Source organism: Maniola jurtina, chromosome 9, assembly GCF_905333055.1.
Source record: "Maniola jurtina chromosome 9, ilManJurt1.1, whole genome shotgun sequence".
NCBI classification, from domain to species: domain Eukaryota; kingdom Metazoa; phylum Arthropoda; class Insecta; order Lepidoptera; family Nymphalidae; genus Maniola; species Maniola jurtina.
Window position 1 is genome coordinate 5,898,614 of NC_060037.1, and position 256,349 is coordinate 6,154,962.

At 37.2% G+C, this 256,349-nt stretch overlaps 7 protein-coding genes and 1 long non-coding RNA gene across 15 annotated transcripts; 2 read left to right on the top strand and 6 right to left on the bottom strand.

Annotated features, from left to right (window-relative positions):
• Positions 1-66,966: 66,966 nt before the first annotated feature.
• Positions 66,967-71,174, bottom strand: LOC123868421. Its single transcript, XM_045910955.1, has 4 exons — positions 70,649-71,174; positions 70,125-70,473; positions 68,961-69,210; positions 66,967-68,396 (listed from the first exon to the last, which is right to left on the bottom strand). Exons 1-4 carry the CDS (start codon positions 71,172-71,174, stop codon positions 68,088-68,090), a joined length of 1,434 nt encoding a protein of 477 aa, XP_045766911.1. The 3' UTR covers positions 66,967-68,087.
• A 10-nt stretch (positions 71,175-71,184) lies between these two features.
• On the bottom strand, positions 71,185-71,846 carry LOC123868437 (protein cornichon homolog 4). The gene has a single exon (XM_045910974.1). It carries the CDS (start codon positions 71,659-71,661, stop codon positions 71,185-71,187), a length of 477 nt encoding a protein of 158 aa, XP_045766930.1. The 5' UTR covers positions 71,662-71,846.
• A 5,066-nt stretch (positions 71,847-76,912) lies between these two features.
• Positions 76,913-146,124, bottom strand: LOC123868412 (actin cytoskeleton-regulatory complex protein PAN1). 3 transcript variants are annotated; one of them, XM_045910931.1, is made up of 6 exons: positions 145,932-146,124; positions 85,780-86,008; positions 85,235-85,377; positions 82,965-83,030; positions 82,502-82,635; positions 76,913-82,377 (listed from the first exon to the last, which is right to left on the bottom strand). In XM_045910931.1, exons 3-6 carry the CDS (start codon positions 85,359-85,361, stop codon positions 80,269-80,271), a joined length of 2,436 nt encoding a protein of 811 aa, XP_045766887.1. In that variant the 5' UTR covers positions 85,362-85,377; positions 85,780-86,008; positions 145,932-146,124; the 3' UTR covers positions 76,913-80,268. The 3 variants fall into 3 exon arrangements, with proteins under 3 accessions (XP_045766887.1, XP_045766885.1, XP_045766888.1); XM_045910929.1 differs by lacking the exon at positions 145,932-146,124 and adding an exon at positions 138,230-138,415; XM_045910932.1 differs by lacking the exons at positions 85,235-85,377; positions 85,780-86,008; positions 145,932-146,124 and adding an exon at positions 83,182-83,569.
• Positions 146,125-147,413: 1,289 nt separating this feature from the next.
• On the top strand, positions 147,414-148,680 carry LOC123868440. Its single transcript, XR_006796642.1, has 2 exons — positions 147,414-148,084; positions 148,358-148,680. It is a non-coding gene; the product is annotated as an uncharacterized LOC123868440 (long non-coding RNA).
• Positions 148,681-150,885: 2,205 nt separating this feature from the next.
• On the bottom strand, positions 150,886-159,454 carry LOC123868424 (ethanolamine-phosphate cytidylyltransferase). 2 transcript variants are annotated; one of them, XR_006796641.1, is made up of 9 exons: positions 159,083-159,454; positions 158,296-158,546; positions 156,929-156,995; positions 156,150-156,227; positions 154,766-154,925; positions 154,096-154,284; positions 153,575-153,733; positions 152,053-152,334; positions 150,886-151,415 (listed from the first exon to the last, which is right to left on the bottom strand). XR_006796641.1 is itself a non-coding variant. In XM_045910959.1 (8 exons), the coding sequence occupies exons 1-8, from the start codon at positions 159,133-159,135 to the stop codon at positions 152,149-152,151; spliced, it is 1,143 nt and encodes a 380-aa protein (XP_045766915.1). In that variant the 5' UTR covers positions 159,136-159,454; the 3' UTR covers positions 150,886-152,148. The 2 variants fall into 2 exon arrangements, 1 of the variants encoding a protein (XP_045766915.1); XM_045910959.1 differs by having other exon boundaries at positions 150,886-152,334.
• A 3,191-nt stretch (positions 159,455-162,645) lies between these two features.
• Positions 162,646-171,878, bottom strand: LOC123868428 (meiotic recombination protein DMC1/LIM15 homolog). Of its 2 annotated transcripts, XM_045910963.1 has the most exons (5): positions 171,467-171,875; positions 168,787-168,954; positions 167,597-167,699; positions 165,654-165,821; positions 162,646-162,955 (listed from the first exon to the last, which is right to left on the bottom strand). In XM_045910963.1, the coding sequence occupies exons 1-5, from the start codon at positions 171,787-171,789 to the stop codon at positions 162,698-162,700; spliced, it is 1,020 nt and encodes a 339-aa protein (XP_045766919.1). In that variant the 5' UTR covers positions 171,790-171,875; the 3' UTR covers positions 162,646-162,697. The 2 variants fall into 2 exon arrangements, with proteins under 2 accessions (XP_045766919.1, XP_045766920.1); XM_045910964.1 differs by lacking the exon at positions 165,654-165,821 and having other exon boundaries at positions 171,467-171,878.
• Positions 171,879-172,278: 400 nt separating this feature from the next.
• LOC123868410 (zinc finger CCCH domain-containing protein 18) lies at positions 172,279-186,245 on the top strand. 4 transcript variants are annotated; one of them, XM_045910926.1, is made up of 17 exons: positions 172,279-172,389; positions 173,013-173,795; positions 174,435-174,586; positions 174,898-175,020; positions 177,565-177,703; positions 178,100-178,250; positions 178,656-178,803; positions 179,040-179,221; positions 179,353-179,527; positions 179,740-179,975; positions 181,649-181,729; positions 182,354-182,510; positions 183,004-183,091; positions 183,376-183,493; positions 183,964-184,043; positions 184,193-185,393; positions 185,760-186,245. In XM_045910926.1, exons 2-16 carry the CDS (start codon positions 173,015-173,017, stop codon positions 184,333-184,335), a joined length of 2,754 nt encoding a protein of 917 aa, XP_045766882.1. In that variant the 5' UTR covers positions 172,279-172,389; positions 173,013-173,014; the 3' UTR covers positions 184,336-185,393; positions 185,760-186,245. The 4 variants fall into 4 exon arrangements, with proteins under 4 accessions (XP_045766882.1, XP_045766881.1, XP_045766883.1 ...); XM_045910925.1 differs by having other exon boundaries at positions 172,285-172,659; XM_045910927.1 differs by having other exon boundaries at positions 172,285-172,659; positions 181,664-181,729.
• Positions 186,246-188,892: 2,647 nt separating this feature from the next.
• LOC123868415 (ribonucleases P/MRP protein subunit POP1) lies at positions 188,893-192,777 on the bottom strand. The gene is made up of 4 exons (XM_045910938.1): positions 191,199-192,777; positions 190,056-190,417; positions 189,324-189,605; positions 188,893-189,201 (listed from the first exon to the last, which is right to left on the bottom strand). The coding sequence occupies exons 1-4, from the start codon at positions 192,604-192,606 to the stop codon at positions 188,905-188,907; spliced, it is 2,349 nt and encodes a 782-aa protein (XP_045766894.1). The 5' UTR covers positions 192,607-192,777; the 3' UTR covers positions 188,893-188,904.
• Between the last annotated feature and the right edge of the window lie 63,572 nt (positions 192,778-256,349).

Sequence of the window (256,349 nt, forward strand, 5' to 3'; positions counted from 1 at the left end):
TTCTATAGAGAGTAGAGACTTCCACACGCCGCGGTCATACGCATTTTACACATGTAGAAATCAAATTTATTAAATTATTCTGGTTTTTCACTAGTTTTTATATTTAAGGGGCAATAACATAACTGATTAACCCGCGACCCAACAAGAGGGGTGTTATAACGACGTGTGTATCTGTGTATCTATCTGTCTGTGGCATCGTAGCTCCTAAACTAATGAACCGATTTAAATTTAGTTTTTTTGTTTGAAAGGTGGCTGGATCGAGAGTGTTCTTAGCTATACCTAATCTAAGAAAATTGGTTCAGCCGGTCTAAAGTTATCAGCTCTTTTCTAGTTATTATAACCTTCACTTGTCAGGGGTGTTATAAACTTTTAATTTACACTTATTTTTGTATGAAATAAAGGTAAGAAGGATATATTGTCGCACTTTTAGGTTTTTTTTAATTATATCCAATCGTTTTTATTTTATGATGCATTTAAAATTAGGACCGAAATAGCAACTATTGCAGTATTTAAGTATGGTTTTCAAGTAATGGCCTTTCACAAGTATTAATATTATGCGCCCTTTCACAAGTACTTAATTAAAATTATCTACTTACCTATAACTGAGAATTGCTACGCATCAACAAGTATTCTCGTAATGTCGGCTCTTTAAAACAGGGATGTATAATTTGTGATCGATCAGATTTGCATCGGTTGTTAGTATTTGCATGTAATCGTCCTGAAGAGCAAGCTTTGCTCTAATAGGCCATCTCCCGTGGGAAGCTTTATCGATTCCATCCTCTTATGGTTTAAGTCCTGTCAAAGTAATTATGTCTTTAGGCATTATTGTAATCATGCTTCATTGCTTATTTGCGGCCTTAGTATCTTTAATTAATAACATTTAGGTAAGTATTGTGGTATTGACCTTCATATTTTTTTTTATTCAATATACTTAGGTAAGCGCTTGACCACAATCACACCTGATGGAAAGTGATGATATGGTCTAAGATGGGACGCGTTTACCTAGAAGGTGCCTATTCACTCTTGTTTTAAAGATACCCGGATTGTAATTGGTAGGAAACACAGATCGCGGAAGAGTATTCCAAACCTTAGCCATGCGTATGAGGAATGAAGACGCAAAACGTTTTGTGCGTGTAGATGGAATGTCGAATGTCATAGAGAAAATTTGAAAACCTTGAGCTCTTTTTGTACGATAGGATAACAGAATTCAGGTAGGTAATAGGTACAGAATGATTAAAGAGCGCCACGCCACGACAATGAAAACTTTTGTGAGGATTTCTAGTTCCATGGTAAAAACGGGCAGAGCCTAAACACAAATTCTGAACCTACAGATTTAATTTAACCTTGTAAAGAACTTAATAATTCGTAAATAATAACGAGGTATTGTTCACTAAACGTTCAGTTACGTTTTATGTACCGAAAACAATACAAAAACTTTAGTATAATGATACTTTAATGACTATATCACTAGGTATTAATTTAATGAATAGGTATAATTATTATAGCTGTATGGCTGTAGTTTTAATAAAGTTATAAATTGTTCAAAAAAAACAAAGTGAAACTATAAAAAATATTGCAAAAATAAAAGAGATGATATTATGTCTAAAATATAATAAAATCAAATAAAGCCAGTCTCCACAATGCAGTTCTGAAAAATGTTAATGGAAATCTTTAAAAACTAAATTTAAAAAAAAAATTAAACCGACTTCGATAACCACAAATACTAAAAATTAAAAAATAATTTAATTTATCACTGATTTTATTATGTATGTACGTACAAGAGTTAATGTAGTTCTATTCCAACATTTTTTGGAGAGTTCCCACAGAATTTTAAAAAAAATCGTGGATAGATCCACGTGGATGAAGTCGCGGATCATAATCTAGTAAGTAATAATTAATTTAAAAAATGCGGATAAGTCAAAATCTGCACGTTTATATTTTTGTTTCTATAGCAATCTGTACAGGTAACTCCACATAACCAAAACTTGATTCTTATTTGAACATAAACCAACCAAAATGAATGAAATCTGCGGACACACGCTATGATAATATTATATCTGTCAGAATTTCCTAAAAAAATTTTTAGGTACCTAACATACAAATCTTTGAACCCATGTAGGTATTTTATCTCCACTTAACCACGTATACACTCCTCTTAAATTTATAAAGGGGCTATCAGATTTCATTCTAGTTTAGTTATTATAGGTACGGACTTTATCATGTCTTTGAGCTAAACCTTAAGCCAATTAAGTTCCCACATTTTATAGGACCATGAACCATTTATTACGTATGAAGTATCCTATTCAGCATTCAAATTACTTCTGATAATAATTAGTTGACTGGCAGTTTTATAGCACCGTTTTGCATGCAGAAAGACGCTTATAACGAGTATATACAGTCGTGTTTGATGGTGGTTAAAAATAGCTCTAATACATAAGTATACCTACACTAGGTCGTTCGACTTAATTTTGACGTCCACTATTATGCGTGCTCTATAAAAAAGCTCAGAGTCACTCAACGGACGATAGATAGAGGGACCTATGCTTGGAATTTCTCTACGTGATAATCGGAAATGAGGAAATCCGTAAAAGAACCAGCGTAACCGACAAAGTTAAACGGGTTGCGAAGATTAAGTTGCAATAAGAGACACTATGTTCAGCGTCTAACTGAGCAGTAAGTACCCGATTCGATTTCTGGTTGGAACTTGGATTTATCCATGCACTGTCAGAGATGTGGCTTGTTCGTGATCTGTGAACAAGTGTAAATTAAAAATTTATAACACCCCCGACAAGTGAAGGTTACAGTAACTAGTAAAAGCTGATAACTTTCAAACGGCTTAACCGATTTTCTTGGATTATAGCTAAAAACACTCTCGATCAAGCCACCTTTCAAACAAAAAAAAACTAAATTAAAATCGGTTCATTCGTTTTGGCGCTACGATGCCACAGACAGATACACAGATACACAGACACACAGATACGCACGTCAAACTTATAACACCCCTCTTTTTGGGTCGGGGGTTAAAAACAATAATTAGATACTTACTTACTATACTACAGGCAGCGTTGCACATGACAATTAATTTATTCTGCTGCTCAAGTAGTATGGGTTCTGATTAGTTAGAGAGCGTCAAACTAGTATAATAACAAAGCATATTGTGTAGTTAGTCTATACGGCACCGTACCCTACTTATGTGGTTCTTTCTGATAAAATAATCTAATCAATCTACTACATTCCAATCCATCCATTCGACATCCATACATACCTAATATCATTGTTCAGCTATTGATGCCCTGATCACAGAATATATTACTCAAACCTACGATTGTACTACGTACTGCATATTCTAGGAATACTTAAACAAAGCACAACTTGAATTTGCTATTTTTGTACCCAAGTTGTTCCTAAAGACGGAATGAAACGGTTTAAGTTAAACAAGCGCCGTGTCACGTTTTAGCAGTTTAAACTGAATTATTACTGAGACGAGAAGAAATAAGGATTCTAAGAACCCGCTCGGGGCAAAGGGCATTACGAGAGAGCAAAGAAGTTTTATGAAGAAATTCTGTGACATTGACCGTGACTGTTTTACACGAGGACGTAACTTAATCATTACTTAGTCGTAGCTGCATAGCAGTTGCGAAATATAGTAATGTAGTCGCGCTGTGCAAACTTGAACTTACTATTACTGCGTGTAAAGTAAGACTAACGGTCAGTTGTTTTTCAGACGGTTAAGTTACGCTACGGTTACCTACCGTATAACTTTGAAGGCCAATAAAAGCAAAATGGAATGCACAAGCCTTGGTGTATTTGAACCATTATTGACTTGTTTTTAACCCACATTACTTTTTTTGGTAGTCAAAGTTCAACAGTACCGTAACGTAACTTTAGTCGCCTGAAAAACAACTTTGGTTTTAAGTTTAGTGTTTACACGGTGTAATAACCTTACTAGATTTCGAGTAAGTAGGTAAATATTCACTTCGTCCGCGTACGGAACCAGAGCTTCGTAACCAGATTCTGCAGTTTCATACAAAGAATTATGATTTGAACCTAATAAACCTTTAAATTCATGTGCTGCTTATAACTAAGTATTTGAATCCTATTTTTGTGCCGGTAGTCACATAACGTATGGAGCAGAAACGTGGACACTGACAGTTGGCCTCGTCCACAAACTAAAGGTCGCTCAGCGCGCTATGGAGCGAGCTATGTTGGGTATCACTCTCAAGGATAAAATCCGGAACGAGGAAATTCGCAGAAGAACAAAAGCGACCGACATAGCTCAAAGGATTAGCAAGCTGAAGTGGCAATGGGCAGGTCATGTCTGTCGCAGAACCGACGTCCGATGGGGCAGACGTGTTCTGGAGTGGAGACCGCGTACCGGTAAGTGCAGTGTGGGACGACCTCCAGCCCGCTGGACCGATGACCTGAAGAAGGTGGCGGGGAGCGGGTGGATGAGGAAGGCAGAGGACCGTGTTTGGTGGCGCGCTCTTGGAAAGGCCTATGTCCAGCAGTGGATGCATACAGGCTGATGGATGGATGGATGGATGAGTCACGTAACTCTAGATACATAATTACTACCTTATTCCAATGACATTCATAGATATATTACGTTCATATTATGTATAGTGATCGGTCACTGATGAGTAAAGACAGAAGATATAAAACGGGCGAGAGTAGAAGAGATCAAAAATCGCTCTACAAAATGGGACCCAAGTCTCGTAGTTTTGTTGTCTTCACATAATATCATTTTCTTATTCACGTAAAACAATAATAATAATATCTTAATATTTAGTTAAATGAGTATTTCAAATTCACCTTATTGTGTGACAGTTTTATTTGGGTTATCGCGTTGGCCCGTTACTTTTATCATACTTTATAAAAGGATCCGTTCCTTTTAGATTTTCGTCATGTTATTCGACAAAAAAGAAAAGATATAGGTATTATTTCATATGGAAACTTGAGATAAAGCGAGCTTTTAATGTAAATTATGTATTATTTTGCAATAAATTTTCTTTTACACCAATAATAATAACGGTCCTTTTTTCTAAACTTAATACTATAAAGTTACGTTGTTTAATAAAGAAAGTTAAATTTACATATTGTTAATGTAAATTAAATAACAACGACTTCTTAATGTTAATTTTATTGATCAGATCGATGATTCTATTTAAATAATAATGTATTAAATTATAAAACCATAACTTAATTACCCCTGAGAACTTAAGGCGAATACCTACTTATCTTTAATTTGGAACTCCGATAAACTTGAATTCCAAATTTTGATTCCTGTAAATAACGCCTGCTTCTATACTACAAGACAACAGCGCTCAGCGCTATGCCAGGGAAGTCGTTGTCTTCGTATATGGAACAAACAAGCTGTAACAAGTTAACTGTACTCAAATGTGATAGGAAACAGTATTTATTTAGAGACAGAAAGGGCCAGCGGTATCGCGCTATAAGGAGGCAATAAATCGACATAACAATGGGGCTCGTTGTAGAGGGCGATGGAGGCGCGACAGCCTTCCGGGACCTGCAGGCCGAGGCGCTCTACGAGCCAACGTAGACACATCGAATTTGGACGTACGATAAGCAGATAGGTTATACTGACTTATTTTTTAGAGTTTCCAAGTAAAACAACGAACCCTTATTAGTTTCGATCAGTCCGTCTGTACGCCTGTCCGTCTTTGTGACACAGTAATTTTAAAATAAACTATAAAAGGCTGTAACGTTGCAATTTAGCAACTTTTTACAGTAATTATTACACACATTATATTAAAAAAAAAATGAATATAAAATTAAAGCCAAAACTTCGGATAAAAATGTTTCTTAGACATTAAAAAAAACTACTGTTAGTATGAGAAATAAAAAACCTAGTTTTTTTAACTAACATGGCACGCATAGTGCGTATTCTGATTTGTGAGATGCACTTACCAAGTTTTTTTATTATTCGTTGTTAGCGCCATAGCAAAACGCTTGATTGCGAGAGTAGGTAAGTAAGCGACATTGGTTTCGCAGCATCTTACTGGATTGCTTTATATTAATTAGCGTTTATTGCTGAACTGAGGCAACTAGTCACGGCCAAAGCCTTCAATCTGATGATTTGGATCCAGCTATGAAAGTTAACAGTTACCTATAGAACTAAATCGTGTTTTGTGAAGCTGTCAAAATTAGTATGACACTGGACACCAATTAAAAGAGTAATAAGCAAACAAAACTGAGGTGCAGCCCGCAATTGTTTCAAAATATCCGTCTTGTGCATAGTGTTACCTAATCTTATATTACAGATTACTTATTATATCATATTGATTATACTTATAATACTTATATAGTCGTTAGATCCAGGCGAGAAGCAAACCCAGGATATTACAATTTACAATCACGTCCAACGTACATAATAATTAGACGTCCAAATTCGATGTGTGTGCGTGAGCGCTGGCCGTCAGATGCGGGCCGACGACCGACCTTTGAATGGACAATGGTATTGCTAAAGATATCCTTTCTAAGACTATTTGCAAGTACTAAGCTACAATAAACGTAGTGGAATATTCTAAGCTGGAGTAGGATTGTGTCAATCAAGATGATTGTTTACATAATACAGAAGACATTAATGAAAACTGGATTTTTGTACCGTTAGGTACCATATTTTCATAATCTCGGTGGGATTCAAATTCCTAAATAATTTTAGACCTAAAAATCTGCTTTTATGCAGATTCTACTGGATGGAAGTTATTGTCATTTTTTACTCATTAATTATACAATATTAATTAGTATTATCAAAATTTTATATAAACGAAGTATTCCCCAGCATGCGTTGAAATGTCTCTTATTGTATGTTGATGGTACCATGTTAGAAACTTTCCCACAAGTTCCACCGACTTACACTGTACTTTCAATTCTTCTCTTAGTTCCAAAAAAGACCAACTTCTTAGTTTCTGGCCGTCTCTTCTCAGTAGAATTTGTTTTCCGAACCGGGAGTCAAGTCTTGACATATCATAAGTGGCACAAGCTGTCCTACATTAACAGGGCTCTCTTCGTCACTCGTTTCATACAATCTTAGTTCCAATTTCATTTGAATATTTAGCAATCAAAGTCCATGAAATTTTGCAGACATATTTTAGAAACTAATATCTGTGTCTGTGGTGTTTAAGATTTTTCAAAAAATATGTAGTTTTAAAATTACAGGGGCTCAAAGATTTGTATGAAAATTTTTAAGACCGCGTAACTTTGAAACCGAATAATTTAACAGAAATGTGGAAAACCACAGACATAGATATTAGTTTCTAGAATATGTCTGCAAAATTTCATGGACTTTGATAGCTTAATATTCAAATGAAATTGGAACTACGATTGTATGAAACGAGTGACGGAGAGAGCCCTCTTAAGTAAATAAATTCATTTCAATTCAATGAATGAATGGTAATGAATGCAGCATGCGGGACACACTGGACAAACATACATTATGTACAAGAGACTTACTAAGATACTTAATTTTTTATTTTTAAACTAACTTATTCCCGCGACTTGGTTCGCGTGGACTACATATATTTCGAACCCCTATAACCCTAACCCCCTTAGATGCTGAATTTTCAAAAATCCTTTCTTAGCGGATGTCAAGATCATAAAGGTGCCCACGCACTTGAACTGAACTGCAACTGAACTGCGCGTCGCGGCAGCGCCCCGCACGATATTCTCTCCAGCCGCGACGCGCGTACCGCGTAGCGCGTCACTGCCGCGCGTCGCGGCTGGAGAGCGTAATAGCTATCTGCATGCCTTTCAGCCTGATTTGTCCAGTAGTTTGAGCTGTGCGTTGAAAGATCAGTCAGTCTTTCTTTTTATCGTATATAGACAAACACAGGTACGTAAACCTAACCTTTCTAGATCTCTTGGTCCCAGAGTTTTTTTAAGATATCTTAATAGGTACCAATGCAAAGAAACAATAGATGTAATTTTAAAAATTTCACTTTCACCGTTTATCTTAGACAAGAAAGATTTATATCTTATTGTTGTAAAGGTCGTGAAGAGCAGATAACAAACTGCACTAATCTATATTTTACGAGCCTTTATTCGAACAGAATAACAATCGCAATGTCCTACAAAGGCAAAAGATACTTTAAAGTTGTTTCCATTCACTTGGAAAGTAATAATTGCATTATTCCTTTACTTTCTTTTTCAATTTTAACTCAGGTGATTTCTTCTCTCAATCCACTTTATACTTAATAGCCATCATAATCGACGCTTTGCCGGTCCACTACTGAGTACAGGCACGGACGAGTCTCCTCTCAGAATCAATAGGTTTAGACCATAGTCTGCCACGCTGTCCCAATGCGGATTGGCAGACTTCACACACCTTTGAGAACACTTCCATAGTGTTCTCAAAGGTGTGTGAAGTCTGCCAATCCTGACTGTCTGACATGCAGGTTTCCTCACAATAGACCTAATTTCTGAAAACCTGCAAGTCTCAGCACATTTAGTCTTAATCCAATTCGTATTTCCTTTGTCTAGTATAAAAGTAATTGTATCTTTCAGATATTACGTGGCTTTCATTATTCATAATTGCTATTATAAGTCTAATAAAACAATGCCAATTCCAAGCTATACCCCTACACTAATTGCGTTTTTATGATTCCGTGCCCGAAGAGTGCCGACGGGACCCTATTACCTAGTAAGCCTCCTCTGCTGTTCTGTCCGTCTGTCTGTCTGTCAGCGGGCTGCATCTCATCAACTGTACCAGGTAGAGTTGAAATTTTCACAGAATGTTTCACTTAAGTATATTACCGCTATAATGCAAAATGGCTGCAATAAAAGATAAAAAAAGAATAATTAAAAAGTGTTAATTCTTGTACGATGTTACGCAAGCGGAACCCTTCGTGTGCGAGTCCAACTCGCACTTTACAGATTTTTGTAAGACGATTAAAAAAATAAGTAGGTAGGCAGATATTAGGTTAATTATTATGTAAAGTTTATGGTAATGCCCACAAAAGGTTCCGCCTATATTAATGATAAGTAATACCCCTGGGTTATGTTAATACCAGTGACTCTGGTAAATAAAGTAATAACTTAATAAGCATAAACCGAAATAATCTATGCACAATTTTATTTTAAAGCTCATGTTTCTTTTTCTTTACGAGCACAAGCCCGTGTGGATTTAGTTTTTTTTAAATACGGTGGGACCTCTTTGTTTTTCGGGACAAAAATAAGCCTTTGTACGTTTCTGGGATGCGGGCTATTATGTAGATACATTATTTTGCTAAAATCGGTTAAGCAGATGGGACGTTAGAAGATAACAGACAAACACACCGCACAAGTAAACAGTATGGAAGTACGTATTGATGAAATATCTACTTAGATCAACTAATTAGAATACGGGCTCGCTAGTCAACCAACTATACTTACTACAGGCATCATGTTTCTAGTGTCTACGGTAGATGCAAGACTGTCAAAAATTCGAGAATTTGGAAAATGAGCAGTGAGAAGGTACCTATGACATCTTTAATTAAGAATCTTCAATTGTACATCAATAAACAGTAAAAAAATAATTAGTAACACATCAAAAATTAGACTATACTCATCAAAGTCAGAATTGTGTAAGCATTTACAAAGGAGCGGCGCTTGCGGCTATACGCGAACTGACGGACGTGAAATTACTTCTTCACACTTTAGCTAGACTTGTATATGTTATAATAGAAAATCCGTATAGTATTTGCCGCTTCGTTCTATTTGATTTTACTAACATAGATTCGAATATTTGACCTTCAAACTTTAATTTTATAATCTAATATATTATTTTTAGGGATCCGAACCCAAAGGGTGCTAACGTAAGCCATCGGCTGTCCGTCTGTCTGTCCGTCCGCGCCTGTCAGCGGGCTGGATCTCATTAAATTGTCAAATTTTCAGAGTGTGTCGGTATTTCTAATGCCGCTATAACGATAAATGACATAAATTTTTTTTTATATTGGCCACAAATATTTATTTTAAAAGTCCTCGAAAAGACATAATATTAGGTATATCCAACTAAGAATTATCTACTTACTACCCACTCGAAGAAAATGGGTAGGTAGAGTTCGCTTTCAGATGTATAGGATAATTGACATTTTTTACCTACATCCTACATCGATGCATCCTACAGATTTGCAGGTTTATAACTTTTCTTACCCTTAAAAAAAAATATATCCTATTATATTTTACAATAAGATTTATACGATAACTTACGAAAGGAAAGCGAACAATGCTCGAAGATAGAGAAATATTAGTTTTCATTACATGCATACCTGAGTGAAACTAAGATGGAATAAATAAATCTTGGCACGAGCGGCTTAGGTCAAATTCACGCCCAAGGGTCTCAGGTATAAGATAATAAGATATTCAATAATATCATGGCTGAAGGCATACACTTATTATATTACAGCAAAGAGACTATTATTATTTATGACTATTTCGCTAGCCCTTGTTCATATCTCATTTCTCTTTGTTGGATCCGCCGCGAAATATCTTCGTGTCTACATTCAATATCGTGCTTATCTAAATCTGGGGGCTATTCCGTTATTCTCCGTGACAGCTGCTACTCGGTTGGTTGCGACCTATCATTTTAATGAAAAATTCATGATACGAAAGGTCAGGACTACGCGACCGTGTACCTACTACCTATCAAAAAAAGCCAGCCAAGTACGAGCCAGACTCGCGCAGCGAGGGTTCCGTAATCAGGAATTTTTTCCGACATTTTGCACAATAAATCAAAAACTTATTATGCATAAAAATAAATAAAAAATCTGTTTTAGAATACACAGGTGAAGCTCTTTCATATGATACCCCACTTGGTATAGTTATTACTGATTTTTTTCTGTGATGTAACAGACGGGCACGCAGACAGTCAGACAGACAGACAGGCAACAAAGTGATCTTATAAGGCTTCCGTTTTTCCTTTTGAGGTACGGAACCCAAAAACAAAATTCCAATAGTCAAGTAGTTGAAAGATTATAAAAGTAGATAGGTATTTGTATGCTTAATAAACGTTAGCACGCATGTTTATAAAACTTTCCTCCTACGTTTAGCGATTATCTTCGACTAAAACTGATAATAACCACAAACGAGGGCTCCAGAGTCTACGTGCTCTTCGAGACAAATGGAAGATAAATGCCTACATTCATTATCGTCACTCAGACCAACTATACTAACAGACCACTTATTGGCTTGAGGCTAGGTGGTTTAACTAAGGTATGCATTTAATTTGAATTGTTTCAAACCGAGTGATTCTATTCTAACTAGTACTAGTAAAATTCTTTTAAGATTTTATTATTCATCAATTTTAGGGTCCGCACCCGAACTCTGAAGGGTGCCAACAACGGGACCCTATTACTAAGCCTCCGCTGTCCGTCCGTCCATCCGTCCGTCCGCCCGCCCGTCCGTCCGTCCGTCCGACTGTGCTATATCTCGTTTTTTGTACGATGGGACGGAACCCTTCGTCCGACTCGCACTTGCCAGTTTTTAAATACGACTTACGTACATACATTTCTTCTTTATTCCACCGATATAATTCCCGAGATAAACCTCTACCAAAGGTTTCAAAGGCATACCTACATAATAGCTAGATTGAACAAAATACCAAAGTAAGCCTACTCGAAAAAAATTTAAACTCAGCCAATCAATCTCATAATAGCTTAGCTTTGATAGACATCGATATAAACATTTATACTTATGCACAGCTATTTATTACGTTTCATTACCAGAAATGTAATTTAATTTAGTGAATAATATGAAACGTAACGGTACTGAGTACTGGCATGGTACTGACTGATGGGCATAATAGGGCCTCAAGTTCACGGATATAATTAATAACGTTGATAAACAATCGGAACGATCGTATGCAACGACATGTTCACGACATTATTAGGTCAAGTTGTATTTTAGGATTGGATTCTATTGGGACGATTTCCAGAATGATTAATTAGAGAAAATTAGAAACCGCCAACTGTTTTTAAATGAAAGTAAATCTATAATTTTAATATTTTTGTTATATTAGGTAAATGTAAAGGTAATGTTGTACCACATAGCTACCGAATAAAAACCCTTAAACATACGTGATATTGAAAACCACTATATTACTCACTACCAACACTACCATTATAAATGCGAAAGTATGTTTGTTTGTTGGCTTGTCCCTCAATGACGCCGCAACGAAGATATAGATTTACGTGATTTTTGCATAGATATATTATTTATTCAAAGACCTGAAGAGAGACTGACATAAGCTATTTTTTATCCCGAAAAATCAAAAAGTTTCCATGGCAATTTAGAAAATCTAAATGCGCGTTGACGTAATTGCGGTCATCAATTAGTAGTATACAAAAATTCACATACCATACTCTTCATATACGTAAATAATAATTAGAAAAACCAGTTTATATAGTACTTATTTTACAACAGTTTATATACCTAGTACTTATACCTACACAGTAAACAGCGTTTTAATTTAGCGATGAACTGGTGCTTGGGTTAGCTGCAAGTATAGTGAATCACCGTTGGTAACCACGATATCGTGTAAACTGGTCATAGCAAAAGTTTTTAAGTAGGTACCTACAGTGAAACATTGCGGATCAATAATTGACCGTCAATCAAATTGGGAGAAATAATTTTTTACCATTTTTTTCTCATTTTTTCTGCAATTAGTATTGTATGTCAATTACCGGAACCAGTGTTATGCCAAGCCACTGACATGGAAGAGCTTGATTCCCATTTTGTCCACTATCATATAATATTTTGAGTATAAAATAATGTTAATTTATTATTAGCACCAGCATGAATGGATCGAAAGAAGCTTATAGTTAGAATTTTAGCAATCTGTAAGAGCTTTTTGACTTTTAAACAATAAATCACCTATGCCCACCTTTTTTTTATAGAAATACCGAACAAACGTCTGAGTGACCGACTTCCGCCAACGCACCAACGTTAGTTTGAAAAATTACACTAGGGCTTGGCCTTTCCGGTAGGTATTCCATCATTAGGCAGCCTTATTCGAGATACCGTTCACCGACTTTCATCGACTTTTTCTGCAAGCTGGGAAAATGCGGTTAAACCTAATCTATTTCGTAATGCTCTTTTACGGTATGCTTACAAAACGTTTCTTCAGTACGAGACTAGAAACACAGTTTTATTAAGAGAAAATTTGCGGTCAGTTTTTATTACATCGTTCAATGGACGAGTATATGTGCCTTTTTTTTCTTTTTTTTTCCAGATCCTAACCACCAAAATCGATCGAATCGACTATTTTTAAATATCTACTTAATACGTGTGTCTTATTAACTGCCCCGTAATGTACAGCCTCCTTTATGTTTTACTAGCGACCCGCCCCGGCTTCGCACGGGTGTTCCGGGATAAAATATAGCCTATACGGATTCGGAAGAATCCCTCTAAGTAATGGTAAAAGAAATTTTGAAATCGGTCCAGTAGTTTTTGAGCCTATTCAATACAAACATACAAAAATACAAAGGTTTCCTCTTTATAATATTAGTATAGATAGCAGTAGGTATGTTAGTAGTAACTGCAGTGAAATCTAGTGGTCTGCCTCTTACTTGGGACTTGAGAGGTCCGGGGTTCGCAGGACTCGCACCTCTAACTTTTCAAAGTTACGTGGGTTTTAAGTTTAAGTGATTAATTTCACTTGCGTTAAGGAAAGTATCGTGAAGGAAGTATAGTGGTGTGAAAAAAACATCGTGATGATGTCTGCATACCTAAGAGTTCTCCATAAAAGTTCTCGATAATCCGTCTCTTAAAGGTTTATAAAGTTTGTCAATCAGCACTTGGCCAGCATAGTGGACTATGACCCTTATCATTCTGAAAGGAGACCTGCTTAGTAATGGGCCAACGATGAGTCCTGCTGCTATAGGTACATACAAGTGTATATTAAAAAATTATAACACCTCCGACAAGTGAGGGTTATAGTAACTAGAAAAGAGCTGATAACTTTCAAACGGCTGAACCGATTTTCTTGGATTATAACAAAGAACACTCTCGATCAAGCCACCTTTAAAACAAAAAAAAACTAAATTAAAATCGGTTCATTAGTTTAGGAGCTACAATGCCACAGACACAGATACGCACGTCAAACTTATAACACACCTCTTTTTGGGTCGGGGGTTAAAAAAGGAAAGCAGCGTTACATACAGGTATATAAACGTATTCGAATCAAATGCAAAGCGCACTGCCCATTACAAGGAGTCGCCATAATATGCCCTTATGTGGTTAGTCTAAGTAATGAAAGTTTCCAGAGCAATAAGGGTATACGCTCATTAACCCGCTACCACAAGACGTTGCACGCGCTGCACGTTCTAACTTCTAACCTGCAACTTCCTTATTAGTTGATCTGCATCGCGCCAGAGCGGCATACATAACGCATAACACTTTGATGCTATGTGTAAATGTAATCACCCCATCAGTTTACTTAGAGATGAGAAATTTCGAGCTCTGTCAATCCGTTAGACAAGCTATTGATCTGCTATTGATATTATAAGTTTAGAATATAACGGCATACTCACGAGACGTATTTAGTCGATGTAAGTCCGACTAGTTTCGAACGCATTCGGCGTCCTTTTTCATAGGGACTCAGCTCGCTGCGCGTCGCGGTTTAGACGATTGAAATTAACTATTTCATGGTTCATAGTAACGATTATTTTCACAACTAAACATGAAAGGTAATCTTACGGTTGTCTATCGCACTAAAATAAAGTACGTAACCATACCAGTAAAAGGAGAGATTAATATTTTATCATGCGCACTTATAATGAGTTTTATATGCAAATCATCAGTGATATTAAAATATAAATTCAGATTTTAATTCTCTACTAATTTGCATGCGGTGATCAATGATAGGTAGGTAGGTAAGGTTCATAGAAATCTTTCATTAATTGGATTGATGATTTCAATGTATGTATTTAATAAAATGAACAAGTTTTAAGGGTTCCGTGCCCGAATGATGCCAACGGGACCCTATTACTAAGCCTCCGCTGTCCGTTCGTCCGTCTGTCTGTCAGCGGTCTGTATCTCGTGAACCGTAATAGGTAGAGAGTTGAAATTTCTACAGAATGTGTATTTCTATTGCCGCTGTAACAAAAAACTGCCACTAAATAAAAAAAAAATTAAAAAGTGTTATTTCTTGTACGATGGTGTGATTCGCACTTGACTTATTTTTTTTTTTGTTAACGGGATGGAAATTTGCTCAAGAATCCCGACGCCCTAGTAAAGACATCGGGTTATGTAAGATTTTTACCTACCAAAATACCCTCGGTGCCCATCCTCAGCACACAGTGGGAGGCTCCGAAATCTAAAAACATTTTTTCTGTAATATCATACTCATCGATATAGAATGATCATACCATATAGGTCTATATCATAATATGTCACTAAAGTGAGATCATCGAAACCAACGCAAATTAATTATACCCAATAATAAAGAAGCTGTCACTACGGACGCGGCTTGGTTTAACATCTTATCTAACGCCTAGATAAGAAAGATAAAGTTGTTGGCATATTTCTTGATATGTCAAAGGCCTTTGATACAGTCGCAGTCCCAATCCTAATTCATAGATTGGAAGAAATTGGAGTGAGAGGAGTAGTTCTTGATATCCTTAAGGACTATTTGAGAAATCGCTTGCAGTGCGTGAAAATCGGAAACGTCCTAAGTCAAGATGAAACGCTGACTTACGGAGTTCCCCAAGGAAGTGTCCTCGGGCCGACGCTCTTTCTCATTTACATCAACCAATTGTGTAAACTCCATCTTCCTAATGTTAATATATTTGCATACGCTGACGACATGGCTGTAATAGTACGAGGTAAAAATTGGACAGAAACTAAGTCAAACACGGAGCGGGCATTGGAAAAGATTATGATGTGGCTTTCTACTAATCTTTTGTCATTAAACATAGAAAAAAGTAAATATATAACATTTTCAATAAAAAGGAACTCCCAACCTGAACAATCATTTTTAATAAAAGCACACAAATGTGGTTTCAATTTGGCTATTTGTAGGTGTGACAATCTTGACCGTGTTAATTCCATAAAATATCTAGGAGTAATTTTGGACAGCACATTATCATGGGCTCCTCATATCAATAAGCTTGTTGGACAAACTAGAAAAATGATCTACGTATTTAGGAACCTAAAATGTATACTGGACATAAACACATTAAAAACCGTGTATTTTGCTCTCGTACAGTCAATATTATGTTACTGCATAACTATCTGGGGTAGTTGCGGGAAAACGTTACTTCTACGCTTGGAACGAGCTCAAAGAGCTGTTCTAAAAGTTATGTTGGGAAAACCAATAATATTTCCAACGCGTGAACTGTATTCACTGTGCGATGTCATGACAGTTCGACAACTTTACATTTTGCATGTAATCATACGCAAGCACAAAGAGCAGTGTTTTAACCCTGACCTTTGTTTACATAAAAGAAGGTTTGATAAAGTGTGTCAAATAAAACCATGTAGAACAGAACTTGCAGCAAGGCATTACAGTAAAGCTAGCTCGATAATATATAACAAAATAAATTACTACCTAAATATATATCCTGTTAATCTCAGAAGTTGCAAAATTCTTACGACTAAATGGCTAAAAACACTTTCGTATAGTGACACAGAAAATTTTGTGACTTTGAAATAATGTACCTATCAAAACAGATATACAGGCGCATTGTAGACACTACCGACATCACACTCACACACACACACACACACACACACACACACACACACACACACACGCACACACACACGCACACGCACACACACGCACACGCACACACACACAAACACACATATTAATTTAACATAGCATGCACTGATTTCTAATATTGTTATAAATTGTTCTTTTTCCTTTCGAGTATCTAATTTTTGTAAATCTGGAGGTGGGCGTTAACAACTGCAACACAGTTTTGAAACTAATGCAGTTGTTATCGTACTTTACTGTTAAGGAATTGTAAAGAGCTCTGAATAAAGATTTTTCATTTTTTTCATTTTCAACGTTGCGTAATAAATGAAATATTATCAGAATCGTGACAAGTGTCAAGACTAGCTGATCGCTTTCATTTGACAGGCCATTTTGCTTATGCCTAAAGGCAAAATTTTATCACTTACACAACACTGATGCATCTTTTTGATGAGAATCAGTTTCAGTTCTAACGTCTATTTCGAAATTTTGACTAATGATCAAACATTATACCGATGTTTATAAGCCGGATCAAAAATTAAAACCCACTTGTATAGGTATGCTTGTGGTAGCTACGTAACGTGCTCGTAGCATTACGAGTAAATTCTCAGCTGGGAATTAGAGGTAATAGCTACAGATTAACTAAATATTTAGAAGATTTCTAAGTCCCGTCAGTTCCGCAATTCTTCATAATATTAAGTATTATGTATGTCGTATTTAAAATTCTAATCCTATTAAAATTGTAGTTTTGTAGAGCTTGTATAATATTTCCACGCCGTTATTTACATTCCTCTGTAGCAATGTTTAAGCCAGCCATGACTAAGTATTGACCAGGACTTCTTCTGTGTTGGCGTTTGCTGGCGCGTATGCTCTGCCTTTTTGGAGTGTTTTTTTTTTGTTAAAAGTGGCCGGGTTTTGTGTTTTACTGGTGTTTTTGGTGGTGGAACTGACTGGGAAGCGCTCTAAAGGGGTGCCGCGCGTGTGTCGGCGAGCGCCGATGTCCATTTGGATCGGGAGGACTCTGCACGAGCCTGTATAAAAGTTGAATTCTACAATATTATAGTACTCATCGATTAATGCTGAGACAATATGTGCGGGGTCTGGACCGTTTCGAAAATTGTAAAGCGAATTAATTAAGCTCCGCGTCTTCTATAAAACTGTTATTTGCTTTAAAATAATTAAAGAATGCCGGAGGCAAACTCTTGATTGATGTTTTGTTGTAACAAAAACTATACCGACCCTCTAATTAGAAACACTTTAGCACATTAAGGTGTATTAGTTACATAAAATAGAGATAGCTTAGTTACCGCCCACGTCGAGGAATATAAATAAACATTGTAATTATGATTATGATTGCTATGTTTTATATTACAGAAAATACATACTCCTTCATAAGAAAAAAAATAAGAAAAATATTTATTAATTGTTGCAACTCCTACACTGAGGATTTTAACAAAAATTTTCGAGGAATATTTCGAGGAATAAACTAGGTTTTAGGTTTAGGTTACCTGTTTAGGGTAACTGTTTTTCTTTAAAAAAATCTTAACAAGCTACAGGATCTTGAAATGAGGATACCTATCTTAAATCTTTATCAGCATGTAGGTAACATTACTTTAAGGAAGCTATGCTAATTTAGTTACTTAACGACTCTTGTTCATTAAGAACAGATTGAAAAAGATGTCGTTGACTCATCTATTTCCGTGCAAAAACTTTAATAGTCAGAGTGAAACCATAAAAAGTTCTTTTAAAATAAACAGAAGTCAGTTACTTGTCCAAGTGTGAACTTTTTTTACTTAATTGCATATTTTTTATTTAGCTACTTTCCCCAAACTCAGGACACCCAGGTCAGTTCAAAAAGCTCATAGCTAAAAAGCTCACCCCCAATTTACCGTTTATCCCCCAATAGGTGGACAGATGACAGCAAGCAATTCGCAGCCACTACGACATACAAGATCGCGGCGAGTGGCAGTCCCTACAAGAGTTGATTAAGAGGGTGACCACAACAACTTTCACTGATTTTTTCCAATTACTTTCATATATTTAATTATATAACCCTCACAAGTGAATATTCACTTACTGTCAGTGAGATGATTAAAGGCTGTGACGTCATCGTTGAGACGCTGCATCTGCCGCAACTTTGTGCTGAGGTCTCGTGTGTGCAGGAACAGGAACAGAGTGCAGGAGACAGCCACTAACGCCACCAGCTCACTCGTTCTGAAACAAAGGTCAAAGGTCACTTTAACTATTACTAGCGGCTTGTCCCGGCTTCGCACGGGTAGCTTAAAAGAAGCTGTTCCACATACATTGTTTTCGTATAACTTTAACTCTTTATTTTTACGCAACGGGATCTCTTACGTAGTTGGCCTTTGAACCGATGCATAGGCTTGGTATAAAGATGTTTCTATATAACAGGTGTTTACTTGTTGCCTCAAAATAAACATGAAACTTGCAATGCGTAAAGAGGACTTTCTATGTGTTACGCGATGCAATTTGATGGTCATGCGTTTAAATATTATGCGAAGAAATTATAGATTCCTGTGAAAGGCTTTTTACAGCTGGTATGTCCATAATTATCATTTCGTTATGGTCATGTTATGCGTTATTGATTTTAGTATTGTTATGTAATAGCGTAAAGGGTAGTTAAGGTTAAAGACGCGAGACGAGTTAGATAAAATGCGTAGAAGATCTACAGAGAATGGGTTAATATACAGAAGACGGGAAAAAGCTAACGAAGGAAAACGATAAATTGAAGAAGACTGTAGAGGCCAGAACCCACAAGGGGTTTTAGTACCGCAGGATAATGAAGAAGTTTAAAGGCACCTAGACTTTTGCGCTTTTTGTATAGCCGGAAACACTAGTATTAAAAATCATGCCATAAAATTATTGTATGGCTATATTATGATCATTTCTCACGGTAATGATTCCCACATATTATAATAATGTTTTGGTGACCAGATAGTACGCTCCTAGTAACTTAATTTGGTATAGTCTAATAAAACAGACCAATCTGTGGGTTATAAAATGCACCTTCGCCCTCCCACTACTGAATAAGTAGACAAAGCAAGCAAAATATCACCAACACACCACACCATACAGATCTTATACAGGACACACTCCACTATCGGAGTGAAATGTATCTAACGTTTCACTCCGACATACACTGGAGATATAAACCCCACAATGCACAATTGCATAGGTATATTACTTGGAAAGTGATTTTTGCATCTGCATCTCCTACAACGCCAAACTGATTTTGTACATCGAAGAGTTCATCATCATTTACCATTGCGAGATTGCTATTATGATTGCAATTGAATTTAATCTTTCATCGAATAAAATATACTAAACGGTTCGAACTGGCAATGCATCAAATCGGTTGCATCTTGCAGTCACGCATCCATCCCACGCCATTCTTCGTCCCAGTTTCTCCTTTCCATTTCACCGAGCATGTCAAACGCACCGGCCGGAGATAATCCTTTCTCCATGGCCTTATTGACACTGTGCATATCATGTAAATTATATTACACTGACCGCAAAACGGACATCACGCCTAAAATCTGTTATATATTACCTACTATATCTTACTGAGCGGGTCCAAAAATTTAAAGTCGCTCAACGGCATATGGAGAAGGTTATGTTAGACGTTTCCCTGAAGAAGAACGAACGAATGAGTATGCAGGAGAACCAAGGTGACTGGCATAGCGCAAAACATTAGCGAGCTGAAGTAGTAAGAGGTATCGTCATTTCTAATGTTTCTAATGTTTGTTTTTTTTAAATAAATAAAAAATTAACTGCTAGTTCATAAACAGTTTCCCTTCCAGATCTTGTCAGGATCAATTAAAAAATAGTGAGAACGACGTAAAGTATCAATGTTTTCATTAAGGTTACGCATGTCATAAAAAATGCATGACAAAGCAAGTGTTGAATTTTATACAAGTCAAGCAGAAGGTGGTATGGTGGTAAATAATATTATGTAGTAGATAGGCCATCGCCCACGGCGACTTTTTATAGTAGTCTAGACGCTAGCCCATGTCACTTGTGCCCTAAATTAATATGTCCCCTAAGGTTAGGGTTTGGAGCTTTAATCAGCACTTATAGGAGTACTATAAGAAATTGTGGTCCAAATCATGGTCATTTGGTCACAATTTTTAAAAATGACCGCCAAGTTCGTAGATTTTTGAATAGGTACCTTTATCTCCGTACCTACTACCTACCTGTAGTGCAAGTTTAATTGATCGTCAGATAGAAACGACGTAAGTTCAAAGGATATGTGGAACTAATCGTCACTTAAAAAGTGGCCTACTTACTCCGTAAGTAGGTCCAAAACATAATTAATATGCTAAACGGAGTGAAGTAAAAGTTTACGAATGTGTTTGACTGCACACAGAATAGCATTATTACTGTAAATTTAAATGTTTTTGAAAGCGATTTGCCATAATGTGACTGATGCCCCTCGTTTATCATATTATTGCTATTTGGTCTGCATTGTTTTATCTACATTATCATAAATTGTATGTAAATTAGGTACCCACTTAAGTATTGATTTAGAGTAAGATTAAAATTTCAGTCAGTCAGTCAGTCAGTCATCAGTTTAAAATTGCTTTCATTGATATTTGGGATAAGTGGAAAACGATTTTTTAATTTGCCAATTATAGTAGGTTAAATCTTCAAACCAAAAGGGAAAAATGTGGGAAACAATCGAATACATGGACTTTCTTTTCTAATTAATGAAAACTCTCACATAGAAAGGGCACGATCCGACGGACATTAAAGTGAATTGTTGACATTAAAATTCGTCGTAAGTCGTGCTCACGTGCGTGGGTTTAGACGATGAATGGGCAATTTACTCGTAAACCTCTAGGTATATAAAATGATCCGTTTTATGGTGTGTAGTGAGTACAGACTGGCCCAAAGAAAGATATTTGCCGGCAAAATCGAAGGGAATCGAAGGATTCAAACAATACGAATTATTAAAATCGGTTCCGTACTTTCAGACTTTATCGATTACAAACAAACAAATCTTTCCTCTTTATCATAACACTAGCGATCCGCTCCGGCTTCGCATGAGAAGCTTATTACAATGTTCGTAGGGAATTAGGGATCCCTAATTTTTTTGAAAATAAAATATAGCCTGTGTCACTCAGGAATAATGTAGCTTTCCACTGGTGAAAGAATTTTGAAACTTGGTTCAGTACTAAGTACAAAAACCTTACGAACTTTAACTGTTTATAATACATATTCGTAAGATCATCATGATTCACTATATTTTAGCATCCACTCAACCCCAAACTAGACTTTTACAGCTTATTTCCGCTGTACCTAAATGTCAAAAAGTTACACAATAGCTGTACGGAAACAGACGCTGAAAATCTTCATAGGAGGCGGACAAAACATAAAGGCCAAGTCATTGCTATTCTGCTTAAAGGTCCTCATAAATATGTATCCTAAATCAAGGAATTCAAAGCGCCAGTGGGGACTAAAAGCAATTCGTGGAGAAATTTAATTCGATTACACGTTTTACGTCTATCGGACGGCGCTCGCTCTGAATGTGGAACAAATTTGCAAGTTTATCTTAAGAATGAGTCTAGAAAAGGCTGTGGTGTAGAAGCCTTAGTTAGAAAGCTTTTAGAATATCCTTCGAAAGCATATATCTAATTTTCTAGGGTTCCGTACCACAAAAGGAAAATAAACCCTTTATAGGATTACTTTGCTGTCTGCCTATCTGTCCGTCTCTCTGCCGTATCGCTCAAGAAAACTTATAGGGTACTTTTCGCTGACCTAGAATCGTGAAGCTTAGCAGGTAGGTAGGTTTTATAGCACAGATAAAGGAAAAAATCCGAAAAACTTGAATTTGTGCTAACATGACTAAAAAAAAATTAAAATGTTATCACGAAAAATAATTAGTTTACTAAATCGCATATAGTTGGCGCTGGTTCTACATAAAAGTGTTAGGTTTATCTTGTTCCGTTCGTGTGCGAGTCAGACTGGAATTTGTTGATAGGTACGAAGGCTTCCACAAGACCAAAGGTTTACTTTAGAGTCGATCACTTCTAGAAAGTTCGTGAAAATAAAAGCACTACTAGGTAATGAAAATAGGTAGGTAGCAAAAGCTGTTCTAACTGTAAATATAAATACCTAATTAAGACTATATTAACCCGGTAAAATTTAACATACTTAGATCTCATTAGATAAAGTTTAACTGAGCAAAAATTCTTCATAAGCATTAACCCACATGTTTTGCATGCACGTGTTATTAGCACGTATTTAAATAAAACTTAGCTAAATGTTAGCTAAATGAAAAACAACTATGCTAACAAGACACTAACACCTTACAACCACATAAAATCAAATGCAAATTGTTTTGGAACACAAATATCCTTTATCGACTACAAAAGAAACATCTACTACAAGTGTACCTAAATTAAAAATTTATAACACCCCCGACAAGTGAAGGTTACAGTAACAAGAAAAAAGCTGATAACTTTCAAACGGCTGAACCGATTTTCTTGGATGATAGCTAAGAACACTCTCGATCAAGCCACCTTTCAAACAAAAAAAATAAATTAAAATCGGTTCATTCGTTTAGGCGCTACGATGCCACAGACAGATACACAGATACACACGTCAAACTTATAACACCCCTCTTATTGGGTCGGGGGTTAAAACACATAATAATATACCTCAAATAATAATTGATCATTGATAGACGCGGTAGTATAAAGCTCCGTATAGTATAAACTTACGAACTTTAGCATTTCGTTCCTCTATTCTGTTGGGGGTAGTAAAAATAGTTGTTTTATAAGTCTGGCTCTGTTCGGAAATAACATGCCTTGCTATTTTGATCCCCGAACGAAACTCTACCTTCGAGATATTTCTATTTTACGAAAAGTATACTGAACAGTGATATAAAAGTCTCTACAAAATCACAGTATTATCTGACATACTATTCTTTTTAACCCCCGACCCAAAAAGAGGGGTGTTATAATTTTGACGTGTGTATCTGTGTATCTGTGTATCTGTGTATCTGTCTGTGGCATCGTAGCGCCTAAACGAATGAACCGATTTTAATTTACTTTTTTTTGTTTGAAAGGTGGCTTGATCGAGAGTGTTCTTAGCTATAATCCAAAAAAATTGGTTCAGCCGTTTAAAAGTTATCAGCTATTTTCTAGTTTTCTTGTAGAAAAGAAGGTTAGATAACCCTTAGGTTCATAATATTCAAGTGTAAATTGACAAATGTCAAGCTGTCAAGATGGACGTTGCCTAGATATACATAATTATTTATTTGAAAATGATTTGTCGGGGGTGTTGAAAATTTTTAATTTACACTTGTTCTATATAAATTAAAGGTAAATACTTAACCATCCGAAAAATTATTATTTTCATTTCATCCTCATTATTATCTTCAACCGATAAACATCCACTTCTGGACTGTTGTAGGAATTACCACACGTCTCGGTCTTGCGCCGCCTGAATCCAGCGGCTTCCTGCGACTAGTCTAATATGGTTTGTACACCGAGTTGGGGTTCCTTCAATGCTGTGCTTTTCGGTGCGAGGTCGCCATTCGAACACCTTGGTACCCCAATATCTAGGCGCCCGCTAGCACTAAGCACCCCAATATTTTTCGAACTACCCAACCAATTGACACTCTTCATTTAAGTTCTCATTTAAGTAGGCATATATCCATACTTAATAATATTATAAATGCGAAAGTGTGTCTCACTATCTGTCTGTCTGCTATGTTTCCACGGCCCAGCCGCTAAACCGATTTTAATGTTTGGTACAGACTTGGGATACATCGCGGGAAATGACATAGACTACTTTTTATCCCGGAAAATCAAAGAGTTTCCACGAGATTAAAAAACCCCGAAATCCACGCGGGCGAAGCCGCGGGCTTCCTCTAGTTTTGGTATAAAATTTTCCTATCTTATTAAATAAATATCCACATTCGATTAGCTAATGTCTTGGAGCATATATAGGAAGCTAGAAAGTACTGATTAATAGCCAGGTTCTGGGAGTAGAGATTGGAAAGTTGGGTGCAGCCGGCCGGACCCCGATCAAGTGCGCTTTCCATATGAGATGCACTTTCTGATATCAAACAGCAGTGCAAACGATTGTCACCCTAACAGGTATGTCAATAAGGATGTAATTGTGTGAGCGGTTCATTGGATAATCACTAAATTGAATTTACATTCAATAGCGATTTGGCTTCATCTTTGTTTTGAGCGACACCTCAACATCACGCTTCTTTCACATACTATACCTAAATATAGGGTATTTATGCCTATACCTAGCCTAAAACCTTTCGTGCTATCTACATATTATAATATGAATAGGTACTAAATGATGCCCGCTGCTTCTTCCGCGTGGCTTTAGGTTTCAAAATACCTTGAGAACTGTTTAGTTTTCCCGGGATAAAAGTATTCTTTATCCGCCACATTTCGAGGATGCCAAGGGTTTTATAAGAAACACGTGTGAACATTTAGATTTTCCGAGAAAGAAGTATTGCAAGCTCTTCCTATTTAGGTACGATGGGCCTGAAAAGCTAGCAGACAGACAGAACAGACACACGTTCGTATTAGCACAGTTTAACGAAAGTGGTATTAGTATGGATATTAGTATGGATTTAACTTCAAATTACATAGATGTTTACTATGAAAAAAAAATCAAGCAAGTAGCAAAATTCGAAGGTCCAAACTTCAACGTTATTTTGTAACAATAAAATATTTGTTAAGCTAGATATAATCATCTAGATTGAAATTGAATAGTATGAACAAACATTTGCGATATTTTGTATTGATAAGTTTATTGTGTAACTATCGATTGAATATCGAAAAAATCTTATAAACAAGTTTGATCTAAAAAAGATAATATAATTAGTTACCTAATTTGAAACTGGTCATCCGTGGGTGAATTAAAAATAGGTGACTAATTGGATGAAACGAGATACGACAATATTACTAAACAACAAAGCGCATCAATTAAGAAAAAAAGATGAAACCATTATTTTCTAGAGCAAAAAGTTAATAACTAAAGTGCATCTCGTTGGATGGGTTGCGCCAATATCTATCACTATCAGTCTTTTTGTCCCCTCGGGCTTCTATGCATTGGAAAGCTGCATACATCATACATCGGCCTATAATTACCTATGTGGTTGTGGCTACGGAGTCTCTTTTTCAATATTCTATCACTAGATGATGGTCGCACCTTGGTCCTTTTTAATGGCAATAGAAACTGTTTTATTTTTCAGGATAACAGCTGTAGTCTATCCTCCACCTTCGGGAGCTAGCGGTTGTCATGAGAAAAGCTAACAGACAGACAGATAGCACACTTTCGCATTTATGATATTTGTATAGATTATACTCATATTAATAAGTATAAAAGCTACCCATGCAAAACCGAGAGCAGTCAACTTGGTAAAATAAAATATCTAACGCATAATGAAGTTTAGAAATAACTCTAGACTTTTTGTTGCATATATTAGGTAGGTATATCATAATAATAATATTATGGCCATTATATAATACATACTGCAAAAAAAAGGAAAATTTATTATAGAAATCACACGTTCTGACTTCTATAAGAAAGATAAAAAATAATGACTACCTTCTGCATTAAACTGATATGTAATAGTTACTTTTTATGTAATAGTTACAATAGTTATGAATCATTCTATTGTATTTTTAAAGCTCTTGTGTGGCCTGGTCTAAAAAGTATACGTATATTTATAACTATTCTTTTATCGGTAATCAAAAAACGCCAAGGTCACGTAATCAATGAAGCGGAATAACTTCACAAAAAGCTGTATCCATTATTTTGCAGCATAAAAAACCTTATCGCAAATGCATCTTCTTGGATGCGTTGCGCTAATACTCATTGTAATAGTTAGCTTTTTGCGCCACCGGGCATCTGTTCACTGCGAAGCACATTATTATAATTGTAGATAATATTATGTACGGTATCTGTAATTATCTGGTTGAGGATAGAAAGTTTGATGCAGTGAAAATTCATTTAGCAAATGTATTCGCATGCAATCACAAAAGTGCTAAATAAACTCAATGTGAGATTGGGATCGCATCTCTTATCTATCGCATCTATCTAAATATTATTATCTTCTAGAAAAGTTTGAGGCATCTTCTCTTTTTTAAATTAGTACATAGTATAAAACAAAGTCGCTTCCCGCTGTCTGTCCCTATGTATGCGTGATGATAGAGGAAAAAATTCTGAGTTCATAAATATAATTTCAGTACAATTTTAGAACACACCGAGCGACAGAAAAACAATTTTACCATACCTATCGCTATCTATTGGCAGTTCGCGGGTAGTAGTCAGGTTTTAGTGCTGTTTAACTTTATATAGTATCTTGTTTAGTGAACTATCCGTCCTTATACATTTCCTAGTATTAATTGAATTTAAGATTTTAAGGTACAATGTACTAAGCAAGATCTCAAGTAGAGATAGAGTGCTGAGTGGTCGCTCCACCGCGTGTGCCCTGTAATTACCACAAGTTTATTAATTTGTGTGAGCACAAGCAATTTGCTTTTATTAATAGATAAATAGACTAAGATCCTAAAGGAAAAATTCCTTATACCAAAAGTACTATGTATCAACATATTTTGATGATTTATTCAACACACTCGTAGATTTTAGACTTTAAATAGGAAAAAAAAATCTTTTTTGATTTTGTTTTTTTTTCGATGTTTTTACATCTTCTTATGTTATCCTGAAGTTTCGTTCAGTACTGTTTCGTTCATGATCACTCATCACCTTCACATACGAGTAGGTAGGTACCTACTATAACAATATTATATTAGGAATATTTTGTAACAAGAGTTTGAATGAGACGTTAAGTTACTTAGTTACCTAGATCGGTGATGAAGCTCGCTGGCGCATTGGTGAGCGCAGTGGTCTTGTAAGTGGGAGATCCCGGGTTCGGTTGCCGGCAGGGGCAGTTTTGGAAATTATATTTCCTAATGGTCTCTGGTCCGGTCTGGTGGGAGGCTACGGCCGTGGCTAGTTACCGCCCTAGTGCCAAAGTCGTGCCGTCAAGAGATTTAGCGTTCCGGTGCGATGCCGCGTCGAAACCGACTAGAAGTGTAGGCTTTAATGAAACTGCCATACCTCTTCCAGGCTAGCTCGCTACCATCTTAGACTCCATCTTCACTTTCCCCCAGGTAAGGTCGCAGTTAAGGGCTAACTTGTATAAGAATAAAAAAAAGCATGTCAAGTAACCACGGTCTCTCATACTAGGATAATTTCACCGTAATAAAGTGGTAAATAAGAGATATAACCACATAGCCGTCGTATATCTATTTAAAAATACAATTAATATGTATAATCTCGACTTTATATCTGCTATTAAGATCTCATCAACCTATTATTAATTATTATGTTGGAATCATTAGTGCTTAGCTTTATTTTGTAATAATTAATAAGGGATGTTCTCGTGCAGTGTGCTAATAATGGCATGGACCAGTTGGTCCAGCGTAATTTATTATACGATGAAAAACAAGATTATCTCGTGTGCCTAATCTTACATAAGTATTTGGACTATTAAGAGAAACGCTCCATATGTGTGCAATCGTTTCAAGTTTAATTCCTATACCTACTTAATTTAAAATGTTGTAATATGTTGTTAGATAGTTAGTTAGAAATACAATGTAGATGTTTTTTAGGATTATTTTTCTAAAATCTTTTTTTTAAATCAACTTTATTTTTAATTCATTTTTAAATAAAAAGCTGTGTACATTCTCAAAAAACGCAAAACGATCCATTTTCGCCCATAGGTATTTAGGGGTCATTTGATAACACTTGAGCGCCCCTACAACCTCTAAACAGGATTGCGACGTTTTACTGAACACTCTGTATATAAGTCAATGACATGCACATAGTTATAACGAAAGCTCGAATAAAATAGTTTGTCAAATCATCTGCACGTATTATTTAACGCGACCGCGTTGCATAATGAGATTACTTTCTAACGCCTAACATCGAAACTGAATTTCCAAATTAGGTGATGATCATATGACTTTTACGGTCATAATATAAACCTAAGGAGACTTACTCACCATCCGATGCTGTAATAAAACCCGTTGCTGTAATGATTAATCGTATATTAAAATCGCGATTGAGAAAGTGGAACGCAAAATGCATTTAGAACACAGATTTTGTAATTGTAATGAAATTTACTAAAAATTTCGTACTTTTAAAATCTTTCGTACCTTTAAAATCAAGTCTTACTAAGTATGTAAATATCTTGATGTAGATGGACAGATGACAGTAAAAGAGTCGTAGGAGGGCACTGTAGTCCAGCAGTGGACGTCGATGATTGGTTAACAATCGTGATGAAAGGTCTTGTTTTTTTCTCAATACAGGAGAACATGGAAAACTACTGCTGCAAGCTTAAGTACCACATGAAATTAAAGATTCAATCGTCATCTTCATTCATCAAATATCGTGTTTAGTGAAAGGCGGCCAAAAAATTTTGAGCTTTTAAAATAGTGACCCAACCCAACCTAGATATTAATTGACTGGCCCCATGGCACCACATAGTATTAAAAAGTTGCCATTTAATCGACTTTTAAAGTTATCTAAATAAAATACTTAAACATCAATGTATGTATTATGGTCTAGACGGTATCGTATCATTTTGATGGATTTATGGCGTATTTTTATAGTACTTAATAAAAAATTCCGAATCCGTATCAAAATATAAAGATCAGAATGCTACGTAAGAGCGCGCAATGAAAAAATTCAGCGGCTCATGAATTACTCCGTATATAGAGTCGATTGACAGCTTACCACCACGCGTAAAGGAGAACCTTGTTCCTCCATAAATACGTACCTAGTCGGTGTTTCAACGGCGGCGTCTCATCTATATTATTTTCCCCTCACTGCTTAATAAATATAGCAGATGCCTATAAGAACAATCTATAAATAAATTTCCCATCACATACCATTTCAGCTCACAGTCTCATTTAGGCACTTGTCTCACCACCGACGAGGACGACTAGCTATTGACTATTTTCTAGCTCAAAGAACGTACAATTAATGTATAATTCCGTGACAGTTAAAGAAATAGGTAAATACATGTATCAATCATTGATCGTTCACTGTGCATACTGTCGGAGAGTATTCTAACTTCACTAGTTTGTTGCAGCGACATGAGGTATTTAGAAAAACTCGCTCAGCAATCAACTTCTCTTTACGATCAAAACACTCGAACAGTTTGCGCTGAAATTCCATGTATTGTATGTCTCGGCTGCCTATCCAAGAGACCGGCGCGAGCAATCGCTCGTAGCACTCGTCCATAGCCCAGCGACAAAACTATTCCAACTACGCACTCCCTTCTCGTTGCTTGCCAATACGTTTCTAGTTTTTAGCTCAACTCTTTTCTCGCTAAACGTCAGCGGTCGAACAAGTGCATTACCTCGAAACTAGAAAGGTTTGTAACAGGTGCTAACATAGTTAACCTCTGCTAACTATGATTGACGCCAGTGCAATGGATAAGGGCCTTATTAGCATGTACCTACTCATCCTCTCACTTTCCGCCTCGAAGCGTGGGATCAACCGAAGCTTTTATGATCTATTCAGTAAACGCACACTGTCCAATCCAACCACTTTTACTTTCCAAACCAGATGAGAAGTTGGATAAATATTGTATGACATCATCTCCATGCACTCACTATACGTAATTTAAGCTAACAATTTAAAAGTGGTTACAAACAAGTTTTAAACGCTTGAACTTTGAAGTGATCAACTTTCTAATCATATTAATAGTGCGTTTGTATCAAAACAACTTTGTTCACACAATATAAATATGTAAATGCTTATACAACCAAATGATCAATAAATGTTTACGTTTACGAGAAAGTATTTAGCTAAAAGCTCGCGAGTTTGTCACTTTTAGGTCTGATTTATTTTAGACCGAGTCCAGAAAAGGGTGCTGAAAGAATAGCAAGTATTGACATCTTCTTGCCATGCAGTGCGCCTGTGATTATAATCCAGCCTACTTTTACAGTAAGATTTTTAAAAAATTTAAATTCACGCAGATGAAGTCGCCGGCATCATCTAGATATGTACCTACTAATAAATAAGTAGGCACATATCATGTGGATGTAGCGTGGAAATGTAGCTTATGATTTAGGTTTCAATTAAGACGCGGAAATACTTTTACACCTAACAACCAGACGCTTACATAAAATATATTACGCATTAAAAGCACTTAAATGCGTCAAAAGCTGTAAAAATAGTTTTGTTTGGAACCGATGTAACTTTAACTTCAAACTACTTACCTACTAAATTCTAAGTGGCGTCAATATTCAGACCTAGGACGAATCTTTATTTCTTCTGAATCTTTTTTTTTTGCGATTCTACATTTGGTTTTTAATCCAGTACAGAATTCTGTATTCTATCGGATTCATAAAATGTGAACATTCGCCTATATAAATCGTTATTTATCACGAACCGTTATTGATTCGTTTTGATGCTCTTTCGGCAAACCAATATTCAGTTCATAAACGCAAATAATCAATTCGTCTTTAACGAATCGTCAATGTATGCGTGAACGGGCTACAAGACTACAAGTTAATCGGGCCGAAGCATATTAAAATATCAGTTGACAGTGACATAACAATGATCTCATTTCTCAAAGAACGCATCTTCATTCTGCCGCGAACGTCCGACCCCGTTTGCCTCACACATGACTTCACGCAAAAGAAAAGAATTCGCGTTGAAATCGCATGCGCTGTTGAGCAGAGACGCACAGAATGATTCTCTAGTGACAAAAACGGCGACTGGGCCATAATGACGATTTCTCTCTAAATCTAATCTTTATTCTTCTATTGTGAGTCTAAGAAAGTCAATTCCTTGAATTATATGCATGTTGCATGATATGCATCTGTATTCAGTTAGATAATTTTATTATTTTGTCTGTAGACGTTGCTATTTAATTTTTTGTTTAATTTTTTGCTTTTACTTTTTGTAAGCAAAAGTCATCATCATCATCAATCTATCGCCGGCTCACTGGTGAGCACGGGGCTCCTCTCAGAATGGGAAGTGTTTAGCCATAGTCTACCACGCTGGCCAAGTGCGAATTGGCAGACTTCACACACCTTTGAGAACATTAGGGAGAACTCTAAGGCATGCAATTTTCTCCCAATGTTTTCCTTCACTGTTAAAACATGTTCTAATCCAATCCAATCCATTAGCCTGTATGCGTCCACTGCTGGACGTAGGCCTTTCCAAGGGCGCGCCACCAAACACGGTCCTCCGCCTTCCTCGTCCACCCGCTCCCCGCCACCTTCTTCAGGTCATCGGTCCAGCGGGCAGGACGTCGTCCCACACTGCGTTTACCAGTACACGGTCTCCACTCCAGAACACAAAGCAAAAAGCAAGCAACCTACTTAATTGCTGTAAAACTGGTAATAGCCTCTATTTTATTATTATCATCAAAACTTTAGCGAGCTTCTCAAAAAATGGGACTGCAGATATTATTAATTTAACTACCTACTAAATTAATCAGAAACTGTGAAGCCAAACAAATTTAAATTCAACAAGCACTCGCTCCGATGTCGAAAACATAATTCTAAAAAACAGCTAATCAAGGATCGTATTCATGTTAAAAGGTCTTTTAACAGTTAGTTGAATGTAACAATTACAATAGTACTTATTACAATTATAGTAGTCATGGAAAATAGAAGCACTTTTATATACATGTACATTGTACTTATCGTAAATTTTCCATGTTATAAATAATAAAAATACAAGTTTTTATGGTTTGCCTGAAAGAGATCGCTTTTAAAATAAGATCACTATTTCCTCTCTGACGCGTTTTGGTTCGTGTACGTGAACGGACGGGGTATGGTTGAAATAATTCTAGTATCTACTTAGGTATGGTACTTTCATACAATTGAAATAATTCATGCTAAACCCTAACTCGCACCGCACTCGTTTTCCTCTGGGAGCGATTATTATCATACTGACAATTTGATCAGCCGCGACAAGGCACGGCTCATAATGTTTTAAATCATACTAAGTATAGGTATATTCTCAGCAATTCTGTTAGCAAAACTTGAGATAGGTATTACGTGAGAAATTATCTTCTTAGACAGTACTTAAAATGCCATCATCAACCAATTATGTGCACGCTTTCACAGCCAAATAAACATTTCTACGGTTAACAATGAATTAGTATATCCGTTACAAAAATTACTTGTGAATTGGATTGTAATCCGCACTAATATCCAAATGTAATTTTTTGCCGAGTTTTGTTGTGACTCAGTTTATTTATATACGCTTTTTGCCTTTTTACGGACGATGAAAATTGGATTTACTTAGGATAATAAGGTTTTAAATATTATCATTGTTCACTAACTTGATTTCGCAAAATAGCGTCGACTTTTTGTATCAAGAGGTACGTGTAAGTGACGAGAGAGAGTGAATAGCAGAACGAGTAAAAAACTAACGTTCAACTTCTATCTCTACTACGCCAGAGAGTGTATTTCGTAGGCTTGAGTTTTGACTACAAAATCACAGCACCGATGTTTATTTATTATTTTCAATGCTTTAAATCCCAGTGTTGATTAATCTCTACGCTCGGAGCGCAAATCAATTTTAATTCTGTAACACTTTTTATTTCCCTGTTAATGAATATTCGATATTTTTTCTCACTGTCTATTGTAGAGCTGGAACTTCGCCCAGGGCTGCAACTTTGGCCAATTAACCGTGAAGAGAATCTAATCAAAAATAGATCGCTCTTCTGATATCTTCATACCTCGCGATTGGTGTCGCCACATCGATAGAATTTGTTGTACATAAGTCCCTATCGATAGTATTATTTAAATTAATTTAGAATTTGAAAACTGTCTAATTATAAATTTTACATTAATTTAAACAATTTATAAACTGCTAGTATTTTTAAACCTCTTTAGACATCGAGAAACAAAATCGGATTGTAAACGTACCTGCTGAAATGTTATACTTTTTAACCCCCGACCCAAAAAGAGGGGTGTTATAAGTTTGACGTGTGTATCTGTGTATCTGTCTGTGGCATCGTAGCTCCTAAACTAATGAACCGATTTTAATTTAATTTTTTTTGTTTGAAAGGTGGCTTGATCGAGAGTGTTCTTAGCTATAATCCAAGAAAATCCAAGAAAGTTATTAGCTTTCTAGTTACTGTAACCTTCACTTGTCGGGGGTGTTATAAATTTTTAATTTACACTTGTTGACATACCTTCTAATACTGTATTCACAACACAGATACCTATATACTTATCCCTCTAATATTATACTATGTACAACAGAACTACTCGGCGAGTGATTGTTTTTATTTTGTCCCGATTTTGTTGACCGTACGTGGTAACTCTATTATATGTATTACTACTTGCAATGCTCCAATACCTACTTAGCGCTAAAATTAATGTAAGTACTTATCTATACAAATAATAATAAAGCATTTATAGCATAGACTATCTAAGCAATCGCATCTGCAAACAATGCTTACTAATTATTTATTTTATATTATTATAATGTTTGTTTGTTTTTGGAAAAACCGGTAGACAGGTTGTGTTTTAACATCAAAATAAGAAGATTTAAAATGGAACGAAGTAATTGCACTTTCAATTTTATTGTTGTTAAAACTAAAAAAATGCTAAATGCAGTCTTAACTTGAATAATAAAATTTTTAGTACCAACGGATAACGGACGGTACCCCAACGCTGTGAGATAAATACAGTAGAACGCCGATTATCCGAACGCCGATTAACCGAATCGCCAATTATCCGAATCGGTCCTAAGCGTAATATAAAAAATTAAAACCAAGCACTGTAAGTAAGTAATGTAATTTTTGTTTTGTTGTCACAAGTTGAAACTCTAGTGCACTATTTACATATTGTAGAATTGAGTTTGTTAAATTTAATAAAGTTTATTCTATGTGTGACAGTTCGTTTTTCTTTATTACCAGTCTATGTCCGATTATCCGAATTTTCGATTATCCGAATCGACCCCGGTCCCAATTAATTCGGATAATCGGCGTTCTACTGTATAACAATTTTTTCAAAGTTTTATTAAGTTCTCGAGATATCAAGTGGAATATCCCTGCACTTATCAAATATTTTAAGGATATCTTCGAAAAATAAACTTGCTAATGCACTTTACAAATAAAACCCCTTTACTTAGTAATTTACAAGTTACTTTATGACTTTTTGCACGTTATTGCCGATAAGTTACTAAGATAACGTGTTAAATAATTATTTATTATCTTTTTCTCTTAAATAAGAATCGAAAATTCTGCAGTCAAATTTCAAGATTCAATTAAAATTTCGTAATTAACATTTTCTATTTGTTTAATAAAATTATACGTACTAGAGTCTACGGCATTCTTTATTCTTACAAAATAGAAAAGTAATAAGTACTGCAATATATACGACATACGTACATAATTTAAAGTGAAAATGTTAAACGAAATAAGTCTACGGTTAATACCTGGTTTACTTTATTACCTAATTGTATTGTAAAAACGAATTTATACATAGCAATTGACTCTATTTACCTAATTGAATGATTTTTAACGCAAATTAATGTAAGTACATTAAGTAATTTTAAGCTAATAAGCAATTTGTAATGTTTTCTGCTTTCTTTCAACTAAGGGTGTTTCTTTTATCAAAAACATAACAACCATAAATAAACATTTTTAAAATTTTACTGGAAGCCTTTATTGAAATAACAGTCGACAAGATGGCGGCAAGATCGAAATAAACCTTTCGATTTGAAAAAAATTGCAAACTAAATAAGGACCTCTTAGAAACTTATAAGTACCCTACCTAAATCTAACCTAACCTAAGTACCTAAATGTACTTAACATAGGTAGACCCATCATAAATTGCTGTATCTAATATGATTAAAACGTTAAGAAAAAAAAATCAATTCGCATAGAACTACCTACATGTCAAAAATCTTTAGAACACCTTTCTGAACACTTCACTAAGCATTTAAACAGGAAAAATAGATACCTTCGACCCGCGGAGAGAATCCATTAGTTTTTTGCTTTTCGACAGTGACATGACGGGGGCTGATGCGAGTCGACCACGTTTCATCAATTTGCGAAACGGATAGTCCAAGAGCTGACCATAATAAAGCGCCTCAAATAACACGAAATTAATAAAATTTTAATCATCAACCTCAACCGCCAATGTGACATACATCCATCATCCACTGTTTCAACAGTTCACTTATAGGGCTGTTAGATAAATATAGGTATAGGGGCTAACATTTTCCATCCTTGATCATTCATAATATCCAATTCCATGCCAGCTACTAGTATGTTCTAGATGTCATCTCTCCAGCCCTAAACACTTGGATCCAGCTTTACTAAAACATTTTTGCAATTATTATATTGTTAATTATTCAAATTAGAAACCAAACAATAATATCAAACTACAGTAAGCACTTTTCTGCAACTTTCAGCGAACTTTGAACTTTCGCTATATTATGCGATTTAAATTTTCTCCTTTAAAAATTTGGGTGGGTATGTACTTATTATTTCTTCTAAAAAAATATTCTAAAAGAAAGTCTGTCCCAAATAACTGATATAAACTGTTATACAGCCTAAATTATCATTTGATTTAAAGTTTGGTCAACAAAAAAATATTCTCCGAATCAAGATTTTTGTCGTTAAGCTCTTTACCTATTTGTGCGGTTGAGTGGCAAGCGTCAAAACATTACATAAAATTATGTTGAGATAAAAGCTCCTTTTAATTACCGTTACTTACATGTGTTTCCATGGAATCAAGCGCGCTCACTCATTAACATTTTAGCGCATCATTAGAGACTTATAAAGCAAACAAGTTAGTTGAACTCTTGTTTACCTGGATAGTTGTGTAAATGTTCTACATCTTAAATAATTACAAGTGGGTAAGTCTAAAGGCGGCTCCAGATTGTGTAACGTGTAATGTAATATACTCGTATCGCCAAATGTAACGAGAATAATGTGGACGGCACCCGAACTCAACAGGAATATGTATTGCGAATCTTGTATCCAGATTCCAGAGCATTATGTTGAGCTCTTGGACGAATTGGTTAATCTGTTCAAGGCAGTGCTGGATCTTTTATCAAACGCGTTTAATGTGTAATCTATACATAGTATAATGAAACTCATATAGTGTGGACGGCACATGAACTATATCCAAACAGGCACTGCAAGCTCATTTGTGTTCGCTTAAAACCGACACAGTACCTATCTACCAGTGCGAACGCCGACATGGTGATATTCTTAATGCCGTCCAAACTTAAAATTCATGGTGCATTACACGTTAAATCCATTACATTACACATTGCAAATGTCTGGAGCCGCCTTTCCATGTAAAAGTTTTAACAACAATTTTAGGTCAGTCGCCACCTCAAGGAGTTTGCACACGGCCATAAGAGTCACAGAGTCAGTAGCATCGGACATGACGTAAAAATGTGTAAATACGTACGTGAGATCACGTTAATGCCCATCTTTGTTCACATCATCGAATTTTCTTCAATAGGGCCGCCATAAGCTTTTCAGTATTGAAAAATGCGTTGCGTACACCGCTTGCGTTTCATTGTATAGGATCACCTATAACGATTTATTACACAGTATCCGGCCAGTGATTCGTCATAAAGAATATTCAGTACGTGATGAGATTGTTTATACAATAAATCCTGATTAAGGACCTACGGTCCAGCCACGCCCAGCTATCAACGTTACGCTATCGTTACATGTAAATACTGCCATATAAAGAATCCCTTTGGATAAACACATTCTAAATGCAAATCTACCACAGGTTACCTAAGTGGATGGGCGCATTTCCAAGTTCCTTTTGAAATACCTACACTGGTTACAGGCTTCTTGCATTTTTTGATGTTAATACCTTAAACGTTTAATCTAAACATTCACTTTCTAGCACACCCGCATGCTACAGAAATAAATACGAAGTAAGTACAATTAAAATAATTGCAAGCGCAATTTTATACTTTTTCATGAATTAGCTATATCACTAATTTATGTAAATAATATGTACACCTGTGTGTAGTTTCCTATTAAGTAAATAACTAACTTCTGCCCGCGACTTCGTAAGCGTGGATTTATTTTATGAATCATGTAGATTTATTTTTAGAATCATGTATATTTCTTGGATAAATATCTCCTTTGTAAGTATGAAAAACATTCTTCAGGCAATGTTCATATTTTGTGCCAGTTAACGTTCGGTTAAGTAGTTGGAGCATCGGGAAGTAACTAACAAACATACACACTTTCGGATTCATTTTATAACATTATATAAATATGGAAGTACGGATGTTTATTTAGTTACTCGTAATATTCTATTTATTCGCATTTCACAGTAAGTAATAATCGCTACACTTGTCATACAATTTATCAATAGACCACTTTAATGATGGACATGACTCGTCACAACTTATTATCTACAAACATCTTTTGACGGGTTCGTTCTTCACTTTCACTGTTTGCTATATAACCTTTCAGAGCTTACAATACCAAATATTATATCATTCTGTACTAACAGCTATTTAAGCTCTGTAAAAGAGTCTACTGCATTGACCTCAAGAAAGTGGCTGTAGCATAATAATAAACCAAACTCATAAAGGGTCCGAGGTCCTACCGCTCTGTCCCAATGGCAATGGTGGGACGCAGGTATGCCACCACTCATTGCATGGTTTTGCTTTCAAAACTGTAAGTTTTGTTTTTAAGTAAGATTTGAATGAAGAAAAAGTAAAGAAGGAATAAAGAAGTGTAACTTTTCAAGTCAAAAATGACACATTTTTGACTTGAAAAGTTTAAAGCTCAAAGTAAGTGACCTAAATCTGCCAAAGAATCTTTGAATTTGGCTAATCAACGTACATATTGTCACAAATTATTGTAAAGTTGCATGTGAAAAATACAATCTGAACCGTTAAAGAAAAACTATCCTGTTTTTAAGGCTAATAACACGTACATAGGTTTATTAAGGCAAATAACATAATCTTAACTCATTCAGGTGCTTTGGCCAATGGATATCGATAACGGATATAGTCGTAGAATTAAAAAAACTGTCATCCATTTTCGGCTAACGTAGCCTTGTTTTGATAATACAACATACACGTGCGTACTGTACTATACTTGTGTAATAAACTTTCTGATTATTTCCGGAACACTGTCAAAATATATAGCACAAGCAATTGCCTACTTACGGTTTTAAATTAGCATACAATACGCAGTTGTATGGGTTAACTGCCCGATTAGAAATCTCAAGTTCTGGGACGTGCAGTCTCGTAAAATATTTATGGGCATTGCGTTGCCCCAGTTGTAGGTTTTTACTGGTAAACGAGTAATTACCCTGATTATAATAATTCAAATACTAATATATAATTATTAGTTTACGATCTTACCGCATGGTAATGATGCAGGCCAAATGGAGAATTAATCTGTAACTTGCACACCATTATAAAGATGGCAGTGTGCTTATCTCTCTTTTAACTTTTCACGGTCTGGCTTAACCGATCGCAATGGGCAAAGAGACAGCACAGCTTGCATTCTTCTTAGCACTTTCTAAAGCAATCGGCGATCTGGTAGGTCGGCTAAGTGGTTTCAGTAAGTGGTTCAGCAGATACCCGTATAAGTGCCAAAACAAGTAGGAAGACAAAAACTATAATCTATCAGGATTTTAATATATCCAGAAAACAAAGAAAATCTAAGCGTATGCGGACGAAGCCGCAGGTAAAAGCTATTTATTATAACACTAGCTGATCAGTCTCAACTTCACTCGGGTGAAATTTCTGAAAAGCCTTTCATAGTGTGGGGGTTGTCTTTGGAAGAGAATTTGGCATCCTTCGGTCTTGGTTACTAAGTACTCGAAAATTTTTACCATTATGCGATTAATGACTAGCGGTCAAGAGTCAAGACTCATACGTGGTAGGTATGAATGCATGGTTTATACAAGTAATCTGCTGTTATCCGTTGAGGAGTTCCATCCTGCACCTCCGATAGTATTCATGGTGACAATAATGTTAAAAAGCTTATATCCTGGAGACAGATATAGGATACTTTTATTTTGGAAAATCAAAGATTTCTCATGAAATTTTCAAAAATCATGAAGTCGCGAGTATAAGCTAGTATCGCCGTATCTGAAATAGCTCAACAAAGAATAAAAAGTAGCAGATATATTAAAAGTCCCTTTTAATTTTATCTACTGCAAGCCGTATAAAACTATAGTAATTACCTATCATTTCTTCATTGCTTTTAGTTCTTACATATTTCTTCCATTTCAATTCAATTACCATACATGTTTGACCACACAGATGATGCTAACATGGAATGATATAATTTATTCTAGTAGGTATAATATAATCTAGTGATTGCCAGGGACTTCATGGGTGTTGATTCAATTTTATTCCGTGACTATTCCAGAAATCGATTTTCCAGACTCATTTTCAAAAACATAAGATATGTAAGTATATAATATATAACCTTCCTACTATTATTTTAACCTCCTTAAAATTGGTGGAGAGAGTTTTTAAACTTTTGTATCCATTTTCGTTTTGTAGGCTTTATAATTTCCGAGCAGTGAGAAGTAGTTCGCTTTTATATTTTGTCTTGCATTCATAGCTGCGAAATATAAAACGTAAAATATTGCATACTAAATGTACTTAGATATAAATTACTGAGTCATTAATTCAGATCGTACAGCGCCGTTAATTATAATTACTATACTCTGATCATGGAAAGGTTTAATCAGAATAAACAATTTTTGACAATTAACTATCATATAAAATAATGTCGTTTTACATCGTCTAATATTATTACTTATATTAATGGAGAAATTGACTGGCTGAAATAAATGTACAGGTCAAATCTTTTATCGTCTCTCAAACAAAGCCGGAAAAAATTTTAACACGTTTATTTCATTTTGTTTACTCACAACTATGTATTAGGATTTTTTTTGCAACAATTTTGCAAAATATGCAATTACAGAAACTGTGGTACAAAAGACTTCAACGCGCTCGACGCTAACCTGTAACCGCTAACCTAACGCGGTGAACGAAGTTTTAGAATAAACCCACTGCAATGTAAAATAAATGCTGATCTATAAAAACAACTATTTAAGCGTGTTAGAAAAACAAAAAAAAAATGTGTTAAGACTTTATTGTCAGACAAAAATTAAAATAAAATACTTAGAATAGATTTGTATTTAAATAAAATTTTACAAGAACTTTTCCAGCCAGGTAACCTCCCATGTGCCTGGATGCTGCTGGTCCCTTTTGGATGCGTCCGAGGGGAAGAGCAGTGTTCGGGCCGGTGCGCCCCGGTAACATGGCTAATAATTTCTCTTCGGAGATATTGTTGGCTATGGCTAATGACCTGGCAGGGGGGAGGTTTCTCCGCGTGTCCCTCTGACTAGCAGAGGGCACAGTGGACGAAGCGTAGGACGGGACACGGGCGACGTGCGCGTCCCAGGGTCGGGGGACGCACTTCGTTGGTGCGTCCCGGAGGTGGTGGGGACCGAGCAGGTCCCCAGTGGAGGGTCTGCCTCGGCAGACGTCGCTGGCTGGGTTGCGGTTGTTTGCTTCGGCCGTTCCCGTGACCCAGTCGCCAGGTGACGCGCAGTAGCGCCGCTGGGGTTTAGTGGGTATTCCGGTCGCCTCTCGGCCGGCGAGTCCCACATACCCTCCCTCCGGGGGGGGATGCGTAAATGCATTCCCCAGCGTCAACAAAAAAAAAAAAAAAAGAACTTTTGAATCGTTGAAAGAATTTACCACTGCAATGTTTGGAATGCCATTCCTACCGAGAAGAATCAGCAAGAAACTCGGTGGTTACCCTTTTTGAATGTTCAATTTATAATATTAAAATTATACATGAATAATTACTATATATAATTTTAACAATAATAATTAATATTATGCAATAAGCAATTAGGTATGCCCTGAGCATTTTTGGAGTGAGTCTTTACTCTTTTTTATCATTTACATAATCATCACACTAATATTATAAAGGAGAAAGTTTGTATGTGTGTGTGTGTGTGTGTGTGTGTGTGTGTGTGTGTGTGTGTGTGTGTGTGTGTGTGTGTGTGCGCGCGTGTGTGTGTGCGTGTGTGTGTGTGTGTGTGTGTGTGTGTGTGTGTGTGTGTGTGTGTGTGTGTGTGTGTGTGTATGTTTGTTACTCCTTCACGCAAAAACTACTGGTTGGATTGGGCTGAAATTTAAAATGGAGATAGATTATACCCTGGATTAGCACATACGCTACTTTTTATCCCGGAAAATCAAAGAGTTCCCACGGGATTTCGAAAAACCTAAATCCACGCGGGCGAAGTCGCGGGCATCGGCTAGTCTTCGATATAATGTTCTTAGGAGCATATTTTTAATAGATTTTTTAAACTTTTGCAAAGGCAATCCTATTACTAACACAAAGTGAGAATTTGCCTATAAATTGTAATTTAACACACGCCCATTTCGCATTAGCCACCAAATACCGCAAGAAGTTAGCCATATTACTAGAAACACGGTCACATTATCAAGCAGTTTGTTTCCTAATCGCCGTTACTTTACAAAATACCTAAATACATACGCTCTGATAACCGCCCACAAAAGATTATCTCAGCAGGCATTGTGATGTCCATACCTATAGTGCGTAGGTATTCTAAAAAATGTTACCAAAATTAAGATTTTAGTTTTTTACTAGCTGATGCCCGCGACTTCGTTCGCGTGGATGTAGGTTTTTTAAAATTCCCGTGGGAACTCTTTGATTTTCCGGGATAAAAAGTAGCCTATGTGCTCATCCAGGGTATAATCTATCTCCATTTTAAATTTCAGCCCAATCCGTCCAGTAGCGTGAAGGAGTAACAAACATAAACACACACACACATACAAACTTTCTCCTTTATAATATGTATTAGTGTGAAGTGTGATTATCAACGATCGTTGCAAAGAATAATCAAAAAATTTAAATATAATAATCTTTGCGATCGTCGATATCATCTTTTATCTCTACGTGCTTATAAAGATCTCACATTACACCAATTTGTATGAATTTTGTATTGTTTGCCAAGTTTCTCAGCCAGTTTTTCGAAACTTTCACGTCTTAAAAATAACATTCTAGTTTTCTGTTACATAAACATCATTAGATAGTATATAAAAACTTTAATATTGTGATTAAAATGTAGAATAAATAAATAATTAATTAGTAGGCTAGGTATACGATAACTTGGTAGAATTAGAACGGTTAGCCTTTTCAAACTTTATTTTAAAATCTAGATGAAGTATAAAAATATTGGAGTTTTGTAAGTTTCTGGTACTGAACGGTAATTAAAAGGTCAAATATTTTGTTTTTATCAGTTTGCTAGTAAAAGAAACAAAATAAATTAATATAGGTGTATAGGTACGATTGAATTTATTAATTGAAAATGCCGATTAAACTGAACAATGGTATCCTCTACAGGTATCCTCTTAGAATATGAAGGTTTTTTAGGCCATAGTCCACGCAAGTCAAGTGCGTATTAGCAGACTTCACACACCTTTATGAACGTTACGGAGAACTCTCAAGTACAATACCTATTTTCCTTCACCCTTTAAAGCAAATGGTATATTGCTTAAACGCACATAACTTTAACAATGACTCGATACTTTTGGGAGTGAGTGCCCAGGATCGAACTCCGACCGTCGAATAGGAGGCTGAAATTTTAACCACTAGGCTATTACCGCTTTATAGTACACCAGATCAAAACATTGGCGTACAAATGAGACAGATAACAAGCCAATTAGTTGCTACACAATGTCAAGTAAGAAATCTAGGACTTGATGAACTGCCATGCTATATCAGACTTTAACGTAACACTGGAAGTAAAGCGAGACGTTTGCGGTTTTCAAGACACTAAACGCGGATTTGAGAATTTAAACCCTATCTCTTGATTCATAGAATTCTTTTTTGTGACGTGATATATTAGTGATGTTTTGCTGCGATTTCCTAAGAATGCCATTGTTGCAGTTATCTGAGATATGTGCCGCAGCTATTAGACGATCTCTTGAAGTGGCGCGTCCGGTCGGAAATAAAAAGATACCACTTTTTGCTGGGTTTAGAAAGATTTTTCTTTGTACATGTACGTGTCCACTTTTGTTTCTTTTACTTTTCAGTAGTCCAGACATACACTAGACCAAGAAAAGTTCATGAATATATATTATAAAATCACCCGTTATTTATAGTTTATTTTTGAACTCATTTTAATTTAACTAATACGAGTGCTTTGGTTTATTTTCATTGTTTAAGTTCCGCTCAATTTTTTTTTTTTTACTTTTTTATTTTCTATACTCATAAGTGTATACCAATTTGGTTGATAGATAGTTCATCAACACATTCTCTTTATGTATACTATATTACCTTTCAGCCTATAGGTAGGTACCTACGTACGGTTGGAACACAATCAAACTCCGTTACATATGCGGAGGCTCTAATCAGAGCAGCTTCATAGCAAAAGATTGTACAAGACTTTTTATAGATACTTTTTATACAAGAATTTTTATACTCTTTTTGGGGCCCTTATCTATATGTATTGTCTATGAAAATGGAGGTAAGTACCTACAAAAATACAGAAATAATAGAGATTTAGTCTGATTAGTAGATCTTCGGTCGTGGCTTATTATCGCCTTACCGGCGAAGCCGTGCCGCCAAGTGATTTAGCGTTTCGGTACGATGCCGCGTAGAAACCGATTAGGGGTAAATATAATAATATAGTTTTATTGCTATAGTTATATTATATATATAGTTTATATATAATTAGGCATTCAATATATATATAATTAGTTTATATATTATAGGTTTATATTTATAGTTTTATTGGAACTAGCATACCCCTAACTGCATTATCACTTACCAAAAGGTGAGGTCGTAACTTTGTTACTTATTAAAAAATATTATTACTCACTGAAAACAAAGATAAGTGCATCAATCAATATTTCATTAAGTACGACAGTAAAAAAGATTTATGTATATTCTTTGGTATCTCAATTTTTATGGGACTTTCTTATTGAAAATGTTATCTTATTACTGTAAGTACACTGAGACTTTTAATTAAATCTTTTTTATATATCTTATGAACTCTTCTGCCCCTTTGTAGAATTGTTTTTAGGTCAGAATTAAATCACACTAATATTATAAAGGCGAAAGTTTGTATGTGTGTGTGTGTGTGTGTGTGTTTGTTACTCCTTCACGCAAAAACCACTGAACGGATTTGGCTGAAATTCAGAATGTAGATAGATAATATCCTGGATTAGCACATAGGCCACTTTTTATCCCGGAAAATCAAAGAGTTCCCACGGGATTTCACTCAGGTACAAGTCGAGTTACTAGACTGGAGATCATAAAATGTTATAGGTAGACGTAGGTGTTGGTAATCGAAACTAGAATCTCTTCACGGGCTTTAATAAATTGCGGTAATAAATGTCGTCCAATCTGTGGCCCACTCACCATTACTTTTAGATATTACGAGTATAATAAAGACGAGTATAAGCTTACGGAAATTGTTTAGCTTTTAATCAATTAAGTAAACCTATCGTACGTGCCTACCTACTTAGTAGGAAAATAAAATTGTTACATAAACGTGCAACAAGATGTACATAAAATCATATTGGAATTCTGGGGACTATGCGTTCAAGATTTTACCTGTAACTTATCGACATGTCTTTACCAGAACTCCTTAAGAGGGCTCTCTCCGTCACTCGTTTCATACAATCGTAGTTCTAATTTCATTTGAATATTAAGCAACCAAAGTCCATAAAATTTTGCAGACATATTCTAGAAACTAATATCTATGTCTGCGGTTTTCCAGATTTCTGTTAAAATATTCGGTTTCAAAGTTACGCGGTCTTAAAAATTTTCATGCAAATCTTTGAGCCCCTGTAATTTTAAAACTACATATTTTTAGAAAAATCTTAAACACCACAGACACAGGTATTAGTTTCTAGAATATGTCTGCAAAATTTCATGGACTTTGGTTGCTTAATATTCAAATAAAATTGGAACTACAATTGTATGAAACGAGTGACGGAGGTAGCCCTGTTAAGAACCATTTTTAACACCGAAATCTTTCGCTTACCATTATATAAGAAATATCGGAGCCAATACACTCCGTATCAATATTGTCAAACTAAATATCCTACTCATAAAATAACTTCCATTGGTATTTTCTAGAGTAGATAGTCGAAAGAGGTCAACGAAATAGTTACTCAAAGAAGAACTAAATATTTTTTTAGTACTTAATCGACTGACGATGTTTTACACGGTGTGATCGTAATAATCTTAAAACGACTAAAACCAAAATCTATTTCGAATCCGATACAATAAATGATCCCGTTATCGATAACTTTCGTGGAAAATCGATTCCTACCCCAGATCACGAGACCTTGTCCGATTCGTCAATGGAGCTACACGCGCCACTTACTTTACAATAACTTTTTAGCGTGCTTTGAGAGAAATTCATTGTCTTTACACACAACAAAGCTGCCTTAGCTTTGATTTATCTGTCGATTTGATCTGTGGGCAAGTACTATAAACGGGACTTCGCCTGATCCACATAAGTCCTTATTCTTCACACTTATTATAAAGGCGAAAGTTTGTATGTGTGTGTGTGTGTGTGTGTGTGTGTGTGTGTGTGTGTATGTTTGTTACTCCTTCACGCAAAAACTATTGGACGGATTTGGCTGAAATTCGGAATGGAGATAGATAATATCCTGGATTAGCACATAGGCTACTTTTTATCCTGGGAAACCAAAGAGTTCCCACGGGATTTCGAACAACCTAAATCCACGTGGACGAAGTCGCGGGCGTCAGCTAGTTATTTATAAAATCTAAAATTACGAGTAGTTATAAGCTTACGGAAATTGTTAAGCTTTCAAACAATTACGTAAAACTAACATACCTACCTACTTAATGAATATAATTTACATAAACGTGCAACAAGATGTACAAAAAATCATACCTACTGTACTTTTGGATAATTCGTTTAGTTTTTCTTTCACAAATAAGTAATTTATAACTACTTATATTTTTTTTTGCTACGTTCCCTAATGAAGATTCTCGTCTCTACAATATGCATTTACTATTGAACATAAGTTTTATTTATTTGACTGACAAGCAATAAGTGAATTACATATATTGAAATAATAATTAATGTGCCAAAACCCTAATTTCAATGTCAAGAAGGTCAAGAAGTGACTATTTAAACTTATCCAACTGACCACATATCTTAAGAAATTCACAAATATTTAGCACAGCGAATGCCCTGGACTGCTTGGCCTACCGTAACTACCATATGGAGAACTTAATTAAGCGGGTATAATGATCTCTAACGAGAAATGACGTGTGGCTGAGCACTTACGTGCTGGAAAAGGAGAGCTTGAAAAACATTACCCTATAAAGTGCTAGCTTTGACGACAGTTCTTTTTGTACTCACTACTTCCTAAATTCCTACGTTCATAAGAATGCTTCAAATATAATTATTTATTTGCAGAAGGCCTACTCGTTTAATAATAGTGGTTATCAAATTGCAAATATTTGGGCAGAGTTGACCTTGTATCACTTACATAAGCTGATATATACCCTACACCTTTACAACTTTTATTTTATAATAATAATTTTATTCATCAATCAATTAAAACATCAGAGGGAAGGAGATCTCATTCTAATACTAAAACTAGGCGACTAGACGATGCATTTAAGATAAGTGTATTACTACATCTTAATATTCGGAATCTTAATATCATTAACCCGAAATTATAATAATACACGGAGAAAGTTAGACCGCCTCGACAAAAACAGACGGTCAACTTTCTTGGCGACCAAAGTTTTTGCTCATTCTTGAAATTGTACGACAACTTAGATGTGATGTAAAGTTATTTTTATTATAAGTACCATATTATATTAGAATGAAAACATTTTTTATTTAAATTAAATTTAAGAAGCGCTACATAATCGTCAATACTTCAAAAGGTAGGTGTCTAAATACCTTAAACTTACGAAGTTTTTTTTTTCCCCTTTTTTTTTGTTTGGTAGGGGTTTAGTCTAAGAAGACTATGTCACCCCCGTAGGTAATACGAAGTTATAAAAATGAATTTTTAAAGGCATTGACAGCTTGCTCTTTGATATAATATGTCTTTGGCTCATTGTATCTACTTCTGATTTATATGTTATATAGAGTAGTAGGTAGTAGATATATCTACATAGACGTTTATTTGAGAGCGGTAACTTTGCACTTTCGCACTTCCGGCTAAATTATCTTTTTAGCTGTTGGTAGATACGTACGACGGACTAGCTAAGATGACGATTTAGTTGAAAAAAATCTACGTATAAAAGTTTACGTTTTCTGATGTCATCTCACGTGTCTTTTTAATTAAGTTAGGGCTTAGGGACAAATGTAGCGGCAATTTTCTTAGTGTTTTGTTGACATACATATGAGGCTTCTCTAATATTTCAATATGTTACATTTACGTGTGCGTAATTGCGCACGTATTTCCGCTAATTTTGTCCCTGGCTTTATAAACACAATCGCGTGTGGCCAATAACGTTTGCATAGCCATAGATACCGTCAACACAAAATGACAAAGGCCTCAAAATCAGATAAAACCTAATGAGGCGCGCTGAAGTAATTATGGAGATATTAGGCTTAATTAAGCATCGTGTTCTGCAGCAAACAATCGCAGAGAATAAACCGCTGTTAGAAAATTCAATCCAATAGGACTGTACAGTGTAGGTACACAATAAACTAAATTGACAGGACTAATTAATGTAGTGCTATCTTTTTCTGTAGGGAGCATTTCGAAAGGGATAACAATAGCAACATTAAGACTAATTTTAGTCTAGAGATTGTGTACAATGAATTTGCCATCTTGTAAGTTAAAAAAACTCAAGTGTGTAAAAATGTAAGATATCAACAACGCGGAAGACTCGGAAACATTTTTTCATACAACATTTTCATAGTGTTAGGTTGGTGTTTAGTATTGTCGCTTCAGCCGCATCGCATTCGCCGTACACGTCAGTCGCTTCAGCCGTGAACCACGGAAGCGTACCTTTAGACAATTACTTGTAGGTAGGCGAAGCGATAAGTGCAGCGGCCAACGGTAATATTGCGATAACAAAAAGATCAATTTGTGCGTACTGACCCCGACAACGATATAACGCATTTGTAACTGTTTATAAGGTATTTAATTTACAAACCCAGCGTAGTGTCGACAAAGCTATTCGGTGTAACCAAACTAGCTTCGGTGTTGAATACAATTGTATGTAAGTATATAAATTGCTTTTAAAAAATTTAACTTTCTTGCCGACTTTTCTTAGCTAAATTTGCTTTTCGAACTGGGTGGTAAAGTCTTGACATACCTATTATAATTTATACAAATTATCCTAGATACGTGAAATAAATACACGTAAGTACTTTAATTTCAATGACTAGTAGATAACTAGACCTATGTTTATATGCGAATCAGACAGTTTTTCCTTTTATAGGTATACATAGGTCTAAGTACATACCGAAGATTATAAATTACAGAGATTTGTATTACAATAACTCATAATATGTATTGCATATGGGATAGGACCACACCATGACATTGTAGCCTTATCAAATACAAATGTTCTAACACTCAGTCTACGCTAGTTAACACTATTACTGTAAATACAAAAACGGCATTTACCTGCATTTACAACAATGATAAAACGGGATCGGATCATTAAACTTTCTAGGTTGGTTTTCTACGGAGGCCCAGTTTTCCCTGCTCTGCGCAGTTTCTTTACGGATAAAATGCAGCTTAGTCGAGCATGCGACTCGTATTTGTACTGAATCTCATTGTTATGACGGACGTCAATAGGTTTTTGAATTACGCATCGCGTAACAATAATATAGCTGTGTGCTTTGCGTGGATCTAATATAAAACATGTACAGTATAGTACGCGACAGATCGAAATGGCAATCGGTGTGGGGACATCAGCACAGCCCCTGCACTACGATTACGATAGGATTAGCTGTAATTAGCCCTTCACGAGCAGTGTTCACTGCAGTAAATTTACCGGAACGTTATTAAATTAACATAACTAAACGCACCTTCCTTGTTAAGCTAATTGGCAATTCACGGCCTATTAGAGGGATCGTTCATAAAATCAGACATTTTAACAACTTAATGTCTTTCAAAGAACGAGATTTTAGGATTCTGCGAAGGATCTCAACGGGACGGGATTCGTCCGTCTATCCGTCCGTCTGTCTGTCAGCGGGCTGTATCTCATGAACCGTAATAGGTAGAGAGTTGAAATTTTCAGTATGTAAGTATTTCTATTGCCGCTATAACAACAAAAATTATTGTGAATTTGAAAATGGCCGCCATGCAATTTAAAATAATTAAAGTACACAGTGTTACATCTTGTACGATGGTTCGGACTTCGGAACCCTTCATGTGCGAGTACCATTCGCACTTGACCGTTTTTTTTATAAAGTGATGAACAAACGGAACTTGCAGGATTATTTTTACATCCTTGACCGAGCTGCACTCGAGACCCAAGACAATTTTTCCCACGAATTGCATTCGAACCGATTTCTTTCTATAGGTACATGAGAAAATTCTTATCTATGCATATTGCGTTTATCTTGCATTCTTTAAATAACAGTTAAAATATTGGTAAGTAAAGTTCGATAGAGTAGGTATGCTATCCCAGAACATACCATCAATCAATCGTCTACTGAAAGGGACTAATTTAAAAAAAAAACCAGTTATTTATAGTTAAAGATATTACTAAGTAAACTATTATACTAAGACTAAACGACATTCAATATTTTATTTTAATAATCGTTTTCCTCTATGTTAGTACGTTACTAACGATGTTTGAGTTTGAGATGCAGGTTAATTCTACAGGTAGTAAATTAGAAAATTGGAACTAAGCTTGCTTTTAAAAACAAATGTTTTAAAAATGCAAGAGCTCTTATCTAGGTGCAAAAAATATGGTAGGTAATTAGGTATTAATAGCTGCATGTTAATATCGACAGAATATATAAAGCACAGTTATGTATAATGCAGTGGTGGGTAAAGCCATTATTGGAAGAGGGAGCCGTAGCGGTCAAGATGGCTAAGTGAAGCGTGAGATTGAGCTAACTGTCCCCAACCCACCTTGGTTGGGGACAGTTAGCTCTTAGCTGTATAGGAGATGACTGTAAATGTAATACCTACGTCCTACACCATTAACTCATCGCCGGCCCACTACTAAGGGTTTCCTCTCAAAACGAGATAGTTGGCTGGAATCAGACCTGCTGGCAAGTGATGATGCAGCCTACGATGGAGTGCGCTTGCCTAGAAGATGCCTATTCACTCTTGACTTGAAGATACCCATATTAAAATTGGAGAGGAAAACTGATGCTGAAATTGCATTCCATATCCTAGCGGTTCGAATTAAAAACGAGGGAAATCGCTTCGTACGCGTCCCACACATAAACTAGTAACCTACCACACCCAAAATGTTACGAATAGTAGCTGTATATACTCGGATGTTAGTAATAACGACAGGCATAAGACACAGTTATGATTATGATGCAGTGGTGGGTACAGACGAAGTAATTATCGGAAGATGGAACCGTAACGGCAAGTGAAGCGTGAGACTGGACGAGAGCTAACTGTCCCCATCCCAACTGATAGTGTAAGAGACGAAAGCTTTCTTTTTGATTAGGTACATTTGTAATGAAGTTTAGTTTCAAGGATCACTGATTTACAGTATACAGGTCCTCGAAATTAGGATTCAGATAAAAAAATACAGATTTAATCAAAAATTTAAACTTGGAAAAAAAATATATTTACCTAATACATACAAAAAAAAACTTGTCACTAAAAGTTGATATTTACAAAAAATATAGACCTACCAAGTGGCCATTCGGGCTTAGAGCCCAATACACTGGCGCTATCGCCACGCTGACTGGCTAGGCTTAATTGCGAAACCCGATTTTTCAAAATTTCCATGGAAGCCGCGGGCGTTAGCTAGTATTTGTACAGGCAGCTATGGTTGAAAAACGTAGATATTTAAAAGTTGTACTGGGTACGGTATTAAATGAATTAAAGGACTTAATTGGGCATTGTGATTATTATGAAAGAAAAAAAGACACTGTTCTAGGCTGACCTAGTTCGTACAGTAATTGTTAACATCTAATTGTGGTAATAATAGCACGCAATGCTTCTGTTGTCTATCAAAGAAAATAGCTGCCAAGAGACAGGTGACCCTGTAATTTAGTATGGATAGAATTAATGACCACCTAGAGATTTCAAAAAATGTGACATTATCCTCGCCTAGATTAAAATGAGAACCTCTGTGCAAAATTTCAGCTTTCTGGGTCCAAGTTTGGGCTGGGTGTTAATGAGTCAGTGAGTCAGGAGTTTTTTTTTATAAGAGCACTGAGCAGGTATATTTAAATTAATATTTTACGTTAAAGCATCGCTAACCAGATTGAGTAGAAACTTTGTACAGTTGTTGTTGGACCTTGCGTGAGGGTTTCTCATATTATACTGCCATTAGCGAACAATAGGTGGACCGGGAGTAGCAATGCTACGCCTACCGGGCAGGTATTAGCAGGTAAGTCAAGAGTGAATAGGCATTTTCTAGGCAAGCGCGCTCCATCTTAGGCTGCATTATCACTTGCCACCAGGTCTGCAGCTAAGTCTATAAATAAAAAACAAATAAATCTAAAAAAAAGTTAGTATAAAAACTTATCTATTCCGCAAATCATTTTTGAATGCATCGACTCTATCAACAGTCTTTTTAGGCTGTCTCTTAGACTACGCATACGATTTGTCAACGAAATCCATATCCATGAGAAATATTATACGGAATTATTAGTGAGATTATCTGCTTAGTTATTTTTTTGTGTCTACTTTCAAAAGACAATCGCACCTTTAGCTCTACTTCGGTAAGATTTTAACGAGGGATTATTATTTATTTGTCATATCAGTTATTTGTTATCAGTTATTAATAACCGAAAAAATAACAAATAAATTAAGTAACATGAATATAATATGTATTTACAGATATTCTGTGTAGGTAGATAATAAAATTAAATATATAAATAAACTTTAGTTACAATTTAGGCAAGTTCCTAATAGTTTTCAATTAAAATTAGTTGTAGAACTTCAATAAAGAATGAAGCTTTTAATCTATTGCACCAACTATCTAGGTACCTACTGCGCCAACTACCTACTTTACTTGGTACTTCAACCCGATAAACGACGGGGGCCTGAAAAAAGGCTGTTTCGAATGACTTGCGTCCGAAAAGACCTCAGATACCTACTCAGAAGGCGCACCTAAATAAGTTTTACTTCAAAAATAAGCAGGTTTTTGTATTATATGAACATTACATAATATGTAGCTATTCCTACATAATAAATATAAAACAAACAGTTTCGTAACAATCAGATGACATCATATAAACGCACGATATATAAATAATAATCCACAGATTATTCAAAATTGCAGATATAATTTATGGAAATGGCGCACGTAGACATCTTTGAACTCTCTCTTCGATAATAATTGCACCACATTGGTACACCGAAACACGTCTAATACCACTCAATTTAATGTAACATTACGTAAGCAGCAGTGAATGGAAAGCCAATTTCTGAGTACACAGTAACTAAATATGTGAAGACGAAAAATTGGCCCAAAATTGGTGACCATGCGATTACTGAACCGTTTCTGTTTTATAATAGGTAATAAGTAATATAATAGGTACCTAAACCATCGTCATTTTTGTAGCTCAGTTTTGTATTCTTTAAAATTATTATAAAATATACATAAATAATATGGAATAACAAAATGTTATGAAAATGTACTTAATTGTTTATTTCATGCTGAAAATAGCGCGTTCAATTTCATCGAAATATTCATAGGAAATATGTATAGGCAAAGTAGAGCGCTCGAGTTTGGAAGGTCGCTTGGCGAGGATAGGTAAATAATTATATATTTTTAATCTGTGGTATGGGCATTGCGTCATAGTATGCGGGGCACCAAAATGGATTCAAAATGCGCCCCGGTCAAGCAATAATAAAAAATACGCTCTCTTCGCTCGCGATTTCTCAGTTGTAGTTAGGTATGTATACCTATCTCTGTTTAACGGTTATCCGGATACCTGACTCAAGGATAGCCAGTTGACAATTTTTATTACTAAGTATAGTAAATTAGAAATTTCTGGTTATGGGTGGTACTCAGGAGTCCACAGGATACTATGTACTTACAACCGACTAAATCTTTACTCGATCCTCAGATTCGTGTTCTGTTTATTTTGTTGCGAAGTCTCAAGGGACGCCAATACAGTCATCCACCTAACGCCGGCATTGAATGTACGTAGGAAGATATACTTACTACTGGTTCGAGTTCGAATGACATAGCTACAATCAATTATCTCGAAAACAAAAACTTGTCAGTTGTATGTTATCTTATGTGGAACATTGGAAAGAATCCAGAGAAATTGTTATTAGAAAGTTTTAGATACATCTAAATAATTGCGAACGCTCTGAATAAAGCGACAGCAAGTGAGATAATTGTTGCATTTCTCACACTCGGAAGCTGTTCACACAAATGTTAGATTTGTGCGACATTAAGAACAACTGCAGCTCGCTGATTGCACTTTAATAATGCATATGTAAGTAGGTTTATGAATGCATAGACAATGACATTCATAATGAGTAAAGATAAAACACTTGCATAAGAAATATAAATGTATTGTTGTACCCTATGACCTGTTCAGGCAAGTGTCTGCTTTCTCATCAGATATAGGTACCTAAGTTTAAGACACTTCTTGTATCATCATCATCATCATCATCAGCCTGTGGACTTCCACTGTTGGACATAGGCCTTCCCTAAAGAGTGCCACCACACCCAGTCCTCAGCTTTCCTCATCCAGCCACTTCCCGCCAGCCGCTTTATATCGTCGGTCCATCGTGCTGTAGGGCGTAATTTAAATAATACTTTATAATCGCTTAATACAGTTTGAACTTAGACCTAACTTCAAAATAATGCCGCTAAAAAGCACTTTCAGTGCATCAGTTCATCTATATTGCGTACTAGTGACCGCCCACGACTTCGCTCCTATGCACGAACTATCCGGCCTTATCCTTGTCTATTATAAAAGGAACCTGCAAAATTTCATGTTTTAGGTCCAAGGCTTTGAGCTGGGCGTTGATGAGTCAGCCAGTTAGTGAGTTAGGACTCAGGACTATTCTTTTTATGTTAATATTAAGTCATTCCACTGCCACACAGATTTTTATATCTGTCTGCTTATCTGTTCACCAGTTTGTGTCTTCTTGAGGGCAAACAGCTGAACCAATATTCGATGGACTTTTGTACAGTGATTTCATACTGGAGCAAACATACTAGTATACATAAAATGCCATATACCCATTAGAAAAAAAATCCTCACGAACGAATGCTGGAAGAAACACAGATATGGAAGAAGCTAGGCTAATGCAGGTACTTATAGGTAGGTACCTCTCATATTTCTTATACCTATAAGTTCCTGGCGTGTCTCCAAGCAATAAATTAGACTGCATCGGATACTATTGCACCAAAGCTTATTATTTCTCCCTTGTTTCGTGCGTAGTTGGGCTTTATCGAAATTTATAGAGCCTGAACAAAAACGGAAAATGTATAGGCTCCTACAAGTTAAGTTTACACAAAACTGGTATTTTCTTCCTATAATAAAATCAATGAATACTCAAATGTCAATGTTTTATGATATAACTCCTGTAAACGGGCATTCCTGCTTTGCGACTTTTCATTACAGCTTAGTTTTAGTAACTTACTTACTACCTACTTAAGTGCCTAGTTAAGTTAACTATTATTTCTGCCTAAAGTATGTAATTTCGTTTGTTTAAAATTGCGGTTTCCTTTTTTCGAAGTACGTTAATAACGATTTGAATACTTATACTAGTTATTTTTATTTTATTTTGAAACAAATCGATTCGGGTAACGACATACTAATTACTAGACTTGCAACGAATAGTATATTCGGCAGTATACCGAATACCGAATATTCGGCGAGGCCCCTGACCGAATAGCCGAATATTAGGCAAAAGTATTCGGCTGGATTTTAGCGCCAAAAACTTGTACAGACGTGATTGTTTCGCGCTCCTTTGTTTTAAAAGAAAAAAAGAAGTAAACTACTTCCTAAAAATGCAGAAAAGTTAGTCTTTCTGCACCATAACCTTCCCTTTCTAAAGATTATGAAAATAATTCAAATGCATAGAAAAATTCTTAACTTGTTTAATACAGAAAATGATTAAATTATGTATCCGTTTTATGTACCTATGACTGCTTAATAAATGATTATAAAAGAAATGAGAACCTTACCCTTCTAAATTTTGATTACCACAATAATTCAAATACATAGAATCCTCAATTTTTTCAATTCAGAAGATGATTATGTACCTGTGTTATGCACCAATGACTACTTAAATGATTATAACAGAAATGAAAATATGAATATATACGTAATCAATCGATTTAAATTTTTCATTTTACCAATTATTTCTCTATGACAAAATATATTATTTAAGTATTCGGTATTCGGCCGAATAATATGTAGATATTCGGTATTCGGCCGAATATAATAAAAGCAGCCGAATAAGCCGAATACCGAAAGTCTACTAATTACTACAGCAGCGTCGCCGTGTGTAAAGACTCTCTTGTATTCCGATGCTCTATTGTTAGCAACAATGCATGCACAAGACGTCTGTGACAAATAAAAATTAAATTAAAAATTTAAAAAACCCCCGACACATAAACCTCTAAAAAGTAAAAAAATAATAGGTAAATATGTATGGGCCCTTTAAGAATAGTATAAATAGTAAAGTTTTTATCCAAGCGCTCGTTGCGCCAGGGGACCGCTACCTATGATAAACTATGAAAGTCATCTATTGTAGAAAGAATAGTCTTTAGCGGTCCCCCGACGCAACGAACGCTTGGATAAAAACTTTACTATTTATACTATTCTTAAAGGGCCCATACATATTTACCTATTATTTTTTTACTTTTTAGAGGTTTATGTGTCGGGGGTTTTTTAAATTTTTAATTTAATTTTTATTTCACGCTTTTTAAACTTTATTCATAAATTACCGTTTATTTGTGCCATTCTAAAACCCAATTTCTATAATAATATAAATCCAATAAGGCAGCTAATATCTCTTCAAAAGTAACATCAACGTTATGTTAATTATACGTTCCATGAAATATTTTTGACCGAACATCACTAAATCAAGAATTATCTGAATGACTCACATAGTTTAACACGACCAAAACGAAATATCTGTTTCTAACATGTCGTTGCTTTAAAAATGTACCCATTTTACGTAGTCGTATAATAGTTCGCTTTTCAAGATATACCTACGATTAAATTGAAATCGACTTTCACCCGATGAAATAAGGAATAAAGTGGCTTGTATTTCATTTTGTTTGTTATTGCATGTCAAATTTTTATTTGACATAACTTTCAAAAACCGGTCAAGTGCGAGTCTGCCTCACACATGAAGAGTTCCGTACAAGTTTTTTTTTATGTAATGACAATTCAGTTGTCGGATTTTTCTCTTTACTTGGGCCACAGGAGTAGAGTGCTTGGGCTACAAGATATTGCTACCTGCCTTTCATGATTCTACGTAAACGGGAAGTACCCAATTTATAAGTTTTGATTCTCTTGAAAGATGACACACAGACAGACAACGAAGTGGTGAAGGAAAACACCGTCAGGAAACCTGCATGCTTGAGAGTTGGCCATAATGCTCCCTCAAAGGTGCGTGAGGTGTGCCAATACGTGCCTGGCCAGTGTGGTAGCTTCTCATTCTGAGAGGAGACTTGTGCTCAGTAGTGAGCCGGCGATGGGTTGATCCTGATGACGATGAATTTTAAACGTATTTTGTCAAAGTAAATAAGCTGATGACGTATGGAGCAGAAACGTGGACACTGACAGTTGGCCTCGTCCACAAACTAAAAGTCGCTCAGCGCGCTATGGAGCGAGCTATGTTGGGTATTACTCTCAGGGATAAAATCCGGAACGAGGAAATTCGCAGGAGAACAAAAGCGACTGACATAGCTCAAAGGATTAGCAAGCTGAAGTGGCAATGGGCAGGCCATGTCTGTCGCAGAACCGACGGCCGTTGGGGCAGACGTGTTCTGGAGTGGAGACCGCGTACCGGTAAGCGCAGTGTGGGACGACCTCCAGCCCGCTGGATCGATGACCTGAAGAAGGTGGTGGGGAGCGGGTGGATGAGGAAGGCGGAGGACCGTGTTTGGTGGCGCGCTCTTGGAAAGGCCTATGTCCAGCAGTGGACGCTTACAGGCTGATGGATGGATGGATGGATGAAATAAGCTGAGTTCAAACAGATAAAATAAAAAGAAGGTGCGCCTAATGCATCATCCAAACCTGCGCGACAAAGCGACTACGATGCGGGAACCTCAGCCGCGCGGAGGGTCATCGCCTCCTACGATATTTAATGGTGCCATGCACACCTACGCGACTACAACAGTCGAGGCTAGGTACATCTTTTTTTTTCTACAGATACCTACTGAACCCTAAAAATAGTTTGACTATGGTTTGGGTTTGGGTTGATTGTTCGTGGCCTTTGGTTGACTGTTGGATATTATAATTGAATTGATGTTTTCTCGTTTAACTGTGATTCTTGTGATTATAATATTTTATAAATTAGAAACTCCGCGCCTACGATCCAAAGTATCGGAGTTTTCCAAAACATTATTTTCAAATAAATAATTATGTATCTAGGCAACGTCCATCTTGACAACTAGACATTTGCCAATTGACATAATATTATGAACCTCTGTTACAATAGTGAAAGATCCCAGGGCCACCAGCCGTCACGTATTTTCTGACGAACGAAATGTGGACGATTGAGTAGTGGTACTATGTACTAAGAACGCATGCCTACAGACCTGCTAGCTTGCTTAGACGGCCAATTTTCAGGTATCAGGTAATCAAGGTACATAAAAACATTACTTACCTCACGTAAATTCTCCAATTTTTTTAATTTTTAGCAGTTTTTTTTTAATATTAATAATTAATTGACATAAGTAAACTATAAGAGAGTGAGAGAGAAGTCAATATATCCTAATACATGTCTTACTCAGTCTCATGCGCGTAGATAATGATGCCCTCGCGCTCAAACCCACAGAGCCATTAAATTGAATTTAGGGGATGATTGGCCCTCTGGATCGGTCTGTCTTCTTGTAAAAGGTTTTAAAATAGTTGTCTGGTGGACATATATAAAAATGGAGCATCAGAATTTACGTGCAGTTAAGTAATTACTTATTTTGGGAGCTTTAAAGCGTCTGCAAAGCAATACGGCCGATGCGGGAAGTGTCTGGGAGTATTGGCGACATATTTTTAAGGATATTCCCTAAAATGTACGTAAAAATCAGTTTGGAGAATTTACGTGAGGTAAGTAATGTTTTTATGTACCTTGATTATCAGATACCTGAAAATTGGCCGTCTAAGCAAGCTAGCACGTAGGCTAGGCATGCTTTCTTAGTACTTACTAACACTACTCAATCGTACATATTTCCTGTGTCAGAAAATACGTAACCTCTGGTGGTCCTGGGATAAAAGTAATAAGAAAACCAGAAAAGAGCTGATAACTTCCAAACGGCTGAACCAATTTTTTTGGATTATAGCTAAGAACACTCTCGATCAAGCCACCTTTCAAACAAAAAAAACTAAATTAAAATCGGTTCATTCGTTTAGGCCCTACGAGGCCACAGACAGATACACAGATACACAGATACACAGATACACAGATACACACGTCAAACTTATAACACCCCTCTTTTTGGGTCGGGGGTTAAAAAGCAAAAAAAGTCGACCGTCATAATATGCGTGTCATTAACCTTTAGGAAATCTAGGTATGTTTACAACTTTGCAAGCATGATGTCTAATCGACTAAGCTGCTTAACAGGGCTCTCTCCGTTACTCGCTTCATACAATCGTAGTTCCAATTTCATTTGAATATTAAGCAACCAAAGTCCATGAAATTTTGTAATTTTAAAATTATTAAAATTACAGGGGCTCAAAGATTTGTATTTAAATTTTTAAGACCGCGTAACTTTGAAACCGAATATTTTAACAGAAATCTGGAAAACCACAGACATAGATATTAGTTTCTAGAATATGTCTGCAAAATTTCATGGACTTTGGTTGCTTAATATTCAAATGAAATTGGAACTACGTTTGTATGAAGCGAGTGACGGAGAGACCCCTCTTAAGTAACACTAATTCTTAAATTGAGTGTACTGTGTACCTTACTATGATCTTAAGCTACTTGTATAATCTCTACCCTAGCAAAGATATTCAACTATTAAATTATGTTTAATCTCTTTGCTACTCAGTATAAGCACATAAGTACATACCTACTGAGTCTGAAAGCGCCAATCTTAAACTGTGCTGAAATACTATTATTTTCGCGTAGGCAAAGGTATACTAACTTCTCTCAAAGATTTTAGTTGAGCCAGCTAGTTACATACCTAGAATAATTTTGATATAATATAGGGCTTTAATGACATAGGTACGTATATCCACAGAATAAGCTAAGCTGATACCTAGACCATGCGTAGGTAATTAAGATATCGGTACGATATCTACTCATGTGGTAGGTACAGTACTCTCGTAAAAATAATTATTGAAGCCGCTGAGGCTGTTGTAATATATTTAACTTACTGAAAAATCCAACTTGTCTGCTACAATTTATAATTTAGGTACATAAGTAATATTCCTTCGTTTCAGAATGTTTAGAAAATCAACAAAAAATCAAGTCACGAATAGCGTTTTATCCAATGATACAATTTTATTGTACTAAGAAAACACTATCACAATATATTTCGATACCAAATTAGTTTGTCTTATATCCTAGACTACCATTTATTTACTATGGAAATTCAAAATATGTATAACTAAACAATTATTATCATAGGATACACCTTACTATATAGTTATATATAAATGGTTTGGCATAAGACTAAATTCTGTGAGTACATTTAAAGTAAACAAAAAACAGCATTTAAATACTGGTCGATTTACTTTATAGATAAAAGAAAGAATTGGACTTCGTCTGTGTTGATGTTAGCTGGCGGGCGTGCTCTGCCTTTTTGGAGTGTTTTTTTTGTTAAAACTGTCTGGAAGGCGCTCTAAGGGGCTGCCGTGCGTATGTCGGCGAGCGTCGGCACAGACGGGTACATACTTGTATAGTTTAACTAACTTGTTACAAATAACTACAAACTTGACATTGGCTAATTGGCCTTGTAAAGGCCAGACGAGAGAGAAAAAAAAAAGAATTTATCCCATTCCGGGATTTTAGTATTTTGTTCATATCGTGCGCGCTCAAATAGAAAACAGGCTGGATCCGTGTCTCGGGAGGGAATCCAAGTGATCCGCTCACGTGCGCTTTAAATTGTTTAGACACGCTTTTCTATTTTGTTGCTTGCTTTATCTCCTCATTTGATATCGTTTAGACTTTTTTAGCTCCAAATAAAAAATAGTATTTAATTCGTTTACCTATTTCAATGTTTTAGGTTTGAAAATAATTAATTTAAGTGTATAGGTATAAAATTATTATTTTGTAGGTAGACATTAGGTTTTTACTAAAGCGCAGTGATAGCCTAGTGGTTAGTGCTTCGATTTCCAAGTCGACAAGTTAGAAATGCGGGCCCGGGATTGAACCCCGGACTCCCTTAATAAGAGGCCGACGACGTCTTAACCACTAGAGTCTAGACATTCATGGCTTTGTTTCAAAAAGAGTGCTACTTCTGAACTTAAAGCTAACTAACGAACTAGGTCCAACGTACCTACTTATTAAAAACAACAGTTTTTCAAAATTTCCACCTTTTTTTGTACCAGAAAGTTGTAACAATAAAGAGAAAAGGAAGAAAAAAGTAGACAAGGCAGCACTTATCTCTATGAGAGATCTCTACCAGTGACCCTTGGCAGTGCGAGAGGTCGTAAAGGGAGTAGGATAGGTACAACAAAGATAGAAAGTATGCATGAAAAAGGCTTAATAGATAGGCCTTTTTTGGTGATAACTTAAAAAGTTATTTTTGGGGTGAGCCGCATTTTAGCAAAATGACAGGCGACGCGACGGCAGCATAAATCACAGGTTGTAACGTTTCACACAGTCTTCTATACAATTAAGATGCTTACCGTTTAGGCACGCTGATTCTCCGTTGCCGAAATACGTGGTCCATTCTGTTGTCTTTTCACTTTTGCCGACTGTCCCACGGAGAAAATTATAACGAACTTTCACTTGTGTTGATTTCGAGCGAACTCCAAAGCATGCACAGTATCACTTAAACACGTATAAAAGTATGTATGTCTGTATTGTTTTGCACGATGTAACTGTCCACTCACAATCGTCCGCATTAATTATTCAACGATCAACGAAGTATTTCGAATTACTTTACGCGGTCCAGTAAGTTTATGCCTTCTGTGGAAAAGGTGGCTAGTTTAGTTCATAGCGGAATATAAAATAGAAAATAGTCACAGTAAAGGCTTGCGCAGACAACGGACTATTGGCCGCGGAATTACTAAAAATGATCATTTTGAGAACTGTATCGAATTTTTCGCCGTTCTTACTAGTATTAGTCCATCACAAATACTCGTAAGTACGGCGAAAAACTCCCCCGTCTGCGTAAACCCTATATATATTCCTAACTTAGGTTATGTAACTGTTCCTAATCCTTAAATCAAGTTTAAATAACTACGGTCTACTTCTTTTATTATATCTACCCAAGTCTATTTCTATTTGGACAAAGAACCTGAAAGAAACGTTAACCTTTGTCGTTTCCAATAGTTTTGCATAGTATTGTAACTAAGGTCCCTTACACCCAGTCCCTCCTGCCATATAGCAACCGGTAGTTAGGAAGTTATCTAGACAAACGACTTCTAAACTAGTCTGCATCCAAGTAAAGCGCATTTCTTACGTTGGAAGACCGTCTTTCACTTAAAAAGTCCGACTTATTATCCTTTTACTATAGGGTTTCCCTTAATTAAATTCGATCATAATAATTACGAACGTTTTAAGATTTGCGAGATGGAAAATTTATTGGAAAGCGGTAAGGGAAAACAAGTTCAGCATCAGTAGGCGCTAAAGCTAGAAAGATTAAATTAATCCAAGCCACGCTAAAGTTTGAATTGTGATTTGTAAGTATTTAATTTAAAGACGCACCATTTAGGTACTAAATAGCTGAGTACTTATGCATCTTAGTCGTAATTAATTGCTACAAAAAACTAATAGGTGTTAAATAGATTAAATGAAAAATGCCTTAGTAGTGTATCTGTGGATCATATATAAACAGCTTTCATATACCGTTTGAGCTAGTGAGAGTTCTGAAAATTAACGATAAAATATACTGCAGTTATAATATAATTAATTAAGACGGTTTTAGCATAGTAGGTAGTAATACCGACCTAGTAGATTTCATATGCACTTTTACTTGAATACAGGTTATTCAAGTGAACGTATAATAAAGCGAGAAAGTAAAATATATTATTATGTAACATTTTTTTTTAAATTTATCTTGAAAGAGGCAAACGAATAAAAAATAAATCAAACTGTTATTTTCAACTACCTAACTAGGTACTTATCTAAAACTACAATTTTATTTAGATCCATGATTTAGAAATTTAGAATAATAATAACTTTTGACCTATAAACAAATGATTATTTATATGATTATTTATTATAGACCGTGCTATCAAGGTATGAGTCCAATTTAATTAATAGGTTCCAAAGGCCGGCCCAGGGCGGTGCTAATTGCGAACGGGCATCTTTAGGTTGGCGGCGAACGTAGACCGTACTCAAAAAACGGGTCAAGTGCGAGTCGGGACTCTTTTAGGGTTCCGTACATAATTATTATGAATATCATATTTTGAGTATATGAAATAATTATTTCTTTTCCGAGCTAAAACATCGCAATAAACCGTGAAAAAAAAACGGGAAAATTGTTCACAACTTACAAACTATTTTATAAATCGTTGTTTTTAGTATTTGTTGTTTAAAAACAGTATATGGTACATAATATACCGAAATTTCATATTTCTAACTAGTTTAATTTTTGAGATAGCCCCCGTCACAAAAATGGTCAAAAACTGATAACTTTGATTGCCCCCCATTTCCTCATTTTTAAGATTAAAAAAAAAATTGTACTCTACTCAATGAGTTCTAAACAATGATACCCCACATGCTAGGATAAGAAAAAAGTTTCCGTCTCCTTTTTCATGAATGGGAGCCCCTCTAAAAAATAATTTAACTGAATTTCTAAGTCAACATTTGGGTTCGGGTCACTGTTTTACAAACCTGAAATTTTGGTATTTGGTATGCCAAAATTTCAGGTGTGTAACTCATTTCGTCTACGAGCTAAAGACCTGTGACATGATCCGGACAGACAGACTGACGGACGACGGACAGATAGATACAGAGACAGTGACATTAATAGGGCTCCGTTTTTACCCTTTGGGTACGGAACCCTAAAAATGCACCCCCCTTAGGCAATATTAATTATTATATGTATATAAAAAATCGCACTCGTTTTAGTCGCACTTTTTGTTTAAGTAGTTTAAATTCTAATTCGTTTTTTTTTCTTCTATTGTTATATTATAAATATAAAGTACTCACTTCGCTCGCATCAAAAAAATAATATCGTCGGCAAAGCCGACTAGGGCCGGCCCTGTAGTTAATTCTATTAATATTTGAAACTTTCTCACCAATTTTCAGCCGACCAGACGTGGCCAGAAACATGAAAAGCATCACATAAAATATTACAGACTCCTTTTTATCTCATTGTATTGGGGTCAATTTAAATTGCTTTTTTTGTCAAAAACGTACAACTGCGACACTGCATTAAAAATTAGGTATTTTTAGTAAGTATCACAAAGAATTGATGCCTTTAGCATTTCATCATATTAAATAATCAACTATAATTATAGTAAGTACATATAACTTAAAATTTAAAAACCCCCGACACAAAAACCTCTATAAGAAAACTAGAAAAGAGCTGATAACTTTCAAACGGCTGAACCGATTTTCTTGGATTATAGCTAAGAACACTCTCGATCAAGCCACCTTTCAAACAAAAAAACTAAATTAAAATCGGTTCATTAGTTTAGGAGCTACGATGCCACAGATAGATACACAGATAGGTACACAGATACACACGTCAAACTTATAACACGCCTCTTTTTGGGTCGGGGGTTAAAAATGAGCTCTACCTATTCATCATCATTCATTTTAATTTATAAGAGACTTCCTTTATCTTGGGATTTATGATGCTATATTTTAAGGTGCGAAATAAAAGTAAGCTTGGCCTTGTTAAATTGTTAATTTATAATTTTATTTACCGAGTTACATAATTTATTCAAATTCTTTTATTAAATACTATTTACCAATTTTTTTCTTACAACTTTTGTAAAAAATCTACTATTTACGTATTATTATTTCACTCTCACATTAATTAGTAATAATGAATAATTGTATAATCCAATATTTCTCACCAGCAGAAAAAAAAATCTGAAAACTTTTATATTTTTTACTACGACTTTAGACCGCATGCGTGCGATCGTTTACACGTAAATACACGTATAGCAGGCTTGAGGACAGGAAAGCGTGCAAACGCCGGAACGCTTAGCTGAGCACTGGCGAGACCGACTCTGCTCTCTAGTGAGTTTGTCCATTGGAGAGCGGCTTCGTAAGTTGCTACAGTGGTTGCTACATTGGAGAGAGTATCTTTGAAGTGTACAGGAAATTTAAAAATATTACTTTTCCATTTCTTCAATCATCTGATAACGAATTCCATGTACCTACCTAGTACCTATCAATCGAAAGCAGGAACACAGGAAACACAAAAATGTAAAGTTGTCTAAGAAATTCAAATGAGGGTTCATCATGGTCAACCCATTGCCGAATGCCGCTCCACTACTGAGTACGGGTCTCCTGGGCAATAAGAAGGTTTAGGTCATAGTCTGCCACGCTGGCCTAATGCGCATAGGCAGACTTCACACACCTTTAAGAATATGGAGAAATCTCAGGCATGCAGGTTTCTAAATGATATTTAATTGCTTAAAACGCATATAACTGAAAAGTTAGTGGTGCGTGCCCGGGATCGAACCCCCGACCTCCGATTAGGAGGCGGACGTTCTAACCACTAGGCTATCACAGCTTTTTGTTACTCCGTTTTAAAGTTTGAAAAATCGAGTGATTTGATACGTCCACAGCTGGACAAAGATATCTCTTGTAGGGATTCCCGTATGCCATGGTCTTGTGCCGTCCACCAAGTGGGAGTCTGCAAACTGCGTTTTCCAGTGCGAGGTCGACATTCTAACATCTTGAGACCTTAACCTCTATCGGTTCTTCGTGTACCTCACCCATTACATTACAAGCTTCGCAAACTTGAGATATTGCCGTTTGGAGCGGTCAATGCAGCGAACTACTTAAGTACCTATCGGAGATAGAGGAATTTGGTTCTAGGAACCACAACGTTGTTTTTAAAGAAATAGGAACTGAGTACATTCAAAGATTTTCAAAAAATCTCATAAGAACAGGAATTAAACCCGCAGTTTCTCCCAAAAAATCTTTAGTGATTCTACTGTGGAAAGCACATAATCTATATGTACTCGTAATAATAAGTTAGAAAAGCGCTGATTCGATTTTTGATCTACGAGTATGTATGAGATTTTTTTGTTCTTGTTTTCCTTGCAATAGACGTAAGTGTGGTTGAAACTAGGAACCATAATGATTCCTATGGTTCCTAGTTGCTTCCTACTATGACGAAATTCCTGTTTCTTTTAAATTTTCGCTTTAATGACTGTTTCCACGCCGTATTATTAAGGAAGTATGTTAAAAATTTCAATAAATAACTACTGTGACTCATTGAAGTCTCATTAAATTTTAAAAGCCAGTTAAAAGCTTTCCTAAGAGGCCTCTAGGAACCTACTGGCCATGTCTCAGACCAGGAAATCGTTTCTGGTAGCACGCACAGTTCAAAGACTGGTTTTCAGGCACTAGGAATTTTGAGGGAAAACATAATATCTCGAAGAGAAAGCTGGACAAGTGCGAGTTGAACTTGCTTACCTATAGATAGAGGCAAATATAAGATTAGGAGCATAGTGACTGTTATAGATCTATGCACAGACAGACAAGAGTCATCCCATAATGGTTCCGTTTTTTCATTCGGACGTACGGACCCTATAGAAAATGAAAAACAATTTGATTATAAGTATTTATTATAATATATGCATATTAACTACCCATACTTAACTTACTTAGTAAACATACAGAAACATAATTCTTAATTTAGATAGTACCTTGAATTATAAATAGTTCTACAATTTGTTCATAATAGTGCTTAGGTTACTGTGCGCAAAACATGTAGTCCAATCTAAACATGAGGCGTATCAATGCGCTTTGTACAAACAACCTCAGCTGGGCTTTTGTATTCAATCCTGTCTTAACGTTTAAACTATCGTGAGTGATTTCCATTATAAGTATAGGCTGAACCGCGACGCACAGCGAGCTGAGTCCCTATGAAGAACCGGTCAAGTGCGAATCGTACTCGCATGCAAAGGGTTCCGTACAATCGTACAAGATATATCTAACACATTTATGTAGAACTCTGCAAGTTAATAACGGTCTGCACCATCTATATGTGGTTTAGTGAATGAAATTTTTTGTAAACATATTTAATTTTTTTTTTGTGTGTGATATAACCACAAATTCACAGGTTTCGGATTTTTTCCTAAAAAAATCCTATAAGACCTATAAGGTCAACGAGGAGTACCCTATAGGTTTTCTTGACAGACATGACAAACGGACCGACAGACCCAGTGATCCTATAAGAGTTCCATTTTTCTTTTTGAGGTACGAAACCCTAATAAGATCCCAGACGGGTTAAAAACTAGTGGGTTTACGTCGACTAAATACGTGAGTAACAATCTATACTGTCCTGTCTTCTTTTTGACTTTATATTGGACTACTTGTTTTGCGATCACTGTACAGTACTGACATATAAATATTGTAATAAGTTATATATAAACATTTATCCTACTACTGAAACCGCACGGTATGTATTTCGATTTGTACGAATCACGTCACATTTCATCGAGCTTTACAGTTTGGACTGTGGACGCCAATGCTTCTAGGAGCCATACTACCATCGCTTAAAGTAGAAGTTAATGTTTTAATATTGTTTTGACGTTTTCATATAAAACTTGTATGAAATTGTCAAAACAATATTGAAACATTATAACTTACTGGACATGATTCACTAGCGTGTCGTGTGTCAGGGTTAAGTTGGCCGTGGCATACCCAGAAATTGGCACAAGTGTTGGGCTTAACAGGGCCCATTAGACAATATCTTTCCCCATCCCATATAAACAAAAACACTGGAATACGAATATACTATACCAAACTGAGGGCCACTGGACCTGCAGTGTCTTTTGGCTGATGAATGTGGCGACTCTTCAGGTGGTTTCGGCGGGTGGTCCACACCCAACTCTCCGTTTCCATAGCAACCGACGATTCTTGTGTTGGGGAAAACTGCCCGAAAGCAGTCCTGCTCCCATTTGTGCTTCTTGTCCCGACCAACACAAGCCAGCTTGATGGCGACGCTGTATTCAAACTGAGGCACTCTTTTTGAAAACTGTAACAATACAGGTCTATTATAGAAACTTGTACGATCGGCCTCAGAATTCGAGTAGCTTTCACGCAAAACTGTTGCGTCAAAAACCTGTCAGACTTATGACCTTTTTTTATAAATACACCATGAAAACCTAACGAATGTGCATAACGGTGCCACCCGAATATGATCATTAAGTTACTACACGATTTACGGTCTTTGACCGTACATACAATGTACAAAAAATGTACCAATAGGGTAAGTATGAGATTTTACATCTCAGCAATGTTGTTACATACAAAAACCCTATAATCTAGGAGCTGGCAAATAGAATTGGACCAGTCCTCTTTTCACTCTAACACGTTTTTTAAAGAATTGTATTGTCTAGAATTCTAGATTCAGGTACATCAATGCCTATTATTAGCAATTATTATATTCTAAGCAAACATGCTCAAAATGGGGTAAAAATAGCTTAAAAAAGTGTTTTCAAAACAAAACTAGTCCAATACTTAAATCTTAGTCAATCATAAAAATCCAATCCTAGTCCATTTTTCATGGACTAATCCAATTCTGTTTATCATCTCTTACCTCATTGATACCTTGCTGTATCTTCTCCTTCGACCAATAAGATGAATCCAAAACAAGGGAGTACATATCAAAGTTGAACTCATTGCTCAATGGACTCTTTGGTACAGTGAACACACTAATAGAAATTAGGTTCTCACTGAAAAACTCCCGGTACTCATTGATTGCTTCAATCACACCATTAGCAATATCAGGTTGCTCAAATGCGTCTTCTATGATACAACCTCCAATGGCATAGGGTATGTCTGGTTGCCTAGAAATAAATTTACAATTAGATGCTTGTAGATTAGGGTATTAATAGGCAAATTCATCATGAAATCTATACATATAATAAAATTGTAGAAAAGTGGTGTCTGTACAATGAAAATACATAAGAAAAAGTAGCAGGGGTTGTTATTATATCGACGCCGAACCCGAAATTGTAATTTTTTTTTGTCTGTTTGTCTGTGTGTTTGTGCACGCTAATATCAGAAACGGCTTATTCGATTTAGATACGGTTTTCACTAATATATTGTAGTAAGCTTCACTTAACATTTAGTGTTTATTTCATGTCAATCGGTTCATAAATAAAAAAGTTATGTCAATTTAAAGAATCACGGCGAACATTTTTAACGTACAGAGTATGAGCGTCCGTGGCTATATAAAGCGCGCTGAGAGCCGCGCCGCTGCCATAAGGATTCAGTTATTCGTAGTGCCCGAAAAGTCACTATTCCACGCGAACGAAGTCGCGGGCACAGCTAGTCTATAGAATAAATCCATAATCCATACTAATTATAAACACGAACGTGTGTCTATCTGCTAGCTTGTCACTAACCATGCACTAAACCGATTTTGATGAAATTTGGTACAGAGATAGGTTGCATCCCAAGGACGAACAAAGGTTACTTTGGTCCCAGAAATCAAAGAGTTCTTATGGAGCTAAACAAACCTCAATCCACACTGATGAACTTGTGGGTATCATAAATAGCTTACATAACGCACAACAGACAGAAACGTTTAAGTGCGGAAACCAGCCCAGAGAGAAGAAATAGCTTACATCCTGGAGATGCACATAGACTACTTTTATCTCCGAAAATCAAAGAGTTTCCACAGGATTTTTAATAAACATAAATCCACACAGACAGTTAGCAGTCTAGTAAATAATAAAATAACCCAAATGATACTTACACCTCTTTGAAATGATTCAAGAAGACAATGTCCTCAACAGAATGCAAAAGATACTTGTCTGTCACATACACAAATATACCTTTGAATATTCTATCATTTGCTATTTCCCGTACAACATCATAAAACTCCTGTTGCATGTTATCAATACATTTGATATTGATCGTGTGAAACTTCACATCTGGTATGACTGGAATAAATACTCCAACCATATAAGGGTCAAATTTCATGTGTAAGAAGGTATGTTCATATGTGACAGAGGTTGGCAGGGGCATGTATGAAAGGTAATCTGTTCGTATTGTGTTCATACACTTTTTTGGTCCACTTGTGTATATTTGGAGGGCATCCAGCACTGGAATACAAGAAAGTTTTTTATGATAACTATAGATGCATACAAAAAGTATTTTTAAAAATACTTTTTCATAATTTTAGTCTCAAAGACAGTTTTCACATATTAAATTAGCTAAATAACTTTGACAAAACATAATATGTAAGATTAAATAATTTGACAATAAAAGTTCACTTACAACTATGATCACTCTGACATTCAGGATCAAAACAAAGGGTAGGCTCAATAAACCTACATCGGCATGTCATGTCCAAGCCTGAGGCAGAAACAAATGTCATGACAACCAATGGCTCAGTGGAAAATTCACCCGACTTTTTTAAAACCGCCCAAGTGAGTACAGTTTGTGAATGCAAGTTCAACAGAAAGTCAACGGGCCCCAATTGTTCCCTTCGCAAAGCTTGGACTGCAGAGTGCCACGTACTGCACACTTGCTTGCACAGCAACTTATCTTGCCACGACAAGTTACTCAATATCTTTTTAGCAATAATGTAATTTAATACCACTTTGTCTATCAACTCACTACTACATGTTAAAGTCTCAACCTCCCTTTCAAGCTTTGTCTTCTCCATAAAGGCTTTAATATGATCCTGCAGTTGCAGTTTAGTACAGTTGGGCGCGGACAGCGGTGAATTTGCGCTTTCGCTGGTCCCCATCTCATCCTCACCCTCCGGGGAATAAGTAACGTTCAGGGACTCTTCTGACATAATGGTTTTGTTATATTATTTCCGTTACAATTTCGTCATCGCTTCCGCGACGTATCGGGTCACCTTTCAATAGCGCCAGTATAAAGCAGTAGAGATAAATGAAGAAAAATATTAAATAGTGCCCAACGTAAATCATAACATCTCTGAGGTGCTTCTTCAGTTGGCCTCTGTTATGAATTTCAGCTGGATCGTAAGCACCCAAATTACCCTGCGGTATTGTAAAATACTCAAAGCTTATCCAAATGAACATAGGTAGGTTCAACAAGAAGAGCAGGATTTGACCATGGAATAATAATAAAAAGGTTATGAACGAATGGGCGATATACTTCGGCAGCAGCCAGTAGTTCAGATTGTCACAGCACTCCTGGGCGTTCAAATAGTCACATTCCAAATCGGATAAGGTAATAATGAAGTAAACTAACAAGAATAAAATTGCACCGCTATCGATCAGAGCAAGAGCAAACAACACGGTTTCAGCTAATATCATCACTGTATTGTCTATATCAAAACTACCACTGATTCTAAGTAAAAAGTAGGTAATTATTTACCAATAAATTCAAAAACATTTTAAGTGCATTTTGAATTTTTAACAATGTTCATAAAAAATTAAAATCCAAATAAAAGAATTTATTCTATAATTTGTGACCTATTTTTTTCACACTTGACATTTGAGTGTTGACAATTGACAAATGTTTGACAAGCATTTCAAAAATTAGTGTTACCAGGTCTTAATTTCACTTTACCCTTAGATTTTTCCGAATTCATTTATGGAATCCATGGAATCATTTTGGTATTTGATACGTACAGCCTACTACCTATAAATGCTAAAAATATATTTTCTTCTTGAAATTGAATAATAAAATTGTTTGCGTGTTAGTACTATCCAAAACTAGTTTCTCCTTTCACCAAAGGCCAATCAAAGGTTGCCTGGTGGAGATTGCTCTAAGCAATAAGGCAGCCTTTGCATACAATTTTTCTTCCTTTTGTGCTGTGTTCCATCCATAAAAAACTGTAAGTGTAGGTTTAATTATTTAAATAAACTACATGGAAAAACAACAACGGACATTTTGTATGACACAGTTATATTTTTTCTTATGTTTTTATAATAAGTAGACAGTTAGGAATGAGTTCTATTTTTAAAATAAAATATAAAACCTTACAATCTCCTCCTAACGCATTCCTAAACTTTTGCTTAGGTTTTTCAATCTTTCGGATGGCAGTCCTTTAGTTAAAATGTCGGCTTCCATCCGTTCTGTATTTATATAGATAACGCTGATTGTTTTTTCTCTTATATGCTGCCGTATGAAATATGTTTTTATATCAATATGTTTTGTTCTATTGCTTACTATTTCATTTTTGCATATCTGGATAGCCGCCTGGCTGTCGCTATATATAAGCACACTATCTTGCTGCTTGCAGGCAATACTGTTTAATAACATCTTTAAATGTATAGCCTCTTTTACGGCTTCAGTTAGCGCCATGTATTCGGCCTCTGCCGTAGATAAAGCTACCGTTCTCTGCTTTCTTGATTCCCAGCTTATACAGCCTCTAGACAATTTGAAACAGTACCCTGTATAAGATCGCCTGTCCAGTGTACATGAAGCCCAATCTGCATCTGCAAAACCATAGATAGAGCATGCAGTCTTATATGCCATCTTTTCATAACATATTCCGAGTAACGGCGTCCCTTTCAAATACCTTAGTACTCGTTTAGCACACTTATAGTGTTCTTCGCCGTAATAATTATTAAATTGTGACAAATAGCTAACGGCATACATTATGTCTGGCCTGGTAGCCACAGCAAGAAACATCAATGTTCCAATCAAATTTTGATATGGCAAGCTTTCATCTTTCTTTTCTTTCTTATCTAATTTTAACCTTGCTTCTATGGGTGTACTCACTGGTTTACACTCCTGCATGTTATATTTACAAAGAGCTTTCTTAATATAGTTTTCTTGTGACAACTTTATTTTTCCTTTTTCTACTTTGATTTCTATTCCTAGAAATTCGGAAGGTTTTCCCAAGTCTTTCATTTCAAACTTTGTTGTTAACAATTTCTTTACTCTTTGTAACTTCTGTTCTGACGAATAAGCAATCATTAAATCATCAACGTAGAGACAAATAAGTATTTTATCTCCTCCTTCAATTAAGGAGTATATACAAGGATCTGCAGGTGATGGTTTGAAACCCAACTGCTTCAGCTCTGTATCTAACTTTTTAAACCATTGCCTTCCAGATTGTTTCAATCCATACAATGCTTTTTGTAGTTTGCACACCTTTTCTCCTTTTGTATTTCTTAAGTCTTCTAACATTCTTTTTGCTTTTAGTAATAATCTGGAATCGTTATTACTACTTTCGTCATTAATTATTTCTATTAAATATTCTTCTAAATATTCTGGAGTTTTCATTTGTATATTTTCCTCCAAGTCACCATTTAAATAAGCAGTTGTGACATCCATCTGATTTAACGACAGATCTTCTTCTACAGCCACGGCTAGTAGTAATCTGAGTGAGCTCAGTTTTGCAACAGGTGCCCATGTCTCATTAAAGTCTATCCCAGGTCTCTGCGTAAACCCTCTTGCTACGAGACGAGCTTTCTTTCTCTGTCCTTTATCTTTTAGAATTAGCTTGAAGTCGATAAGATGTTTTTCTTTATCTTTACTTTTAATGATCCATGTACCGTTTTTAACATGTGATCTCATTTCTGACTTTATAGCTTCATGCCATTCTTTTTCTATTCCAGAGACAAATTCAACATCACTAAGGTAAGTATACTCCTCCTCACTTAGTTCGCTGTATGAAAAACCTTTTTCAGGTTCATCTAGGACAAAATCTTTGGTCCAAGTTGGCGGGCGCCTCTCTCTTTGTGGCCTCTCATTTTCAGGTGTCTCTATGACCTCTGGTGCATCTTCGTAAGATTCATCATTTTCATCATCCTCTTGATTGTTTTGATTTTGTGAGGTGATTTCATTTTTGTCATGAATTATTTCAATTTCTATTGGTTTTACCTCTTTGTTTTTAGGCATCTGTAAGTTTTCATCTAATAGCTTATCATAGTTTTGACCTTCTTCGAAATACATTTTATTTATGACCTTGATGTCTCTACTCATCACTACCGCATCATCCTCTGGTATGTAAACTCTGTAGCTCTTTGATGTCATCGAGTATCCCATAAATACGCCTTCTTTGGCATTCTGGGTAAACTTACCTCGTTTTTTCTTTTTTAGTACAAAAGTCTTTCTGCCAAAAACTTGAAGATGATGTGCACATGGTGTTCGACCTACCCATTTTTTGAATGGTATATCACCATTTAATGCTTTAGAGGGGCTGCGATTTATAAGATAGTTTGCAGTTGCTACCGCTTCCGCCCACAGCTTCTTTGGTGCATTGGCTTCGATAAGCAGACATCTGGCTTTTTCTAATAAGGATCTATTTTTTCTCTCGCTAATTCCGTTTTGTTGCGGAGTATAAAACGTGGTCAACCTTCTTTTGATGCCATGAGATTTGAGAAAATCGTCAAAATCCTTATTGCGGTATTCTGTACCATTATCAGATTGTAGATATTTTATCTTTCTTGCGTGTAACGTCTCGACTTCGTTTTTATATTCTTTGAAAATATTGAACACGTCACTTTTTCTTTTAATAAAATAGACGTGACAGTAACGAGTGAAATCGTCTATGAAGGTGACATAATATCTCGAACCTGCCAGTGACTCACACTCAAAAGGTCCACACACGTCGCTATGAATTATTTCTAGCTTGTCCGTTGTGTAAAGATCATCATGTCTTGTGAACGGTAATCTAGATAGTTTTCCTTTGATGCAGGTCTCACAAGTTTCCAACTTTTCGTCAGAAAAATTCAAACCATACATAAGACCATCTTTAGCCATCTTCTTTAAATCCGTTTCATTTATATGGCCAAGTTTTCGATGCCATTCCATGATATCGCTATGTACTTTCGGTGTGTATTGTGCAGTTTCTTTTCGTTCAAGTTCAAGATAGTAAAGCCCATTTTTTCTTTGCGCTGTCAGTGACACCTCGCCGTCTTTTTCCACGACGTAGGCTTTATTTTGTTCGAAAACGACCTTGTGACCTCTGTCTGTTATTTTTCCTACAGACAATAGGTTCGTTGACAAATCGGGAACATACAGAGTGTCGTTAAAATTATAGTCTTGTTGTCCTCTACTGACGGTTACTCTACCTGTGCCTTTAATTTCACTAATGTAATTCTTCGATGCCAGCTTTATGCTTCCATTTTTGGGGGTCATGGAGGCAAACATCGATTTGTCACCGCACATGTGAGATGAGCAGCCGCTATCTAGACACCAGATATTTTCATTAGTATCTGAATCTACAGTACTCAGACAAACATTAAAATTTTTGCTATTGTTTCTTCCGTTGTCTTTCTCACTGGCGTTTTTCTTTTTATGCCAACAGGTCTCGACACTATGACCTTTCTTTTTACAGATCTTGCAGTACAAGTTTTTCTTGTTTTTCTTCGTGTAATATGCTTCGGAGCTTTTACTAGGTTGATTACCACCACTTCTTGCCTGATATTCTTCCATAATTTTTACTTTCAGGTCTTCAGGATTAGGTAGTGTGTCCCGAGACTCAATCGCTATTCTGAAGTTTTCAAAGGTTGTTGGCAGGCTATAGAGGAGCATTATACTCAATAGTTCTAGTGGTATTTTTATATTCATATCTGCAAGCTTATCCACAATATCCATGAAATTATTTATATGGTCACGAATATCTTCTTCTGTGTTCATTCGCTTTAGAACAAGCTGTTTTAGCAAAGTTGCCTTCCTTGCAGGCCCGGTGCTTTGATAAGTAGCTTTTAACTTATCCCATACAGCTTTTGATGTCGTGCAGACTTTAATTTGTTTTAATTCAGAAGGTGACAATAAAAGTAGGATTTCAGCTCTTGCCTTCAAGTCCTCTTTGTTGAATGCCAACTTCGCTGCCGCATCCGCATCTGTTGGTAATGTTTTTTCGCCGCTGACGATGTCCCAATAATCATTTTTGATCAGGACTGCTTGCGCTTGTAGGCTCCAAGTATCGTAGTTTGACTTGGTCAACGGTTCTATGTTGCGATAGCTCGTAGTAGATACCATTTTATTTATTTTGGTAAAAACCACGCTCTGCTACCAAATGTAGGTTTAATTATTTAAATAAACTACATGGAAAAACAACAACGGACATTTTGTATGACACAGTTATATTTTTTCTTATGTTTTTATAATAAGTAGACAGTTAGGAATGAGTTCTATTTTTAAAATAAAATATAAAACCTTACAGTAAGTCTATGGTTCCATCTCATGTTTTGTGTGCAATAAAGATTATATTTATATATCTATATACATTTCCAATAGGATTCCATATAGGTACTTACTTTACATCTTCATTTAAAATACAAAAAAAAATCATTTTACGGGTTTTTTCTTCAGTGGTACCAAAATGATTCTATTATGCTCGCTATATTAAGGGCCAATTCACGCCGGAACGGCAGTGGCCGGCAGCTCGCGTCGCCGCCGCCGCGACTTTGCTCAAATTTTAGGCTGCAGCGCTGTTTGAGCTGAACTGCACTTTATTGCTTCATAACAAGAGTCGCTATTTATTTAAATTATATGTATTTCGGAGTCAGCCTTCTGTACCTAAAAGTTACGGTACTATTCAGTACCTAGGTATTCTGTGGTACTCGTAGCAGGAGGGATATGGGAAAATAAATAAAACAACAATTTATGACAAAGTTTTGTTTCAACAATTCCTTAAACATACTAGTAAAGGCTTGGTAATTATTTACAAGGCTTCATTATACAGCAAGGTAAAAAACCATTTTATAAGGAATAAATAGGGTTCAAGATTAACTAGGCTTGTCACACGGAACATATTATAAGATATTTGTATCTGGCGCATAATGAAATATGTACAATAATAATAAATATGTAAATTTAATTGTTGATAAGGCTAGCTTTAAGTTTTATTGTAATATTTTCATTAAAAGTAAAAAAAAAAAAATTTGATTAATTTATCTGCAGATACTGAGCGATCGACTGACTATCAGATCATTCTAACATGGTTGCCATCAGGTACTCTAGAACCAAGGTAGGCCCAGTTACACATTTGACAGATTATCTGAAATAACTGTATATATTACAGATAGGAAAATCTAGTACATGATAGAAGACTTTAGATCGCGTGCCTTTAAGATGTATCTACATATATGTAAAATGTGCGTACCGAATGTTATACCAACAGTACCAATTTTGTGCGCCGATAATGAAATATAAAATATTATATGCACCTTTTGTGACAACCTTAATGAATACTTGGCTGTGCTAGATAGTGTTTACATAATTATACTTATCTGTTTTTCTTTATTGTTTACATTATTGCTTTATGTATTTCAAATGAAGGTAACTATACAAATAATTTAAATAGGTATTAAGGTTAATACGAGCAATATAACGAAGCCAGTTATTCTATCGATATTCTAGTTTTAATGTAAACAGCTTAAATTATTCAAATTCAGCACTGTATATCACTTCCAAATATAAACTATTAGAAAACAAATGTTAAAACTCTCCTACAATAATTACAACAATAACAAATATGCAGATACATACTAATAATATACTCAAACTTTAATCTCACTTAATATTTCCTTGTGTTAAATATTTTAAATTAAACTAACCCAAAATGGTATAGCAAGCTCATAACACACTTTATTAAGTATGTCTTCAAAGATAGCAATACAATAATAGTTTATCTTTGAAGAATTAGTATAATTGGCTAGAATGGATAGGTACAATTTGGCTGAGCAATTAGAAATTTCATTAGTTTTAATTTACTTAGATAATGGAATATTATTTAATTTTAGTACGTAAAGCAAAAACAAATTATAATGAACTTTTAATTGTTACATAAATCAGTGAAATGGATCATTTTATATATCTATGCAATTAAACTTTTAAAGACGAATTGCTGAGTAGTCATCTAGTTTATTTTTATACATTAATCAAAAGACTTACGTTTTCACTGTTAAGTTGTTAAATATTTTTTTTATGTGTATTTCAATACAATACTATTTCACTTACATATTTATAGCACCAAACCATACATGAATGTACTTTAGAACTACTTTATATCCTAAAGTACTATCACATATCTCTACCAACATAGTTAACATTCAGACCACTGACAAAGGAAAACTTATCAAATATAAAAAATAAACTACTTATGGAAATATGTATTTTGAAATTTTCATATTGTGTAACATTGGCACATTAGGGCAGTGAGGCCACATTCGTTGTCGCTATGGGTATTTAACAAATTAAAAATATAAATGCAAATAATGGCATATACATTCTGAGTTACGGTTTTTCATAATTTTTATAAATTGTGAAAAAGCCGAGGTGAACGCAAACACAATATTCTAAAATGAAAATACTAATCGATAAACCTGAATTAAATTAGGTACTCTATTAAGGATACATAAATAAATTACTTAACAAACAATTATGCAAACAATCTTACATTGTTTAAGAAATAAAAATTATCCATAAAGATGCACCTATCCTAAGCTTTAGACAATAATTGGAATGATACTTTTTCAAGAATGTTATGTTTATACAATATTTATAATAATTTGTTACGATTAAAATAAATATTAAACAAATCACAGTACCGGCAGTCGCTACTTCACATCAAACTTTAGAAAGAGATAAAGGTTTTGCAGAATGTTGTCTCTTTCATTGAGACCAAAGGAACATCACATAGATATGAGGTCCAGAGAACACTCTCTACGAAGCAGAGACCTTTTTCTAAAGTTGGATGTGCAATATTTCCTTCTGGGTACTGTTATACAACATTTTGCTGAATCATTTACACCACACTAACACCAAACTTTATGAAGGGTCTACAGACTTAAACAATAAATGGAAGAAGTAGGTACAATTTACAAACAATGAAATAGGAATGCTTGCATAATTGTTTGCATACGCGGAGCCGGCTCCCTACATTACCTAAATGAATCATAACTAACATTGTTCCCGAGCTGGTCCCACCCATGACGATGGCTTGTGAATATGCATCTTGCCCTCTCCCTTAGTAAATTACGCCGCGTTTCAATGTCAGTTGGGCATATTCTAATGGAAATATAAAGGGAGATGAGGATACAGATGTGCCACAATTTGCACTTCAACAAGACTGGAATGTTACTTATGATTTTGGGAAATTAGCAAATTCACAGAGAATAAACCTTTTAAACGGAACTGTGGTGTGTTAATAGAGGCGTCACACAGTTTAATGATAGTTCTATCTCCTCAAGCACAAGAAGTATCTCTTATGATAATTTTTTCCCCTAAGTTTTTAGTCATCGGGCGGAATGCAGTTTATCCACAACTATGTTGAGTATTTTATTACACTTTCATTATATACATAAGTAGATATGCCTCAGTAAATAATATGGATTTATCATAAATACGTGAGCTAAGTACGGCACGCGGCCGGTGGTGACGGACGCTCCACACTCACCAATAAATAGCACACACACCACTTACGCTACATTACCATCTAGCGATACAAACATACGTATCATATAATATTAAGTACCAAATAATATCCGTCCGGTCCACTCATCACGCAAACACTATGTGTTTCGAAGGATTAAATCTAATATTACGTCTAGTCCTCACTAAGTCACCATCCTGGAAGAACGCGTCACCGCATCGAGACTAGCGTCATGTTACAACCGCTACCCGGTATTATAATATCTACTGTTTCACTTTAAATCTAACGCCGCTATGGTTTTAAAGCGACAACGGGAGCGCCGGAATACGTTCAGTGTTTCAGGTCCCGAACTCCCGCGAGGTACGACGACGTGCGGTACTAAGAGATCATGTAAATTACGCGCGCACAGTATCACGAGACCTCCCGCCCGCTACACGTGTGCGCTCGTGTTATACAGAGAGCACCGCATTTTTCGAGTCTATGTAGTACAAATACTGTGCATTTATTTTCAGTGTACAGCAACGGGCTAGGGTGTCATGTGTCGTCAGGCGCCACTTCAGTGTCCCGGGCACGCCCGCGCGGGTCAGGTGGCGTCGTACTCGATCTTGTCCCACGAGTAGTGCTTGCGCGCGGGGCGCGGCGCCGGGCGCGCCAGCACGCCGCCCAGCACGGGGTCGCACTGCGGCGTGTGGCCGCGCCCGAACAGGTTAGGGATCAGCTGCGCGTGCACGTAGTCGTAGCCATCGCCGTCCACGTTCATGTTCATACTCGAGCTGAGGTCGAAGTCCTTGAAGTCGAACTCGCAGGGGCGCTCCTCGAACCCGCCGTGCCGCGTGTCCTCGTCGTGAAACGAAGGCAGCGACAGTTCGTTCATGTCCACGAAGCCGGGGCGCGAGTGATCCAGGATGTCCCCGTTGGTTAGCGGCGTCATACTCATCCTTTCGGGCGCATCGTCGTCGATATCCATCGCGCCGGGCGTATCTTCCCCCAGGAATCTACCGAAAAAGTCCTCGTGATTACACGAAGTAGAATCCGAACCGGCGAAGTTGGCGTTGAACTCGTTATTCGCGAGTAAATCCACGTTGAGATCGTGATCTATATCGGTCACCGAGGAATCGATATCGCAGCGATCGCTGATCGCGTTCAAATCTGCGTGACTCATGATTTCGTTTTGAATGTCATCGAGCTCTCTCTGCAGCTCGTCAGCAGCGAGCGAGTCCCGCACGTGCGAATCCCCTAGAATATCATCACTCAGGACGTCCGTCGGGGTGAACTCGCTAGACCCGGCCGTGAGATAGCCGGCGTCGAGAGACCGATTCGGGGTCACGTCCCCGACCGCCGAGGGCGGCAGTTCGCCGTTTTCGACGAGAATTTCAAGCACGTCGTCCATGATCTGACTGTCCTCCGCGTTGTCGTGGAGCATCGCAGGCACAGGCAGCTGCGGCACCGGCGGCGGCGGCGGTGGCGGCGGAGGCGGCGGCGCGCGCTCCGGCTCGTAGTGCGTCGTCGGAAGGATGGCTATCGGCACGACCTTGACGCCGTTCAGGATGTACGCCTGATTTGCCTTCCCGCTCGTCGCGTCGGAGGACCCGTCGCCGGTCGCGGACGGCGGCGTGACGGTGAATAGCCGCACGAGGCGATCGGGAGTCGTGTCGGGCGCGGCCAGCACGTAGCGCTGCGGCGCGGGGGCGGGGTTGGAGGGCTGTTGGAGCGCATCGAGTTTCGCCCGCAACTGTGTCACACACAAGTGAGCCTGGAGCAGCCTTCGACTCTGATCGCTGGCCGCGGCGCCCGCGGCTTCCCGTCGTACCGCCTCCAGCTGCTGCCGCGACTCCTCGAGCTGGCGTTCGAGCTCCTCGATGAGTCGCCGCTGCGACTGCACGATATCGTCGCAGGGCTCCGACTCCGCCTTCGAGTCGGGCGAGGCGACCGAGACGGGCGAGCGCGGCGCCTCCTCCTGCATCTCGAGATAGGGCCGCAGGCGGTCTATCAGCTGCGGCTTGGGGCCCGACACGCGTAGGTTGCGGCGCTTGCACTCGGCGCGCAAGTCGGACACCTTCATGTCCTCGAAGCGCGCGGCGGCGAGCGCGAAGGGTGCGGCGAGCGGCGGCGGCGGGGGCGGCGGCGGCGGCGCGCCCAGCGCGTCCGATGTGTCGGAGGCCACGGACGCGGCGGACGAGGGCGCGGGCGACGCGGGCAGCATGAGCTGCAGCAGCAGCTGCTGTTGCTGCAGGAGCAGCTCGTACGGGGTCTCCGTCGAGTCCGGGGGCGACGAGGCTTTTTGGGCATTCGGAGGGCCCTTGTACTCGTGAAATTTAAACCGCGATTTAGGCTTCTGTTTGCACTTTTTGCGGCCTTTATCCTTGCCGGGCGCCGGGTGCTGCGGCGTGGAGGCGACGCTGGCGGGCGAGAGCGCAGCAGGCGGCGAGGGCGACGGCGACGCCTCCTCGGGCGGGCCGCAATAAGCCGACGGGTGCTGCGGCCGGCCCGACGCGCCTTCGCTGGTGGCCTTGAACGCGAGGACTCCGCTTTTGACGGCAGTCTCGATGTCTTCCTCGGTGTGCAATATGTTCTTCTTGATCAACTCGAGAGGGCCGGGCCTGTGCGACAGCTGGTCGTTGAGCTGGTCCGCCAGGCGCGCTTTCTTTAGCATTCGCTGCTTCTCGGCCAAACTGGGATCTACATGGCTCTCCTGAAACACCACATAATATTATGGTCAGAGAGTTAATGACATATTTAAAAGAAAGAAAGATTAAAATTTTAAAGAAATAATTAAGAAATATAATAAAATACATTTCATAAAAAAATACACATACTTGCTCTAATATGTGTCTTCGTTCCAGTTCTTGTCGGTCTGGTCGACTCTGTATTTTTGCTTTAAGCAAATCTCCGGTTTTCGCTCTCTCTAATTGCACTCGTTGCTTGAAATAGGCAGGCGGTGTTTTCAGTGCTGTAAAAAATAGACATAGCATACGTAAATTAATTTAATCCGTCTGTATAAATTTCGCAAAGTAACAAAGTAGTACTTTTATTTTTTGTACTTTATAATGACAAAGATGTTCATTCCTTTGCCAATCGGTTAGAAAATCTCATTAACCACGGCGATTGGCCGTAAATAAAATTCCATCACCCACGCGTACGACGCTAAGCTGCGCAGGCGTTGGGCGCCTCACCAACGTTTCGTCATTTACATGATTAGTTGATTAGTAATTGTTCTGCTTATATCCTCTAAACAGCTATTTGTGTTTGTGCTAGACGAGAATGTTCACGAATACTTACGTGGCATGATTCCCTGCGCCACCAACTGGTTGATCGGGCGTCGCATCATGAGCTTCACCTTCAATGCTGTGGAGCAAACAACGAATGATATTAAACATTCATACTACATAATATTATTAGTCAGTCAAGTAAATTAATTATTATTATTGCATTGTATTAATAATACAATAATAAATATTTAATAAATTTTCCGCGTCCGATAATACGAGCCACCTACAATATACAAGTTGAAACCGAAAACGATCATACGCTATTGAATTCCCCATGCCTTTTGATACAACAATATGAATTGATTAAACATATAAAGAAAACGGTGTTATGACGCCAGGTGACGAATTTCGACGTAGCATGCAGAGTAATTTAGATGTCGACGTGATCGATACGTCGATCGATACACTGCGATAGTATCGATAGACAGTAGATGGGCGTAGGCGAATACAGAACTATATTCTCGTTTGCCGTAGACGATCAGCGAGCGGGGAGCGACGAGCGGACAACGCTGGCGCGGCGCCAACATAAATAAACGCTGCACAAGGAAACTAGTGTTATGCCGCGACCGGATTACAGACCAAACATTCACTACCACTGGGCCGAATATTGTGGGTTACTGGGCGATTTCAGCTTTATTTCTTCCTTTTACCTATATCAATGAAGTTGAAAAGCAATAATAGCCTAGAAGATCTTCGGGGGTCTGAGGTTCAATTCCGGGCGTGTGTGTACCTCTAACTTTTCAGAGTTATGTGCATTTTAATCATTTAAGTATCTTTTGTCACTTGCTTAGCGGCGAAGGAAAGTTCGTGAGGAAACTTGCATGCCTGCGAATTCTCCATTTCTCAGCGATGTGTAAAGTGTGCCAATCCGCACTTGCCCAGCTTTGAGGGCTATTGCTAAACCATTGTCAGTCGGAGAGGGGACCCGAGCTCAATAGTGTGGCTGCTCTTGGGTTGATGATGATGTTGATGATGCAGCTGATAAAATCCAAATAATTTGACTGATCTTTGTAAAAAATAGAGGCAAATAACTGCTCTAATCTTATCCTTGTAAGAGTTGACGCGAGCCACAAAAAAAATCTAAATATTTTCTATTATCTAATATTCCTGTAACTTTACGAACTTTACAAACATTTTTACTGTCTTTCGTAAAAGCTGTCGCTGACGTTTTATACCTCGTGTAAGTGAACATTGCAAGTACAATTTTAGCCAGTGGCTTGTATTGTTGCTTAATTGTCGCGGGTGTTGGATTAATACCCGCGACTTTATCCTCGTGGATTCAGGCTTTTTAAAAATCCCGTGGAAACTCTTCGTTCTTCCGGGATAAAAAAATAGCCTATGTCCGCCTCCAGGGTGTAAGCTATCGCTGTCCTAAATGTGATGCCCGCAACTTTATCAATCCTTTCAAAAGTAATCTACTCGCATATTCTCTAGGACACAAGCTAGGATCGCTCTATCAATTAGATCATACCTCTGATCTTTATCTACGTGGATTTAGGTTTTTCAAAATCCCGTGGAAATACTTAGATTTTCCAAGACAAAGAGTTGCCTCTATTCGTTCCCAGAACCTAAGCTGTCTCTGTACAAAACTTTAAAATCGCTTTAACGATGAGCCGTGAAAAGGCTTTTGACGTTTTGTAGCAAACAGACAGACACACTTTGGCATTTATAATATTAGTACCTATGGATTTTACAGTTTTGTATAAGTAGTATGATACGGTGAGAGGCGGGTTGTTTATTGGCGACGTACGCGCAGACGGACGGAGACGCAAGTATGGCCGGATGTGAGCATTGCGCGCCGCATTCTGATGCGCGTAGCATACGAGACATGACAGTACTAGATGATAAACAAGCAAAACGCTGTATTCTGTTATAACCATTTTTATAAGATTGCGTCGAACAGAAACTCGGAGAACATGTGAATATATAACTCGTATGATACTATGTTATGATATGGGAAGTGATGATGACGCAAAGTATTCTCTTTTTGGTGTAGGCCACGATAGAGTCGAACTATTCGTACTTATTTATATAAATTTAATGAACGTATTTTTCGGAATTCACACAATGCGACCTTCCATTTGACTCAAAACTCAACTTTCCAAACTCGATAGTTTTATCAGGAGTTTGTCATATTTTTTGTCATAATGTCTTATAAGATATCTATTCCTCCTTTACAAGCTCTCCCACTCTGGTAGAGATCTCAGATATAAGAGCTTTCATGTCCTATCTTTATTTTTCTTGTTTTTTTTTGTCGATAAAAAATGAGGTTCTACTTACATTCTTTGTGTTTGCCCATCGCGGGCTGCAGCGGGCTGTCGTCGACAACCACCTTGGGGGGCGACACACGCGGCGGCGAGCTCGGGGGCTCGCTCGCGCCGCTACAGCTCGCTTGGCGGCCGGCCATCTCCTCAGCTCCTGAACTGTAAACCAAAGTGAATACACAATTACAAACAGCTATATCCATAAAAGTAGTTCATATAGTCTGTAGACGGCGAGGTCTATGTAGATAAAGCAAACCTGTGGGGATTCTACGCGACCCATCCCGGCTTCACACAGGTGCAATAAAGAAACTAATGTGGTATCAGTGTGGTTATTTTGATGTGTTTCAAAAGAATAAGACAGCATTTACGATGAAAGCTCTCAGTCAGCTTGATTTCTTCCGAAATCTTAAACAATAATTACTTATTGCCATAGGTAGGTATATCTTCCTCTTCAATTCTCTATCTATTGATGAAAACCACAATAAAATTTAAAAGATTTAAGCGTACAGAGCGCCAGACGGCGGGAAACGACTTTGTTTTTTACTATGTAGAGAAGTTTACCTGAAGTTATCGTCTGTCGGTGTGTCGGGTGTGAGCGGCGAGGCGAGCGAGCGGACGGGCGAGTGCGCGGGCGAGGCCGCGCGGCTGCGGTCGCGACGCGGCTGCTTGAACCACTCGGGGTATATCGCACTGAGGGTCTCAACCAGGTCGTGGTCCAGCGTCACGCGCCACGACGCGCGCCCCTCCGAGTCCTCCGACCCACCGCCTCCGCCACACGACGAGCGACTCTCTGCAATGGAAAACACTAATATTCAAATAGTTATACGAATCTATAGTATAGCTATTATAATAGAATATCATAAATGCGAAAGTGTCTGGCTGTCTGTCTGCTAGCTTTTCACGGCCCAACAGTCGAAACTATTTTGATGCTTACATCCCGGGGACGGCATAGACTTTTTTTATCCCGGACAATCAACGTTTCTCGAGATTCTTAAAGGCCCATCCGTTTGACCAATTTATTATTTATTAATTTATTAATTTGGTTCGCGTACGTGGTAGCTTGCGTCCTGGAAATTGATATATGCAACTTTCAACCCGGAAAAGCAAATAGTTCCCACGGGATTTAAAAAAAACATAAATCCACGCGGACGAAGTGGTGGGCATAATCTAGTATTATAAATGTGAAAGAGTGTCTTGTCTGTGTGCTACTTCCGTTAAATCGATTTTGACGAAATTTGGCATAGTGATAGCTTGCAACCAGGAGACAGATATAGGCTTCTTTTATCTTGACGTATTATTTAAAGGACGTCACATTATACGAGTAACTACCATATTTTACTGCAGTTTTGTCAACTAATTAGTTTTAGGCATAATGGTGGTGGAATTTATCCTTCCTGTGTTTTACACAGAAAAAGATTAAATTAACGATAACTGAAATAGGTTATATGAATATGTGTTTAACTTGCATTACTCGTACCTACTAACGTGTACTTATAATATAATATTATCTATTTGGTCGAAAAAATCTTGCGCAGTTTGGTTACATTCTAACATTTTCGAGTCACATTCAAAGCATCATTGTCGGAAGTTACGTTATTTTCGATAGATAAAGGTAGGTGTGGCTGGGTGAGGCGGTCCAGTGAAGCGCTTTGATTTACTGGGAATTATAGAAACGAGCGAAGGTCCCTAACCTCATGTTCATATATTATGCAACAGACCGAAAGTAATTCAAATTACAGATAAGTAGGTAATAAATAATTAGTTACAAACAGCCTCATGAAGTCCTAGAAAAAGTTTAAAAGTAGTGCGTAATACTGATAATAATCTTCGCATCAGTGTGAACGAGCTGTTCTTCTTCCGGATAGAGACGTGAAATGCTGGCATAGCAAGAGGTCCTAATAGTAATATACAACTCCTTGCTTTTAAGTTACTTAACGAAAGTTCAAAATGCTACGTGTATCCAAGTTGCAATATACAACATAATATAACGATTTGAGATGATCTAGGGGCTGCTAACACCCTATCAATCTTACAAATAAACACACGGCTTTTATACTCATTAGAATTAATTCAACGTGTTGAAACAATGTGTAGAATTTCATTACATGTATGGTCTAAAACATTATAGCAAACTGTTTTTTAAAATCCAACTCAAGTACACACGAACACCCACCGGTGTTATGCAGCTGTGTATATAGGTACGTTAACAGCTGCATAGCAACGGTGGGTGTTTGTGTTGACTTGAGTTGGATTTTTAACCCCCGACCCAAAAAGAGGGGTGTTATAAGTTTGACGTGTGTATCTGTGTATCTGTCTGTGGCATCGTAGCGCCTAAACGAATGAACCGATTTTAATTTCGTTTTTTTTGTTTGAAAGGCGGCTTGATCGAGAGTGTTCTTAGCTATAATCTAAGAAAATTGGTTCAGCCGTTTAAGAGTTATCAGCTCTTTTCTAATTTTATTGTAGAAAAGAAGGTTAGATAACCGTTAGGTTCATAATATTATGTCAATAGACAAATGTATCCATAAGAGACGTCCATCTGTCAAGATGGACGTTGCCTAAATACATAATTATTTATTTGAAAATGATGTTTTGGAAAACTCAAATACTTTGGATCGTCGGGGGTGTTATAAATTTTTAATTTACACTTGTTAACAGTTTTGCTCATATTTTGGCAAGAAAATTGAAATGCAACATTGCAGTTGTAATGATTCACTGTCACACTGACTGACTGGGCGCCATTTTTTGCAGCCAGATATTTATAGCTATTTTCGATTATAATTATTATAATCACCAAGCGAATATTGACAGCCAAATTTACATGCAAGCTGATCGCACACTAGATACAAGGCATGACGCAAGTGTGAAGTGTTGTTTTGAGTTTTGAAAATTCTAACGGCGTCTACAATACTAATGTCATCCGCATTTCTATGTGGTGTCCCATGCGGTCGACGCGTGCTGAAAAAGTCATTCGCATTCTAATACTTACTCAAAATCGCATGCCATTGCAGCTATAATACGATCAGCCTTATGGAGATCGCACACGGTCGCAAGACCAGTAGCCGCAAGTAGTGCGTTTTCAAGTACTGAAAATACGAGTGATATCAGCTGCATCGAGCGCGCTGTAAAAAATAGATCACGTCACCGCTCATCTACGGCGACATTTTGCGATTCACGCCTCATGAATTTCAGTACCAAAAATTTAATTACATGCGCCTCATGCGGGTAGCTATGCGATCAGCCTAAGAATACCGTACTATGTCACTTTATCATTATCTACACATTCACATTCCGTAGTCTCTGATGCATTGTACAGCTATACAGCTGGAACGCAATTTGGCATTACCATCAATGACTGGGTACATGAGTTTATTGATAAACACATTAATAATAAACTCGTCTAGTTGTGTAGATTTGACGCTGTGATCTTTGACAAATATATTCAGTTTTAACACGATAACTTTCAGAGACACAAGGTTCATCGAATGCAGAAAAATCGGTTAAGTGCGAGTTGGACTTGCAACGAAGGATTCCGTCCCACGTCCCATCATACAAGATATACTTTTTTTTTTAATTTTCATGGCGGCTATTTCGATATTTTTATTATTTGTTGTTATAGCGGCAATAGAATTAATTACACAATCAGTGAAAATTTCAATCTCTACATATTACGGTTCACAAGGTAAAGCCCATTGACAGATAGACGGTCGGACAGACAACGGAGGCTTAGTAATAGGCTTTTTTTTTTTGTTTGAAAGGTGGCTTGAGTGGGTTCTTAGCTATAATCGAAGAAAATCAGTTCAGGCGTTTGAAAGTTATCAGCTCTTTTCTAGTTTTTTTATAGAGGTTTTTGTGTCGGGTGTTTTTAAAATTTTGAGTTATTAACCGACTTCCAAAAAAGGAGGAGGTTCTCAATTCGTCGGGATCTTTTTTTTTTTTTTATTATTATTTTTTTTTTTTATATTTTTTATGTATGTTCCCCGATTACTCAAAGACCCCTGGACCGATTTGGAAAAATTTTTTTTTGTTTGAAAGGGTATACTGTGCAGGTGGTCCCATATAAATTTGGTGAAGATCTGATGAATATCTTTGGAGATGGAGAACAGAACTCCTCAATGGATAAGAGCAAATTGCTCGCGATCAGTGTAATAGCTTAGTAAACAGTAGGGTTTTAACTGGGCATAGCATATTATAGTACAGTGGGGCCATTAAAAATTGTGAAATAAAAAATTTTCAAAAGAAAAATAAAACCGACTTCAAAAACCAAAAACACTAAAAAGTAGAAAATAATTTTTGTTTAGCTACACATGTAATGTACCTAGGTATGAAGTCGGGCGAGCTTCACTCTTGGATTTCTAATTTTGTTTTAATATGCTCGCTCGACTTCATACCTAGGTACATTACATGTGTAGCTAAACAAAAATTATTTTCTACTTTTTAGTGTTTTTGGTTTTTGAAGTCGGTTTTATTTTTCTTTTGTTTGTTTTAGATTCAACATTTTGTGAATTCAACAATTTGAGATTCAACATTTTGGGAATTGAAATTCAACACTTTGGGATTCAACATTTTGCAATTCCAAAATTCAACATTTTGCAAATTCAACATTTTAGGACTCAACATTTTGCAAATTCAACATTTTGGGCCTGAAGGGTCAATATCGCATGTGATATCATCAGTACGCTAAAGACGTCTTGATTTAAAATCTGAACGGAAAACCGTTCAGATTGATTCAAAATCACAGCTGACACATTATAGCCACCCGAATAAATAATAGATGAGACCCAAACTAACCCTTCACTACTTTACGTTAAGAGATATGAAATAAAATCACGTATTCTGTAATGTTTCAGACTGGCAGTAAAAACGAACATATTGTACGGTTACAAATAAATACAAACGTATGTTCTCTCACGTGAGTTATGTGTTGTAAAAGTATAATTTGTGTAAACAGCTATTCTGACCGTACCCACTACTAACAGTAACCCATAATGAAGACGTTGAAGTTTATTTTGTAAGACTGACAATTTATGCATTTGCATAATTTGTTAGTTCGTATGAATCCATACGAATATCATAAATGCGAAAGTGTGTCTGTTTGTCTGCTTGCTTTATACGACCCACCCGTTTTGATGTGGTATAGAGTTAGCTTACATCCCATGGACGGGCATAGGATACTTTTTGTCCCGAAAAGTCAAAGTCCATAAATCCACGTGGACGAAGTCACAGGCATTATTTATTATCTATTTGTTACAAAGATAACTTGCACCCCGGGTATGAATCTAGGTTGCTTTTTATCACAGAAAATCAGAGTTCCCATGGGATTTTTAAAAACTTAAATCCACGCGGGCATGACCTAGTTCTAAACAAAAATTAATTGTTTAAAGTATCGTGAGAGATTTCCATAATAAGTATAGATTGTTACGGCTACACTCCCGTATTTACGGCCAGTTTCTTCATTGCAAGCAACAGCCAAAGTAATGGCTTAAAGTAAAAGTAACGGTCAAATTTGTTTCTTCACAGTTTAATCTGTTGCCTTTACTATTGCTTTTACCTTTAACTTTTACTGCTCAATAGGCTGCTGTAAAAGCTACAGTACTTGTCATTTGTCAACATTTTTAGGTTATATGGGTTATATTTACTTTTTCAACAGTATTTCACGGTTCCACCGAGTTTTATCATTTTATTTGATACTACTTATTGATTGTACTTAATTAAAGTATCAAAATGTTTTCAAGATCTTCAAGTGAAAGTGTGTCTGTCTGTCTGTATGTTTGTCTGCTACGTTTTCACGGCCCAACCGCTGAACCGATTTTAAAGAAATTTGGTACAGACTTGGGATACATCCCGGGGAAAGACATAGGCTACTTTTTATGCCGGAAAATCAAAGAGTTCCTAAGGGATTAAAAAAAACCGATATACACGCGGGCGAAGCCGCGAGCATCCTCTAGTGTAATATAAGATCTTGTGCAATAAGTCATTCATCCAAGAAGTATTTAAGTATTCTAAAGAAAAAGCAACTAAACTTATTCCAAACCTTGAATTTTGATAAAAACTTTGGTAAGTATATAACCTAGGTCTTACAATAAGTATTAATATTGAAATGCTGATAACATATCTAGACGTCAAGTTTACGTCCACATTTTCGTCTCCGAAAAGCTCCATCATAATAAATATTTTAAACTTGTAAATGGTTTTAAATCAGTATGTAAGAAAAAAACGAATTTTTATTTTAAAAGTACTTTTGGCACCATAGAGATATTTGACACTTTATACTAATCGACACTGACACATTGACAGTGATATTACGATGCTGCCATGTGTAAAAAAAACTCGCCACGACTTTTTGGTGAAACTGCGACGTGTATGTAATGGCAACTACTTTGACTTTTACTTTAGCTGTTGCTTGAATGAAGAAACACATTTACCTAAACTCCAGTAATGGTCAAGTAAAAGTTAATACTTTTACTGATTACTTTAGTTGTTGATGAAGAAACTGGCCGTTAGTCGACGTAAGCTTGACTAGTTACGAACCTAGTTAAATACGTGATTATAAGGCGTAACAGTCTATAGTTTACTCTATACTAACAATTAATTGAATGCATGTAAAGAACATATTATTTCAATTACTTTTAGTTGTTACTATCGATAAAACTTTACTATTTACCCATTATTTGGTTTAATTGAATCTCTTAGCTTTAAGTTTTAGATAACAAGTGTAAATTAAAAATTTATAACACCCCCGACGATCCACGGTATCTGAGTTTTCCAAAACATCATTTTCAAATAAATAATTATGTATTTAGGCAACGTCCATCTTGACAGCTTGACATTTGTCTATTGACATAATATTATGAACCTAACGGTTATCTAACCTTCTTTTCTACAAGAAAACTAGAAAAGAGCTGATAACTCTTAAACGGCTGAACCAATTTTTTTAGATTATAGCTAAGAACACTCTCGATCAAGCCACCTTTGAAACAAAAAAAACTAAATTAAAATCGGTTCATTCGTTTAGGCGCTACGATGCCACAGACAGATACATAGATACACAGATACACAGATACACAGATACACAGACACACAGATACACACGTCAAACTTATAACACCCCTCTTTTTGGGTCGGGGGTTAAAAAACATCAGGCTTACGCAACGGATATTCAGTAGATTTGGTAGTTCTCTCCTATATAGGTACATTTTTTAACAAACCCCTTTCCATAATTGAATGCATGTAATGCGTCCTTGACAATCGTTACACAAGAGCGGTAACACATAAATCATGTGTTACACTTCTTAAAATGTTACAGAATCCAATATTGTAAACAAACAGGCACGTGCGTACGGCTGCGTCTGACTCACTCGAAGTTGGTGCAAATTACGATGGCAGATGTACTTCAGGCCAACCAATTAAAACGGAAATTGTGGCAAAAAAATTCAAACAATGGTACACATAACTAATATATAAAACTCAAAAAACCGGCCAAGTGCGAGTCAGACTCGCGCACCGAGGGTTCCGTACTCGGATATTTTATCCGACATTTTGCACGATAAATCAAAAACTATTATGCATAAAAATAAATAAAAATCTGTTTTAGAATGTACGGGTAAAACCCTTTCATATGGATACCCCTTTTGGTATAGTTATCTTACTTTGAATTTTTTTTGTGTGATGTAACCGCAAATTGACGGTTTTCGGATTTTTTCCTTTACTTGTGCTATAAGACCTACCTACCTGCCTTTCATGATTCTAGGACCTAGGTCAACGGGAAGTACCCTATAGGTTTTCTTGACAGACACGACAGACGGACAGATATCGTGAGGAAACCTGCATGGCTGGTAATGTTCTCAAAGGTGTGTGAAGTCTGCCAATCCGCACTTGACCAGCGTGGTAGACTATGGCCAAGACCCTCTCATTCTGTGAGGAGACCCGTGCTCTGTAGTAAGCCGGCGATGGATTGATCATATCATGATGATGATGATGACCACGATGAATGATATTAACGCATGTTAACCTAACAATGGTATTCCAGATCAGCGATCCATTAGGGTTATTTGATGGCTACTGAAATTTTTGGAACAGAATCAACTTGATATTTTTGTAAGTGTAGAATCTTATGAGTAATCCAGTCTAGGAACGGTCAAAAATGGCAACTGTACAGCACGAATTTCTGCACTGAAATGGAAGCGCCATGGTTTCCAGGGTAAAACGTTAAACTGATTAACTGCATTGGAAAAATGTGTGACCGGTTTTATTTTCCTACACTTTCTCATAAAACTTTTTAAAGCTTTGATGGGCCAATTTTCCAAAAAAAGAGTTTAGAATGTTATTTTCTCAGTATAGCGTGTTAAATTCTTATTTAGCAACATTACGTGGCACGGATTTGTCACTTGTTGTTTCATTTTCGCCCGTTTAGTTTTATGCTTCATTCTGGCTTTATTCATAGCAGAGCAATAGTGCCAATTTTTGTTCCTACAATGAAATGGTAGTCATTTTAGCATTTCTCAAGTTCAATCTGTCAAATCGTTGATAGAATCTTGCTTACCTACTTCTCAAGCAGTAAATGCACAAGGAAAAAGCTTATCCCTACTAAGTAATATTATAAATGCGAAAGTGAGACTATCTTTTGTCTAAATGCTCTACTTTTTACGGCTCATCCGTTTTACCGATTTTGACGAAATTTTGAACAGAAATTACGTCTCGGGGGAAGAACATTGGCTTATTTTTATCCCGGCAAATCAAAGAGTTCCCACGGAATTTTTGAAAACCTGGTATCCGCTTAAGAAAATTAATCTGTTTAATGTCTGTTGTAATGCCCTCAAGCAGTGCAGCAAGCGCCGTTTGTGAAAGTAGGTGCAATTCTTTTCAATTTCACGTTATAGAACCAACATCTCCTGGTGCTCTGGTTTCGAGATAATTTGGTAGTATGTATGTCTTGAAGGATTTGTGAGGTGTTGCTCGGAATTAATAAAATTTCCAAATGGTCATCATCAGATCCTAGCGATTAGATACTTAAACTTATCTTATCACTATACTCAACGAGTTATGGACATTATTATCAAATTAATTTATAACAAGTGGTTGTATGTTGTTACAAAATACTATGGGAAGACACTGCCTCCTCAAATACAGTTTTCACTTCATCAGCAGGCAGAGCCTTACACTAAAGCTTGTAAACACTATGTTTTTGTAAAGTTAATAAAGATTTATTTATTTATTTATCTGTAAGTGGCTTTACAATTATGAATATTAACTATCGATTAACTGAGGAATATAAGCTGCAACATACAGTGTTCTCTACATAAAACATACCTCCTGTGCGCCGAGGATATCTCTTTTTTCACATCGCTCATCACCTCTATTTTAAAATACGACGTTAGCACATTCCTCAATGGTCAGTCAGTCCGTTTCTAGAATAGCATTAAATAAATCCACATCTACGGAGTGGCCTTCGATTCACTTGCCTAGTCAAAAGCATAGCTTTTAACGATGCCAAAACTATTTTGCCCCAGTTTTTCTAATCGTTATCCCGCATTATTCCCTTACAAAATAAAAATCATAATTTGTATATTTGTTTAATTAATAAGATTTTGCTATTCTTATGCCTATTAAGAATGTTTTGATAATCTTACTCACCGCTGCTACCGTAAAACGACGTTATCGCTTACAGTGGTGATTTTGAATAATAGATGAGATATCAGGTAAATTTCAGGAAGCAGGACTAAATACTAGTCAAATGATAGATCTTTTTAATTTTAAAAAGTATGTACACACCTATTCGGCTTTTTCTAAGTTTTTTGTTCTAACGTTTTAGGGTTTCTAATGGAAATCTCTTAAGGAGATGAGTTATCCTTGTGCATGTCCAAAAAGTGTTTAAGTTTTAGAGTCGCTTATACCTAACGAGAACATGGGATAAGAACAAGGAGTGGTATGACGTTGCTATTGATAAGCTTGTAATTTAATTTACTAGTACAGTTTGAACGCACACGAGCGGATAATATCCATTATTAGATATACTAGATAAGTTTGGCGCCAGTTTGCACCTTATATACTTTCTAAGGTCTTACTGACTATTATTATAAAATACTAACTGATGCCTGCGTCTTCATCCGCGTGGATATTGATTTTTAAAAATCCCGTGGCAACTCTTTGATTTTCTATATCACTCTCCAGGTCTTGAACTACATCCATACAAAAAATCACATCGATCCGTTATTCCGTTGCGACGAGACAAGGATAAATCAACAAACCAATAAACCAACAAACAACACACTTTCGCATTTATGATAGTGATGTGAAAGGTTGGATGTTCTGTAACTCTATCAAGCCATAATGACTGAAATAATTTGGCTGATCTTTGGAATGGAGATAGCTTATATCCTGATTTGAATTAACACATAAGCAACATTTTATTCCGGAAAATCAAATAGATTTCCACAGGATATTTTAAAACTTATAAATTCAGGCGCACGAATTCACAGTGGGCCATCTTCTAGTTTTTCACATATTAAATAATGCCTTTTTAACCCCCGACCCAAAAAGAGGGGTGTTATAAGTTTGACGTGTGTATCTGTGTATCTGTGTATCTGTGTGTCTGTGTATCTGTGTATCTGTGTATCTGTCTGTGGCCTCGTAGCGCCTAAACGAATGAACCGATTTTAATTTAGTTTTTTTTGTTTGAAAGGTGGCTTGATCGAGAGTGTTCTTAGCTATAATCCAAAAAAATCGGTTCAGCCGTTTGGAAGTTATCAGCTCTTTTCTGGTTTTCTTATTACTTTTATCCCAGGACCACCAGAGGTTACGTATTTTCTGACACAGGAAATATGTACGATTGAGTAGTGTTAGTAAGTACTAAGAGAGCATGCCTAGCCTACGTGCTAGCTTGCTTAGACGGCCAATTTTCAGGTATCTGATAATCAAGGTACATAAAACCATTACTTACCTCACGTAAATTCTCCAAACTGATTTTTACGTATATTTTAGGCAATATCCTTAAAAATATGTCGCCAATACTCCCAGACACTTCCCGCGTCGGCCGTATTGCTTTGCAGACGCTTTAAAGCTCCCAAAATAAGTAATTACTTAACTGCACGTAAATTCTGATGCTCCATTTTTATATATGTCTACCAGACAACTATTTTAAAACCTTTTACAAGAAGACAGACCGATCCAGAGGGCCAATCATCCCCTAAATTCAATTTTAATGCCTCTGTGGGTTTGAGCGCGAGGGCATCATTATCTACCCGCATGAGACTGAGTAAGACATGTATTAGGATATATTGACTTCTCTCTCACTCTCTTATAGTTTACTTATGTCAATTAATTATTAATATTAAAAAAAAAAACAGCTAAAAATTAAAAAAATTGGAGAATTTACGTGAGGTAAGTAATGTATTTATGTACCTTGATTACCTGATACCTGAAAATTGGCCGTCTAAGCAAGCTAGCAGGTCTGTACTCTGTAGGCATGCGTTCTTAGTACATACTAACACTACTCAATCGTCCACATTTCGTTCGTCAGAAAATACCTACGTGACGGCTGGTGGCCCTGGGATCTTTCACTATTGTAACAGAGGTTCATAATATTATTTCAATTGGCAAATGTCAAGCTGTCAAGATGGACGTTGCTTAGATACATAATTATTTATTTGAAAATAATGTTTTGGAAAACTCCGATACTTTGGATCGTAGGCGCGGAGTTTCTAATTTATAAAATATTATAATCACAGTTAAACGAGAAAACATCAATTCAATTATAATATCCAACAGTCAACCAAAGGCCAAGAAAAATCAACCCAAACCCAAACCATAGTCAAACTATTTTTAGGGTTCAGTAAGTATCTGTAGAAAAAAAAAATGTAGCCTCGACTGTTGTAGTCGCGTAGGTGCGCATGGCACCATTAAATATCGTAAATATAGGCGATGACCCTCCGCGCAGCTGAGGTTCCCGCATCGTAGTCGCTTTGTCGCGCAGGTTTGGATGATGCATTAGGCGCACTTTCTTTATATTTTATCTGCTTGAACTCAGCTTATTTACTTTGACAAAATACGTTTAAAATTCATCATTATCAGGATCAACCCATCGCCGGCTCACTACTGAGCACAAGTCTCCTCTCAGAATGAGAAGCTACCACACTGGCCAAGCACGTATTGGCACACCTCACGCACCTTTGAGGGAGCATTATGGCCAACTCTTAAGCATGCAGGTTTCCTGACGGTGTTTTCCTTCACCACTTCGTTGTCTGTCTGTGTGTCATCTTTCAAGAGAATCAAAACTTATAAATTGGGTATTTCCCGTTTACGTAGAATCATGAAAGGCAGGTAGCAATATCTTATAGCCCAAGTACTCTACTCCTGTGGCCCAAGTAAACAGAAAAATCCGACAACTGAATTGTCATTACATAAAAAAAAACTTGTACGGAACTCTTCATGTGTGAGGCAGACTCGCACTTGACCGGTTTTTGAAAGTTATGTCAAATAAAATTTTTACATGCAATAACAAACAAAATGAAATACAAGCCAATTTATTCCTTATTTCATCGGGTGAAAGTCGATTTCAATTTAATCGTAGGTATATCTTGAAAAGCGAACTATTATACGACTACGTAAAATGAGTACATTTTTAAAGCAACGACATGTTAGAAACAGATATTTCGTTTTGGTCGTGTTAAACTATGTGAGTCATTCAGATAATTCTTGATTTAGTGATGTTCGGTCAAAAATATTTCATGGAACGTATAATTAACATAACATTGATGTTACTTTTGAAGAGATATTAGCTGCCTTATTGGATTTATATTATTATAGAAATTGGGTTTTAGAATGGCACAAATAAACGGTAATTTATGAATAAAAGTTTAAAAAGCGTGAAATAAAAATTAAATTAAAAATTTAAAAAACCCCCGACACATAAACCTCTAAAAAGTAAAAAAATAATAGGTAAGTATGTATGGGCCCTTTAAGAATAGTATAAATAGTAAAGTTTTTATCCAAGCGTTCGTTGCGTCGGGGGACCGCTAAAGACTATTCTTTCTACAACAGATGACTTTCATAGTTTATGATAGGTAGCGGTCCCCTGGCGCAACGAGCGCTTGGATAAAAACTTTACTATTTATACTATTCTTAACAGAGCTCTCTCCGTCACTTACTCCATACAATCGTAGTTCCCATTTCATTTGAATATAAAGCAACCAAAGTCCATGAAATTTTGCAGACATAGTCTAGAAACTAATATCTGTGTCTGTGGTGTTTTAGATTTTTCAAAAAATATGTAGTTTTAAAATTACAGGGGCTCAAAGATTTGTATTTTTCTTTAAAAAAAGGCCCAACTTTGTGCTCGTTTTTCTAGACAACGAAGCAATTTAATGAAATTTGGAAAAACCACAGACCTAGAAAATTTAATGACTATTATGTAGTAAAAAAATTATCGTTATATATTTTATATTGTTATAATTATGTGGGAACTACGAAAACCAGAAATTACACCCAGAAATCTTGAAAATTTCGTGCTGTCTCGATTTGTGCAAGCGGGGTGGTGAAGTGCGGGGGACGACACGTGAAACTGACAGAAACTGACAGTCTAAGCACACGGGCCACATTTAGACTGCACCCAACTCCAAACTTGTCGATAGGTCTAACTAAATACACTGGTACATTTCAACTTGCGTTAGACGTATGCGTTACCTACCGTTATGCGTAGACGTTGCCTGTAGATAAAAATATGTCTCATGTTTGCTGGCAATAGCGCATGCATCAAACCCTGCAAGTTGCAACTCTCTTCCAACCTATTCCTCACGCAATACGCACAGCTTTAATATTATAATTTTTGACAATGTATACTATATGTAATGCCATATCACAGGTCACTCTCTGATTTATTGCTAACAATTTACTTCCAAATGCAAAGAAATCTAAGTGTGTTGAATTCACACTGCCCAATACCAGGACCTTAAATGACATAAATTCATTGATAAATAATCATATGTTGAAAATAAAGGAGAACCCCGTGTTTCTCGGTATAATGTTAGATGCAAAGCTTCTATGGAACACCATCTATCAACACTTGATGGTAAACTCAGCTCTGCTGCTTACACTGTTAGAAAAATTCGACAGGTACTGACGTGGAAACTGCAAAAATTGTATATTTTGCTTATTTTCACTGTATTATGTCTTACGGACTCTTGCTATGAGATAAAGCGGTAGATATTGAGAAAAAAATGTATTACAGAAAAGGACAGGACGTGCAATTTATAATTTAAAACCGCGCGCTGCCATACAATAAAAATATAAGGAAATAAGTACCTTATCTATTATCTTATAGTAGCTTCTAAATATATTTACAACTAGCTAATGCCCACAGCTTCGCTCGCGTGGATTTAGGTTTTTAAAAATCCCGATCCTTTCATTTCCCAGAACAAAAGTTGCCTCTCCGTAATAGCCCGTCCCCGGGATGCAACTTGTTTCTGTATCACGTAAGAATATTTAAACGGATGATCCTTTTCAAATCCCGAGGGATCACCAGGATTTAGGAATGCAATTTCTTACAGCATCAGGGTTGAGGTCAACGACAAAGTGTTTACTTGGTATAGATACCTTCAATATCAATTAATAATCGACACTTTTTAAATCCCATTAGCTTTAGTAGTCAGGTCCCCTGCAACATCAGGGTTGAGGAGTTGGAATCCAAATTTTTTATTGAACAATGTCGCAAACTTTCTTTATCGATTAAAAAAACTACCCAAAATTACGCAGTTAGGTTACCTGCCAAATTTCATGGTTTTGAGTCAACGGGAAGTACCCTAGAGGTTTTCTTGACACACACGACAGACAGAGAGATAGACAACAAAGTGATCCTATAAGAGTTCCGTTTTTCATTTTGAGGTACGAAACCCTAGAAAACGTAGGATCGGCATTCCGAACCAGTGGTAAATTTTTCTGACCATCCAAAAACACTTTGAAGTTTACCTAAAAGTTTACAGGAATAAAAATTTATCATTGTATTCCATTCCATTTCATTCTATTCCATTCTGTTCAAAGATAAATAGATAGTAAAAATATTTGTCACCGAAACAATAATTTACGATACATCGACCAATATCAATTTTACTGATGACAATCTGACTATTACCAAAGTGAACGACTACTATAATATCTATTATATACGACTAACATAATATGTATTATAAATTGTGTGCCGTTTGCATTCTCACTAGGTTCTCATTAAGTTTGTTTTATTTGGTTAAACTTTCTGGCATTTATATTGTTATGACGTTTAATTGGCAAACAGTCTGTTTATTGGCTGAAACTCAAAAATTCAGCCAATCACAACAAAGAAAATATTGTAATAATGATTGATGCAGCTTTCTGTAATTGAAAACAAAATATTTGACATTAACTTGAATGTGACAGTGTTTTCCGAATAGGGTTGCCAGAGGCCCCGTATTTTACTGGTTACCCCGTATTTCAGGATACAGAAACCTGTAATTATGAAAATAAAATACGGGGCAAATAAAACTAAATATTTTTAGGGTTCCGTAACTCAAAAGCAAAAAAGAACTCTTATAGGATCACTTCGTTGTCTGTCAGTCTATCAGTCTTTCCGTCTGTCCGTCTGTCCATCTGTCCTTCTATCCGTCTGTCATGTGTTCATGAACAAATATTAGTATTTTCAATTTTCAAAGTAAGATAACTACATATATCAAGTGGGTTATCATATGAAAGGGCTTTACCTGTTCATTCTAAAACAGATTTTTATTTATTTTTATGCATATTTTTTTAATAACAGTTTTTGATTTCTCGAGTAAAATGTCGGAAAAAATACCCGAATACGGAACCCTCGGTGCGTGGGTCTGACTCGCACTTGGCCGGTTTTTTACAAATTCAGCAGGAGCTGGCTGGCGAAATCAAACACTGACGTTATGTCCAGTAGAAAGAATATTTTCCTTTTGCGGCAATGCGTAGCCGAAACCCACTCGATATTGATCATGGTCGTAGCCAAGGCGGCGGGGCTTGGTTTGAGGATGTAAGCCTTTTTTTATACAAGTTAGCCCGTGACTTTAATCTTTTCTAGTGGTAAGTGATGATGCAGTCTAATTTCTTGGCCGTTAGGGCCATACTAACCATATAACTAGCCATGACCGAAGCCTCCCACCAGACCAGAAATTTCGAAATGGCGACTGCGCCTGGGAAGCCGTCAAAAACCTAAGCCTAAAATAATACTTACACTATTTCTTGCATTTGCTTACCAATTTTTTTTTGGAAATATATCAAACATTTCGCGCTCACTTCACTCGCGCTTTGAATTTCTATTACTTGGTGTAAACCCCGCAATTTCGTTTGCATGAATTTAGATTTTTAAAAATTCCGTGGGGGATTTTCCGGGCTAAAAAGCCGCCTAAAAAAAATGTCTGGGATGCAAGTTACCTCTGAATAGTAAGTACCAAAATTTTGGTAAAGAAGATGGGCCGTGAAAGGTTAACAAATAGATAGGCAAATAGATATACTGTCGTATTCGTAATATTAGTATGGATAGGAAGCTTTAAAAATAATATCTTGCTATGGCTACACTCGTTTCCCTTTCATTTTAATTTTTTCTGTATTGAACCAAAAACACTTACGCTCACTGCGCTCGCGCTTTTTTATTGTTGTATTTTATCTCACTGTCAAATTGAAAGGCGAAATTCCACTAACCAGGTAATTAACCCATAAAGTTGAGCGAATGTTTTTTTCCTCATGACAGGATTCAGTTCCGGCCCTAATAAAACCTCTCCCGCAATCGATTCCTGGCTACGGCCATAGTATTGATACTGTGAAGGTGGAATTACAAATTAAATGTAATTTTAAGTTGAAATGAGAAGATTGTATGCATGAAATGTATAACATTTTGCTTTACAACACTAAGAGTTTTTAAAAGCTATTTAAATAAATAAATCTTTTATTTAAAACCACATTGCAAACACAGTTCACCAATCAAGATACGGCAACATACAGAGAAAAAATACAAAACTTATAAATAAACTGAAATATCTAAATAGGCTTTCCATGCATTTCAGAGAGAAACACCGCCTATATATATATTCTTCAAATACTTCAAAATTTCAAATTTCTTCAAATCTAAACCCCGTATTTTTGATGGTGGTCGCCTGTAAATCAAAAAGAGCCAGGTGGCAACCCTACTTCGACCTAGACAGAATGAAAAATTGTTTTCATTACTCGGTATGCCTACTGCCATAGTGTGACAGAAAGTGTGACGGTAGTTGTGACCTCTGATTGGCTGACTCTCTTTCACTATTTGCTAAAATTGATGATTGCAACAACAATTTTTTCTTTTTTGTAATCGAAAACAGAACACGGACGTCAAACAGGTTGACTAATTGCAATCATTTCTGACCGGCTAACATTGTTCCGCTAGTGGCTCAAACTCACTGTCGCAGCAAGAACATGGTAAATTCAGCCAATCACAGCAATTTGAAATTTGGTTATCACAAATGTACCGATCTAGGAACCGAGAATGCACGAACCAGGGCAGATAGAGATAAGAACAATAATATCATACGTAGGAAATCGACGGGGGATCGTTGGCAAGGATAGCCTTAAAGGGCCCATACATACTTACCTATTATTTTTTTACTTTTTAGAGGTTTATGTGTCGGGGGTTTTTTGAATTTTTAATTTAATTTTTATTTACTGTTTATATTTAAACAAAATTAATATATTCAGCATTTATGCAGATTTCATTTCCTTTATGCGCCAGAAATTTCCCTTATACAATTCAGTCCAAAGTTCATTTAGATTAGACACGAATTAGATAATTACGTTATAATTTATAGGTTTCGATCACCGACTATGAGATAGGTGCATAGCTTATAATATTAATAGCCAACCTTGATTGCACATAGAAGCATTTCTAGCTGGTAGAGTACAAGCAACTTTGCGACTTAGTCAGACAGTTAACAGAAAATCATCTGCAACTTCAGGGCTAAGAACAAGACAAAAAGCTTTAGTTTTAGATTGGGAATCGGGATCAAACCCGTGAAAATAATGTATTGGCTTCATCCGTAAGTCCCCACTCCCCAGATCCCATTCCCTAGTTATTTTAGTTAAAAACCTATTCTTTTCTTTTGTGCTGTTCGATATAAGCGTATTCATTATTTCATTGATTCATTTACTAAATTAATGTTTATAATTTACAAACACTGATATTCCTTGCTTTCCGAATGAAAATTGAGAGGAAAATTACGAAACTACATATAGAAAAAAACTCGTCCGATCACCGTGAAGCCTGTCAATCAAAATGTCATCGTCAAAAGGCGGTTCGCCCAAGGTTCGCCCCGACCCGACCATCATGCGTATGCTTACCTACCTATCTCAATTTAAACGTGTTAAACTTTTTCAACACTCCCGTAGATGTAAACAATGTTTACGCAATAGCAGACCTAGTCATCCAAATATTTAGTTGAATACGATAGCTGCAGTTAAATCACAAGTGATTCATACAAAAATTGAACTGGTAACTAACAAATAATTTTCACAATTAACATAAGTGCAATTAGGTCAAATAAAATCTCTAACAAGTGTAAATTAAAAATTTATAACACCCCCGACAAGTGAAGTTACAGTAACTAGAAAAGACCGAAAAGACCTGATAACTTTCAAACGTCTGAACCGATTTTCTTGGACTATTCCGCGCCTACGATCCAAAGTATCAGAGTTTTCCAAAACATCATTTTCAAATAAATAATTATGTATCAAGGCAACGTCCATCTTGACAGCTTGACATTTGTCAATTGACATAATATTATGAACCTAACGGTTATGTAACCTTCTTTTCTACAAGAAAACTAGAAAAGAGCTGATAACTCTTAAACGGCTCCACCAATTTTTTGGATTATAGCTAAGAACACTCTCGATCAAGCCACCTTTCAAACAAAAAAAACTAAATTAAAATCGGTTCATTCGTTTAGGCGCTACGATGCCACAGACAGATACACAGATACACAGACACACAGATACACAGATACACAGATACACAGACACACAGATACACAGATACACACGTCAAACTTATAACACCCCTCTTTTTGGGTCGGGGGTTAAAAATGGACATAATTGACAAGTTTGAAAGAAGTATAATATATGCGGAAAAGAAAACCTTCAGGGAAGGGCATCGCAGCCATCATCTCTAACTTATTTTCTATATATTTTTTTTCAGCTACACTTACGCAAGTATAGTACGCGACAGGTCGCAATGGCAATCTCGACTTGTCGCCAGCGTCGCATGGCTGTCAGGTGTGCGGGGCGTCCCCCACCTCATCTCCCGATTGCCAGCTCAACCTATCGCGTACTATAATGTTATTGTTTTCGAGTCCAAACTCCAATAAGATACAATTTAGGTACGTGTACTTACAAAATATGTGTACGATTAAGTGTAGGCTTCCCAGCAGTTTCTAGTACTGATGCTTATGGGATAATTGGATAGGCAAGAGAATTTAGTATTAACACAGGCACAGAATACTTAACAGTACCTTTCTGGTGTTACTTGGACTCACACTACAGAAATCTTCGAAATAGTAGGTAGACTATTAATTATATGCAAATGAAGCGGAACTTAAACAACTCTCTTATCACAAAATGACGTTACTCTAGGTGACTAGGTGAGTGGGATATGTTAATTCGAAGGAATAAACAACCTAGCGTGGTCGTGGGCGGGCAGGTGGCACCCACGTGGCCAGTGCCGCGTGCACACGTGACGTCACCCCTACAACCTTCTGACAAACCTTTACTTCGCGGAAATCACTCTAACAAAGTAATGGTGTAACTGACCTAGACTTTGTGCTATCGATATTATAGTAATTAAGGACCGAAACGCACAGGCGGTTAAATGACCGCCGGTCAAAAAGTCGCCTAAAATTATTATATACGAGACGGATTCATTAACGGTGCATCTCCAAAATCAGTTAAGTATGGTAGGAAATTGAATAATCTTTCCGAAACACTAACAGCACAAGTTTGATACCAACCGACAGGGAACGACTTAGTCTTGTAAAGCATCAATTCATTTCTACTTTTTCTTGTTCTTTTTCACATCATTTTAATGGAACAATTTACAAAATCAAGAATTATACTAAAAATAAACCTGCATATTACTACATAAAAGTACTCATTACTTTACTGTACTTTACAAAACAGCAATTATTATGAAATATTCCATTACTGTTTTGGACCGCGACGATATATCAAAATTGCCGTATTCGAGGCGGTTTATGGTCATTTAACCGCCCTTGCGTTTCTACCCTTATTTTATGACGCAATTTTATTAGGGTTCCTTTCGATTACACATACGAGAAATTTCATTGAATATATTCTACTAATACTACAGCTAGAGAGAGGTGCTGGAAAAAATATAGGCCGTCATAACCAATTTATTGAAATACATAGTTACTTATTTGTAATTCCTACAAATTGTTTACATTTTCGTTGGAATCGTAACAAGCAATGTTTGTTAATATCTCAATCAGTTTAGCATTTCCGGGAAGGAGCATGATAGTTGGCAGTTATTAATTGTACCTACAGAAAAAAATATACTTTCATTAAGAAAATTTTTCCAAGACAAACAACAATAGTCTCATTTATTCTACATGCTAGGCTAAATATGATTTGTGGGACACATCACGAAAACGTGTGCCTGACCCCGTTCCACGATTCGCCCGTCCGTACACTTGTCGCTCTAAATAAGCAAAAACAAAATCCTTACTACGAAACTAAATCATAAGAGCTCTTGAAATAATTTGTGATTAATTTTAAATTTTAAATGACCTACATTCGATAGAAACGGGTAAACAACTTGACGATTATTTAGTGTAGGAATGTAGACGTCGGAAGATGCATCTTGAAGAGTGATAAATACCTATATTGCATATATCGACATTCGGAATGGTATGAGCAGTTCAGCTGCCCGTTGCACAACACGTATAGATTTGGCTTTCTGCGCTAGGCTAAATTCGGATCTCAATTGACTTTGTAAGTCGATGAATGAATCGCCGGCAACGGTAAACGTATAGCGCATATTTCATCAGCGGTTGCCGACTGATGACAATATAAACTAGATTTTAATAATACAAATACGCAACGTGCATTTGGAGAGATTAGCTCATAGTTTAGCTTAGCAACGGATAGTAAAATATTATTATGTATGTAAGTGTCTACAATAACTCCTTTTGTCACGTTAAATATTACATAATTATTTATAACTGAGTTTATACTCATATTATTATTTCAATAATGTACAACGTAAATAATGACGTACGCAAAATATAGGTAATTTCCAGTGAGCTTACGTTAATGCGATATTGAAAATTTCATGGCCCATAACATCGAGGTATTTGTATACAAGACGGGTATAGTGTAATAGCAGTGCATTGTCTTCTAAGATAGTCCATAGTTCATATTTATTCATATTTAGTCCATATTTTGCGGCAGGAACCATAACGGAATGATGACGTAAAAGGATGTTTTCAGCGGGTCGGCAACAGGCTACAACCGTCTGGCTATCGTCAGAGCACAGTTAGAGCTATACCCAGATTTGCCTATACCGTACTGCAGCTGTAAAAACACACAGAATTACTCCACTTCTAGCATTCGCAATAAATGTACATACAATGTGATAGCTCGCTCGTTACGTAACCCACGGCACGCGGCGCCCACGTAAATGGAAACATAACAACAGATTTATAAACAAAGAAAAAGCTCCAACATATTTTCCTAATTTATCACACAATACGATTTATAGCTCGCAATACAAAATGTACGTACCACCATTGTAACGAATATTAGTGCAGAATGTTTTGCACCTGCGATTGTACTTTGCATTTGAAACGTTTAATGTAGAGATTTGAGATTGTATCCTCGCATATAGTAAATATGCTTAAAAATAGGTCAAGAAATATGATGGTTTCTAATAAATATTATCTAGTTGCACGAGTAAACTTTCTGAGAATGAAGTAATAATCTTGAGTTCAAATAAAAAAATTACCATGGCTATCTAATGCAGTCATTTAAGTAGGCAAATATGTATGGATAGTTTTAATTAAAAAATATTGTTATATATATCATAAAGTCGTGGCATCATAATATAAACAAAGGCACCAGGTGGCAATTAAAGTTTGTATTGTTCTTGTTATAGGGCTCTTTAGAGTGCCAATCCAACACAGACTCTGCCAATTCAATTAAGGTTATGAATATGCTCTCATTTCATTCATTTCTTCCTATTTTCAGTTTGTAATCGGCAGACGTAACATACGAATCTATTATAAGCATAAGACGTATAAATCGCTTGCGAAGTAAGTTTTTTATACAATTTAATTCGATTTTGTATGCCAACAATGTTAAAATCTCGCAAAATAATGGCTAGATTGCGTCCATCTAAAAAAAAAAAGAAATTGCGTAACAGCGAGTGAAAATCAGAAATAGCTTTGCGACACCTCATAATATTATCTAATTCTATAATATTTTCAGAATAACGACATGGTTCGCCCACATAACTAAATTTACTTTCGCTTTTATCAAACTTTTACTCTGGTCATTTTCACATCAAACAGGTGAACATATTAAGAGTTTTAACACCGCAAAAAAAATAGTAGGAGTAAAATTCATTTAAAAAGAATTTGATCTTAGTAAAAATATTTTTTGTAGTTTGTGTGAAATTTTTATAATCCTTAGTCAGTATCTACGGTATAAATAAAACTTACACGCAAAACCTCAAGTCTATCTTAGTTTCAGCAGTTTGCTGTACTTTGATATGGCTAGCAGGTAAGCCAGTTTATCTTGGTTAATTCCAAGAAGATCCTCATATATTTATGTTGTAGTCACATGCGTGTTAAGTATCGTTATGCGAGTGATACCCCGAGTGAAGCTTGTTCATAAAAATGTACTTATTTTGTTGTGATTAATGATTAAGATCAACGTTTGATCATCTTGTATCGGCAATAAAAATTTACAGACAGCGAACGGTATAAAAGGTTTTATAAAGTGCATCACGCTTATAAATTAGGAGAATGCGCTCATAATCTCATAACTCAACGAAAAATGTTCCTACATTTATTTTAGAATACGATTTCTGAATCCTTAGAAGAGAAAGCTCAATCGAAAAGACAAAGAAATTAATTAATTAATTTTATTTGTTTTGCAACAGTTCGTGGATTTTTTATCTGAAATGACATCTAAGCCCGGAATTGCTTCTGCGACCATCACGAAGTACAATACAAATTAGTAACTGTCGAACAAACTATTCCTTAAGGCCTTAAAATATGTTATGTCATGTTATAGTTTTACGAACATTAAACGGCCAAGCCGTCCTTTTTTTACCAAGATGTAGGGTTTGTAGAATCAGAGCTTGTAAGTAGAGTGATTTGTTATTTATTGTTATAAATTTTATACAGTCAAGAACATTTAAGAGCTATATTACTTAGGACTTGGGATAGGTCCCATAGCCAGCACAAATCTAAGCTCAGCTAGGGGCTTGGCTCTACTAGAGATCTCATAACTTTTTAACAGTGAAAACATTATGAACTTGTGAGTCTTGGCTACCTTTTTACATGAAATGTTTTTGGTGGGATTTCCTATTTGCAATCCAATTCTAAAAAAGAGAGGTCCCAAGAAACAAAAACTATAAAATTTATGTATGTACACCTGCATACTTTATAATAAAACAGTTCACTTTCTCAAATTGAAACGATATGTTGACCTTCCTGTCGTAGCACCAAGGCGATCAGGGCTTAACCGAATTACCGATTGGCAACCGAAGGAATTAGCAACACACGTTATTGTTACAGAATTTGTAAATAACATTCTCTCTCCAACACAAGTAAAATCATGACAATAAAACACTTTTCCTGGCAACATCTAAGATGTCTGAAAGAACAAATTGCTAAATTATCATATGAAAGAATGTCTTGTCAAAAAAGTTTCGGATTATAGTCCGGGTATTTGCCACGGCGTATACTATCATGATCAGACGGGCAGCGGCGGGAGGTTGATTAGTTAAAAGCTTTCTGTTCATGAAAGACCAAATTCCTACAGATTGTCTCTTGTGGGGTTATAGAATCTTATTAGTTAAGGACTGCAATACTAATAAATTAGTCCACCACACTTTACGCCTATTCCTGAAAAGCGACTCGTACTTTTCAGTAATCGGAAAAAGTGTGGACTGTTTTAGTCTAAAAGACCTTAAATTAAAGCTTTTTGGTCGTAGAGCCATAACAAAAAACGCAAAATATCCTACACTTTTTATAAAGCAAGACTATATCGATTGCTATTGACCGTTTCTGTTTATCCTCAGGCCTCATTCGCACGAAAGCTTTTTTAACGTCCGTTAAAAAAGCGTTGAAAATAGAACAAATGCATTCCCAAGTATCTGTTCACACGGCAACGCTTTTTAAAGCTCATTTTGTATTGTCAGCGCAACGCCAGGTTTTAACGCAACGCTTTTTAAACGCTCGTGCGAATTAGGGCATAGAACTACACTAGATAATAAAATAAAACAAGTGTAAATTAAAAATTTATAACACCCCCGACGATCCAAAGTATCTGAGTTTTCCAAAACATCATTTTCAAATAAATAATTATGTATTTAGACAACGTCCATCTTGACAGCTTGACATTTGTCTATTGACATAATATTATGAACCTAACGGTTATCTAACCTTCTTTTCTACAAGAAAACTAGAAAAGAGCTGATAACTCTTAAACGGCTTAACCAATTTTTTTAGATTATAGCTAAGAACACTCTCGATCAAGCCACCTTTCAAACAAAAAAAACTAAATTAAAATCGGTTCATTCGTTTAGGCGCTACGATGCCACAGACAGATACACAGATACACAGATACACAGACACACAGATACACACGTCAAACTTATAACACCCCTCTTTTTGGGTCGGGGGTTAATAAAAGGCTTCCACCCCCTTCGCGCTGCGTTCTTGTTTGTTCGGACTGATCTCAGAAAGTACTGTACCCATTATGATATTGTTTCCATCAATAGAAAGACAGATTATTGATTTATGAAGGTTATAGGCTATAATTTAATACCATTTTGCGAAAATACCTAAGCTACCGGTATGATGAAGATTGTGAATTAAGTCGGAAGTAATCGTCCCATCTATGATAGCTTCCGTGGCGTGCGCTTCGGAAATAATAGTTAAAGTTACACGAAAACAATGTGCAATAAAAATAGTTCCTCTTAACTCGTTGCGAAGCCGGGGCAAGTCGCTAGTAAATATATTATGAAATCTGTAATAAGGCTTGTATCAACTCCTTAGGCAACGATTTACCTTAAGAACAAAAATATTTACATTGATCCGGTTCGAATAATAAATTATTAACATACAAGTCGAGTAATAAGAAACATAAATACTTGGGTACGCGAATGGTAGCATAATTGCATAATGTACGTCATCGGTCCATTATGTTGGCGCCTTTTATAACGGGCAATGGTGAAGCAATGTGCATTATCTACGTACAGAAAACTATGTTAAATATATGGTTGTAATAAGTAGGTATTATACATTGATTAATAATAATTATTATACTTGTTTTAATAAGATGGTCAAGTGTTTCTTCTGAAAGATCAAGCTAAACCGAAAATCTTTTTATTGCATTTTTGTAAAAGCATAAACATGGAAAATCAAACTCAAAAACAGTGCAATTAAATGACCATTGTCGTTCAATCCTTTTTGGCCCACTGAATACAAATCTGAACTTATTTCCAAGCAAAAAGCCTAAAACTGTGCTTAAAATAAGTCCAAAGTTCGTGATTTCGATTAAAACGGTACATTATTATGGTGATTACAGTAAAGTTCCAACAGCTCCCTTTCAGTTTTTTACTCTTTCTGTACATTGCGTGCAATTACACCGTTTTGTTCGCCTGCTCCTCAATATTCGTGTGTTTATCAACGGGTCGAATTTACTAGATAAGAAATCAGAATCTACTAAGAAACCGCGCTGTTAAGAAACTCTGCAGTAGCCTATTGATAGACTACCGATGGTCATCGGCTATCGATACTATCGATTTCAGCAGTTTCCCTTTTCCAAAAGCTTTTACTTTATATAAACACTAGTTGATGCCCGCCGAGTTTGTTCCTATGGATATAGATTTTTCAAAATCCCGTGGGAACTCATTGATTATCCGAGATAAAAGTAGCCTATGTGTAAATCCAGGGTATAATCTATTTCAGCCAAGTAGTCCAGTAGTTTTTGCGTGAAAGAGTAACAAACATCCATCCATACATACAAACTTTCGCGTTTATAATATTTGTAGGATTTAGTGAGCAGCTGAATTTGTCTATTCATTATAATTTACAATAACACTGTCGCTGTTGTACCTAAGCTGGTAGTGGGATGTCCGCAGTCCGCACGTGATGCCTTCCATTCATCCGTCATGTTCTACGTGTTGCACAGTTCTCCACGCTTTGGCATAGTGCCGCATGATACGCCGCCTTACGACTACATATTTGTATTGGCAAAAACAGAAAACCATTGTTTTCGGCCCATTTTTAACTCCCGACCCAAAAAGAGGGGTGTTATAAGTTTGACGTGTGTATCTATGTATCTGTATGTGGCCTCGTAGCTCCTAAACTAATGAACCGATTTTAATTTAGTTTTTTTTTTTGTTTGAAAGGTGGCTTGATCGAGTGTTCTTAGCTATAATCCAAGAAAATCGGTTCAGCCGTTTGAAAGTTATCAGCTCTTTTCTAGTTACTGTAACATTCACTTGTCGGGGGTGTTATAAATTTTTAATTTACACTTGTATTATATGCTTTCAATCTGCTCGTATACACATAAAAATATTTGTCTATCACATAGGCAAGAAACTTGAAATGACAGTTGATCTCTAATATGACGACTTTGACTTTAAGGCCTCATTCGCACGAAAGCTTTTTTACGTCCGTTAAAAAAGCATTCAAATAGAACAAATGCATTCCCAAGTATCTGTTCACACGTCAACGCTTTTTTAACGCGCACTTTGTATTTTCAGCGCAACGCCGGGTTTTAACGCAACGCTTTTTTAACGCTCGTGCGAATTAGGGCTAAGGCTTTTATATGAAGAAGCAGTGGTAACAACCGGGAAATATGCGATGAAGAACGGCGATAATAATAAATAAAAAAGGGGAAAATAAAGTAGCAAGAAAGTCACATGGATCGCTAGTGGGCTGGGCGGGACACGCGCGAATAACAAACGAGCAAAGCGAGTTCTGTTTTAGGTCAACGTTGAACAAATACCAAACGGGTCGTTCGGACGCTTCCGGGGGTCTATTTCTGAACTTCATCTAAACGACGCCGAGTATTGCACTGTCGGGTTTCGCGACTGTTGGCCATCATAAATTTTTATTTTCTTCTATCCGTCTATCAAATGACGGCAGGCAATATTAATTGATCTACGAGAACAACTTCTAATCTGGATTAGTGATGGTAGCAACACACTGTTCCATGGGACAGCTCCTGGAATTGTGTGCTGGTATCCTTATAGCACTAACGTTTTGTACTTATAATTGAAACATCTTGTAGACCTTAGCTTTTCTAGTCTAGTATTTTTTTAACATGAACTTGTGAAATTTTAAGATTATATTTGATCGTGTACCAACAAAGCCTAAATATTATTACAACGTAGGTATGTTATATTGGGACTTTCAAAAGAAGAGTGAATAAACACCTTCTAGACAAGTGCGTTCCAGCTTATACTGTATCATCACTGCTATTTGGTGTGATTGCAGTTAAGCGCAAGCCTACAAGCTTATTTTTAAAAAAATAGGCAGGTAGGTGTCACGGAAGGTAAGCGCAATGGGGAAAACGATTCTGTGCAGATCGCGGAAGCCATCATTGGGATTTCGCGGAGCGAGTGCGGCGGAGTGCGTCGGTCGTCGTCTCCACTTCTATAATCTAAATAAGGAGCAAAAGTTCAACGGCCTCTTTCTACCAGTATTCAAAAAGCCCAAAGACATCAGTGTAACTACTCATAATCCTCCAACGAAATAGTTGTTTGCTACAATGTTTCCAAATCCAAATATAGATAAATATGTAGTTGTGGAACCCTTCCTAGTCTACACGTCGCGCGTGATTAGTGGAACAAATTGGTCCACAAAAACTAAAACAGAAATAATTCACAGGGCAATTAGCTCTCCGTCGCAGATATAACACGTGCGACAAAACGAGTGTGCCATGAAATAGGTCAGTATACCTGTCATCTGTGGTGTTTTCGCGATGTGTATTTAATTTTCTAAGAAAATTAGTCTAAATATCAAAAGGCAGGAGGAATGCTTTCGCCTGGCCGCAGGATCGTGATGACGTAACGGCTTGGCAAGCGCAAAGGCGAGAGACAGGAATTGCGTAAAGGTGTCGTGAACACTTCATCTAAATGTTTCAGAACTTTTCATGACATCGATAATACAGAAAATCCATTAGCGTCTATTAAAACTTCAAAAATAGTTAAACAACAGATAAATAATGTTCTTTTGTCTCTCCTTATTTGATATGTAAAAAAATTGTGAAATAAAAAAAATTCAAAAGAAAAATAAAACCGACTTCAAAAACCACAAACACTAAAAAGTAAAAAATAACTTTTATTTAGCTACACGTGTAATGTACCTAGGTATGAAGTCGAGCGAGCATATTAAAACAAAATTAGAAATCCAAGAGTGAAGCTCGCCCGACTTCATACCTAGGTATATTACACGTGTAGCTAAATAAAAGTTATTTTTTACTTTTTAGTATTTGTGGTTTTTGAAGTCGGTTTTATTTTTCTTTTGAAAATTTTTTATTTCACAATTTTTAGTGGCCCACTGTACTATAATATGCTATGCCCAGTTAAAACCCTACTGTTTACTAAGCTATTACACTGATCGCGAGCAATTTGCTCCTATCTATTGAGGAGTTCTGTTCTCCATCTCCGAAGATATTCATCAGATCTTCACCAAATTTATATGGGACCATCTGCACAGTATACCCTTTCAAACAAAAAAAAAAATTTCCAAATCGGTCCAGGGCTCTTTGAGTAATCGGGGAACATACATAAAAAAATAAATAAAAAAAAAAATAAAAAAAAAAAAAAGATTCCGACGAATTGAGAACCTCCTCCTTTTTTGGAAGTCGGTTAAAATACATATACAACTGCGAAAACATTATATTCCGGAATATGTACGTGGCTGGTTCCCAAATTCTTCTAATATTCTTCGACATATTTAATGATAAGTATAAACGAAATAACTCTATTAAACATTAAACAAAAATTAATAGATTCTATAACTCACAAGAGTTTATTTTTAAAATAGCTGTAAAACACAGACAGACGGACAGACGAACTGAGCTAAACTATAAGGGTTCCTTGTTTTACTACGGAACCCTAAAAATATAAGCTATGCGAGGGTGACAAGCGCTAGTCGAATTTTGAAGTAAACTACGAAACCTAAACGTGGAAAAAATCTTGGACTCTTTCCAAGCAGCTGATTGATGAGGATGGCCATTTCGTACACGGCCAATCCCGAGCTTTTTCTTATTATTTAGCAAAGTAGTGGACGGGTCTATTTTTGAGACGCGAAAAACAAGCACTTACAATATAATATGCTACGCCTCTACGCCTATAGGAGAGTTTTTTGAAATTATTTTGTTTCTTAAAACATCCCCAAAGCAAATTAGTTTCACAAAAGTTAATTAGGATTGCAATAGGATGCTCGCAATAATTGTTGTGATTGGCTGAATTCATCATATTCTTGCTTTTCAACAATGCATTTTAGACAAAAGCTAAAAAGTTGAATGTTAGCCAACCGAAGCTGATTGCGATCATAGCACTGTAGCTTTCACACTGGTGCTAAAAGCACTTGTAAAAGTTTACTTGAATAAAAATATATTCTATTCTATTCTAAAGGTTTACAAATTGTTAGTCTATTTCGAGGTTATAGCAAACTAATTTAGGGGTAAACCTATTCTCAGACCCCATTAAATATTTTATCTTCTCAGCAGATTCAGCTTTTCGAAAGAATGGATGAGCGACATATGTTATTAGAGTCTTCAAAAGCTTACGCCTAATAAATGATTTGTTTATTGCCAATTTGAATTTTTACATTAATGAAGTAGCAATAGGTACCTTACCCCACCTTTATTGGATAGGAACTAACTATATGAAGGAAGAAAATTGGGGACAAATAATAACGCACCGCCTCGACACCGATACAAACACCACAAAGATTAACGACCAGTTCCTAGTGCTTGCGAAGCTCATAAAACACATTACGTTGGAAGAATATAATTTTTCAACCATTTTCAAAAATAGTTTACATGTAAAAGCTGATTTTGGTGTTAGTGCGTAGGCGTTCACTGAATCGCAATGATTTTACGTAGCAACTAGAGAAATAAAAATGTTATTGAATTCACAACTACCATTTACTTATTTTCAGCTCTATTTTTATAAATATAAATATAAGGTTTTTAGGAAACTTCAATTTTTAGGAAACTTCACTCGACTTCTGATATTAATGCAATGAAATATTGCGTGGAAGCAATCTGGCTTGAATTCTGAAGAACTGTCGAAGTCGGTTCAGATTTGACGGATTTATGGAGTAAGATCGACAAAAATTGTCATCCCCTGTCCCGAAGGACTCGGGACTAAATATCCAGTGTTAATGCAGAGTATTAGCTATAAACATGGAAGCAGCTGCCCACAAGTTAGAAAATAGTTATTTGTGTCATATGAGGCCAAAGTGATAATTCATTCCTTGAGGGCGTTATTTTACTTCAGAGCGAAGTCTACAGTAGAATCCCGAGCGTAGCGAGGAATTCAATATACGCCGCCCGAGAACAAAATATCTTGACGCTGTGAGACACCACTATTTTTCGTCACTACCTATGAGAAAAAACAAAAAATAACTGACACACCCCAGCTTGGCTCGAGTCAAATTTCTGAAAATCAGTTCTTAGTGAGGGTCGTAATATCAACGTTGACTCAAATAGATAAATGAATAGGTTAGGACGGGCTTCAGAGATTGAGAGGAGAAATTGGCATCCGTATTGTTTGCCTACTAGATATTTAAAATAAAATAGAGAAATAATAACAAGCTGAAAACAAAGAAAACCTCGATAAGTGCCCTTTCCCTAACGAGAATAGGATACGTCAGTCAGTGATGTCACCTTTTCTCCACCTCTAGGTGCATCACATTGCAGAAAGACACGGGAAAAATAGCAAAATCTTAAAATAAACGTAAGCAATTAGTCAAATAGGAGCTGGGTCATAATATTTTGGTACCGTAGTATTTAAAAATATAATATGACCTTAGAGATTTTGGAAATGTGAAATGAGAACATTAAGTATCAACTATTTTTCACATTTGAAACAAACACCAACAAATTCACTAATGGAAAATACATGTTGATGAATGATGATGTCATCCGCCATTCTTTATCTTCGTATAGGTACATTTGAGCAGCCTCAGGTCAAGGAGTCTCGACATAAGGCAAACTGATTCTACTCAAATGGATACGTCTGCAGTCTGCTAGGCCTCTTACACTAAACAAATACTATATAGATTCTTTGAGGGCAACAAAACCAACGAAGCTCGAAGATAATTGTATAATGCAGGATGACAAAATGGGAAATAGCCCCACTTAAGCTGGTACAGGTCGGAATGAAATTGAATAGTAAATGCTGTAAGAAAAATTCACCGCGTGGAGCTTGGCTCGACTGGTAATATGAGATCAGAATTAACAGGGGAAAGTAGATCCCACACTACCAAACAAGCGCCCCATGCAGCTGAAATTGCGCCCATGTACAGCGTGCGCAGCGGTGGGAAAGCGCCTTTAATATCGTTACGCTTATGTGGCTTCTTTTAACGATATCGTGAAGCTTGTTACCTAATGTTTTTCTTTGAACTCACCAAACTATTGTTGCCAAACATTTAACTGTTCGGTTAAGAGGAATGTGAAGGTTAATTACCTGAAAATACAAAACAAACAATTAGCGCGTGCAATATTTACTAAAGGCCAAAGCACATACAAGATTTAGCATCGGCTATCAGCGATTTGGCGACTTGTTGAATATGAAGGTGTTGTACCAGAGCCTTACTAAATCATTGCAACTAGCATTTTAATATTGTGAGGAGTGATCATGTCGTCACTAAAAAGCTTCGATACTATCAAATGTGCGGAGTGAAAAGTTTTAACGCAGTTTCTAGCTTCCAAAAAGCGAGCCGCTGCTAAAAGTATCGTGTCTGTTTTAGCTTTAAAAGCTGAGTACAGTAAAACATTGCCAAAATAAAATGTTTACGTGACGTAATCGTGTGTAATCCATACTAAAGCAAATATTATTATATGAAAAGAATTAGCAATAATCGCAAATTAGAATGTACCATCGGTTGCCTGGATGTAGGTACGATCTTTTATCCCAACCATCTACATTTATTTGAAGAAGACTTAAATTTTTCAGGTGGCTCTCTGGATCTGTAATCTGGACTCTGGACAACTATGGAACTTGAAAACAAAAGGAGTCCTTACTATCGAACTAGACTCTAGAGCAGGAGTCTCCAAACTACGGCCCGCAGGCCAAATCCGGCCCGTAATAAATAACGTTAAGTAATTGAAATGCAAAAAAGCGTATATTTGCTTAGGTCGCGCACTTTGCGACTAGTCTAGCTAGAAATATAGTTAAGGGCAGAAAAATTTAAATTGTTTTGACCCTTGGAACATACTGACAAAATCAGTCAACTGACAAAGCCCTAAGGCTTCAAAGTTTGGAGACCCCTGCTCTAGAGCCATGTTACTTCAATTAAGGGCAATCTATTAACCTGTGTAATTTATTAACTAAGTCATAGTAATTTGTTACGAGTTCCAGCTAATACCTTTAAAATCGCGTGTCTATAAAATAATCTATATCTGTCTATATAATCTTAGCAATTTCAGCTTGAAGAAGTTAGAATGTAAGAATTACCACTTTTATATTGTACACTAGCCGATGCCCGCGACTTCGCCCGCGTGGATGTAGGTTTTTGACACACACACACACACACACGCACGCACGCACGCACGCACGCACGCACGCACGCACGCACGCAGACACACACGCAGACACACACACACACACACACACACACACACACTCAGACAGACGCACGCACGCACGCACGCACGCACGCACGCACGCACGCACGCACGCACGCCCGCACGCACGCACGCACGCACGCACGCACGCACGCACGCACGCACGCACGCACGCACGCACGCACGCACGCACGCACGCTCGCACGCACGCACGCACGCACGCACGCACGCACACACACACACACACACACACACACACACACACACACACACACACACACAAACTTTCGCCTTTATAATATTAAGTGTGACAAAGAACAACAAGCTATTTCGCAAATGTCATTTTGAATTTTGCTATAATCCGCGAGAACCATATAAATCTGTGTGGTGCACCGTCTTGGATGAATTAATAATTCATCGAAGTGCACTATACAAAAGCAACAAGTAATTTTGTCCTCCTGCCCTCCTACTACAACATACGCGGGAGAAGCCACCAAACGGGACCACACCAAATATACAACGCAACAACATCGATCCTCCAAGACATAAGTAGTGACGTAGAGTGCCTACGCACGAATTACTCCAACACGGATTCATTTTCAGGAGATATTGTGACTAATTCTATTGTAGACAATCTCTAACTAAAATCCCTTTTGTTACGTTGTCTGCGGGAAAGAATAGCAATAGATTTAGAGCTATCAATTTAGTTTAGTGTAGAGATTATGTACAACAGGGCAAAATTGCGAAATTTATTTTTAATAAGGATTTGGTTTTTTTTTCCAACTAATTTTAAGGCTCTCGGTTCTAGCCCTTAATCCTGAATCTGGTATACCTAAGTCTGTATTATCACTTATCAGTACATAAAATCCGTGAAACGATGCGCGAAGGGCGCATTGCAGCGAGGCTACGAATTGCACACAAATAGCGGGTAAACAAGTTCGACAGCGACGTCAAATACACTAACTACACCGACATAGACGTTGCGGCCACTGCCCACGCGCTCTGCGTCGTAAACTTTACTAACCCTTGTTATCTCTGGACGGTCGTTACTCATCCAATAAGATCTACTAGCGTGCTATCGATAGTATTAGCACAGGTATTATTTTGAATTTTAGTGAAGAACTGAAAGAAGACTGAGGCTGTCTTTCCATTGGAGCGGAGAGGAGCGGAGAAGTGTGTGCTTTGACCCATCAGATTTTATTATTTAGAGATTACGTGATAATTCACGTCATCGAATAATAATACATCATTTAATTGGTCTACTGAACCTCTCTGCTTCGCTTTGCTTCAGTGGGAAGGGAACCAATGCGGGAACTAAAAAGCGCTCTCTCTAGAAAAGGCTAAACTGTACCTTTATTGCGTTATATCTATATTGAGTACGCACAACAGATTTAAAAAGATCTGTAACTAATCAGCATAACTGTAATTCTTGCTTCCCGAAATAATTTAATAGAAGAATTCTTTAGACATGCGAAACTGCCTTCGAAAAACGAACTCAGAAAATATTCAGAACATATCATTAGCTCATTACTTAGACTTGGATAGTCTTCTTTATAGGCATATCACCTCATTTCAATCAGAAATAGAAAATTCTGCTTAATACACTTACATAAATTTAATAGGTCATGCGACTCAAGTTCGTTAATCTCTGAACTGACATTATTTCGGCGTCTAGTTATACCGGTGTATCGACAAGCCAAAAGGATCGGTCATTCTGGCGGTGTACCAAGGAACGCGAACTCAGGTCTTACTAATGTGCATTACGAGCCCCAAGTTGGCATTTTGAGCGGTAGCGTCGCGCCGCCAATGTGCAACTGTGTTAATGAGCGGTTACATGCTGCTCTACAAATATAGAAATAGCGAATCAAACTCAAGGGTCTATATGTATTGATCTAAATACATAATTATAATTAACTGCAAAATTGCAGCTTAAGCGTACCATTTTCAGCATTTGACATAACGGCATCTAAACAGCAAACTGGTTGCGCAGTACGCAAGCAGTTCTAACCTGTAGTGTAGTAACGTGTAATCGATGGCATGGAATTTCAGTCCAATGCAGCCCATACGCACCGCACACACTTCTGTACAAACAGAAGTCACATAGATGTCTATACAGATCCAAAGTTAAAGAAATAAAGAATCTTTAAATCATATATGAAAACATGAGATAAATGATTGCCACAAACTAGACTTCTTGACCCATGGTGGAACAGCGACTAAATATAGTTAAATCGAAGAAAAAGATATGAAAAGTTCTCAATGCTGATTTTCAAAGTAATATTCAATAGTCGTTAAGTTTAGCAAAATAACAATATAACCATTGGCGATTATTATAGCAATCACTATCACGTAGAGACGAATTTATCATGGGTTTTAATAACTCGGTGATGTTTGTTAACGCAACGTACACGAATTTAAACCGAACCGTGAAATACCTTGTCGATCTTCGACGTGCTCGAATGACAGGGGCGTAACTGTTATTTTAGAGCACTAGTAGTTTACGCTTTCTAAGTTCTATTCGTTTAACAACATAAGATAGCTTTTGGAATTTCAGCCGAACTCTTCAGTGCGATTTAGGTACTTTTACGTTTTTAAAATAATGATCTCAAACCAAGCCGAATCACTAGATGCTAGATAAACTAGATATAAAAAAAACTTGACTTGTAAATCAGCTCAAAGTTTCAAATTGTGGTATCTCGGGATTCATTTTGAAACAAAAACATGTTTTGATCATAGTCACAATTTTCCTTCACGCTGAAAATATCGCGCTATTTCTTCATGTTATTTTTTTTTATTTTCAAAGTAAGTATAATGATCGTTAGAAAATAATTTACATCAGGACTATAAATCTTTGTTGTCTAATGTCACTCGCACATTGATCTTTGAACACTTAAAAAGTATTATTTTATAAGCAGATCAGACTAGTTCTTTTGGCATGTAATCAAACCAATCAACGTTAAGACAGCGTTGTTTCTAGGCATTAGTTTAAAAGTGTTAATTTGGATAGAATTTGAAGCTTAATTTGTATCGGCCCAATTATTTAGAAATAGAAATAAAAAATGTTTTATTCAAATAAACCTTTACAAGTAGGTAAGTACTTTTGAATATATAATATCGGAATGCCTTTCCTACCGAAAAGAACCAGCAAGAAACTCGGCTTTATATCGGAAATCGGTTTATACTGCAGAAGATTGCGAAATTCGCGTCATTAAGCGCCAAACGCCCCCTCCTACGCCGGTATGACCGAAGAGGATGACGTCCCCAGATGAAAACGTCGTGCAGACAAAAATAAATCTGCAAGCTACACAAACCCAGCATTTCCGGCAGACACGTATGCACTGACACAATTAAAAGACTCCTTAAATCTGTTACAGAACTAACCCCTTTTCATGCATAATTTTAATGTGATCGTTTTCTACACGACTGGCCGAAAAAAGAAATGTAATACTTTCCGGATTCATGTATCTCGTATGTATGTTAGTTTCTTTATTCTACCATAACTTCTAAATGCCTGAATAGATTTGGATTTTTGGAGTATGTACAACACGAGTGACACTGGCTAGTGTCAAAAAAAACAAAATGTCCGGCTGTATCGTGTCTGTCTGTATTCAAATGTGAAGAAAATAATATTACTTCAAGTATTACAATAATACGCGTATCGGGTATAAGGCTTTTATGAGCACATTCCAAAACAATGTATATTTTTTACTTTTTAATTAGTTTTGGCTTTAATTAGTATTTTCTAATTTTTCTAATTAGGTACTGATTTTTTTTTTGAAAAGTGACTTTTTTTGGTTTTTTTTTCTAATGGTTATACTGCTCCCGTTCCAACCAAGTTTCTCTCTAATATTATGGGTGTTCCATTACTGCGCAACTACATATTTACATCATTTACCATCCCAGATATGCCCCATCAGTTTTACGGTAAGCCGTAGGTTTCTACGTAATTTTGTGTGCCCTAAATGCCTGTGGAATGTACTTACCTACATTATTGACTTGTTTTTGAACATAATATATTATTCAAAACGATGACGCTATTGACACTTATATCTAGTACTTATTATATTATTACGTACTAGCAGCATTCGGTTTAGTCTACTAACCTGAGTCAGATGTCTGAAATTATCGTATCTAAATTGGTCAGATTTCTCACACCTGCTTAAATCTTACATTTATATATATGTATTTATAGGTACGCGAGAATAGATATTCATACATCCATATGTCTTTTATCTATGTGATATCTTTGAATATTATAAATAAGTGGGACATTACATTTGTCATGCTTTGCCATTAGCCGTGTTTATAAGCTTTTTTGTTGATATATTGTTTGCAGTGAAGACGTTAATGTTAGCTCGTAGATATCGATCAAATTTTTCCAGATAATCGACTAACAATAGAAAATTTTAAAAACTTCTTTAATATTAATTCATCAAAGAGCTTTAAATCACTGACACTTGGTTTTTCATATTTAATTAGATCGATTTTTATGGAACTGAAATGAGAAGATGACTTTTATGTAAAAATTGGTGTAGACGTTTGTCTACATTTTTATTCACGACACGACAGAAACCTTATGAGAATTATTATGGCAGGTTTTACGAATATTGATAAAAACCTGTACTTGAGATATAGGTACACTTTGTTATACAAAATTATAAGGATGCATTGAGTACCGAGCGTGAGTACGTACACAATACACCCGTCATGTTACACAACTCGTTCTAAACTATTTAAATAACAATTAATCGTCAAATCAACTTTGTAACAGGTACATCGAGCCGAATCGAGAATGAGCCGCCAATATTGGCATCAATGCATGAATTTGTTAACGGGTAAATTATCACTTGGTACTAGGTGCGTTATGAGTAATAATCACTACGGTGGCGTTGCGATTGCCAGAATGAGGATTACATGTGATCAATGGAGTCCGTCATCCAATACAAACCATTGAAGTATAGACTAAGTATAGGACCGAGAACATATAGAATGCGTCACTTCAGGATGTCGTCGGTAACCTGGACGGCCTACTGGGCTTCTAGAGTAAGCTCGAATGCCTGGCGTGGAGTGGCGGGAAGGGACACTCCACTCCACTCACAAACGAAAACGTCTAAAGTAAGGAAATCTGTCTGTAAAGGCAAGTTAACAGGTTGTGTTACAAATTAGAGAATAGGGCGGTTACTGAAAACTAATCAGTTTTGAAATACGTAATGCATGACGGTTGCGTCGAGACAATTCAGTTGCAGGTTGCTTAAAATCAACTACTGCGTGACGGAAACTCGAAATAAAAAAATAAATATGACAATATTATAAACAAATAATAAGTGCATATTGATACACAGATGTTTCATCCTATATGAGGACAATAAAACAGTATATAATTTGAGATAGCATACGTATCCCGGTGCTACGATACGACAACTATAAAATCAGCACATATTTATCGAGCAACCTTGATTGCAATTTTATTACTCATAATGCTTTTCAAGACACGTAGTAAACTATAAATGCTCCACAAGCAAACTTTTAACTATTATGAGTTCATAAAATCAACTAATATAGGAACAAGAAAATTAACTTTTATATACTGTTTATCTAGTAGTCACTAGTAATCCCCAAAAGAACGTTTCAATGTCGCAGCATCGACAGTTGACTTTATTTTAGAACGGGAGTGTAGATAATATAAATATTTGGGACAGCTTAACGGCGCAGCTTATCTAGGAGTTATAACAAACTGAGTTATAAGGTACTGTAACTTGTAACTCAGTTTGTAACCTTAGGGGAAAAAATGCCGTTTAAGAAATAATGACCGCCAAAGTTTTTAGCGAGTAGCATGGCTATGAAACCATACCTTACGAGTGTTCTGAGTAATCATTATACTCCCCAGACCTTAGCCTTAGCAGTATAAGAAGAGAGGGCGCGCACTGCTGCGGTGCGGCGCGTTTTAAAATCCGAAAAGAATTTAAATCAATCAAAATCCCATGCGGAATCAATTCCGGAGTGCGCGCTTCTCTGTAGTTCTATCGTTCACAGATTTTGCGGGGGGAAAACGTGCGGAAATTTGCCGTGGCGCATCACGGTAAATGCTACGCTAGCTCTAAGACAGCGCTCACTGCGGTGCGGCGAGTTGCGGTGCGTTTTAAAATCCGTTTTGAATTTATATCAATCACAACCCCGTGCGGAATTAATTCCGGAGTGCGCGCACTTTTCTTTAGTTCTATAGTTCACTTATATTGCGGAAAAAAACGTACGGAAATTTACCGTGGTGCACGTTAGCTCTAAGAGCTGTACAAGAAATGTGTTCCTAGCAAGTAACTCCAAAATTTCTAAATAGATAACCAGGTTAGATATTTGAGAATTTACGACATTTTATATGAATCTAAATATAATAGTAAAATTCAAAGCAAAGGTATTTTGTTTATTTCCCGCGTGATACAAAAATTAGTCGTACGATGTTGAAACTTTGTTACTATTTTTATTTTTAATGGTGACCCAATAGTGGCCGTGTAACATTGTTAATGGATGTCATAACAAAATCTTCTACTAATCTAAAACTTTTCCACTTAAATAAATAACCTATGAGCTTTTGTTTACTGCTTTCTATAGAGTAAGATGAATTTATTGTGTTAGGGGGTTCTATTAATCATAATCAGCATTATCATCCCATCGCTGGCTCACTACTGAGCACGGGTCTCTTCTCGGAATGAGAATGGTTTGGCCATAGTCTACCACGATGACCGAGTGCGGATTGGCAGACTTTATATAACTTTGAAAACAATATTGAGATCTCTCATGCATGCAGGTTTCTTCACGATGATTTCCATCACTGTTAAAGCATATTAATTTAATTAATTGCTTAAAATGCCCATAACTACGATAAGTTATAAGTGCGTGCCCGGGATCAAACCTCGGACCCTCCCGACTAGGAGGCCGAAGTCTTTGGCTACCACTAGATCATCGCTCTTTATGGTTCTATTGAAAATGTCAAAATAAAACTAAAATCTCTGAGACAGATTTTTTTAAAAGCACGTATAAAACAGAGGCGATAAATAAGTCGATCTCTATCCCATCTAGTCGCAAAAGGCTTATAAGCTTTAACTGGGAGACATAAATTAGAGCGAAATGTCAACAAATTATTATTTTATATTCAGAGCTATTTATTTGAGAAGGTTTGCGCCTAAGGTCATAATAATTAGATGTCTAGACGTATTTGACAGTAATATAGGACTAACGAGATAGGACATAGCTAGAAACTGAAAGTGGTTAGTCAGTGCCCAGTTGACACAGCTCCAAGATGCTGTCGCCGATAACGGTAAATAGGGTTTATGTGGTCACACCTCGAATGCATATTGCATCGCATTAGGTAGCATCGCAATCGCATTGCGTGCAGATTCACCTAAATGGTGAAGCATCTTGTTATAATTTTTAAACTTCAGCAAGGCTAACTTTTTTTTTTTTGTAATGTGGGGGAAATTTTCTCAACATACTCAACGTCCTGGGGAAAACATCGAGTTGTGTGTGATTTTTACGTAATGAAATCCCTTCAGCGTATAATGGAAAGCTCCGAGATCTTTTAAAAACCTCCCTCGCGTCTATCGAAGCGTTCCATCCTTAGCGCATATTGGAACTTGGAAGGCTCCTAGATCTCTTAAGAATGCATTGGTGCCTCCCTTGCACCTAAAGGAGGGACACCGATGCTTTCTTGAAAATATGACATAGCTAGGTCGCGTAAGGTACTATTCCCCAGATGTGAAAGTGATGTGCGAGGAACGCGTTAAGCCCAGATAGCTTCGTTTTCATACTTCAGTCTGTTTGTCTTAGCTCTAGGAGTCGTTAAATGAAGAAATTATATCGTAGCTCATTTCTGAGAACAAGACAGCCTTATGGATACATTGGCATCTCTGGCATAATCTTAAAATATTAACAACGAAAAATTGATCATCTGAAGTGATGGAGTGAAATAGGCATGGTACTTATTCACTCTTAGTTTGAAAATACCCCAAAAGCTGATAAAGGCAAACGTAGACACTGGGACGTGAGCTGTCCGATTTATAATAACAAAGATTAATCATCAGATGGCACACGTAGTACGAAAGTATGTCACTGCCCTCTGGAGACGTGGCTTTGGCAAACTCAGAAAATCAAAATTTCCATCTATACAGACCAGATGTTCAATGTATAAACTCACGAATAAAAGCGATGTGATTTAGTTTCTAAGTCCCAGTTTTAGTTGATGTTTTTAATTTCATTTAATACTTTCCTGCTTCTTGTTCTCTTAACGACCTGGTTTTTATCTCTCGCTACAATTAACAAGATCTCACTCATTTTTTGTGTACATATTATTATGAAATATAACCAAACAATATAAAGAAATGATTCTTTTTCTTTATAATAATATAATTAGGAATTAAACAAATCGAAAGACATCTTAAATTCTCAATTGTTTCCATCAATGTCCTATAACATTTTGTTTATGAAGATTTATTATGTTCCGGCCGAAATGCCACCTGTCGTTTTTACGAGTTGTGTTTAGAAAGAAAAGTATAAAACTGGATAGTACATCGTAAAGCATCGCAACGCAACGAGGTCAAGGTGGATATAGAATGAGGACGACTTTACTAATTACACTTTAACGTCGAAAACAAACGTGGCTATGTACCTAGGGAGGGAAAATTTCCTCGAATATTTTTTCATGGGACGACTAAAAATAATTCTTCCAAATTCTTTATCTTCTCAATCCACCCTAGATAGAAGAGTTCAATAAATAAACAAATAATAACTGAATTCATACTAACTGAACTTTAAAATTTTCACTAACATTTAAGGGTTAATTTAAATTATATAGAGCCATTTCTCATAAAGTTAATTGTAACCGTGAAATAAGCGTGAATTGTATAGTTAGTAAAATAATTTTATTGTATGGTCGATGTATCTATAAAAAAAACAATTAACTGATAGACAAAACCAACTGACCGATAGACAAAACAGCCTAAGCTGGTGGTACTCGAGATTTTAAAGGGGCAATTATTCCTCAAGTACCTAGCCCTAGAGGATATAAGAGATAGTAAGTTTAGATATTGGGGTTAATCTCCGGAAATTATCATGCGATTCTGAAAATTCTTTCACTGATATATGGCTACATTATCCCCGCGTGCTATAGGCTATAAAATAAAGCAGGCGGAGGTCGCGAGCGAAAGCTAGTGCATACCTATATAATTTGGTTGCACTTATTTTACACCCATTTTTATACTCTTTAACAAAACAAAACATTAAGATCATAATTAATTTTTAGATAAAACCGTATACGTATTGTTTTAAATCACATTGCTTGTGGCACATTCGATGTTAAGATACTTTACTTATAGTAAGATAATAAATAATTTAAGTGTGGTCCATGATGGACTGGCCTCATCAATGATAGCTTCATTACGGATGGTCAGTTTAGACTTCAGATAGATACTTTAAATAGTTTGGCGGTAATTTGCTGGCAGGTGATTAATTTATTCTCTTTAAAAGTATGCATTTTGATTGAGCCAGGCTATTACATTGTATGAGATAACATGAATCATGTCATTGTGTTAATAATACTATTAAATGGAGTGTGTTAGAAGCGCCCTAAACACAAACGCAGTGTGATTCCCATTTAAATATTAATATTAATGCAACTCAATGATATTTCGTAGATTACGTTCTACAAAGGTTTGAAAGATTTTCGTAAAAATAATATAGGTATTTGTAGAACTTGTCTACAAAATTTCGTTAATAATATACAAATAGGAATCAAACTCCGTTTGTATGGAGAACCACTCTGCTCTGAGGAAGCGATTGCCGCAATTCAGTTGTAGCGAAATATAACGTTCATCCCACTGAAATCTCAATTCCATCTACTCCTATATCACTTTGATCACTGAACCGATTTTGATATAGCATAAGGGGTTCACTTTTAACTATTGTATTTGAATTTCATCATAATTTCGTTTATTTTATGTAATTCGTTGGTAATTCTAAAACAGTTTTTAAATGAATTACCTAAGTAATACACTTACTACTTCAAAAATATTTTAATAAACGATAAACGTATAACTTTAGATTCCATTTCCTCGTACTGTCGAGTCGGTAGAGTTTACTGGTGGATTCACAACAAGTTTATCTTAGTATTTTTCTAATTTCACATATTAAGTGCATACCTAAAAATGTACGTAATTTTTCCACGTACACCATAAAGGCCGCTTTGATAAATAATGTAATTAACGTCTTAAGCAATACCTGATATGCATATAAATTAGAGTAATCTATGCAAATTAGAAAAGCAGACGCTGCACCTGTTCTTTGATGTAGAGATAGCAGTTAATAGGTATTGTATTATCTACGAGTAGTATACCTACGGTGCCTAGTGCCTACCGCACCGTATAGAGCAGATCACACCGCGAGTGGAAGATAGCTCACCTAAGTTACGCTTAACCTTGGCAACCCGACACCGTACATCTGTTAGTATTCGGTGAAAATACTTAGCTCGTTGCTCGCATCAGCATATCATCGCTGGTCTGCAGCAGAAAGGGCGAATAAACCATTTTTTTATATATTATATATTATTCCATATTCATCTCCGGGATACAAGCTCTCCTTTACCAAATTTCGTGCTAATCTGTTAGATGGATAGGCTTTTAAAAATTCCGTGGGAACTCTTTGATTTTCCGGGATAAAAAGTAGCCTATATTTGTTCCAGGATGTGAACTATCTCTGTAAAAAAATTCAATTAAATTGGTTAAACGGATGGGCTGTGAAAAGTTAGCAGACAGACAGACGCACTTTCACATTTTTATAATGTTATTATATAAGTATATGGATTAGTATGGATAAAATTAATCTATGGCTTATGTATGAATCATATCATAGCAAAGGAATGTGAACAAAAACATAGTCAAAATTCTACAAGTGATTTACATATGAATTACACAACAACAGACAGTCAGTGCCAAAATTCTATTTGTGACAAACCGAGACGGGTATATTTAACTGCCACCCATAAACTGCTCAACACTGTCTTGAACACGGGAAAATCACAACAATATAATATAAACAACAACTTTGTTTGACGTCCAAATTCTTAAAATAATTTTAACCGATTGGCAGTTAAGATGTTACTCATTTGCTTGTTTAACTTAAAGGAAGGCATTTCGTAAAATTGAAAATAGTTGGAAAGCTCTTTTTGCGGAAATTTAAAAAAGGGTTGTTGCGTCGACCGGTGACCCAAGATCTGACACCTTGGACAAAGAATTAGTTTGGCCATCCAAAGGGTAAAATGCCTCATCTTGGCCAAAAAGCCAGGGTGCGGAAGAGCTGAGTGGTATAGTAAAAGAAACATTTCCAGATTTTTAGATTACAGATTTCAGTGTTGAAAAAAGTCATTGTGCGATCACCATCTTGCACTCGATGGAAAATGAAACGGAGGATAGTTACTGATCGTATTTCTGAAACAACAGCGATTTAATTACACAATGTGTATACCAGCTTCATTTCTGGGAATAACAATGAAATTGCTTGCGATTTCTCAAAACAAAAATTCCTTCTTATGTACGACATAATTACCTATAACCCATACGCCAACGCCTGTTGCATAAATAGATTCATTTTCTTGGATGGAAATCCACTACTTTTAAATACATGGGATAGGGCGGTCATCAAAAGCGTGGAAATCTCGCAGTCACGGCCTATTTACGATCTGACAAAACATGATGTCAATGAAGAAATATGCGATTACGCTAAACAGTGGCTTCTATGTATTACGAGTATTTCATTCCGTGGGTAAACGAGAAGGGAAAACATTCTCGTTTGTAGTAACATTACTGTCAGGATAGGGTAGTAAAGTTTCACGTAAAACCAAACAAAAACTGACGAGAGCGCAAAACAAATATTTGCATAAAAGCTCCGGGGTATTCTGTGCAGATGAATAATACGCGTAACTATGTAGTTGCTACAGAAGGTTTTAGATTATTTTGTGGATCCATACTTAGTACAATTATAAATACGAAAGGGTGTCTTAACTCGATTTAGGCCAAATTTGTTACAGCCATAGCTTGCATCCCAGAAATGAACATTAGGTACTTTTTATCCTTGAAAATCAAAGTTCCCTTGGGATTTTGAAAAACCCAAATCCACAGCGAAGAAGTCGTGGGCATCATTTATTTGATAAAGAGATAGCTAGCAACCCGGAGACGGATACCCAATATCCATAGGGTACTTTTTATCCCGGAAAATCAAAGAGTGCCCACGGTAATCTTAAAGGCCCAGCAGTTTAACCGCTTGTAAGTATGAAAGGTACAGAGTTAGCTTGCGTCCTGAAAATTGACTTAGACAACTTTTTATCCCGGAAAAGCAAGGAGTTCCCACGGGATTTTTTAAAAAACCTAAAAAGCCTAAAACAGAAGTTTGAGTGTGTTCCGACTCGGAGTGGCACAAGGGATGGAACAATTTAGCACGTGATCGCGGACCAGTAGGTGTTTGAGAGAAACCGAGGCACGCGGGAATCTGCGTGAGTGTGAACATCTGCCCTAGAAAGGTAAAAAAGACACAAGCAACAAGGACAATGAATTTCTAGAAGTAAAGAAGACGTCGACAAGAATACGGCAAGAGTAAGATTCGGCCCATATATCAGAGAGATTGGTGGAGTCATGAGAGGTGGAGGGTTGTCCTCAAACCGATTGTGACTAATCGTGTATCTTCAGAAGACTAATATAAATCATTTATTATTAATTCAAACTGAAGCCAAATTAATACGAGATCGATAACAAAAATAGACAAACTAATAAAAAGCAGCATTGAAGTGGCGTGACACGGAACGATCAGGTCATTATCGGCTCCAACAGCGCCTGACATTGAGATCAGCGTGCATCGCCACCTGCCACAACATTGCTTCACGCCGTCATAACAACCTGACTACAGTACGAGACAGCCCGACCGGCTATCGCGACGCAGATCAGCAATCATATCAACCTATCGCATCACGTAATATTTGTATAGCCCCTGTATTATAAAACTCACGACAGATGCATTCCGATCATTTCATGGTAAACTCGATAATCCCTATACCTACCCTATCAATAAATCAATCATGGAATGATACGTCAAAAGCGTCAATGAACTTTTTTTTTACACTTATTATCCAAAATTACAAAAAAAAAATTTACACTTTACAATTGTTGGGTCCAGCGGGTGGATATATGCTGGAGACTGGAGTCCTGTCCTCAATTATTAGTTGCAATAATCAAATTATAATAACTCCTCAAAGTCTCTAGTGTAAGTTTTCGAGTGCAAGCAGTTTATTTACTGAAGTTGTATTTACTCTTTCAAACGAGAAACAAGATTATTATTCTTTCAAGGGACAAGAGCTTTAAAAACAACAGCTGCTGTCGCTAGCTGTAAATAAAAGTTAGTATACTAGAGATGATTAACTCAATGACAAAGATCCAGACAAATGTCTGGGTTTGAATAAAATTAGAATAACTATCACGTGATAAAAATATTCTGTGGTCGACAAACTCGATCAAGGCGCTTTCAGACTTAGACCTTCACTGACGTCACGCTATTTACCAAACGTCTAGAACACGTTCAACTTCTATAAAACATAAAAACATAAAAACCTATCAAGTGCGAGTCGGACTCGCACACGATGGGTCCCCTACCGTTTTCTTGACAGACACGACTAACGGACGGACGGACGGACGGACGGAGGGACGGGCGGACGGACGAACAGACAGACAGATAGACAGACAGACAACTAAGTAATCCTCTTAATAAGGGTTCCGTTATTCCTTTTGAGAAACGGAATAACGGAACCCTAAAAATAATAATACTAATTAATTACATAAAGCGGTGATTGATAGCCTAGTGGTTAAGACGTCGGCTTTCGAGACGTCCGGAGTTCGATCCCGGACACGCAACTCAATTTTTCGGAGTTATGTGCGTTTAAAGCAAACAAATATCACTTGCTTTAACAATGAATGAAAACACCGCGAGGAAACCTGCATGCCAGAGAGTTCTTCACAATATTCTCAAAGATCTATGAATAATTTATATGATGATGAATTATATAAATTATTATTATTATTTATTAGTCATGCTTTCAAACGTTTCTTTTCCTGTTTTGTTTAACCTGTTAAATAAAAATGTTTTGGATGAGAGATTTAAAAACTTTGGCCTGACGAACGAACTTCATTTACCGTTGGTTGCACTAATATTGTAATTAGTGACTTTAGTTTGGGATTAACTGTTCTTTTTAAACATTACTATTAGTAAATCATAAATAACAGAAAATATGTACGATAGAGTATGATTCGTTAAAGCCAACTAACCAAAAAAAATATACATATAATAAGAAAATAAATGCATTCGCTCTACAGTCTACATATTCCCCAGACCAATTATACTTTACTAACTTTACTTTGAAGTCGATAACTGACATACATAACGGCCTATTAACGATACGAAAAGTATAACATGTATCTATATATTACTTACTCATAATCAGATTTATGTCATAACTGCATGCAAGAGGTGAATCGCAGCGGCGCCCTAATTATGCAAGAGACAAGTAGGTATGCGCCGCGAGAAAATGCACGGCATTTGTTTACGGTCCTTCGTTACATAAGGCGTCCAAGACTGGACTGGAACGTCCTGCCCTCTATTTATATTCACTTTCATCCCATGCCTTGCGAACGGTTGCGGGCATTCCTCACGAACAATATGGCACTGCTGACCTATACAAATCTTCTTTTATTAGTCAAGAGTCAAACACTACAACGAATGGATATACAAGTGTAAATTAAAAATTTATAACACCCCCGACAAGTGAAGGTTACAGTAATTAGAAAAGACCGAAAAGACCTGATAACTTTCAAACGGCTGAACTGATTTTCTTGGACTATCCCGCGCCTACGATCTAAAGTATCTGAGTTTTCCAAAACATCATTTTCAAATAAATAATTATGTATTCAGGCAACGTCCATCTTGACAGCTTGACATTTGTCAATTGACTTAATATTATGAACCTAACGGTTATCTAACCTTCTTTTCTACAAGAAAACTAGAAAAGAGCTGATAACTCTTAAACGGCTGAACCAATTTTTTTGGATTATAGCTAAGAACACTCTCGATCAAGCCACCTTTCAAACAAAAAAAAGTAAATTAAAATCGGTTCATTCGTTTAGGCGCTACGATGCCACAGACAGATACACAGACACACAGATACACAGATACACACGTCAAACTTATAACACCCCTCTTTTTGGGTCGGGGGTTAAAAAATGTAATTGATGTAATAAGGTGACATGTATAATGTTCTTCTTTACGAATATCTCTACGAATACATTCTACTGAGGACTCTACAAAAGTTTTCATGGATTCAGTAAATTAAAAACAAATCCAAGTCTGCTACGGATTGAAATGATAAGTTATACGATCTGATAAAGCACAAAATCATGGAAAGGTATGGACACCTATGGGCAACATAGATGCTCATATCATGGAAAATGCGCTATTACTTATCAGTAAAGGGCAGTGTATCAATCCGTTACATTAACTTCCTAATCCTATGAGTTAATTTTTGGGTGGTAAAGTTCCTGATCGTTTTGTTTACAATCCAGCAGTTAAAAAGCAGACTCTTGTCTTGCCCTCTATTAATATGCAATGTTCACGCAATATCTCGTGACACATATCACCTCCAGTGAGTAAGGGCGGTCTAAAGATAATTTTCCTCCTAAACTAAGCCGTTAGCCGGATTCGACGCCCGCCAAATTAGCATTTTATTGTACCTACTTTTCACGGTTTGCAACGCGTTCCCGTTAAAAGATTACCGTAATGTAATTAAAAATAGCTAAAGTAGATGTTTTTGTTACACTATGTGGTGGCTGCACATTATTATAAAATAAAATAAAATATTTTTTATTCAATTAAACTTTTACAACTATTTTTGGATCGTCAGATGGATGGACACCACGGATTCGGCCTTTCCTACCGAGAAAAATAGCATGAACTCGGCTTTATACTTAAGCACTATGTAGTATTATATTTTAATTGTATTTCTTAACAGGGCTCTCTCCGTCACTCGTTTCATACAATCGTAGTTCCAATTTCATTTGAATATTAAGCAACCAAAGTCCATGAAATTTTGCAGACATATTCTAGAAACTAATATCTATGTCTGTGGTGTTTTAGATTTTTCTAAAAATTTGTACTTTTAAAATTACAGGGGCTCAAAGATTTGTATGAAAATTTTTAAGACCGCGTAACTTTGAAACCGAATATTTTAACAGAAATCTGGAAAACCACAGACATAGATATTAGTTTCTAGCATATTATGTCTGCAAAATTTCATGGACTTTGGTTGCTTAATATTCAAATGAAATTGGAACTACGATTGTATGAAACGAGTGATGGAGAGAGCCCTCTTAAGAAATTGCAAAAATGTCTATTCGCCGTAAACTTATCAACATGTTGATGTTTTATAATTTTTTTTTCACGTACAAAATTAGTAAAATGTTCGCGCAATATAACTAAACTAAGTATTATGATTAAGATTTAATTGAAGACATTGCCCGTCATGCTCTGGCGCCTTCACTATTTCGATTAGCCATACATTGCAAAATGCCGAGAAAAGTTATTTACTTCAATCTTAGAGGTTTTGGGGTTTTCTGGCTAACTCTTCAGGAAGAAATGGGACTTAAAAATTGGGTCAAAGTTTATATCTACTTACTTAAATTATTGTTAGTCTTGTTTCTTAATGTAACACTTGATAAACACGTATGTTTTTTAACCCCCGACCCAAAAAGAGGGGTGTTATAAGTTTGACGTGTGTATCTGTGTATCTGTCTGTGGCATCGTAGCTCCTAAACTAATGAACCGAATTTAATTTAGTTTTTTTTGTTTGAAAGGTGGCTTGATCGTGAGTGTTCTTAGCTATAATCGAAGAAAATCGGTTCAGCCGTTTGAAAGTTATGAGCTCTTTTCTAGTTTTCTTATAGAGGTTTTTGTTCGGGGGTTCTTTAAATTTTAAGTTATCTTCTTTTTGCCTTCTTTGCCTATTGTAAGATTTTATTATAAGTCCATGCATGTCCACGGAGTACGAACTTTCATAGTCACTTCTTATTTCCATATTTTATATTTTTGGAATCTGTACAAACAAGACTTCTATTAGCTATATTTTAATATTATGCAGAGGAAAGATTTTGTTTGTTTATTTGTAATCGATAAACAATGAAACTAGTAAACCTATTTTAATAATTCTTTAACTATTAGAAAATAGATAGATAGATAGATAGAAACTCTTTATTGCACACAAAAACACATATAAGGATAACAACACAGTAAGAAGAAAACAGAAAAAAAAACAATTGTGTGCAAAGGCGGCCTTATTGCTTGGAGCAATCTCTACCAGGCAACCTTTGCTGAAAGGAGAAGTTCTAGGAAGGAGGTTGGATAGTACCAAGTCGCAAGGATTTTTTTACAAAGATTTATATATATACTAATAAACATAAAAAAGTAATTATATATATATAATATATAAATATATATGTATATGCTATATATGACAATATAGTTACTTGCATATAATATAAAAGGGATACATATAATATAGAAAACTACTTTATCCACAAGTAACATAGGCAATATATTATGTAAGTTTAAATACATAGTTTAAATACATATCAAATTTGACCGAGCGAAGCCTGGCGGATCAGCTAGTTTGATATTGCATCCTCTATACATTTGCCTCAAAAAAAAAATTTTAACGATTGTTTCGCGACGACTTCAATCGCACGAATATACAAAGTAACCAATGATTTTAGGCCTACGTCGTGGTTTAACGATATTATTATAATGTAAATAACGGCTAGATACGTACCAGGATTCATAAGACGATTTTAAAATATCAATATTTCAAAATTATCGTATGAATCGTGGAACGTACCCGTTGTTTACATTATAGCAATAGTAACCATCCCGTAGTCGGGTAAAAAATGTTGCAATGAAAGCTTTTAGATGCTTTTAGTAAACACGGAGTTAAGATGCTCACAGAACGAAATTCGGTGAAGGCTGACGAAAATTATCATTAACCACTAATGTGTTTAATGGTCATTAGTTAAAGCTAGCAGATTTGTCAATGTCAGGCTTTTTGATTTATAATTTACCCTGTCTCCAAGATTTCTTAAAATACCTACTGAATACTGGATACATTGCAAATTGAAGCAACTATGTTTGATGTGAAAACTTCCTTAGGCGCGTTGGGCGATTTTGGGATGCTAATTTCTTAATGATAGTTAGGTACTTATTTGGTTAAATTATTAGAATGCATCAAAAACAAAGTGAGTAATTTAGTTTGCTCTACCGATCAATGATTTAACTTAAAAATGAAATTATTCATTCAATATTTGGTTTAACACATTATACTTATAAAATATCTTTCTAATATTGGTAACAATAAAGCTGTTTAAATAAAATAAAATAAATAAATATCCCAACTTTGGGTCTTACTATTTCATATCGAACTATAAAGTCTAGACATCTCAACAGCCCAGAAAAAACCCCTAACTAACTATACTTAAACATACAGAAACTTTGGCAAATTAGTTAATAGAGAATTGATGAAATCAATGGAGTTTCTAGGTACGTAGCCAGGAGGCGAAAGCCATATTGCAGTTCCTACGCAAGAGATTCATTCATTGTAAGTCTAGTTTGAATAAAGCATCATTAAAAATTAAAGCTAATTAATAGTCGAGAATAGTATGGTTTTCAAACAATTCTTCAATGAATTAACAGGGCTCTCTCCGTCACTCACTCCATACAATCGTAGTTCCAATTTCACTTGAATATCAATCAACCAAAGTCCATGAAATTTTGCAGACATATTCTAGAAACTAATATGTATGTGCCTGTGGTGTTTTACATTTTTCTAAAAATATGTAGTTTTAAAATTACAAGGGCTCAAAGATTTGTATGTGAATTTTTAAGACCGCGTAACTTTGAAACCGAATATTTTAACGGAAATCTGGAAAACCACAGGCATAGATAATAGTTCCTGGAACGTTTCTACAAAATTCCATTGAGTATGATTGGTTAGTATTCAAATGAGAGACGAACTACGTTTGTATGGAGCGAGTGACGGACGAGACCCCTCTTAAACTTGTGCGTCAAGTGCTACATTTCAGACCCATCCCGCCGGTGTGGTGTAAACAACACGCACGTGGCTTCACGCAGCGTGAAAAGAACCAGTGACCCACTGAAGAATATAGGTAACTGCAAATTGCTCGGAAAATGTTGTCATAGACGAAATCAAAGCAATACAACTTCTCGGGCGCGTTTGAAACCGTCACCATTACCTTACTTATATTTTTTTGTAAAATTGAATTAATAGACATACAAAAATTATAATGTCAAATGTTAAATGGTAAGAAATAGCTATACTTCGAAAAATAAACCTTTGAATCAAAACCAAAATTAAATTTCAATAAATCAACATTCAGAGACCATCCAGAACATCCAGAAAAGAAAATTTGAATTTCAGAACTTTTACAAAGTCTATGAAAAAAGCAAAACATCAAAAAGGTTAGCTTCGGATTAAGTAGTAAATACATAGATGGTACAGGTACTTGGTAAATCAGAAAAGTGAAGCCTATGTTTGTATACGTACCCATGTACCAGTATGTTAAATGATAAAAGTTAGATCAACATCAAACTTTTTGATGCTATATTTTAATTGATAAAAGATTGGCCGACAAAAAATGTGGAGTGGAAGTTGCATGTGTGTTAAGTGATAAAATAATAATTACTATAGATAAAAGTAGCACTCGTTAGATCAACATTTACTTTTAATGCTAGATGGCCAGATTTTGGATTTTTTCAAGTGATTAAGGTAGATACGGTAACCACAAACACAAAGGTACCGTACCGTCGCAGTGCTTGCAGCGCTTGGGCTCCGGGGCTGCGAGCTCGTCGCCGAGTGCGCGGTGTCGTACCGGCATGGCGGCGCATCCCGCGCCGGCGCCGCCACCTCCCGTGTCGGTACGGGGCTCACGCGCTCGTCGACCGCTTCCCTAGCGGCTCGGCAGCCACTGAGCCTGATCGATCCGCCCGCCCCGGCCGGTAGGCGGCGCCCATTTGCAAGTTATTTTCGGCGCCCGTGACTCACAGCTCGGACTGCAGTGCTAGCGATGAACGGCGCCCGCGCATCACAGCCTTTACTATGCCACCCTGCCTAACCGACCGACATCGACAGGCTGTTACTAGCCGTCAAAATACCGCATTCTTCTTCTTCTATCCTGGGTTCTTTTCCGCACTTAGATAATCCCACCTGATTACAAACGACTACAACTAATATTCGAATTCCAGATCTCGTATTTGACCTTTTTATACGATTTATCAAGAATGTACTAGATGTGGAAGGTTTTCAGCGCCCCTGACTCGTAGTCACAGATTCTCAGACGGTAGTGCGATGAACGGTGAACACACACAGCGGTATCACAGCCTTTAACGCTGCTAACAGCTGGTAACGGTGATCACAGCCTTTACTTTGCCACCCTGCTTAACCAACCGACAGGCTGTTTAGCCGTCAAAATACCGCATTCTTCTTCTATCCTGGGTTCTTTTCCGCACTTAGATAATCCCACCTGATTAGAAACGATTACAACTAATATGCGAATTCCAGATCTCGTATTTAACCATTTTATAGGATCTATCAAGAATGAACTAGATGTGGAAGGTTTTCAGCGCCCATGACTCGTAGTCACAGATTCTCAGACGGTAGTGCGATGTACGGTGAACGTGCATCACAGCCTTTACTTTGCCACCCTGCTTAACCAAGCGACAGGCTGTTACAAGCCGTCAAAATACCTCATTCTTCTTCTTCTATCCTGAATAAATTAGATAATCCTACCTGATTGAAAACGATTACAACTGAAATTCGAATCTTGTAACTATTTGACCTTTAACCTTGTCATTTTTACAGAAGTTTTACCGAGCATATGTCCGTCGGCCATGAGATCGCGATGAGTAACGCCCGCGCATGTCTTTTCTATGCCATTATGATGTTCTTTATTCTGATTAGGTATGCCCTACCGACCATCGATCAACTTGTCTCTACTGTCAATATACTGCTTTATTGAAAACTCCCTTCAGCGCCGTTCCCACTAGATTACAACATAGGGTTATTATGGGGGCAGACCAACAAATTCCTGAAAGGCCGGCAACGCATCGGCGATAAAAAAAATATAATTGCAGTATGATACATATTATAACCTAGAACTCACGTGGTTACATGTTTGCTGCTCTCGTGCCAAATCACAGTCTATTCACATGTCACTGTCGTCTGTCAAAGTCACTTTACACTTGATGTCCATCTGACACATGCTATTGTCTTTGTTAACCTAAACTATATACACCACATACCTTCCCCTTTAGTCTTTTTATTATTATTATTATTGCATTAACTAATGTTTCATTATTCCCCCCTTCCACGTAACCACTGCTTCCTGGGGTATCCCTAACCTGTCCCGCATCTCCTCTGGGCTCAGCTCACTGTCTGCATCTCGCCTTCGTATCTGGTTGATGTGCCTGGTTACCACTGGGCCATTCTCTATTCTGATTAAAAACCTTGCCGGTCCTTTCAGCCTATAGATGTCACCTTTCACCCACTTTCGCCCTCGTGAGTAAGACCGTAGCCATACTTTATCATTTATTTTAAAAGTTCTTACAGGGACTTCTTTGTTGCTTTCTATTTGATTATCTGCCACTGGTTTCCTTGAGAATGGATGTATTATGTCAAACCTTGTTCGAAATCGTCTTCTATTTAACGCTTCCGCTGGTGTCTTTCCTGTAACCGTACTTGGCGCTGTCCTCAAACCAAATAATAACCTAGGCAACTTAACTTCTAGGTTGCCACCTGACATAATCTTGAGTTTATTTTTGATTGATTGTACAGTCCTCTCTGCTTGACCATTTGATGATGGGCTATATGGAGGGGTTAAGATATGCCTTATGCCATTGCTCTGCATAAACTTCTTGAACTCTGCAGATGTAAAAGCCGTCCCATTATCCGATACCAACACCTCGGGCAGCCCTTGTTCTGCAAATATTTCTCTCAGTGCTCTAATTGCACATTCAGTTGATGTAGTTCTAACAACCTTAGCTTCAGGCCATTTTGAGTGAGCATCCACCACTATTAAAAATATTCTGTTGTCCACAGGGCCTGCAAAGTCGATGTGCAATCGTTGCCATGGGCTGGCAGGGGTAATCCATGAATGTGCAGTACTTTGAGGCATGTTCCGATGCACCTGACAACTGTCGCAGTTTGCCACTAAACTCTCAATTTCATGGTCTAGCCCCGGCCACCAAAAATAACTTCTAGCAATCGATTTCGACACCACCACACCATCATGTGTCTCATGTAGACCCTGTAACATATGCTGACGTATAGGGGGCGGTATAACCACTCTACTTCCCCATATAATACAATCATTGCTAATCGATAATTCTTTCCTTTTTACCCAATATATTTTTAATCTTTCATCCTCAACTCTATCTGGCCAACCGTGCAAGATCCAATACTTAACTTTTGCCATCACTTCATCACTTGCTGTCTGGTCTGCAATATCTTTAGCTGAATATTCTATAGCACTAGGTTTTTCGGCCAATAACAACACCTCTGGTGATATTTTCTGAGCTTTTTCCTCACTAGTCTCCATTGGCCATCTGCTCAGTGCATCGGCACCCACTATGCTAGATCCACATTTATACTGCAACTCATAATCATATGAATTCAATTTTAATGCCCATCGCATCATTCTAGGTGATAAAACTTTTGGTATCGCCTTATTAGGGCTAAATATTCCTAGTAACGGTTTATGGTCTGTATATATCAATATCTGTCTACCATATAAATATTGATTAAATTTTTCTAATCCAAACATAATGGCCGCCGCTTCCTTATCTAATTGACTGTAATTTCTCTCCGCCTTAGTTAGTGTTCGTGATCCCAGAGCAATCGGCTTTTCGCTTCCATCCTCCATCCTGTGAGCCAATACTGCCCCTACTCCATATTCGGAGGCATCACATGTTAACACTACCGGCTTGGTATTATCAAAATGTATTAATGTGTCTTCACTGGACAACACAGACTTAGCCTTATTAAAAGCATCCATTTCCTTCTTTGTCCATTTCCATTTTGCATCCTTATCTAGCAATCTGTGCAGCGGTTCCAATAATGTTGCTTTGTTTTTTATAAATCTCTCATAGAAATTCAACAGCCCGAGAAATGCTTGTAACTCTTTCACATTTTGAGGTGCTCTGGAATTACTTATCATGCTTATTTTTTTTTTACTTGGGTGGATGCCCAGCCTGTCTACCACATATCCCAGAAATTCCACCCTGTCCGTCGCTATTTCACATTTTTTTTTATTCAATCTCAATCCTACATCTTTGAGGCACTGCAGCACTTTATCTAAAATCTGAATGTGTTCTTCCTCATTTTTCCCTGCTAATAATATATCATCTAGGAGTACTGTCACCCCCTTTATGCTCGCTAATGTATTGGCCATCAGCCTTTGAAATATCCCCGGGCATGCTTTTAATCCGTATGGTAATCTTTTCACTTTATATAAGCCTTTTGGAGTATTTATGGTTAGCATTTTTGCTGTATTATTTGTAACTTTTACTTGGGTATATGCTTCTTTCAGGTCAAGTTTTGAAAATATTGTACCACCTGCTAACTCTGACAATGATTCATTAATTGTTGGTTGGGGATATGTATCCGTTTCAGTCGCTGCATTGACTGTCAACCGGTAATCACCACATAACCTAATGCTTCCATCTTTTTTTTGTACTGGAACAATTGGTGTGGCCCAATTTGAAAACGGTATTGGTTCAATTACGCCTGTCTCTACCAATCTGTCTATCTCCCTACACACTCTATCCCGTATAGCAAAGGGTATGGGGCGGCTTCTCATAAATCTTGGCTGTACATTTTCTTTACAAGTAATTTCTACCTCTGGTCCTGTATATTCACCTAATCCTTCCTTAAACACTTCTTCATACTTCTCCAAGGTCTTAGCTAGGCTGTCGACTTCCATACAATTAATACCCCCAATTGTTATCCCTAAACACTTGAACCAGTTTCTTCCTAGCAGGTTTTGTCCCCGTCCTCTTGCAATTAGCAATGTCAAGTGCCCCTTGAATTTTCCATATTCTATGTGCACTTCCACACTACCTAGCAATTGTACTGGCTTATAAGTCCACGTGTGTAGATTTAGGTTTGTTGGTGTCAACTGCGGCAATGCCCCATTCCATATGCCCCGGGCCTGGTCTTCACATACAATGGTGTATGAGCACCCTGAGTCCACTTCAAACTGTATTATCTTCCCGTTCAACTTGACTTCGACCAATACAGGCGGCACTCGCTCTGCTCCACTTACACTGTGCATGCCGTTCATAAATTCATCTATTTCTTTCACTTCCCCTTGCTCTTTTCTATTCTTCGAGCACATTCGGGCAATGTGGCCTACCCGAAAACATTTAAAGCACTTTGTCGCAGCAAAACTGCACTTCTTGTACAAGTGATTCCCCCCACAACGGAAGCAGAAAGACTTCTTCTCTTTCACCGTGCTCACGTCCATCGCTTCATCTTCACTGTTAATTTTACTAGTCCCTGCCACCGGCTCTGAGTCCTTTACCTCACTTACATTGATGACCTTTAGGTCTTTTTCGCGCTTCTCAGCCTGTAATGCCATCTCGACTGCCAATTCATAGGTTAAACCTGTTTTTTTTAACAGGCTTTCCTGTAATTTTGTATCGTACACCCCACATACCAATCTATCTCTCAAAGTTCTCTCTAAATCTACAAAATTACAGTACTTCGACATCTTTCTTAGTGCTGCGATGTATTCCGGCATATGCTCGTTTTTGTCCTGTTTTCTCATGTGAAATTTAAATGATTCAACTATTTCATTTGGTCGTGGGCTAAAATGATTGTTCAGTACATTGATTACTTCCCCTAAAGTAATCTGATTAATATTTTTCGGGAAAATTAATGATTTTACCAAACCGAACAAATCTGCGCCGCATGATGCGAAAAATATTGCTTTCTGTTTTGAAATATCCGTCACACCTTTTGCCTCGACAAAAAAACCAAACCTTTCGATGTACGACTCCCACTCGTCGGTCTTTATGTTAAATTCCTGAAATCTTATTTCGGACATTGTTAGCATCCGTTTTTCCGTGTAATCCCGGCCTAATTTATTATTTTCACGCACTAATCACTGAGATGTTTTTAGATTCTCGTCGCCACTATTATAACCTAGAACTCACGTGGTTACATGTTTGCTGCTCTCGTGCCAAATCACAGTCTATTCACATGTCACTGTCGTCTGTCAAAGTCACTTTACACTTGATGTCCATCTGACACATGCTATTGTCTTTGTTAACCTAAACTATATACACCACAATACAAATTGAAATTTTAATCTACTTGTATAATGTAGATACATAGACAACAAGTGTAAATTAAAAATTTATAACACCCCGACAAGTGAAGGTTACAGTAACTAGAAAAGACCTGATAATTTTCAAACGGCTGAACCGATTATCTTGGACTATTCCGCGCCTACGATCCAAAGAATCTGAGTTTTCCAAAACATCATTTTCAAATAAATAATTATGTATTTAGGCAACGTCCATCTTGACAGCTTGACATTTGTCAATTGACATAATATTATGAACCTAATGGTTATCTAATTGAATTTGAAGCTTGTAGGTCTGCTAGAAGTACCTTAGAATTTTGATGATCGGTGAGTGTGTTACTTACATAATCAAGGAACTTTGACTTATAATAGTTCTTAAACTACTGGTTCAAATTAAATGTAATTTGAGGATATACCTGGTTTTACTATGTCCTCTTGGTCACTGAAAATTCAGACTTCTAGCTTTATCTACAACGAAGTTACAGGGGGGTCGAAAGCGACATGAATGGGTTTGAGAAAAGGATAGTACGGGTATGCCGGCTCGACTTGGCCGGTGGCACTCCAGTGCCACCAGATACTTATTATTAATGTTAGTTTGGGTATTAATCTTTTCACAATGCTTCATGCCACTATGACTGAACCAATGTGGCTGAAATTAGGCTACTTTTTATCCAAGAAAATCAACAAAGTTAATTTTTAAAATACCTATATATCTATATATGCAAAATAAATAAATTAAGTTTTAAATAAGGTTCGGCAATGATAAACCAAGACGCATTATCACTTCACTAATGATAAATCATTGCAAGTTGTTTTACATGTTATATCAAAACTCCTACATGTACCTACCTAAATCACAAAATAGCCAAAGCAATGTCACAACCTTGCAATAGTTTGTAAACAAGATTTGTATCTTGGTATAAGTTCTATTAATGTGCTGAGAGAAAAATTTGATATACTCGTAAGTACCTTTTTTCATGGTCATTAAACTGTTGTTAAGTTTATGAATTTTCTATTGATGATTATGAAGTATGCAACTTCATTCATGTGGATTTCTCAGACTTTGTTTTAATTCTTTATTTTTCTAGGGTTAAAAGTATTCTATGTTCTGCAGCATGTTAACCATCTTTGTGCTAAATTGTATCAAGATTGAATCAGTGGGTAAGGCAATATTCAGACAGAAAACATACTTTTACGTGTAGATTAAGCAATGAAGAAAAACATTGTGAGGAAACTTGCATGGCTGAGAGTTCTCCATAAGTTTCTTAAAGGTGTGAAGTCCACCAATTTGCACTGGGCACGGCCAACTATGACCTCTCATTCTGAGGAGCCCTGTGCTCAGTAGTGAACCGGTAATGGGTTTATCATGATGATGATGAAGAGATTAAGCAATTAACAAATTAGTGTGGATCAATAAGCAGCAATGACAAAGACATGAACACTCCACTTTCTAAAGCCTGTTGAGATTTTGATGATTAATTACAGCTAGCATTTTATCAAGTATCAGTTAGTGAGAGTAATCAAATTGAATTTTACTTATGGTGGTATAGTATTTAATGGTAGTGAGGTAATAGTAGTGACACCTGTACAACTTGTATTCTAAACAAATCAATTCTACATAATATTGGATAGTCAAAAAATATTATCAAAAAATACTAACAACAACATTTACAACCTTAGTTCCAAACGATATTTTTCGAATTTTGTTTGTATTTATTACCTTTTTACTTACTTACCAGTAGTGTCATTGGTCATTTTACCAATTAGAATTTATAGATATTGTTTCGAAGGTAGAAGACAACGGCCGGCGAGTAACAAAAATCTTTTTAAAAGAATATGAATAAAGGCCAAATAATGGAGCAAATTGCCAATATTTAACGAATCTTGCAAACAACGCTTAACATTAGCAAGAATTACTCAAGAAGATAATAATAACTTGCGCCGATACGCAGTGTCTCGTCGCCGATCAAAATATGACACATGATTCGATGTACTTTAGATAATACATTTCCTAATAATTTATTGATTAATTTGCCGAGTTTCCGAAAATATTGCTTTTGAATACACCTCTGGTGTACAAAAATATTTTGATAAAAGTCAACAGATTGTTGTACATACGCGGTTTAGCAAAAAATAACTTACCTGTGATCACAATTTTGAGTATCTTTTTCCTGTTTGAACAAAACTTTAAAAAACGTTGTTTCTATTTGCAATTTCACTGAAATTCCATTACACCACGTCACACACTATTTTATTGTCACTTAGAAGATAAAGATACGAACGAAGTATTTGAGTATTTTACACTTTTCTGCCATTCTGCCATTTTGAATTTTTGATTTGTCATTGCCATACAATATTTTTCTCACATGATTTATGTTGCCTCTAGTAAAAACTTTTTGTATAAGTTGCTAATTATTTTTGTATAATTGAATCTTTAAAAACCCAAACAGGAAAAAACTTGAGATCATGAATCTATAACTACCAGGGAGGTAGTTCGAAGTAATCATTCTTATGGATACTCATAGAGCGCTCCTATTATAGTACTTGATACAAAGTACCTACCTACTTATCGCTATCCCACTTCCTAACAAATTAGAGCGAGGCCTTTCGCTCCGTCAATCGTCTGAGCCATCTAAACCGATTTAGTCACTGTAGTCTACTACTAGGAGAGATGTTAGTATAAAGCTCTCTCTGTTACATAATCCAATACAAATGACAAAGACAAAAACTCAATGGGCGTTAGCCAACCAATTACAAATGAAACTATGTTATCGAATTCGAATGTTTTTTGAAACGTGTTTGTGATTGGTTGGCCACGCAGAATGCCCGCGACTTCGTCCGCGTGGATTTAGATTTAAATAGATCCCGTGGGAACTATTTGATTTTCCGGGATAAAAAGTTGCCTATTTCAATTACAGAGACGCAAGCTACTTCGGTACCAAATTTCACACAAATCGGTTAAGTGGATGGGTCTTTAAGAACCCCGCGGGAACTCTTTAATTTTCCGGGATAAAAACTAGCCTATGTCCGTCCCCGGGATATAAGCTAACCCTGTACCAAATTTCGTCAGAATCGGTCACACCGTTGGGCCGTGAAAAGGTAGCAGACAGACAGACAGACAGACACACTTTTGCATTTATAATATTAGTATGGATTAGTGTTAAACATAACAGAGAGAGCCGAAAGAGCCCTTAGATACCAACTAACTTCTCGCTGTGGATAGAGTACAGTGAAAGCGAAATGAAAAACTCAGTTCGTATCCTCTTCCCTCAGTGGGTACCATGTACCATACTTTTAACTAGCTAGAAAATCTAGAAATCAACGTTTTGTATACTTTAAAAAAAAACAATCACAATTTTTTTTTAATATTAAAAAAAATATTGTTATTGTTTTAAGTCTGATTGCTTAACATATTAATTCTTTTCTGCTATAAAGGTTCACGCAGCAGTAAATAAAAATCTAGTACGAAATCGACCAAATCCCAGGTGCACTCAGGGTGCACTAATAAAAATACCATGTGACATTTTCCGTAGTGTTGCCGGTTTCTAAAAACCTGCTAAAAATTCCTATTTGCTTTCACTAGTAAATACTAGGATAAATAAAACGCAACACTGATAGTATAATTTCATAATAAGTATATTGAATGAACAAAATTATTACAATTAGTTAATATATTCATATCGGCATAATTAATTACCTATTGGATTCACAGGGTAAAAATATTCCTAAAATAAATAAAAATACACAAACTTTGTACATAAAACTTAAACGACTAAGTACAATAATTATTATACAATTTTATAAGTTTTAAATATTGCTGAATATCTACAGTTTGAAACACTTAAAAATTTTAACAAATACAAATTATCTACAATATAAAACAACCGTGTAAATAACATTAACAGCACATGGGTTTTACAAGTTTTTTTTAAATAATCAAAATTTCATGGAAATCTTAAAATTATACATAACTAAGTACCTACTGAAAATATTATGCAATTATATTACTTTCCAAATAATTAAGGGCAAACCACGCTAAAAACTTAAATTATATAATGGTTGTTGAGGTTGCTTTGGAATGAAAAAAATATATATAAAATTCTATGAAATGCAATTAAATACAATAGTCGAAGAGCCCGTAATCGCCAGATCTACTACTTCAAGTATAAAGGCCCTATCTCACTAATAAAATTAATAATATACTGAACTTGCGATTGCCAACTTGTTTTTTAAGAAACTTGAATTTTGCCATTTTAACACAGATCATGTGAGCGTACTCAGAAATAAATGCTATAGTGCGTTTCATCGAATAGTACCTATGGCGTTATGTTGGCTCCCCTGTCTGTCTAAGTCATTGGCACCATATTTGCATAAGAAGACGCAGATTTTGTTTATTTTCATTTGATTTTCCTAAATGAATGAAATGAAAATCAAATGAAAATTAACAAAATCTGCGTCTTCTCATGCCAATATGGTGCCAATGACCACCCAACAGACAGGGGAGCCAACATAACGCCATAGGTACTATTCGATGAAACGCACTAAAGTGATGAGACATGATCTGTCAGCAAAGTGTCAACACGACACAGATAATAATATGTATATACAGATAAGCAACTTGCGTGGTGGCTACAATAGTCCCTCTTGCTCAAACAGAGGTACTTACTTGTGAAATGTCATTCTTTCTATTTTACTTTCGCTTCGGTTTTAAAAGCCTAGTATGTATATTGCAACCTGGTGGGTTGCAGGATACTAGGCTACTAGGCAATGACTCCAAAAAGAAAAATCAATTATTTCTGTAAAAAACTTGAGTCGACATAACCTCACTTTACGTTGTTTGTCACAATCTCACGAACAAAATACATTTAGACGAACAAAAATATTGGTCATGACAAGGACAATAAATTATCATTCTAATATGAGGTTAAATGAATTTAGCTATCTCGCTCTATGAGTAAGAGTCACAAACCTTCACAGGCACCTTCTACGGGTATTTGTTCTGAGAAACACGAAGACCATTCGACATAGTGCCAATTTTTATTCCCGGTACGCTCGGTGAGGCGTTATGAATCGGCACATTTCAGTCATCATATTATTATATGATGACGTAGAGGTCTGAAGTTCACGGGCTCTTACTCTACAGCAGATTAATGTCAGCTACCAGAATTAGTTTTATTTTTAAATAACCTATCTATCCTTTATCATTATGGAATAAAATTTAAACCGTTAGTAATTAATTTACCTAGCCAGATACCCGTATATCACATAGTTCAGATAAAAACAATTGTTTTCGAATGAGTAAATGAGTATATCACTATTATGTAATCTGTAACTATACGATGATGGGATTGCGGTGTATAATTCTATGAGGATAACTTGCTAATTTGTTGTTACGACACAGCAGCAGTCTCGCGAATAACTATACAGACCAAGGGTGAGATCACAGTTTTACGATATCGTAAAACTGTGGTGTGATGTGTGGTGAGATCAGTAGAGAGCGCTTTCTGACTTTGCTTAGAGTTAAGACAGAGTTAAAACGAGACAGATGTATATCCCTCACATAATCTGTCTCGTTTTAACTCAATCTTAAGTCTGAGCAAACTGAAACTATAAATTTCATCCTTAGAATAGCTAGATGCTGCATGTTCATTAAATAGTATGAAAACCATTAACCAACCGTGCCTATATTTTTCTAGCTATGATTACGTCACGCGCGTCATTTAGTGATAATCACAGACTTAGACAGAACTTTTTGTACCTGGAAAGAGGAACGAAAAACGGTTTGCGGTATCTAGCTACTCCAAGCCCGTGATACAGACACTAAGCAAATTCTCTGCAGTCAACATAGCAATAACTTTTGGAATGTGTCTATTTTTTATGTGGAGAAACTAATTATACGCTTTCATTAGCTGTCTCACTCTTACGAGGGAGGGTACAAATGGTTTAGTAAGTGTATAGGAAAAGGATGCATCTATCTAGCCAAGCCCGATAAGTAATTATATGCTTACATTAGCTGTCTCACTCTTACGAGGAAGGGTACAAATGGTTTAGTAAGTGTAGAGGAAAAGGATGCATCTATCTAGCCAAGCCCGATAAGTAATTATATGCTTACATTAGCTGTCTCACTCTTACGAGGGAGGGTACAACATGGTTCAGAAAGTGTAGAGGAAAAGGATGCAACTATCTAGCCAAGCCCGATGTTATTACGACTACGTGATGCCCACGATTTCATATGCGTGGAGTTATTTTTCAAGAATCCTGTGGGATTTTTCGGGCGAAAATGTAGCCTAAAGCCATCTTCAGGATGTAAGATGTTTCCTTACTAAGTAAATGATGCCCACAACTTCAATCACGTGGATTTAGGTTTTAAAAATACCGTGGTAGATAACTCTTTGATTTTCCCGACAAAGTGTAGCCATGTCCATCCTCAGGATGTAAGATGTCTCTTTACCAAATTTCGACAAAATTGCTATCTTTTGACGGCCTATCCTCTTAACCGATTAAGCGGAGGGGCCGTCAAAAGGTAGCAAACAGACAGACACACTTCCGTATTTGTAATATTGGTATGGATATAGTAAATAGTATGGATTAGTATGGAATAATAGTAATACAGTGAAAATTAATCGAAGGGTTATATGATTCTCTACAATGCAACGAGAATTAAATAGTAGGCTAAAGTACGCTCCATAGACCTCAGCCTAAGATAACCGGCGAAATACTAGGTAATAAGACACGCTCAATATTTATCACAATTGCATCATGATTCGTGATTAATGAAAATGTAATTAGATGAACATCGTGATCTATCAACACATTGATTAATACATCTAAATGTTGTATAGAAGCAGGCGTTATTTTGCGGAAGTCCATGATATTCAATGAACCAAAAGCTAAATCTATACTAATATTATAAAGAGGAAACCTTTGTATTTTTGTATGTTTGTATTGAATAGGCTCAAAAACTACTGGACCGATTTCAAAATTTCTTTTACCATTACTTAGAGGGATTCTTCCGAATCCGTATAGGCTATATTTTATCCCGGAAAATAGATAGGATTTTTCGTGGTAGTGTCCACCCGTGCGAAGCCGGGGCGGGTCGCTAGTTTGATATAATCCGCTAAACCAGACAAACCACTCGACGTACGTTTCGCCCCGACACCGGAGAGCCTCCTGAGGCATCCTCAGGAGATGTAGACCTTACAATGCCTAATTGCAAAGAGTTCTTTGTAATTAGGCATTGAGGATACTCCAGTACGTTGAATGCTTTGTCTGGTTAAGTGGATTATAGCAAATTAAGCTTTTGGTTCCTTGTATACAAAACATCTAAATCACGATTCAAATATAACGCATAGGTAAGAGAATCCGAAAATCTGAAGTATTTTTGATAGCATCAACGTTTTGTTACAACCGAAATCTCAAAGGTAAATTTTAATATATAATTCACTATAATATTTATAACATTTAAGAGTAACATGTACAAACATGTACTGTACATACTGTGACAAGATTTTTAATATAATTTATGTACAGACGTATGTGTAAGGAAAAAGTTAGACAGGGTGCATTTCAACTGAAGCGAAGCAGAGCGGAAATGCGTTCAATAGACCAATCTGTTTGTTAGATGTCAATCTGACCAAGTTGTTAGATGACCTGATAATTTTATCACGTATCAAACCACCTCTCAATAATCTGATTTGTCGAAAACGTTTCTGCTCAGCTTTGTTCAGCTCCGCTTCAGTGGAACGAACCTTCATTAGACGAAAGAAAAGTCAATTAAAAAATAAATGGTCTAGCATACTATGCATAAGTGACGCCAAGATTTTTGAAGATATTTCTCGCAGATACCTGTTTTAAGGTGTGTTTCCACTGACGCGGAGCGGAAACGTATTCAATAGTCAAAGACTCGACACGTTCTCGCTCAGCTTTGCTTCAGTGACAATGCATCTTAATGCATATGCGACGCTACTCGTCATCACCTGAATCACCTGAATCCTTGTAATAATTGTGTATTATTATTCATTATCTATAATATTATGACATTCGCACAACACTAGTACAAGTTAAGTATAATCTGGAAAACTTTTATTGTTTTCAAGAGTAATTAATCTAAAGCACCTAGTTTTAAAATCGTGCATCTTCATTATAACCAATTTTTAATTCACAAAGTTTTCACTACGGCGCTGCCGCTGGATGTAGATGAACTCGTTATCGAATTACGTTTTCGAAAACTATAAAAGTCATACTGGGCCTGGCTTGATATTTATTGATTTTATTGACAGTTTTCTTCATCCATATTTTTCCATTACTCTGTCGTTTTATAATATTGTTTTAAAATTTAAATTAAAATACAAATTCGACTTTAAGCCGCATACCCCTTAACACCTTCACAGTTACCATTTTGTTTGATATGCTCCTTCTGCACTGATTTCATTGCGGCGACTTCCTTTTTCTCTTTGCGCGAATTTCGCTCTTCGAATTCAAGTCTGTGGCGAATTATTCGTTGTACTATATCCTCTGTGGTCATAGTGTTGCCAGAATTCAGTGTCTGTAAAAATAAGTCACTCTTTCAACAAAATATTCCACTGCATCAAGATTTTACGCAAGTTTCAAAATCTAAAGAGTTTGCTTATACAAAGTGTTTTTATTGTATAATTAACAAGCGTAAGACATCCTTTTGACAATGTTCCCTGCAGATTAGGATAGGTCTGCTTTTTTATCTGTCAATAGTTTACGGCGCATCGATGAATACTCCATAAAAATACTAGAATAAAATCAGGCTGGTCCCACTTGGTTATGTGACCAGAAAAAAAAAAGCGGCGCGCCCCTTCGACGGCACTTTCGTAACCCTTAGCTCTTCTGAGTAAGATACAAACATAACGTGATAGAAAGAGAGACATTTTGTAGTTTAATACAGATTTCAGACACGCAAGCGCTGTGCGAACTGAATTGCACTTTATTGAGACGCATTTTATTTTAACGTCTTTACGGAGTGGTTCTTCTGTACCTGGATACTACTATTAATTAGTATTCTGTGGTAAAACTTACCTTAAAACAACCTCGTTGTTTGGGAACTTTGTATGGGTCTGAGCCATCTCTGTCCAGCGGGATCTGCGTGACGCCGTGACATACTACTTGCACTTTGAAGTGATCCATCGGATCTGCTGCCACGTTGTGTCACATCGATCACTAACTCGTGAACTTAGTAGAATATACATAATATAAAAACTTACCTTAAAACAACCTCGTTGTTTGGGAACTTTGTATGGGTCTGAGCCATCTCTGTCCAGCGGGATCTGCGTGACGCCGTGACATACTACTTGCACTTTGAAGTGATCCATCGGATCTGCTGCCACGTTGTGTCACATCGATCACTAACTCGTGAACTTAGTAGAATATACATAATATAAAAACTTACCTTAAAACAACCTCGTTGTTTGGGAACTTTGTATGGGTCTGAACCATCTCTGTCCAGCGGGATCTGCGTGACGCCGTGACATACTACTTGCACTTTGAAGTGATCCATCGGATCTGCTGCCACGTTGTGTCACATCGATCACTAACTCGTGAACTTAGTAGAATATACATAATATAAAAACTTACCTTAAAACAACCTCGTTGTTTGGGAACTTTGTATGGGTCTGAACCATCTCTGTCCAGCGGGATCTGCGTGACGCCGTGACATACTACTTGCACTTTGAAGTGATCCATCGGATCTTCTGCCACGCTGTATCACATCGACCACTAACTCGTGAACTTAGTAGAATATACATAATATAAAAACTTACCTTAAAACAACCTCGTTGTTTGGGAACTTTGTATGGGTCTGAACCATCTCTGTCCAGCGGGATCTGCGTGACGCCGTGACATACTACTTGCACTTTGAAGTGATCCATCAGATCTGCTGTCACACTGTAAGGTGCGCCGATCACTACTTCGTGAACGTACTGAAAATAAAATATAATATTGTAAACTAGATTTTACGTATTATAATAGTAGGTAACCGTCTGTGGTGGTATTTATTTTTGAACTTTATTATATACTAAATGATGCCCGCGACTTCATCCACGTGGATTTAGGTTTAAAAATTCCAAGGAAACTTCAATTTTCGGGGATAAAAAGGCAGTTTCAGCCCATGTCTATCACTGGTGTCTCTTCTATCTCTTTACCAAAATTTCATCAAAATCGATTAAGAAAGGGGCCGCAAAAAAAATCGGGCCGTGAAAAGCTATCAGACAGACAGATAAAGAGACAGACACACTTTTAACTAAATAAAATATTATAGTATGGACTATGGATAATTAATAACCTTGCAGGCAAGCACAGAGAGCACCCGTTCGTGAAGGTTCATGATGGGATAATTAGATCCTTTGTAGCGGTTCACTTCGAGGTCTGTATGCAGACCCACGATCAGGAAGTCGCCTTGCCCGTGCGCCGCCTCCAGGAAATCCAAATGCCCCACGTGGAATAGATCGAACGCTCCCGCTACGTAGACCACCTGAAAAATATTATTTTTAAAATTGTTATTAGGTACAGGATAGCAGGACACCGACACCGCAAGCTACCTGATGACAACCATGCCTTACAAAGGGGTTTATCCGTAGTGCACTCCATTCAAACGTAGTTTGGCTCTGATTTGGATACTAACTGCGTGACTCGCGTGGATTCTACGCGACAAAATATAATATGTCCTACCAAAGAGTACATAGAGTGCTATAGAATTATAGACTATATCAATTATCGCGAAAAAATACACATTTCCTATAGTTAAGCGGACGAAGTCGCGGGCAATACTATTACATAATAAGACGTCATATTATCACGCGTTTTTATTCTACGTCTCAAAATTACTGATACAATGTAAAAGGTACTAAGTTTAAGGTCAAATGTGATCTACAGGTTTTAATAACAGTTTTAGTTTTAACGACGTACATCTTAGATTTAATGTTGAGTACCTATGTACTTAGTTGACTACTTACTCTATCGGTAGGTTTAGGTGAGAGACCACTGCTGAACTGTATAATCTTCTGTGTAGTAGGCAGGAACTGTGAGCAGCCAGTGTATGGCGACCGGGCGGTTGAGTCCGTCCCGAGGTTTGACGAGTGCTCTAGAGCTACTGTGTATTCTTTGTCACCTCTCCTGAAAATTATAGCATGCCTTAAGTGTCAGCATTCAATATAATAATGATAAAAGATGCTTAGTTGTGTAAATTCAATAAAATGAGAAAGATTTTGGAACTGAATTTAATTTAATGTTTAATTTGACATTGGAATTGAAATCAAACATTGAATGTAATATAATTCATTTTCAAATTTTTCTCTAATAATTCTAATTCCTAATCCTAATCCTCGGAAAATCAAAGAGTTCCTACGGGTCAAAAAAAACCAAAATCCACGTGGGCGAAGCCGCGGGTATTCTCTAGTATAATATTATAAATGTGTAAGTGTGGATGTTTGTTACTCAATCACGCAAAAACGGCTGAAAGGATTTGGATGAAATTTGGAATGGAGATAGATTATACCCTGGATTAACACATAAACTACTTTTTATACCGGAAAATCAAAAAGTTACCGCGGGATTTTGAGAAACGTAAATCCACGCGGACGAAGTCGCTGGCATAAGCTATTGTAATTATAAATATTATATTTCTATTCATATGATCATTGATATTGGACTGTTAATATTATAGACTAGCTGATGCCCGCAGCTTCGCCCGCGTGGATTTAGGGTCTGAAATCCCGTGGGAAAGTTGTCACAAAGTTCCTCTATCGATTAAAAAAAAAATTACGCAAATCGGTTCAGAAATCTCGGAGATTTCGGTGTACATAGGAAGAAAAACACAACTCCCTTTTTGAAAGTCGGTTAAAAAAGTAGCCTATGTTACTCCCTTATCAATCCTCTACTTGTCTGTGAAAACCCCGTCAAAATCGGTCCAGCCGTTCCGAAGATTAGCCTTTTCAAACAGACAGACAGACAGACAGACAGACAGACAGACAAAAATTTTAAAAACGTGTGATTCAGTGTTGGTATCGTTCGAATAACCATATGAGCTTAATATGAGGTAGTTATTTCGAAATTACAGACAGACACTCCAATTTTATTTATTAGTATAGATAGTATAGATTAGTGAGTAATAAATTTACAGATTTTTGCTATATGCAGAATTAATAAAAATAGGTACATAAACTATTTGATAACATCATAAACAGTCAGTTATTCAGGAAATTAATTTCCTTACTTAAACTAAATAATATGTAATCAGAAGTGTGAAGTTTCACAATACACTAATCATTTACTATGTTAGGTCAGAGGAAATAACTATCTGTACATAAATATATTATGTATGTTGTATAAAGATAATACTTGAAATGCTCGCGAGTGAGTAGCAGCATCCTTCCCACTAGATCTGTAGTAGACACACCGGCTGTTCGCATTACTTCTCTGAAATAAATGTTTATTTTTTATTTTAAGTTACTTTTAATTTATACTTATTAAAGTTATTAAGAAAATTAACAGGACTTTTGGGAGACCAATGTCCAATATACTATATCTACAAAGATAATGCTGACTGCATTTATATTTTCAGAAAACAAACAAGAAACAAGTGTACCTAAATTAAAAATTTATAACACCCCCGACAAGTGAAGGTTACAGTAACTAGAAAAGAGCGGATAACTTTTAAACAGCTGAACCGATTTTTTTGGATTATAGCTAAGAACACTCTCGATCAAGCCACCTTTCAAATAAAAAAAACTTAATTAAAATCGGTTCATTAGTTTAGGAGCATTAGGATACACAGACACACAGATACACAGATACACACGTCAAACTTATAACACCCCTCTTTTTGGGATGGGGGTTAAAAATCATAACAAAAATAAGTTTGTTTCTGATTAGTTCTTCTTTTTTGATTGGGCAAAATAATTTTTATAAGCACACCTGCAGAACCTTATGTATATGTATTCTCACACACACTGCATTTATTATTTATTCAATAAAGGAAGTTCTCTTAAATGGTTTCATAAATTATTTCTTGCATTCTTTTGCAAAAAGTACTAGAACGCAATGTCCTTGAGACTGAGGTTGCAGAGAGACAGACAATTATGTGTTAGTTAATTATTATTATTGGTTTAAGTACATACTTGTATCTCCCAGCCTCTTTCACTAAGTGATATGTATCAATTCCATCTGCTGTGACTGTGATATCATCTGAAATACAAAAATCAAATTAATATATTCAAAAATTCTAACGAACTAAATGATGAGTACTGATTCAGTATTTATAAATTAAACTAAATACAGTACATTGGTCCTGTTTTAAAAACACAGTTTTACTTTACTTAATTGTGTGTGTGTTTACTTAATCTTGGATGTTTTCAATGCTTATTTTATGGTCTAAAATGGTTTAAGTAATTTTTTTTAAGTCTTATTAACTGAGCTACCAATAAATAATAAGTACTATTGATTGAGCTGTTTGATTTTATTTTGGTGTAAATAGGACTCCTGCTATAATTTCTACATGCAAACAGGTGAAATTAGACGAACACAACTAATAACAGTGGCCTGTCTGATCTGATGTGTAGGTATTGTATATTATCCACAAACATAGCAAAAGCTTTATCAATTTCATGCAGTAAATTACCAGTATACTACTGTTAACTATGATTTTATAATAAAGTAAGTACAATAATTGTATATAATATGTAGGTAATACATATGCATTGCGACATGTATAAAGTATAAACAGAACAAACAAATAAAAAAGTATTCTCATGCTTCTATTGTTAGTGAATATGTATTTTTTGCTTGAACATAATAAGTTTATTATTGTAAGAATTTATGGTTGCTATTTTTTGTCTGTCTGTTATCTTTTTACAGCCTGTCTGTTTAACTGATTTTGACAAAACTTGATACAGGAATAGCTTGCATTCCAGAGATAGACACAGACTTTGAGTCAGATCTCAGAAATTCAAAGAGTTCGCACATGTTTTTAATAAAACCCCATTTGCTTAACCAAATCTGACGAAACTTGGTAAGGAAATAGCTTGCATCCTGGAGATGGGCACACTTTATATCCATGAAAATCAAAGGTATAAAATCAAAGACAAGAAGTCCCTGGCATCATCTTGTTAAATATGATAATTGTTGTTTTCTCAATCCATTAACTTTGACTGAGTAAAATTTAACATTTAAATAATTTACGTAAACTAGAACTTCTCAGAAAAATATTTCAGTAGTATTACAGTAAAATATAATTGATTTATCAATTCATTTTTTTTAAGTTTTTCATTAATTATAACTGAGTATGTAACATTTAAATAATTACTTAATGTAAACTAGAAGTTGCAAGACAGTTTCAGTTACAGATTTAAAATGTACTAGTAATCAATCAGGTTCTACTTATCTAATTATGTACTTATTGTAAGCTTTAAAATTGAATGGATTTGACCATGCCTTGGATTGCCTTTATTGCATATTTTTAAAAAATTAAGTAAAAACCATATCCCACCTCCATGCACACAAAAATCACACTGGTATTTGTCTAATGTTTCTAGTGTTGTGACATAGGGTGCTCCCTCCACCACTTGGTCCACCCACTTTATTGCACGAACCATTTTGTATCTCTCCTCTTGCGTAAATACTGGCGGACCCTTATGTTTTGAAATTTCGGCATCTGTGTGTACACCTACTATTAGGACATCACCAAGAGCTTTGGCTTGTCTTAGGGAATTGGCATGACCAAAGTGGACCATATCATAACTGAAATTAAAAAATAAAATATTATTTTCAAATACATAGTTACCTATTTATTTTAAAAAACTGTATAGGTTTTTCTAACTCTATATAGATTTTTTAAATACCTATGCTTACATAGATTATTGTAGTAGGGAATAAAAAAGGTATAAATTTTTACTGAGGTTAATTTACCAAGCTGGATCTATAATTTTAACAGTCAGTCGTGTAAATTGAATTCATAGGTACTCCATTTACAATTGAACTAATTATAGCTATTACAGTGTTGGGAATTGAGCCACGGTATTGTTTCACTTGTGGAAACTTGAGTATCAAGAAAAGAAAATACAAAGTATCGGATCGAAATAAAAAAAGATTCATAGCGATTGTTTAGTAAACCGCGGTCTTGGTAAAGGTTGTACTTAATAGAAAATTTTGACAAGTTTCTCTTTGACTATAACATGAGCAAGCTGCTTATTTTAATGCATATTAAATTAAAAAAGTTCGTTTAATTGGAATCACAAATGAGAACTGTAACAAAAAAATAAAAATCATTGATTTACCATCCATCACACCACACGCGTATTTCCTTTTTATGTTCCTTATTCTCACTCATGTTCTGGGTATTTTTTATAACTTGAAAAATTGAAATAAATCTGGTTTGATTGTATTTAATTTAAAATTTAATATTCAATATTCACAAAATAAAATTCAAACTGACAACACGACTGACGTTCACAATGACACTCCGAATTTGAAAAACTGAATGAAAATCTGCTAGAGCTTGACATGGGCGATGGGAGCACCGGGTAGGGAAGGCCGAGCAAAATTGAACGATCATTGAACGTGAAAGAGGAATTTATGACTCTTGAATCTTTGATTGTGAGTCATTGTTTGGTTCGTTTGCGTGTCGTATGATTTTACTATAAATATAACATACGTCGTAATGATTCCACCGTGTTCCACCGTCATACCAACCTATTATATACCTACCGGTGCTATTTACATAACTACCTAATCAGACTACTATAATGTAGGTAACTACCTATGGTGATTACATACCTACTCTTTGGTATGTCTGACCATTATCTTTCGCAGGCTCGAAAATCCCATCCGTCCGTTTTTGAACGATACTTGCTCAGAGACGAGTGTACCGTAGGTACCTACTACTTTTTATCCCAGAAAATCAAAAAGTTTCTATGAGATTTTTAAAAATCTAAATTCGCGAGCGTTTGTCTTCATTACAATGAAGAAGATGAAGGATTTTAAATTTTAATTATAAAGACTACGCTTCGCAGAACTGTATGAATTATCTATTTACTCGTAACTGTGTTCTCCAACACAACTTAGGTGGTTAGGTAACGGTTTTCAAAAATTTCTTTATAGGTTCGTACATTTAGAGTCAGACTATGAACGCTAATTAGGAACAGTCCAGAGTGGTCCAGAGTGTCGAGTTTACATGGTTACACAGGCACCTAGGTGACCATCTAAACCCGATTGTATCATTTTCAGGCTAGTTTTGTGTGTGAATTCGTTCAGTAGTTAGGTACCTATAGTGCGTGACAGGTGGAGATGGCAACCAGGGTGCGGACAGCCCCCGCGCTAACCCGCTGCAAGTGTGCGGGGCGTCCCCCCGCCTCATACCCCGATTGTCATCTCAACCTGTCGCGTACCTAAGTACCTATTATTAACCCCCGACCCAAAAAGAGGGGTCTTATAAGTTTGACGTATGTATCCTAAACTAATGACCGATTTTAATTTAGTTTTTTTTGTTTGAAAGGTGGCTTGATTGAGAGTGTTCTTAGCAGCTATGATCCAAGAAAATCTGTTCAGTTGTTTGAAAGTTATCAGTTCTTTTCTAGTTATTGTAACCTTCACTTGTCGGGGGTGTTATAAATTTTTAATTTACACTTGTACCTAATTAAGTTGCTTTGTAAACGATAATTTTATTATACCTATAGGTATGGTGGATCTTTAGGTACATGTGATATGATATATATATGATAAAACCGGATAGTTTACCTACCTACGTACCATTCAAATACTTAATATAGCAATTTCATTAAATCGGTTATCATATTACATATTCATTTGACACGATTGATTTATCTAATCGTGAACGACTTGTAATTGGCTGGTGTAAGTCACGCCACTCTTGTGATGGATAAAAGATTTTGATAGTCCCAGAGCCTATGACTTGTATTCCGTTTGCGATTACGCAAACCTTGGTGTGCTTTGGTAGTACTGTACTAAAAAACCAGCCAAGTGCGAGTCAGATTCGCGCACCGAGGGTTCCGTACTCAGGAATTCTTTCCGACATTTTGCTCGATAAATCAAAAACTATGTATTAAAATAAATAAAAATCTGTTTTAGAATGTACCTACAGATAAAGCTCTTTGATACGATACCCCACTTGGTATAGTTATATTACTTTGAAGATTTTTAATATTTTAGGGTTCCATACCTCAAAAAGAAAAACGGAACTTTTATGATCACTTTGTTGTATGTCTGACTGTCTTTCCGTATGTCGTGTTTCTTAGGTCTTATAGCATGAGTAAAGGAAAAAATCCGAAAACCGCGAATTTTCGATATCACAAAAAAACCGGCCAAGTGCGAGTCGGACTCGAAAAATAATTAATACTTACCTAATTACCTCCTTACTTTCTTTATAAAAGCTTTCCAAATTGGTTATTTATGATCTACTTTACTTAATAAAAAAAATCCAGTTTAGATAAATAGGTTAGTCGCCGAATCCAACTCGGCTGGGCAATGGCTGGGCAGCGTTCGGGACTCGGCTGGGCAGCGTTCGGGAAGCTTCGAGATATCTGCTCGTCCAAAACTCCTCAGTGGGTGCTTGAAGACCAAAGATCTTCAAATTGTGTGTTACCAGTGATGACATAGGTATGGATTCAAGACAATTTTTTTGCAATTAGACATTGACAATTAGACATTTTAAGGTCTACATCTCCTGAGGATGCTCCGGTGTCGCATACAGATTTCGTTGGTTTGGCGGATTATAGCACATTAAGCTTTTGGTTCCTTGGATTCAAGACGTCATGATCGCTAATTACGGGCTTCATAAGAAAGCTCAGAGTCACTCAGCGTTAACGGAGAGAGTTATGCTAGGAGTTTCTATACGTGATCAAATCAGAAACGAGATCCGTTCGGAGAATCATAGTAACCGACATAGTTCAACGGGTTTAGAGGCTGATGAGCCAATGGCATGGCACATAGGGAATACCTATTTATGTTTACCTACTTAGATTCACAGTTTTCAACTGGCTCTTATACTTTTATTATACTCCCAAGCAAGCAAATTAGGTATTTAAAATTATCTCAAAGCAACGTCTTGTCAATTAATAGGCCATTCACTCCGTCCATCCGGAGTCCAGAGAAATGAACTTTCTTTTAAGTTCCTTCTAATTTCTAACCAATTCTTATGAATAGGTAGGCATTAATTAATGAAAGCCACAGACATGAAAGCCATGAAAATAATTATTTTATTAGATGACGCCCGAAGCTTTGCCCGCGTGGATTTAGGTTTTTAAAAATCCCATGGGAACTGGGATAATTTCTAAATCCCATCAGCTTTGGTGGTCAGGTCCCCTGTAGCATCAGGATTGAGGAGTTAGAATCCAAATTTTTTATGGAACAATGTAGCAAAATTCCCTTATATCGATTAAAAAAAAAATTACGCAAATCGGTTCCGAAATCTCTTAGATATCCGTGTACATAGGTAGACAAACACAACTCTTCCATTTTTGAAAGTCGGTTAAAAAAGTAGCCTATGTTACTCCTTGGCTAATTCCTCTACTTGTTAGTGAATGTCCCGTCAATATAGGTCCAGCCCGTTAGTCCAGCAGATTAGCCCGTTCAAACAGACAGACAGACAAAAAAAATTTAAACGTGTGATTCTGTGATGGTATCGTTCAAATAACCATATGAGCTTAATATGAGGTAGTTATTTCGAAATTACAGAGAGACACTCCAATTTTATTTATTAGTATAGTATTTAGTAAGTGTAGAAAAAAAAAATTGGAGTGTCTGTCTGTATTATTACAGTGAAAGTTCTTACTCTACTTATCTACTCTAAACTACTTACTCTAGAAAAATAAATAAGAGAACCATTTCTAGTTTATTTATTTTTAATATATAGATAAATTATTTAAAAAGTAAATTTAATCTTTAGCGTCAGCAATTCCTCCATTGGTAATGGCAAAGGTAGCTTCGCTCTCAGGGAGGTCTGGTGAATCATATATTTTGACGATTCGATTCTCCCCACGGCCTTTTCTAAGATACAGCCTGGTGGTAGAAGCATGCGCAAGGATGTTCCCACCAATAGGTTTCTTTGGATCAGCTTGGAAAGACAATGTGGCGCCTGGATCAGCGGTCATCTGATTCGTTATAAACACTGCAACGTTATATTCTTCCGAAATCTGTACACGGAAAAAATAATATTAATTGTGAAGAATATCACACGTCCCCGAAGGCAGTTCCACCCTCATCACCAAGGTGTCTGGTGTACTTAGTTCAAACGTCTACACATAGTGCCCGGCAACAACTTGAGCATTGACGCGATTGGCTCACGAATGGCGGGTGCACGCGATTGGTTGATCAGTCGGCGCGAGTGCACGCGATTGGTTCATATGTCGACCTTCGCATTCCGGATTCGCCAACTTTCTCCCATTACCCTGCTTCTGGTCCAAGTTGTTTGCCGGGCACTATACATCCATTGTAAATACCTACCTAACTAGGTTGGTACCACATCTTTATTTCGACGCATATGCGAATTGTGAATCGTGGAACCAAGGTTCCTTCGGCGGTGCTCTCACTAGATTGTAACATAGGGTTATTCAAGCGATCAACGAATTCCTAAAAAAGCTGACATTGCTGTTTTATTTGTGTTGTAACCACAAATGCAACTTAGCGATCCTACTTACTTGTATCAGTTTAAACGGTGTCTACTATTTAATTAAACAGATCAGCGTACCTAAATAACTCATCAATAATTTTGTCAACATTATTTTGTCCTTAAAAAAGCTTGAACCCGAGCACACTATATATGAAATGATTATTGATATTACATATTTGTATTTATATAGGCAGCTTATTCCGTTTAACAAGGAATAAGCTGTAAAGTTCTGACTATTGATAATAATTTGAATCTTTCAACCAAGGTCTGAGCCATAAAATACAAAGTGCTGAGTGCGTGATGCACCGGACAGTGCCAAACCAATTAAGTAATCGCTAATTTAAAGAGAACATTTTAACATTGACCCATGGCATTATTTAAGTGAGATAAAAAAATAAAAATACATCAAAGTTTAATTAAAGCTCAGTGTTTTTCTTATCGGTACCAGAAAAACAGGCGATATGTCGATATATCCGTGGTAGACCCGGATGCTGGTTATCTATTCACCTACTGAACTTGCATTTAGGAGCGGGGTTGTTTCTATTATCACCAGACAAAGACAATACAAGAGTATGTACTACGTATTCGAGTAAATTAGCTCCTATAATTATTATTATTATACGACTCTGCTAGAAACCAATAGGTAGATTATAAATATCTACCTAATATCTGTTCTACGAGTACAGCATGCACTTAGCATGTATCATAAAATGCTCTTAATATCTGAAATAATTATCATTTCATCAATAGCGCCTTATTGTAACTACCTTTCAACCTGTAGGTAGGTCGGTACTCCTTTTGTATTTTGGTGGTGTACAGTAAAGAATATTCATAGCAACTTACATAAATACCTACATTTTCTATTAGGAAATATTAGATAAACTATTTAGGTATTTGTAGAAACAGCAACGTTCGTCCTAGTGGTTTAACGAGTTTTAATCTAGAGAATTCCTTTTTTAGATGGGAAACTCGTCGACCTCGATGCAAGTCAAGGCCCATCAGTAGAATCCAATAACACTCATAGGAAAAATTATATTTGTATCAATTAGAAATTATATTTGTATCAATTTAAAAAAAAATAGGTAGAGGTAATTTAAAAATTCACAAGTTCGCCGGGACCTAAAAAGCCATCTCGTGTTAGGTACAGGACATTAGAAAATTATTGAACTGTTTGGGAACAAACTTTACCTACTTTTTGCGCCCTGAAATAGATCGTACCTACATATTTAAAAAAAAATAGCACGCAAACGAGCAGGCGGCTCACTAGTAATGTTAAGTGATCACCGCCGCCCATGAACATTTGCAGCACCAGAGAAACCGCCAATGCATTGCCGGCTTTTCAGGCGTTTAAGTTGAATAACCTTGAATAACCCCATGTTCCATCTAGTTGGAACGTAGTATTTTGTAGTATACGGTCTATTAGTCGATATAAACTTACAGCTACATGGCTGAATTCGTAAATCAGGATTGCAGCTGAAAACCAGCGTTATATTTTCTTGTTTATGCAAGGTCATATTTAGCATTGTCTGACTTGCAACCTTTTTTCAGGTTGAACCTATCCACACACGATATAATTTGTTCCGTCGTTTTTTTTTGTTCGGGGCTTCAAACGGGAGGCACCTGGATAACCTACAGTAAATTAATAGCACAGCTGGTGATGCCACAATTTTTAAATTTTTCTTTCTTTCTTCTTTCCTATAGATACCTTAAAATCGCCATACTGTGGTGAAGACTCTTTAAAAAGCTTGGGTTGACAAAATTAAGTGTTTTTAACCCCCGACCCAAAAAGAGGGGTGTTATAAGTTTGACGTGTGTATCTGTGTATCTGTGTATCTGTGTATCTGTGTGTCTGTGTATCTGTGTATCTGTGTATCTGTGTATCTGTCTGTGGCATCGTAGCGCCTAAACGAATGAACCGATTTTAATTTACTTTTTTTTGTTTGAAAGGTGGCTTGATCGAGAGTGTTCTTAGCTATAATCCAAAAAAATTGGTGCAGCCGTTTAAGAGTTATCAGCTCTTTTCTAGTTTTCTTGTAGAAAAGAAGGTTACATAACCGTTAGGTTCATAATATTATGTCAATTGACAAAATATGTCAAGCTGTCAAGATGGACGTTGCCTTGATACATAATTATTTATTTGAAAATGATGTTTTGGAAAACTCAGATACTTTGTCGGGGGTGTTATAAATTTTTAATTTACACTTGTTATTATTCATAGAAACCTTTTGTAAGCGAGACAAGACTTGAGCTAGCTTTTGTTGGCGATCCGCAAGTTCACCACGTCCAGAAAAGTCAACTCGGAACAGCGCCATCACCGAATCAACGATCAATAGCTTGAACACACCGGCTTCTTCGTGAAACTTTGCGGCTACATAGTCCAAAAGCTCTGCCTGGATAAAATATTGAGCATCATCTTTCTGATCAAAAATTGGATCATCATACTTTAGCTTATGCCCACGACTTCGTCCGCGTGGACTAGGTAGATACGGTACACAATTTTCGAACCCCTAATTTACCCCTCCGTGGAATAGTGAAGTATTTAAAAAAGAATTAGGTATATACTTTTATATTTTTAACCCCCGACCCAAAAAGAGGGGTGTTAGAAGTTTGACGTGTGTATCTGTGTATCTGTCTGTGGCATCGTAGCGCCTAAACGAATGAACCGATTTTAATTTAGTGTTTTTTGTTTGAAAGGTGGCTTGATCGAGAGTGTTCTTAGCTATAATCTAAAAAAATTGGTTCAGCCGTTTAAGAGTTATCAGCTCTTTTCTAGTTTTCTTGTAGGAAAGAAGGTTAGATAACCGTTAGGTTCATAATATTATGTCAATAGACAAATGTCAAGCTGTCAAGATGGACGTTGCCTAAATACATAATTATTTATTTGAAAATGATGTTTTGGAAAACTCAAATACTTTGGATCGTCGGGGGTGTTATAAATTTTTAATTTACACTTGTACTTATTCAATTTTTAAGTAATGAAATACGATTATAATTAAGTATATTAAGTAGATACTATGTAGGTAAATTATTTATTATGTGATGTTGTGTAAACATTTAAAACACATTTTTAATGCACATCGTGTGTTAATTTGATTGTGGTGTAGTTTTATCAATGCAATATCTAAGCTCTTGTAAAAAATATCTGTCTACCATATCCATGTCATGTAATGCATGCCAATGCACTCTAACCATCGATGTATATCGATGACTCTAACCAATTTATGTAATGCAGTGTCAAACACAATCATACTAATTTACTATCGATGCGATGACACTGAACATTATAATATTCAAAGATATATTATTACGTACCTACTACCACGTTGTTCATTCATAGAATTCAGAATAAGATAAGTTTTTTGAATCACACGATATGTATCTAAGAATCTTAAGAATCTAAGTATTCATTTATCTTTTATATTCTATAATACTGAATTCCCCGTAAATAATTTCGATACATGATTGAGCTCATATGATTTTGATGATGAGTTATCAAAACCCAAACATTTTTTTTTTGTTTCTTTGTTCCTGGTATTTAATTTACGAAACATCTTAACCGATTTTGAGGGGTAGACTTTAGGCTCCTTTTTATTCCGGTAAAAATGTTTCTAGTTTCTTACGGGATTTTTGAGAAAACTTAAAGACATGTGAAGGGACTCATGGGAAACGTTTGTATCGTACCTACCTACCTAATACAGAAGCTGATGTCCGCAATTTGTCCACTTGGATTTATTTTAGGTCCTTAAAAATCTCGTGGGGACTCTTTCATTGTCCGGAATAAAAATCTCTAAGGTCGTGACAGGTGAACATGGCAATCGAGGCGTCCCCTCGCCTCAGACCAGGATTGTCATCTCGACCTGTTGCAAACTATAAGGCCTCATTCGCACGAGAGCTTTTTAACGTCCGTTACAAAAGCGTTCAAATAGAACAAACGCATTCCCAAGTCAAAGCTTATTTAACGCGCACTTTGTATTGTCAGCGCAACGCCGGGTTTTAACGCAACGCTTTTTTAACGCTCGTGCGAATTAGTGCCTAAGTAGGTAAATTCTTCAAAAAAATCACGTCGATCTATTACTCTGTTGCGGTTTAATCTAAGGACAAACCAACCGACAAACAATAAACATTTTTAATTTATATTGGTAGTATTTTTCAAAGCGAGTTTTACCTGATGTTCAGAAGTGTACGCCCTTGCGTATAGCACGTTGTCAAGAACGGCATTCTGTTCCAAATTGAATCTATCAGCAATTGGTCGCAATCTGTCTGGCCGACTGTCATGCAATTAAGGAAGACCTATTGTACTAAAGTATACCTACCTACCTAAAATATGAAATGTGTCAAGAATCAAGCTAAATTTATAAACTACGAGTAGTAGATGCCTAGGTAGAATCTAAAAATAATTAGGATTTTTGGCCAAGAACTATAGATTAACTTCGTAGATAGGTACCTATCTATTAAAATATAGGTACATATACTTACCTGTAGAAGATATCTGTACATTAAAATATGTATATTAAGTACCTAGGTAGATATATTATTTTAAAAATTTTAATCAGAGAAAACTGTCTGTCTGCTAACTTTTAACAGCCTATCCGTTTAACCGATTTTGACGACGGGTACCTACAGAGATAGCCTTGCATCCCATGGGCGGACATATTTAACTAGGCTAAGTACCTACTTTTTATCCCGGAAAAACTAAGAGTTCCCAGGGGGTTTTTAAACCTAAATCAACGTGGAAGAAGTCACGGGTATCACCTATTGCATCCTGGAGACGGACATAAACTACTTTTTATCCCGAAAAATCAGAATCCACGTAGATGAAGTAACGGGTATATTTTGGTAGTGTAATAAATAATTATACAATTTGTATCTATACTTAATAAATAAAATTGGAGTGTCTGTCTGTAATTTCGAAATAACTACCTCATATTAAGCTCATATGGTTATTTGAACGATACCAACACTGAATCACACGTTTTTAAAATTTTTGTCTGTCTGTCTGTCTGTCTGTCTGTCTGTCTGTCTGTTTGAAAAGGCTAATCTTCGGAACGGCTGGACCGATTTTGACGGGGTTTTCACAGACAAGTAGAGAATTGACCAGGGAGTAACATAGGCTACTTTTTTAACCGACTTTCAAAAAGGGAGTTGTGTTTTTCTACCTATGTACACCGAAATCTCCGAGATTTCTGAACCGATTTGCGTCATTTCTTTTTTAATCGATAGAGGAACTTCGCGACATTGTTTCATAAAAAATTTGGAGTCTAACTCCTCAATCCTGATGCTGCAGGGGATCTGACCAATCCACGCGGGCGAAGCTGCGAGCATCAGCTAGTATAGTAATAAAATTTCAAAGGATACAATGTATGTTCAGTGTCAATAAACATGACCTTCCCGCCGCCGAAGCCTGACGAATTAGGTATTTGTGTTGTAACACACAAGGTGTGAGATAGTTGCGTCTTGCCTGTACGAAACTCTCCGAACACTTCTGTAATCGCCATTGATTCTACTCCACCGGCTAGGAGTTTACTGAAAATAATTGTTTTAAATCTATGTATCCTACCTAACTACTACCACTTTTATAAGTTACGCCGATGTACCTGCGCAGAAATCTTATTTTTGAATGGCGCGAAAATATATCAGCCAGGTAACGTAAAGCCAACGTTAGTTTGCACTTTTCTGCGCAAACGAATTTTCCCGATGCGACTTATAAAAGTGGTAGTTAGAGTTATATATTTTAGTAGCTTTTAGGTAGGTAGACTAGGTAGATATAATTTTTTGACCCAAATCAATTTTTAGGATTCCGTACTCGAACGGTGCTAATGGGACCTATTACTAAACCTTCGCTGTCCATTTGTTCGTCTATCTGTCTGTATTACAGTGGGCTGTATCTCATGAACCGTAATAAGGAGAGCTGAAATTTTCACAATTTTTACATTTTGTATTCCTATTGCTGCTATAACAACAAATAATAAACTTTTCAAGATGACGGCCATGTAAATTAAATGTACATAATTTTTGACTACAGCACGGAACCCTTTGGGTGCAGATCTGATTCGCACTTGATCTGTCTTTTGTTATACAGGACACTGTGTTATTATGTATTCTGAGATACAGGCAAAGATAAAGTGCTTAGTGTTTTTAACAAAAATCTAAATCAACGCGGACGAAGTCGTGGGCATCACCGAGTATCTAAGTACCTACCTACTCGTAAATATGTTTATCTACGAGCAGCACGGTTTCATGAAGAGCCGTTCTACCGTTACAAATTTAGCTGTTTTCACGGATTATGTACTACAAAGCATGGATGAGAGATATCAAGTGGATGTGGTCTACACAGACTTCGAAAAAGCATTCGACCGCGTAGATCACGTTATCCTACTTCAAAAACTAAGCGTGCTTGGAATAAATGGGAGCCTGCTCCGGTGGTTTACTTCATACATTAAAAAGCGTATGCAAGCAGTCGTGACGGGTAGTGCTAGAAGTAACTTCGTGATGATACCCTCAGGAGTACCCCAGGGGTCCATTTTAGGCCCTCTTTTATATAACGCCTATATATTTGACATTGGAAGCTGCTTCCAACATGCGCAATACCTAATGTTTGCGGACGATAAAAAAGTGTTTGTTAAAATACGTTCCATTGAAGATTGCCACAAGTTACAGCAAGACCTTAATGCTTTGACAGAATACTATGCGAGGAACAGAATCATAGTTAATGTTAAAAAGTGCCACCATATAACTCTGACTCGTAAAATTAATACACTTGAATTCGATTACAGAATCAATGGGACAAGTATACCCAAAGTGACCACCGTTAGAGATCTGGGTATCCAAATTGATGCAAAACTTTCAATGACTGACCATATCGATAATGTAGCTAATAGAGCCTACAAACAACTGGGTTTCATCAAACGGGTAACTCGGTATTTTAGTGATGTGGATTGCATTAAATCACTTTACTTTGCGTATGTCAGGAGTATTCTTGAATATGCGTGTAGTATTTGGTCGCCCCAATACATAATATATATCCAAAGGCTTGAAAGCATACAGAGGCAGTTTGTGAAATTCCTAGCTTTTAAAGATTTTAAAAAATTCAATAGTTATGAGGAAGCGTGTTCGTATTACAGTATCGACTCGCTAGAACAAAGAAGAGAACAGCTGGATATGCTATTACTGCAAGCTATTTTGACTGGCTCGATCGACTGTCCTAGCCTGTTGTCAGCCTTTTCATTTAGTGCACAATCTCTACGAACACGCCACACGCGCCTTCTGTATGTTCCCAAATCCAACACAAATTATGGTCAAAATTCTATAATTCCGCGCCTGGCACGCACTTATAATAAGCAGTATGCTGAGTTCGACTTATTTCACCTGACAAAAAATAAATTAAAAAAGGAATTCCATCTTCGCAAAAAAAAAAAAATAGTTAACAACTAAACATGCACACACTCACGCACAATCATATACACCACACACACGCACACACACACACACACACACACACACACACACACACACACACACACACACACACGCACGCACACACACACATACACACACACACACACACACACACACACACACACACACACACACACACACACACACACACACAGTTTTAATTTTTGTACATCTCTTTGTTTTTATTGTTTTTCTTTATATTATTGTATACTCTGTTAAAATACTTGTCAATTTATTTTAAGAAGGTAATCTCATGTGGCCTTAAGTTTAACTTAGATTTATTATAATAATTATGTTGTATAACGCTGTTGATTACAATTGAATAATAAAAATAAAATAAAATAAAATAAATCTATGAAACTGAATTATGTATTAGTTTCACAAAACGCACGAGCACAATCACGAGATATTCCTTAGGGTGCAAAGCATCATCGGTATACATTCAGTGTAAAGAGAGCCTTTTACATTTTGAAAATAATAACAAACAGTCCGGTCAATTTAGATATTCGAAGCTATATACCTACAGCTTCACTTTTGGTTTAATATGACCAGACTAAAATACATAAAAATAGCATCTTACTCAAATTCAGTACTTCCTGTGCTAATTTTGAAAACATGCTTGCGACGATCGCTAACTTCAAGTGCAGTCATAAATCCTAAAGTGATAACTTTTAAACATGCTTCTCTGATTTTTTCTATTTTTGTTTCGGAAAACCCCTTAATATTACACAGTTTTTTCTTTGTGGACATTTGAATACCCTTGATTGTACAAATTCCTGCTCCTTTTAATTTTTTTATATCAGCGACATTTATACCATGCTTTTGCAAAATATCAACGTCTTGGAAGAAACTCTCCTCCTCATTATTTTCTGACATGTTATCTTCTAAAGCTTGTTCTAGCATACCTGAAACTTTATTTAACTAAAAAATACCTGGTGACAAACTTTTGACGAAATAAATACCTAGGCTACACAAAATTGCCGCCAATTTATTTTTTATTTTGCAGGATGCTTGGTGTCTATGATCGATGATCTGTCTAGTCTATGCCGCGGTGCTCATCATAGATATATGTGCTCATGTAGATTTTGACCATGCCGGCAAAGTAATGTAATGGCTATTCTACCGCTAGTGATGTTTTAGGGATTTGCGCTAATGGACCGCTGTCGGCAAATTACTGGTCATACAAATCCGGTATTCTGCCACTATCGGTAGATTAATTAGCTATTTTGCTGATGGCGGTCACGTCACGTAACGTAACCACGTACAACCATCGATCGTACAACGCTCAACACTAAAGTACCGCTAGCGGCATACTAATATTCCGTATATTTATGATATCACTTTACTCTATAATCTCTATTCTCCATTTTCTAGTTGTAACTTGTAATTTTAGTCTATGATTTCTGCGATGCGATGAGAAGGCTTGATGCGGCGCAAATTGAAGATTTTTAATTATTTATTTTAATACTTCAAGAATTTACCGTCTTATTCATCTCAGTTAAGGTAAGGGCGTAAGTTAACCCTACGGAAGTTATGAAAAGTGATTATTTATTATGTTCATATATATTTCTCCTATATCACAGCCATGTTGAAGTAGTGTTGATTTTAATAAGTTTACGTCGGTATAACGTTTACTAGAAAGTTAAAGTTCACTAGTACGTGTGACCAGACACGAGTTTCGTTTGTGTTGTGTTAATAAAGTTGAAAAGTCTTTACAAAATGAAAAGTGATCGAAAGTGCTACCGATTCAGGCGTCGAGGCGTCACCTTCAAGGTAAGGCTGGATGTGTCTTCAATATACATCACATTCACAACGTAGTTCCTCTAACTGTTCTGTTTGATTTATATCAAGATTCAAGAGTAACTTAGTTTCAGTAGGTTAAGTTGAAAGATTTGGGAAAACAAAAAAATTGTCGTTTTTCATCCATATGATATTGTAGCAGAATTAGGTATTTATTGAGCAAACAGAAATGAAAAAAGTTTTATTAATACTTATCTGTGTGAATTCAGATAATTTATATATTTTTTGTTCATGAGCTTATTTGTTTTAACAAACGTTAACAAGCTTTTGGGAAGGATGCACACAGTTCTCTTTCATTACTACAAAGTACTGCTGTCTGTTTGCAGAAATGGATTCTGAAGATTCTCGGGATGCAACTGGAGATGCTCAGTCAACATCAAGCAGTAGTAGCTCCAGTTCCAGGAGCAGGAGAAGTTCATCTTCAGATAGTTCTAAGAAAGATCCTAAATCCCCACCCAGGTCCCCTCCATCACCAAGATCCAATGGGCCTAAATCTCCCTCTCCAGACAGCCGCTCTCAAACATCTCAAAGATCTGCTCCCAAGGGTAAACCTCCATTATCTCCGGATAATTTGAGTGAAGCTCATTCAGATATAAATTCACCTGAAAATTCAATGCCTGCTTCACCAGTTGGTCCCAAATCTCCTGATGGTCCAAAATCACCTAGTGAGTTAGGCTCAAATATTGGTTCTCCAGAACAACCTGAACAGTATTCGTCAGCCCCACCTTCAGGTGGAGAGGGCCCTAAAACCCCACACTCTCCAGGTAGTTCTCTCAAATCCCCACCAGCCTCACCGTCAAACAGGTCTCAACCAGTTTCCCCAGACTCTGCATCCCAAGTCACCTTGCCAAGAAATCGTGAACCAAGGTCACCAACTGCTAGTCCATCTCCCGACAGAGCTTCTTTTCAGTCCTCACCTCCTAGATCACCAATTAAAAAGAATGATTGGAGTCCTAAAGAAAAATGGCGAAGGCATACTAAGGCTGAACAAAAAATGGTGTCCATACCTAGAAATCGGAGTAGATCTGAATCAAGTCAGTCTAGTAGAAGCTCGTCATATAATAAAAGGCCTAGTAATAAAGATCCAGCAACTGAAGCTATTTCTGATGGTAAAAATTCTATTTGTAATGCAACTACTAATGCGACTATCTAATTGCAATTAGAGAAGTTGTACTGTTATTCAGAAATATGAAAACTAAGATACATGCAAGTAATTGGCAGTCCATAAGATAAAAAGTTATATCTTCTTAAAGAGAGTGAATGCCTGCCAGTTTTGACCCAGTATAATCAGTAGTAGTAAGCACCAGTAAAGCACATGAAACCTACAAGAATCAAATCCATACTAATATTATAAATGCGAAAGTGTGTCTGTCTTTGCTAGCTTTTCATGGTCCATCTGTTTACCCATAATTTGATTTTGGTACGGAGTTAGCTTACATTCTGTGGATGTGTATACGCTACTTTTTATCCCAGAAAATAAGGATTCTTAAAGGATTTTTCTATCTAATTATTTAAGCAATTTTATGTTTGATACAGCGATAGCTTGCATTCTGGAGACTGTGATGGTCTACTTTTTATCCCAGAAACTCAAAGAGTTGCCAGAAGATTTTTGAAAACCTAAATCCACATGGACAAAGTTGTGGACATCATCTAGTTAAAAAATGAATGAGTCAACATGAAATAAGTTAATGAAATTTATATTTATCTATTTCTACAACAAAGATCTTTCACCATTGCTTAATTTTTAGGTGAAATGGAATCAGATCAGGAAGATGGTAAGTTTCGAAATAAATCAGCAGCAAGCGATAAACAGGACAAGGACCATAACATCAGTCATGAAGATTTATCTGATGTTTCTGATGATTCTGATGCACCAGACAATACAGACAAAGAAGCTAAGGTTAGTCTGGCTTAATGGCTTGGGTATTTTTTTTAAAACTGCCTTTATGTTCTAGATGGTTGAAAAAACTTTTAAAAGGAATGTACAAAGCATCCTGTTTATATTATAACAAATAAAAAATGAAACCTTTGGCCCAGGGGTAATCCATGGGAGGAATTTTGAAAGACCAAGTTGTTATGGATTGTTTGTCTATCTATCTTTATAGAATAGAAATATTTTTAGATGCATCTATCACAGGTTTGGAATACCTTTCCTAAGGAAAAGAACCAACAAGAAACTCAGACATAATTGTTTATGGTTCCTTGTTTCAGAGTAAATCAAAACCTCAATCGCCGGATAAGAAAATTGAAATTGTCAATGGTAATGACATAACCAGTTCACATCCATCACCTAAATCTGACAATGGGAAAGGTGATGCTCCTAAATTAGAAAAAGTATGTTTATTGGACTATTGAAATATCTGAATATAGATAGCTTTAATAAGATATTGCTTAAATCTCATATTTTAAAACTATCGTGATGGAAGAAGTGTTTTCATACATTGCATAATCATTATCTTATAATAATTATCTATGCTTCTACTACTACTATCTATACTATATAATATATCCATACTAATTTATATATACAGTGGTGGTCATATAATTAAGAACGATTTGTAGTTCGAGTCTTTCTTTATCAATATCATGTTTTCTGTAGCTCTGTGTTCCTTCTTAGAAGTAGTTAATTATGTTTTGACTTAGCCACATAAATCGGCAAACTGGATTACGAATAGGAGATATGAAATCGCCAAATATTTTTTAATAAATCTCATTTACTTCCTATAGTTACGAATTCAAACACAGATGTAGCTGGACAAATAATTAAGAACGAATATTAAACTGGTTTGAGAATTACTATAGATGAAACTTAAGTTAAATAGATTACATAAACATGAAAAAATAATCCTTTTAAACTAAAATTGATAGTTAGTGGCATGTCCATAGTTTTAAATTACTGCATTTCAGCGGCGAGGCATTAACTCTATCAATTTTTGACATTTTTTAAGAGAAATAGAGCTCCATTATTCCAAATAAACATCGTAATGCTCTTAAAATTGCTACTATGTCGTTTGATTACACTTTTCTTGGCTTCACACTAAATATTTTCAATTGAATTTAGATCTGGACGCTAGCTGGCTAGTCTAAAACAGAAACTGACTGTGTTATGCAGAATTTCTCAACGGTGTAGGCTTCGAAATTCGGATCACTGTCGTTCTGGAATATCCAAATAGCTGAAAGCACTTCATCAGCATACGGTGACATTGTTTCTTCCAGTATGATTTTATATTGGCATTGATCCATGCTTAGGTATCAGACTAACAAGTCCAACTCTATGCCCAGAAAAGCACCCCCTCGTGTTTTCTTCGTCATGCTTTAATGTCAGTTTTGTGTACTTGGAGTTAAATGCTTTATTCGGAGGTCATCGTACGTATCATTTTCCATCTGAATACACTCTGTTTATTTTTGTTTCATCAGAAAAAATAACATTTTTTCACTATCTGACAGTCCAGGTTTTCATACGTCTTTGCAAATGTAAGACGGGCTTACCTATGACAACGTTTCAACATGGGTACCTTCCTTGTTTTCCTTCCATACAACTTCTTTTCTACCAAACGCCTTTGAATAGTGCGTGACGAGATTTTTGAAGGGTTGTTTTCACCAAAATATTCTTTTCTTAGCTCGCTAGATCCTTTGAGAAGATTTTGAAACGATATTCGTATCATCTCAACGAAATTTCTTTCTCAATTTGGGTACGCGCGGAATATTTGACGTCGTTTCATACGTGTTAAAATGCTTCATAGAATTGAAAACCATTGTTTTTGAGCATTGGAAATAATCAGCTATCTTTTTATGCGACTAATTCTTCTCACAATGTTTTGTTACGACTTCACTTGTAGATTTATCACAAGTTTTACTTGTACCCATTATTTTTATAAAATAATCAAGTTTAATACTTTTACAGCATTAAATGGCGCCAAAAATTATACAAGACAAGAGACTTAACCACTGAGGTTCTCTATTTAAACTTGAATAAAAAAATGAATAGTTCAGCGTTCTTAATTATGTGACCAGCCAGTCAGTAGTAGCACAAGATTCAGATCTAATGTAATAAATGTATCTGTTAATTAATTAAATAATAATGTATATAAATGAATACACTAATAATAAGGAAAAGTTTTGTGATTCCAAGAGATATGAAAAATAATACATGCATTGAGTTATACTAGTTTATTTAAAAAAATAATGATCTTTAAATAATCGTTCTTAATTATATGACCACAACTGTATATATATATATTTTTAAATTATATAGACTAGCACTTGGCTGCAATCAGACCTGCTAGCAAGTGATGATGCAGCCTAAGATGGAGCGCGCTTGCCTAGAAGTTGCCTATTCACTCTTGACTTGAAGGTACCCATATTATAGGTGGAAGGGAAAACTGACGCCGGAAGGGCGTTCCATATTCTAGCGGTTCGAATTAGGAAAGAGGAAGCAAATCGCTTCGTACGTGTTTGAGGAATTTCGACTACATATGGATGCAGACCTTGACGATGCTTGGTAGTACGATGGTAGTACCAAGCGACATGTCTGTCTCACAGCCATCCTTTAACTAATTCCGTTTGACTAGTAGTAGTAGTAGTAGTAGAAATATATTGCAGAATTTACACAATGAAACCTTTCATTTGATATTTCGATGACTGAAAATTTGATATAATTTACCTTTTATTATATTTTATTATAATTTGCCTTACTCATTTTTTTCTTGATGATCATTATATTGATGTTGTACTTTTGATATTATGCAGATTTTAAAAAAAAAGCTTACAAAACTACTGATATTATTTAATGAATTTGTTTGTTACATTGCTTGGGTATTCTGAAAATTCTGCGGGCACAATATTATTATATTAAAAAGTATTTATGTGCTCGAAAAGGTGCCTCAAGAAAAAACGAGCAACACAGAAGATGGGGAGGAACAATTGGACTTTGAGGCGGAAGAAGGTGAATGTATTGAGCCCACTAAAACTAAAGACCAGTCAAATGGAGAGATTGAGACACAGGGAGGTGAAAAAGGTAAGAAAGTTTAGCCTGAGTAAAGTTCTAGTATTTTTTTTCTTCTTGATATTACACAAAATAAAATTTTACAACAGAAGCAAAAAAACTATGAAAGCTGCTGCAATGTGAAACTTTGCTGTAATTGTACTTTTTGATCGAAATCATGAACTTTGAACTTAATTTTATCATAGTTTTACTTGGAACTGAGTTAAGTTTGTATTTAGTTTTCAAAATCATGTACAAAAGACTCAATTTTAGAATACTTGTAGGCTGTTTTGCTAGGAAATGATTTCCGGATTTGTAATTAGTATGCCAACAACATCCAGTTTAGAGAAAATAAAAGTATTTTGATTCGATGTGTAATTCCACTGTTTTGTTCGCTAACTTCCTAATGGTTGAACGTTTCTAACGCAGAGGACGTGACAGCTATCCGTCGTTCCCGTGGCTCATCACTGGAAGAAGGTGAGGTGTCTGACGAGGCAGAGAGAAGGCCTGAAGAGAGCGAGCCTAGACCTGTATGCCGGTTCTTCTCTAGGGGAGCCTGTACTTGGGGTGTTAGTTGCAGGTATTGTAACATTGAACAAAAAAAGTGATGACAAAATTACAATGAGTTAATGTTTTATGAAATCACTTGACTGTTCGTTGTTTATCCATCAACTTTCATATTTCATTCATCCATTTAAGTAAATTGGTATTAGCTTTGAATTATGTAACTTTAAATTCTCTAAATTACTTTCCTTACTATTAAGTATTAGCTGATACCCGCGACTTCGTCCGCGCGCTTTGATTTTCCGCAATAGAAAGTAGCCTATGCTATTTTCCAGGTCTTTAGTTATACTGATGCAAAAAATCACGTCAATCCATTGCGACGTGATTGAAGGACAAACCAACAAACAAACACGCTTCCGCTTTTATGGTATGCGTAGTGATTTGATGATTCTAGATCAGTCAATGCTAAAACTATAATCAGGTTTCTGCACCCGGGCGTGACGGACAAGGGTAACTACAACATGTTCGATGTGGTGCGCGGCGTGCCGGCCGCCGGCGCCTTCCCCGCGCCGCGCGACTCCGCGCCGCCCGAGTCCGCCTGGGAGCGCGGCCTGCGCACCGCTAAGGAGGTGAGCCACTGAATAGACCCGCCACCACTCCTCCGACACTTCATACAAGCGAACCGATTTCATTCGCTTCTTCAGGCAAAGTAATAGTTGTGTTCTTTACCTGAAGAAGTGACACTAGCATTACGAAACAGCAATACATTCAGATGTGTCATTTTAGATTAATTTAGAAAATGTGTAAACCAGAATCAGCCATAATGCTTGTGTAACTAACTCTTATATTTCAATAATATCAACAGATGCTTAGGATAGCAAACAAACGTAAAGAGCAAGACATGGATTTCGAGGAAAAGAAACTCCATCTATCAGTGGGCGGGGTGGTTCACGACCCAGACGCGGAGCTCGCGTACGCGGCCGCGGCCGTCGGCGCCTCGCCGCCGCGCGACCTGCCGCCCGCGCATCGCGACCCCGACGTGTACAGGTGAGTGTTTCGTCGCGCTAGAGACAGGAAACTCCATATCTAATCAATGGGCCAACAACGACACAATTGTGCAAGAGAGAACGCCCTATATTAGCTCGGCTCTCCCTACACGGTATAACATTTTGTTACAGGCCTGGGCCTTACGGTGGCGCGATGTATCGCGGTGGGCGGTTCCCGCGGCCACCAATAGACGAGCGCGAACGTTACTACGAACGCGAGCGCGGTTACGATCGCGAGCGCCCGTTTGAACGTCCACCGTACTACGACGAACACATGCCTGCTCCTGAAGAAGTACCCTACCACAAGGTATGAATCCGTCGAAATATAATAGATAATGTAGCGAATTCTGTTGTATTTGTATACACCTCTTAAATAATTGACATATCTAAATCTGGTGCTATCCGTTTCCACAAGGAGCATTATGAATGGGATAGCAATACATTTACACGTAGGGGTGTAACATTGTCGCATCAACCAAAGGCTTACTTGAGAGAATTTACTGGATTTTTGTTCTGTAGAGGCGTGTTCGTTCATCTCGTGAGGTGATAGTCCAACGTGCAGAAGTGGAACGACGTGAGGCTCGAGAGGGTCGCGAGGGCCGTGTGAGGGAGGTACGGGAGGGCCGCGAGGTACGAGAGGGCCGTGAGGGTCGCGAAGGCCGCGGGGACGAGTGGGCCGATCCCTGGATGCGGGCCGAACCCGCCGCTCGACGACGAAAACCACAATCTTCTGAGGATTCATATTCATCCTCTAGGTATGTGTAGACTTGCATTCGTAGCTAGGTTACATGAACGCATAGTCAATAGAAGTTATTCATTTTGTTACATCGCATATTTAAGAAAGGGGGTAAATGGATGAGGGTAATATGAAAGAAATATGACTGCGATCTTTGTTATTGAATTTAATAAATAATCTAAATAAAGGGGTTGGAATTTTCAAATGTTTTGTGTAACTAAATGAGTAACCATAATGAATATTTCTAGTAAAACTTGTCTGAATCCCATGACTTGTTTATATTGTTTGAATCCTTATAATATAATGTCAGAACAGTCGAAGTTGTAAAGCTGTCCAATAGCTTATCAACCCAAAGTAAATATAACAATATTAATTAAAAGTGCTAATTTTTTATGACCCCTTGAATTTAAGCCATTTGTGTTAAATTCAAATTAAATAAGATTTAAATTGATTTAGCAAAAACGTAAGTTCAGGCAAATTTTATTTGAATCAATGAAATATAAATAGCAACTTAGATGAAGTGAATGTGAATTGCTTACGAGCACACTACCAGGATGTTATGTTGAGAGCAGTCGAGAGGCGAAAACCTCCTATCTATCTATCTTCAACTCCACGCCCCGAACCGCAGTATTGAAATTGCCACAACAAGAGAAATATAAAAATTTAAAAACAGAAATTCTTTGTAATTTCTTAAGGAAAGGTCAAGCACCAAAATCCTTGAAAAACATAAAAACTATTTTTTCCTACCAAAAGTGTAGCAGCTTGTGTTTTATGGTTTCAGATAATATCAAGAAATGAATACTAATTCGATCGAATTCGATTCGCATCGAAAATGCTATTTAGATTAATATTACACAATATTATGTTTAAAGTTTGAACACCTTCACTTTCTTCAATTGAATTGTCATTTTCAATTTTGTGTCCACAACTAAATTGGTGCCATTGCACTGACATATCATGCAGGAAGATGCAGTCATGGAATATCATAGAGGGATAGAACGACATGCAAAAGCACATTATATGTTTCTGTTGGATAGGATGGATTTAGCAGTTTCATTACCACGGTTCGCACTTTACGGCGCGCGGCGTCGCGAGACATTTTAGTTTCGTCCCTCTGACCGCTCTTAAAATAACAATCTGTTGTAACTTAAATGAATTGTGTTATGAAGATATGGTTATTATCACAACCAAGACATTTTTATATGTGCAATTATATTTTCTCTTTCATATAGATAAAACAATAATAATATAAAATACATATTCAACTATTATCCAAAGTATTTTTTTTTCATTTGGGTTTCCATAACCTGAGATGAAAAAAAAATCCTGCAATCTGACTGACCGATTGACGGACAGAATTTTGTTTTAAAGTTATATGTACAAAAGATATTAATCAAAACACTTTCCCTCTGCTTCTCCTCTCCCCGGCTGGGTTATTCTTTCATAACTAATGTCGTGGTGTTTTTGGTTCTCACGAATCCCATCTCTTCATTAACTTCTGCATGCGTTCTCACTTGGGTTTGCTGCTGGTTGCGAACGGGTGTGTGTGTGGGACGTACGTGTCGACGCGACGCACGTGTGCGTGTGTGGTGACGTACGTGTTGCGTGCGCGTGTGCGACTGTGCGGTCGCGTGTCTGCACGGGTGTGTGTGTGCCTTCACCTCTCCCCCTGGCTTCCTTCTGAGCCCACAGCTCTTCAAATTCCAGCTCGCGTAGTACAGGCAGCCCCGGGGCGAGGCGAAAGCGACGGGCGTCGTCGTCTTCACGCCAGAGGTGAGCAAAGAGTAGCGAACACGCATGGATCTGATAATGATATTCGCTTTCTTGTATTCATATTATTAGTTTGATTAATCGTGTTTGTTACAACATTAATTTTATTTATGAAGTGCACTTCGGTGCTATATTGCCCTTGCTCCCTTAGCCAGATTATAATAGTGAATGAATTACATAATTAAATAAAATAATTTTGTCATATCGTTTAATATTGTGTTAATTTACAACAGTGGCATGATAGTTTGAAGTGTTAGAGCAGTGGGTTAAACCGGGAGGCTAGCACAGAAGTTATGACAGTCGCATTGCGATATTCTCAATTGGCTGAATTTATGGTATTCTCGCTGCGTATTAGCTTGCTCAGATACAGAGTGCCGGTCAATCAGAAGTGATTACGATTGTCGCATTTTCGGTGTCAACTTTAGTGCTACCTGCCAGTCATTGCATTGTTTAACCACCGACTGTTCACTTGAATCACTAATGCCTCTAAACAGCCTTAGAAAATAGTGCTATAACTCTTATTACAATGAGGTTTGGCATATTTTATGTTAGTTGAAAAGTTAGGTCAGCAAAACGCTTCCGTATGATTAGTTCATTGCCACAGTATAAAAAAAGTTGTTCGTTCAGGTTGTCACCGTCGGTGATCGTTCGCGAGCGTCGGTTGGCGACTGCTCGCGCGACCGCCATGAACCCTCCGGCGCCACGTAGACGTGCGCCCTCGCCGGCCGCCGCGCGACAGCTGAGCGCGATCAACCCACCCCCGCCTGCACCGCATCGACACAAGGTATGGTCGGCCTCAGAATTCGAGTAGCAATTCGGTCAAGCAATGTGCATAACCGAGCCACGCGAATATAATCATTAAGGTGCTAAACGACATACGGCCTTTGACTGTATATAATAAATTATTCATTTACTCCTAAGTCCTGACCAAATAATTATGACCACTTAACAGATTCAAGGGTCTGTCTGTCAAGTTTCAAGATCGTTTTTCTCAGGAACGCGTGAAAGTATCAGGTTGAAATTAATATCAAATACTTATGTCTACTCACTATTGTCCCTTAGAACTGTAAAAAAAGTCAAGCTTCTACGTCAACACAATCAAAATTCAGGATTATGCTGCATATTTTGATACACCCCGGGTATTCCCATATTACATACCAACTACATTACATTTATATACCATATCATGGACTGTAATTGTATAGTGATAAGGATTAGTGATATCTAATAATGGTAATCAGTAAATAATACTAATATAATAAAAATGTATTATATAGGATGAAGTGGATCCATATGGACGCAGCAAAGTGTCGAGCCGCAGTAGAAATAGGAAAAAATACTCAAGATCTTCATCATCAGGTTCAGGTTAGTTTTAAAGCACCATAATACCATTGAAATAAAGTTTCTTATATTTTATTAGTACTTAGTGCAAACATATTACTGGCTAAATATAGTGGCCAATTACTAGTGTAAATGGCCACTATATTTAAAAATAAATTATAAAAATAAGTTTAAAAAAAAAAACATATTATTACAATGATGAATCGATAGAAATACGAAAATTACACAAATGAAGTGTATCCAATAATATAGTTTATGACTAAAAAGTAAACTACTGAGTAGTCATACTGGTGACTTATCATTGGCAGAATCGTCATCATCCTCGAGCGAGTCGGAGAGCGAGTCGCGATCATCCTCATCGTCGGGCAGCTCGGGGGCGCGTCGCGCGAGGCACGCCCGCCTGCTCAACGCCGCCGCGAGGCCGCGGTGAGTGATAGCATCTCGACCGAGTCCCTGAGATCGAGATCACCAGGGTTTAGGAATGCAATTCCTTACAACATCAGGGTTGAGGAGTTGTGACCTAACGACAGTCTTTATTTGCTGTAGGTAACTCCAATGTCAATTTATAACCCTAGAGTTTCTAAAACCCATCACGTAGATTTTTAAAAAATCCCAACAAATTGATTTTCCTTAATAAAAAGTAGCTCAGGATGCACGCCCTTAGGCTTAGGCGCTCTCTACTTTGACTTTGCACAGACTTAAGTTTCAGTTAAAACGAGACAGATTGACGCAAGCAATATAACGCTGTCTCGTTTTAACAGTATCTAAGTCTAAGCAAAGACAAAGTGCGCTCTATAAATCACAACCTTGGTTGAAGAGATTAATTATTGTCTATGCATCTTCAGGAGCAGAGCTGTTTTGATTTATTCTAATATACTATTGTATTTTGTTTTTAGGATAAATGCAAAATCAAATGCCGGCCTTGCAGCCGCTGTATCAACTGCCACTAGTAAAAAGGAAGCGTCAATTGAGAAAGGTATTTAATTTTGTAGTACTATATACTTAACTGACAGAGGACGAGGATTTTACGTATTTTAGAAGACCTACTATTTAATTATCACAAAAAATAATTGATTTTGGACATAGGAAAAAAACCCTATCAATAATTATAAATTTTTTTAACAGAAGTTATAAATAAGAAACGAACAGCGAGTTCGCCAGTTGGCGGAGCGGCGCCCGCTAAGAAATCAGTCTCCAGGCGAGAGGAACTCCTCAAACAACTGAAGGCGGTCGAGGACGCCATAGCCAGGAAGCGGTCCAAGATATAGGGATAGGAGATGTCTAGATATTACACCATTTGTAATATGCCGTTCGGGCTGATTGGTGATACTGCCTGCATTTACAGATAGTATAGGTCGCACCAAACTTGATGGCCGATCGAAATGTAAGGTGTATTTTATTCCATGCTAAATCTCTTAAATGAAGGGAATATCCTGTAACCATGACGTCTGCCTTAGAAAGGGGACAGTGACATCACTGCCCATATTATAACTGCGAAAGTGTATTTGTTTGTTGGTTATGTTAAGTTGTCCTTCAATCACGTTGCAATGAAGCAACAGATCGATGTGATTTTTGCATGGGTATAGTTACAAGACCTGGAGAGTGACATAGGCTACTTACTTTTTATCCCGGAAAATCGAAGAGTTCCCACGGAATTTAAAAAAAAAAATATTTTCGCCTTCGCCACGGGCATCACCTAGTATATAGTATTTTTTGTCTGAAGTCAAGAAGGTTTCTCGGGAAATACGCCGAAGAGCAAGTGCCCTCGCGTTTCACCCCATAACCGTAGTATATAATTTTTTGTCTGGAGTCAAGAAGGTTTCTCGGGAAATACGCCGAAGAGCAAGTGCCCTCGCGTTTCGCCCCATAACCGCGAGATTGGTGTGGCCTTAGGAGGTGGTGGGTTTTCATGCAGGTCGTTCAAAGCGGTCCTCAAGTTTGGTGCGACTATAACACATTATCCTCATTAATTAAAATAATAAATGTCAAGTTACAACTTCGCTTTAGTGTTCATTTAAAGCACATAATGGTACTGATTCTGATTGTAACTAAATTTTACAGTATTCCCATCTTTTGCTTACCAATATAGTATGAAAAAAAAACCTAATTTAATGTAGAACTATCAAACCGTAACTTTAGATCCCAATCGTGAGCCTATTTTTTAAATTTGTAGAGTGCACTAAAATTCAAAATTGATTTGCCGGCCTTTTTAGGCAATATTAAAAAGAAAAAAATGCAGATACTACAAATTTAGTTTAGAGAAAAACATCAGAATCGACGCCAACGTGACTAATTCTGCTGTATACTGTCTAAACTAAAATGACAGGTCTAAGGTTGAAATCTATAAAGCGCACTTTGACTTTGCTCAGCCTTAAGTTTCAGTTAAAACGAGACAGATTTATGCCAGCAGTATAACGCTGTCTCGTTTTAACAGTGTCTTAAGTCTGAGCAAAGTCAGTGTGTGAGATCTATAGAGATAGATCTCAGCCTAAATGTACTATTCTTTTCATAATACTCCACGCAGGAAAAGATTTAGACCTGTCACTTAATTTAAAAAATTTGATACAACAGAATTAGCCACAATGTCAAACATATGAACCAATTCATTTTAAACGACCCATTTCTATATTTGACAGGAAGTGGGAAAATTAGTTAATTCTCTTGTATGCATTGGCGTACAAGAGAACAATAGGTCTAAAAGTAGTGCTTTCCTTTTCACAATGTTCCCACCGGAAAAAAATAACACTACTTTTAGACGTACGTGCAAAGCTCATGTTTTGTATGATTTGAGTACAACCAAGAATCACCAATGTATCCAAAAAAACATTCCTATTTAAAACACTTAAAAATCGCGTAGCATAAGTAGGCCTGAAGGAATGCAAATGCGAAGCTGTAACATTTTTATTCAATATAAATAAAAGTTGTATCTTTTATTAATTGTCATAGTAATTTTTTTTTTTTATCTAAATGTGTACTACTTACATTGCGGTAGGGTTGCCATTTGTAATTTTTTTGAAAATCATACTTTGAAGGTGTACGTACCTACATGGAAAATTCGATCGAGTCACAAAACTTTGTCATTATTTATTCGTATTGTTTACATCTATAGACAAAGGTACATTTTTAATGGTTTTTAAGAACTCTAAAATCAAATGTGTTCGGTAAAACTAGACCAAGGGAAAAAAAAGAACAGGGTTACCTGTTTAGATAAATAGAAGTTTATTTCAAGAGAAAGACTCAAGGAGGAGGTTACCTACGCTAAATATTATACTACTGCATGGTTTCTGCCGCCAGCTGAAATCGTAATTGACTAATGTGTAGTGTACTGTGTATTAGATCAGTTGGCAACCCTGAAATCATAAAATGTTTCTTTGCCTGCAACTAATTTACTGTACAATATTCTTGTGAGAATATATGTAGTTTATGTAGGTCTCATTACTGTGTTGTGTTGTGTCGTGTATTATGACGCGCCAGGTGATCGGCGTCAACCATTTTTAACCCCCGACCAAAAAAGAGGGGTGTTATAAGTTTGACGTGTGTATCTGTGTATCTTTCTGTGGCATCGTAGCTCCTTAACTAATGAACCGATTTTAATTTAGTTTTTTTTTTTGTTTGAAAGGTGGCTTGATCGAGAGTGTTCTTAGCCATAATTCAAGAAAATCGGTTCAGCCGTTTGAAAGTTATCAGCTCTTTTCTAGTTATTACTGTAACCTTCACTTGACGGGGGTGTTATAAATTTTTAATTTACACTTTTATATTAACTACTTACTTGAACTTTCTGGAATAAAAATTAGCCATGTCGTCCGTCCTCGGATTCAAGCTATCACCTTTTGTCAAAATCTGAGAACTGATTCTCCTAAATAAGATGCAGCCTATATTCTTCTCCGGGATGCAAGCTATCCGGTAATCAAAATCATTTAAACGGATGAAAAGGTAACAGACACTTTCACATTTATAGGATCAGTATGGATGTACATATCCACACATCTCAACACGTTAATGTGTACGCAGCTTTATAAAAAGATGTTCGGGCCGTCATTAAATGAAACAGTTGAGCATAATATCTCTGTATTTTATCAACACAAATAAAATATTTCTTGGTGGTCATGCTAGAATGGGCTGGTTGGCAAAAAATTGATTGCTATTTAGCTTTTTCGATGTATCTCTGACTGTGTCACCCTAATGGAGGCTAGCAAGGAAGTTGTGATTATTAATATTACCACAGTCGCAATTTTTTTGTAATTAGCTGTTTGCAGAATTTATGACATTAAAAAAATATTTTAGGGCCAATAGTCAGGGTGCGTACTGCCAGCCAATTAGACTATTGTGATCGTCATAATGTATAACATTATGACGATCACAATAGTCTAATTGGCTGGCAGTCTAGTTGACCAACTTTGGCGCCAAAGTTGGCGCCTTCCTTATATGATCACATTTTTGCTTGTAAAGTCTCCGTATGGTATGTAAGATAGTATTAAATGTTTGCCTTTTCCAAGGGAAATGTATTTGTAAGCGTAGGCTTAGATTAGCTAAGTAATACCAGAATTTCCGATGTTAACGTTTGTTGCTCTGTATAAAATCATCTTTATTTTAGTACTGATTAGCTGTAATTTGGCATCAGGATCACAAAGAGAATACCAAACCTAGATTTGTTAGGTGGAACTTATAGATAATGATGAGCAAAAATAAAATACATAATTTTGTAAAATAGGTACTTCTTTTATTTTTACTTCACCAATTGAATATTTTAGAGGCATCCATATGTACTGAGGGGTTGGTGAACAAAAGGGTTTCTTACGAAAATAAATTTTATAAGAGGAGCAAAATCTGAATGAAAGCACACACTTTGGACTGTACTCCATACTTTTTGGCTGAGATCTGTAGAGCCTACTTTGACTTTGCTCAGACTGGTAGTTAAGGGGTAAGCAACGGGTCTGCTCGCGAAATTCAAATTTTATTTGATTTTTCGCAATTTGTCAACTAATACGACAAAGTAGGCTTATGGTATTCTAGTTGCGACAATGGCAGTATCATTTCCACGTGTTTATATAAAAAAATAAAAATTTTTACTTGATAATGTCCAGTTTAAGAAATTAGCTTTAGTATCGACTAATTTGAATGCCATAAGCCTACTTTGTCGTATTAGTTTTCAAATTGCGAAAAATCATTTCGCGGGCAGACCCGTCGCATCCACCTTAAAACAAGACTGAGACATCTCCACAGTCAACAAAAATCTGTCTCTCTCTGTACTGTAACTCTGAATATAACTAACTACTCTCTAACGACAGTGCCTTAATTTTGAGCAAAATCAACGTGCGCTCTATAGATTTCAGCCTATGACCTGCGCAAACTACCATGTTGCAACTTTACATTGGAGTGTTTTGGGTTCACTATATGAAATGCATAGTATTACCACGATGCGCGACTCTGCTTGTAGGTACTAAAGTTGAGATTAATAGAGCGCACTTTGACTTTGCTCAGACTTACACAGTAACAACTAGACTGTGTTGTATCGCCGACATAATTTATCTCGTTTAATGGCAGATTCACACCAATTGCGTATGCAGCACGTACACGTGACACGTGCGTAGTAACACGCGTGAACCCATAGACGTAACTGCACGCATTACGTCTACGCGAACGTTCACGCCACGCAAGCGGTATGCCGTGTTTCATAGTTCCATACATTACAACGTAATGGTACGCGCTATATCTGAGCAAGTCAAAATGCGCTCTACAAATCTCAGCCTGAGTCGCGTGTCGCCATTGCCTATCACAGTCTACTTTAAATGTTTCTATAGCTTAGGATTTAAGACAAAGAACTATTGAAGTTAGTATTACTTTATTATTTCAATATTTGCTATTCTATATGTCCTTGAAGTAGTATTCCGAACAAGAACTCGATTTAATCCATGATCCAGTAACTTCATAACAGCATTGTATGTCACGTAGCCAACTCCACAACTTTTGGCTTCTGAAAAACTGAAAGCTCCTTGTGACAAATATCCCATGACTTCTCTGGAACTAATATTACGAACTGCTTCTATGTTAGAAGGAAGCCATAATTCTCTCATGGCTTTGACATATTCTGATGGCTCATGTTTATTTTTCTTCAATGGGTTTGGTTGATTTACCTGGAAAAGAAACATTAAAAGGATTTATGAATTTTGATATCATGTGGAGTAATTACTAATGTTAAAGTTATATAAGCTTTTATGAATTTCTGTAAAGAAAACTTTGACTAGATTAGACCAACCTGTTTTACAGATATTTTCTTCTTTAGTTTTATTCGTTTTTTCTGCATTAGTTTTAATAACTTCTTATGCTCAGCTCTTTTTTGCTTCCTTAACATTGCATTGCCATCTGCATGATGTGGCTCCATTATTTTTTCTTTTGAAGAAATATCACTTTTGTTAGGAATGCATATCATTGCATGTTTTTTCAAATTACCTTTGCCTATTATTTGTATGTAGACAGGAACTAAGCAGTGATTACAATGGCCTAGTTTGGGCACGTTCTTTTTCAATTCAATGCAGTTCTGCAACAGAAATTTATTTATTTTAGCCTTATAGATCTATCAAGGGTCTCTATTTTAGGGCTTGTGAACATAGGTAACATCAACATGAATTTCAATTTTACAGCTCTAAGTATTTTCTTTTTAAAATTCCTCATGCGCAGATGAACTAGAAGAAATTAAGGGTTTCTTCTTTTACTACAGAACCCTAAATAAGACGTGTCTCAAATTATGATTTGGACCTTTTTAAAATTAGTTAAAGACAAGGAACCTGCCCCGGCTTCGCATGGGTTATTACAATTTTCGTAGATACTCTAATTTTTTTTGAGTATAAAATATGACCTATGCCACTCAGGATTAATGTAGCTTTCTATCGGTGGAAGAATTTTCAAAATCTGTTCATTAGTTCCAGAGATTACTTCCTACAAACAAACTTACAAACTTTACCTCTTTATAATATTAGTATAGATTTACCTGTAATTTATCTAGCATATCTCTATCACGCAGTACAAACAACTGCTCATCCTTCTCATTACCCCATTCTTTTAGCAGGACATTCCAAGGGCAAATAAAAGGGCTGGGCACTGCAAGTTTTATAAAATTCACCCTCTTGCTGGGCGGTCGTCCAAAATACTTTTCTTTAAGTTCTAACTCTATCCTCTTTTCCTCCATTTGCCCAGCATCAGAATCTGGTGGCATATAGCAATCGCCTGTTTCAAAAGCAATGCTTTCAGTTTCTCGAAGGCCTCCTGCTCTCGCTCCAAACATTATAAAGGTTAACCAGAATGGTAGGCCATATCCTGCTGGTATGATTATGTCCCATCCACTGCCATATCCTTAAATAAGAAAAATGCAGATTTTTTTTTATTTAAACATTAAATGCTCTCGGTGATATGTATATAAATTAAGTAAAATTAAAATAATATTAAATTAATTTAAAATACAAACTTTTGATCCTATTAATATTATAAATGTGAAAGTGTGGATGTTTGGATGCTTGTTACTCAATCACGCAAAAACGGCTGAACGGATTTGGATAAAATTTGGAATGGAGTTAGATTATACCCTGGATGTGAGTGGAACACATAGGCTACTTTTTATCCCGGAAAATCAAAGAGTTCCCGCGGGATTTTTAAAATATAAATTCACGTGGACAAAGTCACGGCCATCAGCTAGTTATTATATAGAATGCTGTGATCATAATAATTCATAATCATAAAAGGCTATTAAGACTAAAGTAATAAGAGGTGAAGAGGTGATAGGTTACTGGTTAAAACGTCCGCCTTCTACTTGGGATGTTGGGAGTTCAAAGCATGCACCTCGTAACATTTTGCAGTTGTGTGTTTTAATAGTAATTAAATATCACTTGCTTTAACGGTGAAGGAAAACATCGTGAGGAAACATGGATGCCTGAGAGTTCTCCATAATGTTCTCAAAAGTGTGTGAAGTCTCCCAATCCACACTGGTCAGAATGGTAAACTGTAGAGTGTAGACTAAACCCTTCTCATTTTGAGAGGAGATCCATGCTCAATAGTGAATGGGTTGATAATGATGATGATGATGAATAAATAAAGTAAGTATTACTCAAATCTTTAAATCTAATGATTTAATACTTACCAAGTTTTTTGTAACCACAGTTTTGAGACCCAGGTCTTTGTATTAACACAATAGGTATGGTTGGAAGGAAAGGATCATCTTCATTAACTTCCCCAGGCACTAACTGTGTTTTTGTTATGTGTGCAATGTATTGGGCATTTGTTATCTTTTTGTCCTTTATTATTTCACATACTGAGGTATCCCATATGGGTGAAGAGGCTAAATATTGTGGTACATTTAGTAGTGATTCAGTATCTGTTGGAGTTGTTTTGTTTTGTGCTTTTGTTCTTTTTTTGGGGCGACTTAAGCGAGGATCTTTAACAACCAAACCAATGGCTAAGCTTGGTGGTAACTGAGACGGTGAAGTTACAGAACTGATACTTTCCCAGTAATCATGCTTTTGTTCTAAAAATAACTGAGTATTTTCCTTAGTGGCATGCTGTAGCCAAGCATTCGTTTTGAATTTTTCTATATCTTTTACACATTTAAGTGTTTGTACTAGTACTGGATGACTTTTGGGACCTGTCATTCGAAATCTATTGTACATTCCTGGCATTATTTTAATTTGAATATCAGAATATTTAGTAGTTATTTTCCTTCTTTTAGCAATAGCATTTTCTTCATTTTCTTTATTATTTACATCTGATTTTGGATTATCAATTAAGTCAGATAATACTGACTCCACTTGCTTTGCAAACGCAGGATGTACAAACAACCAAAGTTCTTTATTTGCATTGTACGAGACCCATAAAAATTCAACTCTACCTATAAATTCAAATGGATATTTATCAGGCATGTATAAATTAACTGTTCCTTGTCTATTACCATTTAAATATGCTTTGGCACAGATGCCAAGTCCACAACAATTACTTGTTAGTGAGCTGAACATATCTTTTATTCTTTCAACTGATCCTTTGATTTGTATAGGCATATAATAAGAGATGTCTTGAATAAGGCAATGTGCAGAGCTAGCACGGTAGCAAGCTCTAAAAGCTTTGTCACAAGGCCTGTACGCTAAGCGATGTCCCCACCGTTCGATCATATGAAACCTCTTTGCATGCCAAATGTGCGTTTCTAGCCAAACATGTCTTCTTTGCCGCCTATTGTATTCTTCTAATAGGTTAGTTGCACGTCGTCTATATTTGCGGGAAGGTCGCTTCTGTTTTGGAGGCAAACCACTTTTTTTCAGCTGTTCTAAGTGCCCTTCTCGCAAGCGCCGTGGAAGGCGTTTACAGTTGTGGCTCATAACTCTCCGACGCATATGCACCGGTAAGCATTGAAAGATAAGCTTAGTTTTACTTGGATGAAGGATACTTTCGGTCATGGCTGCAATTTCCACACTTCTAGAAGCGGCGAATTTGAAACTGTTTGCTGAATGCGGGAGGTGTTCGGTACCTCCCAAAGCCGCATCAAACTCCATTTGCTCCATTGTGATATTGCCGTATTTATACAAAATACTTCATATAATTTAGTTTTAAATTTAAATATATATTGAAAACAAATTAGTAAAGTACTGTTATGGCATCAATTCTGAATAAAATAATAATCTTTAAAAGTGTACACATAACCTCTCCAGTCTCCTGCACCCTGGCAGATGACACTTGACAGATGACAGTCTGTGATGCAAGGAACATTTATACTCTGCTGTGATGACGGTGGTGTGTAACAAATGACAAACTGACAATCATCTGACAATCCTTCTTTTTTGTATTTTCTAAGTACAGTGACAACGGGTAACTTTAAAAACGTGTGAGAAAAGCGTTCTTCATTTGTGCGTTTGTCTCTACACGAAGGCAATATAAATATATCAGATAATATTTCATTTCTGTCAAATAGCAATAGCACCACATAGGGGGTTTCAGGATGTTCATAGAAATAGGTAGGTATGTACTATGTACCAACCTACTTACTAGGCATTATTTCGTACTATATGCATCCATGGTACCTATAACTAACTTTGTCTTAGCACTGATTTAAAAAACAATCTAGGTACCTACCTACGACCAGAAAATAAAGATATACATAGTTAATCTTTTAATTGGTATAATTGTACTGAAACAATTTTCGACCGCGGATTTGCAGAATAAATTAACATGGCCAAGAAACATAATAATATTTTACTCTAGGGAGCACGTGGCCCTGCTTCGTGCTTGCAGTGCGTGTAGTGGGGAAAGCTTGTCGGATGATAGTAGATACCTACCTCATGAGGTGGGAGTATTTTGCGGTTTAGCCGTAGGGTTCGTATTAAATTATTGGGTTGCAAGGACATTTAAGTGGGCCTTCTTACCCGATTAAATAAGACCCTAATAATAATCTCGTCATCAATAGATAGACGTCACACCTGGCCTTAGGTCTCTTGTAGGAACTTTACTAGGAACAACACAATTTGATGTCATCTATCCAGTGTCCACCTAGTGGGAGTTTCTACTGTCTATCGTGTTTTAACTCTTTAACATCGCCAGTTATGAGAGGAACAGAGGAATAAGGGAAAATAAATTAATAAATCATAAGTAGGTAGTATTTAATAGCAATAAAAGGATTTAAAAAATCATAAAAGTTGAAATTATGAAAAATATCTACCTAGGTACAATCACAATTCACAGCTCAGTATAATAAATTGCAAATTGATAATTTAAATACCGACTTATACTAATTGTATAAAATCTTCACATTTTAGGTAAACATTGCGGGAACAAAATAGAACCAAACATCAAACAAAATTTTATACATAAGTTAGTTAGGTACATAAATGCCAATGGTAAGTACTAAAAAGTACAAAATATTACAATATATTTAACTAATTAGCTTAATAAAAAATATAGTTCCTCTACAAAAAGTTTCTATCTGTAGATAGGTACATGCTAACTGCTAATCTCAGAAATTACTTAAGGTGGAGCAGACGGGCCTGCCCGCGAAATTCAAATTTAATTTGGTTTTTCGCATTTTTTAAACTAATAAGACAACGTAAGCTTATGGCATTTTCAATTGCGACAATGGCAGTATCATCCTCACAGGTTTATATAAAAATCTTTACTTGAAAGGGTCCAGTTTAAGAAATTAGCTGTAGTATCGACTAATGTGTCAGAATTAATCGATACTACAGCTAATTTCTTAACCTTGTTTGTTTGTTTCTTAACATTGGCCGATGTGAAATCTATTTGGTACAGCGATTGCTTGCATCCTAAAAAACGGATAGGTATAGGGTACTTTTTCTGTCTATTCTGTCTCACTGCTTAAATAGGTAGGCAGGTACTGTACGGCTTGCATCCTGGGGAATGGTGCAGTCCTGTGAATAATAATTAAAAAATTGCATCGAATTACAGGATATCCTATAGGTACGTACACATATTATACGTCATAATTATTATACACAAAATATATTAAGAGGGTTATCTCGCTCCATACAAACGTAGTTCCAAATTCATTTGAATATAAAGCAACCAAAGTCCATGAAATTTTGCAGACATATTCTAGAAACTAATATCTATGACTGTGGTTTTCCAGATATCTGTTAAAATATTCGGTTTCAAAGTTACGCGGTCTTAAAAATTCACATACAAATCTTTGAGCTCCTGTAATTTTGAAACTTCATATTTTTAGAAAAATCTAAAACACCACAGACCCAGATATTGGTTCCTAGAATATGTCTGCAAAACATGGACTTTGGTTGTTTAATATTTAAATGAAATTGGAACTACGATTGTATGGAGTAAGTGAAGGAGAGAGCCCTGTTAAGCAGATACATAAACATAAATTGATAAAAACATAAAATCAGAACACAAAATTAGGGGGATAATTTCGTTCTTTCCGCGAGGACGACGACGTGTAGACACTGTCTTCTGCAGGACAAGATGTTTTCTTCCAAACGAAATAGGAACAAAATCAGCTTTCACAATGATCTCAGAATATAGAACAATCTGTCAAATCATTATGAAAACCAGTTTCGTAATTCCTGATCTCTTCTTTCTTGACTTTTGACTTCTTCGGTGGACGATTCTCTTGGTTCTTCATTTGCAATATGAAAACATTACCTATAGCCATCGAATACATCGGTGCCTATTACAGCGAACTGCTAAGAAAAATATCAAAAAATATACAATTTTGACTTTACTCTTTCTAAAGTACGATGTGTAACTTTTATCGCCAAATACTTTACAATATTTACACATTATTTACATAATATTTCCTAGGATTAGGATGAATAAGCAATTTTCAGGCAAGTGCAAATAAAAAAATGTATACCTAAGTAGAACTCCGCTAAAATTTAGTAGGACCCACGAAGTACAATGCAAATGGTAGGACTAGAGGTAGGAAAGAATTAAAGAATCACCCTACAAAATTTATATAACACAAGTGTAAATTAAATTTATAACCTGATTGCCATAAGACCTGTCGCGAACTATACCTCTAAACAAAATAGTAACAGCTGAGCTATACTTAATAGATAAGTAGTTATGATAAATAATAATTACAGTTGAAACAGTTTTGAACAGAAATATTTCTACTAGATGCTGAGGCTAATTTGAAAAGATTTATAACACTAAGGCCCACTTGCACCAGCCCGGCTAGCATGGGCAGTAGATAAAAATTATGTCCCCCGATTATATCCACAGATGTCATAGAAATCAGTGGATATAATTTTTATTTACTGCTCATGCTAGCCGGGCAGAAGAGTTAATCTGATTTAAACGCGTAATAATGAGAAAGGATTGCCATATTTCCTCTATGTGTCAAACGTCATGTCAAAAGTATGATTTACCGTACTAAACCGTACTTTGGGACTTCGTCTGTGGTGGCGTTTGCTGGCGCGCGGGTTGTGCCTTTTTGGAGTGTTTTTTTGTTGGAAGTGACCGGTTTTTGTGTTCTGCTGGTGTTTGTTGGTGGTGGAACTGACTGGGAAGCGCTCTAAAGGGGCGCCGCGTGTGTGTCGGCGGGCGCCGGCACGGACGGAGTCCATACTTATACATATAGTGTCCCTAACTTGTAAATAACTACAATTATAATACATTGGCTAATCAGTGTAAAGCCAGACGAGAGAGAAAAAAAACCGTACTTTTGATATGTTAGTTAACACAGAGCAAACATAGCGACTCCTTACTCAAATTTCACGCAAGTAAAATTTTGTAACGCTGCAACTTTTTGACAAGTACTTAATGCGGCTGCCAAAAAGTGACAGCCTTAAAAATATTTACCTAAATTTTGACTAAATTAGTTTATATATCCTAGTGCAAGTGGACCTAAGGGCTGATTTTTTAATCGTTAGATAAACTTACTCAGTAATGAACTGCCAAGAGTCGAACTTAAAGACAATTGAAAAATCGGCCCCAATATACTTAAACAATACTCACGCGTAATGTTTTAAACGTTGGAATTAGTAGGAACTAGATCTAAACACAACAGTAACGAGTAGAGTAGGCAATGTGAATGGATTTGTCATCGCTCGATTGGGTGAAGTATGCGCGGGATTGGGATGTGACGTGCGCCACCGGGACGCTCCCATTAGCTGCCACATGACATCATGCTGAGTCAGCCAGCAGCATTGCCTTCCATCGCCCCACGCCGCGCCGCGCCGCTAGTTCCGCCACATTCTGTAACACGGAAAATGATCATTTTAATAACGTTTTATAAAGTTACAACCTTTAAAATATGCATTAAACTGCAATTTGGTTCATCATCATCATTAACCCATCAGTCTACTAATTACGGGTCTCCTCTCAGAATGAGAAAGATTCGGTCATAGTCCTCCACGCTGGCCAAATGCGGATTGGCAGACAATACACACCTCTCAAAATATTATGGAAAACTCTCAGGCATGCAGGTTTCCTCACAAAGTTTTCCTTCGCCGTTAAATTTATAAATACAATAAATATGCAGTAATATTTCAAGCATTAAATATTTACTTATTTGCTTAAAAAGTACATTTAACTCTGAAAAGTTAGAGGAGTATGCCCGGGTTCAAACCCCGGTACCCCCCGACGTCTTATCAATATGCGATACCGCTTTTTTAGGATTCCGTAACTCAAAATGCAATACGGAACCCTTGTCTGTTATGTTAGGTACATAGTAGTTAAGTAATTAATTAAGTTTATTATTAGGTAAACCCATTTAAGATAAAAAGGTTTAATAAGAATAGTAGTAGATAGAGGAGAGACTGAAATCTAATAAGATGTGTTAATTGTACAGCTAGTCTATAACTATGGTAAAACCCCTGGAAACTAGAAAATCAGGTAAAACATTCAGGTAGGTTGATTGAAAATCGAAATATGTAAATAGGAAAGTACTCAATACCCCTATTACCTATTATATAAGTTCCGTGTGACCAGACTCTCGAGCTAAAGCAGTTATTGGTACACATGATCATCATAAATCTCGATTGCCGTCCGGTTAATTTCACTTATTTAAGCATCGTAGTTCGATATGGCATCGTTTATTGTGCTTATTAACAATGCTGTCTACTAATATAGAAATAACGAGGGCGGTCCTCAGCGGCTAAGCAATGCGGGTTCACCCACACCACGACTCACGACTCACGAGTAACTGAACTGCGACTAATTAGGTGAGGCGGAGAGTGCGTTAGTACCAGAAATGGTGCGAGTGTGAGCTCTGGCCTTGTTGGGTTGCGCGGGAGTCGGCGCCGGTACAATTAGTTTGCTAATTTATCGACGAGTATGGGCTTCGATCCGAAGACAAAGACGTCATCGGTAGGCTCGACAAATTGTTGGAACGCACTCTATACATGTGCAAGATGTTGGCCTTTTAATTGACCGGGACATAGCTGCCTAGTGGGAAACTAAATGCTAGCTGGTTTTATCTGCGTAGGTATTGTTAGTTCTAACTTCTATTGTGATACTTACATATTAATTCATTATTTTAACGAATACGACTAAACTGTCCCTAGTTAGACGATGAAAGTATTTTTATTATGCTAACGAACTTAGCGGAAAAAGCGAGGGTGCCATTGACGATATGCATTCGAAGGAATGTGACGTCAATGGCGCCCTAGCATTATTCGCAAAGCGATCCTAATCTCTTGAAATTCTGTTTTTGAGGAGATATCTTATGTGTTATAATCCTTACGGTATAATGATATAGCCATCGGCAATGGAAAACGTATATTCACTAGCATTTCTATCGAAAAATATAATCACTGCAACTGATTTTAAGTTGTAACGCTATCATACTAGGGCGCCATTGACGTCATATTCCTTCCGATTAATCGCAAAGCGATACCGATCTGTTGAAATTCGTGCCTTTGAGGATTATCACATAATCCTCACGGTATTGTGATATACACATCGCCAATGCGATTTTCTTAAATGGAAAATGGAAAATGACTCTGATTGACGACAGTAATTCTAATTTAGGTCCGGAATGGTTATTTTCCGTGTTTCCGCGTGGTTTATCTTCTAAATATATTTTGCAAGTTTTATTCCGCTTAGTAGGTACTCAAATATATTAGAACAAAAGCTAGTAGGCACCTATTCTAGGTAAGTACATGTAACATAACATATAAAATGCGGATTATCAGCTCATCCTATTAAAACCATTTCAATATTCTACCGTTAATTAACGATTCCCATACATGTTCTGGTAGGGTGACAGAATCTGAAGCAGTCTATCACGTGTGCAAATTGCAAAGTACAAAGCAACGAAAGTAGACCCAAGTCGCCCTGACTTACTCAAAGCAAGGGGACATAAATGTCGAAATACAGATAGGGTGGCGAGGCAGGTGCGTACGAGGCTGTGACGTCACGTCCGCAACTCAATGGAGTCGACTATGTGGGCCACACGTGTCGCCGTCCCCCCTTCCCCCTCGCTTTGCCCCCGCACCCACAAACGCTGCTCTAATTGCTGACAACTATGGGAAATAGCGCAAAATATGTGCCACTTTTATCAGGAACTAAGTGGGTATCTACCTACTAATAGATTATGTAGGTACTGTTATTGGTAGTTATTTAATACTTTTGTTATCTGAACTTTGTAGTTCACTGTATGTAACTTGATATGAAGGTATGATACCGGGCCACAGTAAGGTTAACGTCAATGCCCAACAACGCCATAATTATCGCGATAAATAATCAACGCGTTAAACTGAGTGGCCAAACTTGGAAGTCTAATGCCAATTGAATTGGGGTCAAAATCGTCTAACGCCAAACGGCATTATGAATGCCGTTGTACGGTTGATCGTGGCTACATCTACGTTTAACGTGAAACGCCGTTGAACATCGCGTTGTTGGCCGTTATGTGGCCGGGACATTAGTCATATTATGCAAATAGGTATCCTATATGTCGTAGGCATACCTACTACTACTTCAGTAGTATTCAGTCGGCCAGTCCTTCATTGCAGTTGAAATTATATTACTGTACTAAAACCGCAAACTAGGACTGAACTAAAATTGGCACTCTCTGTCTCATTTGTTCATGCATTGTGTGTGAATTATGGAATGCAGATGAGAGATCTCCAAGATTTGTGCTGGTTGCATCGAGGACCGTACAGAACTAATAGACTGATTTAACAAGTATTTTCAAAAGTAATGGAATAGTTCTTAGAATACAGAACCTCCTTTTTTCAGAAGTTGGTCAAAATTATCAGTCCTGCAGGCTTGTTAAGCTTGCAAGTAAATACCGCCTTTACATGTCTACAATCAGCCAGTATTTTCAATGCGGAAGCGCTTAGGCATTGCGACGTGTTCCGGTTTGGGTAACTGATTTATAGGACCTAGCCTGGGTCCAGTCAATCTCTGATGTCGATGTGAAGTAAAAATACAAGATACTCGCTCCGGCTACGGCTTTAGAAGGTTAGACACATTATTAATCTCATTTAATTTTTACTTCTAATTCGCAACAATGAAAAAATCAAAAAACAAAAATGTTAGCCAACATCGAGTGGAGTAATGACGAAACATAGCTTAGGTGGATGCGGTGGCGGCGCGCGACGTCGCGACAAGAATGTAGGGCGCCGACTGTCTATTGATAGTGCGGCGCGCGCATTGTCGCGCACTTTCGCGCAATTCCTCGCCCGCGCGTCATTAGCCTCTGCTAGGGTTAGCAATAATGTTTTCTTTTGTTAAAAAAACCGGTCAAGTGCAAGTCGGACTCGCACACCAAGGGTTCCGTACCATCGTACAAGAAATAACATGTAACTATTAATTTTTGTTTGGAGTTTCTCCATTATTTGTGTTATAGACGTCTATTGCTACCTGTCGAATTTCAAAATTCTAGGAATTACCGTACATCGGAAGTACCGTATAGGTTTTGATTCCCTCGACGGTTCTCGAAAGACGCGACAGACAGACGACGAAGTGATCAAAAATTAGCAGTGAGTGGTGACTGCCGAGTGCCGACAACTTAACAGTATGATGAACCTACTTAGTAAATAAGTAAGTACTATTAGATCCGTATCGCTGTCTATCGGTAATACCCGATATTACCTACCTAGTCGGGTTTTCAAGTTATGTCCATGACAATTGGTATTTAAGCTTTCGGTTAAAAATGAAGTAGGTAACTATCTGCCTACTTACGTGTTTCGCGGTTTTTAAAATATATTATTCCACCTCCCATCTATTTTCAAAAATTCCAATCAGGCAAAGCTGAAGCGCCTCAACGAGTATACAACAAAAAATATTTTTATGACGTAGGTATAGTACGCGACAGGCTGAGATGGCTATCGGGGTATGAGGTGGGGGATGCCCCTCACACCCGCAAGTCATCCGCGCGACACAGCAGAATAACGCGGGGGTTATGCGGGTGTGCGGGGCGTCCTCATTCCTGTTGCCATCTCAACCTGTCGCGCACTATATAATTATGTAGGTACCTTATTATTTCTATTCATAGCTTAACATGTCAAATTATTTATAAAACAAAAGAACCTATTTAAGTTCTGTTTAAAGCTCAAATTACAATATCCTTGATAGGGCTATTTCAAAGTTACATTATTTATCTAAGTTCTGGCGCTGGCATGTAGTAAATAAATAGAGAGCTGTAAAGTCACGAATTAAGATTTGTTATCAGAGAATCTCGCGGGCGGCCAATACTGCAGGAATGTTGAACTGCTATGTCTAAAGCTTTGCCTTTGTGTATGTATATAGATCAGGGCTGCCAAAGGCCAAGGGTACTTAATCTTAATCATTTATTTTGTCAGAATATGGTTCTTGCAACATAATTTTATTATTTACATAGGCCTTAAGAATTAATCATGCACAAATCCTGCCAAGCATGGCGTACCTACAAAGCTATTGTTTACGGCTAAGAGACTAAGAGGCAATTAAACATATCGGAAAAAAAAATCATTACAACATCAGGGAATAATATTATAAATGCGAAAGTCTGTCTGTTTGTTCTTCACGGCCCATCCGTTCAACCGATTTTGATGAAAGTTACCTACAGAGTTAGGTGAAATACCGGGGATGGATAGGTACAGACCAATTTTTATCCCGAAACTCGAAGAGTTCCCAGTTCTCACAGCATCTTTAGAAAACCAAAAAAAAAAACCGTTTAACAAATGGGCTGTCAAAAGTTAAGAGACGGGCCGACGACGCACGGACGGATGGACGGACGGACGGACAGAGGAAGTATGGATTTTGCGATGAAAGATTCCTTCGTGCATTAGTACTTATCTCCCTAATATAAATAGAAATCATCCTTCGAAGTGCATCTATAGGTATGTTCGCAAAAAATTAAGAAACATTGTTCAGACTATTAGGAGCAGATTGTTGAATAATAACATATCGATTTATCGCTTAGTCTATGTCAAAATGATGTCAAATCAATAAATCAATCATTGCTCTCAAAATTGGTGACGAAATTGGCGACGGATCTACTTTGGGTGCGTCAGGATATTTTTGCAAAGGTACTTAAATAATTATATGTAGGTACATTTGTGTAATAAGTACAATATGATAATTTGTAAAATTAATTAATAAGTTTAAGTATGCACCTAAAAAAAAGAACATCGCAAAATGTATCACACTAATACACTAATATTATAAAGGAGAAAGTTTGTGTGTGTGTGTGTGTGTGTGTGTGTGTGTGTGTGTGTGTGTGTGTGTGTGTGTGTTTGTTACTCCTTCACGCAAAAACTACAGGACGGATTGGGCTGAAATTTAGATTGGAGATGGATAATACCCTGGATTATCTGGCACATAGACTACTTTTTATCCCGGAAAATCAAAGAGTTCCCACGGGAATTTTAAAAACCTACATCCACGCGAACGAAGTCGCGGGCATCAGCTAGTTTTAAATAAAATAAGAGATACCTAGAGATACTTGAATAAAATAATGAATAACGCAGGGTTCGATACCGGTTTAAAATACAAATAGATAAAACTAAAACAAAACATCCTAGAATGCCTTTCCCTAAATACCTCCGATAAAACTTTAACGTACCTACAACGTAGGCATACGGGAAAACCCGTACGGCGGCGCCGCGGCCGGCCAGCCCTGCGATGGTTATAGAGATAGAGCGAGCATTCCGCGCCTCTAACGGTGAGCTATTTCGCGGGGCGCGTGAATGGCCGGGAGATGCAGCAGGCTGCAGCGGACCCCCCCCCCCCCCCTCCCCCCCCCCCCCCGCGCCGTCCAGGCACATTCCTGCGCAGTTGCCGCTCGCCGTTTGCGCAACCTCCGTCGCCGCATTCCATTCATAGCTGCGCGCGACTAGGGTTACCATTTGTTTTTTTTTTCTCCCATAAATTCTGGTACCCTGGTACTGCAAAACGTTGACACGAAGTGTAAAGTTAAATTAATTTAACATCAAAGCGTCGGTATTCAGTTTCATTTTCTTGATAGCAATTAGCCAACGGACTTTCTGATAAGATGCTATCAATAATTGAACTTCAGTGGTTAAGGAATGCGAAAAATGTGTGTTATTAGGCTACCTATCTCGGGAATTTACGCACACATCTTTATAAACCGCGAGTTCTGCCGCAGTCGCGTACGTCGGTCGGCTCGGTCGGTACCTCTTCGGCCCCTTGTCGGCATGAATAAATGCGGTTTTTGAAGTTTTCGAGCGTTACGCCACATTTCTTTATAAAGTTCACCGCGGTCGATCGCCGTGAATTCCGCCGGACGTTGACCCGCGACAGCTTTCTCCGACTCGCTGTTTGCTATTGGAACGAATCTATTAATTGGAGAAACTTAGTTCACACATGAGCGTGGAAAGTAGACCGAATAAGTTTCGCTGCACTATCACCGGGACAGGGTTAGCCAAAACACAATAGCTTCAAAAATTAGTCTCATAGCTGTCTAGACAGTCTAGCTACTTAAGTAAAAATCTAAATAAAGTATCAAACTTGCCAGACGATTGCGTTGTGAAACGTTGTGCCTAGATACCTACCCGTCGTTAAAGGTCCTATCTATCTTGTCAAGTTCTTGACACAATCTAAGTACGATTACAGTTATTAAAATTATGTGGGATACCGGCGACGTCATAAGACCGATAATGCAATTATGTGAATGGACATAAAAAACTGACGGCGTGAGAAATTCACACGGGGATTTCCCGATATCTGATAGCTGTAGGAGTCGCAGTCGCGAGACTAACGGGCTGCGGTGCCGTAACTCTATTACAACCAGGGGGTAATTACGTAACTCACTCAGCATATTATTACAGTCGAAATCGGCTTTAATGGGACCGCTTGTGTTAGTCGTAAAAAGTGATATCTTTCTATGAAACAGTGTCATATTTTCATAGGGTATAGGTACAACTGGAACTTAAAAAATGTCTAATTGTAATAGTTATTTTATGCTAAAAGTGCGGTATGATGGAAATTTCAGTTGAGACACCAACTTTAATACTCGAGCCTTAGATTAAGGATTCCAATCCTTAATCTAAGCTTATATTAGCTTAGATCTGAATTAGTAGTTTCCTTGAACTTTCATAAATCGGTAGAAAAATATTTTGATCGGAAAACACCTGTAAAATTAATGGGTGTAGGTACCTAACTATCTACAAATACCTAATAAGTGAGAGTAATTAAAGAGTAAAACATAATATGAGAAAAATCCGTTCATAGGTTGTACCTACGTATGATTATTGAGAGTGCGAGGTGATGGAGGACAACTGAGAAGCGAGTGCACCGTGCAGCACGGAGGCTGCGCAGCGCAGCCGAGTGCCGGAGGCGCACTCCACCCCCCTCCGGTGAAATGTCACCAAGCAGCATTCCGAAATATTTCAAACGACCTTTATGGCGCGAAAGAAAGTGCGGGGGGTGCGGGGCGCGGGGCCTTGCGACCGTGGGACAGCGGCGCGCGCGCCAGTCGCACGGCGCTCCCCGCCCGCACCGCCCGCCTCCCGCATTCCAGCGCACCTCCCTCCGAATTTATTCAGCCGCGACCCGCGACCCGACGACTAGAGACTGTTCACCGCTTTGTTTTAATTAACTAGTGTAAGGAAATCCCAATTTCATATACGAGCAACACAATACTAGAAAGAGCTTTCAAGGGTTACAGTGTAACTTTTTAAGTTAACGTTAACCGTGCGTAAATCTGCAATAAGACGTCAAACATAACATCGCCGTTTTTCATCCGTATTTTGGCAGGACGCAGTTAACCTTAAGATAAGGTTCTGGTAGAAAGTACCTATTTGGTGAAAGATATTCAAAGAAGAAGAATACTTTAGGGCGGGGTATGATGGTTTATAACATTTTGTTGTTCATTAGAATTTTTTTCTCAAATGTTTTTCAAGTTGGTAGTATATTTTTAACTTCACGTATGTTAAGTTGACCGTCTTCTCTATTATTCCATAACAGTTAGCTGTAAAGCACAAGCAAAAGTTGGTAATCGTAATTTAAATATTTTTTATTTAGCTACTTATTACTGTACACGTGGTAATTATTATCATTTATCACAAAGAGGGAAACCATGCATGCATTAGTTGCGTAACTGAAAAGAAGAAGCATCGAGGAATACCGCCTAATTTTGGTATTTTTTAAAATTAATTTTCTCTCAATATTAACGTACTAGTGATGCCAGAAATGATAGGTATAACGTTAGGTCCTAGCTATGAAAACGAGACAGTCTAGTCTCGTATTATCTATCTACACAATTAAAATCTTAATGTAGAAATTAATACATGTTTTTCTTTATTTATTTTTCTCATACCTAAGGCTAATTATTTGAAGTTTAATTCATTAAACAAGTATGTAAAGTTCATTGACTCTATTGTCTAGACTAGAGGGACGTAAGGCTAAGTACCTACCTATAGTACGCGACAGGTCGAGATGGCAATCGCGGTTGGAACGCCCCGCACATCAGCACAGCCTCCGCGCTAACCCGGTGCGGGATCGCAAGGGGTGCGAGTGTGCGGGTCGTCCCCCCGCCTCATAGACCGATTGCCATCTCGGTGTATAATCTCGATCTATCTCGATGTATAATAAAAGATTTCAACGACTTTCGCTACAAAATTATATCGAAAAAAATATGGTTAGCTTTTACTTAAACATGGCGGTTCTTTATCAAGTTTTGGCGGTTTTGGTTGATTTGTTCTAGTAATGCTTTCGTCAGATAAGTCGGTAAATCGTGATGATCGTGGCAATCGTGGTGATCGGAACATGTTGGTTCCCAACAGTTTCTGGGGCAGGGGTGCAATGTTCTGCTTCACAACAGAGAACTTTAATCAGACGTAGGTTAAATAAGACACCTACGTCTAAAGCTTTAGCCGATATTTATAATTGCGTTTTTCAGTGAATGAGCAAAAGAAAGCTTTGACATCATCTACGAAACAGACGTCCACCGCTGGCTAATAATATGCACTTAGGCAAGTGGTCTGTGAGCGGCTCCCTTCGACTCATTTGATGTAGTCTGTCCACATAGAGTTTACCAACACTGCGCTTTCCTACGAGGTCGCCGTTCCAGCACATTGGGACACCAAAGTTTATTGGTTTTTCAAACTATGTGGGTATGTGCCCTACCCATTGCCACTTCATCATCGCAACTCATTGAGCTATGTCGGTTATTATGATTCTCCGGACGGATCTCCTTAATTCTGATTTGATCACGTAGAGAAAATCCAAGCATAACTATCTCTTTTCACCGCCCTCTAAGTGACTCAGAGCTTTTATGATATGATATACCTAGTTAGCCACTATGTCTCGGATCCATGTCATCACTGGCAACACGCATTGTTCGAATACTTTGGTCTTCAAGCACTGAGGAATTTTGAACGAGAAGACGTCCGAAATCTGCCCAGCTGAGTTGGATTGGGCGAACCTCTTTCTCTAAATAGGACCTACCTAGCTGAATTGTGTGTCCCAGATCTACAATGTCGGGAGCAAAGCTGTCAACTATTACTTGATAAGACGGGACACTACCATCGAATAAATTCATTTTCTTTCTTGTTAGACACACGATTCAAGACGGTACCTATTCTTATTGCTTTATGAGACGGGACACTACTCGTACCATCGAATACCTAAATCCATTTTCTTTTCTTAAACACGATTCAAGACGGTACTGGTCTTGAACAGCGCGCTCTAGTTTTGTCGATATCAACGTTGGTCCGGGAGCCGGGAGCCGGGTGTCGGCAGCCGCGCTCGCTGCGCGACGCCGGCGAGCGGAGGCGGCGCGGCGCAAATAGCCCGTGACGTGGCGCACGGCGCGAGGCGGCCGGTGCACTTTTGCGCGGTCATGTGCCCGGCTGCGAGCCAGACAACAGTAATCGGCCCTCTATTTAAAGCTTCCGACACGCGATCGGTCACGACTTGCGATTTAGGCTGCCTCTCCACCAGGGAAAAGCATATAACGAATAAGACGGATGAGCAGTGTTGTGTGCTGGCTCGTAAGTAGTTGCTAGAGTTAAATTAAAATACGCGCGACGATGGGAAACTTAGCAGATAAATTAATATAATTGTAATTGGTACCGAGGACGTCTAGGTCTGTACGTTACAGCATATCGAGTGACAGTGAAATTATTATGTACCTTGGTCCCGAAACAATAAGTTTAGACTTTTAGCTCTATCCACGAATGATACCTAAATTATTATGAAGGATAGAATAGTTTACAGCGGGTACGTCAGTATGTTGATGTCTTATACAAGATGTCTACGAATGTATTACGCAAATCACGCGATTGTACATTTTTATTCTTAAAGTAGTTATTTAATTGACTGCTCCTATATCATCAATTCAACAACGCCCACCATCATAGTCAGTGGCTATCTAGATCCTGGACCGATCAAGAATTTTATTTCGAATATTTTGTCATAATTACTATCGGCAATCGAGACCGATTGTGCGAATGCCCTAAAATGTCACAGTCGTCGCGCGGCGGAGAATGCCGGCGACAGTGTATCGCGTCAACGACCGTGCGGAGCGGAAGCGACACACTTCCAGCCCGGAAATATGCGCCCGCCTTAAGGGACAGCCGGACTATTTATAAGTGCAGTCCGCAGATGCGCTCATCAACGGCTCTGATGTAATGTGCGAGTTTCCGAGTTAAGCCCTTCGCATTAGCGAACGGATTAAGCGGCATTTTTTTCCCTTTTGGTTTAAGTACGTTGTATTCAGTCTATGCAGGGTCTTATTTACTATCGACATAATACTTAAATGTCTCTTATTGCTTAAACATGGCTTATTTACGGTTGAGAGACCTGCGAAAATCTTAACAAACCAAAAAATCTATTGAAACTATTTCAGACGTTAGTTATATCCGCTCTATTTCGGAACATCTAAGGGTGCGTCCACATCTGGCGAATGTGCCGCGAATGTGCAGCTCGCGAGCCGTTTGCTAGCTGCCCGCGAGCTGCACGCGTGCCGTCACGGCAATGGTTTGGTGCGCCTCTAGCGCAACTCATGCAAGGCTCGTAAAAGGCGTGCGCGCGGCGCGCGATCTGCGCGCACTCAAGTTAGGGGTGCGGGGCTAGGCGCGGGCGGAAGGAAGACGCGAGCCGCTAGCGCGCCGCCCGCTCGCTGATCGCGTACGGCGCTTAGGTTGCGCGCGAACTGCGCGCGGGCGGTGCAGGAGCGGCTCACGAACAAAAATGCGCGCGCGCAGCTCGCGGGCAGCTCGCTAACGGCTCGCGAGCTGCACATTCGCGGCACATTCGCCAGATGTGGACGCACCCTATGGGTGCGTCCACATCTGGCAGTTTACAGCGGGTACGTCAGTATGTTGATGTCTTATACAAGATGTCTACGAATGTATTACGCAAATCACGCGATTGTACATTTTTATTCTTAAAGTAGTTATTTAATTGACTGCTCCTATATCATCAATTCAACAACGCCCACCATCATAGTCAGTGGCTATCTAGATCCTGGACCGATCAAGAATTTTATTTCGAATATTTTGTCATAATTACTATCGGCAATCGAGACCGATTGTGCGAATGCCCTAAAATGTCACAGTCGTCGCGCGGCGGAGAATGCCGGCGACAGTGTATCGCGTCAACGACCGCGCGGAGCGGAAGCGACACACTTCCAGCCCGGAAATATGCGCCCGCCTTAAGGGACAGCCGAGCTATTTATAAGTGCAGCCCGCAGATGCGCTCATCAACGGTTCTGATGTAATGCGCGCGTTTCCGAGTTAAGCCCTTCACATTGACTGATGGATTTAGCGGCATTATTTTCACTTCTGGTTTAAGTGTGTTGATTCAGTCAATACAGGGGTTTATTTACTTTAGACGGAATACTAAAACGTTTATTATTGTTTAAAAATGACTTATCGTTGACACACTTGAGTATTTGCTCCAACCAAAAATGGTCAAGTACTGCAAAAATTTTGACAAACCAAAAACTTAATTAAAACTATTTAAGACGTTAGTTTCAGTCGTTCTATTTGGGAACGTCACAGACGCCGCACGGCGGAGAATGCCGGCGACAGTGCATCGCGTCAACGACCGCGCGCAGCGGAAGTGGTTCACTTCCAGCCCGGAAATATATGCCCGCCTTAAGGGACCGCCGGGCTATTAATAAGTGCAGCCCGCGAAAGCACTCATCAACGGTTCTTATGTAAATATGCTGCTTTTCCGAGTTGAGCATTTTAGTGCATAGATACTATATTATATAGATTATTATATAGATAGATAGTTATTTCAGGTATGAAAAATACAGAGACACAGAGATTTTTATTGTATTTTTGATTGTTTGATAAATTATTCACTTGTATTAATTGCAAAATTAATACAAGTATAAAGATCCTAAAAAGTCACAATAGTTATAGAAAAGTAGTTAGTTGGTTATCGGAGGCAAGAAACCGAGACTAGGTTCAGACGTAGAAATCGCGTGCGATGACGCGAGACGAACGCTGACGTCGAATCGCCCTTCACCGTGCGATGCGATGGAAGAGAATTGATAACTGTTATTTTTGTAATAGCTCATATTAACGTGCGCCGTTTAAGAATTTGCGCCGCGCTATTAAGTTCCGGTGAGCAATATATACACGTGTACATGTGTGTAATTGAATAGAAAAGTCATGTCTCTAAATAATTAAGAAAGCCTTTTACAATCCAAAAGAAAATACGAGTACCTACCTATAGGTACTAAAATCTCTGCACCTTTCCTCAGGGATGCACAAGGGTAGCATGGTTTGTAAACTTTGTACCGAAGCGAAACAACTGGGATCTCATTTTTATAGCGTGTGTTTGCTAGTATGTTTTCTACTATAATTGAAAGAATTGTTGTTCGATCGAGTGTCGGTGACTATCAACAGACCAACCTAAGTTGACATACTTATACAGATTCCAAAAGAACTATAATGATTATTATATTTTGATTAAAAATTTATAATACAACAACATTACCATCTTTTATTTGCTAAATACGCGTGTAGCGTGTTCAATCTAAAAACAGAGGTTTAAGAGGTCTTGTTCGTGTTTTTGAGTTTTCTACTTCAGTTTCGGTGCACAATTATTTAGTTGTAAATACAGGTGACAGGTCGCGGTTCTTTACTCTGAAGGTTACGCTTTCTCAAGGACTGGACTGAGAGCCCACGACTTTGGCCTCCAACTACTAAATCTATTGCTACCTAAGTGCCACTTTTGCCGGGTGCTTCCGTACCGATTTACTAAATATTTTCATCTCCGCCAACATCGGCGTAGTATCTACAAGTACGTTATTTATTATACCTATTCAGCGGCACAGGTAGATCGTGGGCGTAAGTTGGGAATAAAACACAAGACAAAACGCATCTAATTTTAGAAGGCATCATTTGAACGTTGCCCGCAACCTATAATTCGGTCGTATTAAATAGGTAATGACTCAATTCTAAATTCGTCGTGTAGTGTTCCCCAGTTGCTTCGTCACGGTGTTGTACACACTCGCCCGTGGCCAGCGGCGAGGGTAAGGCCCTGGACAGAAAAAGCGCGACGGCGGAAGCGAGGCGGACCGTTAACTAAGACTGAACGCGTTTACGATTTGAAATACAGTTAGAATGTCTATGAAGAACGCCACACTGCGAGCGCGAACGATAACATCACGGCAGAACTTCACAGTTCACACTGAATGCGAGTAGGTACGATTTGTAGGACCTGAATTTCTCCTAATATGTCTGTAGCGCGAACTCATTGCGCTCTGCAACCGCGTTACGGGTCTTAAGAGCGTTATAGAGAAGATCCGGTCACGCTGTGTGTATGCCCAAGCCTTAAAGGCTCTACCGGAGATAGGGTCAATAAATGCCCACTCTGGGATTCATAATAATTAATAAGACGAGCCTTAATATCCAATGCAATTACCTAAATGTACATGTGCCCATTTTAGTGTTGACTACCCAGCTTGGTAACTGACAGCTACGTTAGCGTGCCACGAGTTGATGCCAATGCCACGGTTTGATCTGAGTATACCATTAGTATACCATTATGTAAGCACTAGGTACCTCTGATTAGGTATATAGAAGTCGACATTTAAAGAAAAGTATCATCGGGTTTTCGGTGATGGAAAACATCTAGAGAAAACCTGCATCCCTGAAAGTTCTCCATATGTAATATATGTTTATACCTAGATATTAGGGGTGAGACTGCTCTGAAAGACGATATTATAAGGGCTGTTGCCTAACAAACAATGTATAAGTTACCTCAAATAAAACCATCTTCGTTAACTCATATAAGTACCTATTTTCTTAAATTTTTTAAGTTGAACATCGTTCCGGAAGTAGGGACAATAATGCGCACTCCGCAGGCCATAATTAATAGTGATGAGCCGTTATCAGATGTAATTACAGAGATACACGTGTGTGTATAGCGTCTGAAGATGATCGCACACAGCCGTAAGATCCGCGTGATGCATTTTTCAGTACTTTTTTGTTTTGTTCGATGACAAGTCAGCCCTTCACTGCGATCTCACCTGGTGTTAAGTGATGATGCACTCTATCTTATCCTGAAAGGGACAAATTTTATTAACTGTATCCCTCTAATTGAATTACTTTTTATTAGAACATAAATTGGGAGTCTGATTAGGGCCAATTTTTCGGATTATAAATGATTTAAAGGGCCTATTTCACAACTTCTAGATAAACTTAATCAAACGGATAAGTTTGTTATTTTGACAGATTCCCAATACAAAATTGTCATTATATCAAAGTTCCTAAAGAACTCATCGTGGCCAAAGTGAACATGGGAGGGCGAAGACTACAATGCGAGTGACGTCAGAAATATCAGGTGCGCCTTAAATGCGTAAATAGAAGACGAAGTCATATCAGCGACGAACTTTGCTGGCACATTAGCAATTCTTTCAATCCGTCTGATAAGGCGGAATGACACTGCTGACGTTACGACGCTAGTATGGAAAAATGTAATGCACCTCTTGCGGCCCTAGTATTATGCTATACGATCACCTTAAGAATTCATTATGCATTCAATTACATGAACCCTTCGTAATAGTAAGGTACACTATCATCGTATTAATTACTTCTGATTTGGAACATTTAATTAAATATGTGGATGAATTTAGTTGAGACTATAATATGACCTGGTATAGCGGAAATTGTAGGTATGTATTATGAGGCATCCAAAGTTGTAGACGAGGATCCTCACATTTCTGTTCGTAGTCAAGACCGTGAAATGTGAAACTCTTACAAGAGATTCAGTCAGTGGACGTCTATCGATCGAGACGACGATGACAGAAAGCAAACGCTATACTGTACTCATACATAACACTGACGCACGGGTGCTCTCAGAATGAGAAGGGTTTAGGTCATAGTTCGCTACGCTGCTGCACGCTGGCCAAGCGCGGATTTGCAGACTTGACACACCATTGTGAACATTATGGAGGACTAGCTGATGCCTGCAACTTCATTCACGTGGATATAGGTTTTTTAAAATTCCGTGGGAACTCATTGATCTTCGTGGATAAAAAGTATCCTATGTGTTAATCCAGGGTATAATCTATCTCCATTCCATATTTCAGTCAAAGTAGTTTTTGCGTGAAAGAGTAACAAACATACACACACACATATTCGCCTTTATAATATTAGTCTGATATTAGTGTGATGTGATTTGTCAGAGGCAGGTTTCCTCACGATATTTTTCTTCGCCGTTAAAATTATTACATTCCAAAATGTCCAAAATGTGCGATTATTTATTTGATTATTCTTAATCCAATTTGATAGCAAACTTACGAAAATATCGTAAGTTTCCTTCCGAGGGAAAACGAGTCATAGAGGATACCTACCCGTGCTCAGTAGTGGACAGGCGATGGGATGATGATGATAATGATGATGAAAATGCGTTGACCGTTTCTAAGAAACAGCTAAATAATACTACCAAATACATATAGTCACAAATTGCAGCAATGTAGCAAAGCACTTTTAATCATTGATTGAAAGATTTATTTACTTATTAGAACTGAGTGCTACGTTGCTACGAAAGCTGCTACGTAGCCTTCTACGAAATTACATCAATTCGAATATTTTTTCGTACACATTAAAATGTAAGTAATATATTTTCTTCAGAGACGGTAAGTTGTTATTTAAGTAAGTTTCATTTAAATTAGTTAGCTGTTTTAGAGTTAGACAAAATATGAGGAAAAAAGGTTTATTTTTCAAAAATACGCGTCATTATTATTTGCCTTTTATCGTTATTTTTAGTAAGTATTATTTTTCGGTTTACAAAATACAAGTGATTTTTTTATTTATTTATTATACTCGTTGAAACGTCTCTTAAAAATATAAATAAATACATAATGAATAATGATGAATGATCGACAAACAACAAATTTAATAAAATCGTGAAAAATGTCTACTATCGCGATACATATTCAAAGCACATATTTCGCAGACATGTGGCATTCCTGTGATGGCTCGGGAGTCAGTAGGAAATTTTGATAAGATGCTTGACAAAGCTGACTGAAGCAACGTGGTTCTTCTACGATGTGTATTGTAAACTCGCCTAAATCTGCCAGCCCGACTGCAGTAGTTTGACGAGTTACACACAAATAATTTTGATTTTTTAGGTATCGTTTCATTGGCAGGTGATTGAGGCGATTCCAAATACCTGAAATTTCTACCTTAAATTCAAAAATTGTGTTTGAACCATGGCCAAAGTACTAAGTCTTTACTACAGGAAAATTGAAGAACCAACTAAGATGTAAATCTTTTATCAAGCGCCTCTTGAAAATTTCCCACGGGCTCTCGATAGTTTGATTGCGTACCACGCTCGGGAATTTATTTACAAAGGATAGGCATTCCAGCGGCAGATCGTATGTCCGAAAGCATATCGTTTACAAAAAACAATGCGATCCTAATTTGCTACGATGGGTATTCCGAGAAATATGTAAAGTGCACAAGCATAACAGATACAGCAGGTAGGTAGGTACGTACCTGTGTCAAAAATAAACGTTATGTTTTTAGAGATATTTTGATAGACATAGTCCCTACCTTCGACTATCTTATCATCTTATAGAGCGAGAATCTAAATACATAAATGAAAAGTCCTGACTCAGTGACTGACTCATCAACGCTCTGCCCAAACCCTTGGATCTATATTTAAAGTTGAAATTTTGCATAGAGATTCTTTTCATACCTAATGCATTTTTCAAAATTTCCACGGGTTTGAAGCCGCGGGCGGAGGCTATGAACTTAAAAAAACTGGCTAAGTGCGAGTCAGACTCGCGCACGGGAACACGCGTCGCAAAACTAAGATTACTATACCAAGTGACGTAGGTATATTATGAAAAGGCTTTACCTGTAAATTCTAAAACAGATTTTTATTTTTATGCATAATAGTTTATGATTTATCGTGCAAAATGTCGAAAAAATACAATTGTAGCACGGAACCCTCGGTGCTCGAGTCTGACTCGCACTTGGCTGGGTTTTATTATGATAGGTAGTTTTACAGGCGTGTGTGCGCTGACAGTCCGTACATTTTCGCGCACATTATTAGATACGGCGTAGACTAGGTCGCGGCGCAGGCGATGCGGGCGCCGGGCGGCGGCGGCGTGGCGGTGTGACACCGTTTAGTTTCACGTTTTCAGAGCAGTCGTCGCTCTCGGGACGGCAGAGGCCGCTGGCGTCGCGTCTAGGCTAGGACCTACATTCCGTCTAGCGATGCGCATTACTGCTACTTTTAAACAATTTTCATATTCTAGACAAATTATTATTTCTCTTCACAGTGATTTTTCACGGAAAGTGATTTTTTCAATTTTCTCACAATCGTTTGCTAATTTAGCTAGGAATTATGATCACCATCAATAGCGCTGATATTTCACAGGTGTTTTTTAATGGAATTTATTAATGTAGCAAGCGATTATTTGTTTGTTACATTAAGTAATTTAGCTAGATGTTTTTCACTTTCGATGCGAGTGTTCTCGCTTGCGTACTCTTTAGTATCTCTATTGGATCGGGTCGATAACTGTGCGCGCGCGAGGTACTTTAAGTCAAGTAGCTAGGTGCTACATATGAAAAGGCTTTCACGTGATTATTCACATGCTACCTGTGAAATGATCCATCTCTAATGCATGTATTGTTGTAGTGTACAGACGTTACGTGTGGTGGCGCCAAGCGGCCAAGGCGCGGCGCATTCGGCATGTTTTATGCAACGCGACCCCCCCGTCCCACTGAATTTTGTTAGCCTTGTCTCGTCGCCGACGCCTCTAATTACATACTAACATGACCGACTTTACCTTGTCACGATTATTTCGATTATCGGTAAAGTCAATATGGTAATGGCTGACACGGAAAAGTAGCACCACATTCACTTAGGCTGCCTCTGAGTAAGACTTATGTACCACATTTAAAATTAATATACTAGAGACTAGAAGAAATGGTATAGGTTAGGTTAGGTACTACTTAGGTACTGATCAGGGCCCCCCAAGCTCAAAAATGTGACGTTATCTTACGTTAAAATCTGTCGAAATATGGTCAAAATTATTTGTTGTATATTTATTATTTATTGTATCTGTATTGCACACAGTAAATAAGATTCACATAAATTAAGACGCAAAAGTTTACACACATTGAAAAGTTTCGCACATTGCTACAAACTCAATTGTTGTGATTAGTTGAACTTATGTTATTATTGCTGCGACAGATTCTAGCCAATCAGCGGGATGATTCGCTAACTCAGTGATCAACACTGCACTGAGTTCATTTGACATTTATTTTTTAATCCATTGAAGGTTTTCTGCGAAAAATTATTTTCCACACTCAGTTAAGCAGCAATGTAGAACCACAAAACCAACCAATGTCAAATCACCAGTTATAACAGCTTTGGTTATCCCAGCCCATTAAAGCCTAGGTCTCAAGCACAAGAAGCGCCGGAATAAACTATGTCATGTGTGGCACAATTTGAAAAAAAAAAAAGGTCCCAACTCAGCATAATGCTGCATGCCTTGCACATACACAATAAGCTCATAGCGCTGGTTTTCAGCCGGAACCCCGAATTCAGAGCCGGAATTACAATCGTATGCCTAGCTGTCAAACTTCAGTGGTAGACATTCTAGGTCTTCCGATTTTTAATCACACCAGACCGCGCGAGACATCTAAGTGTCAAGCACAACAGGCCAGCCGTGTAGTAAATGTTTTCATTGAGAAGGGTCGCCGGTCGAGTAGGTTTCGGATGTCACGGAATAGTCCATTGTGTGACCACCCCCCGCCCACCCGCGCTCCCCTCTCGCCTCAGGCACAGCGGGTAAAGAGGTCAAGGTTCCTTCGGCGCCTACCTGGCGTCCAGATATTGTTTAAATTATAGGTGCGCGCGCAAACTGGAGACTTTGCTCTTAGACTATTTTGTCTCAACAATATAGCTGGGCAACAAGGTAGCAACCTGGTTGTTATAATGTATGTAATCTATAGAGTGCCTAGTCTAGTCGTCTCATACAGTTGCCTGCTGGCGTTTCTGTTCGACAACAACCTATATATTGGATGCATTGGTAGGAGAGATCCTAAATCCTAATCGATTTGAGGAATGGAGATAGCTTATACCCTGACTTGACACATAGAGGCTACTGTTTTCCCGGAAAATCAGACATCGTGGCAACAGAGCGGGTCCCGGGTTGGATCAGAAAGACTAGACTGAAAGCTGTGGGAGAGCTTGGAGGAGGCCTACACTACACCCTATCGGGGAGCCATGAATTCGAAATCACACTAAACTTTTTAAGAAACTACGAGTTTTTAACTTTTTAGCCTGTTAACAATAAATGCTTACTAATAATAAAAAACGCGTTAAAATATGCAAGTATATGAACGCGGCCTAAGCTGTCTGGTTTTTGGATATATAATATGAGGTAGACAGGCTAATTTATGCATAGTAAAATGTGGGTCACTGTACTTATCAATGGATACCTACATAGAAAATTTTACAGTTGCTTTTGCGTAATCATTAACAACAACGCAGGATACTTACTCGTAACTCGTAAGTATAATTAGGGTTGCTGTCAATATTATTATGAATTATGACGTGTACGTACGTTTTGTTTTTCACTAGTATCACCCAAACTACTCATTCGTTTCAGATAAGTAAGGCGTCGCTCGTTGAGTTTGTCAGTTTATGTACTCGTATCTATAAAACGAGAGCTACCCGCAACTCCGCTCGCATGTTCAATTATTTATTATTTATTATTTTAAACGGGGAAGAACTTATTTGTAAATAAGAATTGATACAATATTTTCCCCCACTTTTATAGAAAATAAACTTAATAATACTTAATAATCCTTTCTTAGCAGAGTGTCTATTGTCTACGTCAGAATAACTATCTGCATACCTTTTAGCCTAGCCGACTAGTAGTTTGAGCGGTGCGTTGATAAATCAGTCAATTCACATTTTGCAATGTAAGCAAAATAGGTACTACCTACGTAATTTCTGTCCTTGTATCTTGTATTATTTTTAAGGTCGTCTAATGTTGTTTTACTTTTGTATGTATGTTTGTCGCTGACATGGATTGTGTTTGTGTTCTGACCATAGATATGACCACACGATGATATATCTATGGTTGTGACATTATTCAAATGATAAAAATCTAAAAAAATAAAGATTAAAAAATACTGGTTGATCGACTAAATTCGCAAACGTGTAAAAGTTCTATAATAATGCTATAGAAAAAATAGGTTAACACAAAAATATGGCACAGTGGCCCCTGAAATTTTGTATGTGCATATAAAATCGCGTACCTACCTACTAAGCGAGATGTGAGGCTCGAATTAGGTGTGAAGGTCAATGGCCGATAAGGTCTGTGATAATGCCGACCTCTCGTTTCACATTGCCTAAGCTATTTGTGACGTATCATCATCATCATGACCAACCCATCACCCTCTCAGTACTGAGCACAGGGTCCCTTTCAGAATGAGAAGGGTTTGGTCATAGTATACCACGCTGATCATGTGCGGATTGGCGGACATCACACAACTGAGAACATTATGGAGGCATGCAAGTTTCTTTACGATGTATCTATTTCTTCACCGGAATTCAAGCGCAAACCAACCACGTGACCGATAAGAAGCAGCGCTCCAAAAAGGTAACATTGCGTGATAGAAGCGAAGCTGTACCATCTCGTTTGCGCATAGCGCTGCCCAGCCAAAGAGGTGTGTTCCGCCGCATTCGTTCGTTTCACTGTGCTTCACTTCAAAAAGGCAACCGTACAAGCAAGGGGTGCGGGGGAAGGGTGAGGGGCGCCTGTATCGCGGACGTAAGGTGCCCCTTATCGCGCCATTGTTCGCCGACAGATTTATAGCTTCCCTTTGCCCCCAATAAGGGCCCGTGACCTCATCTATTCCCTGTAATAGGTACGCACTGCACAACGCAAACTTGTCAATATTCACCATTTTCCTATAAACATCTACAATGTGATGTGATGAAAACACCTACGTACCTAAGTCGAATGTGCATTTCAGACAAGCCATCAAAGCGCTCGTGGGCATGGAGAAAACCATTTTTAGGGTGCATTTACAAAATAAGAAGAAGAAGGTAATATTCTGTGATGAATGCTAGTGAATTTTTCAGTGTCAAATAATACGGCCAATTTTTTTAATACACAATATTGATATGGAAAAGTGTAATGATTAAAGCTATCAAGAGATGGCGCTCTATGTTCTATTAATGTTTTCGCGCACTTATTCGTGGTAGAAGATTCTTTAAAATGTATCAATGAAATATTATGAAATGGAATGAATGGATCTCAAAAATCTGAAATACTTAACTACATATTAATAAACGAGATTAGAAGGTACCTAAATAAACTAGATAAAATAGTACATTGGTTGTTACATACCCGAATTCCAAGTGGTGTTAAGGACGTATTTGCACACTTGTATAGATTTTCGGTACGCTTTGTGGCTAAAATATACTAAGTAAATTGGAACTACACATTGCTAAAAATAGATTGGTCCTTTATCTCCAGAGATCGAGTAATTTTTTGATAAAATCATTAATTTTGATACTATAAGAACGATTTTCCTTCACCTCTTCCACGCAGAATTAACGATTTAGGGTCAAGTTTAGGTACATTTTTCTCAGTTTACGTACGGATTTTATTCTTCTAATAAATATTTTCCGTTAGCACATAATGTGCACCTCAAAAAATAGGATTATTATATTAATAATAGTATAAAAATAAATAAAAACATCGTGTATAAATTTTTCACGTATTTTGCTTCAACCGCAAACCTTAATACAGTGCACTAAGGGTTATTTTGATATTGGGCAGGCAATGGTATGATTTCAAAATTATATCAGTCAGCGGCCAGCCGCCTTCGTGGGTGGTCTCTGCGTCGGTTGCTATAATTTTTTGATGTGGAAAAGATCGCTGTACGAACACAAAATAGTTCGACAAAACCCTAACTGATATTTATAGGTACTTATTCCGTGATTGTGCTGATATTTTGGCAAGGTAAGATAATAATGATAATATTATGTACCTATTATCACATTTTATCGTTAGCTGGATTTTTTTCTTGAGCATGATAGTGATCTGATAGTGAACTTCGAAGGCTGCGACAGGAACTTGAAGACTAGAAGAACTAGATGTGTCCAGTTTGGGCTCGTTTTCTTAGTCATGACGAGATCTTACCTCCGGATTTGTGGAGTGACCTGATGGTATACCTCGGAAGTCACTATTGGAACTCGGAGACGAATAGACCTAGGTGTTTCGAGTTTGGGCTCATTTTCTTAGACATGATGAGATCTTACCTCCGGATTTGTGGAGTGACCTGATGGTATACCTCGGAAGTCACTATTGGAACTCGGAGACGAATAGAGCTAGGTGTTTCGAGTTTGGGCTCATTTTCTTAGTAATGATGAGATCTTACCTCCGGATTTGTGGAGTGACCTGATGGTATACCTCGGAAGTCACTATTGGAACTCGGAGACGAATAGAGCTAGGTGTTTCGAGTTTGGGCTCATTTTCTTAGTAATGATGAGATCTTACCTCCGGATTTGTGGAGTGACCTGATGGTATACCTCGGAAGTCACTATTGGAACTCGGAGACGAATAGAGCTAGGTGTTTCGAGTTTGGGCTCATTTTCTTAGTCATGATGAGATCTTACCTCCGGATTTGTGGAGTGACCTGATGGTATACCTCGGAAGTCACTATTGGAACTCGGAGACGAATAGAGCTAGGTGTTTCGAGTTTGGGCTCATTTTCTTAGTCATGATGAGATCTTACCTCCGGATTTGTGGAGTGACCTGATGGTATACCTCGGAAGTCACTATTGGAACTCGGAGACGAATAGAGCTAGGTGTTTCGAGTTTGGGCTCATTTTCTTAGACATGATGAGATCTTACCTCCGGATTTGTGGAGTGACCTGATGGTATACCTCGGAAGTCACTATTGGAACTCGGAGACGAATAGAGCTAGGTGTTTCGAGTTTGGGCTCATTTTCTTAGTAATGATGAGATCTTACCTCCGGATTTGTGGAGTGACCTGATGGTATACCTCGGAAGTCACTATTGGAACTCGGAGACGAATAGAGCTAGGTGTTTCGAGTTTGGGCTCATTTTCTTAGTAATGATGAGATCTTACCTCCGGATTTGTGGAGTGACCTGATGGTATACCTCGGAAGTCACTATTGGAACTCGGAGACGAATAGAGCTAGGTGTTTCGAGTTTGGGCTCATTTTCTTAGTCATGATGAGATCTTACCTCCGGATTTGTGGAGTGACCTGATGGTATACCTCGGAAGTCACTATTGGAACTCGGAGACGAATAGAGCTAGGTGTTTCGAGTTTGGGCTCATTTTCTTAGTCATGATGAGATCTTACCTCCGGATTTGTGGAGTGACCTGATGGTATACCTCGGAAGTCACTATTGGAACTCGGAGACGAATAGAGCTAGGTGTTTCGAGTTTGGGCTCATTTTCTTAGTAATGATGAGATCTTACCTCCGGATTTGTGGAGTGACCTGATGGTATACCTCGGAAGTCACTATTGGAACTCGGAGACGAATAGAGCTAGGTGTTTCGAGTTTGGGCTCATTTTCTTAGTAATGATGAGATCTTACCTCCGGATTTGTGGAGTGACCTGATGGTATACCTCGGAAGTCACTATTGGAACTCGGAGACGAATAGAGCTAGGTGTTTCGAGTTGGGGCTCATTTTCTTAGTCATGATGAGATCTTACCTCCGGATTTGTGGAGTGACCTGATGGTACACCTAGGAAGTCACTATTGGAACTCGGAGACGAATAGAGCTAGGTGTTTCGAGTTTGGGCTCATTTTCTTAGTAATGATGAGATCTTACCTCCGGATTTGTGGAGTGACCTGATGGTATACCTCGGAAGTCACTATTGGAACTCGGAGACGAATAGAGCTAGGTGTTTCGAGTTTGGGCTCATTTTCTTAGTCATGATGAGATCTTACCTCCGGATTTGTGGAGTGACCTGATGGTATACCTCGGAAGTCACTATTGGAACTCGGAGACGAATAGAGCTAGGTGTTTCGAGTTTGGGCTCATTTTCTTAGTCATGATAAGATCTTACCTCCGGATTTGTGGAGTGACCTGATGGTATACCTCGGAAGTCACTATTGGAACTCGGAGACGAATAGAGCTAGCTGTTTCAAGTTCGGGCTCATTTTGTTAGTCATGATGAGATATTACCTCCGGATTTGTGGAGTGACCTGATGGTACACCTCGGAAGTCACTATTGGAACTCGGAGACGAATAGAGCTAGGTGTTTCGAGTTTGGGCTCATTTTCTTAGTAATGATGAGATCTTACCTCCGGATTTGTGGAGTGACCTGATGGTATACCTTGGAAGTCACTATTGGAACTCGGAGACGAATAGAGCTAGGTGTTTCGAGTTTGGGCTCATTTTCTTAGTCATGATGAGATCTTACCTCCGGATTTGTGGAGTGACCTGATGGTATACCTCGGAAGTCACTATTGGAACTCGGAGACGAATAGAGCTAGGTGTTTCGAGTTTGGGCTCATTTTCTTAGTCATGATAAGATCTTACCTCCGGATTTGTGGAGTGACCTGATGGTATACCTCGGACCTGAACTCGAAACAGCTAGCTTTATTCGTCTCCGAGTTCCAATAGTGACTTCCGAGGTATACCATCAGGTCACTCCACAAATCCGGAGGTAAGATCTCATCATGACTAAGAAAATGAGCCCAAACTCGAAACACCTAGCTCTATTCGTCTCCGAGTTCCAATAGTGACTTCCGAGGTATAACATCAGGTCACTCCACAAATCCGGAGGTAAGATCTCATCATGACTAAGAAAATGAGCCCAAACTCGAAACACCTAGCTCTATTCGTCTCCGAGTTCCAATAGTGACTTCCAAGGTATACCATCAGGTCACTCCACAAATCCGGAGGTAAGATCTCATCATTACTAAGAAAATGAGCCCAAACTCGAAACACCTAGCTCTATTCGTCTCCGAGTTCCAATAGTGACTTCCGAGGTGTACCATCAGGTCACTCCACAAATCCGGAGGTAATATCTCATCATGACTAACAAAATGAGCCCAAACTCGAAACAGCTAGCTCTATTCGTCTCCGAGTTCCAATAGTGACTTCCGAGGTATACCATCAGGTCACTCCACAAATCCGGAGGTAAGATCTTATCATGACTAAGAAAATGAGCCCAAACTCGAAACACCTAGCTCTATTCGTCTCCGAGTTCCAATAGTGACTTCCGAGGTATACCATCAGGTCACTCCACAAATCCGGAGGTAAGATCTCATCATGACTAAGAAAATGAGCCCAAACTCGAAACACCTAGCTCTATTCGTCTCCGAGTTCCAATAGTGACTTCCGAGGTATACCATCAGGTCACTCCACAAATCCGGAGGTAAGATCTCATCATTACTAAGAAAATGAGCCCAAACTCGAAACACCTAGCTCTATTCGTCTCCGAGTTCCAATAGTGACTTCCGAGGTGTACCATCAGGTCACTCCACAAATCCGGAGGTAAGATCTCATCATGACTAAGAAAATGAGCCCCAACTCGAAACACCTAGCTCTATTCGTCTCCGAGTTCCAATAGTGACTTCCGAGGTATACCATCAGGTCACTCCACAAATCCGGAGGTAAGATCTCATCATTACTAAGAAAATGAGCCCAAACTCGAAACACCTAGCTCTATTCGTCTCCGAGTTCCAATAGTGACTTCCGAGGTATACCATCAGGTCACTCCACAAATCCGGAGGTAAGATCTCATCATGACTAAGAAAATGAGCCCAAACTCGAAACACCTAGCTCTATTCGTCTCCGAGTTCCAATAGTGACTTCCGAGGTATACCATCAGGTCACTCCACAAATCCGGAGGTAAGATCTCATCATGACTAAGAAAATGAGCCCAAACTCGAAACACCTAGCTCTATTCGTCTCCGAGTTCCAATAGTGACTTCCGAGGTATACCATCAGGTCACTCCACAAATCCGGAGGTAAGATCTCATCATGACTAAGAAAATGAGCCCAAACTCGAAACACCTAGCTCTATTCGTCTCTGAGTTCCAGTAGTAGGTTCCAAAGTATGCAATTTCATCAAGTCGGGAGGTAATGTAATGCTATCCTTCTCAGATTATTTTAGTCATAGTAGGAGCTCATAATTTCATAAGCATGGAAATGTTGTTCATTGCCAAGAAGTCATGGTGAAATATTTCATCATCAGACCCTTAGTCTGTAGGCACTGTTCTACTTACTGTATTATTGTCAAGATACAAATTAAAAAAAAAAACTGTTAAAAAAAAATAGATGACCAAATATAAAATAAAATAAAAATATCAAAATCAAGTCGATTCACTCATTTTGACGCAGCTGTGTGCGTGTGGGCAGTGTACTTATGTAGTAGTGCAATTTTGATACCTATTCATTTTGCAAAGACGTCCTTAATTATCCAAATGACGTGCGAATCCGCAGGAATGTTGGGAATCTCAGCGTCCGCGTCATCCGTCAACACGTATCCGCTCCTGAAAAACGCGAGTTTTCCACTAAATACTTTTTCTATAAAAATCGCTTTGGCTCTTGCCACTTACAGAAGAGAATTAAGTTTCTAAATAATATTTTGGAAAACAAAATATATTAAAATGCATCAAACTAGTAGGCTTAATACCTAATGGTTTTTAGGGTTCCGTACCTCAAAAGTAAAACGGAACCCTTATAGGATCACTTTGTTGTATGTCTGTCTGCCTATCCGTACGTCCGTCCGTCCGTCTTGTCTCTCAAGAAAACCTATAGGGTACTTCCTGTTGATCTAGAATCATTAAATTTGGAAGGTAGATAGGCCTTATAGAACAAGTAGGTAAGTAAAGGAATAAATTCGAAAACCGTGAATTTGTGGTTACATCATTAAAAAAAAAAAAAACGTGTTTAAATTTTCAAAGTTAGACAACTATATACCAAATGGGGTATCATATAAAAGGGTATTTATTATATGTACATTCTAAAACAGATTTTTATTTATTTTTATGCATAATAGTTTTTGATTTATCGTCCAATATGTCAAAAAAATACCCGAGTACAGAACCCTCGGTGCGCGAGTACGACTCGCACTTGGCCGGTTTTTTTTTTAACTTAAATGTTTGTAAGTTTTATATGGTTCCATTCCAAGTTTACATCTCGAAGTCGCAGGCATACTAATTATTTGATACAAAGATAGCTTAGCATCCCCCAACACGGATATAATAATAGGAAAGGTACGTAGTTTTTATTCCGAAAAATCAGCGTTCAAAAAAAATCTTAAATCGTCGCGGATGAAGTCGCGGGACATCATCTATTTCAATATAAAATACAATAAAGCTTCACTTCTGTCGGACATCCACCGACATTACCCTTTTCAGGGTTCTGAAATGAATAAGATTCGTTGCTCCACGCCGTGGTGTAACTCAATGGGCCGTGGCATTTTTATGAAAGTTGTTATCAGCGTTATTTATTATGGAAATAAGGCTAACAGTGGTTTCCCAGCGCCTCGAGCTATCGGTGGGAAATGCCGTGACATACACTGTGAGAAAATAACATATTTAGGCAATTATCAATTTTTCCTGCTGATTTCGTTGATTGTTTGTTTTCATAATGGCTTTTTTATATGAGAATACACATTAATTAGTGTTAGATAAATATAAGTATACAAAAATGTTACAGACAAATGATTATAGCGAATACTTTATATATTATAGCTCGATATTGTTTGTAGGTATTGATTGAATAAGCAAGGTGACAAATTGCTTTGTAAAGTAACTAGACTAGAGGATGCCCGCGACTTCGTCCGCGTGGATGTAAGTTTTTAAGGATCCCGTAGGAATTGTTTAATTTTCCGGGATAGAAAGTTGCCTATGTCAATCACAGGGACGCAAGTTACCTCGGTACCATACAAATCAGATAAGCGGATGGATCTTTAGGAATCCCGTGGGAACTCTTTGATTTTCCGGGATAAAAAGTAGCCTATCTCCATCCCCGGGATATAAGGTAACTCCGTAACAAATTTCGTCAGAATCGGTTAAACTGTTGGGCCGTGAAAAGGTAGCAGACAGACAGACAGACACACTTTCACATTTATAATATTAGTATGGATTTTTAAGGATCCCTGGTAAAACAAGGAAGTACATGATATTATAGTTCCGTCTGGTCCGTCTGTCTGTCTGTATGTCACAGGTATTTTAAGAAGAAACTATAAGAGCTCTTAAGTTCAAATTGGGCATAGTTTTATAGAAAATTAGTCTACTGTTACTCAGAAGTAGATTCATCAAAATTTTGAATAAATATAATTCGAGGTAATGAGAAACGAGTTCAAAAATATTGAGTCCATATTCTGTCCGTCTGTCTTCAGAGAGGCATGACGTTTAAAGCGTAGAAACAAATGAGAGTACCTCCTCAACATGAAAAACGAAAGTTGAAAAAAAAATTATTTTGGTGATCTACCGAGTAATAACTCGTTGAATATAATAATTAATTATAATATATTAAAAAATACTAATAAATAATAATTAATTATATATTAAATAATAATAATAATAAAGGTTTCTTATACAGAATTTGGAAATATTATAGGTAAACGACCGTTTTAGTTTTTAGCAACTACTGTACTACGGAATCCTTACTATGAGTGTTCTGGCCCACACTTTACCAGTTATTTAAAACTTTTTACTAACTCGCTTTCTTGTTTATATCTGGGTACTTAGTTGGAATTGGTTTAAAGTTAAACAGACAGAGACTTGCTTTTATTTTTCCACTAAAGTTTAATAGACCTCTGTCAACTGTAATTTTTGAGATTTTTCTGCTCTAGGCACCAAGCAACGACTTCATGCTTGGACTCTAACTCTCAACTCTTCAACCCTGACGATGCAGGGTACAGTACTCCTAAACTAATAGTGATTCAGGAACTGCGGATGGTGCAATATTATTTTATGTGGCAAGCATAGACTTTATCATTGAACTTCGAATCCTAACTCCTCAAACCTGATACTGCAAGGTACTGAACTTCCAAGCCGTGGGGGTTCGGGAATTTATGATGGTGAATTGATATTTTAGGTATCAAACAATGACTAAAAAGCTTCAAATAAAAAAAAATATAAAAGCCGACTTCCAAAACCACTAAATAGTAAAGACATGCGAGTCGGGTTTTATAATAAGTATATTTTTTTCAAGTTAGGTACATAATATCAATAAGAGTTCACTACGAGCACTTCCTGAATCTTGGTAACTTAGACGGGCAGTAACCTTGCAGCATCAGAATTAAGGAGTTGGATTCAGAAATTTTTATGGGACCACCACGGAAATTACTACTGTTCATTAAAAAAAATTTTGATCGGTTCAGAAACCTCGAAAAAATCGGTGTACATACAATAAAAAAATATGAATATGCCGCCCGAATTGAGAACCACTTCCTTTTTGGAAGTCGGTTAAAATTGATGGACTTTCATGCGAACTATCAAAAAAACACTAAAAAGTAGAAAATAATTTTAGTTTAGCTACATATGTAATGTACCTAGGTATGAAGTCGAGCGAGCATATTAAAACAAAATTAGAAATCCAAGAGTGAAGCTCGCCCGACTTCATACCTAGGTACATTACATGTGTAGCTAAACAAAAATTATTTTCTACTTTTTAGTGTTTTTGGTTTTTGAAGTCGGTTTTATTTTTCTTTTGAAATTTTTTTATTTCACAATTTTTAGTGGCCCCACTGTACTATAATATGCTATGCCCAGTTAAAACCCTACTGTTTACTAAGTTATTACAGTGATCGCGAGCAATTTGCTCTTATCCATTGAGGAGTTCTGTTCTCCATCTCCGAAGATATTCATCAGATCTTCACCAAATTTATATGGGACTACCTGCACAGTATACCCTTTCAAACAAAAAAAAATATTTTCCAAATCGGTCCAGGGGTCTTTGAGTAATCGGGGAACATACATATATAAAAAAAAAAAAAACACCGACGAATTGAGAACCTCCTCCTTTTTTGGAAGTCGGTTAAAAATGAGTGAGTGCTTTCATCATCACAATATCAATATTTAATATCTACCTATAGATTAAGCAAAAAGCGTGAAAGAAAGTCATAGTTCCTCTTCCATGAATTTACCAAAACCTGTAGGCACAGGTGTAAAACTGGGAAAAAATCTAGTTCATTGTACCAAGTTTGGACATTCGCTGTAGATGTTATAGGTGGACTTACTTATGTTGGATATTAATAATTATCCTACTTAGGTATTATACTTTCTAAAAATTGATTTCTATTAACTTAAAACTTCCCCTACGAATTTCTAAGTAGGTACTCACCAGTTTTCAAAAATTCATAACTTGCAATACTTCCTATTAAAATCTAGATCACTTAAAATTCTGTTTTGTGACATCACTTCTGTTGCTTCTTTACCCTTCATTTTATTTTGAATAACTACATGAGAGAAGTTGAGTTACAGTTAACTTTATTAGTGAGCACGTATACCTACTTACTACGTATGTATTAATGTTGTTTTATAGACATAATATAACTATGAAGAGAGTGGTAGCGTTATCTATGATACGAGAGTGACGTCACAGACTGAAGGTGAGGTGATGGCGTGTAGAATGTGGATGCGATGCTATGTGGCGTTCGCTAACGGTCCGACCGGCGCGGACTTCTGCCTACATTCCTCAGGCTCGGCACTCCGCACTCGGCCGTCGTGCCGCGCCGATCGCTCTCTGGAGATAAGCTCAGCCTCTATACGAAACCCAATAAGCCATTTCCTTGAAGCTCTCACAAGAGCACCGCTCCCGTCAAAAAAATGACCAAAGCCGAACAAAAAAGCCCGTGAATAAGGCGGGAGCGCGAAATAAGAATGGCCCAGTTCTGGGAAGGCTCGGCGCCGGTGCAGTCTTTACAACCTTTATAATGATCGCTTTTTGTGGCGCGACCCTTATTGGCTTATCGTGGGGCTGAGAACCGGGCGGCGGCGGCGGCGTGCGAAGTGCGAAGCCGCTCCCGCCGTCTCCGCTCCGCGGTCACGCTCCGCTCCGACGGAAATCGACGATCACAAGCTATACGGATTATGCGTGGACGGAAACATCGCGCCCGACTCGACTCGAATACGATCATGAATGACGAAACGGTCGCGCTCATTTATACGTAGTTGCGGATATAATAATGACCGTCCAATTTAGTAATGACATTTGCATACGGAATCGTCCTACACGTACATTCGCGCGATCCTTTTGTAGAGTAATTGTAGGAGTGCGGGCACACTGGGTCGGTGGGAGGAAGCTTCGAAGGAAATGCTTATGAAATGTGCGCCCACGCCGCTCACTGCAACGGAAGTGGCGGCTCCGTAGGCGTCGCAGCCGAAATGGCCCGTGCTCATTGTCACTGCTGCGCCAGTGGCCTGTGTGGGCACGTGGCTGTCGCATACTCGCATGGGGTCAGAGGTTGTACGCTAAGGGCGGTCGCTCCGCACGTCAGCGGCAAGCTGTGACTCAGTAGATACACATGCGGCGTTGACGTGGTAGGTACCTGACTCATCTCTAGCTACTCTTTCTAGAGAGCCAGTACCTTTCATGGGCTTCGCTCTATGAAAATTTGAAATTGGCTTGCATTTGTTATTAGCATGGAATATTATCATTTTATTGATGAGACATAGCTACAGTTACGAGTATGAATAGAAATTCACTGAAATATTTTTCATTTTCAGATACATAATATTTAATTCATTTCATTTTTAAAATATCCCTATACACATATAATAAATTTTTGCCTTACTTTTCAAATCATAAACTTAAAAAAGTTTTATCACACAGCCATTGACGCACTACAATCCCCTTTTATTTTCCTTTTACAACCACATAGCACCGCAACAATGAAACCCAGGTCTAATAGCAGTTTGTAAGAATATCTACCATGAGGGCTAGTGTAGTGCATAAATGATACATATAATCAATAGGGCAATGAACAGCAGGGGCATAGCAGGAGTAAGAAAGAACTGGGAAGTGAAAGAGTGAAAAACATACTTAAGCAGGGTTACCAGTTGTAGAATTGAAAAATCCTGTCAAAAAGTTTGATATTTACTGAAAACTATCTTTATTTGTGTTGCACTTGAGCAATCAATTTTATTAAATATCATCGAAGAAGAAAGAATTAAGCACGATTCCTTGAATAAAAACTTAAGTTTAATTCTAAATAAATAAACAGTTCAATTACATACTAGATTATTTTAAATTGAATTTTTGAAAATAATAATAATGAATAACAACTAATTATTTAATTAATCAGTTTTTGATGTTCCACCCCAGAGCTCCTACTGACACAAATGCGGGCGGCTTGTTTTCTATGTCCACTATTAGAACTTGGCTGGACACACTGGCGTTTGCTTGATGAGTATCCAAGTATGACTAGATGTATTGAATTTAAAATAACTATTTTTCACCTTTTAACTACTAACTGGGTATTCCCCACAATGGAAAAGTAATTTGCAAAATATGGACCTGTTTTAAGATCTGTCTAGGTAAATAAAATATTTGTAATATGTCAGGATAAATTCTGACGTCTGGTAACCCTGTGTACAGCAGGCGACGGCCGCACGTCACGCTCCGCCGGTGACGTCTGTCCTGCCGATAACACAGCGCCACAGCCGCTCGAGTTGCGACTATATCTCATTGTTTCTATTTAGTACCTTATAGGTACACTACCTACCTACACTTCACTACACTATGACAGATCGATATCGATCGACACTTATCACTACTTTCCGTTATCATCACGGAGGGTGTGATTTTCAGGTTGTGCGTTACTTTTAATTATTCTTATTGAATCTACCCTCATTTTTTGTAATTTTATTCTTTGAACTTTTAGGTAGGTTAATTGGGTAATTTTTTATGTAACTATTTGATATTGTAGATATATGTTTCTTATAAATTTAATCATTAAAAGCGAAACGTTAATACCTTAAGTACGGCTTTTTAACTTTAAACAACGAATCCACAAAGGAAAGATAGAGGGGATTAATAAAAATTAATTCTAATCTTACGCTTGTGGGTGCACACATGTAAAATTCCATCATCACCGAGTGATAATCACAATGTTAATTCACTTAGCACTCATCATTCACAGTTTGACGGACATCGTCCAACGGTCGAACGACACTTGGCTCCAGCACTCCGCACGAGTCCGGCTCGGATAGCGGCGTCCACTGAACAGCGCGATAATATAAAACGAGTCAGAGGTTACGATGTTATCGATGGAGACATGAATATTCGAAGACGCGAGGGTCACGAGTGAACGGTCGGCGTAGCATCGCCCCGCGGCGTGAATGGAGCGACCGACATTTTATGAATCGAGAGCCGTCGCTCATTGACCTGAGCGCTCGGCGGAGCTCGGCCGGCGCCGGCCCGGGGCCCGCCGGGCGCCGGTTCCGGCGCTGCGCCGACGGAAGTGACGTCCCGCGAACATGGCGGCGCGCGCAGGAAGTGCGCAGCTTACCCATCGGGACGTCTGCGCTCCGCCGGCGCCGCGCGGAGCGTGCGCACCCGCATGCGCCGATACCGATATCCGCAAAAGTGCGCGCGATCGCTAGCTTACGAATAAATTATTCGCGCTGTTATCTAAAAATATTCGTGTACGCCGCAGAGCGACCCGAGGCCGCCGGGCGATCCGACGCGAAATCGCACACGCGAACTGCTTACCCGCTGCGGGGAGACTGATGAGGGCAGGCCGCGCCGGCGCCGGCTCGGGCTCCGACGCACGCGCACACCGCGCGCCATCCCTCTCGGCAGGGCGGCGCGCCCAGCGGAGCGAGCGGGACCGCGACACTTCACTATCACAGCGCCGACTCGTGAACGCCAATAAACTGAGGAGTAGGGACAAAATATTCGACCTTCACTTTACGTGCACACACGCACGCGGCGCAGTCGCGACGGCCGCACACACGCACAGCGAGGCTCGCGAATTGCTCGCTCGTCGCAGCGCGCGCCGTGGCCGCTGTGCTACTTTTGACAATTTTTCCAGAAAACTGACATGCAGCGGAGCCGTGGCGACCGCGCCTGCGCCGCCACGTGGCGCGCCACGAGGGACTCCCGGCGAACTAGCTGCATAACCTAACCTGCGCAGCCGCCACGTTGCCACCAAACAAAACATTCCTTGCAGTCTCGACCAACATTCATACACAATTTTAAAAGATAGAATTCATCTTTAATTAGTAAAACGCTTTCGGTGTACTAATTACCGAAATAATCATTCGCTAATGAACTCAAGAAACGAGATGATACTAAAATACACTAAGACGTGCTAGTGCTACCACTAGGTAGGTAGGTAGGTAGTACAATGTCTGCACAAGCATTTGTACAAAATAACAATAGAAAAGGTTGACAACCTGCCTGCCTGCCTATTCAAAGAAAAGATAGAATAGCAGCTGCAGATATGACTTAATGATAAAGGCAATATACCGACATATAACTGAAGCCTGCACACAAAACGAGCTTCATTGAGTTTGTTAAAACTACCCGCATATTAATTAGTTATAGTTAATGCTTTAGATTTAGTGGTAACTGGTAGGCTTATAAGCTAAAACTACCTACATACTTACCTAGGTACCTAGACCTACTTATTGAGTAAAGTATTGAATTTTATAAATTTAATTTAGTTACTTAATTAAAAATATATTTATAAATAAATATATTACTCACTTTTGCAAGGTTGTGGAAGTAAACACGCCTATTTATATTTGTGTAGGTACGTAGGTAGGTGCTTGGGTGGTTACAGTATCAGTTTAAAATTCCATTAAAAGTAATGTCTTATCAATCTAGGTAGGTAGTAGGGACTAACATAGGTAATTCTTGTGAAGTGGTGGTCCAGGAAAAATGGATTGTAATATTATGAATGAATGAATGAATGAATATACTTTTATTGTACACCACAAAATTAGTACAGAAAAACACATACAAAGCTCAACAAAATATAGGTACAATTTGGCGGCCTTATCGCTACCTAGCGATCTCTTCCAGGCAACCAAAATGGTCCAAAGGATATAGCTATAGATATTAGAGGGAGGTGGTGTAAGTAGGTATACATTTACATTTATATATAATATTAGAATAAATAAATATATAAATAAATAAATAAATACATAGAAACATGTTAAAATTTAAATAATGTACTAAATAATAAAATACATAATATAGACTAAAAAAATAATAATAAATAAATATGATACATAGATAAATAATAAATCCTCATACTATTATTAAGACTAGTAAAATATGTTCCAATAAATCCGATAGTGCTAAAGTGTAGGTACTTGTACTTAGGTACCTACCTACCTACTTCCTATGCACCACAATAAGTCACAATTTTGTTTTTATGACTGTTTACTGGTATCTAACCATATTAGGTAGGTAAATCTATGTACCTACATTCAAGACATGAAATAATTTTGGATAGGTAGTATTCTACCTACCTTCCTAGTCTTTTTTAAACTCAATTGTTACTTAGGTATTTAAATCAACACCTACCTACCTAAAAGCAACAAAACTTGGACACACCTACCTACCTAAATAAAATATTTTTTATTAATGGTGTTCTGAATTTAAAGTGTACCTATTTATTTTTTAATAGTTAAGTATACCCAACAATAGTTATTAAGATTTTTTAGCCACTTATTTTAGCATTATTTTTTAAATATATTGCATAGAAACTATGCATAGAAGGTAGGTATGTAGGTCCATAAAGAATTTAGATAATTTTCGCATAGGCACCTACCTACCTATAAAATTCAGTAAAATAATGAATTTAATTATTACCTAAGAATACCTACATCTACCTAAAAACATACCTACTTATTGCACAGAATTAGGAAAGGAGGCACCTTCCTTCTTATTATTAACATTATTAATTTAAGTTAGAAAATAAAATATTTTTGTGACAAACTTAAAGCCCAAGAAAAATATTAAAAATATTTTTTGTAACATTCAATTAGGTACAGGTACCTAACCTTCGATGTCATTAAAAACTTTATTCGGTGTTTCCGTTGACAAATATAATATTACCTACCTCAATTCAGACATTTGTTGCATAGGTAGTAGGTATAATATCTAAGTTTTATTAAAATTTTATAATATTTTGAAAAAATATACCTAGTCTCAAAATTAAAATTACCTAATACTAAACAAATATTCAAAAAATAATATTTTTATAAAATATTTACACATTTATTGCACCAATAGAGACAAATATAGATTCACTCAATAAAACATCACACAGGTTTTCTCTATTTTAGATTTAAAAAACATATTAATAATTTAAACCGCATCATTTTTTTATAACCATAATAATCCATTGACTAAAATAAATAAATAAAATAGTTAAATATAATATTAGTGTAAGCAATAAATGAATAAAAGTGATAAAATCTGCCTTGAACTGGGAGCTTCACAAGGTGTCCATAAAATGTCTATTTTTTGGGGAAAATATCACAAAATGTTGAATTTTTTTACGAGTGCTTATAGGCGCTGAGTTGGAGAGGGGGTTGATGTCAAAAAAGTAAGTGAAAATTGCGTGTCAGTGTTGCCACACGCGGCCGCAACCGTGCGCACTGCTCCCTGCACTACGCCTCGCAACTCGCTCACTCGCGTCCAAACTATTCCACCATTATTTAAATTATTTATTTTTATTTAACATTTATGTTACTCTTTTACTAAACGAATTATTTAATAAAACTTACAATAAGGATAAATTAAAAAAATAATTAAATAAATAATAACCTTTAAGTACCTAGATGTAGGTAGGTACCTATCGATTGGTGGAACATATTTGCGTAGGTACAAAATGAATATGAGATGCATTAAATTTTTAATTATTACACAGGTAATCAGGGGGCGCGGGCAGTGCCTCCGCCAAGACGTAAAATTATTCATCGAACAACTAAAGAAATATTTAAAAAATATAGAAATCAAATTAAGTACTTAAAATGAGGGCGTTGATGGAATCCGGCACTCTTATCAACATAGGGCCGTGCCTATCTAATCTTGGTCTTACACTGTATGATAAGTTCAATTATTTTTAAAACAAATTCTTACTATTTGCTACACAAGCACTAAGTACCTATATTTACTATCTATCTATATCAATATCAGAAAAATAAACTCACCTAATCACCTAAAAAATAGTAGGTAGGTAGGTACCTACTTATCATTTTATCTAGAAAGGTACCTACTTATTTAATGTCTATTACCTGTTAATAGACATATTATGCATGAAATTTCTTGATAATGCATTTAAAATTGCATGAGTTAGCTATAGGAACCTAAGTATACTTAATAATTAGATATAAGTACATATTTACCTTGATATTTACCTAGGTAGATTTAGGGTAGGTATTTTCATTACTGGCAATACCCTTATTTTCTACTAAGGTAGGTAAAGATTATTCTACCTTTTGACCCATTAAGTATAGGTATACCTACCTATATATTATATATATTTAAGAATTGTTAATTCTATGCTGTATAAGAACAAAATGAAAAATTCTATTTGAGTAGATGATACCTAGGTAGGAAGGTACTTCATCATTATCATCATATCAACCAGCATCACTGTTCATTTCAAACCCTATTTTACCGTAGCTAAATCCTATAATATTTAGTAACGGGTGGTACCTGCAAGATACCTATCAATAATTTTCAGTTCAGAATTTGCAAATTAAATTGACATGTCAAAAAATTTAATTTAATTTACCTAATTTAATTAGGTACTAAGAATTTAATTAGGTTCTAAGGTATCTAACTAAATAGAAAATCTAAGCTGATACACTATACCTACCTATAGTAGGTACCTAGAAATATAAAGTAAGTAGTTAATTTTAAATAAAACAAAAATTATCACTTCAGTAGAAAAATTGAATAATGGCAACACTACACCGACCGCTGTTGGTCGGTATGTTCGAATCCACACTTTTATTAAAACAGTAAGGTATAAATGATAACATTTTTATTGATTTAAATACAATTACATATTAACTGTCTAAATTTATCAATTTTGACTATTTGATTTTTGAATATAATAAAGAGGGTTGTTCATTTTAGGTAGGTATTTACCCTTAATTAAGATAGAGTTCGTAAACAAAGTCATACAAAAGTACGCAAAAGATCACCAACATCGACATCGCCAACATGTTAATTTGGAGGCTGTTAAGCTTCTAATTAGGTAAGATAGACATCATAAGGAGGCTCAAAATAACGAAGCCATTGGAATAAGTGTTAATAAGTGCAGTGATTGTGCAATAATGCTTATGCTGAAACTATAAGTATTTACTAGAATAAACTAAGGACAGTTATTGGATTGTAAATTAGATTTAGATATTTATGAATCATAAGTAGAAGTTTAAGTAAGCTAGAATAATATTACTTTGGCTCATAGAATCTAGATAGTAGTAGGAATAAAGCTGCCATTATAATATAATAGTGCTTTATGGTAGGAAAAAAAAATACTTATACGTAAGTAAAGGTTGTGATCAAAATGGCTTAGAATATTCTTTGCACTTCGGTGAAGAAAATAAATGTACCAATTATATTACTCGTCGGTTTTTGAACTCTTCTGTTTCTGACTTTGCAGCTTTGTCACGTTGCTGTTAATTTTAGAGCAAAACAAATCACACGAAAAGAGAGCTGATTTATAGGTAATTAGTAAATTTAAATTTGGAATTAATAAGGTACATTAATGCTATCAAATAATTAAAAAATACAAAAATTAGTGGTTTGTACCAGTATCCGTCAGATTTGTCCCAATAATCGTCAATACGTCCCAGAACTCGTCAATTTTTAACAATAATTTAAACTCTATTGACTTTGACAAAATAACAACTAGAAATGTCAAACTTAACAGGGCTCTCTCCGTCACTCGTTTCATACAATCGTAGTTCCAATTTCATTTCAATATTAAGCAACTAAAGTCCATGAAATTTTGCAGACATATTCTAGAAACTAATATCTGTGTCTGTGGAGTATTAGATTTCTCTAAAAATATGTAGTTTTAAAATTACAGGGGCTCAAAGATTTGTATGAAAATTTTTAAGACCGCGTAACTTTGAAACCGAATGTTTTAACAGAAATCTGGAAAACCACAGACATAGAATTAGTTTCTAGAATATGTCTGCAAAATTTCATGGACTTTGGTTGCTTAATGAAAATGAAATTGGAACTACGATTGTATGAAACGAGTGACGGAGAGAGCCCTCTTAAAAATAATAATACCAGCTTAGCAAAATAGTGTTGTTCGCATGGTTCCGGTTCAGATAAAAATTTCATGCATAGTGAGTAAAATAAACCCACGAAATGTGTAATTACGAGATAAAAAGTCGCACTAATCACATATTATTTAAAAGATTTAAAGAACAAAGTCAGTACCTAATAAAAAATACAAAAAATAATCCACCTAAGCAAATGTAACGCCACACCGCCTCAGCCAATCGCAACGCGCCAACGCCAACCAGACTATCCGAGTCAAGCCGAGCCAAACGCCGGCCAATCATAGCCTAGCGGCCATTGAACGCCAACGCCAGCGCCATTGACAGCCGAACGCCACTCAGCAACAACTGCCGAATGCCTTCGGTGGGGATAACGCCATATAAAGCCATGCGAGCTCATTTTTAGGATTATTATTGTATCGTACGCATTATAAGCTGAAATACTGCCGGTCTCTGTAAATAAGTGTAATAAGTGTGTAATAAATGTGTAATAAGTAAATAAGTGTAGTAGTAACAAATATATGAGAGTAATTATTAGTGTGTTGAGTGAAGTGATAAAATAAATTAGTGCGATTATACTGATTTGCTCTTTTTATTTAAACCCACTGTTTCATCTCAGAAGTGGGATTAATAAAGAAAGTTATGATGCATAATCGCGCCAATTAACGATTCGGCAAATACATGCCGGCTACTTTGTTCCTCCGCAAGAGGGAAACGAATCACCGTGTAAAAATCAAGCGACAACGAAGGTCGTCCACTTCTGGAGCCCGGAAGGTCCTTAGAATAGTTTTGAACCGGAGGTACATTCATCTGCAGCGTGCATGGTTTCTACGCCCGATGGCAACCTACCCTCAACTTCTACGCGTAATAACTGAGGTATGATCCATCCATTATTCCATTTCAAATTTTAATCCCGTTTTTAATGATATTGATGCATAGTGTAATGAGGTTGATCGTGTTTGTAACCTCTTCTGATGAGATGACCGTGAAAGGTTAATATTGCTAACACCCTGTTTGAGGTTATGAAATTTAGTATTAGGGCACGCGGGTTATGATAGGTCGTCATTATACGCTCGCGGATAGAGTGAATGGTTTGAGAGATAGCTGAAGCTAAAAATATAACTATAATTTGTGGCATATCTGACCGTCAAATAAAGGTTTAGGTTTAAAGACGTATTCTCATAAAAAATGGTCATTTACATGAGAAAATAAAGTTTACAATATTCGCCATTTAATGAAGTACTCATTCAGCGCATTTGCTGAAGTAATTCGCATTACTCATAATGTGAGCAGCTAATTATTCAGTTTTAAATGGATTGAATGAGTGTACATTTTTTTTATGTGTGCAGGTATTTTGTTGTACAGTTTAGCTCCTTCATAGGTAAGGGTTTTTCTGCCATAAATTGTTCTAGTTTTGGGTAAGGCAAGGTAGCTAGCTCGACGAGTTTTAGTTTTAATTTTTGTGAATGTGATATTCGTGTGTATTGTTTTATTTACAGTTTTCCTAACAAAAATACACGTGCTGTATGTATATAACTGATGAAATAAAGGCGGTAAATACTAATGCTAAAATTTCAACCAATTTATTTAGTCAACTTTTTATCGAATTAGGTAAAAACCCGCTCAACCATCCACTTTTCACGTTGCATCTCGCCGAGATACCCGCAATTTGAATTCGCAGTTTAATTCTAGAGTGCTACCGGTACGAAAAAGTTAATAAGTAATTCAATAAGTTAAATAGTAAAAAATAAAAACTCCCGACTGCTGTTTGCGCTGCATATTTTTCGGCTCTTACATTAAATCGTATAAAATCCACCACATTGATTGTTTAAAGAATTTTATGTATCCATTGACACACACGCCATCAAGACGAATGACGTATCATTTATCAAAATCGGTTAAAATTGTTGAGAGGTTATGAACTGACATAAATACATACTGATTAAACGCCTAATCCCTACTTTTGCAGCAATTAATAAAAAAAAATCTAGTATATCGGATGGTAACAATAGTTCTCAGACTACCCGCAAATTTCAACCAGAAGTTTTTAAGAAACAAGCTTTGACGCTATTAGTGTTTTTATTTGCACAAGGCTCAGTCATAGTATAAGGTTCTATAAACCTTTAAGGTTATTTTTTTCGCGTCGTCAGTGATATTCCCGCTACAGTCATACAGACAACACTGGGTACGTGTGGGGTACCTATAAATTATTTTTAAGGGTACAATAATATCATTTACGTCAAAATCGGTTGATGAACACTTTCAGTGTGCTCAAACTCAGTTTTGCATATAGCATGGCGATCGCAATTTGAATGTAAAATCGAATTATTTTATGATGTTCACTTTTGAGTTTCTTGTGAAATTGATTTTCATGTGGTTATATGATTGTTATGTAATATGAATATAGATCTTCATAATTGGGGCAGACGTACTTTATGAATCGACTGGGAACTACTTGTAGTCAAACAATAATATTGTGCTTATCTTTCTTTTCTCGGAATTTTTGGTGAGTTCGTGAAGTGCAAACGTCATCGCCTACGATGGTCACCACTGATGCTTTGCTGTGTGCTGTGTGCCTGATGCCGAGCGCGTCACTGCGAGGCACCTCATCGTGGCGCGCTAACGATGCAGGGTTGCAGCCAATGGGTATCTATAAGCCGCCGTATTGTCGCCTACTTGGGGTCACATAAGCGCTGTTAAGCGTTGATGCTGTATGGTATGACTGTTCTTTTATTTTTACTAAAAGTTAGTGTTTATGAAGTCTGTACGTGTTGTAACTTGTAGTTTAAATCACATTCTTTGAATGATTGAGAGCATAGTAAGTAGATCTTACTCACGGCTTTGGGACTGTCTCGTATAGTATACAAGCCAGTGGCACAGCGTATGAGTAAATACAAATAGGTAGTGTAATGTAGGCAGAATCGGGCACTTGGAGGAAACGTAATAATAATTATTACCAGTTAGACATCTTTATGAATTGGATAATGCTTTTGTCATTTTAGAAAAAAAGTAGTGCTTGTAGGCAGCATGTACGTTACGTACTTTTGCCAACAAGCTTTCAATCGAGTCAATTTTATCATTCTACCTTTAGATTGTCGGTCCAATCATAATGTAAGTAGAAAGTTCAAGTGGCACTTTTAATTATAGCCATGATTTAGCTTTGTGCCGTTCATTGTTAGTCAGGTGGACCGGACGTACCGTAAGAATTTTCACTAAGCCGACTAGACTGACATTTTACATAATATCTTGAGTTCAGTTGGTGTTAGTATGCCTGCCTGGTTATGTAGCTTACATAGTAGGGAATAGAAATGGAATAGAAAACTGTTATTTAACTGATGATCCTGTATTACCTAAATTCAATCGTGAACTGTTTTCGGAATTACATAGATGCCGAAGTGAAGACAGTAGCCAAGTCTTACTTTCTGCCGCCAAGTCTTACTTTCTGCCGCCAAGTCTTACTTTCTGCCGCCAAGTCTTACTTTCTGCCGCCAAGTCTTACTTTCTGCCGCCAAGTCTTACTTTCTGCCGCCAAGTCTTACTTTCTGCCGCCAAGTCTTACTTTCTGCCGCCAAGTCTTAGGTACTTTCTGCCGCCAAGTCTTACTTTCTGCCGCCAGGTCTTACTTTCTGCAGCCAGGTCTTACTTTCTGCAGCCAAGTCTTACTTCATGCAGCCAGGTCTTAATTTCTGTAGTGAGGTCTTACTTTCTACAGCCAGGTCTTACTTTCTGCAGCCAGGTTTTACTTTCGGCAGCCAAGTTTTACTTTCGGTAGCCAAGTTTTACTTTCGGTAGCCAAGTTTTACTTTCGGTAGCCAAGTTTTACTTTCGGTAGCCAAGTTTTACTTTCGGTAGCCAAGTTTTACTTTCGGTAGCCAAGTTTTACTTTCGGTAGCCAAGTTTTACTTTCGGTAGCCAAGTTTTACTTTCGGTAGCCAAGTTTTACTTTCGGTAGCCAAGTTTTACTTTCGGTAGCCAAGTTTTACTTTCGGTAGCCAAGTTTTACTTTCGGTAGCCAAGTTTTACTTTCGATAGCCAAGTTTTACTTTCGGTAGCCAATTTTTACTTTCGAAAGCCAAGTTTTACTTTCGATAGGAGTACTTTCATCTCGTTGCTCGTTGAGAGATCTCCCTGCAAGGATTTAAGTGAGATTCCTTTTCAAGTCAGAGTAATAGCATTCACAGCTTCACGAGAAGCTATTCACTTCCTTTCTACAAGCCAGTCTGTTGACGGGTTTTCTTTCAAAAATGTCTCTAAAGTAAAACGTGGAAAAATAGTACAACTGAAAAACGATAATAATTTATAAATTAAATAATGTTCTTTTGTTTCGTCTTGGTTTTAAAGTGGATAAGATTGCAGTTTAGATCACAGACCAATAGCATTGGATTAGAATTTTGTAGAATTCATACTGACCACATTTTGTAAAACCATTTTGTAAGACAGCGAAAGGATATCGCTCATCAGTAGTATAGGTACAATTTGATTATTACAGATGCTTTTGCAAAATTTGTTACTAGCCGAAAACGATCAGTTTCGTAGAATATTATACATAATTTGGCTTATTTGAACATCCTAGCAAACTTATAAAGTGACTATAAGAATGCTTTTACTAGTAGACATTTTAGAGTTTTCGAGTGTCGACTGATTAATAGTTAGGTATGTTTTGACCTCCATGATACTACCACGAGCCAAGTGCCTAGTCAAGCCAAGCCAAGCACTAGCCAGACCATGTTAAACGCGTTGTGCCACAGGCCCTAGCGAGACTGCGAATAAAATGATTGGACAGACTGCTTACTTGATATTATTTGGACTACTGACAATACTCTCAAAGAATGTGCTATCCATAATTTGGTATTTACCTAGGTCACGATGCCATGTTGCTATTAATTTAAATTAGTAAACTCGGGGAGGTTATGCGTAACAAGGCAATGCTGCAAAAGGATAGCAAGCGATAGGATAAAGCTAACTAGATAATGTAACTGACAAAATTAATATTTAATTATAACAAAGGAATTTAGTTATTTAGTGGCAAGTTCCCACAAGCATTGCGAGAAAAGTAGACACTGATAGCATTTACTCAGGTTCATTTTCGTAACCAAGCTGGTAGGCATTAAGAGAACCCGCAGTGTTAAGGGATTTCGAGGCTACAAAGCTTGTACATGCCTGAGCAGACTCTTTAAAGCCATATCACAGCGCCTACGGTTCTTATATCCAACAGTGCTAACTGTTCCGATAAATAACTTGAAACCGAAGACCTTATTGAGCTATTGCCTACCAGAAAGCTAACCAAGCATTTTCCCATTGCGGGAGCAATTCATTGTTTCAGGACGGCCGAATGTAACGCCACACCGCCTCAGCCAATCGCAACGCGCCAACGCCAACCAGACTATCCGAGTCAAGCCGAGCCAAACGCCGGCCAATCATAGCCTAGCGGCCATTGAACGCCAACGCCAGCGCCATTGACAGCCGAACGCCACTCAGCAACAACTGCCGAATGCCTTCGGTGGGGATAACGCCATATAAAGCCATGCGAGCTCATTTTTAGGATTATTATTGTATCGTACGCATTATAAGCTGAAATACTGCCGGTCTCTGTAAATAAGTGTAATAAGTGTGTAATAAATGTGTAATAAGTAAATAAGTGTAGTAGTAACAAATATATGAGAGTAATTATTAGTGTGTTGAGTGAAGTGATAAAATAAATTAGTGCGATTATACTGATTTGCTCTTTTTATTTAAACCCACTGTTTCACAATTTTTCAATAGTAGGTATGTAAATCTCATAAGTTGAGAATCAGCCCATACTTATTTCATGTTCAATCGGAATTATTTTGAACATATTTTGTTGTCTCATACATATATATTATCGGTATCGGTTAATATTTATCGGTAAGTAGGTATCGATTGCAACACATCACTATCAAAGATCCGTAAAAAACAGGCAACACACGAAACGTCACTTTGGTCTCCGGGCTTAATAAATGGACTATAGATGATATCCACATGTATATCTTAGGTTTTTTAGTCTCGCGGGACTCTCTCTCTTTGATTTGCGGGCTTTCCGGGATTAACAAACACACACACACACACAAACACACATACCTACAACTTTCGCCTTTAGTATTTCATTTAGTATTTCATTTATTGCAAGATTGTAAGTAAAAAAGATGTTACATAAATTTTAAGTAGGTACGTATCACAATCTGCCATGACATGGCGTGCAAAATTTACTATCTTTACATACATTTTCAATAAGTACATAAAATATCATTCTTAATCAATAGAAAATTAAACATTAATAGGTAGGTACTCCTGGAGTCACAATTATAAAATAAATATATGTCACAATGTTACAAGTCAAAAATTTAAATATAGAAATATAAATGTATTTCTTCAGGTGATAATATAAGAGAGACCTAATTCCGGACAAGTAGAATCACATCAAGTCAAATCAATAAATATAATGTCAGATAGCTAAGATATTTTAAAATTATAATTTTATGACAAAATAGTTAGTTAAGTAATAACAATAGAAAGACTTGACTATGTTTAAACAACTACGAATATAATGCACAAATCTTAATAAATAAAGTTTTAAAATCAAATCTTAATATTTTTTAGGAGATCATCAACTGCATAAAAATTTTTTTCTTGCAACCATTTTTTTAATTTATAGCTGAATTGTTTAAATGGAAGCATTTTGATCTCCAATGGCAATTTGTTAAAAATTTTTATGCACATAGAGTAACAATTTTTCTGATACAGTGTTGTTTTTGAAATCTTATCAAACACTAATTTATTTTGGTTTCTCAATCCTCTTTTTCCAACATTATCATGCAGAGTTTTGAAAAGGTGATGGTTTGTTTTAACAAACTTTGCAACTTCCAAAATGTACATACATGGAAGCGGCAATATCAAATGTTTTTGAAAGACAGGCTTACATGATTGAAAAGGCGGCATATTTAGAATAGCTCGTAGACATTTTTTCTGAACTATAAACGCCTTATTAAAATCGGTTGAATTTCCCCATATAATCAGGCCATAACGGAGCACTGATGACACGTAACCATGGTATGCTGTGAGAGCTGTATTTAAACTAGCAGTCTTTACTAATCGACGTAATACGTATACAAATCTATTTAGTCTATTACATATATTATTTATCTGAAATTTCCATGAGCAATGTTGATCAATTTCTATACCTAAAAATCTACAATTTTGTACTTCATTTATTTTATGTCCTTTATAGTTAATATCAAGATTCATATGTCGTTTATTATAATGTCTAAACTGAATAAAATTAGTTTTATCAATGTTGATACATAAATTGACTTAATCCGAGATTTGGCAAATTAAAAAATTCAGTGGGGAACTGTTTGATTTTCCAGGATAAAAAGTTGTCTATGTCAATTTCCCGCGTGGATTTGGTTTAAAAAAAATCGTGGGAACTGTTTGATTTTCCAGGAAAAAAGTTGCCTATGTCAATTTCCGGGCCGCAAGCTAGATCTGTACCTTTCATACAAATTGGTTAAACGGATGGGCCTTTTAGAATCCCGTGGGAACTTTTTGATTTTCCGAAACATAAAGTAGCCTATGTCCGTCCCCGGGATGTTAACTGACTCTGTACCTTTCATCAAAATCGGTTAAACTGTTGGACCGTGAAAAGCTAGCAGACAGACAGAGAGACAGACAGACAGACACACTTTCGCATTTACCTACTTATAATATTAAGTTACTCTAACAGCTGGAACGACTGTAAAACCCAAGTTTTTCCAATAAAATCTACGATATATGTACTAAAGTAAAAAGCTTACCTGGAATGTACCTATACCTACCTACCTATACGGTCAGAAATCTACTCTTTATCTCACCAATAAATAAAATAGGTACGGTCGGCCTCAGAATTCGAGTAACAATTCCGCGAAATTGTTGCATCAAAAACCTAAACGCACCTAACGCATGTGCATAATAAAATTACCGTGCCACGCGAATATGATCATTAGGGTGCTCAACGACTTACGGCCTTTAACTGTACCTACATACAATTATTGATGTAAGTACTTAGGCCACAAAATAATAATAATGATGATTGGATTAATTAATTCTGTACCAGGAATGTAATAATATAATGTACCAATTATTATCTGCTTTGCAAAAATATCCTATGTAGATAAACTTAGGTACTTAAAATTTTATTTTTACATTACTTACACTCATTATGATAATTATTTCTCTATTAATTTCAAATAACAACCTTAATTTCTTCGGTAAGGTGGGCATATTACACAACTAAAAGTACTTTGGCTCATAATATTATGCCTACAGTTCACCTATTGAAAAACAGAATATGTAAAATGTAAATATTATTACATGGATAACTTAAAAAATCAGTCAAGTGCGAGTCGGACTCGTAGGGTTCCGTAATTACCATCGTACAAGAAAAACACTTTTTATTTTTTTTTAATTTTCCTGGCAATTTTGAAATTTTTAGCAAGTAGGTATTGCTGTTGTAGCGGCAATAGGAATAGGTGCACAATTTATGAAAATTTCAGGTTCCTACCTATTAAGGTTCACAAGATACAGGCCGCTGATAGACAGACGAACAGACGGACGGACAGAGGAGTCTTAGTAGTAGCACAGATAGTAAAACTGTGGTAATAGCTTCCCGTTCGCACCTTTCAGGTACGGAACCCTAAAAAAGTTCGTTAAATATACAGCAGGAAGGTAGTTAGCACCGTCTCTTTCTAAAACTTCACCACTGTGCAAAATATATGCGAATAAGTACAATGCCCTCTAGATATTGTTTAGCGTCTCTGTCTATTAACTATCTCGCCTACGAGTACCTATCTACCTATGTCTACAGAATCTGATACGTTTTAAACTTTATTAACCCCCGACCCAAAAAGAGGGGTGTTATAAGTTTGACGTGTGTATCTGTGTGTCTGTGTATCTGTGTATCTGTGTATCTGTCTGTGGCATCGTAGCGCCTAAACGAATGAACCGATTTTAATTTAGTTTTTTTTGTTTGAAAGGTGGCTTGATCGAGAGTGTTCTTAGCTATAATCCAAAAAAATTGGTTCAGCCGTTTAAAAGTTATCAGCTATTTTCTAGTTTTCTTGTAGAAAAGAAGGTTAGATAACCCTTAGGTTCATAATATTCAAGTGTCAATTGACAAATGTCAAGCTGTCAAGATGGACGTTGCCTAGATATACATAATTATTTATTTGAAAATGATTTGTCGGGGGTGTTGAAAATTTTTAATTTACACTTGTTTATAGTCTTAAAACCGTCATGAACAAAGTTTTAACTGAATGAAGTACCTTTATCTCCTCTCTGTGTTGTGTTCCTTTACATGTGTTATTGTATGCAATAAAGACTTCTATCTATCTATCTTTATGAAATGAATGGTGTCCAAGTTTGTATGGGGTGAGGTGATACTGTCAGTTAGTCAGTTATTGTTCAGAGGGTCGACCGGGAGCATGAAGGAGCAGAGGCAAGCGGCGAGCGGCTCGTCTTCCCTCAGGCGTGACGTCCGCCGGGCTGCGGGGTCACCGAACGCAGGGCCGACTCACTTTCTTATGCCCGAGAAACGACCCTTCTAACATGATCTGCTTTCATAGATTATTCACCTAGCGTCACTGTTTACGTCACTGTAAAGTCCACACTCCATTGCAGGCCATCGAAATAATGATTCAACAATAATACGATAATTTCGTAAGTCTCGGCGATCGGTTATTAATATTTTAAAGCGACGATTGTTACATTATTGGTTCGTGCGCGTCGTCGGCGTGGACGCAGTCGTCGCTAACAGATTGATCACGGCGATGTATACACGTGCAGTCCGTGCTAGCGGCCCTTCTATTTGTAAACCGGCGCCGAGGGCCGCGCATTCCTATCGTGCCTCGTGCCCTGCAGCCGCCACCTAACCGCTCGCCGGGATGCACTTCTGCCCGCACACGACTCATGCACAACTTACAATACCGCTGCACTTGACATTTTTCTCTTTGACTCCGAACATCTGAGGCAGTGTAGCGCTCGCTACTGCATTGCGTCGTCTAATGTCGTAAGCGGTCCAAGAATTTGACTCGATTCTCAAGTTCTATTAAAGGCAATGCTACTGTAACTGTCAAATGCACTATTGTTGGGAAGATCTCGAAATACTTTGGCCATAATGAGACCAATTTGAACTCAATGAAAGGAAATTAATAAATGTGATGTGTTTAGCGTTGACAATAAAAAATAATTTAGTCAAAACATATACCTACATACATACATCTAGAGCTTTTTAAAGTTAGTGGAGATATTTATACTTAATATTTAACAGGAAAATAAAAATAGCGTTCTAACTTTGAGCATAATAATAATAATTTCTATGCTTTGAGTACCATTATTAAGTGGGAATTATAGGTATAATTAATAATAACCCTAAATTCAAATTTTTAACAACTGATTAGGACATTAAAACTCCTCAAAAGTAAGTATTTAATAACGACTGTTTTACTTTAACCGTTCCAATTAACGCGTTGATAACAATCACCTCGAAACTGTTTGGCATAAATTGTAAGAAAAAAATAATTTGGATTTCATAGCTTGTAGTGTAATAGCGACTTTATTCCGTAGCGCTTACGCATCACCAACTTGTAAAATTCAGTGATAGGTGCCCTAGAGGACCAGTGGCGTGCAGGTCATAGAAGCATAAAAACACTGCTTACACTAGTTGTAAGAGCTTAATGCATATTAAATATGTAACTAAAGGCTTAAAACCTGTGCACGCCACTTTAGAGGATGCGTATCAATAAGCTGATTTTTCACTTGTTCAGTGGTTGGCAAGTTTTTTTCAACTGGATTCAAAAGTAGTAGGTATAGGTAGTAGCCAAACATGCGTTTAAAAAGATTAAACGCATGCTTGGCTACTAAGCTCGGCCTTATTAGGCGACCAGCATTAAAGAGCATCGTGAATGATCATAAAAAACATAAATCACTATCATCCCACCAAAACATCTACAATAATAGATGTTTTGGTGCATGCCATGCATGCATGTGACGTCAAACATCTAAAACATCGATGCATCAAAAGTGTAGCTAGGAACGTAGGTAGATAAAAATTAGAAACTTAGTCATTCAAGTAATAGAACATGAACTTTAAATACAGCCACAAAGACCTCTTGTCCCAAATTTTTTACGCGTTTTAAGTTGAAAGTAATCCACAAATAAGACTAAGTGGTAAGCACTGATAATGAGGTGTACCGAAGTACAGTTCCCGCATTCCGATGAATGGTACGCGGGCCCTGAGAAGGCGCAGTGGGGGGAGAGGGCTTAAAGAGAAACAAGGGGAAAGGGGGGACTCGCATGCCTGCGCGTGCGCCGCTACGAAACAACTCCTAACAATCGGTATAACAAATTCTAACAGGTGTCCACTCCACCACAATTTTCGGTATAGCTGACAGTAGCATATTAAGTACGCCATCTATTCATAAGTTGAAGAGCCCACAAAAAAGTACAGTTGGTTTTGATGGGTCTAATTCTTTGGTATTTGTGGTAGGTACCTACCGCATAGAGGTGAGGTGATGCATGGAAGAAAATTATCATTAACTAACGAGCACAATTACTTAGTTATGAAATCATAATGTTCATTTCGCAGTCCCGTGACGTATCCGTGTTAAACTTACCTACCACCATCAGAACAATATTATGATAATATTGTTCTAATAGTGGTAGGTACAAATTAAGACTATGACTAGGTATCCACATTATGAATAGATATTACTCTTGTTTAAAACTATAGGTATGTGTAATAATTAACTCAATTTTCTGCGCTGAAAAATGTTAACATTGATTTATACATTATTAAGCTAATTTTTTTTTATTCATTATCTTCAAGCGCTTGACCACAATCAGACCTGATGGAAAGTGATGAGGTGACCTAAGATAGGACGCGTTTACCTAAAAGATGCCTTTTCACTCTTGTTCTAAAGATTGTAATTGGTAGTAAACACAAATCGCGGAAGAGTAGCCAAAACCTTAGCCATGCGTATGAGGATTAGGGAATGATAAAGCAAAACGATTCGTGCTTGTAAATGGAATGAAACAATAAACATACTAAACCACATTCCCAAAGCAATTTTTTTGGAGAACAGATTTGAATTGGACAAAATGCATTTCAGATCGTTACCAGATAGTCCTAGATTATAAGTTAAGTATAAGTTAATTTATAGAGATATTATAAGTTCTAGATAAGCAATTTTGCAGTTTATAACCTGCATAAAAATCAAGTATGAAAATACAAACTTGCAAGAGAGCAGACACTCAAAGCCATATTTGTTATATTTTATGGTAAGTAGATAAACTTTCTATCGTTAGATGAGACAAAGTTCATAGCAAGGTAAGTCTAAGTAATAAGTATATTTTGGTGATAAATTTTATTACAGTTACTTAGGTATACGATAATAACTTATCAATAAAGCAAAACGACATTCCAGACCAGAGGTAATTTAATTCAGTGCAAATGATCTTTTAAAAGTACAAAAGTGTATTTAAAAAAAAATTAAGTACCTACTACATATTTAGAGATTGAGTTGGAAAAGCACGAGAGTCCTTTAACTTTAATGCGGTGGAATCTTTCATCGACGAGATCGTTCTATGGAACGGGACTGGTCACACCCCAAAAGCCGATCCTGTGAGGAAATCGATCAAGTGAGCAATTCGCACAGGTCGTACAGTCATGCGAAAATATATCAAAGTATGCGTGAATATGAATGTAGTCAACAAATCAAATCAGCAACCTTTTAGCAAACGTCCAAACGCACGCTTAGTATTGAGGCTTATATGGATTCAGAACTACTGGACGTAATAACGTTTGATGTGTTTTTTTACTTCAATCGATAATTTATAAAATCATAACCCTTCCTTTTGGCTTTGCCGTAGTCGGGTAAAAATTGTTATTAAGTCTTATAAAATATATAAAATCCTCGTTCTGTACTAATAGAACGTGGATTTTATATATTTTTTATATATTTTATATATTTTATTTTTATATATTTTATCTATTAAATAATAACTAAGAAATAATTTACTTTATCACCAAACCCCCTAATGTTGATGTGATGTTAAACTTCTCTATGTATTGCAACGGCAATTTCTGTCTTCGTGGGATCTCTAAATTTGGAGAGCCAGATTATTTTGTATGAGCGAGATTTGGTTTTTTGGACCGCTGATGTCTAGTGGTTAGGACGTTGACCGTTCTGGAGGTTGAGGATTCGATTCCGGTTACGCACCTCTAACTTTTCGGATTAATGCGCTTTAACGGCGAAGGAAATATCGTAAGAAAACCTGCATGCCTGAGACTCCTGCATAATGTTCTCAAAGGTGTGTGAAGTCTATCAATCCACGATGGGCCAGCGAGGCAGTCTATGGCTTAAAACCTTCTCATTTTTAGAGGCGACCCGTGAAATGAAATGAAACGAAATGATCTTTTAAAAGTCTTTAATGTCGTGCTCAGTATTGAGCCGGGTGATGGGTCGATCATGAGTTTTTTTAGAGCAGGTTGAACCGCTATATTGGAGCTTAAATTGAAATTGATCAAAAAACTTCGTTACCATCTAACTGTACCAGAGGTATATAACATTTTTTACTTCATCGAATTCTATAAAATCTTCGAATCAGGAATCTTTGGAATCTAGTAGTCGATAACTTGTTTGTCAAGTAGCCCGAATAGAGTCAATCAGTAGAATGAGCCGATTGATGAAGTTCCAGTGTTTACTGGGATATGGAATGTTAATGATTGCGGTGCAGTGTCATAAATGAGTCATGCCGATCTTCGGACCGGCGGTCAGCGTTAGATATTTAAGAACATGTTCTGTCGGAATGCGGATGCTTCCGAGAATTAACAGCTACGCGATCTATTTGATCGATTCCTTCCTATCGTGATTGTGTCACTGTCAAATGTCTTCGGCGCACACACTTTGATGTCTCATTCGTTGTATGAAAAGAAAAAGGTACCTATCGTTTTCATTATGCTGTTGCGCAGATGGGCGTCTATCACTATAATATTTGAAATTAGCGAACTAAGTTGGTACCTATATTTTGATTTTTGTCACATCTCTATCATCTATCAGGTCTTTCTCTATCTCCATCTCCGAATAGGTACTTATATTCTACTAGCTGATGCCCGCAGCTTCGCCCGCGTGGATTGGTCAGATCCCCTGCAGCATCAGGATTGAGGAGTTGGACTCCAAATTTTTTATGAAACAATGTCGCAAAGTTCCTCTATCGATTAAAAAAGAAATGACGCAAATCGGTGCAGAAATCTCGGAGATTTCGGTGTACATAGGTAGAAAAACACAACTCCCATTTTGAAAGTCGGTTAAAAAAGTAGCCTATGTTACTCCCTGGTCAATTCTCTACTTGTTTGTGAAAATCCCGTCAAAATCGGTTCAGCCGTTCCCAAGATTAGCCTTTTCAAACAGACAGACAGACAGACAAAAATTTAAAAAACGTGTGATTCAGTTATAGTATCGTTCAAATAACCATATGACCTTAATATGCGGTAGTTATTTCGAAATTACAGACAGACACTCCAATTTTATTTATTAGTATAGATTAAAAAATGTTACAATACGCGTTTATCAGTTTACATCTTAAATGGGATTTAAAGCGGTTTTCACAGTCATTTAGTAGTTTTACACCGACTTTAAAAAAGGAGGAGGAATTTCTCAATTCAATGGAATCTTTTTTTTTTTAATTTTATGTACCTACTTATGTTCCCCGATTACTCAAAGTCGGATAATTCCTGGACCGATAATTCTTTTTTGAAAGCGTAGGTACAGCTCTCAAGTGGTCCCATATTTAAGTGATGATTTGATGAACATCTTCGAAGATAGATAATGGAACTCCTCAGCGGATAAAAGTAGAGTAGATTTTGCTAAAGCTTGCTGGGTAGTGTTAGATTTTTGTCTATGACTGTTTTCAAATGCCCAAAGTCTACTCTGTGGCCAAAATTTTCTGCATCTTCCTTTTGTTATCATAATCTACTCGATCTTCGTTTCGATACGGATATAGCCGGCGCACTTTGCTAGCTACCTCACGCCTTCGCCGCTTCTAGGCTCGCTTTATACTTATAGGTCCTCCTTTGAAAGCTTTATACAAAAAACACTTTAGGGGTAGGACAAACAAGAATGCTCTCATCGGAGAAGAAGAGTCATCGGATTCTGTTCTGGTTTATTGATACCAAGTTGTTGGGCCCGTCTGAATGCGAACGGTACGGCAATGGGTATGTATTGCAGTGCGTTGACACTGATAATAACATAAATGGTATTTACTGCAATATCAATGGAGGCATTCCTCGGTAATGGCGGGCCGGTGGAGCAACATTGTAAAGGCTGGATTAGAGCAGCTTGCGGAGGGAGCGCGTGCGCGAGGCAGGTGCGCCCGCGCAGCCGGCACCTCGTTACCGAATTCCCCGCCACTTCCAATTGCTGCTTATTTAGGGTTGTGCGGGTGTTGCTCTGAATACATGCTGTAATTGCTCCTCTGCCCGATAGTCCGATTACATTAATTTTATTCCATTTTCAAGTAATTACTGATTTTTAGAGCATAAATTTGTGAAGACAGGTGCGGTGTTTCAGCGTTATCTTGATTAGTTCGGAGAGATAAGACCTTGTCCAGAAGGGGCGAGTTCGCCGCGAATCGTTTCGCGCGAATTGATACGCTGGCGAGCTACTGGGTGCCAACTGCCAATACAAGAATCGCGCGAATTCATAATAAGTACGCGCGTAAATCACGTGGATTATCTAACTACGCTAGACTTTCGACTCGCGCGTATAATGGCGGGTCCTTCGCGCGAATCGAGACATTTGAGACTCTTTAGTGGCGTTACGCGCAAATTTCAGAACGAGTTCACGTATCAAGGGAAGTGAAGTGGCATGAATGCTCGCGCATTGCACGCTACTTCTGGGAGCAACGTACCTACTGCCTACACCCTACACACGTATACGCGCGAAACGATACGCGGCAAATTCGCTTCTTCTGGACAAGATCTTAAAGTACACTTTCGGCCTTTGCCTTGCTCGCGTGGTGATGTTTTCTGTTTGCTTAACTAGTTGGAGGACGTTTTTGTAAAGTTTTGTGTAAAGGTCGCAATTATTGTAATTTCATAGGGTTATGTTAAAATTGTACTATAATTCTTTGTAGGGTTGCGTACCCAAAGGGTATATATAAAACACGGAGCCAACTAACGTCACTCTGCTGTCTGTCTGTCCGTCTGACCGTCTATCTGTCCGTATGTCTGCCCGTCTGCGTGTCACAGGTATCTAGCTCGTATACTAAATTGCTTACAAACCTGTAATTTTGGTATTTGGTGTAGAGGGAGTAGAACGTTGACCCAAAACCAAATATGTATTGAATTAGAAATTTTTCAGGGAAGCATCCCTGAAAAGGGAACCCAAAAAAAATTTTTTCTTACCCTAGCATGTGGGGTAGGTATCATTGTTTAGAGAGTGTAAAAAAACCGGTCAAGGGCGAGTCGGACTCGGTACATGGAGACCGTGAGCAAAAAGGCAGATGGCCGTATTCATCATCATTACTATGAGGCCTCACAGTGCGGCTCGAACGCATATAATATATAATATATATATATGTGTAGGAACGCATATAGTGTAGGTTCCACCAATCAGATCATTGTAAATTGACGTGATACAGTAATCTGATTGGTAGAACCTACACTGTGCGTTCGAGTGCAATATTATGAGATCTCATAGTAACGTTTGTGAATACGGGTGTAAATCAACAACTTACTCAGTCCTGGAAGCTCTAATCTGATGACCATGTGCTGAAAATATAGATATTTGAATGATTCAAATATTCTGAGATGATAAATTAGTTTGTTTTTAACCCCCGACCCAAAAAGAGGGGTGTTATAAGTTTGACGTGTGTATCTGTGTATCTGTGTATCTGTGTATCTGTGTATCTGTGTATCTGTGTATCTGTGTATCTGTGTATCTGTGTATCTGTGTATCTGTGTATCTGTGTATCTGTCTGTGGCCTCGTAGCGTCTAAACGAATGGACCGATTTTAATTTAGTTTTTTTTGTTTGAAAGGTGGCTTGATCGAGAGTGTTCTTAGCTATAATCCAAAAAAATTGGTTCAGCCGTTTGGAAGTTATCAGCTTTTTTCTGGTTTTCTTATTACTTTTATCCCAGGACCACCAGAGGTTACGTATTTTCTGACACAGGAAATATGTACGATTGAGTAGTGTTAGTAAGTACTAAGAAAGCATGCCTAGCCTACGTGCTAGCTTGCTTAGACGGCCAATTTTCAGGTATCTGATAATCAAGGTACATAAAACCATTACTTACCTCACGTAAATTCTCCAAACTGATTTTTACGTATATTTTAGGCAATATCCTTTAAAATATGTCGCCAATACTCCCAGACACTTCCCGCGTCGGCCGTATTGCTTTGCAGACGCTTTAAAGCTCCCAAAATAAGTAATTACTTAACTGCACGTAAATTCTGATGCCCCATTTTTATATATGTCCACCAGACAACTATTTTAAAACCTTTTACAAGAAGACAGACCGATCCAGAGGGCCAATAATCCCCTAAATTCAATTTTAATGCCTCTGTGGGTTTGAGCGCGAGGGCATCATTATCTACGCGCATGAGACTGAGTAAGACATGTATTAGGATATATTGACTTCTCTCTCACTCTCTTATAGTTTACTTATGTCAATTAATTATTGATATTTAAAAAAAACAGCTAAAAATTAAAAAAATTGGAGAATTCACGTGAGGTAAGTAATGTTTTTATGTACCTTGATTACCTGATACCTGAAAATTGGCCGTCTAAGCAAGCTAGCAGGTCTGTAGGCATGCGTTCTTAGTACATACTAACACTACTCAATCGTCCACATTTCGTTCGTCAGAAAATACGTGACGGCTGGTGGCCCTGGGATCTTTCACTATTGTAACAGAGGTTCATAATATTATGTCAATTGGCAAATGTCAAGCTGTCAAGATGGACGTTGCTTAGATACATAATTATTTATTTGAAAATAAGATAATGTTTTGGAAAACTCCGATACTTTGGATCGTAGGCGCGGAGTTTCTAATTTATAAAATATTATAATCACAGTTAAACGAGAAAACATCAATTCAATTATAATATCCAACAGTCAACCAAAGGCCACGAACAATCAACCCAAACCCAAACCATAGTCAAACTATTTTTAGGGTTCAGTAGGTATCTGTAGAAAAAAAAAAGATGTTGTAGCGTCGACTGTTTTATTTGCGTAGGTGTGCATGGCACCATTAAATATCGTAGGAGGCGATGACCCTCCGCGCGGCTGAGGTTCCCGCATCGTAGTCGCTTTGTCGCGCAGGTTTGGATGATGCATTAGGCGCACCTTCTTTATATTTTATCTGCTTGAACTCAGCTTATTTATTTTGACAAAATACGTTAAAAATTCATCATCATCAGGATCAACCCATCGCCGGCTTACTACTGAGCACAAGTCTCCTCTCAGAATGAGAAGCTACCACACTGGCCAAGCACGTATTGGCACACCTCACGCACCTTTGAGGGAGCATTATGGCCAACTCTTAAGCATGCAGGTTTCCTGACGGTGTTTTCCTTCACCACTTCGTTGTCTGTCTGTGTGTCATCTTTCAAGAGAATCAAAACTTATAAATTGGGTACTTCCCGTTTACGTAGAATCATGAAAGGCAGGTAGCAATATCTTATAGCCCAAGCACTCTACTCCTGTGGCCCAAGTAAACAGAAAAATCCGACAACTGAATTGTCATTACATAAAAAAAAACTTGTACGGAACTCTTCATGTGTGAGGCAGACTCGCACTTGACCGGTTTTTGAAAGTTATGTCAAATAAAAATTTTACATGCAATAACAAACAAAATGAAATACAAGCCACTTTATTCCTTATTTCATCGGGTGAAAGTCGATTTCAATTTAATCGTAGGTATATCTTGAAAAGCGAACTACTATACGACTACGTAAAATGGGTACATTTTTAAAGCAACGACATGTTAGAAACAGATATTTCGTTTTGGTCATATTAAACTATGTGAGTCATTCAGATAATTCTTGATTTAGTGATGTTCGGTCAAAAATATTTCATGGAACGTATAATTAACATAACATTGATGCATAGACCTACGATTTTTCGCATTGATGTTACTTTTGAAGAGATATTAGCTGCCTTATTGGATTTATATTATTATAGAAATTGGGTTTTAGAATGGCACAAATAAACGGTAATTTATGAATAAAAGTTTAAAAAGCGTGAAATAAAAATTAAATTAAAAATTTAAAAAACCCCCGACACGTAAACCTGTAAAAAGTAAAAAAATAATACGTAAGTATGTATGGGCCCTTTAAGAATAGTATAAATAGTAAAGTTTTTATCCAAGCGTTCGTTGCGTCGGGGGACCGCTAAAGACTATTCTTTCTACAACAGATGACTTTCATAGTTTATGATAGGTAGCGGTCCCCTGGCGCAACGAACGCTTGGATAAAAACTTTACTATTTATACTATTCTTAAAGGGCCCATACATACTTACGTATTATTTTTTTACTTTTTACAGGTTTACGTGTCGGGGGTTTTTTAAATTTTTAATTTAATTTTTATTATGAATAAAGACGTATTGTGCATTAACCTACA

Coding starts and splice junctions, on each gene's coding strand:
- LOC123868410 (XM_045910926.1), top strand. CDS start 173,015: ATGGATTCTGAAGATTCTCGGGATGCAACTGGAGATGCTCAGTCAACA. Junction 179,976..181,648: donor GATTCATATTCATCCTCTAG/GTATGTGTAGAC, acceptor CTGAGCCCACAG/CTCTTCAAATTCCAGCTCGC. Junction 183,494..183,963: donor AACGCCGCCGCGAGGCCGCG/GTGAGTGATAGC, acceptor TTTTGTTTTTAG/GATAAATGCAAAATCAAATG.
- LOC123868428 (XM_045910963.1), bottom strand. CDS start 171,789: ATGCTAGAACAAGCTTTAGAAGATAACATGTCAGAAAATAATGAGGAG. Junction 168,955..171,466: donor ACAGGAAGTACTGAATTTGA/GTAAGATGCTAT, acceptor AATTATTTTCAG/TAAACTCCTAGCCGGTGGAG. Junction 167,700..168,786: donor ATTGACACTGAACATACATT/GTATCCTTTGAA, acceptor ATTGCATGACAG/TCGGCCAGACAGATTGCGAC.
- LOC123868424 (XM_045910959.1), bottom strand. CDS start 159,135: ATGAGTGAGAATAAGGAACATAAAAAGGAAATACGCGTGTGGTGTGAT. Junction 156,228..156,928: donor AAAGAGGCTGGGAGATACAA/GTATGTACTTAA, acceptor CATTTATTTCAG/AGAAGTAATGCGAACAGCCG. Junction 152,335..153,574: donor AACAACGAGGTTGTTTTAAG/GTAAGTTTTTAT, acceptor TTATTTTTACAG/ACACTGAATTCTGGCAACAC.
- LOC123868437 (XM_045910974.1), bottom strand. CDS start 71,661: ATGATATTAGCTGAAACCGTGTTGTTTGCTCTTGCTCTGATCGATAGC.
- LOC123868412 (XM_045910929.1), bottom strand. CDS start 138,302: ATGCCGGTACGACACCGCGCACTCGGCGACGAGCTCGCAGCCCCGGAG. Junction 85,378..85,779: donor CCGACAGACGATAACTTCAG/GTAAACTTCTCT, acceptor TTTGGTTTACAG/TTCAGGAGCTGAGGAGATGG. Junction 83,031..85,234: donor GATGGGCAAACACAAAGAAT/GTAAGTAGAACC, acceptor TTTGCTCCACAG/CATTGAAGGTGAAGCTCATG.
- LOC123868415 (XM_045910938.1), bottom strand. CDS start 192,606: ATGGAGCAAATGGAGTTTGATGCGGCTTTGGGAGGTACCGAACACCTC. Junction 189,606..190,055: donor ATATGCTAGATAAATTACAG/GTAAATCTATAC, acceptor TTTCTGTTGCAG/AACTGCATTGAATTGAAAAA. Junction 189,202..189,323: donor AGAAAATATCTGTAAAACAG/GTTGGTCTAATC, acceptor TTTCTTTTCCAG/GTAAATCAACCAAACCCATT.
- LOC123868421 (XM_045910955.1), bottom strand. CDS start 71,174: ATGTCAGAAGAGTCCCTGAACGTTACTTATTCCCCGGAGGGTGAGGAT. Junction 69,211..70,124: donor TTGAATCATTTCAAAGAGGT/GTAAGTATCATT, acceptor ATTTATTTCTAG/GCAACCAGACATACCCTATG. Junction 68,397..68,960: donor TACAGCAAGGTATCAATGAG/GTAAGAGATGAT, acceptor GTATTGTTACAG/TTTTCAAAAAGAGTGCCTCA.